The 286,692-nt window shown below is 46.5% G+C and overlaps 3 protein-coding genes and 1 pseudogene across 12 annotated transcripts; 3 read left to right on the top strand and 1 right to left on the bottom strand.

Annotated features, from left to right (window-relative positions):
- The first annotated feature begins 17,478 nt into the window (after nt 1-17,478).
- On the top strand, nt 17,479-35,939 carry RSPH9 (radial spoke head component 9). Its single transcript, XM_088524227.1, has 5 exons — nt 17,479-17,705; nt 17,788-17,950; nt 18,770-18,899; nt 19,487-19,633; nt 35,685-35,939. The coding sequence occupies exons 1-5, from the start codon at nt 17,479-17,481 to the stop codon at nt 35,843-35,845; spliced, it is 828 nt and encodes a 275-aa protein (XP_088380353.1). The 3' UTR covers nt 35,846-35,939.
- A 1,014-nt stretch (nt 35,940-36,953) lies between these two features.
- MRPS18A (mitochondrial ribosomal protein S18A) lies at nt 36,954-58,443 on the bottom strand. 2 transcript variants are annotated; one of them, XM_088524238.1, is made up of 7 exons: nt 58,338-58,443; nt 58,090-58,121; nt 54,042-54,146; nt 46,952-47,075; nt 46,077-46,143; nt 37,796-37,963; nt 36,954-37,041 (listed from the first exon to the last, which is right to left on the bottom strand). In XM_088524238.1, exons 1-6 carry the CDS (start codon nt 58,435-58,437, stop codon nt 37,819-37,821), a joined length of 573 nt encoding a protein of 190 aa, XP_088380364.1. In that variant the 5' UTR covers nt 58,438-58,443; the 3' UTR covers nt 36,954-37,041; nt 37,796-37,818. The 2 variants fall into 2 exon arrangements, with proteins under 2 accessions (XP_088380364.1, XP_088380363.1); XM_088524237.1 differs by lacking the exon at nt 36,954-37,041 and having other exon boundaries at nt 37,705-37,963.
- A 3,744-nt stretch (nt 58,444-62,187) lies between these two features.
- LOC148594768 (uncharacterized) lies at nt 62,188-184,272 on the top strand (annotated as a pseudogene).
- A 115-nt stretch (nt 184,273-184,387) lies between these two features.
- On the top strand, nt 184,388-207,146 carry VEGFA (vascular endothelial growth factor A). 9 transcript variants are annotated; one of them, XM_088524228.1, is made up of 9 exons: nt 184,388-184,523; nt 190,747-190,798; nt 195,779-195,975; nt 197,769-197,845; nt 198,249-198,281; nt 198,449-198,595; nt 200,840-200,911; nt 202,074-202,205; nt 204,523-207,146. In XM_088524228.1, exons 1-9 carry the CDS (start codon nt 184,458-184,460, stop codon nt 204,542-204,544), a joined length of 798 nt encoding a protein of 265 aa, XP_088380354.1. In that variant the 5' UTR covers nt 184,388-184,457; the 3' UTR covers nt 204,545-207,146. The 9 variants fall into 9 exon arrangements, with proteins under 9 accessions (XP_088380354.1, XP_088380356.1, XP_088380355.1 ...); XM_088524230.1 differs by lacking the exon at nt 202,074-202,205; XM_088524229.1 differs by lacking the exon at nt 200,840-200,911.
- Nucleotides 207,147-286,692: the final 79,546 nt, after the last annotated feature.

Consider the following 286,692-nt stretch of genomic DNA (forward strand, 5'->3'; position numbering starts at 1 on the left):
GTGTTAGGGAAAGGCAGATCTGTGGAAAAGGGGGAAGCTGTTTGTTTCTGCTGGGGGAAAACAAGGTCTGGGCTGGCTGGAGCTGCTTGGCCATGGCGCTATAGCATAAGCACAGCCTGACGTTTGGGAGGAGCTGCCAGTGTGTCTGGCTCAGCAGCACCCAGCAGGGCAAGTGCTAGGAAGGCAGTGCGAGAACAGGGTCTCCTTTCTGCTTCGGGGAGCCCAGGGGCACATCTGCAGGATCCTCCGTGGCAATGGCTGTGTGTTTTGCTGTAGGTGTTGGAGCAATAACCAGCGCACCTCACTCACCCCCAGCTCTCCTGTCCCTTCCTCTCGCTGTAACTCTTGCTGCCAAAGCCTGAGCATCACTGGTCGGGCTGAAAACTGGTCTTGGTCCTCTTCTCCCCCAGCCAGCTGCTCATCACTTATATTGCAACCCAAATCGCATCAGTCCTGTGCACAATCTGTCCTTTGCTTTCCTTTTTATCTACCCATCTGGCTCCTTTAGTCATTGACCTGATGGGGCCACACAGACTCTTGGAAAACATGTGTTTTAACGGGCAGTGCCTGTGGAAGGCTGTCCAGTAGAACACACTTGGGCCTGTGGAGCAGAAGTGGAACAGGCTCACCTAATCCTTAAATGAAAGATTAGCAGCTGCAGACTTGCCTCTTGGTGGCAAGAGATTTGGGATTCATTTTTCCTGAAAAACTGCACAGCCAAAGGCTCCAGGGAGATCTGGGGTTACCGAAGAGCCCTGGAAAAAGGAGCCATTCTGGCCCTGTCCAGTGACCAAAGTGCCCACTATACAACAGGACTTTGGAGAAGAATCTGCAAACTGTTCCGTATTTAAAATAGAGCTGGAGAGCTGCACAGGCAGACTTATCTACCTCTAAGTAGTTTGGTTATCAACAGCAGTGAAGCCACAGCAGCAAGGTCCAACAAGTTTGCTCACTGACCTTCCCGTAAGTCTTTACTGCTGTTACTTTAGCACTCTTGGAGTTCACATACAGCTGCTAGAGCTGCACTTGCACCCTCACATGCCCTTAGTGTGGCAAGAATTTTCTTCTTTTTTCTTTTTAAGGAAGAAAATCATCCTAACTCTTACAACAGTCCAGTTATAGGACTCTTCCGTAATAATGATGGCAGGTCTTTGCAGAAAAAAAAATGAAAAGACGGGAGATGGGTAAACCTACTGTCCCTTTTCAGAGGACTTATTTGCAAATATAGCTAGCCATATCGCTTTCCTACAATCTGCAGCTATATATCTTTTACCTAAGATCAAGGAGTCAATACTTAAACGAATTAGTCCATCTTAGTCTCTGGAGGCAGTCTAATGCACCCTCTAGAGCATTATCCCCACAGCGTGCTGTTTTCGTGTTCCTGTTAAAGATTAATAATCAAAGAGCAAACAGATTTTGTTTTGACTCTAATACTGATTCTAGGCTGGATCTCTGTTTGAGGAAAAGCAAAACAAGTGAGTGCTCATTTGTCTTGGGAAGAGCAAAGAGGACAAATTTCTTTTTCCATCTTCTGGGCAATTTATACCGGCAGCTCTCTGCTTACAGCTAGGTAAGTTTGCCTGTGCAGCTCTACCTCCAGTTGCATTTTAAAGAAACTTGTGCCTCAAAAGGCCTTCAGACCATCATGGTACAACAGCTGGAACGCATAAGCCCTCTACCATTCCAACTTAGAAGAAGAAATCGTCAGGGAAAAAAAAACACAAAGTGATTTTCCAAATGGAGGGCACTAATCTATAGCTTTTTTTGGCACCTTAAAGCCATACTTCTTTTTTAAATCATCTTTGAAGCATCTTTGTTTGCATGTTCCCATAGTAGGTATCACAGACCCAAATGTGATAAGAGGAGACTGGCATTGAGGTGCTTATTGCTCTGTGTTGGTTTCTAGTAGCTCCTATCCTTATGATCCACTGTTGCAAAGCAACATATAATGGGTATCTGGCAATGCATTCAAGTACCTGACCTGTGCAGAGATGTGACATGGAGAGGAAGATACAGACTGTTCTATTACTGAAGAAATGGCAGAGGTCCCCCTAGCTGGAGGGGAAGTCACAGCTAGGAGATTGTTTTATTTTTCCTGGCAGTTCCTTCGTGGCTGTGTAGGGTCCTTGCCCATAGGCTGTTTTCCTGGGAGAAGTAGTCAAAGCTGTTCACTTGATTTCATCATATCCTGTTTTTACTGGCTTCTGGAAAATATAGCTATTGTGAGCGTGAAAGAAAAAAATAGGGATGAGCCCTGGAACATGACCTGCAGAATAGCGACAGTTTCCCCAGCCCTCTGCGCTACTGGGACTCCAGGGGAGGAGCACCTGGGCTGTGAAAACGTCCAGTATCCTCCGAGTAGTACAGAGATGAGGACAAAGAAAGGTGTCCAAATATCTGCTAGTGCTTAACTAACAGCGCCCATCCAATTCTGGCTACGGAAATTTTGTCTTTGTGCTAGGATCGGTCTCTTGGACGCATAAATTAAGACAGCGGCTTGGTTTTCCAGGTGCCTTCACACTCCTTTATTTCTGCCCATCCTTTCCTCCTCTACAGGGGCAGCATCCACCAAAGCAGATGTGCACACAGGCCAGCACAAAAAGATGTTGGTCTGGGAAATCTGGAAGCTGGCAGCCCCTTCTGCCTAGGGCCTCACGCTTTATTATCTTCCCTCGCTCTGAGTTTTGGGAATATAGATCCAGCCAGCTTTGTCTTACAGCTGGACATGAAGAAGGGTCATTTCACAATTCTTTGGAGCTGCTCTGGGTTCACTGGCCTCTGGTATCTGTCCCATTGTGTATTCCTGACATCCCCTTTCCATTGGAGCTGTTTTCCCAAGTGTGATATTGCCAGGTGTTACTGTCTGTGCGATATCACGTAGAAGCTGTTGCTTCACCACCTCAGCAAAGCTCAGCCCCATGTACTTTTCCTCTTGCTGGTGATTTTCTGGATAATGAGAGTTTGCCTGGGGCCTGGCCCTCACGTTTCAAGATGCTTGGAGGTGGAAGGCAATTAATACTATCTTCCTGTGTTTTCTGTGCCCAGAGGAGTAATGGGGACTCCATCGAACACCAGCATAGATAGGAGTTATCTATGGTTTCACACACTGCTTTGGAAAAAAAAAAAAAAAAAAAAAAAAACCTTATATAAGGCCTTCATCTTCCAGGCGGTTGACCTGCATGCTGCTTTGAGAGCTTCTTCAGCAGGGGGTTAAATGGAGAAAGATGCCACACAACATATGTGACTGCTTTTCTCTCAGCGGGGCACCGTCTTGGGCTCCCTTCCCAGAGCCTTAGTGAACTTCTGGAAGCAGTGGTGGAAGCTGAAACAGCACAAGAACTTTGAGGAAAATTGTTAGGATTCAGTGCATTATTCTCCCCTTTCCCACTTCTGATAATATAATTGAGTATATTAAATGGCACACACATGAAGTTAAAAGCACCAGTGGCTCCAGGCAAGCAGGCTCTGCAGGTGCAAGTGCAGCAGACACTGCTGCGTAATGGGGTGCGAATGAAAGGAAGCCCTGGAGGTCATCCTGACGTGAGATTCTTGCAATCAAAACAACTGGAAACAGTGACACGAAGGGGAACCCACTTGGATGGTTCAGCCTCTTCCCGATAGGGCTTGGTGAACCCTGGGAACTCTGCAGATTTTGGCAGGATGGGATGAGCTGCAAAACATCAGAAATACACTTGCAGGCTGCAGCCTCCTGAAACATCCCAGCTGCGAAGGGCTCTTCCGCCCCGGCTCCGTCCGCCTGAGATCCGCTCGTCGGGAGGGTGGATGTGCCAGAGCGAGTGCCTCATTACGCACAAAAGCTCGGCACCAAAACATAAAGGAACAAGAGATTAAAGGGGAACAGATGTTGGCTGATCTGGTCCACCCTGCTCCTGGGAGGCAGCCCAAGCAGCTGCCATCTGCCCAGGGCTCTGCAGGCTCAGGCCACAGGCCTGGGGTGCTCACAGGGCCGCGCTGCGCACAGCACAGAGCGGGGCCCCCGTGACACCCTCCTGGGCCACGGGAGCTTGTTTCATGGGGCGGCCTTTGTCTAAAAATCCCTTTAAATGAACCCCCATGATCATAAGACATGAATATTTAACTGCAGGATGCTCCACACACACTGAAATTGAAAACTTGGCTCCCAATCCAATCCCTAACAGGAAAAGAGATCTGAACCACTGGCTCATTAGTCTCAAGGCAAATCAGGCCATCCATGATGCAAAAATTGCCATCGGAGAAGCCTCCTGTTGGCCAGGGCTTCTCACACTGCCTGACTCTACATATAGTCATTTGCTAAAACTTGATTTCCTCACTTAGTGCATGAGCCGTGCTATTCCTTTTCTTGTATCATTTTTTTCCTGCCTTCCTTCAGTGTTCACAGCCTTCCTTTCAGTGCTCTGTACGGCCCTGTCTCCTCTGTTCTGCACTCTGCTCTACCAAGCCACTACTTAAACATGTGATGGACAGGCTGCCTCTCCTGATACCCTCCTTGTTCAGCCTTTCTTTTTTTTTCCTAAATCCACAGGGAAATGCTGCCACACACAGTGCAGTCCTTAAGGACTTTTTTTTTCCCCAAAGTGCCTAAGTCAACTTCTAAAAAACTTAGGTTCCTGTGTCACTTATACATTACAAAAAAATCTCTGGTCTTCAGCACTTCATATTTCTTTCTGTAGGCGGTTCTGATGGAAGGAGAAAGTCAAAAGAAATAACCCAAAAGAAACAGCCCAAATTGAACAGCTTATCCATCTTTTGAATATTTTCCCTCAGTATCTGTAAGCCTTTTCTACTGCTCACTGATCCCTCCCCTCTGCCCTTCGCCGCCTCCAAGAGCTATTGTCTGTCTAATGCAGAACAGAACTTGCCAGTAAGCTCAGGCCAAATTCAACCAATTAGTTGTAATGTGCCTCCCACTAGAGCATCCTCAATTAGCTGTGCAATCCCAGAGAGCCAAGCCTCAAAATTTAACGGCAGAAACCAACTTCTTGATTTTTCTTTGCCTATAATGGCCCATATGTACATGCTTGGTAACTGAAAGACTGCAGTGGCAATTGTAGAGTGGAGTTCATTGCCTACCAGCCTGTGACTGCACTTTTCCCACAAGTCTACCCCAGATCCTACCTTCCCCATCTTCTGTACACTGTGCAACAGCAGATGGGCTCTTGGGCTGCCTTTTCCTTCCCCTTGCAGCGAGCTCCAGGCTGTTGTACTCAGAGGGCTCTGCAGAAAGCCCAGAGATGGGGCTCCAGCTCGGAGATGGCACTGTGCCTTCCTGGCAGAGCCCCCTTAATGATTCACTTCATACCCCTCTCAAAGCCCTGCCTTCCCCAGCACCGGATGCCAAGAATAGCACCTATCCGCCTCTCCCCTCATACAGCATCCTACGCTACCTGATACCTGCAAAAAAAAGAACATCTTTCTCAGCAGGTGTCCTGAGCCCCCCAGGAAGTGTTTGCTGTTCTCTGTTTGCAAACCTCTTCTCATTTATCAGGCCAGCCTGGTCACTCATCACCTCCTGATGTTAATGCTGGGAGATAGAGCCACTGAGTGCAAGAGCGGCAAAGCTGTCATGCTCCAGCTGGGCAAAAGTGGAGCCTCACTCAGTAAATATTGACACGTCTGCAAGCAAACAGAAGGTAGCTTTCAGCAAGGAGCTCTGGCTCCCTGCGCTGATGCTGGACCAGAGGTGCTTGGTGCTTTGTGGCTGTGAGCTGCTGTTTACAGAGTGTAGGATGCAGGAATGGATCTCCAGCAGCTGTGATGACAGTGGCAAATTGATGGACTCACAGGAGTCACCAGCTGCGTGCCTACTGCCCACCTGCAATACAACAAGTGGTTGCAACCACTTCAGCCACTGGAAAAACAAACCATCTTTTCCATCTCTCAGCAACTTCCAGGTAGGCTTTCTCGAAGAGGATATTCAGGACTATCTCCATTAAAAATTGCTGGCATTAAACTGAGTTTTGTTCAGAGTCTTCAGTTCCCTGACTTCTCGTCCTCAGGCACTCCCCTGGTAAGGGCATGTAGGTGGTTATTGCACCTCCCGTAAGTTGTCAGAATTACAGAAGGCAGAGATGCAAGTGCATATAGCCATAGAAAACATCAGATTGAGTCTTTCTTGGGGGCCCATGGAATTGAGTGGTCAGTCATTAGCATTATTAATTCCTACAGAAATCCCAAAGCTAAGTTTTATACCTTATAAACTACAGCTTGACTTATGTTTTATGTCCTCTTTCAGACTCTTGGGCATGAATGAATGCGTGCGAGCTAAATCATCACTCTCTGCACAGGTGGAGCAGAGTCCTTACCCAAAGAGATGGGAATGGGGGAAAGAAGACTTAATGGATTGGGTTCACTTCCTGACCCAGCCTCTCTGTGACTTTGAACAAGTTATTTGATCTCTTAATGCTCCAGTTCCCATCCATGAATAGGAGGTGATAATGCTTTCTCTCTCCAGTGCTTTCTTCCACCTACTTAGACTGAAAGAGACTTTGCTTTTTCCTCTGTTTCTCTGTTTCTTGTTGTTTTGAGTTTGTGTGTGTGTTTCCATTCCTAGTGGAGTCAGATTCTTATCCACAGCAGAAGTTCCCTGGTTCTGCACTGATGCAGATGATCATCTGTTCTCATTTAGAGCCTGTGGGCACCACCACCAGACAATAATAGGATGACTCAGATCCATCGCTGAAACTCCATGGATCTTAGAGAAACGAAGAGACAACCAGCTCAGGAGCAGTTCCCAGGAGTCCCTTTCACCTCCTTTTTTTTTTTCTGAATGTACAAAGTCCAAATTCTTTCTTTACACTTTCTTTTATACTCTCTGGTTTGTCTCTGTACTACCTGCCCCTCACTTGCAGAGTAAAGACACAGTTAATCCCCCAGTCCGTTTCCTGTAAACACCCTAACTAATGTGCGTGCTCTGGAGGGAGGGCACTTCCCTGCCCATGGAGCCTGTCCTCGACTCTCCCCGTCCTTGCGGTCTCTTGCCATTTTTCATTTCTAATTGAGGCTGTCAGTTCTCAGAACAGGGGCCTCTCCTGTGTCATGGAGCACATCTGCAGCTCTGCAGCACACACGATAAGCCATTGGTGGAGCCTACATCACGTACAGCTTCTTATTTATTAATTTCCTAGAGTAAATTAGTCACTGAAAGCTCTCTGTTATACAATTCCTTTGCTGAGCCAGATGTTGGGTGATGAGCATCGTTGTACGCTGGAAAGGAGGGTAGAAACTGCAGCCTGTGGGCTGTGGAAAGGAACATGAGTATTTGGATGGTACAGGACCAAATACCTCACTGCTGTTCTAATCCCGACCTCGACTTCTATTGAGAAACTGTTTCATGGCGCACCATTTCGGCTGCTCCTCTCCTGGGGCCCTCGCTGCTCCGTGGGGCCTCTGCAGCACCCTATAAGGAAACCCACTGTTCCAGGCTAGAGCTTCCCTGCCAAGATCACTGGATATCACGTCAACGCCAGTGCCAAAGCTACTGCGCGCCTCCAGCACTGGCAAATCTACCAGTAAACTGAATTACAGAGAATGAGCCTAACAAGGCACATTGCTGCAGATCCAGGACAGGGAGAGAGGGAACCACAGCAAAGGAGCACAAGAAAATGAAGCGGACATAGTAGCCACACAAAGGCCCTTGGAGTACATTAGAAGGGCTAACTGGCTTTTTTCTAGCTATTGGGGAAGAATGGTTTGTACAGTAACAGCCAGGAGCAACATCAGCAGCAGGCACTGGAGCCTCACTGGGCTGGCAAGCTCCCTTTGCCTTCCCCGAATCATCCCTACTGACCACCACAATGGTATCAGTCTAGAGCTCTAGATATATATGATTGCTGAAAACTGTGCAGGGCAAGTTTTTGCTTCAGATTGCTTGCAGTGTGAGGGCATACACAGGTGGAGAAGCTAAGTGCTCTCTCTCCTGTGCAGGGACTGCGGACAAAATGAAGAATATGTGGCTGCTGGTCTCCTCGCTGAACACACAGAGATGAGGCTGAACTGCACCTCTGTATGATGTCTAGAAGAGAAGGAGCAGTAAATAATTTATTTCGAGGCTTTTTCTGGCACAGAGAGATGTGTATAGACATAGAAGGGAAACACTGCTTGCTGAAAGGTCAGCATATATTCGTTATGAGCAGGGGAATGTTTTCACAGGAAGCACTGAGGGCTGCACAGAAGTAAACATACCTCCAATGTGGAGCGATGCAGCGATCCAGCTGAGTCCCTCTTTGGGGACTAGCTTCCCAGGGATGATGCACGAGGCCCTTGGGGTATTTACACAGCCCGCTCTCCAAAGACCAGCTGCCACTCAGCACAGTTTATCTTCTTTTCCTGATTATTCACTTTGTGTTTTCTTTGCTTCTCCTGGCTGCCCCTTCGTCTGGTTCCTGGAACTGCGAGAAGCCGTGGGCCCCTATAGCACCTGTGTGCGCGCGCCAGGCCCAGCAGCTGCAGCAGCCCGAGGCGCCGAGCGCGGCCGTCGGCAACGCGCATTTCCCCACCGCTCTGTAAAACAGGGTTCTTACAGGTCCTCCTCACTCAGGTTTATTTCTGAGCTCAGAATGATTATTTTCCCACAGTGTGAAAACTCTGCTCTTAGCCCCTGGCTCCTCTGTGTTTTGTATTTCTCTCAAGTAAACGGGAGTTAATGGGGGCCATTGCTGTGAGCACACCTCAAAATAAATATCTTCTTGTAGCCACCAAAATTAGAAGAGAGAGAAGGTTCCAGTCAATGAGGAGCTGGACTGAAATCTGGCAGGGGAATAGGGAATATAATTGAATGCAGCTCTCACTGGATCCCCATTTTTGGGTCCTATCTGGAGCTCCTGTAATCACAGAGGCTCCAAATGCCAAGGGCCCTTCAACAGAAACAGTGTTTAAAATGGGGCTCATATGGAAGGTTAAAGCCCCTCATTCCTGCTTACTAAGGCTTGCATGTCCATGTCTGTTAGATCTCCTGCAGAGACACAAATGGCTATATTTTGAAACTTGTCATAGTCTCCACTCTGGACTGCAGAAGCCCTGACTTGCAAAAGATTTCCAAACACACCAAGATTAATCAGGCCATGCTGAACTGCTGGCGTCTCTTCATCATGCTCCGTAGCCCGAATCATGCTCGCTTCCTGGAAGAGCAAGGCTGAGAGATGCATTCTTCCCGGTGGAGCAAAGAGGGCACTGTCTACCAAGCTTTTGCTGTCCAAAACTCAGTCCACTGAAATCTACATTCCCTGCTTGCTGGCTCCCTACTTTCACAGACCTGCTGTCTCAACTGCTGCCTTCACTAGCCCCATTATTTTTTGATCTGACCTCTGAAACAATGGGGAATCCATAGACGTCATCCATAAAGCACCATGCGCATCTCTGTCTGGATCATGGAACCAGGTGAGAGCAAGTCATCCATCCAACCCACATCTTTTCTAGCGTCATAACCCTGCAAAGAAAAGATCCTGAAAAAAATACACCAAACAGAATTATTTATTAAGCGTGCAAACAAGAGCTTCCCTCGCTACCTTCGGTTTTTATTGGCATTAAATATCTCTTGTTTAGAAACAAGGGAGGAGAGGAGAAATGATAAGGATACTATTTAGCCATTATTTACAGTACTCACAGAGGGGCTGTTTCATACCACTAAGCAAACACAAACAAAGTTCTCTTGCATGCTGCCTCCCCGCAAGCCAAATGCCTCACGTACAGACAGCAGCAATGAGTGCCCTGAGATTCTTGCTACAGACTAAGGGAGCAGGGGGATGACTCGAGCGGGTACGAAGTCTATAGATGTTTACAAGGTAGGATTTTTTAGGGCATACAAGGCAGCTAGTCATCAGCCAAGGTTACCTCTGGCTTGAGCAATCAGTTCAATGGACTTTAGCATTGTTATATAATTGTAACCAGAAGTCCTCTGGGAGTTGGAGTCATCCTGTTGTGCTCTTACAACAAGTAATTTGCAGGGCATCTCTCCCCTTAGGAGTCCACCTTGGTCACTAATGCAGAGCAGCTGTGATTTTTTGTTGGTTCCTAATGACCAGGGCCCCAGGTCATGCTCTAATCATCTTCCGTGAGGTCATCTTACAGCTCTTCTTCAGGATACTTATCTGGCTCAACTCTAATGTTTTCATCAAGTTCATATTGTAGATTTATAATCTTGTTTTCCCCCTGCAACATGTAGCACTGTACCCTACTGCATCACAGCTGCTCACTTGTTGCTCACTTGGTTCCTCATTTGCACATTACAGATGAAAACCTGATCCAGCAAAACCTATGAAAGTTTTGCCACTGACTGCTGGTGGACCTAAATTACAACCTGTAGCCTCTGGCTATTATCGAACCTATATTTTAACACAGTTTAATCCAGAATTAATCAGAATGCTGATTTCATTCTTTTCACAAGCAATGTTTTTTTTCAACAACATACACACCTAATAGCTTACCTGAGCTCCTATTTCTGCCTACACCAAGTGGATAATGTTTTGAAATAGGCTGCAGATTTAGCCTACTCTCAGCAAAGTTCATACAGCTGTGGCCCATCACTTCAAAGACAAATGATCTCGAAGTGCCAAGATGTGATGCTAGGTTAATGGGGCAAAGATAAAGCCATGGTCAAATGAAGAGGAAACATCACACTATTTTTCATTTTTAAACAAAATAAGCCAGTATTCACACACAAATGTCCACTGAAGTCCCAGTGCTAGACTCCTAAACCAGTTATTATTGACATGCAAGGCTCTCTCCTGAAAGTAGATGTACCTTAACTCACGTGTGCTGACAGTGGTCACTGTAAATCAAGCAGTGCTTGAGGTTCCCTCACAGAGGTCTTCTGGGGGAGCAATTTTGGTTCAAAAGCACCACTGCGGTCTAAGTCTGCCTGCCTCGGGCACGCAGACGCTGGCAACCAGGCCCCTGACGCAGCTTATCTGGCAGTGACTCTGCTGTGCCAGGTCGAGCTTTGGGATGTGTCAATATTGGTTTGAGGTGAACCGTAAGAGACACTGTGGCTGCCTAAACTACGCGTTCACCACGGCGCCCATTCCCCGGCCTCGGTCCGGGTCTCTTTCCAGCGGAAAGCAGGAAGCTCGGCAGGGAGCTGAGGGCAGAGGCAATGGATAGATGCACACCCAGCCTGCATCCTGGCAAGAAAGGCAGGATGTGACTGTGGTGCACACCTGGGCCCCTGAGCTGGGAAATAGTCCCAGATGCACCTCTATGACCCAAAAGCTGTTGTGAGTGTGAAATATTCCTCTGGCTGGCTATAGAGTGTAAACAACCGAGTATAGAAGGTCCACCCCATTTTCCAGTGCCTTAATATTGTGCTGCTGCATTGACAGCTGAACATGAGGGTTGGGCTAGTGGTTTCTCTTCCTGATACCCAGAAAACTTCCCTGGAACAGATGTGAAATGGCCTCGAACCATTGCTGGACAAGGTCACCGAGCTACAGGAAATTCTGATGGCAAGGAAGGTACAAGCAAAGGTGAGTAAGCTACAGGTGTTGCAGGAAACAAATCAGTATCCACTGATCATTATTATTATTTGTGATGCTATTTGTATTCTAGCAGATTGCAGGGACCACACGTGAGGCTACAGGGGTCAAGGCAGTGCAATCTCCTACGTGCTAAAGACGCCCTGCGTGGCACTCCACCCTTGCAGTTTGCAGATACAGGCGAGCCTCATTTAACAGCAGGTATCTAAAGTTGCAGCATTTACTTGTTTACATTTGCTATAAATTCTTCCACTCATCTAGAGCTCAGAGAATTGGAGAAGAGATCAAACCAGGGAAGGGTGAAGTTTGCGAGCACAAGCGCACGGCTCAAGCCTATGAATCACATTTGTACAGGGTTAATCAGGTTTTGGGAGAGATCCAAGCAAGGACAGATGAATCAAAGCAAGGAGGAGACAGGTTGGAAATAATTTTCAAAGGACTGTGACTCTAGATCAAGTTATTAAGATCGAATGAGTCTCTGTTCACATTCAGGAATCCACAGACTATACTATCTCTTCAGATCTAGCAGAGGTCTCTAAACAGACAAGAATGAAAAAAAATGTCCTATCAGAGATCTGTCAATAAACGTTCAGCTGATTACAGCAATTCCGCAGCACACAGGATACAATACCTTTTGGAGGATGGTCTATTACTTCTTTTAATGACACTTCTTCCCCTTCCATCTACAAATGCTGACTTGGCTTTTCAGTAGCTATGCTGAGAATATACATTCATTTAATATTTGTTTTTTTTCCCCCACAAAATCCCCTTCTGAAAGGGCAGTATGTGTTTATCATTTCATTACATGAATAGTTACAAATTCTGCTCTTAGAAAAACTAAGAAAAGTATCTGCCCTAGTACAGATAGACTTACACTAGTTATTACACCAGAGTAAATGAGAGCACATTTTGGCCTCCTGATATCCGGCAGAGAGGTGAAAACATAATGCAAAAAAAAAAAGGGTTACTTTCTAACTGCTTGTAAGATTTAAGGCAGATAAATAAATAATAATAATAGGTATTTGTTTTTGAAATTAGATATTGTCTGCTCAAAGCACCATCCAAGTCATTAAAGGATTCCCAGGTGCCAGTATTTGGAAAGGGTATTAGCTATTCAAACAGTTTAGGCTGAGGTCTCTGCTGGTCTCTCTCCTGGGCCATCTCAGATTTCTTCATTCTCAGCCCAGATTTGAACTCATATGAGAAAGAAAGTCTGGAGATTTCAGATGAGTAGCATTTTTTCCAAACATATTACTTGGTATTGCAGTAAAGACGAGGAAAACCCTCCGTTCTTAGCTCGCCTGCAAAGCTGAGTAGAGGAAGGCACTGCTTGTGGAGGGGAGAGAGCAGGGAAACAGACTCTGCAGCGCATGCAGGAAAGGGAACCCTCTTTTCCTCCCCTCGCAGATATAAAATACCTCGTTTGATTTTATTACTGGGAAAATAAAATAAACCACACAGAAAGGGTCAACATAATGAAGCTGGGTTATTCAAACTAAGGGTTTCAGCAACAGGCAGCGAGAGTGGATGCCCACAAACGCAAATGCCTTACTGAGGGGATGGCTGAGCTGCATGGAGACTGCCAGCACCCCAGGACAGCAACACAAACACCATTCTGGGAGGAAAGTTCAGACTTAGTCTGCAATCATCTGATGCCACCCATCCCCACCTAAGATAGTCCCTACCTCCTGCATAATTTTAAAGATAATAGTTCTAAGAGGGTGCCTGAGACAGAGCAGATATTTCAGGTTGGAAAATGTCATCTTGAAAAAGAAAATGGTGTTGCAAATAGGATTCCCAAAAGGAATCTTCATCTTCAATTACTGAGCCTCTCTGGACTAATTTCCCCACTTCTGCTCTGAGCTCTCAGATCGTAGTGCAGAAATGCTTACTCCATGGCCAGCTAGCTAAATGACCATATGCTTTTCTCACACGTCACCCAGATGGCTGCCGATTTGTTTCTCTGTGCCATTTATGACCGTGGTCATGTTTCTGAAGACCCTAAGTCATTCAGGACCAAGACATTTTTACACATGCTCTTCCAGCTCTCACTACAGCGCTTGCAACTTAGAGAAATGAGCTGGGTGTCAGCTAGCGCCCCAAACAGAACTCGTAAATCCTGATCCAGAGATCATTGCAAGCAAACTGCAACTAGGAAAGCACCAAACCCAGAATCTTGCAATCTTAGCTGCAGTGGAAGATGCCCATCCTCTTAGAGTATCTCAAGTAAAATGTATTCATATGCAATACATACATTAAATCTTCCTAAAGCCTAACTACAGTCAGGACTGCAGTTCCAGAGCAGCTTCTCACGGTGCTGTTTTCCCCTTCCAGGGCTTCCCAAAGAGCATCCTCCCACACACATGTAGGCAGTTTGACTGGCTGGTTAGCGGGTGTGAGGTCAGAGGGCTGCATCTCATTCCTCTGGGTACCTGGAAGACACAAAGGAAGGTGTTTGTGCTCAGTAACCAGCTGCAAGAAAGGCAGCAACGTGATGCCCAGGCAAGATGATATATCAGCACATTGGTGCTTTTTACCCAGTAAACTCTTCACCTGTGCCCTGTGCCAACAGGCATCAGGAAGATGGGGGCTATTAGGGGCATAAGGAAAAGCATGAAATGAAACTGAAAGACATAGAAAACTTCATATTGCAAATGCAATAAAGTTATTTGATTCTGGTGCCTGCCTTGTTTGACTACAGCAGGATAACTTTTTTTTTTTTTGGACATATTGCCTGTCCATGCAACGTCAAAGAGAGTCTCCGGGGAAAGCTTACCAGAGCCTCTCCACAGATTTCCTCTTTATCTCAGCACAGCTGTTCTCATCCTGACCTACTAGCCTGGTTTCGTGCTAACTTGTTACTTGAGAATGCTACTGCAGCTGAGAACTCCAGCTGTGGGCAAACCCCAGCCTGCAGTACAGAAAGCACTTCCACTCCTTCCTCTCCAAATTGCTTGGTACTGGTACACTTAGGTGTACCAACTTAGGTGTCATTTAGTGACAATTAGTCCTGGACAAGTCAAAAAAACACTTTTTTCTTCTAACAGTTTGCAACCAAAGTGTTCTCATAATTTTTTCCACATATGGTACAATCTCGAAGACAGAGGAAAGAGTCTGCACCATAAGAAACAGGGACATTCCCGGTCCCTTCTATTGCTGTTCAAGGTTTACACAGCTCCAGTTCCTTATTTTATGCTCAGCATGGCTCAAGGTTTCACCTCACAGATCTTGAAGTTTATTCAACTGTTTATCACTCACAGCCTCCTCCCCTTCAGTTATACAGCCATCTATCATGCCTTCCTTATTGAGAAGCACTCTGAACCTTCTTTTATTTACTATCTTTTACTGCCACATCTACCAAAGCCAGTAGTGATGTGCACGCAAGAAAAAAAAAGCATGGAGAGCCACAGTATTTCTGAAGCCAGTGAAGTCTGAACTTTTGAGATAATCAGGAGGAAGATCAGACTTAGAACATTAGGGAGGATTAAACCCCATGTGCATCTTGCTCTGCAAGAATGGACTTCAGACTGTCCTCACCATAAGAAGAAGTGTCCAGGACCATAGGCAGGAGCATAGCTTAAGAACAGTGATGGCCTAGTGGACCCCAGGACAATGTTGCATTTGTCCTGAAAGACTCTTTTAAGAGCAGCCTTCACAATCTGTACCAATAGAAAAGTGACACGATCAGGCCACTGGCTCACTATTTGCTTTTCTTCATCCTCAGCTGAAGGTGACCATGAAGGACATGAGCTAATTTCCTACTACTGCACTAAAGGCATTTCCAAGTGCTTTATGAAGCCATGCAAGGCATACAGCAACCACCGTGCACTGAGCAGTAACCTACACATATCTGGTCAGATCAAGATGTTTGCATTTGACCAGGCAGATGGTCCTATGAACTTCAGGATCTTGCCCAGGATAAGTGCCGGGGAACCCAAGTTTGATTTCTCACACCAGAGGATGCCAGTTCTAATGGGACAACAGGGCTGAATGGAGCGGAGGTTAAACGGTGTGGTGTGCAGGTACGTGTCCATCCTGGATAGAGCCAGGAGGACTTGGTGCTCCAACAGGGGACTGCTGTGCCCTGCTGGAGCATGGGAACTTCCCTCCCTGCTGAGGAAAAACCACCTAACCAGAGACCATCCGAATGATGCTTCCTGCCTATGTATTTCCCTCCTGGCTGCTTGACTCCTGAGCTGCTTCTTGGTTGGGAAACTGATGAGCAAAACTGCTTTCGAACTGTTTAATAACAGTGATGGTAACCTCTGACCTTGCTGAATGGCAGCGCTTTTGACCTTTCATTTGTTAAATAATACAACCACTTACTTCCCGATCCTTATCGGCATTTAGTAATTGGGGTCAAGACAAAGCAAGGCCGAGTACAGTTACCCACCAGACTTCACCAAACCAGGATGAATTTCCTTAAGCTATAGATTTCCTTTATGATAATCTTCAGTCAAGACAGGCAGAGACTGGAGACTGGGTGGCTTAGAAGATCCATAACAGGCTAAAGAGCCTCTCAGCCATCAGCATCTGGTTTGAATCCAGTTATGGTTGACAGTGGCAGAAATTCATTAGGATCTCAGGTTGCCTCTCTGACTTGCATGAAATGAGTTTGGGTTGCAGTTATAGTGTTTACTGGTCCGACAGCTGTATCGTAAAATATTAGTACAACGAATGGCTGTAAAAATATCCGTGATTACATGAATTTGCAAAGCCTGAACACTCCTAATACTCCAGGGAGACTCAGAGGAAGACACAGTGACGGGTGACAGCACAGGCAAAAAGTGTGTGGTCACCCCTGCATGCTCTGTGTGATCCGCCTTGAAGAGAGGTGCTCACCTTCAGGAACATGGACCGCTTTTCCTGAGATTTAAGTGAAATTAATGGGTGGGATTGCATGCTGTCCATCTCATCAAACATCCCCCTTGACAGAAAAGCAGGTGACAACTGTTACAGGCAGCAAGCCCAAGATGGATGAACGTTGGCCATAGATGTGAATGGGAAAGAGATCAAAAAGAAATGCAAGGATTTACGACTCGACAGTGAAGTTAAATATATGTATAAATGCATGTATATTGATACAATGCATACAAACAGAACTTTACATTTCATGAAGACATCAGACATAGACTTTATTTGACCAAGTAGGTTCACATTCTCATTTATTGTTTAATGAATTTGTATTAAGCTAGACTGCAAGGTTTTGGGGACAGGAGCTGTTTAGTGTCTGTGATGCAGCAAAATGGGGTCCCAACCAATGATCTGAATGCTGGCATTAAAAAAAAATCTATTTATGGATAGAAAGGTGCCAAATAGTCGAATCTGTAATGATAACACAGTAAACAGTGAGAAGCATAATTATTTTTTTGCCATCGCTCGTGTTGGAAGCAGGGAATACAGGCCCCTGGGCAGCGCCCCAGCCAAGGCACAACAACACGGCCTGACGCGCTGAACTGCACGTCTCGGCCTCCCCAACCTCACTCCTCACAGGGGTTTGCTCGTGGTGGCACAGAGGGACGCAGGAGCAGCGCTGCAGAGCCGTGTGCGCCCCTGCGCCCCGACTTTCTCCCGCGGCCCGAGAAGAGGGACTCCGAGCGGGAGGCGGCGGCCCGGAGGCCCCGCTCCTCGGAGGGTCTCTCCCCTCCAGGCCCCGCAGCGCAGCGCAGCAGCCGCAGCCGCCATTACAGGCCCGGGCCTCCCCGCTATACCCGTTGCCATGGCAGCGGGGACGGCGAGGCGGGACCCGCCGTTGCCACGGCGACGCCGCTTGGCGCCCGCTCCCTCCCCCCCGCGTTGCCATGGCGCTGAGCTTGATCGACGTCCCGGCTCGCAGCGGAAGTGCCGTGCGGCGGCGGTTGCGTGGCGACGGCGGCGGTTGCGTGGCGACGGCGGCAGTTGCGTGGCGGCGGTTGCGGCGGTTGCGTGGCGGCGGTTGCGGCGGTTGCGTGGCGGCGGCGGCGGTTGCGTGGCGGCGGTTGCGGCGGTTGCGTGGCGGCACGGCGCGATGGAGGCGTCGTGGCTGGGCGCCGCGCTGGAGTTCGTGTCGGGCGGCGGCGCGGGGCTCAGCCCCGAGAAGCGCGCCGCGCTCGGCGCCTCGCTGCTCCTGCTGCGCCGCGACTACCGCTTCCAGCGCGTCTGGTTCTGGGGCCGCATCCAGGGCCTCCGCGGCGCCTATTACATCGCGGAGGGGCTGGGCGCCGACCTCGCCGCGCCCCGCAGCCGCCTCTACAGGTGTGCGGGGCACCGCGGGGGGCGGGGGGTCCCGCAGGGCTGCCCCGCGCCTCACCAGCCCTGCCCTGCTTGTTGCCGGCAGCTTGAACTGCGTCGAGTGGAACCTCCTGCCGCCCGCGAGCGGGGAAATGGTGGCGCGGGCTGAGGCGCTCACGGGCCGCTTCCAGGGGGACCCCTCCTTTGAGTATGAGCTCACTGAGGCCAAGGTGGAAGATGAGGAAAAGTCACCCGAGGACAGGCAGGAGGTAAACGTGACGCAGTTCCCTGAAGTCTACTCGCTGCTTGGTGCTGAGCGCATCGGGACTGCTGCGCATCTGCTGTAACACGCAGCTGATGGGTCGCAGCAGCAGCCCCATTCCCACCCATTTGTTCACTGGCATTTCATCTGGCCAGTTCCAGGCAAAATCTCCCACTCACAAGTGGCTCTTCCTTCGGAACTGGGGCACAGCTGCCTTGGTACCACCAACTGTTGCCCTAAAAGTTAGGAAAAAACTGGGTCAGCGTGAACCTAGCCCGTCTCGCGTCTATTAAGATGGGACGTTCCTGTGGCTTGTTCTCCAGTCTTTAGAGCATTAGCTGCAGGTCACGCTCCTTCTAAGAGACCTCCCCTCCCGAGCGCCCCTGTTCACAGAGCTTCCCGTCCTCCTCCGCGGGTAGCTGCCACCTCCTGATTTAGCTTGAACTTGAGGCAGTCCTGGAGTTAAACACAGCTCAGGAATGTTCCTAGTCTTTCTCCTATATGCGCAACTGGCACAGACTCACACTGCAGTGTCTGAGGCTTTATGCAGGAACCGCAGATACCTTTTTCTTATAACTGAACAGAGAGGTTACAAGTAGGTTATCTGAGAAGGAGAAAGGATGGATTAAGGGAGGGACAGTCAGTTCCATAGTGAGTCTAGAATGTCTTTTTCTAGACACGTTTTTTGTCTTATGAGAAGAGTGTTTGATTTATGATCGTCCTCCAAGATGAGTCTGTTGTGGTTTCTATTGTCACCTTGAGTTTATTTTCAGTATAGAAAACAAGGAAAGCCCTGCCTTTAATATGTACCTATTTTTCTTTAAAGCTCGTGATCAAGGAAGAGATCCGCCTTGTAGCTACCATAGAACAGATAGATAAAGCAGTTGGTATCATCCCCCGGGGTTCATTTGTGAAGACTCCCCTGGGGCCTGTGCATGAAAACAGAAACTTTGAAGGTAAATTCTCATTATCAGCTTCAGCAGTACTTTGATCGTAAAGTCTGCAAACAGAGATGATTCTCTCTAGCTGATGATTTGATTTCAATTTTCTTTTTCTTCTCCCTGAGTTAGATAGAGAATCCAGTGCCACTAGTGCAGCTTTTGTTCATGCTGTAGAGCTGTGACTATAGTCAGGTTCAGGTGCGTGATTCAACCTTGGAAGGTGGGAGGACAGACACTAATGGCTTTGAGTCATTTAGCCCATAGTCTCTTGTGCCTGTGTACAGTTTGTGCCAGTGTTTAGCACTGGCACAATTGTAACTGCAGTGGGAAGACCATTCTCCATCTCCATGCAGGATGTAACCAAGTGGGCACAGAGAGCTGGTCTTGACTGATGACCCTGGCTTACCTGGCACTGCAGAGCACAGCATCAGTGTGCACTGTCGCCCATTTCTGGCAAGTCTTTGGGCTTCCATGGGGTCTGCTGGAGAAAGACTGTGATTTTGTCCTGAACTGTGTGCTTTAGAGGAAATACTGTGTCAGGTATTATGTGATACAATGTCTGTTAGCCCAGCTCACTAATAATCACCAATGACTGTTTGCAGGTCTTTCTTTGACGGAGGCAAAAAAGTTAAGTTCCTATTTTCATTTGGCTGAGCCTGTTAACCTGAAGAATAAAACACTCCTGGAAAAGGCTGACCTAGACCCATCTACGGACTTTCTGGACTCTCTGGAGCATGATATTCCAAAAGGTAAAGAGAGCAATGTCAGGAGATGGAATGAAAGGGAATCTGGAAAGCACTGAGTAGTCAGTGTGTGGGTTCCTCTGGAGCTCGTGTGCATGGGAGAAGCTCCTGTACAGGAACCTTTTTCTTTACTGGAAACTTGTACTTGATTTCTAAGTGCACCAGGGTTGTCATATCCTTACAACAGGTTATTTTCTGACCACAACCCCAGTTCCCTCTCTGGCAGAGTGCCACGTTTCTCCCTGACTGCAGTGAACTCTGTGACAGCTGGTGCCCCGATGGGGGGAGATAACTCCACCAGTGGTTGAGGGAATTTATGTGGTTTAAAGTATTTCACACCTCCCATCCCCCCAGTATTGCTCTCTTTTATCTAAATGGGCTCTCATTAACACTAAACTGGTATCTCTGAGAGGCTGCATTAAAGCTTTCCTCTGATAAACTGTGTCAGAAATGCTGTAATGGAATAATCTGTACTCCAGCAGCATTACACAGTGTGGAAGGAGAATGGAGGACACAGTGTGTCTTCAGTCCGCGTTCTTCCTGGTAACAAGACAACTGTTATATCCATTTTTTTAAGCCTCTAAGGGACAACTCTGACAGGATGTTGCTTTAAGGAGATGTTAGCAGATAGGATTTATGTGGCTATTTTGCTTCTGGAGCTCGGAGTGAATTCTAGTTTCTCATTCAGAGTGAGAGGAAGTCTTTATATATCTTACCAGTCTGTGGATACGTTCCTTGCTACTGCAATATCTGTATATGGAACGTGCATAATTTTACAGAAAAGCATTATGCTTATAAAGTATGAATGATTTGCTATTTGTTTCTAACTATGTTTTGCTGATTTGCTGTGTTTTTCTGGTCAGAGCAAAGGAGTTCCACATCCTGCTGTCTGGAAAGACTTTGCGACACAGTCAGGACACAGTTGGGTTTGTTGTTTTATTCCTGTCCTTCAGTAGCTCTCAGTGACGATAGAATTTGCTGGAAGGAATAAGAACTGTCAATCCTGTAAATGGCTTTCCAGACTTTGTCCATATATATATATATATATATAAATACACAAACACACACATATATATAAATACCCATTTGCCCAAACTTTCCTTTGCCAAAGAGAACTGTGAAAGAATCTAGTGAACCCAGGCCTGAATTCTGCATTTTTTGACTGTTCTGAGTGAAAACAATGATAAAATGAAAACTATTACTCAAGTTGTTGGGAGTGCCCATTGCTGTAGTCATTTTCCAGAGGTGTGGTCTGGAGAGACTGCACATTTTCACATACAGTGGCTCACTGAGTTAGCCCTTTTGACTCGAAGAGGAGTATTGCAAGTGGGCTCCTGCATACCTCCTACATGTTTTTTTTTTTTTTTTGTTGTGGCTTCAGATGGCAATTCAGGCTTTGTCACTTTTTTTTTGCCACTGCAGAAGAAGATGAACCTGTAGTGTTTCTAGAAGTAAACAGGCACCAGGGGCTGAGAGACTGGAAGCTGATTTACATCACAGAGCTGTTTTTAGCTGCCCTTAGTTGTGACTTGCAATAGTGTAATGGCAGCTTCAAAAGACTGCAGATCTCATACTGCAATTTTCCATGTGGTTCAAAGGACTAGGCAACTTGTAGCTCATGCAAGGAATTGGACATGACTGAAAGGCTCCCACAAAGTCATGCAGCTATGTTTTACTTAGTGGCATATAGAAAAAAATGCTGCAATCTGAGTAGCAATCTGAGGTCAGTGGAAGTGGGAACCTTGGCCCCTCTTCAGGGGAGGCAGTTGCTCTTAGTGCAGATCATGGTCTCTTCAACAAGTTACTTCTCAAAGACTACCCAAGATCAAGATTGATCCATGCACAGCTCTGGCTCCATCGCCCTGCTCTTTTTTGGACTGAAAGTGGGGATTGATGGGATGAACTTGTCAGGCTAAGGAAGCAAGTCAGGAACTGATTGCAAGGTCAACAAGACATGTAGCCTCTCTAATTGCTTTCTATCACGTGCAGATAGGAGATGTGATGTTAAGAAAGAACAACCCAGCTGTTTAGTGAGCGCTGAGGTTGCCTAAAATATTGGTTGCTTGTGAAAATGGAAAAAAGAACAGGGGCCAGACACAGGCTTTGTGCTGATTTTTATCAGCCCAGCTCTGCCAGGGCTACTCATTCCTGATTGCAAGGAATTCAGACTTTGGTTCTTGGATCTCCTTCCTTCACCTCTGCTGCTGCAGGTTAGCCCTGACCCACAGCAACAATGCTCTGCCTTTGCTTGCACATTGTACATAGCTCAAGCAAATCCCTCATTTTGGCCTGAAGCATTTCCTGCCTTTCCTGGCTAAAGCTTTCCTTGTGCAGTTATTGTCAGAGCTGAAGCAGGAATTTCCAAAAGCATCACTGCATCCAGAACTGTGATTGTATCCAGAGCTGAACCTACCCTTGGCAAATACACAAAGAGTGGACCACTGGGTAACCATAATGCTCTCCAGCCTTTGCTGGCCCTTAGAATTGCCTGAGTATCTTAGAAAACCTAAAGAACAAGACTGAGAAATTAAAGGCTGATTTTCCCTGATTAAAATTAACAACTCTATTGGAGTAGTTTTCTTATTAATTGGAGACTGAGCATTTGTGATGGCTGTCAAAGAGGTAACTGTCATAAAATGTATGGTGTGTCATTGTATGAGAGCAGAGGTGTCTTATAGAATGGAAAGTTGGAGGCAGAGAGAAGATTTTATATGACAGCTCAGAGGTGGGAAGAAAGGAAGTTAAAACTGTTGAATAAAGGATACAATGGTAAAAGCAAGGAGTTTAGTACAAGATTGGAAGGAGAGGGGTTTTATAATAAAACTGTCTGCCACCCTTATCTTTACAGGTGATATCTATGGTGATTGCACGTTCCACATTCTGTCTCTGTGTCTATCTATCTGGTTATCTCTGTGTTTTAAGAGTTCAGAATATGTTGCTACTTTTCCTCTCTTTTTTCTTAGCATCTCAGCTCCCAGAGGCAAGTGATTAGGTAAGAATCTTAGCTATTATTAAAAAAAAAAATCCAAATTGCAGAGGAAAGTGGGAGAATTAAAATCTTCTGCTCTCTGAGGCAAACTCACAAATCGGAGCAGCCTGAGTCATGATTTTTGAACAAGGAGGGCTTGAGATACTGATCTTCTGTCACCACTGTACTGCTTCATCCTGATCCAAATGGCCAGCTGGCCACAACACTGCGCGCTGGGATCTGTAGGTTTTGCTGGCCATATGTCTGCATTGCAGATAAGCCTGTTTGCTCTAGTCTGAGCAGACAATCTGCTCAACTTTATGCACAATTAGATGTAGCCTTTGAGCTGGCAGATTGCCAGCACAGGCCTTTCTGTCGCATGGAGTTTGTCACTCTGGCCAACAGCATTTTAGGGACTAGAGTTGTGACTGTTTTTCATGTGCTTGTAAATAACGGGATGAAATTTGGCAAAGCAAATAGCAATATTTGTTAGCGTGCCTGTGCATTTTCACTTACCTAATGTGTAGATATGGAATAGTAGACATTTAACAGGCAGGGACATGATAGGGAAAGAGAAAATGGAGGGGGATGGAGGACTTTACTGTAACCCAGAATCAGATCAGGCAGTGCTTCATCTGGAAAATAGGAAGGAAGGATTGGAGAAAGCAGGAGAAAGCATCAGGTACTAGTGCAGAGTGGAAGGCTTGGGAGGAAATAAAATAAGGGGTGGAGAATTCAGTTTCTTGTTGCTTTCAAACTACAATTTAGAAAGACACTAAGCTGACTCGGAAGGTTTGTTACAGATTACTGGATCAGAAAGATCACTTTGATATGGAGATAAGGGACTCCCAACAGGGCACTGTTAAAAAGCAGTGTGGGAGATATGTCAGAGGCAAAGGGAAAGAAAACTCTTGGTAGGAAAAGATGTCAAGGGAAATAGAATTTCTATTTCTGTTCTATTCTATGAAGATTTCATTCAAATGTCATGACTCCCAATCAGGAAATAGCTGTTTTTAGTTGAAATCTATTACAGTTCATTGGTGGATTGAGAGCAGGAATTAGAATTAAAAGAAAACAATGTAAGAAAAGATGCAGAAAACTGGGAACAATTAGTGATTGATACATATTAGAGCTTATAATGCCTAGAAAATGACAAAGGGAGCCAGGATAACTGGGAGAAATCCATGGCTGGCTAGATTGGCAACTGTAAGGATTTTTTTTTTCAAGTATATCAAAAGGAAAAGCAATGGTACTGGAAACTATTACTAAATGGTGATAGCAAAATGGCTGAAAAGAATGTGGAAGGGCAGAAATGCTGTTTCTGGTTTGTACTTCTGGTTTATATTTGGAAAGACACAGGAATATAGACTCACATCATACGTAGACAATAAATCCATTTCAGTTGGTTTTCAGACTGTTTATTAAGGGGGAGTAGAGTTAGGCAACTTTTACTGAGGATCAAAAAATAAAGGGGCAGGGCCAGATAACTGACTCCTGAAATCATTACTTTGGGAGACTTGTGGCATACTTGTGATGCTAACTTTTAATACATTCCAACATTTAAGGAATATTCCTACAAACTGATCTTGATTAGTAGCTGTAAGTCAGAAATAACTGAATGGGTGTTTCTGGAGGGATTCGGAAGGGCTTTTAGCAGGGATCAGTGTTGTAATGATATTTTTCAATGTGTTTCTAAGTGGTCTAAAAGCAAAGGATTGGTGGAAAGACAAATAGAGACAAGGAGAGGGCAGCAAGAGAGTTCCAGTAAGCTGGACTTAGAGGAAATGCGCTTTGATGGAGCTAACTGCAAAGTCTGTATCTAAGAGCAGGGAGTACAAGCAGACTTTGAGAACTGCATTCTGGAAGCTGTGGCTTTGAAAGGAAATCCAGGCACGCCCCACTCCCCATGAGCTCCCAGTCTGATGCTGAGACTTAAAAGGCTAATGTGATCCCTGGATGTATAAACAAGGGCGCAGCGAACAGGAATAGGGAGGTGACTTTACTTTTGCATATACTACTGGTGGGATCAGGACTGGATTACTGCACATTGCAAAACTGGAAAGTTGAAGAAAAAAAGCCCAAAATGATTCGAGGGTTGGTGAGAGACATAAACAATTCAATTTGTTTATCTTAGGGAAAAGAACATGAGAATGACTGTATCACACTGTGTAAATACTCCATGGAGCTTAAGTATTGGGTACTGAAAGTCTATTTAGTGTATTAGGCAAAAGCATAACAGGAACCAGCAGTCGGAAATTATAGCCAGAAAAATTGAAATTAAATAATAGATGCAGATTTTAACAGTGAAATGATTACTTGCTCATTAGGGCAGTGGATGATTCTGTGTCTCTCCATGTCTTAGCACTGTGCCTAATGTCCTTGTCAGAGGTGTATTTTAGCCAAATGCAAATGTAAGTTATTAGTCCCAGACATGAATAACTAATGTAATTTAATGGCTGGGGCATATGTAGGAACGCAGAACAGATGATTTCCTGGTCCCCTTGGCCATAGCCTTGACAATGGCTATGGAGGTTCCCGTTTAGCTCGGGCTTCCTCGTTTTCAGTAACAAGGACACAAAGGTGACAGGCAGCGAAGGCTCAGCACTCAGGACAGCTGGCTTTGCTTTCTGAACTAAGATGCATGAGGGCTTGAAAGGGCCCTGAGAAGATTCCTGACTGGGCACTGTCCATTCTGCAGGCTGAACTGAAGGGAGGCTCCCTCAGATGGCCTTTGTGTAAGGCAGGGAGAGACTTCATGGCAATATCCTAGATGGGCCCAGAGCAGCAGAACGGATCACAGTCTTGTCCTCGTTTCTAGATTTTTGCTAGAGGAGGGGGAAAACTGCCTCGGAGCGAGCTCATTTCAGCTCCTTCACCACTTGGACTGTGGAAGAGGTAACAGCCGCTCAGGAAAGGAAGTATTTTTGGAGTGTTCCTTGCACAGCATTACAGACAAAGGGATTTGTGACCATTTCCTTGGCCGGATACATTTGGCAATAGCCCTTCTGTAAACTTGCTGAACAGTAGCCTGGGTTAAAACCCTAACCTCCTGTCCTCTGAGCTTCATTAGCACACACTTTATCAGTTCAGCAAAAGCTGATGCTTAATGGGCCCTTGAAGATGGAGAGGGTGCATTTTTGGGTGGGAGATAGTGTCCTGCTCTGCTTCCTTTGGCCAGTCTGAAGGGCCATTTTGGTTGCCTCGTCATAGCTGCCCCAAACACCCAGGTGCTGGGGCAGAGGGGAGAGGGCCCGGAGACATGAACCTGCTTTATCTCTGTGCATTAACACACCTAATTAACTGCCTTTTGACCCCCCCAGCGATTAATCCGCTCTCAGTCTCCGTCTCCAGCCATGTGAAGAGTCTGTGTCTGCAGAGGTATTTACAGCCCTCAGCCAGCCAGCAGAGAGCAAGCCGGCCTCTTATCAGGGCTCCAAGACAAATGGCTGCCTATCTCCCCAGCGGCCTTGCAAAATCCAGCAAAGTGCTATGCTGTGCTGGCCACCTACTTTCACCCAGCCTCCCTTCCCTGCTAACATTTCACAGATGTGACCTGAGCCCTCCCCTTTCATTGCTTAACAAAAAGCAGCACCTCCCTAGCTCTGTGAAAGCTGAGAGCGAGAGCACTTTAGTCCTTAGCCTGCCAAGAGCCACACGGGGACAAGGCTTTTCAAGCTGTCTCACCGAAATCCAAACGAAAAGACCCATAATGAATGAGAAAGCAGTGCCGCATTAGTGAGGTTGGGGGGGAGAAAAAAAATAAGAGGTGCCTCAAAATGTAGCCCAAAGTACCCACTGTGGCGCACAGCTATCGTTGTTCTTGGCTGGGAGCAGTGGCCCTTAGGACTGGGGAATTTGTGAAGCTGAGCTGCGATATTCCATGGGGGTTATCTGACATTTAGGCAAGTTGTTCTCAAACAAGCTTTGTAACACACTGATGCAGATGGAGGGCAGGAGATGAGTGTGGATCAGAACAGCTGGAGGCCTTTGGATATGGGAAGCAAACTGAATAGGTAGCGTAGTGGTTTATTAACGAGAGCAGAGGTTTTTATCTGGTACCTGAATTCCTCTCGTAAAACTGAAACAGGCCGCGGGAGTAATTTTAGGATGGCCCTATCTGCAGCTTTCCAGCAGGGTGCACTATGGTGCCAGCATCCTCGGTGCGGAGCGCGGAAAAGGAAACCGCACAAAAGTAAAGCGAGGAAGGAAAGCACAGAGAGGAGCATCAGCTTGAGTGGAAGGTGAGGCCAGAGGTCCCAGACTGTGTGTGGTACGTTGACCTCTTGAACCGTAGGTATGGAGATGGGACTCTGCCCCTTCCGAGCTTAGGCATCCTCAGTGGTCACACGCATGCAGGGGACAGAGACAAATGGAGGTTTCCTTCCTCCTTCAAAGATGGACACATCATCCTTTTGCTAGTGTTGTGCGTCCACTGTGGAGCCTAGAGGCTGTGAGAGCCATCCCTTCAGGGAGCCACGAGACTTGCCTGGGAGCAGACACCACGTTCCTCACGCAGCTGGGGCACTGCCAGCTCAGGAGTTCAGCATTAGGCTGGAATCTCTCCTGTGGCAGCACGGCAGGAGGACTCCAGCGCCAGAGAGTACTACAGCTTTTAACTGGTGGTCTGCGAACTGCCTTGATTTCTGGAGGGAAGGCTGTTTACCTTGGGCTTTGTGTCTCTGGGTAATAAAGCAGCGCATTCACTGCTCCTGGGTCCTAGGTCTCTGTCTCTTCAGGGGGCTTGTTTAGTCAGAGGCCTTGGGTGAGTTTATACTGGAGCGGGGCTGCCCATCAGCCGAGAGCTCTGGTGGAGTCTTTCGCCTTCCTCACTGCTGCGGTGAAATGAGCAGGACAGAAGCAGAGTCTTGTCAGCAGCTTTTCAGGGATTGTATTAAAAGTTTATTCTTCCTCAGTAAAAGAAAGCACTGCACAGCCTGTCTCCATTTCAATTCTTGGTTCATTGGACGTGAAAAGGGAGATGAACAACTTGTTGCACTGATGGGAAAGGCAGGTAGAGCCTCTCAGAAATAGAAGATGTAGTTTTATCACCACATTGGTCAACCTTGCACTTTTTGCAGAGAATGATGAAAAACTACTCAAAGGGGAAAGCCTAGGGCAGCTCCTCTGTTGCTGGAGGTCAGAAGGAGCCCTCGCCGGGTCAGCGCTTGCCAGGAACAACCGATTGCTGGACAGGCTCTGCAGAAGCTGGGCAGGTGTCAGTGCCAGCCTGTGTGCGACTTTTCCCTTCTGCTTGCTGCTCCTTTGACCATAGAACGTTTGCAGAGAAGGAGTCAGGAGGCATTGGCATGTTTTGCTGTACATAGAAATCATACGGGTTGAGATTCAGCATACTGAAGAGGTATGTGGCGGTGTGGAGAGGGAAAATGCTCAGGGATGATTGATCTATGGGTGTATTTGTACAGCAGCTGTGCTGTAGAGAGGTGTCCGGGCTCTCCCAGGCACTAGAAGATGCTTAGTTGTCTTCAGTGCTCAGAAGCAGCTCACAGATCAGCACAGTGGTACTGTATGGATATGCTCTACATTACAGTCTTCTCAGGAACTGGTAAACCGTTAATTTGGGCTAGAATTCATGTTGAGCTAATTACGAACACGCCCTGAGTTTATGATCCACACCATCTGTTCCTTGTGTTAAGCCCTTGTAAGCTAGTCTTGCTACTTCACTGATGAGGTAGGACGTGTAACTGCGGCAGTGCTGGGGCTGGTAGCCTTGCCCCTCGAGCGGCAGAGTGGATCGGATGTGCTCCAAGCGTTTGGGGATCCTGATTCCCAGGGCCACCTGCTTTGTGTTCCCGCAGAACTCGGAGATCAACGTGAGGTTCTTCACCCCTAGTCCAGCCCGCTCGTCCACATCACCTCCTCAGCACGGGCAGAGCTTTGTGATGAGGAGAGGCAGAATCCTACGAGGTGGCCGTAATCTCCTCTGAGTCAGACAGATATTCCCCCTTGGTTAAGAAAGTGACAGTGACCGAAAGCTCGAGGGGGAAGAAGGCTAGAACAAAGCTGCCTATTGCATCCTTTCATCAAACCGTTAATCTTTCTTTCAAAGACATCACATTTGTTTGGTGACAAAGGCCCCAAAGAAGCTGAATTGAGCTTGAAATCCTGTAGCAAGATTCAGAGGAAGCGTCTTTCATTCGGAGCAAGGAGGGGCGAGAGGCTTCTTTTTCTTCCCCTTAGCCAATGGGCTCACAGGAGCCTGCGAAGGTGACGGATTAATGCCGGGGCTCCCCAGGTAGGTGCTACGTGACTCCCGGCACGCTCCAGAAACGTTTCCACAGCGACCAGCTCAACAAGAAATATGGAGTGTGGCGGGATCCGGCGGAAACCCGCGCTTTGGCAGGAGGGGCCTTTGCCATGCCGAGGTTCTGAATCTGCTACGGAGGGCGCAGGATACAATAATCAGTGCTGTAGCTGTCAGAATTCCAATAGCTGGGATTTTGATCAGCTTTTCCCACTCCTCATAAGTTTTGATTGTGTATTGTCTCTAGTGCACAGCCCCATTCCAAATCCTTGTTCCAGATGCTCTCATCTGCCTTTTTTTTTTTTTTTCTTTCTCTCTCAAGGGAGAAAGAATTCTAGCTCTGTTCGGATTATGAGGTGGATTTAGGACCAGAGGGCTGACTAACTGTGCTAAAAGAGAGGCAGTACTTTGATGTGCATTACTTCTGTGCTAGTGTTTTCAGCCCTTCCCATCCTCTGCTTTTTATTTATGTCTGTGCATTGTCTGTGCATTGTCTCTCATGTTGGCATTGCTGGCTGTGCAGCCAGATTCCAGCTGGAAAAATAGCTCTTTATTTTTGGTGAGACTATTTTCAGCCAGATCATTTTGCTGACCTGGTTCGCTGAGCAGCGAGCACTCTGGCGGTCTCTGGGATGAAGGGGTGATGTGGAGGGGAAAAGTGTTTGAAGCAGAGGCTGCTTCAACTGGTTTATGCCACAGTGTCACATGTCCAACTATGGCCTGAATTTTACCCAGCGCTCTAAGGCACCTCAATACTATGAATGTGGGACAGCACTGCAGCCCCAGAGTCTGTCTCGTCGGCAGCAAGCAGGTACTTTGCCCATGATCAAAAGGCCTAGGCCTGTCTTTAACATTCTTGCTGCAGAGAAGTCCCCAGTGGGAGAGGAAAACAGAGAGAAAAAGCCTCTGAAGTGAGATTGTTTTACTCTGAGGTTTGGGCATCATTGTATTTTTGTGTCAAAATATGGCAGGCATTAGGAACATGCAAGAGCCTCTTGGCAGCATCTGACTGTTTGCAAGCTCCATTTTCCTGGCTCTGGTGGCTTTTTAAAATAGTACTGAACCTGCAACCAGTCTGTGTTTTTATTTAATTATTATTAAATAGTTATATGGGGCATTGGAAATATTGACAGCAGTGTTAACATATGGGGTGCAGGTGGTGTGTCAGGCAAGTGAAAAGAGAATTACTTTGCAGCCAGTAAATGGCGTGAAGGGGTCTGAGCCCCACAAAGAGTGTTTGGATGTACCCTTATGGCTGGTGGGCTCTGCGTGCAAGGTCTGTGCGGTGAAACTTGTCAAGAGCCAGAGCCCGGTGACCTCTCCTTGCAGCCGCTCTGCTTCGCCATTCGCCTTCATTCCCTGCAGACAGCAAATGAAGAGTAGCAGGAAGCTACCTGCGGCGCAGGGGACGAATCCCACGGGTGCTGCGTGGCCCCGTCGCGAGTGACCTGTGAGGGGTAAGGGCTGCTTTGCGGTGGCCGCTCTTCCCTCGGGATGTGGCCTCCTTTGAGGAGAAGTTGATACTGGCATTTTTATGACCCTGCGTGAGGCTTCGGGACATGAAGCCTCTGTATCAGACTGTTTAGATTTAAAAGCTGTTTCTTCTCCAGCTTGTTCTGAAATGAGGCACTGCTGAATCACCTCCAAAGCAGTAATGTTATGAGAGGTCATACTGAGAGTGGACCGGTCGTAGCAGGAAAGTTCTTCTGAGAGGAGCCCACTTAAAAGGCTTTTGTTTAAAAGCTAATGTCACACGCACCCCATTGCCTCTGTGAATTACAAGATTCAGCCCATAGCCCAGACAGACACGGGGGATGAGACAGGGATTTCTGTCGGCGACTGGAAAGGAAGACAGAGCTGAGAAGGAGGTTGACTTTTGAAATTCAGCCCTGATTTCCTGGCAGCTGTTGAAGGGCCATAAAACAGGCAGTGGTTTAACACTGGGTGAGCATCAGGATCTTCAAAGCACTTTCTTGTTTGGGAAAGATGTAAGGAACTCCTCAGAATTCCTGCCTGTGTGTGGAGGGGTGGAGGCTTCAGCCCGCTCCAAAGAGGGAATAGGAAGCTCCAGATCTTCATCCAGCGGATATTTTTCCCATGCTCTTTCCTCCCACACAGCAGCTCCCTCCCTTCCCTTCTGGAGCAGCAACAGGCAATAGTTTCAGCACAGACGGTGCTTGGCTTACTGAGGTTTGCTGGGTGCAGCTTACGAATTAACTTTTTTTTTTTTTTTTTAATAAAGGAAATATTTTGAAGAATAGAAACCTTACCAGAGCAGTGTTACTGTGAAAAATCTGTAGTGTGAGAGCAATGACCTCTAGTTCCCTCAGCAAGCTTTACCTGATGAGCAAGGGACTGGGGAGTTAAATGTGCTGCTTGGTTTAGGGGCTATACAGACTATGGCTCATACTTACATGTAACTTAAAAGCAGTATTTAACTCTAGGAAAGACAGCTCTTACTAGACTTCTTAGTCTGCATCTCTTGCTGTCTCCTAGCTGCATTCTCTCCAATGCAAATGATAATAACTTTATTTAATTTCCTGACAATTTCTATCTAGGAGTCTTGGTGCACGTTTTAGACTGATGCTCCGAGCTGCTCAGTCTCCAAGTAAGAAACATCTCACCTGACACAGAGGTAATGATGACAGCAGGAACTGCCTTGTGATGCACTGGGCCAATGTAACAAAGATGAAGGCCCAGCTTCCTGCTTCTGTGCTTTTTTATTAATTCCTGACCGGTACGTTCTCATGCAATCACCTTACTCCAAGAGCCATTTGTAAAAGCAGGGAAGTGAAAAACACAGGATAACCTAAGTGTATAATTTTCCTAATTCTCCTGAGCCACTTTATACTGTTCATTGGCTTCTGATTAAAGTAGTTTTAAAGTGATTTATGACATGGCTATTTAATACTCCTAGAAGAAGAGGTGGGCCTGAAAAAGCATCTTGTTGTTTGAAGATGATGAAATTTGAGCCAAGTGTCTCTTGAAATCAGACTTTTTTTTTTTTTTTTTTATAACTTGAAACATTTCCTTGAATGCTGCTAACATGGTGAGGTATGGTAGAAATTAGTATCTGAGATACTGGGCTCTAACTCACCTGAACTTTAAAAAAAAAAAAAAAAAAAGGATCAAAATCAGGAGATATATTGCAGAACTTTCTTCTGATGTCTTCCTAGAAGGCACACATTAGCACTGTGTGTCAACGTGGAGTTCCTGATTGGGTTTTGTGCATTGTCTAGAGAAGTAAGCTGAATAATCACTGATACCTAGACTAGAGAAATCACCTCGGTGGTCTGCTTAGTAAAAGCAGGAAAGGAGCATTTTTGCTACTGCTGTTCAGCTGTGCAGGAGAAGTAGCAGCTCTAAGACTGGTCATCATCATGCCTGAGAGCAGAATATGAATGGAAATGACATTATAGTTCCAGGCAGTTGCTTTTAATTCTTTCTGTTTCCAGCCACTGTTGCTTTGGCCCTGTTGGGACTGGTGTTGACTGACCTGCTTTCCTTTTTTTTTTTTTGTGTATGTGTGTGTGTGTGTGTGTGTTCAGATTCTCATTTCCCAGGAAGAGTTACTGTGCAACATCAGCAGAACTGTCTATATTTGCATAGAACTAAATACAAAAGCAAGAATTGGAGTTAGAGCTGGAGTGTATAGCATAACCTTAATACTCTCCAGAAAACTCCCACTAATGAAATAACAAACCTGAGCCCTTTGGGAACTTGCAACTTGGGCAGACTGCAAGGAACGAAGCAGCTGCACATCACAGCTTTTGGAGATTTAGCGTGAAAGTGAATGGAGCTGTCTGCAATGGCATCTGTGCTTCCTGCCAGGGCTGAAGGTGGCAGGGAGGTTCCTCTGATCAGCAAGGAGCTGATGAATACTCTGCAGAGACGGACGAGCCTGTGTGACACTGGACACGTGCTCTGAGGAGATCATGGGCTTGTACTATATTGCCCCAGAGCATAGATATGGGGATTTAATCAAGCTGAGCTCCATGTGCTGCACCTTCTCTGTGAATTTGTTCAACAAAAAGAAGTCTGAATCCAGATATCATTCCTGACAGCATGAATATCCCTATTTTTCCTCTCATCTTTCCCACTTGTCATCCTGCAGGCATTTCCTTTTGTTCTTTGATTGTAGCTGGTTTGGAGCAGAGAGTTTATCATTAGCTATTTTTATAATAGGGATTCTGTATGCGTTCCACAAGCCCTCACACGCTCAGACTGCTGCATGTTCTCAGCGTGCCGGGAGGCGTTAAGAGACTGGGTAATCCCCGAAGGCTTTCACCACCCGCACGGCACAGCCCTACACTTGATGGACTTGCTTCTTGGTGGACTGGTCCAAAATCAAACACAGTAGGCGTTCTTCATTCCCTTAGCTCCTGGTCGGAGGAACTAGTCCAAAAGCTTACAGTCCTCTCTGCAAAGCAATGTGTGAAATTGCAGCAAGAACTGTGGGCTTTTCGCGGAAGGGCTTGCAGATCTCCAAACTGCAAGAATCCTACGCTGAAAGAGCAGTCAGATTGGTGTCCAAAGGACAAATGGACAACCTGCTTGTCACACATTCACATGTAGTTGCTTGCTACTTGTTTCCCAATACCTCTGCGCGCAGTTCAGTGGTTGCCACTAGCAAACGATGAAGATTTGTAGAGGCAAAGTTCAACAAGTTGTTTGAAAGCTTGGGTTTTGACAGCAGATGGCTGTAGTGCTTCAGTCACGGGATTCTTCTGTTCTTCTACCTAGTGAACTGTGCTTCCTTACCTATTTTTTCTACTCTTTCCAAGTACTGAAGCTTCTGAAGTATATGCAGATTTTGTAGCAGCCTCAATCAGTTAGTCAGAACTTGTAATCACAATTTAGGGTTGGTAGTGGCTGAACCATAATATTTTTTACTTGTTCCAAGTATGACAAAGATGCAGTCCAGCTTGTGTCTGTATGAGTGGAGACTGCATGGGAGATTTATGGGTGCCTTGTCTTGTGAATTTGCTAGCTCATGTTTTAAATAGGACCTTGCAAAGAATGTGACAGTGCAAGGATGCTGCCAAGATGGCAAACACCTGTACTGATTCTGCCCCATGTTAGGTAGTGCTTTGCTTTACTGCAATTCCAGCTGTTTGTCTTTAGTGGAAATATGGAGCGGAGTGAGTCAGAACTAAGTTTGCCAGTGCTGAAATCTCCTGAGTCCTTAAAGGCTGTGAATGTTTCCTTTGTGCTTTTATATTGCAGCCAGCATCAGTTTGTCAGAAAGTTCAGTGACTGTCCCATAATGTAGGGGGTTCTTGCGGTTCATTTAGTTATTTTTTTTTTGTGCAAAACTGAAGAGGGTATTTTAAAAAACTAATGGGTCAAAGATGACACAGGAATTATGCTGTGTAAATTATGAGATTAGATACCTGTGGAATTTACTACTGAAAGAGACAAGGGAAACAGTGGGGTGCTCGGCTGCTGGCAGAGCAAACGGGCGGCTCCGGGAGCTCTGCGCAGCCCCGTCTTGTGGAGAGCTGTTGGAGGGACTTGCTGTGTTTAAGCCCTTCACCCCCTGAGAGTCCTGTGTCAGCTGGGACTAAAATTGGCCAGCAGTTCCTGGGAGGGGGAGGACTGACTGGCAGCTGAGAGCGATCACAAAAGCCTGTCCCCAGGCTAACTGCAACATGAATATGCATGAGTCACAGCATAAATTCATGAGCCTAAAATTATCTACGAGGCTGAATGCCATCTAGCTGGCCCGATACATTAGGGCTTACTCTGGAAATAGTGGTTTTGGCTGTGGGTGCAGATGGGCTCACAGCTGGACTCCAGGCCAAGAGTATCCTAACAGCTCCAACTGCAGTTTTAGTGATTTGGGCCTTTTGCTTTTTGACAACGGAGATTCAGCAGGAACCTTCTTCCCCACATTTTAGCTTCTAGCTGTTACTGATTTGGTGCTGAAGCTCAAGTTTTCTTCTTCTGGCAGTTCCTTGCCCTTCGTGTTGAGTCCAAGCTGATACTGCTGCCCTCTCCCCTCCGGCATTGTTCCCAGGCTGTCATGTCAGGCACAAAACAAATACTCAGTGGCTCAGAGCTCCTTGCATCCAGGAGAAATTGCATTTTCACACTGGCTCAGAACCTCCTCTGCTGAGCCAAAGCAAAATTAACACTGAAACTAATCCCTTTGCCCTTACCACGCACGCCCCCTTTCATGGGGCAGCCAGAAAGACTGAAGAGAATTAACCTTTTCTGTAAATTTCTGAGATAAGAAATACCCTGCTTTTTAACTTTCTCTTCTTTCCTTTTTTCCAGTACCTGCATCAAGGAAAACAGTTTTTCCCTGGGTGCCAGAAAGCGCCTTCTTCCTCTTTTCACTAATGAGTTTGGGAAGGATTTTTGTATCTGTACCTATTTGCCTGGGACTGCCATATAGCTTGGACAGCCTGTTAGCCAGCCCAAGTAACTTGTAGATCTTGTTGAGTAACTGCTGCTCACTCTCAAGGGTAGCCCAGAGTAGCTGTTCTCGCTCCTAGGGTCAGGAGTTCCAGGGCTCTGTCCCTTCCCGTGATGCAGACCACACTACCCTCCCAGCTGTGGGAATATGCTGCTGAGTGAAAATAGAAACAAACATATAGAAAATAAGAGGGCAGCCAATAATGCTGAAGTGACAAAAGAGAGAGAGCATTAAAGTTTTGGTCCCTGTGGCTCTTCTCTTTCTGGTTTCTGAAATTCCAGTGTGCTGATGCAGCCTCGTGTACTGCCAACTCCTCAGGCAGAACCCACCATGATCCTTCTCCCAGTTCAGGGACATCTTGCTCTAGGAAGGTTGCTTTTCTCTCATTTGCACCTTTTCAATACAGGCTCCTGGGCTGTCCAGCTGGAAAAGGGAGGTATGGTGGTGGTGCTGAGGAGCCTGCTGTGGCTGGGATTGACCTTCTACCATGTCCCAATGACCAAGCAATATGGCTACGTCTACTTTGGCACCGGTGAGAAGAACTTAGATCTGCCCTTCATGCTTTGACCCTGCTGCCTGGGCTGACAACTCGAGAGTGTTTAGATGTTATCCGTCAAAATGTGTTTATTGCTTATTGTATTAAATATATGAAACCTCTGCACTTTGGACAGGATTTTTTTTTTTTTTTGTCTGGACTCTGGCCCTGATTGTTTCCTAGGACTTTGCTGTGTGCAATCCTCCCTCAGCTCCACAGTGAATTCCCTGTAACGTGTCACTGAGATCCTTTAGATAGCAATGACATTTCTTCCAGGAAGGGCAGAGCCTTAGGTCAGAGATCAAACCTAGGTCATGTGTCTGAAAGCACAGAGACTATGCTTACAGAAAAACTCATCTGGAGACAGCACAAATGAGTGCTGGCTGTCACCCGTGAATGACAAACTCTATGTGAGTTTCTGCCTTGGAGTCAGAGGAGAAGGCTGATACATGCTATTGGGAACTCTGTACTAAGCCCTGAACTCCGCAAATACGTGCTGAAGAGGGATGGGTATCTTGTTTTTCAGATACTAGCGTTCACCAAAATTAGGTTTTCTTCCAGCTCCTGGCAGAAAAGGGTATTGTTGAAAAAAAAAATATATATATAACTGCAGCTATCACCTGGTGGTTTGCAAAACCTGCTCAGATTTGTCTCAAGGCAATCATTACCCAGTGGTAATGGACTTTACTAATGGACTTTTCCATTAGTAAGAGTCATTGAGCAGGACTACTGGAACTAAAAGAAGTGCAGGAGAAGAAAGAATGATCTTTTGCATTCTGAAGGAATGTAGGTTTCAAAGCTTCATAAAATAGAGCGGGTCAGCCAGAGATTTTATCTCAGTATAATTAATGAAGTGTTGGCTCTGTCTCCCAAAGCCAAAAGATCTTGGCCAGCTCAAGGGGCTGAATCTAGGACTTCCACTTCACAAAGTATGACTAAAAAGAGCCATTATAATCTAATTTGATTTCCAGAGTAATATTCATGGGCTTATCCTCATCCTTTGTTCCTGTCCATGCCGATAGGTATTAACAGATGATTCTGATGAAAGCAATACAAGGCTCAGTGGAATAGCAGTAAATTAAAAAAAAAGCTGTGTTTTCTAATCCCCATCTACATATCAAAGAAATTGAGCCAAAGCAGTAACGTCCTGGATAAATTTAATGAGACTTTCATGCCAGGTCCATATCTAGAATTTCCCAAGTAGAAGTTGTCAGGAGGCAGAGGACACCTGGATGTGTTGTACAGAGGGAGAAATACAGTTACTCTTTAGTTATACAACAGAAAATGGTGCACATCTGGCAGCCCCAAACTATACTAGCAGCTATATCACTGATACAGAGACTTGTGGCAAATGTGTTTGCAAAAAGGAAAAACAAGCTGAATCATTAAAGATGTCAACGTTCTGTATTTGTTCGATCCGGGAGCTAAGCACAGGCCACGGATCCTTGAGAGGACGTGTAAGATGCACACATGCTGCCAAACGCCCGCCAGCCATTACCACACGTGTTCTGCTTCACATTATGGATAGCACAGATTATAAAAATACTTCACTTCAGTAGTCATTAACATAATTTGCATCACTGCCAAAGAAGCACTGAGCTGTGTGAGGCTTTTTCTTCTCTCAGTGTCACAAATACAAAAGCCCCAAAGAGGCAAATCTGAGTTGAAACACATATAAATGGAGAGTATTTACTGCTAGAGAAGGAAGGAAACAACCTTATCCAAACCCACTACTGGACTGCAATGAAACACAAATCATCAGATTCTTTCTGTCTTTGAGGTGAAAGCTTTGTCTACTGCTGCCTCCAAATCCTTGCAGATTGAATTTTGTTTTGCTGATTCTTTTTTTCTCCCAAACGAGCAGATCACTGCTCATGCACTGGGGATCATACAGGATATTAATGGGAGTTTTGAAACAAGAAAACTGTGGGTACTGACAAACCTGCAAAAAGGGCGGACTAGTTTAAAACAGCTGTGCTCACCGTCTATGCCAGTTCCACTGGGCCTAGTGGTATAAAAAGACAGGCTTCTGTGTGTATTTGACATTATCCTTGAGTATAGGGTGTCCGACCAGCATGGGAATTTTGCACCATTTAGGGCCCCTCTTCCAGATGGGCTTTGCAGATCTGACGGACCAGCGGGTCAGGTACCTACCAAAACAGAACACAGACACGTTTCAATTTGAGCTTCAACATCAAGAGGTTTTCATTTAAGCAGAATGGCCACCCTAACCTCCCCACGTCACGTCTTTCTGAAAGGAGGCAATGGCCATGGACAAATCTCTCTTGGCTCAGAAGAGACCACTGGAAAATGTGGTTTTCCTTCTGGGAACTTCTGACCTGCACCTCTTTATTGAATCCAATGGCACCTGCCGTGAGTTCCAGTATCATGAAATAAATCTGGGCCAGTCTTCCGGGCTGCTGGCAAGTTGTCCATCTGTCCATCTGAAACCCTTCATTGCATGCAGCTCCAAATCTGAATCTATCCAACATGCAAATTCTTGAGAACTGTCATTTCAACAGCTGGCCTGAATAAAAGCCAGTTACAAAGGCTGGGCTCAGTATAAAATAAACTCAGTAATGGCATTCATTTACTTGCACTGGATAAGCAATTTTTTTCTTCTGCATGAGATGGGATTCTGCTCTGGTTATGTATTTTCATACGCCCAAGTTTCCTTTATTACTTCTGTACAACACTCTTCCAGCTTGCTGGTGCAGGAAGGCACAACCTGCATATGTAAAAGGTACTAGAATGGAGTGATCACAACTGCAAATCCTTGTGAAGCGCAATGGCTGGCAAAGAGCCTTTGTTTTTTACCATCTGAAGTTTTGGGCTTGGCTTGGCAAACAGGAGGGGGATCTCAGATCCAGAATCAGTTACTGGAAATCCTACCCGCTGGCTGGGTGGCCTGGAGTTTTGTTAGGCTTTAAATCTTTTGCTACCAATACAGAGAGAATAGTAGTCCTTAGAGAAAGAGGAGTCTTTTCAGACAAAAAAAGAGATCCAAAGTAAAGCCCTCACGTAATCTGCCCAAACAATACTTCAACAAATTAGAATTTGGAACAGACTGATAAACTTTGTCCAGTGATGTTTGCATGCCTCTGTTGAGTAATCCCATAGTCTTAATGTAACCTCAATCTGTCATCCTCTCCCCACAGAGCTGTTACCTTTTATTTGCATCATGCAAATTTGAGATATGAGGAACTTTGGACAGAGACCACATGTAACGCGCTGTTCCAAGGCACTTGCACGTGCTCGAGACCTGCACGGAAGGCCCGCGATGCCAGGCAGCTACAGCCCACACCGCTGCAGCACCTCTTCCTTGAGCTCTTCTTCCTCAGCACTCTTGAACAATACGAATTGGAAAACGAACCATGCTTGGGGGTTCCAGCCATTGAAATTAAGCCCCTTTTATTTTGTACACAATCAGATCGTAGCTTTTGCTTTGGGGAGTTTAAGATAGTCATGACACTCAGAAGCAAGAGCAGGAGAGATAAGGGAGAGAGCATGGAACAAGATCCATCACATGCATGCATTAAATTAGTCCCTTTTGACCTTTATATGTTATGATGTGCATTAGTGGAATCCCTTACATAACAACATTAGGACAGGAAGCAAGAGAGACTCCAGTCTCTAATTTCAAATGCAGCGGGAGTTTAGAGATACCAGAAGCAGCTCCCTAGTTTGGAATTTGGCAAGGAACTGAAGTCGGGCAGCTTCCCTTGGGAGATGTGCAGGGGCAGTGGACAGGTGTGTGGGCCCAGGTCCTTCTTGCATTTCCCTTGCAATACGTGGAGGGCTGTAGTACGAGTTTTGCTATCACAAGACTAAAGTCACAGCGAAGGAAGACCAAAATCCTCAAATCCCCAACTTTAAAGCGTCAGTGGCCAAGCACCGTTCTGTTACGTGACCCAAGGCTTACGGGAAAGTGCGTCTGTGACAATAAATGATCTCACTGGGAGAGAGGTGAATGTGTGAATGGGAGATGCACATCAGCGCTATGTGCAGGTTTAGGCAGCCAGTGGCTTTTTAAGAAACCCCTCTGCTTCTGTGTGGGGACTGGAAGTGAGCACCCGAATTCTGCATAGGAAGGAGGATTTAGTAATGGCCTGATTTTAAAGCTTTTGTTATTTCTCTTTTGAGCAGGTCTAATCCAGCCCTCTGGTCCAGGCTTTTGGCTTCCTTTGGGGACTGCAGGCTGGGGCTTTTCATTGTTAGCTGAAACAGACATTTGGACGCTTTCCCTTCCTGAAGCACATTTGCTCTTAGCGCTTTTAATACTTGCTTTGTCCCAACCTCAAACTTGTCCTATTTTGTTTGCCTTTTTTTTTTTTTCTACCTCGATTCAGCAAAAGCCTGATGCCTGGGAGCAGTCAGTCTACAAAGTTTCTTTTCCTTTTTGACTAACTCCAGTTCCTACTGTTTCACAGAACTTTTTAATTTTTTTTTCTTTTCTTCCTGAGAGTAAAAACAACCCACAAAACTCATACAAAAACTTCAAAACATGTTGCCTAATGCAAGATTTTTCTCTAAACTCTGCTGTCCATGTAAGGCTGTGTTTTGCAAATTTGTTACACCCTTTTCTAGCCAAGTCACCCAACCATGCCTTGCATCCAGCCACTTAGTTTGTCTTGCAGCGTTTTTACAGGGCCTGCAAACACACGCTGGCAGATGGTCTGAATTTTCTCAACCAGCTGAGGGCTGTCAGGACAGAGCCTCCACATGGATACCAAAAGCATCCGGTCTGCAGGCTTGAAATCCCTTATCTCAGGGCACAGAGTTTTGTCCCCTGGACAAAGAGGGTCAGAACTGCTCATGTCAGGGAGCAGCAGCTCGCCCCGGGGCCCTGCTTCCCCCTCGAGTGCAGCGGGACGCCAGGCAACAACGCAGTTGCACGGCTCACAGGTCTCCTTAGGGCATGTGCAGGTAGTCCCACAATCTCCATCACCCCTGTCTGCGGTGCTGTGAGCAAATCTGCTTCCAATCCTGATGGGAAACGGCAAGCCATGAAAGGTGTGGAAGCAGCTGCAGCTGGGCACCTGCGGTCACTGTCATCGCCTGAAATCTCCATCCTAGTTGGAGGTCAGGTTCCTAAGATTCACCCAGTAAGCAGGAGGGCTCCAAAGCACTGCCCACTGCTTCCCAGTAGCTGGAGACTGTTGCTTAGCACACAGGAAGAGGCACAGGGCTCCCACACAGCGGGTAAGGGAAAAGGCTCCCACACGGGGCAGCTGCACCCTGCATGCAGCACAGGCTGAAGCCAGGTAGGTGCCGTTCAGGGCTGAACTTCTGAACCCTGGTTGAACTTTTCAATCCAGCTCGTTTGGATTAAGAGCAAAAGGCAGAGGGCTACAGACGGCGCAGGAAGCACTCGATCAAAGCGCTGGCAAGACTGTCTCCTCCCTGCCACATCCCTTCCCAGGACGCCTCTTGGCTTCACTCACCTGCAGCCTCTCTGCTTCTGAGTTCACACACTGCGCATAGCACAGCTCGCATGCAGGAGAGAGAAACCACATGCTGCTGGAGTGCAATGCCAAGAGCACGGAAACCGGACTCTGCTCCCAGGGACTAAAGGTGTCCACAGTGCCCGAGAACTTTGTAATTCATGAGTTCATGGAACCTGCCTCCTCCCTAGCTCATGGCAACTTCTTCAGTTCAGGAGATGGAGGAGGGAGGAACTTGGCTACTACCCGGGCCAATTTCTGCTCTGCCAGGAAGAAGCTGATAATGAAGCAGCAGCTGAGCAATCGAAATCATGTACTCCATAATTTACAGTAACCTCTTGCTGACAGAGCCTGTGACATCCCTCAGTCCTTTTGATTTAACCAATATTTTAGACCTGCCAGAACAGAACAAGTGCTGTATTTACATTAAAAGAGCCCTCCAGATGCTGGCCTGAACTCAGCGACTATTCCAGAGAATTAGTCCACACTATCCATCCAGCAACATCCACCATGCTGGGAAGAAAACTGTCGAGCTATTCAAGTTTTCAGTCCTGAAAGCTAGGAGAGAAGTTTGATCTGGACAGCTTCCCAAATGGTTCTGGTGTGTGGTAGTCTGCAAGCTCACGACTGCAATCTGAGAACAGGCTGTCACTCTGCATGGTGCTGGTGAAATCCCTGGGAACTTCCTCAGCCGTACAGGCTAGCAAAAATAGTTTGTTGCTGCAGCATTTAACTGGAACATGCCAGGCAGGAGCACAGAGACAAAACTAAGAAATAAGGTCAGGAATTTGTGAAAGGGAAGTGTCAGGCTGAGCATGACAAATTTGCTTGTGGATTTGTCCCTCATACACAGGGAAGACCTAGCCTAGGCCAAACACAAGGAAATGAACCACAGGGAGTAATTTTGCAATGTCAGGGAACAAACCTAAATGTTTTCCATGGCCAAATTCTACAGAGAGATGTTATGGAAGATAGAGGAGAGAAAGGTAGACAAAAGAGCTTACAGATTATGTGGGTACTCTGATGGCCAGATTTCTGCAGAAGAACCCATAATCAACAAAGCATTTGTAAAGTAACACAGTCGAAAACAAATCAGGTATTAAGCCAAAAGGCAAAGAAACAAAGCCCAAGAAATGAGATATATTGTGGCAAGTGTCACCTGGGTAATGTCCAGACTACAGTGGGGAGAAAAGACCAGGGGCAGTGGAGTGCTCCCCAGTTTATTTCTGATCACACATCTCCTACCTCCCCAAGACCAGTGCTTGGCTCAGCTGACTATTCACTTTCATATTGTACCTTCTTCTGCAGTTCTCAAACTTATTTTCTGTATTATATTACGTTCTGGGAGATGATTACATACTGTGCTGGAAAGTTGCATGACCAAGAACAAGTCAGGATCTGCAAGCCACCACTTACCAATGCAAAGCAGGGAAATTCTTATCTCCCTGCAGGGAAATCTGAGAAAGTGTCCAAAGTTCATGGAGTGGAGACAATGCAACCACTTCAGAAAGTAGAGCAGGAATTCCACTTTTTGGAAAACATTGAGTAACCACCATAAAAGCATTTTCTGGAGGGCAGAGCAGGCAAGGGGGTTCTGAGTGATACAGCCACCCTTTATATCATTAGATCAACTGCAAGGCAGTTCAAGGCAACTGAAACTTGTTAAAACAAGACAGTTGGCTGACAGTTGCAGGTGGTGGCCTGTTGCATTTTAATTGCTGACAAGACCTCTGCCAGCCAGGAGCTGACACTGAATCCAGTGTGTCTACACCCAGAAACTGTATGTAGAGCTTAGGTCTCCATTGTAGCTGAGGGGCTGAGCTCTGACTCCTGCCAAAAGCTGCCCTCCCTGCAACAAATCTCCTTCATCCTCAGGTTGCTGTGAATGAAATCTGCCCCTAAGGTTATCTTGGGCTCCCATCTCAGCTCTTGGCACTCTAGTAGCTGAAGGTACAGTCTAATATCAAGAACCAGCAAAAGATCCTTCAGCTCCAGGCAAGGTTTTCTGATGGAAATCTCACAGAAATGTGTGTGGTAACATCCAGAGTAGACTTCTCCAAAGTCCCTCCATTAAATAAGTGAATGAATAAGTTCAGATCAAAGGATTAAACATACTGCTTATCTCCCAGTACAGGGCAGCAATGAGAGGAATTTCAGGGCAGAAGGGATAAGCACACAGAAGGACAGGTAAGACTGAGACATGCTGTCCTGTAGCAGGGCAAAGCTCTTGGTGTCACAGTCTGGCACAGACTACATTCCTTTACAGGGCTCTGCCTATTCTTTTATCTTGCACCAGACCTGCTATTTTAGGACAGTATAGCAGGAGCCACGTGTCTTCTACATGCAAAGCTCTCTTCCATGTGCAGTGCAAGCCCTGAAGGCAAGAGAATGAAAGCAGGTAAGTAAGGGGGAGAGACAGCAGGAGTGGAGCATATGTGAGGGGGAATGGACTATGTTTCCAGTGTACTGGATGCTACTAGTCACCGGGGAGAACTACCCGTATCCATTTGTTTCCTCTTCTCTCTTCTCTCTTCTCTTCTCTTCTCTTCTCTTCTCTTCTCTTCTCTTCTCTTCTCTTCTCTTCTCTTCTCTTCTCTTCTCTTCTCTTCTCTTCTCTTCTCTTCTCTTCTCTTTTCTCTTCTCTTCTCTTCTCTTCTCTTCTCTTCTCTTCTCTTCTCTGGCCCATTGCCTCATGACTCCTACAAAGCCCAGGAATTAATGCCTCTTCAGGCAGAGCAATGGGAAAGCTGCTGGGCCAAGGTTTCTGGTTCTTTCATGGATCATGTTGAAAAACACTCAGTCAACTGGTGGCAAGTCAACAGCTCCACCATGCTCCAGCAGGGTTGCTTTGGATGTGGGAGAAGGCAGGGCCGGAGGAAAGTACATTTCAACACGGTGTGCACAGTAAGTCCACTGGACTGACTGATGGCAGAGCTATATAGTCCTTGCTGGGACAGGCTCCTTGCAGAGCCTTTTGATCTCTTCACAAACTTAGAAACCTAGTAGAAAAAAATGCCATGAAGGGACATGCTCAGTTAGGTTGGAAGTCCTGCTATTACACCAGAGAGGATGTGAGAATGACCTGGTAAAGTTTTTACAGCACTGAGAAAGGCAGCTTGTTCCACTCCAAAGTTCCAGCCCAGTCTGCCCCTGCCAGCTCTGTGTTGCCTTTGGCAGCACCACAGAGTGAGCGCTTCCCAAATCAGTATGGACTTACAGAGGGTTTTAGAAACAAGTACAGAGGCAGAGAGAAGGTAAACAGAGAGAAGACATTTATAGAGGAAATTTGTGGTTTAATTCCCAAAATAAGTACTGGTTGAGTATGTCCAGCATGGGGACACTCTTCAGTCCTGTAAGGGCCACCTTGCCCATCAGGCTGGAGGAAGGAAGCAAGGAGCGAGCAGGGGAGCATTTCTGAAGTGCCCCTGCAGTCCCTCCTGGCTAGAAGACTCACTTGAGCACTTCCATCCCCACCAACAAAACTCCCAGTCTGATTTCTTGATCCCATTTCTTGTCTCCATACAGATCCTTATCTTAACTCTGCCCCCATCCCAGCTGCTGTGATCCCTTGCTGGGAGGACAAAATCAAGCGTGGTGTGCAGAGAGACTAGCACTGCACTAGGGAGGGCTTCTGTAGTTCTCTCTGAACTTGCTTTCAGAGGTATAACACATCTATAGCATAGCAGAATGTATGTGGAAGTATCCATCCTCTGTTCCCACACGGAACAATTCACAGGAGTTGGGGCATTAGACCTGCAGCGCTGGCGCGATTCCAGCAGGATTCAGGATTTGCCATTTCCTGCCCCAACGTGCTGTGTGGGGCTGCTGTGTGAATGCTGACTAGCTCCTGTGCTCCACCCCACAGCTGCCAGAGAGGCACAGGGGCTGAGGAAGCCCAAAGACTTTGACGATGCAGCAATGAGAAGGTTATCAGAGCTGAACTACGTGATGGCCACAGAGCCAATTCAAAAACGGAGTCCTCAAGTTTGATCCTCCCTCACACCCCGTGCGTAGCCTGCTGGCATCTCGGGGACATGCCCAAGAGCTCCCCTCACAACTCAGCTGCGGAGAGTCAGACCTGACAGTCAGGGGCCTCGGGCTGCCCCGAGCCTGGAGGCCTCGGCTCTCCCAGGAACAGGCCCGTGGCCTCTGGTAACCCCTGGGCCGGCTAATGCAGGGTTCATAAACTGCTCTGACATCCCCATGGAAACCGAGCGTGAGCTCATAAACAGGGGATTAGCACCTCCTAACACCGAGCGGGCGCGGGAGGCTTTCAGCGTGCCCACCAAAGGCCAGGGGCCACGCAGCCCCCGGAGGGGGAAGAGCACAGGAAGGGCAGGCTGAGGGCCAATTACTAAGCCCGTGCAGACGGAGAGATGAGGAGGGGGCACACAGTGAGGAAGGCTTGTGACAGGCTCCTCATCCTCCAGCTCTGGGCAGGTGCCCATCCTGGGCACCCTCTGTGCTACCCGCTGTGTGTTGGGGGTTGGACTCCATCACTGGGGCATCCTTCTGTGACAGCCCTGCTAGTGGTGAGGAGGCCAGGGCAGCTGAGGAAGAGTGGGCATAAACCATAAAGAGTGTTTTAGCAGTAATATAAAAAGTGTTTTAGCAGTTTTAGCTCTCTGTGGTGGTTTGAATGAGGTGTGGTCTGTCCTTGTAACACTGATATAAGAACATGGTGACACATAATCCTTCTCCAAAATACTATCCATACTCCTTATGGGCCTGAGGCTTGCTCTACCCAGTTACAAGGAACTGCTTTTCCTCTTCCAAGTTAATTACAAGAAAAGAAAAGTTGAAAGACAAGTCTATTCACCTGTTGAGCTTGGGTTTCTTGGGAACATGTCCTTCAGGAAGCCGAGGCCTGTGGTTTGGCAACAAACCTGAGACAGAAAAAGAAAGGTGTGAGAAGTTTTTGCAGGGCCTCCTTGCCTCTGCAGCATCCAGAAATTACTTTGCACCTTCCCTCATAAGCCAGGCACCACAGACCTCTGCTGCGACAGCCCGGCAGAAACTCAAGAGCACTAGAAGCTGTACTGCCTCTTTAGTCAGTGGGGAACCCAGACAGAGGCAAGCAAGGAGGTTCTGCTAGATAACACTGTGTTTGGGAAGTAATACACAGCCAGAGGCACAACCACTTGGACTCACTGAACAGACTTTTAAAGAGCTCAGGGTGTCTAGTCATATCCAGGATGAAAATACAACTCCTTAAATTCTTCTTGAACTATTTAAGTTCACTTAATTAGGACTCAACTCAGGTACCAGATCACGATAGGCAATCTGGTATCCTGGATTCTCAGACTAGGTCTGCCTGGGACCCATTCTCAGGATAAAGCAGAGATCTTCATATGGCAGAGGGTAGACAGGCTCATGCGATTAAATGGGGTAGAAACTCAGGCTCGTGCTAAAGCAAGTAATTTCACAAGCTGATACTTAATCATTAATTATTTCAAACTGATCCCCTTCCCACATGTTTGTGCAACAGTAGGCTTCTCTACAGGGATAAATGTCTGCTTCTGAAGCAGGGGACAAGGCACAGGAAGGAGAACAGGGAGTTCCTGCTTGACTTTCCCATCCCAGCACTTGATGTGTAACGAGTTTGCTGACTGACTGGGCAATGAAAACTCACTAGTGGGGTGGGAGACCCTCTGGACCCCCAGTACGGAGTTTATCTGAGGAAGGGGCGAGTACCTGCTCGGTGAGCCATCTGCACGCAGACTGCAATCTTCTTGTGCTCCTCCAGACAGAGGCCTGTGACCCTCCGTGGCAGCATTCCTCCATCGGAGCGGATGAACTGACTCAACAGCAAGACATCCTGAGGGATCAAGAGAAGGGCAAACCCATCAGTGCTGCAGCTACTTAAACCGCTGTGATTCTTAGGTGTTGTGCTGACCCTCAGGCTGTGTACAGAACTCAGAACAAAGCAAAACAAAACAATAATCCCTTCCTACGCCTTTTGGCTGCAGTTTGACAACAAGTGGCTTGCGCTTGCCGTCACTCTGCCTGACAGCGAAGCTGAGTTAGGTCACTCAGATGGTCCGAGTCTTCCCCTGACTTCACTAGTGTAAACACATTATGTCAGCTGCAAGCTCTGCTACTTCACTGTCCCTTGCTCCCAGATTCTCTCCAAGATAATCTGTGTCCTAGGTACTCAGGCACAGTTACACAAGACCTACAGATGGATAGTGTTTATCCAACTTGAAATGCCATCACAGCTGCTATCCTAAAGGTCACAGATATGTTAGATCACCTCTGGCCCTCTCCATGTTTCCTCAGAGCAGGATTGTTCCCTGCTATCTATTCTTCAGTCTTTTACCCAGTTTCCCATGGTGGAACTTCCCTCATGTCTCTCTGGAAGGGTGGAGAGCAGGGAAATGCTCCAAGGTCTTGTAGGAGAGAGCTTTTCACAAAGAACCATGCTGTGATGAGAAAGACCTAATTGAATAAATCAGGGAAAGACCTAATAGAATAAATTGTTGTCTTAGTCTCTTGCTTGTGCATGCATTAGGTGGGGCTGTTAAAGCCACGCTGGGTGGATGGTGTGCTCAGGGCAGGCTGAGGGTTCAGCTGGGATTCAGGGATCATTTAGATTACACTGCTGTTGACCATTCATATTAAGAGCTCTAGAAGTACAAAGCCTTCTTAATAAAAACACAATTTAAGGGATTTCTAAGATAATATCAAAGAGCCAGTACAGCAAATTTTTAAACGCAGCAGAACAGCTGTGGGAGAGGGTACCATTAACCACATAGTAAAACAGCGTGATGTTCAGATACACACTAGGCATTTCCACACACGACCCAGCTGCTCATACGCCCCTCAGGCCAACAGCGGCAGGTCCCTGACATCAGCAGAAGTTGGCCAAAAGGGCCTCTGGAGACGCTCTGCTTGTTTTTCCCCATCTGTTAACAGACTTCATGCTGATTGCGTTTACTTTTCTGTTCCTGCTGTAAACATTTTTATAATTGGCGTAGCTGGACCACGCAGAAGCTGCTCCCAGGCTGGAAGGGACCGGCCTGCAAGCACCTCCGCAGCATGAGAGGCAGGTATGTCAGTTCTTAAGCCTCCCTGGTCTGGGGCAATGTGGGAGAACACAAAGTACTTGTGGCTCTGCACAGGGGCGACCCTGACTCTGCCGCATATTGGCGAACCTGCCTCCATCCCATATCTATTCTCTTTTGCAAGGAAGTCCCCTAGCTTCATTTACTGCCTCCATAAAGGCAAGCAACCACAAGCCCATAACAAATGAACATCTAGAAAACCCTGCTATCTAGAATTCATACATCCATCCCTACAGCTCTGAAGTTGGCCACAGAAATTCAGCAGGACCTTCTCATAATCACTGATTCTGACATACTTGTAGGATGTCATACACGTGTGAGTTTTGTTTTTTCCACCCTTTTTTTCCAAACTCACCCCCCATTTCTATCATCATCACATACATTTTCGCTCTTCCCTTATCTGGCTTCCTTTTTACCTCTGCTTGTCTAAAATTAATGTGTTCTGCTTTTCAGATCCAGTTCCTTTGAAAACAGAATAGATTAGTAAACTTCCTGCTGATATGAAATGCCTGATCAATCCACATATGAGGTGATGTTGTATCCACAGAACAAGAACAGCACAGCTGGGCAACTCCGAGTGAACTCCGGAGAGGCCATCTATGGGCAAAAGGGAAGTGAAATGTCCTCGGCCCAGTTACTGCATGGCCTTGCCAATGGGACCAGCAATCCAAGGACCAGTTAGTGCCAGCTGCGTTGGCGGACACGGGACCAAAGCCAGACAAGCAGTCCAAGGGCACTGACTTTCGGCCGCTCCTGAAATGCGCTGGATTAGACCCAGGAAACCCGGGCAAGACTCAGTCCCATGTTTTTCCATCTTAAGCCATCCCGTTGTCCAGATTAACAGCTCAATTTGCCATTTAGCACAAACATCTCACTTCCTTAAGTGAGGAACAACTGTTCAGTTCCAAGTGCCTAGAAGGAGAAAAATCTTCTAGAATTTTCTGTTAGCCTGTTGTATTCCTCTGTGGGGAAGAGGAAAGAGGGAGCTGATGGCAAGTTTGAGGCCTTTCCAGTTTTTGTAGCTGTGAAAGTCTAAGTAGACCACAGCTCTTGTGCAGCGCCTGGGGTGTGTGTGGTCCAAGTGCTTTCTCATATTACCACCACACCTCATGGAATCACAGGGTTGCTATCAAGTGTTTCCATGCAAACAGTGGAGGTGGATATCTCTCAAAGACAGATATTCTCTTTTCCTGCCTGTGAAGAAAAAAAAAAAAAAGGAAAAAACATTCTCTGTTATCATCTCTGACCAACAGCTCACCAGCTGACCACCATCTCTTGTGACAGTCATTTCTTAACTGAGTCATCTATGTGCTGCAGCTCCAAATCATCGCTCATGCTGTTTGGCTTAAAATGCTGCAAGCTGGACAGAAGGTTTGTCCATTTTTGAAGATCCCCACAGTCAACGTGCCAGGTGCCTCTCCCAGATACTCGCACAGATGCATCTTACCGCAGGGAGAACGCAGGCAGGTACAGCCAACTCTGTGGGGCAGCTGTGGAGGGAAACGAACAAGGACGCAGAACTGCCTGAGAAAAAAAGAATGTCTGGCAAGTTCACGTGGTGCCGTCATGTTCCATGAAATTCACATTTTGTGCTAGGACAGCCAAGCCTGCGACTACGGATTTGCTTTAATCACTGGACAGCTCCCAAGAGGCTGGACCCAGATTCCCACCCCTGTAATCTGCAGCATTTGATGAAAACAACTCGGATTGAACTGATCTAGGGCTAATAGGCAAAACTTGCACTTTGGTTTTCCCTACTGCCAAAGGAATATGACATATTTACTGCCTACTCAGACTAATAACGTTTGAAGTGGATAAGGGGGGGAAAAAAGGAAAAACAAGTTTAGCCCTCACCTCTAAAAGGGTTGGGTAAACTAGATAAACAAAACACTATGTGCAGCATATTCTTGTGAATGGACGGCAGTTGAAATGCATACATAGTTTCTGGAGCCACTTTGAAACCCAAGATCCTTGACTAGTTACCTGCCTTTCATTAATATGCCCCAAGAAAGAGCTATTCTGCCTATGTAACCAAACTAGTACTGGGTTGTACCAGACAAGTCTGTCAGTCACTATTTCATGTTACAAAGAATATGTTTTTTTCACCCCCCTTCTTACTCCTGGGAGTGTCTCCAGGCATTTTGTAACAGGATCGCAGGTTCTAATCCAGTCACATCCTGACAATGACCAACATCCAATGAATACGACATGGCCATGAAAAATCAACTGAGGTCTCTTTTCTGTGGATAGACATCCCCAGGCCATAAACAATGGCAATTTGTACCATGGGCTTCTTTATTCTGAACTTCAGTAGAGACTAAAGACTGAACAGGCAATGACAACTGCTGCCCTCCACCTCAGAGCTGAAGCAAGTGGGAATCATGACCTGCTAGTGCTCACAATGCCTGTTCAGTTGATTAATAACTTGGGAGACATTGGTCCCCCAGTTCTCTGACAGCTAAAGTAACTCATTATGCCACCACTTTAGACTGGGCTAGTTGTACATGACAAAAGGAAAGTCCTATGAGGTCATACTATCCAGCTCCCTCAGGGGCTAATTCAACATTTCCCTTTTCATGGTGCTCGATTCTGCCCAATTATAAGCATCCCAAGCAAAAAAAGCTCCCACTTTCCCTTCTATGCAGCTACCTGATCTCAGATTATCAAATTATAAATCCCAAAGGAACTACCGTGATCCATTTATTCTAATCTCTTATCAAGCAGATTATGTTGTATGAATGAGGACACAACCTCAAGAAAAATAGCTGTTCTTAATTTAAAGACTTTTAAGCCAATTACAACCACTGGTAGCTATACTGTGTCACTGTTTAATTATTGACAGTTATGTGTCTGCACTTTACTACTTTACTATTGGAGTATTTCAAGATTCTGCTACTCATCACTGCTGCAGAAAAAAAAAAAAAAAAAAAAAAAACAGCAGAGATGGCTTTTGTGCAGAAAATGGGAGAATTTTATTCACTTTGACATTTCCAAGCCTGAAAATGCATGACTGGTACAAAACATTCACACGCATAAGAGACTTATTCAAGTAGAGGAAGCAAGCTGCTCCAGAAATGAAGTTTCTCCTAATTCCCACTAGCCCCAGAGAGGAATGCTTCAAAATACTGAGGTAGGAACTTTCCACAATTCTGATTTATCAGGTCACAGTGCTCTCTAGCTTTTTGTCCATGTTGTCCTCTGTTCTGCAGCAAGAGTAGCAGGTATGTATGTCATCAAGATGTATAATACCTTCAAAACTGACATGACAACCAGGAAGGACACGTTCCTAGCTTCTTTGTCAAGAACAGAATTTATTAGGAAAAATTTCAACTCAGTAATGATTCTCAAGATTCCAGCTAAAGGATCTCTGTTATTATTTAGTTTTCTCTTGCTTCCCTAAAGAAATCAAGAATTAAAAACCAAATTGAACTGGACTTCGGAAGAAAACGCATAATCTTAGTTCCCTGCACAAACACCTAAGGCTCCCAATGTCACATTCTCTGTTGGAACCAACAGCCTACTTCTAACCCTGAAACTCAGGCTCTGCAACACAACAGAGTTGCCTAAAACCACTTCATTTGTTCTCAACAGCCTTGTTATTCCTATCTGTGGCAGATAGCAGTAAAATGTGAGTATTAAATTTCAAAAATGTAGTTCAATCTCACTGCTCATTACATGCCTGGGCATCAGTTTATAGTCTCTCTGGGCTTACCATATGACTCATGGAGCGTTTGCTGGAGATGTGTGGACAGCTAGCTAGTTTAATGATGCTGTTGACTCCTTGCGTTTAAAAGTCACATGAAACTAAATTAACCCTAGAAATATACTTCCCAGTGTGAATAATCTGTTTTGATCACAGCCAACTTCACCAATTAAGAAGGAGGAATCTCTTGAAAGAAGTCCCTGCATTCACACATAGGCAGTACAAAAATGGCTTTGTAGTACTTTCCCCTCCTTAATGGTATTTGCCATTTATTCTGGTTTATTATCCCATGAAAATTCAGTGTATTTTTAGCTTTCCCAGTCTTGTGAAAACCAGACCAGAGAATATTAAATACTTTCTCCCATTCTCTTTTTCACTGTTCAATATCATACTCAGCCCTAGTTTGAATCATTGACAACATTCACATCCTAGATAACGTCAGTTCTGCAACACAGGTTCTGAAAGACACTGATTTGCTACTTCATTTACATCTCATATCTGTTGTTTCATCTGCCTGAAGCAATTCTGAATATTTTGCCTGGGACTAGTTTTGTACTTGCATTCTTCATAACTCATGAGTCATAAATAATCCTATCCAGCAGGTGATTTGCGCTTACTCCTTCAACGTCGTTTTACTAAGAAACTGTCCACATTTAAGTTACCAAGTAATAATCATCCAAATCATTCTCTTTCCTCTCTCAACTGTTCAGTATTTCACTTGCTATTTTCAAAGCATTTGGAAATTAATTCCTTACATTTTTGCAGGCTTTTACAAAATCCTACAAGTGAAGTAATATATTTGTTAGGTAATTTCCAAAAGGTTCTGAGGGCTACTTGCAGTCCAAGCTTGCGGGTCTGTAACTAATTCAACACAGTTATTTTTGTACCTGTTTCTTTTGCTTTGCAGTGGTCATTTTCAATACTGCCAGTACTGCCTAATTACTCAAACATAACTTTTCTCTTTTTTGTGTGTGTGTGTTAGGACTGCTTAGTCATACTGCAGCCAACCTGGCTTTTAGTCCTCATTTCTTCTCATTAGTGGACTTGCTTTCTCACAAGTTTTTCTTTTCCTCCAGATGTATTTGTATCTGTATCCCCCCCTAATCCCATTGGCATTAACTTATTCTGCATTTTTTTTGCCTTATCTTAGTAACAGCATGTTCCTGTCTGGTTTGCTTCCTTTCCACTTCTAGCACTGTGTTTTCAGCCTGCAAGGCGGGCACTTCGTCCTTTTTCAAACTTCGTGTTTGAATGACCTCTTGTAAAGCTACATTCTACATCTTCTATCTCATTCTCCTTATTCAAAAGTGCTCTCGACTGCTGTGCTTTTGTTTAAATGTAGTAAGGGATTTCCCTGACATCTTCCACATTTAGTTTTAACGACCATCTTACTAGTTAATAAACTTCTCATTAGTAATTCCTGCAAAATACTTCAGTCAAATTAAATCTGTTTTTCCTTTGCTGAGAGGGATGCCAACATGTATGGTCTCCTTCACATCCATCAAAAGCTTTGAAAGGGATGTAAAACAGTTACTGCCTTAGTGGACAATGACCCAATGAGCATCGGCAGTGCTTTAAGACATACAATGGATCTAGCCAGGTCTTTTGGCCTCTTTGAAGTCAGAAGAAACTTCCTTCAGTTGACTAAATGCTGTTTTCCAACTGGAAACTGCTAGGGAGATATACAGTCTCCTTAGTTCAGATGGCCAGCTAAAAGGCACATGGACATAACTGCAATTGATATGGGCTCCTCCTCCTTTCTCAGGAAAAATTCTGAAAAAGACTATGGGGAGAAAACTGTAATTTCCAGGATGAACCAAAGAAGTCTGGATGCCTACTATCAAACTGAGCAGTTACTATGTAGAAAGCTCTTATTGCACCCAAGAGAAAAGGAGAGGGGATTAACTCTTTTTTACTACACACAGCAAAACAAGAGAGGGGCAGGTTGCACTGTATGAAGATCTGACAGCATTTAGCTAGTTATGGGGATGGGGAAACTCTTTGCCATCACACTTACCACATAATTGTACTTATGCTTCAGGTTCCAGCGACAGATGGGACACTGGCCCGAGGGGTTAGGAGGAGTTGGCACCTCAGGATCCTCTATAATTCTCCCTTCAATCTAAGAAACAATTCAGAGGATAAAATGATCAAGCAAAGATTCCATAGTGTAGACCTCTGCATGCACCTGTGACTTGAGGAACACCTTTCATTGAGTTCACAATATACAGATCAGTATTTCACAGATGTTAAGGAGGCGGTGTCTGCATTATAGAGCTCACGCAGATTCACACAGATCAAGCTCTTTGGACATACACAGACTATGGGTAAAAAAAAAATAAATCCAAAGGGTACAGAAGATCCATTCGGTAAGTTCCTATAGACGTTTCTTTAAATGCAACTACTTCAAAATCAATACAAAGCACTTGCAACATTTGCCTGAATTCCATTTGTCGCAGTAATTGTTCAGATAATTCATTTTAAAATTGTAGTAACTCTTGAGCAAAAAGCCTTAAAAGTGTGCTGAGAATATGAGAATGTCAGAGCAGTGGGTGGACGCTGTAGGCCAAAATACACAGAGCATTTCTAGATTATAAAACACTAGTAGGGAAAAATCTGAGCAGAAGTCAAATTGAAGGAAAGTCTGTTAAAAAGGTGTTTGAGGGATTTAATTTCATCTTAATACACCAGTGGTTTGTCCAGTTTAATTCTCTAAAAAAAAAATCCTTTGCTTTTAGGAGAATATTTTACAATCACTTCTATATCACTACACATTGGTGACATTTAAAACTCAGTTTTCTTAAAAGTAACAAGCAAAGAAATCTCAAAGTCATGTGTGGGAAGAACTTGAGAAATTTGTTTTCTAAATGTGGAAGCATTATGAATATCAAGTCTATATATGTGCGGGCATGTCTTTTTTTCCTCTTTTTCTCTGAGAACTTATGAATAGAAGCAAGGGCTCTCTCAGCTTACAGCTTAATAGAGAGAAAATACAATCAAACTCAGCCAGATTTTCTCCAGAACATTTGAGCAGTTTCAAACAGTCACATTAAAAATAAGAAATGGCTTTTGGACACTAACTGTCAGCCTCACATAGTACAAGAAAACTCCTGAGATACAGGAAAAGAGAGGCATAGAACATAACGTGGAAATGCTATGCCAAAGTCATTCCGTTATGCCAGGGTTTTACATGCAGCGGAGAGCTTTAAAATTCTAGCGCAGAGCAAGCTAAATCTGGATTAATAGATTTGTTTTGAGCAGCAAAGAACTTAAAACAAATCCTGGATATCTAATAGAAGCCTCCCAAACTTCCACAGCATGCCATGTTACTCTTTAAGAAAAACTGATTTAGATCCAACTGTTGCATTGTGCATCTGAAAAGCTGGGAAGGGAAAAGATTTTCCCTACGTGTGTATGGGACACTGGTATCCAGCTGAGCTGTCAAAACCACTTTATAACATGGAGGTATCTTCCTTGGCTAGTGCTGGCAAGATGGAATGCTATTTATAGTTGAAGCATTCTCAAAATCACAGAATCACAGAATGCTTAAGGTTGGAAGGGACCTCTAGAGATCATCTAGTCCAACCCCCCTGCACACGCAGGGTCACCTAGAGCACGTGGCACAGGGCTGCATCCAGGCGGGTTTTGAAGATCTCCAGAGAAGGAGACTCCACAACCTCTCTGAGCAGCCTGTTCCAGTGCTCTGTCACCCTCACTGTTAAGAATTTTTTCCTTAAGTGTCAAAAAAGGGAAGAACGTACAGGTTTAAGTAAGCCTTCTCCTCGCCCACCTCCCACCAGACAGTTTTACAGAAGGAAAAAAAAAAAAAAAAACTATGGAATATCAAAATATAGACTAGCCTCTATTTTTTATTCATGGGTGAAGTTATTTTCTGGGAAGCAGTGCAGGGATTCCCTCAGGGTCTTGATCATGGCCAGTCTGGCTTCAGATTGTACTTTGAGAGCAATTGCACTTTGGGAATAAATAAAGGTTCAATACAGGTCAATATCAGCTGTTCCTGAGCTAGATTTCAGAGTACAGTTTTGGGGGTAACTATTTCCCCACCTACTGAGGACTCTCATATTTTAAGTCATTCGGTTTTTATTCTTCTGTTAAAGAACTATGAGGGAAACTGCAGGAAAATAAGTGCTCTATATCCCCTGTATGCTGATGGAATCCAGATTTCCCTCCAATTCATTCATCTGGTTCATCTCAAACACTTCCTTTAATGCTGATAAAAGCAAGAGCACATAGGATGATGAAGATACTGAAAAATCTGATGTAGTGTTGGTAGAATAAGTGAAGTGACCGGAAGATATGCTAAGAAACATATCAGCCCTTTAGTCCATCAATTCACACCATCTGTTCAAAATTTTCTCATCTTCGGACACTGATGCATCCTAGATTGATGTTAGGATATTTATTATACAGTGGAAATATCCAGATCTCCTCTCTGCTTATACAACAGACTGAGAAGTTGAGAATTATCTTTCTAAAGGGTTCAGCTACTGCAATGCACACCTTTGTTCATGCCTAAATTAATGCACTAGATCTGTGAATTATAATTTATTTCCCTTTTGAAACATGAATTGAATGGAAAATACAGCAAACCACTATCCCCATCCCTCTTTGCTTCTTGCCCCTTTTATTCTTTTATAAGGAAACACTTCTAGCAAAAAAGGTGTACTTTGCTGGCTTTGGCCAAAAGAGTTTTATACTGTAAGTTCTTCTCTAGGTATCTGGAAAAAGATTAGTACTTATACACTTGCAAGGGAGAAAAGACTTTCTACCATATCTACTCTTACTTCTTAAACTTAATTTTCTTGATTACCGAGATGTCTTGCTAGTTTCAGAGTTTTATAACTGATATACCCCAAAATATAAGTAACCTGGTCTACACAGGTTTCAAACAAGACAATCTTCACTAATCTAAATACGGACAAGAGGAGATTCAGACTTTCAAGGGCATGCATGGTCAGGGGCTATGTTTCATTAACAAGCAAAAACCTACCCCCCTCTTTATTATATACTTACAAATTACAATTAAATGCAGTGTTTTCTAACATTTTAAAACACTTATTTCTCCACTTACCCTTTTGGTGCTTACACACTTCAAAATACCTGCATTACTTGTTTCTAACAAAAGTATAGATAGCTCAACATTAGCATATGTAATGTGAACTGAATAATTTGATCATCTTATTCCCCCCATAACTTTTATGCCTCTTCCAAAGACTACAAATCTTTTGATAAAGTGCTACAGATCAGACAGTGTTAATGAGGCAAAATTCAAATTCTACTGCTTTACTTGTTGTATTTCCTGTAACTGAAGAAGACAGTAGTTGTAGCTAAGAAGATGCTCTTGGTTATCCACTACTTCAGAAACTTAGTTGCATTTTCAGAAGCATTTCCCTTATAGCATTTAGGGCTTTGCTTTGCTGATACCCTTTCAGAGAAGAAGCACACCACCCAATAGGGTATTTAATGCAGACTTTGTATTATCTACAGTCACGATGGCACAGACAGAATTCCACTTGATTAGGGAGTATAACACACATCCCCAAAAAACAAGCATGTGAGTGTGCGGGAGACACAGAACAACCCCCATGGTGTTGCCACCGAGGTGGAGCTGGCAGGGAGCCCTGCTTTGCACCTGCCTGCTGAGCTAAAGGAGCAGCAACTGCCCTTGTCTCGGCCTGCACCTACACAAGGTGGGTGCACAGGTCGAGCCGCCAGGTGGGTGTCCACTTCCGAACACTTCCCATCAGGGCTACCAGGATTACCAACCGCAAGACAAGGCGGCAGGGTGTGCACATGGTGCTCACGGGAGGTTCTGCTCATCTCGTCACCTGGAAGAGGGGCAGATGATCCGTGCATTTTGCAGCCTGGCCATCCACCCGGCCACCTGCAGGCACAATGCAGGTTTACATTGGTTTGGTTCTCATATCCTAGGATTCCTTCCCATTCGTCCTCTCTCTCTGGGGACTCCCGGAGCGAAACAGGAGGTGTCTACCTTTTTGAGTGAGGAGAAAGCAACAGTAGCTCTTGGAGAAAGGCAGACTTACTGTGGTCGTGTTGCCCTCGGTCACTTCCACAACTGCAATTAAAAAAAAAAAAAAAAAAAAAAAAAACGAAAATAAGATTCACTCCGGGAAAAGCGAGCTTGCCTTGGAGAACGAGGGAAACAAATCTATAGAGGGAGGCCCCACTGCCTCCCCTAACGACCTCTCCGGCCCGCAAGGAGACGCGGCGGGGCAGCACGAGGGGGGCAGCCCCGGCCCTGCTCGGCGCCCAGGGCCCCGGCCGGACTCACCCTCCCGGAGGCCGCGGGCCGGCGGCGAGAACCGCGCGCTCCCGGCGAGGCCCGCGAACAGCCGCCGCAGCCCGCTGCGCAGCACGCCGGGCGCCGCCATCTTGGCAGCGGCACCGGCGCCGCTTCCGCCTCCGGGGCGGCGCGGGCGGGAAGGCGGCCCGCCCGCCTGCCGCCATTTTGGTGAGCGGTCCGGACCGGGGGTTGTCCGTCCGTGTTCAACATACTCTCATCGGGACACCTTTATTATTATTATTATTATTATTATTATTATTATTATTATTATTATTATTATTATTATTATTATTATTTCTCTTTCCATTTTCCTCAGCGTTTTCACATGCGGGAGTAGTTTAGAGGTGGGACAGCACTTGTTACCCTTTCAGCGTCCCCCTTGTAGCTGAGGCTGCTGTCAGCCTGTGGCAGCTCCTTGTTACGGAGGCCTAAGCTACCGCCCTGGTGTTGCTCCCCAGTCTGTGCTGGGGGAGAAGGAGCAGAGGGCAGTTTGGTTTGAGCTGGTTTGCAGGAAGGTTTCTCTGCCTGGATGTTCCCAACACAGGCTCAGGCTTCAGGGATAGGTCAGGACAGCCACGGAGTGCAGCAAAGGGGCCAGGCTCAAATCTGCCCGTGTGAGATCTGTGTGTGCTGGTGCTGTGCAGCTCGCAGCGTGTCCCTGCACTGCATCATGTAACTGCAGCCAAAATCAGAAGCAGTCAAGCTGTATGCATTAACGTAACCCCCAGTTGCCCTAGTTTAAAGGATTTCGGTTTTGGCATGAATATCACTTGTGGCGGTTTTCAGGTGGCTTGTACTTTCTGGGGGGTGGGCTTTTTCCACCAACTTTTTTAGCATGCCTATATCTCTTAACTTCTTCCTTCTGCCTTTAGATGGAAGGAGGGAGAAAAGGAGAGTGGATGGCATAGCAGAGCAGTCATGGTTTAGCCTAGAAGTTCCTGCTGCAGGAGTGTATGAGATGTGGCTGCGGATAGCAACAAAAGTGATATTTTCCATTTTAGATGGTCTTGCTGCGTCTCCATGAGCGGCTTTTTGGCATATTGGAGGTTGAGTTGAACCATACTCAGTATCAAAGGCCTTTGACTGGTTTTCCAAAGTGCTTGGTGACTTTCTTCTTGTCATTTAAGTACTTTAAAAGTGGAAGCAGAAGCTGGAAGCAAAACTGATTGAGAAAAATGTTTACAGCTCGTGTGTGTCTGCAGTCATTCGTGAAATTCTCTTAAATCAGAGATCAACAGTGTTCATGCAAAACATGAGAGCATTTTTTCTAAGTTTCTAGGTAAAATGTGATTATAAAATATAAACAGTGATGTAATTGTAAAATGCAATAATATAAAGCAAAGCGTGATCTTGCTACTCCAAAATGCGTTCCACCTCCTTCCTCAGGTTTCTTACAGTTTTTATAACCCGATTCAAAAACACATACTTCTTATACCCATAAGTGGCATGGGCCCAGAGTTTTTTCCTATAGTTCATGCTACACCCAAGTGGTGTGATCTTCCTGTAAGCCTGCAGAACAGAGCCGAAAGGAAATCAATGCAAATCTCTTCTTTGGCAGTTCTAGGCACTCAGCGCGGGGGTTTCCCAAAGAAGTGGGATCGGAGGCAGGGTTTTTGTGCAGGCTCTTGTGCGCTGGGCCAAGCAGTGGAGAGAAGGTTATCTCCGTTACAGAGCAAACAAATGCCAGTGGAAAGACCCTTTTCTCTCCTGCTGCATAGTACTATATAGCTGTTTCTAGAAGCAGGGTGATATTTAACTTGTCCAAAAGCTTAAAAATAAGAGCCAAACAAAATATTTACCAAATATTTTATCTAGGGATAACTTCCTTATGAGGAGAAGAAACATTGCTAGGGAAAAGGATATAGTGATGTCACATTTTTTATGAGTTTTTTTTTTTTTTCATTGTACATAGAATTTTATCCTCGTTAAAGGAATTTGGCTGCAGCAACTTGACAGGAGAGTTTATTCAGTGGTTTAAATTAAACCAGATTTCTCCTGGCTGGCTTGGCTTATGTGATAGGGAAGTAAAGGGCTGAGTGTCTCTAGTCGGGTGGAAACCAGTACTTGGTAGCACAGTGCTGGCTCACCGTGGCAAAGATGAGGGGGTGTGAGGGGGTGTTCAAGAATTTCTCAGTGTCGTTTGGCTTTCATGCAGGTGTTTCAGCAGCGCTATGGGCAAGCCTGACAGAAAGAGGTCACCAGGCTGGTGGTAGCTCAGGTAAAAGTTCCCCACTTGCTCTCCCTGCTTTCCACTAAATCCTGTCCCTAAAGGAGCATAAGCGATGCATAATGTAACGCAAAGAAGGAAGGTTGCTGCTTTCCTAAAGAACTGCAGTCTCCAGGCAGGATGAATCCCCTCTCCCGCCAAGATGTTTTCTTTGCCTTGTGAGGGTGTTGTGTGATAGTGATTAGCAGTGAAGACCATCAAGTCCCAGAGAGACAAACAAAGCATGTGCCAATTTGGGCTGAAGCCCATCATCTCTTTCCAAGTTCAGAAATTTGACATATTTCTGATTTCCTACAGATATTCTGGAGTGCATTTTTTTTTTGCAATCAGGCTCTTGTATTCAGAGGAAAAGGACAATAGTGCTGCACTTTACATCTGTTTGCAAAAGAGAGAAAATAACTTTCTTCAGATCTGTTCACCTGTGGCTCCTGTTTTGTCAGCAGTGCATAGGGTCCAGTTTAGATGGAACTGGATGAGACACTTGCAAGGAGTGGAGCAGGGTGTCACTGGTCACTCAGGAATGAAATGCTTTCCCTTATGAATTAATTTTAAACTTGTGCTTGGAGAAGTCGGGTCTGTTGCAAGGAAGGAAGTATCATTTTTCTAGGTGAGAAAATAGTATCTTAACGGTTTGTGGCATCTAAGGGATCTTATGGCACTGTTCCCAAAGAAATGGTGTTCTCTTGCTTAAACTGCTTTGGGACCAGACATTGTGGATGTTCTGTGAATCTCAGCTCTACTTCTCACACTAACTTGTGGTCTGCTTTTTGTTCTTGTCTAAATGAAGTGGAATGTTTTTGTATTCACTCTAACATACTGCTGCTTTCTGCTTCTAGCTGTGGAGAAACTTTTCTGCTTCTTTGGGTCTTCTCTGGTCCATTGAATGCTAACGCATGGCATGTATATTCTGCTGCAGAGCTTACCTGTGCAAAGATCTTATGAAGGCTGAGGTTTTTCCAGCCAAACATGATTGAAAGTTATAGAAATTGAGATGGAAAAAGCCATGAGATCATGTAGTTCCCACGTGCGCTCTCAGCCCCGGACAGGTTTGTTTGCAGTGCTACATTTTTGGTGCTTTCCAGAAGGGGTCACTGCAGGTCAGTGTTCACTATTTGCATCCGGCTGCCTACCTCCCCTCCCCCTCCGTGAAAAATTAGGAAATCTGAATCTGGCGAGAAGTAGTTTAAATAATGTCTGAAACTATTGCTATGGCTTGTGATTGGGCGTTGGGTGATCAAAAGCAATAGAAAAGTGTTGAAGACTGACAAGTGATCATCCAGGATTTTAGAATAGGAAATTCACTGAACTCTTAAAATGTATTTTAGCCACGTACATTTATTAAATATCACAAATCCTGAGAACTAACTGTTCTGGGACTACTTGCTTGTAGCAAGAAAGAGAGATTCATGGATTTATCCTATCGCATAGCCCCTATTTTAAAAAAGTGCATCACAATAACGTTTTTATGGTTATGCAAAAGGTGGATGATTCACATTGAATTGCTGGTTGTAAAAAGCAAGTGGGAAAAAAAAGAAACCTTACATCTGAATATGGGAGGAGGATAACTCACAATCACTTTTCACCAAAAAATGCACATTAGTGTCCGCAACCATGCAGAGCCACCGCTGTACAGAAACTTTTCTGAAGATTGCCAAGTGTCACAAGTTTGGTGGGGCTTAGATGCTATTGCACGTTTGTCTTGTGTAGGTGAATCAGGTGGCCTGGTAGAGGGCAGGTAGACGCTTCTCCACAAGAACGGCTACCTGTTCAGCCAACAGTTTCCACCAAATGTCCGTGTCCATGAGGGAGTGACAGCCAGCTTATGAAACACATTTCAGAAGGTGGAAGAGAATGATATTGCGACATTAATATTTTGAGGTGTGGAGGGAGATGAAGAAGGGGTTGGAGGTGGAAAGAAGGAAATACTGCAAAGGGAACAGAGAAGAGATGGGCCTCTCGCAGGAGAATGAGCAGCTCGCTTGAAAATAACTTGTTCATGTTTTCATTTTTTTTTCCTCCAGTGAATATGGTTATTTTTGAAGTAAAATAACCAAGTAATAATTTCATTACATTTTCTTCCAAGATTTCAAGCTAAGTGTAAACAAGAGAAATCCAGTGGGGATATTAATCCAACTTCCTTTTTCAATAGTGCTTCAGTTCTGTTTCACCCCGCTCCTTATACATTTCAGCTGATAAAATTCTTTTACCCACTACCTGTGGCATTACTGACTCCAACTTAAATACCTCATTGAAGGCATTAGTTAGAAGGAAAAAAATTTAAAATCATTTAAATTTATTCCCAGGTACAAAAATGGTAAGTTCTGAGATTTTCAGTGTTTAAAAATATAGTAATGGCTTTGGACATTTTGGAAATTTTCCATATGGGCAAGTCAGAATGATGGAAAACAACTGAACCACTGCACTGAGATTTGATCTCTGGCAATTAGTACTTGGGCTGCATGGGAGAATCAGAAGGAACAAAAACTCTGTAACAACACCATGGCAATCAGACCGGCAAACTTCCAGTAGCTTTAATTTTTCCAGATGTTAAGTGTCTTTTTTTTTTTCCCAGGTGAAGGAAAGATAAAAAAGTAAAAGAAGAGAGGATGAAAATCATGAGTTTGTAAGTGATGTTTGGCACAAAGACTACTACAATAGTGTGTGTTTAGATAGCAGTTTGACTGAAATGCAGGCAGTGTTAATTTGCATTAAATGAAGAGAGAAGGATTATCTGCCCTATAAAGCTGCGCTTGTGTCCTCAGACCTTTCCAGGCTGGGTTGTGACAGATGCTCGGCTTGACTGCAGCAACAGGCGCGCTGGCTGGCGAAGGCAGCGATGAGCAGGAGGAGCCGGGCAGCCCGCTGGCTCGTTCAGATAAGGACAGCCCTGGAGCCGCCTTTCTCGGCTGCGTCTGGAAAGTGCAGGGCCAGCTCCCTGCGTCGGGTTCGTGCTGGTGGCTGCAGTGTTCATCACTGTGACTCATTTGCCACCAAAGCCTGGTGTTTGCCAGGGTGGGAGTGGGACACTGTGGGCAAAAGCAGCGATCCCCAATCTTGGCTTTTGGCAAACGGAGGGATTGCTGTGGAAACCGCTTCCCTGACGCCTTAGTTTGGACACTGATAAGCCTCATGTTTGCCTAGGAGGATCCCCAGCCTCAGCTCCTGGTCACAAGTTGCAGCCATACCCAGCACTCTGCCCGGGGTTTGCACTGAGCACGCTGCAGGCTCCACGGCCCATTCCAGACAGGAGTCAATGGGATTTTCATAATAACGCACAGAGCTAGGACTGAAATCTTTTGCTGGAGAGAGTGCCAACTGAATTTTTACTTTGTGAGCACCATAGAGGCCCTGTCAGAATGGTAAATTATGCAGTCCCTTTGCTTTTCTCCCCGTTTTTTGCACCATGACTTTGGAGTTGGGGAAGCCCATACTGTGCTCTGAAGTTGGACCATCATGGGACGTGATGGAGAGATCTCCAGCAGGGCTTGCCTCTTATGGCTCCTCCAGCCAGATGGCTTCAATCTACTGACCAATTCTGTGTGCTTTGTGTGAGGTCTGTGTGCAATTTAAATGGAGCCTGTTCTCGGCTAGATCTGCCTTTTCTTTGCCCCCCTCCCCCACATGCATACGCGTTCCCAACTGACCCTTTTCATGCTTCCCCTTTTCTCTAGCCATTAGGGGAAATTATGCTGGCACCATATAGCAAATATATCAGCTGGATTTGCCTCAAAGCCCTCACTTCTGGAGGCTTTCAGTCATCCCGCCCCTGCGCGCAGCTCTGAGAAGAGCGCGCGTGTAGGCAGCCGTGCTGTTAATGCACTTCTCGGATTGGGGTTTCTTTGCGACACTGCTCTTTGCCAGCAGCTTAGGAGGTTAGAACACGGCACTAGCTGTGCACCTTTTGTCTTCTTTACATTTGCTGGTGCTGTTAGGAACAATGACTAATAAAAACAAGGACTGCCCCTCTCTCTGTATTTTATAGTAGTACTGAACCTACAGTGAGGAGCAGAGAGTAGAAGACAGTCTTAATTGTAGTAGGACATCTCTGTTTTGCTTTAAACATCCGCAGCCTGGCTTCTTGTGTTGGTGCAGTGGAAGAAAATCCGGCTGAAGTGGAGTGTTAGCTGATCATTGTTAATCTATTAAATCAGTTTTACTTCATCCCTAATTCTATGTGCTCTCTGCTTTGCACTATATTGTATTGCATTTTTTTCAGTAAGCATTTGTTCAAGCAGTATCCAGATCCAGAGGAATTGTTTTCTCTCATTAATTGGTAACCTGGAAGAAGCTTGGTGACTGCTGGAATATAACAGTAGCACTTGACCTCCTTGCCAGTCAGGTGAAAACAAAATATATTTTTGTATTTCTTATGGCTTTCTAGTAGGAATCACAGTTAGTTGGATACTTTACCTGTTTAGAAGTAAGGGTAAAGGAATTTCTCCCGCGGGAATAAGAGGATGGGACCACTTTTATGACACTTCCTAATTCCTCTGATACTTGGGACTGTAGGGACTACACAAGCCTTTGCCATATTGTAAAGCTCAAGGAGCTTTTGCACTGCTCAGGATTACCGAAGTGTATTGCAATACAGTATTTATTTTCATTATGTTTTATTTTGTTTCTTCCAGTTCTTTCTGAGAATGGCATTTAGTGTGTGTCTGAATGAGTGATAACTGCAAGCAATTCCTGTTTTGATATTTGAGACATGGAAACAAACTGCCTTCCAGACCCCAAATATGCCTGTTTCTGGTACTCTACAGATCTAGTTTATAGACAAGAAGGACTTTGTCTTCTTGTCCCCCTCCCTGGCAAGTAGCAAAACAAAACTGTTAGCTGTAATCTCACAGAGTGAATCAGAGAAGAATATGAGCTTGGCATACAGCAAGAAAGCTGAGACGGTGCTCGGCAGAGATGAAAGTGAGATACCGATGGCCAGAGTTTAACTGGGATTTCATAAAACATGCTGTTCTTCACAATTTGGCTGGAGTTTGATAGTTTCTTTTAATGAGTCTGACAAGACGATGGGACTTCAAACCATTTGCTTTGCAACTGGAAAAATGAAGCAGTGAGATATTCAGAACAGCACTCAAAGCCTTTGTGTCTTCTTCTGAGAAGCAGCAATTCAGCGGCAAGGGGACAAGAGCCTCTCGCAGCCATACAAGCGCATTGTAGCAGTAAATCAGCTCAGCTGCAGGCCTCACCACATGATATTCTTTAGTCGCCACTGGGGAGAATTCTGCTCATCTCCAGACAAGATTTTGACTTGAGTTGATATTTATTTCCGTTTTTACAGATGTGCTGTCCAGTGATGGATGGGGTGTGTTAACTTTCTACTTTTCACACCTGGTCCACACCTGCTTGGGACCTCGCTCCCTGCCCTGCTGGGCCGGCAACTCTTCAAGTTTGCTGGATCCCGGATCGCGTGCCAACTGAGGGTGGTGAACAACCTTGAAACTCTTGGCCAGAGGGGTTTTTGTTTCTAAAGTCAGAGAGGTTGATAGGTTTTGTTTTGTTCTTAAGTGAATATTTATTCTCATGACAAAAACATTTCACAATAAACCATTCCCATTTGACAGTTCTTTGGCAGCACATGTGCAAAGTAAGTTGTTTCTTTTTTTTCATCCAGTTCCTAGTGGGCAAGTAGCCCCATTTTGAAAAGGCGTTGGGCTTTCATTGCTCATATTGCTAATTTAATCAAAGTAGCTATAGACAAAATGTTCCTCGGTGATCAAATTCTCTGGGGATCTAGAAGCTGATCCTCTAACTGTGAGGAAACTTGTTCTCATTTTGCTTGTACAGCTCCTTTGGATAAGAAAGGGGTTTTGGTCCCTAGGGCTTTGGATACAAGAGTATGAAATTCAATACAAAAATTTAAAAGGCAAAAACAAATGTCATTGTTTAGAATCCTATTATGGCATGTTTTTTTCATTTGCTCTGTGGGGGCTTTAAATATTAGCATGTGAACATTAGCCAGATTTTGGTTGGTCAAAACTGGAGAGGACTCTGAGGAATTTCAGAGAGATATGGCTATGCTGATGGAAAAGGCAGTTCAATGGCAAAGCAAGTTCCCTGTAAAATGCTGCGAGATAATGCATGCTTGAGGGAAAGTTAATCTGCTTGGCCACCTTAAAGTGCTCTAATTTAGTTGTTTTGGTTTAGAAAAAGACCTGAACATCACAGCTGGCAGCTCTGTAAAAACTCCAGCTCTGTTTGCCCATCATTACTGAGAATATAATTGATTAGGCAGTATGTGAATGGGAAGCATATGGAGAATTATAGTTATAATTAGTAGCATAATTGGAAGCCATAATAAACATCAAGTGTCAGGCTTTCAGGCTAATCTCAGTTAACATTTGGGTGGGAAAGAGGATCCTTAGTGAACCTTACATCTTTCCCTGACTTGTTTGGTGGCTCTTTGTAGAGGCCAACGGCTAAACTACACAGACCTTAGGACTGATACAGCAGAGCAACCCACATGTTCCACATCTGCTGTTTATTTATTTATTTATTGTCTGTATAGGTTACGAGAGGCTGCAGGTCAGGAGTGAAGTGCATCAAAGGAGTCTTGCTGTGAATCTGGGACTACAATAGCTGGGGTATCCTAAGCAAAGGCCAAAGTGTGCCTGCAGAGATGGATTATGAGTACATAGATGATAGAGCTCCTTATGAGTAGACCAGCATGGCATTGAGGCCTATCAATCTTAGCTCAACGCCAGCTGCTGAGCTTTATGTTGGGATCCCAGGGTTGGAGTGGTAGGAGAGCTTCAGGTCAGCATGAGGAGGCTCTGCAGAGTATGGTGTGGTGAATCCAGGGCTGGAGCAGTAAAGAAAGGAGGATAACTGCTGGTCAGGAGTGAGGGATGCCAGCAGAGCTCACTAGCTAGTGCTGAGGTACTTTTTTCTTCGTTCGATGCAACTTTGTGACAATCTTTTCTGTTATTTTGCCATTTTCCTTTAAGAATCTGAAACCCCTGAGCAGCAGGTGATCTTGACTGTAACGGCGAGGCATAAGCTTGGGAAAGTTTAGTTAAAAGAGGGTAGGTTGTAAAAACAGCCCTCACCGCATGGCTCGAGCCTGTCAGCATGGTGCTGCCGGCGCCGCAGCTGGAGGGGAGCGCGGCAGGGCCCGCACGCTGGCGCGGCGCGGCCCACACAGCCTGCAGGCGCTGTGGGCCCGCGGGGCTGGGGGAGGCGTGCGGGCATTGCCAGGGGAGGCCGTGCGCGCAGGTCAGGTGCTTAAGTGGCCGTGTGCCTCTAATCAAAGCGATCCTTTCGCATCTCGGTTCTGCCAAGCGCTTGAGAGGGGCAAGGAAAGTGCCTGGGTGAATCCGAAAGTGCTGCTGGGCTCATCTCCAAGGTACAGGGCACTTCTGAGTGTCCTCTTGAGGACTCTGTTATTTGCCCCGTGTGAGGTTAAATAGCTCTTGGTAAGAATGGTTCCCCCGCGAGTGGCTACAGCCTGAACAGGTACTGATATCCAGGCCTGGAGCAGGCTTGGAGCTCTAGGGAGAAAATGGCAGAGGGGCTGGAGAAGCAAGTGCTGCTGAGACCTGCAAGGCTGGTCTGCCCAGGATGTGCTGGTGTCCTGTTTAGGGTCAGTAGCCCTAGAGCAGGGTTTACTGCAAACAGTTTTCCTCCATACAAATTGACTGTATTAGTTCCTGTTGGCTTTGTTCCTCTTTCCTTTGCATTCTGGAGGGGGAAAATTCACCCTCTGCCAGTGCAAGCCTTACATACGCTTTTCCTGGAGCTCAGACAGTCAGCCAAACTAGCAGGAGCTTTTTGGAAACAACGAGAGCCAGCTGAAGTTAGTTCTGCTTCAGTCGGAACTTTATTGAGCCACTCTGGATTAGGAGTCACTTTCAGTAGGCCAAGTCGGTAGGAACTGTACAGAGCTGGCTGAAAAGGTGTAATTCCTGGTAAGCAGCTCTTGGATGCAAGTCATCTCCTAGATGAAGTTGTAAGGGCCATTCTGGATTGTTTGCTGTGAGAAGGAACTTTGCTCTTGAGCAGCTGAACTGGACTGGACTCTCCAAGTTGCTCACAACTTTCTTCGTCATATATTAAAACCTTTTCCAAACAGGCAGCAACAGATCTGTAGCTTTTGCATAAGGAGCAGGAACATTTATTACACCCTTTGCAGGTGCTTTAAGGCTGGGCTGGAACCTTCTTTCCTCACAGTTCCTGTCTAAATCCATTGTGTAGTCCTCACCCCAGTTATATGGCGGCTTCTTTTGATCTTCACAGATACCGCAGGAAACCAGTTCATGTCCTAATCCTCAGAACTGGCTATTTCAAGAGGAGAATATGTCATATTTGCATAACTTGCTGATGTGCGTAGTGCTATACTGTGGGATATTACATATGTCGTGCCTGCAGCCATGCAGTCCTGCTATGTGCATATCTGCTAAAGCAGTTTGCCCTTTTTCCTAGGGTTATTTTACTTCTTTTTCTTTGGGTTGATACATGGGGTTAGGACATTTGGGTTAGGATGCTGGCCTAACTTTTTGCAGGATGCTTACAGGCTGTGTAGCTTCTAAAGCAGTAGCTGATCCTTGTGGTTAGGTGAACGCCTGAAGATGCAGGACACCTGCGTTCCATCCCCTGCTTTGCCTCAGACTTCCTACATACCTTGGCATGTCAGCAAGTGTTTTTTATACCGTTTATTTTTCTTGTGCCCACTCACACTCCAAATTTTTCGCAGTGAAAGCCACACTCCAGGAGAAGTGCAAGAGTAAGATTCTGCGTGCTGGCTGCTCTTGAAGTCCAGAGTACCTGCATGTGGTCCCGTGGTCATGCTTGAGAATTAACAGCCTAGAGTAATTATCAAATGATCGAAATGATCCAGACCATAGCTACAGTGGCAGAGCCCCTAGTGGGACTCTGGTCAGTGTTACTAGAAGTCTTCTGCTGGGTACCATTTAGTGGCTCCTCTCTGCCCAGCCTGTGGCCCTTCCTTTGCTTACTCAGTGATGAAAAATGAGGAGAGCAGAAGGTTGCATCAGTTTAAGTGCATCTACGTGACTTTTTTATTGCTGGCAGAGTTACAAAAGCAGCCCTCCTTGGCTGGATGAGCTTTGCAGGGTGGGATGAGCCTTAGTCTTTGAGATCCTCAGTGACTTAATGAGAAGAGGGTCATAATTGTTTCTGTCTTCATGGAGGTCTGTATGAAGATGAACACACATAAATGAAGAATTGCACAAACTGCAGCTGAGGGGACCATTTAAAAACTTCGATAGATACAGCACCAAGATTTCCTAAGATGTCCAGTCGCTGCCTTATGAAAACACATGTACTTGATAAATGGAAGTGGAAACATGCAAGATACAGAGAGGTAGTTCAGCTTAACATTGCTTTGCTATGTTGCTAAACATCCCTATGCTTGTGTACAGGAAAGAAAATGTAGAACACAATAGAATCAATGATGTGATCTGTCTACTTTTTTCTCCTTGCCCAGCTTGGACAGTTTTTTATCTTAGTCATTGGTTCTCGGGCTTGGCTGTCAAGTAAAGTAAAATCATAGAATTGGGGATTCTTAAGGGACAAGTTTGGATAATGGAAATTAATAGTAAGCTTGGGGTCTTTTGGCTGATCTTTTTTAGTCTCTGCTAAAGAGCCAGTAGTTGAGTCTCAGTGTTCAATTAGATCAGTTTCAAAACAAAACTGTGAAATGGATCCAGTTTTATCACTGAAAGTGTCAGCTGGAAGAAGCAGTGTGACCCGGTACATTCCTCCACACCTCAGACTTTATTCTAGGAGCTTTTTCCAGAACGTCCTCTAAAAGCAACATTTACTCTTGGCCTGAGAGCTGGTGGCCCAGTTGAATTTCAGCTCAGGAAAAAGCCCTCATCCCACTGGTACCAGAAATGACCCTTCCTTGGGGCAGCTTCTCTTCTGTCACCGTTTAACGTCAGTGAATTGTTGGCCTTTATACTTTCAAAGCAGCTTTTTTTTTTTTTTTCTTTTTTTTTTTTTTTTTGCCTTCCAGGTGCTAGGGAATAAGCGGCTCAGAACTGTCTGGTAACGCAAGAGCAGCGGGTGCCAGGGGCTTTATTGCTAGGGGCATAGTTTAAACAGACTTGTCTTATATGCTGATGGTGTGGAAGTCCTTAGAAAGCTGTGGAAAGGTTACCTGGGAGGTGAACAGAGACAAAACCTGTGAATGAGCTGCCCTTCTGGTGCAGCTCTTAAATCCTTCCCACGTAAGGTGGTTTGGGCAGATTAAGGAGCAGTAAGTGATCCGCACGTCTTCTTCCAGATTCCTTTCACTGACCTTTCTTAATTAAGGTCCACTGGCTGGGTCTTAATGGTGCCAATAAAATTCTCTGAGAAGTTCAGTGTCATCAGGCAAGTGCTGTGTGTTCCCATAAAGGACAACATGCAGCTGAGAGATTTAAAAATATATTTCTACAATGATTGCTAGAAAATCTGTGTCCTCCCTGGGGACCTGAGTCACAGAGAGCAACTAAAATACAAAATTTATTAACTTTGTCCAGCAGTTCATTGCTGGTAGCAAGTTAGAGCAGCTTCCAGAGAAGATCAATTTTCATTCTCAGCTTCCTGAACTGGTGCATCTGTCTGCTTGCTCACCTGCCTGCGTGCACGAGGCCCGTGCAAAACAAAGAACATGGACCTCGAGGCGTTTTTTGGGCTAGGTCCTCCTTTGGCCATGAGCTCTGCTTGGCGCAGGCAAACAGGGCAGATCACCAGCTAGCCAGTGCAGGCTCCTTCTGATGTGCAGCGGGCACAGTGTGAGTTAGAGTGTGCTAAGGGCAGCGCTCTCTGGGTAAACTCCACAGGCTCTTAATGCACTGAGGAATCCGTATAACAAAACGGGATTCTGCTGAGCCCCCTTTCTTCTCCCTCCCCCTGTGTGGCTGTAGCAGTTTATTACGGTGTGAGTACAGCTGAGGCATGAGAACTCTGCTACTCTTAAAACATCTTTCCCACTGGGAAATGCTTTACTGTCCTTTTACTCTCACAGTCCAGACAATATACGTTGAGTTATGCAAAATGGCAGGGGTGGAAAAAAAGCATGATGAGTGGTGTCTAGTCTCCAGGCCATTTCCTCCAGCCCAGGAATCTTTCCATCCCCTCTCACTCCCAGGATTGTTATAAATGGCAGAGAGGAACTGGACTGTGGCATACAAATCTTACAAATCTCCTTTTTTCTTTTTTTTTCATTATAGATTACAGTGTATACTGGACCGTGACATGTGCTGCAAGTGCTCTGCAGAGCACTTCAGCACTTCATTTTGCTCTTCAATACAAAGATTTCAGCCCACGTCCCAGTTCGGCTCTGTGTTTTCTAACGAGCGGGAGGCCTCAGCGCAGGGGAGCGCGTCGGAGGCGCTGCCGGGCGCGCAGCAGAACGGTGTGATGCTGATGGCCAGATAGAGCCTGACAGCCTCACACCAATGGGCCACTCTCCTCTACAGGGAGTTTACGAGGCCTTGGCTTGTGTGGCCACCTCCACTTATGAATGAAAATCAAAACCAGATTGGTGTCCCCCTCCCAACAGCAGCTGCACGGTTCTTTGCATAAATCCCGCTCCCCTGCCCCTCTCCAGGGGAGCTCCATAAAATAAATGGATTCATTACATGCGGATTTCCTTTTCCTTCTTCTCTGGAGAAACAAAGAGCCTATTAGACACAATATGGAAATGCACACACACATGCACACACGTGCAGACAACATGAAACTGTGCACGTGCGCATGCAGTCTGCAAGCACTCTCATTCTCCCATCCCCATACCCAGACAGTGCCATAAAATACGTGCAGAAAACTGCTTCTCCCTTACAGGCGCAGCTCTGCCAAACACACAAGCATGTATATTCATTCCTGCAGATCTGTAGCTTAAATTCTAAACTAATGAGAACACGAAAGCCCAAGGCAAGGTGCCTCCTCCCAGAAGGTGCAGCACTGAAAACGTGCTGAGTGGGGTTGCTTTCCTCCACCAAAGCCTCCCATAGTGCCCAGGATCTGTATTTTTATCAAGAGCATAAGGGGCCTTTCCTTCTTGTAGCATGGGACATCCTAACCGCAGGAGCTGGGAGGCTGCCTGCTCTCTTCCTCTCGCTGACCTGGAGGAGGGTGCTCTGTGTCTGAGGAGAGGCAGAGGGATGCAGTACGGAAATGGCCAGGAGCCCTTCATTCCTTTTATCTCCAGGTGGCGGCAATACTGGCACAGAAACGAGTTGGAAAGCACACCTTCCCTGGAAATCCCTGCTCATTTGCAGCAGCCACAGATGCAAATCCTGCACAACTGCACACGGGTGAGGGACACCTCAGAGAACCCTGGCTGGATAGGTTGCACGAAGTTAGGACTTGCGTACATTAACCTTCAAGGGGCTCCCGATAAGATGCTGGCCCCAGGACAAGACGGAGGTGCTTGGGTATGTTCACATTGTATGCTAAACGCGGGTCAGAGCCTGGGCTTGAACATGGACTTGCTTCTTATGCAAACTGCGAACGCCCTCACTGCAGGGTCCGGCTCCCTCCAGCTCCAGGCAGGGAGCATTGTCAGGGTGCCAGGCTGTAGAAACAGGAGGCAAATTGCAGCAATGCTAGGAAACTAATCCTACCCTTTGCCAACTGCTAATCACCTCTGCTTGCCTGGCAGGAGGCAGGAATGGAGCAGAGGAGGAAGAAGAGAGCTTCTTTCTCCCCCTGGCACCAGGGGATGCTGTTCCTATGCTTTGGAGCAAGGGAGAAGGATGGTACAGCTGGGCTGGACAGCAGGGAGCCAAGCCTCATGGTGACATTCGCTTGATCAAAGGCTAGGGCAAGCCTGAGGACAGTCTGATAGTGAGCTACAGTGAAACCCTGCCGAAGTTCTGGTTTTCAAGTGGAGGAAGTGAACATCAAAATCCTTTTTCATCCAGAACCCATACTATTGCGACTTGTTTTTACTCCTCAGAGAGGAAGCTCTGGTGTGAAGACTGGAAAGCATAGGAAGAGACTGGAGGCTAGACCAGGCGAAACTGAGGGGTGGAGAGAGCAATGCTGCCAAGAGAAGAAGTTCACATACACAACCCAAGACCCAAGGCCCTCAAACTGTAAATGTCTCAGAAGTCTAAATACATAGGAGCCTTAAGAAAAGCAGTAACTTGCATCTAGCAGGAGATGTCTGAAGAAATCTGGAATGCCAGCAACATGCAGGTGACCGACCCCTCAGAAGAGGACTTCTGAAGAGCTGCTGAGCAGAAATGCTGAGACTGAGGAAAGCGAACAAGAAGTAGGCTATGATGCAGCCTAATGAAGTTCATACTGTGCTAAGTTAAGTCTTACTAGGCCCAAGATTTTAGACATCTCAAGCTGGACCACAGAAAAGTTGTAATATCTTTAAAATCATAAGCTTTTGAAAAGCAGTAAATGCTGCATTTTCTTTCTTTGCCTCTTTGATTCTGAGCCTTAATGTTGCATTTGAGTCATAATTATTAGTTTTCCCCACAATTAAGAGGACTAGAAACCTGTCTTATGTAGAAAACATATTTCTCACCTAGGCATCTGTCATCAGGATCTGAAGTTTTAAGGAAAAACAGCAGCAATATAACGAGATTCACAACACATCACAAGCACTGCTAACGCTCCTTCAAGTGGCTCGACTTCACACTTGAGTCTGCGAGGACTTTGTATACGCAAATATGAAGATAACAATCTTGATCCTGACAACACTAGAGTCTTGGAATGGCCCAAATCCGTTTATGCCAGGATCCTGTCTCTAATGCTCTGATGCTCCGATTCTGGCTCTGATGCCTTTGCCAGATGCTTCAGGGGAAGGTGAAAGGACTTTGCAGTAGGCAGATGTAACATAATATGTTCCACACTTTGGGATCGCCTTCTGGTTTCTGTCCATTGGAGATGGCATTGGGACAAGGAGCAAGGATTTTAACATATTTTTTAAGGGTGTTTTTAGCTATTATTTCTTTTTCTCTCCATACACGTAGTTGAATCATGCTAAATTCAGTGGCAGGGACTAGCCTGTGCGCACGTTTGTGCCTGTGCAGGATGGTGGGACTGCCGTTCCAATGGGAACCTCTCGGCTCTGCTGTAATATGTGTAGAGTAATAATGTGAATTAGTAATAGTTCACACTTAAATAAACCTTCTTCCCACCGAGCAGGCAGCTCCCCAGGAGCTCTGTCTTTCACAAGGTCTGAGACACCGTCCTTCATGGCGCCTCGGCCACGGAGGCTTTGTGGTGGAGCTTGGCCCTGCAACACAGTGGGGTCTCTGTGACTTTGCAGGGTCTTTGCCCTCCCAGTTCTTCATGGGGAAACATAGAGCACATCATTCTCTCTAGGAACAACCCTGCCTCTGTCTGCCTCGTTTGTACCTTATCTCTAGGGACATTTGTATGCAGATAGGATCAAAGGATCAGAGATACGAGGTAGACTGCCTGAATATTCACCAACAGGCAGTGGCAGGCGGTGCACTTCAGAGCAACCTATCTTCAGCTTAGAAGTGAGCAAGGAGGAGGAAGGGACGTGGGGGATCAAGTCCTGACCCTTTTCTGACAGTCACCCCTCTTTCTTAGGCTTGGGAGGCTCTTGCTGTCACTTGTTGAACTGATAGAGCTACCCACTGAATTGAAAATCCAGCTGGAGGTTTGTCTGTGATATCTGACACTCGTAATTCACGGTATGTTGGCCAGTTCTGCAAATTGGAGAAGGAGCACAAACAACCCCTCATGACTTGCCAGCCGTGTGTGGGGTTCAGTAGTCACACTGTGTGTGGGCTCCTTGGGGAGGAAGAGCTTTTCCAAGCAGCGATGAGGCTGTGATGAGGGTGAGGGGTGGGAGCGGGAAGACGTGATGGCTCCCCACTTTGGATCTGAGCAAAGAGGCAGGCAAGGCTTGGTAACCTGCAGATTTGCTCAGGCCCTGGAGCTGGTTGGGATTTGGGGTGAAGAGCCGAGTTGTTGGCAAGGGAGCCAGCCTGCTGGCAGAGTGGAAGGAGATTTTTGTCTTTGCTTGCATGGGGCTCTCTCAGCTTCCTTCTTGCCACAGGCTGCCTTCAGGGACTGAAATTGCAGCTGCCACCACAGAGTTCAGTCTGGGCTTCCTTTCAGAGCGTAGCTTGTGGCTGTGATTAACCATAGCCCCGTGCCTCTGTCCCTCCCTGCTGCGCGGCTTGAAGTTCAGCTGTTTGGACAAGTGGGGGCTCACCTGGAGGTGGGTGCAAGTCCTGCAGTGTGATAGTCCTGGCTCTGGCAGGGCTGTCAGGTCAAGGAGACAGATGCTGCTATGCCCAGATTCCCTCTGTTATGAGGTGGGTGTTCAGCTGCAGCCTCCAGTATATCAGTTCTGTGCTGTCTAAGCCACCTTGCAAGTCCTCATATGGGAAAAAGAGCTGAAGGAGCAGTGGAGATGGCGGTGTCTGCACTGCTGGGGAGGTTCTTGGCGGGGTGGACAGGACAGATGAATGATCAAGGCAGTGGGAGAGCAGCTTGTTGCATTTCCCAGCCTCTTGCTTGCCTGGCTGGGCCCGCTAAAGGGAGCAGAAGGCTCCTCCTGTGCATTTTTCATCCTCTGGCTATTTACCTGTCATTCCTTCCTAATCTCTTGGGATTTGCAGTAGTAAAATCTGTCTGCATTTCAGACGGTTCAGTTTTCAGGTTCCTCTACTACCTGTCTAAGCTGGTGATCCCCAGGAGAGGAAGAAGGATGTAGCAATGGTGGGGAGATAGTGTTCAGGCTGCGTCTGAAGTCTCTGAAGATCTTGCCTGCCAGTGAATTACATAAATAATGCCGTGGGTTAGGAGATCACAGGAGTGAAGGCTCAAAATCATCCCCAGACAGTCATCTTTGGGGTCCATGCCCGTTACTATAGTACCTGGGAACTTCCTGAGTCTTTGAGAACCTCAAACCTCAAAAATTGGTGAAGTTAGTGGGCTCTGGATGGGCCCACGGGTCCTACACCCAGACGCAAAGCCACAGTTACTCTCTTGTTTGCAGAAAGGACTTTTTCTCCCCCCAACTCAAAAACTTCGAAGGAAGAGGCAGGTCTGGCAGCCTCCATGGCCTATTAAAAACCAGCCGTATAAAATATGAGCTAGGGAGCAAAACGCAGCAACATAAGAGGAGGAGGAGGAAACCACCAATTAGGAGCAGCCCCCGAGGGGATGCTTTCTCAGGAGCCAGGAGGCACTCTGCCAGCAGGGCTTAGGAGCGGGATCCGGGCAGGCTGGGAAGGGCAGAGCCCGGGGTAGCTGCCTCTCACAGGGCCTTTTGGGACTCAGGAAGCTCTGATCCTGCAGCGAAAAGAGCCTTGGTCTTTGGGGCAGAGCAGTGCAGGCTGCGGTGCTGCTCTCCCTTTGCTGCTGCCCCCGTTTGCGCAAGGGCCAGCAGCACGGAGCAGCGCCAAGGGGAGCAGGAACCTACCACCCTTCTCAGCCTGGAGCAACTAGCTGGTGATGGGGAATTCCTTCCTTCCTAGGAAAGCTGCTTGGCCAAGGAGCAGCTGGCAAGAGCCTGCAAAGCAATCTGGACATCCAGGTTTCCCAGAGGATGGCAAATGCATACCTGACACCAGGCTGCTGTATGGAAGCAGAGGCTCTGGTGCCTTGCTCCAACACACTGTGAACCCATGTCCAGTGCCCAGCCCTCAGTTCCCAAAGTGTCTCCTTCATGCCACAGGAGCAGCCCCCGCGAGACGTAGGCTAACAGAGAATCAGGATGTACATTTTGAGCTTTGTTGTTGGTGAGTCCTTCCGACAGTTTAGGAAAACCCAAGGGATTATTCAGCTCTTGGCCAGGCGGGCTGTTGTTCCTGGCCGGGAGTCAGGGTTATTCTTTGCCGGCGGTGGCGGAGCGTGGTTTGCAGCGGGGCTGCGCTCCGAGCGCTGCCGGAACTGCGCTCCTGATAAGGCGTGCAGAGATGCTGAGGGCCGAAATACCAGGATGTGGCTTGTGGACTAATACCATGTACCGTGTGCTTCCCTATGAAGGGAAGAGGAGTGGGTGTGGAGCGTGGCTTCTAGTTGTTTCAGCCTGTTTTGCTTTTCAGGCTTCCTGAAGATGCTAGGTTCTTAGCAGCTGTGCGCAGGCAATATGTCCAAGGGAGAGAACAAAGCGAAATACTTGCCTGGGACCATAGGCTGACACAGTTCAGGTGCTGCTTATGGGAACTGTCCGGTGCCTGTGAGGAGAGGGCATGCTATGGAAAGCCATGTCCTTCTCACTGTGTGGAGCAAGCTGGAGTTAATGGTGCAGCCTGGGTGAAGCATGTCTGTGCAGCGCTGGATGGGGAGGTGATGCCTTCCCTCAAGTCGTGCTGCGTATCCTTGTCCCTTCCCTCGCCCTGGCAGCCATGAAGGCCCTGCCCTCGGCAGCTCAGCCCGGCTTGTGGCTCCAGCTGGAAGCTGAGCCTACCAAAAACATGGATGTGTTGGCAGCTGGATCAGCTAGTGCTGGTCATCAGTGCTGGCCAAATGGAGACGGTGGGAGCCCGAGGCCAAGACTGAGGGCCGGAAGGGGTGAGATCCCCCTCTTTTGGCAGATCCTGGTGTTTAAATGGGCCTACACCGCTCGTGCTGGTGCTTCCAGGGGGCAGCCTGGAGCACACAGAATCTCAGCTGCCCTTTGGAGGTGCCAGCAGGAACTTTGGTGCCATAGGAGATGTAGGCTTCATGACTTTCTCAGCAATGAAGTGGCTCAGCAGCTTGCTGCCCAAACAGTGTTTTAGCTCTCCTTCAGCTGGAGTTGGCTGCCGTCGTGCCGAGGGCCTGCTTGATCTCAGTGAGGGTTCAGCTCAGTGCTTCAGCTCTCTCAGGGCTCGGTTTGTGCTTTGGCACAGCTCTCACTTACTCAACAGTCCTCACCGATCCTCCCGAGCGAAAGGACATGTCAGTGGTGCTGCAGGTTGGACCTGGCAGGTGAGGGGAGCTGCAGCGACAGTGAGCCCAGCAGCTGCCCGGAGCGCTGTGGGCAGCATGGCTCAGAGTGTTTTGAAGATGCCGTAAGTGAGAGGTGTTCAAATATTTACTTGGCTTGAGCAGGGAGTGCAGGGTGAGTCTCTGACAACCTGGACATGTTCCCTGCCCTGCAGACCTCCGTGTGGAAGTGCTCACTCTTTCTCATGAGCACTGTTTCATGCTGTGTAAGTAATTCAGCATGGGTTAGAAGCAGGGTTTGGGCTCTGATTTAGAGCATAGGCGATGGGTCCTTCTGGCCCATTTGGTGCTGTCCTTGAATCTTGGTCTCCCATGCCTCTCTTTTGTACCCAATCTTAACTTGTGTGATCAGTTTGCATTGGTGAGGAAAGGTTCAGCTATGGACAGGTTCATTTCCAGTAAATAAACCTTTTTCCAATTGAAAAAAAAAAAAAAAGAAGCTGACTGGGAAATACCTGACTGAATCTAGTACAGACATGTCAGTCATCTTTGCCAGAACAGAATTTGTGCCAGAGCAGAATTAAGTACCAGTATGGATCTCATAGAGAAAAAAATGCATTACAAAGGATTTATCAGTAAGTGTTTTGCCTACTAGGGTAAACAAGTGGAAAGCTGGAAAGGAGATTAAGAGTTTGACACACCAGGTGATAGAGATCAGACCATGTAATATACTCTACTTTTTTTATGCCTGACTGCTCATATCTAACATGAAAAGCACTGTTAAAAAGGAAACGAGCAAATCAATGTTAGAAAGACATCTTTTGAGTCAGTCCAGAGTGAGGCAGGAAGTCTGATGATTCAAAATTTGGCACTTCTCCTTGCTGAACCCAATGGCACATTGCAGTGCCAGGGGAAAGTAGGCTGCAGGGAACATTATCTGCTAACTGCAATAGCAGAACTGTGATCTTGCTCCTCATCAGTGAGGAGGTGTTCTTTCGTGTGAACTTAAGCCTTTTTCATACTATTGTGATGAAGACTGCAGAGGGAATTTTTCACCATTTTTCTTTTCCAAACTGTGGTGATGTCTCTCATCATTTCAAATATATCACAGTTCAGTGATAGTTTGCTCATACATAAATTCTTAGTCTGTCTGAGGAACTACTTCTCTCTCATTAGGACAAGTTATGTTTGTCCATTTTGTTATGTTACTTGCAGTCTTGATTTTCCTCTGCATTTGAAGTGATGAGATGCAGAACCATTCTCAGTGGTTATTTCTGGTGAACACAGCATTTTTTTTTGGTGTGTGCATTTTGCTTCAGGTAAGGTCACATGTATGCTCTTCTAGTTTCTTTCTGGAAAGTTTTATTGTGAAGAAGCTTCTTGTGACCCATGGATCCTGAGGATTGCAACAGCCAGAACATGATTATGGCAATTAATAATGGCAACCTTTATTCTTTCCCTGATGATCATTTCTGCAGCAACGTTCTGCTATTATGCTGCTCCAGCAATTTGTCCTCTTCTCTGCTTCCCCTCTGCCTGTCTCTTAGTATATGTCTGTTTGTCCTACTTGCCCACTGTCCAGGTACTTTTGGAAAAGTACACATGGGTCTCCAGTCCAGAAAGCTCTTGCTTCTTGAAAGTATTGCAGCAGCAAGGAAAACATTGCATTTAATAGCCAATTCATTAGAAAGGAAGGACTCTGGGTGGATGATTCATTTCATCTCCCTTTAGCATTAGCTGAAGCAGCTAAAGAGTTTCCAGTTAGTTGCTGTGTTAGCCAGGGTGTCTTGCTGCAGATCTGTTGAACTTGAACGCGCAGCAGCAGTCATGGCTTTTGCACTGGTGAGCTAAAAAGGACACTTGAGACTCTTGGGCAGCAAAGAGAGGGTCCCATGAAAGAACTAACATATGGAAACCATGTAGACCATCCCTGGCCTGCTGGCTGTTCAGACCTCATCCACACTGCCTCTGCCAAGCCTAGCCGTAAGGATGATGTCAGTGAGTCACTCTACAGGGTTCTGGAGAACAGTGAAATGAACCCAATGAAGTCAGTGATGACATTTCCAGTCCCAAGGGATTACACTACCATGGATCACCCCCCACCTCGCTTCTGTTGGACACAGATCTGGCGGCAGGACCCTTCCAGTCAGGGCTTTTGGCTCCATAAGTACAGCTCATTATAGCTCAGAACAGAGCCAAAGGGGAACCAGGGAGACTTGAACTGGTGTGAATCGCTGTTGCATGTCTGCGTAGCAACACAGGTTTTCATAAATACATTATCCATGGCTCTGCATTTTGTACTTGCCTTTTTGCTACATGCAGAGCTCCAGAACTGGGGGCTGTAGCAGGGCTACTCCTACGACCATAGTCTGCAGTGGCCAAGATAGGAGTTACAAGAATGGAGCTGTCAACCATTGAGCTCAACCAACAACCTCCCAGGTACTGCACCTCACAGCTGAGCAGTGGGAGCAGTGATTACAGTGGTGTCTGGCAAAGGAGGCAAGGAGCCTTTTCTCATCTTCCTGAGTATTCACCAAGTGCCAAATGCTCTATTTGCACCTCTTCCTGGGCTTCTGTGCTGGAACCTATTAATACCAGAGGACATGCATGGTGAAGACCTGAAAAAGTAGATAAAGCTTTGAGGAAAAAAACACACAAGCATCAAAAACAATCTTACTCTTGGTTCTGTTTGGCTCAGAGGCTTCTTCTGCATCCTACTGTGCATGTACAGATGTACCTGACCTAGATCAGCCTGTCGTGGAGCTGCGCATGAGGTGTGTGATTTGTTAGGTGAGGAGCAGCTGAAAGGCCTATGTCCTTGTTTGTAAGGGCAATGTGTTTGGATGAAGTGAACCCTATGTTCTGCCTTGCCTCTGGTCATCTCCACAGTCCCTACTGGGTTTGGTGGGTGGAACAACAGTTCTTTCAAACAAAGATGCCAACGGCTGGAGCAGGACTCCAGGGCTCTCCTCATAGCTCTGGCAGAGAAATTGGGCTGATGGATAAAGCAGGCCTCTGGGAGTCAGGGCTGCTGGAAATCTTTTCCTTGCTGTGGGAGAGGGTGAGGTCTGGTGGCCAGAAGAGGGGACTGGGAGTCAGTATTCCTAGGGTGAAGTGCTGTCCATAACAGAGAGTCTTTTTCTAATTGCGGCAGCAGAGAATGTGGGTCAGGACTTATCAGTATAGTATTAGGGACAAGCCACCCACAAGCTTTGTTTGACTTTGATTCTGATCTGAGTTCGTTCTGCTTTTGGCTGAGGCCAGTTCTGAACCCACTCCTTTTTTCTTTGAAATGTTTTCCCGTTACTGGCAATAAATGAGAAAAAATGACTTCATTGCCTCCTTGAGTAAACAGATCCTACTCCATCCTCAGAAAATGAGTGTTGAAGCTAAATTATCCTCAGGACCTATGGCAGATGAATCAGAAAACTAGACTTATCACATGTTTGAAGACAAGCACTCGCTGAAAAGAGAAAGCGAGGTGAAGTCAGAATGATGGAAGAGAGGAAGTGGAGTCAGGATCTGGAATCCCCACGCTCCAGGAAGACCGCGTGCTCGACGTGAAAGCACCCGAGGAGAAAGGAAATCTCCACTCTGTGCTTCCAGATATTTCAGCTGTTGAGTCAGCTGGGTCTGGGGCTTTGCAAAGCACCAAAGGGGCAAGGGTGAGCAACGAGCTGAGAGCATGCGTGTGTGAGAAAGATGTTTTGCCTCTGCGCTGGGCCAGAGGAGCGGTTATGTTATTGCAGCCCTTGGAGACACCCTCGCAAGCACACATGCTGGCTTGCACACACGCGCGCTTGCTCACACACACGTACCACTAACAGCACATGCGGCTGCACCCAGAGCGCTGCCCTGGTTCATGCCGGTCCCTGCTAATGGTCAACATCTGGCTAGGTAGCTGGGGTGGAAAAACAGCTGGGGTTAGTGAGTTCTTTCCTTGGCTATGAATGAAGGGGAGGGCTGAGAACTGCGTCAGGCTGGACTGGAGTAGACCTGTGTTCTCTAAAAGCAGCCTGAAAACACTCACTCCTGTTCGCTTGGTAGAGAGCACAGTCCGAGTTGCTTGCTGCATATATCTTTTGTTAGGTGAGGAGCAGCTGAAAGACAAAAGTGTGAAGTTGCCAACTCAAAGGTCCCTTAATGTCCCAGGTCATAATAGCCAAGCAAGTTTTGTCAGTGCACCTTGGTTTTGCCAAGGGTCTCAGCACTTATTTGGAGCATGTGGCAATGCCCCAGCAGCATGGGAACACAAATATGCTTGATATATATTGTCAGCAAGTGCTTGTTACACTGGTGAAGGGGTATAAAAATAAAATAAAAGGATGTGGACTGCCTACAGTTTTGGGATTGCCTGGCCTTCCTGCTGGCAGAACCTGTTGGGTAATGGTAGAGAGTGCATGGGTTCACTTCTTTGCTACCTTTGTTGGTTCTGCTCCTTGCATGTTCCCAGTGGACTGACATAAGTGAGGTGGGATGGAGAATGCACTTGCAGGTAAATATGGGAAAACTGCATTTCTTACGCTACAGCTATTCTTCATCTGGGAAGAGTCCTGTGGCATGCTGGGCTGCTGCCCCTGCGCTTCCTGGCAGCTGCACCCTGTCTCACCTGTGAAATTCATCCGTGGAGGCCCATGGTGGCGGTGCTCACACCTCCTAGAGCCTGGAGAATCCCAGTCCTCTGTATCTAAGTTCCAGAAGACCTCCCCGTGTCTCAGCCTGGCTGAGATAGGGCTAGAGCCCCCCCGCCCCGAGACAGCTCTTAGCAAGCATACCAAAGGCTTTCTGGGCATCAGAGAAATGATATCACCCAGCTTTGCTATTATCACAGCCTCCTTTCTGGGAGTATGGGGAGGAGCATCATCAGAGAGGGATGGAGAAAGAGATATGGAGAGTACGGAAAACTAAAGGGAAGAGAAAGTGGGCCCAGGCAGTGAGGTGCAGCTCTGGGAGCTCAGAGATTCACCAGCATCCCTTCCCCATCTCTTAATTATCTCTCCATCACTGGTGATTAATACTGTTACAAACATCAAAATCGCTCCCGTACTCTGTCCTCACACCAGAGCTCTCCCCTACCTGAGATCAGCTAGGCTGGACTTTGCCTGGGGCCTCTGGGTTCCAGGTCGAGTGTGGGACCGCGGAGGAAGGTTGAGGTTAGAGCGTGGCCGTGTATCTAATTACTCCCCCAGACGTGCATATGCAGGACATGCCATCACCGGACGCTGTCCACGTCCCACTCGCTCACCACTGAGTCACAGGAGACAGGAAAGACACAAACCACGCTGATGCTGTGAGGAAGATATAAATGCTCTCTAGTAAAATATGAACAGCATATGTACGTAACCAGCTGAGACGTTCATAGTGTGACATTGCTGTGTTGAAGATTGTGATGTTTACTGTATGACCGCATAGAGTTAAACAGAAAATGACTCGGGCAGACCTTCATGACATCTTTGAGGTTGTTTCAGGATGATACTCATCAGCTCTGAGGAGACTGGCTCAACCTCTCTCCCTGTTCTCTCAAGCTCATTAGACCAGCATTGGGCAATCAGAGACCTAAATTCCAGGTATTGAGGAAACATGGAGTCTCTTGTTGTGTAATGAGACTTTTTTTTTTTTTCCAAGAGTGAAGCAGTTCAGTCTGGCGAGTGTTCAGGCAAGTACAATTACTGGAGGTAGGTTCATCTGGGACACCATGGCAAAGCAGTGAGTGAACTCGTGGTGACCACGAAAGGGCAAGACTTTGCCACCATCCTCATGCTTCACTAGATACCCTTGCTTGGTGGCTTCTGGCTACAAAGTCTTGCTGAGGACAATACTCCATGGGGGACTGCTGCTCTTACTGCTGCTGTTAGTGCTGTCAGATGTGCACAGCTGGGTCACAGATATGTTGCTGCAGGACATGCTCACAATTATGCCTTTTTCTTTGCTGCTAGGCTCCAGAGATAGCCCAGAGTGTTTGAAGTGCAGGCAAGGAATTGGATATTCCTGTGGTATGTGAGAGCCTTTTGTTGAGGGCCTGTGTATTGAAGGAGTTGGTGTTGGCCCAGCTGTAGGATCAGCAGTGATGTGCTTTATACCTAACCCTTTTACACGTGCACACTTCACTAGAGGGATGTGTCTGGTCCATTGACGTGAAGTGCTGGAGTAGTAGAACTTCTACCTGGTGAACAGATGGATCCTCAAAGCACTGGTGGAAGGCACTTTTATGGGTTGGGATGTTTAGCCAGGGAATAGTTAGGAGGCTGCAGGCTGTCAGTGGGTGTAATACTGTGACTGAAGCTGCTACACTGCTTTTCTCTCCCCTTGGCTTTCATGGGCACAGGAGTGGAGGCAGAATCTTGGCAAGGGAAGGGAGGGTAATGAGCCAGGTGTGCTTGCTGACATAGGGACGAATCCTGTGTTCACTCCTCCCTGTGGCACTTCAGGGCCCTGTCACCTTAGGCCCAGGTCACCAACAGCTTTCCCCTGTGTGATCTGCTCCTGGCTCCTTGCACAAGGACTGTGCCAGGATCTGCCAGGACTGTGATTTGACTTGACATGGTATTTACCCAGACCTACAAAAGGCAGCTGTAGTACAGCTGCCAGGCCTTGCTCTATGTTTACCTACCAATCTACCTGGCCTTCAGAGCTGTGGTGCCATTGAGCTGCTGTCCAGTGAGAGCAGCTAGGAGGATTTTTTTGTGCTGTACTGTGTGCTTCTGTGTACCGTGACATGATGGGCCATGCCAACCCTCTGACTCTGCACGCAGGAGCAACTGACCACAAGTGCCAGTGGTTCCTCTTCCCCCAGCACGTCCCATGGGCTGCTGCTTCTTTCTCAACCCTCTCCCGTGATCTCTTACTGTTTGTACTCATATGCTGTCCAGCGCAGCTCTCCTTAGGCTGAGGTGCAAGAAACTCCAGAGTGGCTGAGTCCGAGTATCAGGTTTAGTGCTCCAGCTGGATGGCACTTCAAGTCAGACCCACAGAGGAATTTTGCATCCAAATAGCTACTGAGAGTAACTCAGCTGTCCCGGAGTGGGAGTGCTGAGGGGTCTTACCAGCTTAAGACTGCTGCCGTGGTGGAAACACCTGAGCCTGGGTCCAGCTTCAGGGAAATGATGGAAAACAAAATTATGTCACAGAATCATCGAAACTGAAGAGATCAAGGGAAGCTTAAAAACACCTGGGTCCAAGAAGTTGGGACCTACAGGAAGAAACCTGTTTGAGTGCAGAGCAAGAAACATATTATCGGTTCAGCTCCTGGCCCTCCTGCTTTGCATAAGGGCTTTCTATAGTTTGACACATTTCTGAGATGCTGAGCCATGGACTGCTGGCTCACAGATGAATTTTACTCTAGTCTCAAACAATTCATCAAGCAACTGGTGTAAAAATCTCTGCCTGTTTCCTCAGGATTTTGACACTGTCCTGAGAGGCCGCAGTCACAGGCCAGAGTGTTTTGTGCAGCTGTAGTGGCATAAACCACTACATGGAAGAATAAGCTCCTAAGTGCTGAGTGGGATCCAAATGGCTGCCAAAGGGATCCAGGAACTGAACTGGCCGGTCTTAGAAGACTCAGGTTTACCCAGAGGACCCAGATTCAGGGAGCAACAAGTGAGAGGAGAAGCTAGGAAAGAGGTGAGAAAAGAAGGCATGCAGGAGGCAAGATGGCTCAGTCTGGGGTTGGCATGTACTGGTACTGGCATTTCTCCCCGTGTTGCTACTACTTAGCAAGAGGGACATAGCCTGTGCTGCTGAAATGTCTGCCTCCCACCATGGCCTCTCAGGTGTGGGGCGTTTGTAGCCCAAATGCCTTGGCATAAACGGTTGTCTGCATCATGGAGGGGTGCTCAGGTGTGTGACTGAGAGGAGTGAAGCTAGCTGCTGAGCTGTAACAGTTGATTTAATGCTCTCTCCAGTGGTTATTAGCTCATTGCAGAGTCAAGTTGGTGAACCATGCTTTGGGGAGCTTCGGTGAGAGCACTTACGTAGGCAGAAGGTTGCATTTCACTCTGCAGATGGCAAGAGTAGGCCAGGAGACTTTGAATGTGAGTGTCTGGTGGAATAACCCCACTTCTGACCCCAAACACCCTCATTTCAGTGCCAGGGGTCCTAGAGGGCGCAGATGCCATGTGAGACTGAGAGGAGGGCACTGGTGTCCAATAGCTGTCATGTTGCACCCCAGAAATGACTGAGAATTTCTGCCTGAACAATGAGTCTGCACAGGAGGAGGGGAGGGAAGGCAAGGTAGTGAGATGTTATTCCTTGAGTCACACAGGGAAAAGATGAAACGGTATAAGGGGGACCAGATCTAGCTCCCCCAATTTCATATCATGTTGGGAGGGTTCCCCAGCGCAAAATTTGGATACAAAATTTGGATACAAAATGCTTTTCGCCCATCTGGCCTGTGCAGATCAGGCTGCTGCCACAGTGAGATGTGGAGTTGTCTGAGGAGTGCCACAGCCCTGTCTGCCTGCCTCCTGCAGGCCAACCTCTAGGAAACTTGGCCACCAAAATGTGCCTGTGGTCTTACTCCGTGAGACCGAAGAAGGATGGTGCTCATGGGTTAAATAAGAGAGTTGGTGGGCACAGTTTAACCAAGCTGAGGCAGTGCCAAGTTGGGGATAGCACCCAGGCATGCTGCCACCCTCATTTTCCTGGGAACTGATGTCTCTGAATAGATGTCTTAATATTGCTGATCATGTCTGAGTGGTTTGAAGCACTGAAATCCCTGAAGAAATGCAGGGAATTAAGCCCTGCCAAGGAGGCTTTTTCCACCAAACTTCCTGGAGCGCTTTGGTCTCTGCCTTTCCTCGGCAGACCCGTCCCACCCCATCCTGTCCCACCAGGCTTCCGTGACACTGGCGGCTCCGCAGCTGCAGCTTCAGCCCTGACGTCTGCACGCTCTGAGGCCGGGCTGAGTCACTCAGTGTCTGCATGCTGTACGGCCAGGCTCCTGCCAGAGGTACGGCAGTAACCCTGCTCGGCGGAATTAATGGTGTGTCTGGAAACCTTCATCAAAGTCGGCATGTAAACTGTCCCTCCAGCCACGCGTCCTCTGAATCATGGGGGTCAGGCTCTGGCTGGGAGGAATGGGATTTCTTCTTCCTTTTTGTGCAGCACCGAGCGCAAGATTTTGCGCGCAGAAATGTCTCCTTGCAGGTAGCTGGAAGTAGTTTCCAAGGGCACATTTCTGGACAAGCCAGGACACCCAGGGTGGGTGACTGGTGTATACCGATGTCTTGAAAACCTTCTACTACTGTAAATAATGATTCTGGCTCTTAGTAGAGCTCATCTGGTTCTTCCCCCTCTAACCACCCATGACTTTTCGGCAGTGTTGTTAACACAGCTATAAGCCAGGGAGGAATAGGAAGAGGGGACGTTAGCAGGTGGGCAGATGGAGCAACCTTAATTTTGGAGATGTCCCTGAGCAGGTGTGGGTCTGTAGGGTTTGTGTGATGTGGCTGGTCTGTCCCTGCAGTGGTTGCCAAGCATGCTCCTTAGACCAAGGCCTTGTTGCTCTTGGGTGCTGCTGCTTGTTCAGACTGGAGCAGAGGGGATTTCAGGCACTTCAGGCACAGAGCTGCAGGCCGCACGTAGCTCCATGGCTTCTCAGCCGTCCCCTGCCCAGCAAAGGGCATGTGGAAAGAGGCCTGTTGATGCATCCTGGCCCCAGGCCTGTTCATTGTGAGCTTGCCTGCGCTTTCAGGCCTAGAAAATGCAGCAAGCCAGGGCCTCAGGAGAGACAGTCTGACACGCAGTGGAAACTCATGGCTCGTAGGAGCCAAACTGCTGGAAAGCTACGCTAGCCGGTCAGGCGGGTGGAAGGGAAGATGCATGTACAGAGATGCTGCAGATCATGCAGAGCTGGACCTCCAGCAGCAGAGATGTTTAGACCCCCGCTGGCCAGTGGAGTCTGGATCCTTGCTTGATCCTCAGAGTCCATGGGGGACGCCATGAGCCCCTCAGCTCAGTAGTAGATTTAGAGCCTTGGTGAACACTATAGGTGAGGAAAGGGGCTCTGCTAAGATGCTGCTGCAGGTCTAGGAGTTCATGGTGCTTCATTTGTGCCCTCTCTTACCCAATGCTGGACCCTTCCCTAGGAGATGTGTCTCTCAAGGAAGATATTCCTTTTGCTCCTGTAGTCCTTGCTTCCACCTGCGACCCACATCTGCAGCGTGTAGCCAGCGTAGCTAACGCCTGGTTTGCAGCTGAGACTTGGGGATTGTGGGGACTCTGAGTACGTGAATGAAAGGTGCCCACCCCTGTGAGCTGGTTGTCATTCACTGTGGGTGGGAGGAAGGAATATTTTGGCACTCGCCACACACGGATGCCATACAAACAGCCAGAAAAAAAGCAAATATTTTGGCTGTCCCAACACATCTGTTTAGAAGCAGCTCAAACCCAATTTTAAACAAAATGGAGAAGAAAAAAAAAAAACATTAATTGAAGACATGTCTTTAGGAACGCGATGCCTTGGCTGGAGCCCAGCACTGGCAGACTTGTTGGGAGATCATGTAGCACACAGATGAGATGATAGCCCAGGCTCTGTAGTGAACCCCTGGTGCTGCTTTTTAGCAGGTCACAGATGCCCTGAGGAAGCCGAGAGGTTACTGGCAGGCTGCGTATGGCTGTGCACGCACAAAGAGCTCTCATGGGAGCTACGTACTTCCCCATTCATCACACCTCCCCAGCACGCAGGCTGGAGCGCAGTAGCTTCCTTTTGTTTGTGAAGGACTCTCTCGGCAATTGGCAGCTCTTCTCCTGTGCCTGTTCCATCTTTTGTCTTAAGGATGCAACCCCAGGGATCCTAAAAGGGCTCATCTGTTATTCCCGGCAGTCGCTGGCTCCGTGTGTGGGACTTGGATTATCAGAGTAGGAACAACTGACCCAAAATATGTTGACAAATCCATTAAGATTCAGTGAAGCTGGAATACAGTTCTCTTGATAGTCTCCTCTGGGTGACCCTGGACCTTGTTAATCTCTGCTACACCCAGAGGCAAAGCTGCAGAAACAGCTGAGAAATAGCTTCAGATGGGAAATTAGTATGATGTGTGGAAGTGAGAGGTCCATGAGCTTTTGATCTGCTTTTCAGATGAGTTCTGCAGCCCTTCCTGAGCTCTGTGTTGTTGCAGGAACCTGCAATATTTAGGCTGAACTCACAGGTGAGGTATGTTTGAGCTATAGTCTTGGCAGGGCATACCTCTCCTCTATCCTCCTGCCAGAGCCCAGAGATACTGATAGATTAACGCCAGCGTGGTCAGTGCTCTCAATATCATGGCTTCAGGGCATGTGCCGTGTTAGTCCTGTGCCTGGTGTGCTGGCCGCCTCTTGGCCCCATGGTGTCTGCACCTCCCCACCCCTTGGCAAGATCTCCTTCCTTGGAAGGCAGGTGACACGACCTGTGCAGCCACTTTGATCCAGCGTGGGGAAATCTGAGGGAAGGGCTGGAGAGAGGCCAGGCCCCACTTTGCCTTCGCAGCAGGGGGCATTCCTCCCTCTCCCTTCACGAGTGCCGGAGCAGAACAAAATGTGTGAGCTTGGAGAGGCTGGTGGGGCCTGGGAAGGGAGCAAGGAAGAGTCCTGTGTACAGAATGGGGAGTCCCAAAGCCCACAGTACCATCCTGCGCGGCAGAATTTATCAGGCGGTGAAGTCCTTTGGGGACAGGCCCTGGCTTCACCAAGAGGTTACACCAAAGGGCTGCCAAGTCCCTCTTGCATCGTGAGGTTTGGTGGCATCAAAAGGACTTTGCTAGTGTCAGCTGGGGCAGCGTTCCCATGGACTCACGCAGCCGCACAGATCTGGTTGTGCACTGGCAGCAAGAAAGGCGATAGTTAACTGCTGTGCAGACATTATTTTTACACAGCCTCCTCCACCATACACAGCCGGCGTCCGGGATGTAATAAGTACTAATGCTGGCTTCCCAGGTTGAGGCGATGGGGGCAGGGAGCGTCTCAGAGGAAACCCTCGGCTCATGTCAATCAGCGGGACTTTTTATTTTACAGATCATGCTGCACAGCGCTTCCAAGTATGAACAAACCTAAATGAACACAGCTGGCAAGGCTCTCGTCATCTAACGCATTCCAGATGTGCAGTCATATGCTACAGTTCCTAACTAATGACATCCCTGAGGAAATCCCTGAGGAGGTTGCAGTGACGGGCCGGGAAGGGGTGGGAAAGGGGCAGCCCAGCAACCTGCTGGTGGGTTGACAACATCAACTCTCTGGAGGCTGTTGCCTGAGCCCCTGGCAAAAGCCAGAGGCCTCTGCCAGCCCTGTAAGATCAGCAGAGCTTGGCTAGGCTCCTAGTGACTGCCTCTACTGTGCACAGCACCTGAACAGTTCTGACGGGGGAGGTAGAGCTACCTAAGGTAGTACGGTGCCCTGGTCTGGAAGCCAGAAAACTGCCTTAGTTCAGTTGTAGTGGAGCAAATTAGTGATGTTTTCTGATGATTAATTGAAACCGAAGCATTTATGCTGCTTCCCAATTGGTAGCCAGTTCAGTTCTCCCTGCTCGATGCTTTACTTTGCTACAGAGACATATGAGAAGTATGTCTAGGAAGGAAGATTTGCAAAACCTGTCCCCTCCCCCAGAAATATCTGGCCTGCACATCACCATTTTATGTTTCTGCATGGTCTGGGATGCATTTGAACTCTGCACAGTCTGTGATGTGTTTAGTTTCATCACGCCCATGTGTGAAAGGCTGTGCTAGTTTTATAAACCAGGACTTGGGGGATGCTCTGAGGTTGACTAGAGATAATTCAAGAAATCTGTGAGGGAAACCAGTCCCTCTCTGCAGCCCCTCACCCTAGGTAGGAGATGCCATCATCTTCCCTAGCATTGCCTTCTTCACTTTGTCTTTCAGAAACTGTAGGCAAGCTGTCTCCATACTTGCTTCTTGGATGGCGGAGTCATTTTGGGTCTCCCCGTGGCTGCTCTCCTCTCCCCTTAGCACCTTTGCAATTAACCTCTGAACTCTGCCTAATCCCAGGATTAGCACATCACGGGCTATTGGCGAGGGTTCCCACCACCCCTTGTGCTGTCCTGGCATCCCTGACAAGCTTGCTGGGGGTCTGGAAAGCCAAGGCCCCCCAAGAGGGGAAGGATGTTTGTAACGGTTGGGGGATGCTGGGGGCCTGGTGGGAGAAGGAAACTAATCCTTGAGTCGCTGCGGCTCTCAGTGATCTCACAGAATCATAGAATGATGAGGTTGGAAGGGACCTCTAGAGATCATCTAGTCCAACCCCCCTGGTTTGCTGGGCGGTTAATCTATGGACCTCAGTGGTTGTTAATCAGCTTGTCCTAAATACCTGCCAGTCCAGGTAAAACTCCACAAACTGTTCTGAGGTCACCGGAGCTGGAGGGAACAAGTCCTCCAGATGCCAGCAAGATCTTGGAGTTTGAGTCCAGCAGATGCTCTCTGAAGGAGAGCAAACCCTCTGCAAAGCCATATGGGCTTGCAGTGGTGCAGGCTGGAGCTTTTTCTGCACCTGGGAGCAGAGAACAGCACTTTCTCCTGCCTGGGAGGAGACAGGGAGGAGAGCTGTGATCTCCCTGGTGGGTGGGAGACTGTTTGGGGAACAAACAGTGCAGCATGAGCTGGCACCTCTCCTTGTTACGTGAAGCTGGGAGGGGATGCTGAGCCCTGATTTTGTGCATGGCACCTGGTACATACAGGCAGGCTTGGAGAGGAAGCGGGTGATAAGCTATGTTCCCAGCATGTGGCACCCTGTGTGTGTACAGGATGTTTGGTTTGCTGTCAATCTGCTCCAGAGGTGGCAGGGATGGGGAGATGTAAAGACAGGCTAAAGACAGGCTTTTTTTCCCTGCCTGTAATTTGATTATGTCTATACCTCTTTCTGTCACTCACAGATAAAAAGATGAGAAGTGATGATCAGACGCTCTGCCTCTGTGCCCTCTGGATTGTGTTTGCAGGGAAGTGGGCTGTGGGCACATCTTTTGCATGTGACTCAAGTTGACATACCCTGCTTGTGTCCAGGTGCCAGAGCATCTCACTGGAAGATGCCTCTGGCTTGTGGAAGCCCATCCAGTGGCTCATGCCTGGACACATCGCCATGGTGGATGAGTGCAGGTGGTGAGCACAGAGGGCCAGCTAGTGCAGGGGAGCAAGGGAACAGGGCTGGATGGACAGGTTCAGCGTGAAGGATGGCCTCATGAGAGTGGTTGCTATTGAGCCCACACATCTCCTAGAACAAATGCCAGCGGTGAGCTTTGACTGATGAAGGGCAAGGGCTCTGAAGTGAAAGCATGTTGTTAAGGATGTGTTGGAGTGCTCACAGAATCACAGAATGATTAAGGTTGGAAGGGACCTTTGGAGATCAGGTCCAAGCCCAAGCAGGGTCACCTAGAGCACATTGCACAGGATCATGTCCAGGTGGGTTTTGAATATCTGCAAAGAAGAAGACGCCACAACCTCTCTGGGCAACATATTCCAGTGCTCTGTCATCCTCACAGTCAAGAAGTCATTCCTCAAATTCAAGCAGAACTTCCTGTGTTTCAGTTTGTGGCCACTGCCCATTGTCCTATCACTGTCTACCACTGAAAAGAATCTGCTCCCCTCCTCTTGACACCCTGTATTTTTACACATTGATCAGACTGCCTCTCAGTTTTCTCTTCTTTCGACTGAACAGGCCCAGCTCTCTCAGCCTCTCCTCATAGGAGAAATGCTTCAGGCCCCTGATCATCCTGGGGTCTCTCCAGTAGCTCCATGTCCCTCTTGTATTGGGGAGCCCAGAACTGGACTCAGTACTGCAGATGTGGCCTCACCAGGGCTGAACAGAGCGGGAGGATCCCCTCTCTCAAACTTCTACTGTGATCTGGGCAGAGAGCCATCTGTCGAAGCAGGAAGGATAAATCAGAGAAGCCCTTCCCTCAAATCAAGCAAGTTCACCTGGGAAGAGGGATGCCAAAAGGGTGACAGAAAACTGTGAGGGAACAGCCTGAGTCCAGGATAGGTGAGAGATAGTAACTGGTGTAGGAAACCTGTGAAGTTGAGAGGTGAAGAGTGGCAGGGAAACAGGGTCACCATAGGAAATAAAGATGCTGCACAGCTCACGCTGGATATCAGGAAGCATTTCTGGGTCCATGAGACCTTCTCCCAAGGGAGGGCTGGTTTCTCACTGTTCGCACCACTGGAGGTTGGAAACTTCTGGATCTCCTGCTTTACCCCAATTGCTGGGTGCTAGGAGAGGTCTGGACTCCCCACAGTCCAGGGCATGGGGAAGCTTCAGTGTTGTCACTGGGGAATTCCCCATCTGCGGAGAGCAAAACTGATGGGAAAGGCACTGCCGGCTTCTGTGAAATGTTTTCATTCATTGCAGTCCAGCCAGGAACTGATCCTGGCAAAAGGCGATGAGGGGATGTGTTTCATTCCTAGCAGAGCTGGCGGGGGCTGGTTTTGATCAGAAGTGATCTGGCACTGGACCTCAGCACTGCTGATAACTGCAACCTGCTGCCTGAAGCGCCTGGAGGAGGCTCGCTCTTGTTTGCATTTGAAAGGGCCTCCTGTGCTCACTGCTCTCACAGTTGAACAGGGTCCAAGGCAGCTTACTTTTCTCTTTTTTATCATCGTTATTATTTTTTAATAAAGTTCCCTGATTAGCTTCTAAAGCCTGTGGCTGAGGGGCCAGGGAATTCATTTCCTCTCCTTGGCCACTCGCAGTGATTTCCAGGCCAGCTCAGAACTGCAACAAGACGGGGGATTCAGCACCACGGCTCTGAGTGGAGAGAAGAAAACAAAGTCCAGGGCAACAGTTCTGCATTGCACCTTTCCCTACATCATGGTGCTCTTTAGGACCTGTCACAGAGGCCTTGGGTTGGTGGGTAGAGGCTGTTTAAGAGGGCATACGTTGAAATGGTGTGGGGAGCCTAGGGATGCAATATTCATGCATAAAGTGGAACTCATTGTTCAGGAGGGGAAAACATCCATCAAAAGAACAAGGTGTGAGCAACCCAGGACTTGGCCAGCGAGTCTGGACTCAGGCATTTGTGGACTTTTCTGACAGGAGTGTAGCAGCATGGATTAAATAGAATTAGGGGAACAGCAGGGAGGATAACACTCATCATTTGTAAAATGTGCGTGGGAAAGTGTGTCTCATCCTCTCCTTGATTTTATTCTTTTCCGGTTCTGCTGACACATTTCTGCAGTCGTCAAATACCATATGATTATTAATAACAACTGTGTTATTAGTAACAATAATTATGAATAGCATTGATATTAATATTAATGAATATTTGGTGTTATTTGTAGAACTGAGGAAGGAACTGAAGTCTGCACAGAGAGACTTGCTGTATTAGCAAGATGCCATTGACTCTTCTCTTTTTACAAATGTCTCCATTTTTTACCTCTCTCAGAGGGAGGGAGGGATTTCTCTTCCCAGAAAATCTTTTTTTCTGCCCTTCTCTGTGTGCTGGAGGTCAGTGATGTGGTGTCCCACAGGGAGGCTGGTGGGTTGTAGGAGCTCAGGATAGATTGGACTTTGGTCCTTGTTTGGCAAAATGCCACTGTGACAACCAGACAACCTGGGGAACCTGCTTCCCGCATATCCAGGAGGAATTTGGACACTATGAGAAGCCACAACGAGCTGCAGGCTTGTAGTCTAGAATCCAGACTAAGAAGGGACTTAGGGCAGCAATTTGAGTGAAACAAAGAGGCAGAGGGGAATGAACAGAAGACGCTTTGGGTTCCACATGGAGGAGTCTCAGTCATAGTGACTCGTTGAGAAAGTCTTCAACAGTCAGGGGAGGAAATACAAGTCTGGGGTTAGCAATAGCCAGGGAATGGAAAGGACATGAGCTCCTGAGATTTGGTGGCCTGTTGAGGCATACAGAGCAGGGCCATGGTCCTACTGATGTCTTCCTCTCTTGATTTCCAAGGCAGAGAGAGGAAGGGAAGGTGCTTTGAACTGGAAAATAGCGTGTTATGGCTGGGCTTCCCAAAGCAAGGGCTATGTGGAAGATTCACAGGGCTTTTAGGTGCATATGCCACTGATAGAACTAGAGGAAACAACCAGAAACTAAAGCATCAAAAGTTCCACAGGAACTTAAGGAAAAATTTCCTAACAGTGAGGGTGACAGAGCACTGGAACAGGCTGCCCAGAGAGGTTGTGGAGTCTCCTTCTCTGGAGATCTTCAAAACCCGCTTGGATGCAGCCCTGTGCCACATGCTCTAGGTGACCCTGTGTGTGCAGGGGGGTTGGACTAGATGACCTCTAGAGGTCCCTTCCAACCTTAAGCATTCTATGATTCTATGTTTACGAGCTTCTGTGATTAGCAAGCTCCTTGCAAGCATGCAGTGTTGGGATACTATAACGTAAGTTGCTCTGGATCTTCAGTGATTCTTAATATTCACTAATTCCCTTGAAGAGCCTGAAGGTGCCTAGATATTCCTGCTTACTGGCACTCTAAAGGGACAGCCTGATATTCACCTTTTCCCTTTCTTCCTCTTTGCATTTCCATCCAAATGGATAGCTGCTTTGGCTCTGTTTCTCCCTTGCTGTGGCATCTCACCTTCCTGCCTCGCTTTGGCCTTCAACTGGCTTCAGAGAGAAGCCATCCATTGCTATACATCACTTTGCTTGCCTTCTTTTGCTCAGGTCCTTCTCTGCCTGATTGACATGCTGACGATAACAAATCTCTTCAGTCCCTTTACCCCTTCACTACATGTATTTCTCTTGCTGTCCATCCCTGTGATGGAAACCTTGGCAAGAAATTCAGAGACACATTCAGTTGACTAACCCTGGAAAATGTCAGAGCACAGCTTGAAGTGAGAGGTGAAGGCTGAACCCTATCTTCAGCTCTGAATGGGATTCTTTCTCTTGCTAGTATTGGCCTCCGTGATGACCCCAAAGCACTTGTGCTCGTCTACACAAGTGAGAGAGGAGATATCCACTGAGATAGCCTGCTTGATGCTCCAGCCCTGACTTTAACGTTGGAATATGTGTACTGGCAAGTGCTATAGGGAGTCCATGTCAGAGAAGGTAAGTGGAAAGCTGTGCTACAGATTCAGGGACAGATCCCTTGTTTTGGACTTAGTGTCCTGGCATTGAATAACGGTGATGCACTTGTAAGCGTGTATGTAGATATTTTGGTTGTTCATGTGGTCGGACATTGCTCAGGCAGAGTTGTACATACCTGTTGGGTGTGCTCTGTGGAAGCAAGGGGTTACGTCTTTCCTCACTGCTCCATCTCTCCCCTTCCTGGTGCTACATCCCCCATTCAGAACCTCGCAAGCAGCTCTTGGCCCTGAAGTGATAAGAAAGGAGGCAAAAAGAAACATTTCTGAAAGGTAATTCTGAAAGGCCACTTGAGGTGGTCTCAAGTCAGAGAGCCCTGTAGTTTTACAGGTACCTTAAAGAGGAAATAGTGGCAACATGGTGGTTGAACAATGGTGTAGAGGAACCCTGAGAGGCCTCACAGCTTTCAGTCCAGGCTGAAGGGAGAACAAATCAAAATGAAAAAGGTCCAAATTCCAGGCAGATAAGAGGGATTGTTATGCAATCCCAGTACCCTGCGAAACAAATTAAAGGACACATTTTTCTAAGGGACCGACAAAGAGCATTAGCCAAGGGTTTCATAAAGTGGCCCAAGTTGTGCTGTTCAACCACAGGAGCCAGGATGTGCAGTGACTTTGGTCAGGATTGAGCTCTCTGGCTAAAGTACCACACTGTGGGCAGTGAGGACGAGCTGGATCTGTGCAGCGCAACACTGAGTAGAGGGGATGCTTTATGTAGAGCCCCTGTCTTGCTGTGGCTGGCTCTCCAAATGTGACATGGCTACTCCTTTCTAGTGTGGCAGGGAAGCATAGTGCCAAATTAGATGAGCTCTACTGTTTCTGCTTGGTAAGAGATAGGATAACAGTCAGGGATTAGATCTGACATGGCAAGGGAAAGGTTAGTGGCAATTGGCTGGTTCATGCCCTCTTCAGCTGCACTCACAACATCTCAGTGTAGCCCGAGTCGTTGTTTCATAGCATGGAGCTGCTTCATCTAGCTGTACAGCAGCTCTGGGCAAAGCACAGCTTTGAAGTGCCAAGGGTTTCTTTCTGCAGCTCCCCCATGAGAGGCCTTTCAGCCAACACCCCAGCTTCTCTATGGGTGGTGCAGAGGCTAGACATCATTAGGTCTGGAGCACATATGAAGCAAATCCAGCAATGTCCTGCTGAGCTTGCCCAGTCTTGGGCTTGCTGGGAGTGAGGTGGTGTGAGCAGGCGATTCAGAAGAGGTCTTTGAGAAGCCCAGAGGATTCACTACCCAGATAAGACAAATCCTAAGAATGACAAGAACAGACAGTCTTTATAAGCCACCCTGTCCCCTCATTCTCCAAATGTGTGGATGCTGGCCAGACCATCTGAGGTTGGCTCATGACTGCTCATAGTGTAGAAGTGCCTTGTGGGTTCTGTTAGGAAATCTTTGGTGTTCCCTGTGTGGGATCTTGGGCAGCCTCAGTTCCCTCATTGACTTTTAGTCTTCCACCAACATGCTTTAAAGGAGGCCAAACTGGAAAGATGAGCTGCAATGGCCCTTGGAAGCCACTGTCTCCCAAGCGGAAAGGAGCTTTATGATCGTTACTGGAAGCTGCTGTGGCTGAATTACCAGAAATAAACCACTTCAACTTGAGGCCAAGTGCTTGCAGACCACTGCATTTCCTACTTTGGTAGCTGGGTCACCTTCCTACCACAGGGAGAAAATGCCATCCACTGCTCTTGCTGCTAAGGGGGGTGAGTGGCTGGCAATGAGGCGGGAAGACAAAGGTGGGTATCTCACATGAAGGCTTCTGTTAACTTTTATTATTATTATCATTATTATTATTTTTGGTAGAAGTGCATTTTCTGGGAACTTCTGAGTTTCAAAAGAAGTAGCAAGAGCAGCTTCATTTGCCTCAGGCAGTTGCAGGGCTTGGGGGCAGGAAGCAACTGGAAGGAGAGCGCTCTGCCCACAGCCTGGAAGCAGAGGATGTGTCCCTAGAGGCTCTTTTGCCTGAAACTAAGGTTTGGCCCAAGTGCACTTGGCAGGGTAAATGAATCTTCGTCAATACATCCCTGCCATTCTCACGCCCATCTTTGATTTTAATTAAACTGCATGTCTGTCTGGAGAACTATGTGTTGACCTGGTTCCTCTCAGGAAGCATGGTGGATGATGCCCACAGAGTTGTTAGCAGTATTCTTTTCTCAATGCCCTGGGGAAGGCGGCAGTGAGTCAGCCCTGTTTTACAGGGGTAACTAAGGCAAGGAGAGTCTTGTCTCCTGCATGCTCTGAGTCTGTGGCAGAGGCAATGGCAGTCCCCTGAATCTAGTGCTTCAATCACAGATCCATATTTTCCTACCCAGTCTGTGGGAATACACGGTGAAGAGGAAAGGGTTGATTGTGACCTGGGATATGCAGTGTTTTTGTGTGGCTCTGGGAAAAGCTGACTAGTACCACCTCGGTTGGCATCAGGAAGGAGCATCATGTGACAAACTAGGACTCCTTATAATTTCTCAGAATTTTGGGGTAAGGCATACTATTTACTCCTGCCCCAGTGGGTAGCCTTGCATGTACCTTGTGTGTATCTTTACGGACCGAAGGATTATGGATAATCTGGACTGAGAGTTTTGGAAGGGGAGGCTGAGCTGTGAGCAGTTCATTAAACCAGGGTAGGAAACACAGCACTGATGAGAACAGCAGAGACAGCGCCTCTGTGAAAGCCACCTTTTCCTTGGTTTTCCTCTGTGCTCCCCATCCCCCGTAAGACATATCCTGCTCATTACTCACTAGAACAACTAGGCTGAGGTGGCTGATGCTCATCAGGATCGAGCCACAAGCAGGCTGTGGTGCTTTCCCTGTGCACATCCTGCCTCCTGCATTTCCCTCCAGGGCTCCTTCACTGGGCATTAGAGCTTCGTGGAGATAAGAGACCTGGTACCAGAGCCCTGTGCAAAGGCGGGGGGTTGCCGAGCCTGGCGACCTTTAGCCAGCATCTTCTCCCTGCTGCACTGTGAATGCAATCAGCTTGGCCTGAAGTGTGGCCAACACACCGAATCCACCGGCTTGGCCAGGATCCCAACCCCAAATAACGCAGGCAGTTGCCAGGCACTGCTTGGTTTTCTGCCCTGGAGTCAGGGGGAAGGAATGTGGGTGGCTCTGTGTGTTAAAGCTGCTGATGCCATGGTGGTTGGTGCTGATCGGCAGCCTGGCCTGGCTGGGAGCTAGAATGGACTCTTCTCAGGAGGGGAGATGAGCTTGGCTGTCCAGGGCAGTGAAACTGTACTGGGGCAGTTTCTGGCTCTGGTGTGGGCCAAGGTTAGACAGAGGGTATTTCAGTGCCAGGCACCACCTCTTTCCTGTGTTTCACACTTGGTGTAACATCTGTAACCCCACACTTCGCAGGTGTGGGTGCTGTACCCCATCCTGCCATTCCATGGAGCTGGGATGATGGTGCTCAGTCTGGGGCCTGCCAAACCAGGTTGTCTGCTAAAGGCCCTATTTCTTCTTATGCTCACCATGCTCACTCCTGAAGGCCTCAGAGGCCCATAAAGGGAGAGAGTTGTAAGCCTCACAGTCTGCTTCTGTGCCCCACTGCCTGCTGTTTGCTGTCCCCCACCCTCTTCTCTGTAATGTGTAAAGGACACTTCTCTAAGAGTCCTTGGTGCATGACTGCAGGGGTGATTTTCCCTGACATTTGGCAGGTGGAAGCCTTGCTATCTGATGGGAATGCCCATGGGCATCAGGCCCTGGGATGGAGCCTGACTTCTTGTCCCAGAGTAGAAGAGAGGCCAGGACATAGTCCTTGAGTGCTGTGCAAATCACTACTGGAAGGAGAATGGGGAGTTTCCCCGCCTTGGTCCCAGCAGAAGATAGCAGCCATTTTTATCTTCATCCTAAAAGATCCCAGGATAAAGTTGGGTATCTCCTGCCTAACTGGCAGAAGACATAGGACATAGGAGTGCTACCTACCTAAAAATTTGCCTTCCGCCACATAGATGTTTCCATCATATTGCTGAGCTGTAAAATTCCCAAGAGCCCAACAGTGGGGAAAAACATTCATGCTCTTCTCCTGGTTGAGTTGCGCAGTGTGTGTCAGCACTTTGGGTGCAATCAGTTTTGTCTGGTCAGTGAGTTTCTTCCGTTGTTTGTGTGGGCCTTTCACAAAACCTTGGGGAAGAGTGAAACTTTTTTAGAAAGTGGAATATATGACTGTAAACCACTAATGTGTTGGAGGGTCTCAGGGATGGATAGAAGTGCCAAAACAGCTTCTAGCTTTCAGGATATTAGTCACCATCACTATCACTTCTTTTGGCACTCAGCTCCCTGCTATGCAGCCTTTCTCAGTGTCCTGATTCCCCAGGAACTGTAACAGATTTTAAAAGGACCATGCCTTCCTCCATATCTGCGCAGTTCATACTACCTCATGGCTACTACTGTGACATAAATAAAATATACATAAAATAACTGCGGTATACTAACTTTGGAAACAGACCAGAATACAAATGGACAGTTTCCTTCTATACTTAGCAGTAAAGCCACAGCTCCTGAAAAAACTCCAGTTGCTATTAGGCTTAGCATGCGTAAGCATCCATTAATATTTGAGGTATGATAACAGGAAAGATTTTCTAACTATCAGGGTAGCAGTTACTAGGACAAGCATCCTAAGCATGCAGTGGGAACTCCTTTCTATGGTGTTTTCAGAAGATGTTAGGTCAATATCTCCTAGGGACAGTTCTGATGGCACCTGAGCAAGATCTCTTTCATATCTGCACCTCTATGATCTACCCTGCTTTCTATCCTCGAAAATGGGATCCAGTTCAATGTCTCTGCTCCCATATGTGGAAAGTGTGCTCTCTGAAACTTGAGCCCACTGCTATCTTGAGCCCACTGCTGGCACTGCAGCTATCTGTGGTCATGCTCTGCCAGGGTCTCCCACATCAGTGGCTGAAGTATCTCCTTGAAGAAAGTTGTTAGCGCAGAAGACAAATTAGGAGAGCAGAGTTAAGTGTCACAAATGTGGATTACGTGCAAGAACTGCCATAGTGATGCTTGCGTAAGTTTGCAGAAAATTCTGTAAATGCTCCCCAACAGAGGCATGAACGATCCCCTACACCTCAGTGTGTTATTAACTCCAGGGGTCACAGCTGTGACAGTGGAAAGGCAGCACACGATGGGCTGAGCATGATGGAAAAAGGCTGGGCTGAACTTTCCTGCCAATGCAGCCAATTACTGGCAGGATGTATCCTAACAGAAACCTGGAGTCCTAGGGTCTGCTCTTCAATCCTGCATAAGCAGGACCTCTCTGTGCTTCCAGGAAGGAAAATTACCCAGTTAATGTTATTTTCAGGTTTTTTAAGATTGCAGGAGTAGTTGGTATCATATCGCAAAAAAAGTGAAGAGGGATAATAGTTCTTCGCACAAAACTTGATGAAGCTGTGGAAATCCCTGCAAATCCTAAAAACTTCTGAGTACTAAAGATGACACACACAGAGAAAAAGTCTACCAAGGGCTATTAGACCTACTCTTCCTCAGGCATCTGCTATCAACCAGTGTTGCCGACAAAGTACTTAGCTAGACGGATGTTCACTTTGACCCAGTACAGCCGTTCTTAAAGTCTTAAGTGTGTAGCCAAAGGGAGGCCATTGTTGCATGTATAGTTTTGCTGGTGACAAGTCTTTTCATGGTCATAAGTATTTAGCAGCGGAAAGCTTCACAGGGCCCAAACTGTATCTTCCTCCTTTTCCCCTGTGAAAGCACGAATTGCTTCCCAGTCCCAGGCTGTCATGATCCTGGTGCCAGAACATGTGTGTTGTGTGTCATCCCAGTGAGTGTCCAGACCTGGAAGTTCATAGGGCCAGATGAGAAACTGGCAATGCCAGGAATTCAGCTGTTCTGGCAAAGAGTAGCAAACAACCTGCCCTTTGTACAACCACACTTAAACCATACCTCCACACTCACAGAGAAAAACATGCAGAGAGGGAGGTGACCTGTGGGAGGTCAAGAGGGAGAGGTCAAATGGCCCTTTGGCATCTTTACCTAAACACTGTGTGATTTGTGCACCATAAATTCCCTTGGGAAGAAACTGCACAGAACTCTGGTGAGGAAGCGAAATGGAGATTACTTGCACACTTGTGCAGTAACCCTCCTCAATATTGTAAAGAAACTAGGAAGGATGAGAGACCTACTGAAATAAGAAGGCTTATGTTAGGACATTGCTGACACCAGCCCCAGATGTTGCAATGCAGACTCCAGGTTGATGGGATGGCATATCCCACTGTGAACTGTGTGTGCTGGCGTTCAGGGCTTTGTAAGGAATTTCCCCAGCCAAGCTTGCCATGGAGATCTTGGGCTTGATATGGAGATGCTTTGAGACGCCATTTTAAAGAAACCTTCCTGAGTAGTAGCTCCTGTCTTACTCATAATGTGTACTTGGGGCCACTCTCAGAAAGTAACTTGCTATGACTCCCAAAGAATCTTCTGCAGGTGGAAAAATCTGCCAAAATCCCCTTCCTTCCCATTTTGCCTACTGCTTTCCTTCGGTGTCTGTGGCTGACACAGGAAGGTTCTTTTGTTGACTTTCCTCGCTCTTGTTTTTGCAGAATTAAAGCAGTTTCTAGTAGGTCACTTGGACGATATCTTTCATAACAACTTCTGGGAGGTTCATTGCCATGAAATAATAGATCTTGGTCCCACAGCTATTAAACCTTGTGCCTCTGGCAACTTGTATAGAGAACTGTGTCTACTGCCTAGATATCCTGATGTAGTAGTCACTGTAACGGTGCCTTCAGCACTGCAGAAGCCCTGGCAAACAGAGCCTGGGATTGTGCAATCCCCACTCACTTGGCATTGAGGGCAGGTGAGGAGAGCCCCCAGGAAAGGGAGAGCAGGGACGAGTTGGGGCAGGGAGAGCTGTGAGGTATCACTCCTGTGCTTGAGGCTGGAGGGTCTCCTGGGCTTGCAGTCCCTCCAGCACAAACAGAGGGAAAGGGAGCTGCATGCCCGGTGTCCCACCTATGCACTCCTTGCAGGCACACACAGAGAAAATGCTGTGGACAGGGATGGAACCAAGTGACTCCCCTTTTGTGCCAGAAAAAAAAGGAATTCTGTTGATTGGAAAGACAAAGCCAAATGCTGATGTGACACAGCCTGTCCGTGGAGCTGTCTGGGCTCTGCAGCGAAGTTTCATTCTTCCCATTTTATTGGATGAGCTAAACTAGATGTGAATCAACTCTTGGTTGGCTCTTTAACATCCCAGTCCCAGCAGGCAACCGGTGCACTGCAGCTGCTGCCTGTTCGACGGTGTGAACAGCCCCTGCACCACCTGAGCATGGTGTGGTGTTGGTCTGCTATGCACCAGCTCGCACTGGGGAGCCGAGCTCCTGAGGGAACGTGCTACCTTGTGTGTGTGTAGAGCTCCTTGCAGAGCCCTGTTCAGATGAGGCAGCAACCAAGCCTGTGTGGCCAGGCACTGCCAGTCCTGACGGCGCATGAGGCCCTTGGGATTTCAGGAGCATCGACAGAAGCATCGACAGAAGCATCGACAGAAGCATCTCCGTGCCCTTCCCCATGTCGTGCCTCACTCCTGGGGTCATTGCCTGCTCATAACCCCAGGCCCTGCAACCTGCTACCAGGACAGGGCAAGGCCACAGCAGTCTCTGTCCCCCGCCGATCGGGGGGGACAGACTTTGGCACACAACAGAGGGGCTGTGTGACCTGCCTGCTCCCAACGTGGTTGCTATAGGAAAGGGAGGAAGGCTGGAGGGAATGTGTGGGACCTATTCACACCCCCAGCCCTAATTCAAAGTGTCCCTGAGGTAATGTTTGCCTGGCTCGCTTGCCGTGATCTTGCCTGATAAAGGGGCCTCCTAAAAGCGGATGACGGGCGGGGGGAGGCGGGAGGGGGAAGTGCTTGAAGCGGCTGGAGAAGTATTTGCCTTGAATGCAAGTAACATATAGAAGTGGGGAGGCGGCTGCAGGGAGGTACAAGAAAGGGCCCATTGAAAAGCAAAGGGTGAAGAAAATGGCTTGTGGGGCACCAGGCTGGCCCCATGGGAGCCGGGCTGGCTGTGCCTGTAGATGCTGAGGTGGCGAGACAGCTTCCTGCAGCATGGCTTCCTCCTCCGCTTAGCCCTCGGCCCTCTGCAGGGCAGCGAGCCCCACGGCTGAGCTCGGTCTGCGCCAAGCTGGGCCCGTGGCCGATCTCAACCCTTAGCCCTGCGCTCGTGGTGGTTCCTGCTCAGTCTCGGAGAGCAGGTTGGGGCAGCAGATCAGCAAAGAGGTTGCTGGCTGCAAGAAGAGCAAGGATGAACCTTCTTTGAGTGCCAAGCAGGATGGCGGACATTGCCCTAAACACTCACGGTGTCACAACGGGGCGGTGGCACAGGGCTGCTGCGGGATGAAAGGACACATCTGTGCTTCTGTGGTCGGGAGCTTTGGCTCCTTGGCATCTCCCAGCCACAGAAGCACAGATGTTCATCCTTGCTCTTGATTCCGTCTTTAACACTAGCAAATTAATGGTCCTTTAGGAATATAGGTACAGTTGCATGGACACATACAGTAAAACTGCAAGCTGACTTGTAGCCAGTGGTAACTCTCTTCTGAATTAAAAGGTAGAATAAGCTTTGAAGTAATAGAGTTTATACGCCTTTCCCAAACTCATTTTTCCTTCTTCTTACCTTTCTCATCTTGAATTTCTTGTTATTCAGATCATCATTATAACTCTGCTTTTGAGCAGTCAGAATGCCCTATGGACAATGTGTTTTGTTTTGGAAAATCCCTTAATCAGTATGTGAATTCTGGGAAACAAATCCAAAATTCCCTTTGCCTAAAAAACAATCAAAACAAAACTCCAGTTATCCTGCAAATGTTTCCCTGCACGAACTATCACTGGGTGGAGAGCAATTTTGGCAAAGGGAAGGCACTGTGGCTGCCTCTTAAATTTTTATAGCTGATTTTAACAAATGCCCTTTTTCTACGCTCAGTGTTCTCTGTGATAGAGCTAATCAAAGAAACAAGGGAAGGACATTGCTGCTGTTGGGATAGTTTGCAAGACGGACACTGCACCCAAGAGTGAAAACTAGAAGGCCATTTTCAACACCACCAGTGGGGCCCCACGGTTTCCTCCCCGCGCTGGCGTTTCACACACTTATCTGCGCTCTGAGGGAGGAGGGTGGTGTGGGAACATACGGACTCTGAAGTCCAAGAGAGTAAATCAAGCCTGGAGAAGAGCTGTGGGGAATTTTGGAGAGGCTTAGTGCAGATGGGAGAAGGGATGAGCGATAGGGATGGCTGGAGGTCAGTGTTACCAAAGGTGGGGGAAGGCCAGGCTGTAAGGACTGTCCATTCACAGCCCTGTGTTCCAAAGGAACTGTGACTGTTTGGCCGTTTGGCCAGGAGGCTTGAAATCAGTGGGCACAACTCTGCGGAAAGCTCTTCCCAGTGTGCCACTGGGGTCAAAAGAAAACAAAAATGGGAGTGGGATGGAAGGGGAAAAAAAAAAAGCAGCCAATATTATAATGGCATTTTCTCATGGGAAGGGAGTATAGTCTACAGCTCTGGTGAAAAAGAAACAGAGGGGGCTGGGGCGCTGCTATTGAGAATGGTCGGGAGCCTGGGAAAAGCACTTCTATAATGAAAGAGGGAAAAGATGAGAGTGATTTAGGATAAGAAATGTTGTCATTGGCTTCAACTGGAAGAGGAGCAGGTCCGTGCCTCCTCTGACTTTTTATATGGCACCTATCATCACCGGACATGAGTAATTTGCAAAAGACTGGACTCTAAATAGATTATAAATATGTTTTTTAAACACCTCTGCTTATACTGAGAAAAGGACAGCCTTGAAATGGGTTTCTCCATTCTTATTTTCTTATTCTCTTTCTTATTTTAAGGAGTAACCCCCTCATTCAGGGGAGAAAGAAATTAAGCCTTTTTTTTGTGGAAAAAATAAAAGAAATGTCAAAATGTCCGGCTTGTGACTGTGGGAAGAGAAATAGTATGTAGAGAACTGACTTCTGGACTTCAAAGGGTAGCAATACGGGGGGAAGGGGCAAAAAGCAGTAAAATTGCCTTTGTTTAAGATTAATAACACTTTCATGGTTTTATTCCCCTCAGGAGCCTTCCCCAGATGGCAGCCTACCAGCTGGGAAGCGTTGCCCCTCATGCATAAAGGACATGCAGTGCTGCAAACAGGGAATCGGGGACTTACTGTAAGCTTTGTATTTCATTTCAGCAGCTTGATTGGGGTCCTGCCACTGAATCGGTTTCTGTTAATCCTCTATTTGTGTTTACTAAATATGTATCTCAAGCAGTTTTCTGGAATTCCCCTCTGCAAGCTGCTGTGATGAATGATGCAGGCTGCATCATGGAAGGTATAGCTCTCATTCATGTGCTGAAGGATTTGGAGATATTTACAGGTTGCTGTTGTTTAAGCTCGAAGTCCCATGTCCCTCCTATTTTTGGTCCATTTAATAGTGATCACAGGATGTTTTTACTCTTGTATGAAACTATTTCTTTAAAGCCTGTGTTGCAAATGACCTGGTGAATTTGTGCACTGGTTCTGAGCCCTCTGAGATCTCCAGTGGCTAGCATGGATTAAAAGAACTAGGTCAGATTTCTAAACTATAGTATACACGATTCTGCTGTTCCAGCTGGACTATCTGTAAAAGCTGGAAAAGAAAATCAGAGTCCTGGAAAGAGGTTTTGTTGGATGTGTACTTCCCAGAACTCCCCCGAAAAGCAATCCAACTGTGCAGGCTGGAGTGGAGAAACTTCAAAAGGTTTTTCCTAAGTCAAACCAGTGTCTGAAATCCAGTGGGAAAACTGTTGAGAATTTTGCTCGTGAGATAGATAGACAGATAATGCAAAAAGTAAGCAAGCAAATCAGAAAGAAAGGCACTTTTCTATATTCTCAGTATTATTTGATGTGAAATAGCGCACAAGTAATTATGTTTCTATTTTGACATTTAACACAGTAAGGCGAATTTCACCTTCCACTGCAAAACTGTTCTTTCTGGAATAGTGTAGAATACTGTTCACTCGTACATACCAGCCCCACAGAATGGCTTGGGATGAGAAAGGGAAAAGCAATTTGCAACCCATTGAAACTACTTTTAACTACTTCTGGGTGACAGAGTGGCAGAGTAAGGCTTGCTGCAGTCCTAGAATGAAAACGTGGACAGCTGTTCTGCCCTGACCAGGCACCAGGAACTTCATTATCTCATGCACTTTTTCTGTCTCTAGTTTCTCTGTAATGATATTGGTCACTGAAGCCAGTCTGGAGCCTGGCCAAAACAACATCCTGATGTGGCAAGTGCTCTGGGATCGGACCACACGTGACGAGAACCCCAGATTCACATTTGCATTGGGAAGATGCTATTGTTGTGACCTCTGCTGTGCCCTGGGAAAGTCACGGAACGGCAGCTCACAGGAAGGAGAAAGCTCCCTTTTTCCAGAACAAGTATTTCCTTGGTGTTTGTTCCTCATTTGCTTTTTTCCCTCTTTCCTACTGCACCACAACTTACCCCACTGTAGCTCTTAGGGATCAAAAAGCGGTGTGGAAACATCACCTACCAGCCTTGCTGTGCCCATACTGAGGCTGGTACACCACTATTTTGCCCTCCTTGATGAAATATGTTTTACTGCTTCTGCCCCCCGCTGCCATTGCTCACTGCTCTGCCCCCCTGTCCTGCATGGCACCAGCCTGTGCAACTGCCCTCTGCTTGCAGCACCAGGCAGCCCTGGCATGGACCTAGCATGGCAGAGCAAACTCCCCCGCGTGGGAAATTTCTAAAGAAACAGCTTTCTGTAAACCACATTTTCATTTAACTAGTCTAAATATATTTCATTTCAAAACACACACTTAAAAATAACTTACAGAAATATTTATATGGATACTAAAAGGAACTTTCCAGCTCTGATCACAGGCTTTGGAGATTGAGCCTACAGCCCACTGTGGAGCCCGCAACTACCTTCCTGTTCAATCACCCTTAGTTTGTTATTGAGCCTCTTGTTTTGAGAGTTGGAGGTTCTTTTCCCTTAAGTTATCTTACTTTGCTCCACCCTGACGCAGAGGCTCAGAAGGCTTTGCTTTAGTGAGGTCAAGACTGATAGTGCAGGAAATTTTTTCTCACAGTCACAATCACCATAACGCTCTCAACAGTACAAAACAAAACAGTACAACCAAGCTACCCTTGGGCTGGAGCACGGTGCATATTTAGGGACTCCCTTCATCATCTTCTTGCCATTCTGTGCTGCTAATACATCTGCCTATCTTGGATGACATCCGGCTCGGGGCGAATATCAGCTTTTGATAAATGTGGGTCCACACTGTACACTTTGAATCTTCTAGATGGTCACCAAAAATGCAATAGTAAGGATAATAATACATCCTCTTGCCTTGTGGTTTTCGCCACAGTTTGTTCACTTTGTACCAATACTTTCTGCTGTGGCATGTTAGCTCTTGGAGGGTCAGGAAGTACACCAGCCACTTTCCCTAGTCACAACAAGAATCGGAATAAGATCAAGACCAGCAATCAATATGACTTTGCGTCATAAGAGAGAGAAGCAGTCTTTTGGGTCAGGACAAAGGTTCACTGATAAGGACATGTTGTGCTATGGGCCTGTATGTCTTGGCTTTTTCAGGGATATCCCTGTAAGCCAGGAATGTCTTCTAGGAGGTTTGAAATGTTTCAGTTTTCATTTCACCACAATTTATTTTTAAATCACAACACAATGTCTATTCAGTACATATTGCAGTGCCGTTTTTGCCCTGTGTTTAGCAGGAACAAACAGCCCAGAAGAAGGATTGCTCACTATGATCAGATGAGTGAGTCAGATGACTGTAAACTCCACTGAAGTGGTGCTATCAGCCAGTCTTGTTCAGTGCTGTAGAATTCCACTTAAAATGTGAAACTACTGGAAAAGTTCTACTACAATAAAATACCCCTGTTTCTGTACAGGCAGTAGCTTGCTTTGGAAACACAAACACTGAATCAACACTTGTTCTGTGACGTCTTTTATGTGAGAAGTTTGTGATACTTTAATGTGTCACCAGGAATGAGTCTCTGGTTTTGATTTTCAAAGTAAGGTTAGCACTCTAATGGTATGCTAATGATTTGCCTCTCTCTCTGTATTTCTCTTTATATGCAGAAGCTGGAGAGAGTTACATGGGTGAATATTAGTGTTTTTCATCAAACTATAACCTAAAACTTTATTCAAACCAGTGCAAACAGACTCTAGGTCACCAATTAAATGCAACTAACTGAAATGTCACGCAACATCTATTTAAAGCAGTCCAAACTCCAGGCTTGGATTAAGACCTGGGCATTTCTGAAAATACTGGATTAAATTGAAAGCTCAAATTTGAAAGCTTTTTCTCTCTAACTGCATGGAAAAGACCATACCCCTGATCTAAACAGAAGTGATGTAACAGCTTCTTTTGGGTTCCCCACTCTGAGGAGGTGGTCCAGTGCTTCAGTTTTCCTGGCAGTAAAGACAGAAGTTTTTATCCCTAAGCATTGGATCTTGCTCCTACACTGCCATTTACTGAGCCTTTGGTTTTGCTACTGCAGTTGTCTACCAAGCTGTACTGTGAGTTGAATCAGTGAATGGATGACAAAAGTCCACAAAATTTGCTCTCCTTTCAGAAGGACTTTTTTTTTTTTTTTTTTTTGTAATCCAAACCATTTAAGTGCACTGGTTCTCTATGTGACCATGTTCCCAGATGTAGTGGCACTGCTGGGGGCAGGGGAGAGGAGAAAGGACATACTGTGGTGCAGGGTCGGAAGCTTGGGGCTGGGCAGCAGCTTTGCAAGCCAACTTTGCTGCTGCTGCTGAAAATGTGTCACTGATCTGCCCTCCAAACAGCAGGAAACTTCAGCATGGGATCAGGAACAAGCAGCCAGGCATGGGAGAGGCAAGGAACTCTTGATCACCTTGTTTCTGGAGAAAAAGGACCTGAACTCTAAGATAAAGGCTCTCAAAGGTGTGAGTTGTCCCACTCACCTCAATGAGGTGTCACCTCTAAGGATTTCCCCTCAGCAAGTTTGTGGATGGTAGAAAACTGGGCAGAGTGGCTGACACCTCAGAGGGCTGTACTGCCATTCAGAGAGACCAAGACAGGTTAGAGAGTGGGGCACAGAGGAACCTCATGAGGTTTGAGAAAAGCAAGTGCAGGGTCCTGCACCTGGGGAGGAATAACCCCTGGCACCAGTACAGACTAGGGGTTGACCTGCTAGAAAGCAACTCAATGGAGAGGGATTTGGGAGTCCTGATTGACAAGTTGACCACGAGTCAGCAATGTGCCCTCATGGCCAAGAAGGCCAATGGGATCCTGGCCTGCATGAGGGGAAGCATTGCCAGAGGGGATCCTGCCCCTCTTCTCAGCTCTGGTGAGGCCGCAGTTGGAGTATTGCGTGAAGTTCTGGGCTCCCCAGTACAAGAGGGATGTGGAGCTTCTAAAGAGGGTGCAGTGTAGAGCGACAAAGATGGCTAAGGGACTGGAGCATCTCCCGTATGAGGAAAGACTAAGCGAGATGGTCTAGTTTAGTCTTAGTTTAGGCTTGAGAAGGGAAGATTGAGAGGCAATCTGATCAACAGGTACAAATATTTGAGGGGAGAACATAAAGAGAATGGGGCCAAACTCTTCTCGGTGGTGGGCAGCAACAGAACAACGGGTGGGGAGTACAAATTGAAACACAGGAAGTTCCATCTCCATATGAGGAAGAACTTCTTTACTGAGGGTGGCAGACCCCTGGAGGCTGCCCAGAGAGGTTGTGGAGTCTCCTTCTCTGGAGATCTTCAAAACTCAACTGGATGCCACCCTGTGCCATGTGCTCCAGGTGTCCCTGCTGGAGCAGGGCGGTTGGACTAGATGATCTCTAGAGGTCCCTTCCAACCTCAACCATTCTGTGATTCTGTGACTTTTGTCAGGAGACTCAAGCAGGCACTCATGCAGTGAGGGGTGTGGGGCAAAAGGAGTGCGCAGCAGACAGCTCAGCTCCTGGCAAAGAGTGGGCCTTAGTGCCTTGGGAAGCCTTAATTTGGAGCTATATGTACCACTAGAAATAAATATTTGAGACAGCATTTTTTTTTTTTTTTTGTGGAGCTCATCTCAGATGTTGGGCTTGCAGTCCAGTCCTCCTAAAAGGTGCCTTAGGGACTTTGCATGGTCAATGGTACTCAGGGCTTCATATGCATTCCCCTGAGAGAAACCTTTCCATTACATGGGCCTCTTATCAGCTACACTATGCTGCTGGGGTAGCAGGGTGCTGGGAGATACGTGGTTGTGGCAGTCCATTAATCACCAGCCTCACTTGCAGCACGATGCTACCAGTCTATGAAAATCTCCTGTCTCAGTGCAGCATTCCCTGGCCCCGTTTAGCTTTCTAGGATGACAGCTTGAACCTGGCATGCCTGGGGACCGTAGAAGGATGTCATTCTGAGGATTAGAGGTAATTTTCCATCCAAATAAGTGGAGTTGCATTACCTCTGTATCTGGAATGAGAATAGTGCTTGTGTTGGAGAGCATAATCCCCCAGCCATGGCAATGTGTGAGCTCCTAGGAGCCCTGCACCAAGTCAAGTGGCTCCCACTGTGCTCTTGGAGCTTGTGAGTCCAGGCCAACGGGCACACCAATTTCATACCAAGCCAGTAGAGGTCACAGTATGTCCAACAATTTCCCCATGCCCTCCTCCCAGCCCTGCCTGTCTTCACAACTGAAATAATTCACCACTGATTGGCTGGTATTAAACCCTCTTCCTACTGAGCAGCTAGAGCAAGTCCAACAAAGGCAGCCTACTGGCTGCTGGCTGCTTTCCTGGAAGGAAAAATTATCTGCAAACACTCTGGCGAGTTGGGCCTTGGCCTGATCGAGACCGTCTTCCCCAGCATGTGCTCCCATTGAAGCCAGCGTACGATATCTTGGTGGTAAAGTCAGTCATGAGGGTGTGGGCATGTTTTTGTGCTGTTGTTCCACAACGGCAAAACACCAGACGTGTGAGTGTTTTGGGCTCCCTTATCTTCTCAGACCTCTCACCCTCATCCTCCCCATGCCAAGTTTATTGCCAGCCTGGAGGATGTGCCTGCTGCCCTAAGTGATAGGGCTTACAGAGCAACTGGGTTCACGTCTGCATAATTTACATACCAGTCACTGCTCTAGGAAAATTGCCTGAGCCTTTCTACCCATAATCTGAGTGGATCACTGTTGTGGGCTCTCCTGGGGTCTTCCACAAGAGCTGGAACATTCCTCCAGGAAGAAGACATGTGCTGAATAGGCAGGCAGGCTTAAAATCAAGCAGTCTATGAATCACAGCTCCATGAAAAGGGCATTTGCACATTGCAAATGCAAAACTGGATTTGTATCTCTTTATACACATATACTTGGGATTCCCTTCCTCCATCTTGGGCAAGGAAGATGCTGAAGGCAAAAACTGTGTTTTCCTGAAGTAGATGTACGTGGCAAGCCCTACACTGAGGGCATGATCAGGCTGTGGCTGACTGGCATTTCTTATTGGCAACTGGACCTCTTGCCATGGTGCAGCCTTCAGTGGGATTTTCTTGGTGCAATGTTTTGGTGGCTTTGGAGGTCCCCATGGCTGTAATGTGTCACACTGCCTGGTGGGCTGGCACAGTAGTGTCTGAATGGCCAAGTTCAGGTTTCAAAACTGTGAGGTGGCTGTCATGGTGAGTGGGAGAGCAAAGCATATTAGGTGCTTCATGAAGGTCTCTGCCACTGGAGGGGGACAAAGCACCCTGTTGCACAGGTAGGTGCCCCCCACTCCTCTCTGGAGAAGACCCTCCTGTGCTGTAGGGCTTTCACACAGTTCTGCCTGGTGGATGGGCCACTGCTTGTAATGCCGCACCCTTGAGTGGGTCATCGTGGGATGGTGCCTTTAGCAGAGAAGCGGAGCCATTTGGCAAGAAGGGAGCACTTCACACAGTAGAAATGAATCCCCTGACAGCTGAGCACTGCTCAGCCTGGCACCATGGGTGTCCCAACTCATCTGGGAAGGGGAGTTGAGCAGGAGGCCAAAGAAAGGGTGGAAGCCCAGGGCTTAATCGAGATGGGTGTAGAAAGAGAGGTCTGTGAATTCAGGTACTGCCCCAAACCTTCTTCGGGTTTCAGATGTGCTCCTGATGTTCTCTGATTTCCAGTTGTTTAAGATAGGCCATTCATATTGCCTTTGGCTCTTGGACAGCCACTCACCATCGTTTCTATTAGCCTATAGCTTTAATTGCTCTAGGAGGGTTATATTTTGCAGTCCCTGGGTCCAGGCCTCTCTGCAGATGCTTCTGGAGGTCCAGCATGGAGAGAGGTAGGCAAGGTGTGTCAGCAAGACTCTCTGCTGCATCAGACTGGCCAAGATCACTTCTGTTAGGCTGTCCAGCACAGCTGTCAGTGAGGCTAGTGTTGGGCCCACATGCTCTGCAAAAGCTTTTGTGAAGGCTTGTCTGGCAGCTTTCTGCGAGAGCTGTCCTCGTGTGCTGCCCTGACCGGTCTGTGGCCACGGGTTTCTCCAAGTAAATGTAGTCTCTGTTCTAGCAAGGAGAGGCCACGTGAGCAGCTCACGCCTCTATCACTCACCGGGCTCCAGCTCTGCTTTTGTGCCACATTCCCGGCTGGTGCCAATGACAACTGAGACCTGGCTGGCAGCCTCCCTCTCCCCCATATGTTGTAGGATGTTGATGTTATCTAGAAGAGACCGTTCCCACGCCAGGGCACCCCAAAGAGCAAGCTCCTCTCTCAAGTATCTTGTGGCGGCTGAGGAGACCTGATGGATGAATGAAGCGCAGATTTGGCACGCTGTCCGATTGCAGGCAGCATTGTGCAACAATGTGTGATGCAACTGAACTTTACATAACCTGACGCAACACCTATGGAGTTTAAAGCTGCAGATCCTGGATCGTTATTGTATGGTGTGCATACCTCCCCTGCGTATACATAGATGAGGTCAGCCAATGGGAGTGGGCAGTAGGACTGCTTCAGGCCACTCCAGCTTTATTCTTGGGTTTGAAAGCACTGGAAACAAACAAATAGCTGCGTCTAGTGAAGGGTGAAAGACCAAAAACAGAAGGGAGAGCCAGACATATTGCAAATAGTGATTGTGGAAATGTCATCCATGCAAGTCAGCCAATATCTTTCATTCCCTACATACAGCTAATCCAGTCCAAAGCCTCTTTCATCACTCCTGCCCTACAGACCCTGCTAGTCCAGGCCTGGGCCCCCAGCCCTGCCCCTCACTTCTGCCCCACAAACTCCCTGAAGCCTCACAGAGCTGAACTTAACATACCTCCATCCTCATTTGCAGCCTCTCTCCCCCAGACATTCTTGATTTTTAACTCAGTCATGGTAAATCATGGTTTTGCACTCAGTGTTGTATGTTAGACAGTCTGTCCTACAAATATGTAGAGCTGATGCTTAGCTTGGTGTCTCTGGAAAGCTAGAATAGCCCTTTCCTGGGCTGCTTAATAGGGTACATTGCTGATGGTGCTTAATAGGGTACATTGTAAGTCATCATGTTAAAACTGCCCTTGGCCTGATGCTTGCTGTTGCCCATTCTGAACTTCAGGCTCGAAATAATTCTTCATCTCTTCTTTTACATTTACCACACTTAAGCTAAAAGAAAACAGCCAGGGGTTGCTGGCCTGTTGTTTTCTGTATAATTAGTGAGGGTTTGCAGCTGTTGGGAGGTTTGGTGCATGTACAGTGCCAAAGCAAGGCCGAGAGAATGTGGAGCATGTCAAGGAGGAAGGAAACTCCTGAGGCGCATGTTGCTGTGATCACTTTTCTCTGCAGTGGGGGGACCTGGCAATGCCCTGCTGCCATAGCACAGAGCCATCCTAGACAGCTCCTCCACTGACAGCAGTAATTTCCTTGCACTTTGGCATATCTCCCCCTGCCCTGCCGGCCTGGCTCCTGGTGGGACACTGTTTTTATGCAGGTGAAAGAAAGCAGCAGGCCTGGAGATGGCTAGACCTTCTTTTGGCATTAGGTTCTGGCTGGCATGTCTCCAAATAGCATCTGTCTTTTCCTTCCCCCTGCAGAGAAAGCTAATCCTGGGCATTGCCAGCGCTGCCAAGTCTGCATGGAAAATGCCACTAGCAAGAGCCAAGCAACAACTCCTGAAACCCATCTGGGAGGGGATTGTGACACCAGCTGGTATCCCCTTTCTGACGTGACTCTTACCTGTGACTCACTGCGGTCTCAGTACCTTTCCAACCAAGCTGTTCCCCTGGCAGCCAGGGTTGGGTGTCTCACTTTGGAGAGGTGAAACCTCTTCCTCTGAGGCTTTTTAAGCCAGGCCCTAATGATGTAACGTTGCAGGTGAATTTCCACAGCTCTGCCAGAATACATGGCAGCGCCATGTATTCTGTGAGGCAGGAGAGATCCACTTGTGGTAGAGAATATGAGGCACTCGTATATCCATACCCTGGCAGGGGTCTGCTGTGTGCACAGTGAGCCTCAGGAGGGCTGAGGCCCCCTGATTGCTGCACGGTATCTGGCCAGGCCTCCACACTCCTGTTTCCCTCGGAGTGAAGTGAGGATAGGGTGAGAACAGCACTCATTTTTTGGCAGGCTTTGAGCCTGGAGGAGGAAGGAGTTGAAGGTAAGGGTAAGTCATCACTAGGTTACTGGGCTCGCTCTCTGCCATCCCTGTGCCCCAGGGGTTGTCCCCAGGGCCAGGCTCCTCAATGACAGAGGAGCTGTACAGACACCACATTGGTTCCTCGCAGGAATAACTGCACCTCCGGAGCCTCTGGGTCAGGATCCATGGCTAGGTGTCTGGCCAGCCTGGCCAGAGCCAGCAGCGAGGAAGGTAAGCGTGGTGGTGGTGGTGGTCCCATGGCTGGGGAGGCTGCGCAGCCTGGAGTGAGACATACCAGGAGATGGTGGAGGTGAAGGGGCACCAGCAGAGTTTGGGAAGGAAGATTTGACATAGGGCTGCAGCACTAGGAGCCTTTAGGTGAATGGTAACAAGGGCATAGCAAGGAAATAAAAGCAATGAAAGTGGGAGACGGGGCAAGGAGGAGAGAAAGGCAGTGCCCAAGAGACTTGTTAAGAAAGAAGAGGGTGGCCAGTCTTGTTGGGCCTGTGGAGAAGGGTTGTGGTCTCCTCCACATGCCTTTAGGAAAGGATGGAGGAACAGAGCCCCAGTGAGGCCCTGTGGGAGGCAGGGCCACAGGCGAAGGGCCCTGGCTGCACGGATGCTCATCCGGGATGGTATCCTGTTTCACCAGGTGGTTACCTCGTTGATGTGGTACTGGAATAAGACTGGGGCTGACCCCAAGATGAGGTGGGTCATGGCTAGGGCAGCTGCTTTGGGAGTGGAAGAGGAGAGGTGTGAACCAGGCCTGGGCAGTTTAGGAACCTGCACCAGAGAGCAAAGCCATCACACTGTGCCGTATGGAGAAGAGAGGAGAAAGGAGGCTCAAGGCAGAGACTTAGGATCAAGGAGACGAATGCAGGCCGTGGTGTGAACTATCCGTATGGTGTGGTAAGGCCTCAGCACCTCCAGCCATGTACACACAACACCTCGGCTGTTTGAACTCCACCCAGAGAAGATTCACCCTTGCATGAAAGCAGCAGGTGACGCTGAGATCACGAGGTGCCTGAGATCAGTTTACAGATATTCTGGGAAGATCTATAATCATGCTAGCTCTTTACATCCCTAATCCAAACAGCCTCCAGGGAGCAAATAAGTGGTTAGGAACACAGACGGAGATGCTAGGAGAGAAAGCAGCATTTGCTCCACAATCATGGCCAAGTCGCAGTAGGAGAAGCTGCTGTGTATACTCTGTAAGCGCTATTCTGTGACCATGTGGTCTTTAATATTACATCTAGGAAAAAAAAAACAGCTGAAGAAATGGTGATCAGGGTGAGATTATAATCCAAGAATGCAGTGACTGTGAAAGCCTAGTAAAAAGCTAAAGAGGAAACCACTGACTAGCCACTTTCTGCTAAACCAATTGGTGAAATGCTCGTCCAGATTGTGGAAGTTTTCCCAAATCCTCTCTCCATAAATGCACTCATGGAATCAATGCATTAGCTCTCTTGAATAATGCAGTAAAAAGGAAAATGAAAGAATTTCTAAATATGTGTTGGGGGGGAGAGGTGGGGGAAGGGAATTACTAGTGTATTGCCAGCTTGGAGAGAGTTTAAGTGCTGTGTCAAGGGAGCGGTTAGAGTGTGGTATGCAAAATGAAGCAATCCAAGAACAGTTATTAACTAAGGCTGATTTGTCCTTAAAACGTGCTCTAGGAACTGCTGTGTCAAAGGATACAGCTACTGCAGAAGACAGGGAGTTGCAACAGCATCAAATGGCCTGAAACAAAAGATTCGTTGTTCCCCCTTTGGACAAGTAGCTAACATCTTTCAGGAGAACATCAGAACCTAAAATATTAATGAGAGAAAGCTTTGCTTGAAAGGGAAATGTGATTTTGAATTCTATCATGCTCCTAAGGTCCCATCTGCGTGACAACTTGCATAGGGGCAGAAGCACCACAGAGAGAGGTTCTGGGACATCTTAGGTTATTGAGGGAGGATGTGTTGCCAGTGCTGAGGAGAAAAAAGAGGGCTATTTGTTCTGTCTTGGTTTCCAAATCATCATTAACACAGATAGGTATCCTTTGCCTGGGCTTGACTGAGCAAAGTCTATCAGCTGGATGGGGGTGCTGGATAATGACAAAAATACTGACTGTAATAATACTCCCCAGATCTTACTCCAGCGTAACAGGCTAGCACTAGGATAATTTCCGCACCCTTGTTCTGCAGGAGGGCAATGGACCAGCTATTGCAAAGCGTTTCTAACATTCATAGCTATGCAGACAATGTGTGGGTAAGGACGGGTGGGAGTAAGAGCTGTCTGCAGAAGTACTGGTAAGACTGCTAAGAACAGTTGAAAAGCAAAATGAGGGAAAAGCGAATTTTCCAAAGAGTCGGCAGTGTGCTGTGAGGCTCACATATGATTTCTGTAAATCACAAGTAACGCTTGAGGCTATTCTCAAGGTACCTCAACCACAAGAAATGTCACAATTATCTTCCTTTCTGGGGATAGGCAGTTATTACCAAGGGGTCTTGCTCAACATATCAACACTATTGCACTCCCTAAATAGACCAATGCACAAAGGACAGAAGTAATGTTGGTCCACATGATGTACCAAGATTCCTGATGAAGCCAAGAACCTCATTTTATCAGAAAGAGAAACTGATTGTAAAGTTAGCTTGCAGCACTTCCCCATGGACTTGAAACACTGATGCTGAAACCCAGCTGTCAGGATACAGTTCTGCAAAGAACCACACTCCTGGCTCTCTGACTTGGTGCACAGCACTGGGAGAAAAGCTCCAAGCATAGTCTTGAGAGGTCAGCAGTTAAACCACAGCTTATCTGAAGAGGAAACAATTTACTCTGGTTGCAAATCACCAGACACTCACTTCAGTTTTAGCAGTAACGGCCCAGTTACAGAGACAGAAGGTCTCCGGGGGTAGTCCCTGTCATGCTACTCTGGTAGGGATACGTAGTGACTGGTACTACAAGTACCTGGTGAGTGACACGTTCCCTGGTGCAGGGTGAAACTGAGACAGCCAGGCCTGGCTCAGGTCTCTGATAACATGATGACTAGACAAGCTTAAGCACCCAATCTTCGAGCCTTCTTGGCTGTAAAAAGAGTAATGAAATACACGTCAAGGTTGCCTAATGTGTGGCACCAGAATTGTTACTATAATAAATCTCAGGTCTAGAGTACTCCAAGAATTACATGATAACCCTTTGGGAATAGTAACTATGAAAGTCCTGGCTAGAATTTTAGTCCAGTGGCCAGACACTGATACACAAATAGGAGGAATGACAAAACAATGTCAAGGGTATTAATAAAGCTAGTCGGGAAATTTTCCATCAGAATAATTCTCCAATGGAAAATGCTCTTCTCACTAACTCAGCACTTTTTGTAAGAAAATTGCACTTTTCTGTTGGGAAAGCTGAACTGAAGTTTCCTTGGCTTCTTTTCTACAAGGAGAAAATAAAATTGCTGAGAGCTAGCAGAGGTTGTCTTTCTGTGCAGTCTTCCCCTCAGGTTCAGAAAACAGAGATGGAGCTGAGGAGCCAGAGGTGTGCAAAGGCTCAGAAATGGGGAGCTGCTCCACTAAGCTTCTGACTGCTCACCTGCAGCAGAATTCAAATAAGTCCCTACCAGATGGGCAGCCAGCAAACCAAAAGGCTTCTTTTCGCTTCTCATGAAATGTGCTTTTTTTGTGGAATTCTAACATAAACAGTGAATTTGATTTTTCAGTCCAATATTTTCCTTAAAAAGCAACTCAGTTGCTATTGTTTTCTTTCTTGCTGGAAGGGATTTCTATTTCCCAGGCAGCTCTGGGTATCAGCAAATATTACACTTGCTTCAGTATTCTCCTTTGTATTCTCAGGAATGGCCAGCTGCTCTAGGAAAGCAAATCTAGACAGAACTGGGCCTTTGATGGGACATATGTTTTTGATTGCAGGAAGTGCCCCTTGTAAATGGCCTAAAGTGCTGTGTATGAATGCTACTAATTTAACACAGACTGGGAAAGTGTTAACATTAGTATTTTCATGGACAGGAATTCCTAAATGGATTGTAAGTGGTGAAACATCTCTTTTTTGATGTCCAGAAAGTTGTGTGCTATTATCTAACAAAATAGTATCAAGCTTGTCACATCCACTGCTTGCTGTCATGACATAAGAGAAATGGGAAGATTTGTTCAAACATCCAATTTGGTGATTCAGGATAGAAACTTAATTAAAGTTAGCTTAGAACAAAAATCTCCTTTTGGCCAAGGAAGGACATGTTAATACAGATCTTGACTGCAGTCATCCACAGAGTTGGGACACAAATTTTTCTTGCTTGAACTTGCTAACGCCTGATCTCCAGAGGGGTGTTTGTTTGAAAGTGATATGATCAGATGGCCCCACATAGTCATGCATGACTATGCTGCCTTCGGATTGGAAATCAAATCTGTGCAAGGGGTAAATGTGAAAACCCAGGGAAATCTTAAGCTAATGATATGACAGTCTGCTCCTCTATCTTGTCAGATGGAAATGGCACTGGGAACTTTGGAATCAACGGAATAATGAAGTGAATGAATCGGGCCCTTTTAGTAACAGCAATAATCCTTCACCTTTACAGAAAGATTTGTAGAACTGAATAGTGAGGGGTGTCAGCTTGTGATGATTCATCTAGCAGCAACTGGGGAAATGCAGCCTCTTGGAAGATCAAGGCCCTTTCTTACATGTCTGCAAATTGGTTAGACATCTGATTAAAGGTTTCCATATTTACAAGTGTTGGTTGGAATCTCTTGGTGCTTCAGATTCTTGGCCAGTAAAATAAGAATGTCTTCGATGCTCAGATGTAAAGTCTAACTAGTTTTTGTCAAGAAGGACATTGGCATTCTCTTCTGGAGTGCATTATGGAGGTGTTACGTATTGCGAGGAAGTGTTTCTGGAATGCATGCTCTATCACACTCGCATCCTGATTTTCAAAAGTGCTGTTTTTTTTTCTAGAGCTGTGAGCCTGGCAACCAGAACTCCAGAATGAATGATATTCACACGTAGAAGTGGTCTAATGCCTTAGTTGTGCTGTTCTGCACAGCTTGGTGGCACGATCAGCTTTTTCAGTGCCCTCTCTGTGCTTTTGTGACAATATTTGTCCTGATTTAGTTCTTTGTGGGGATCTCTAATTGACCTTGTTTCAAGACTTTCAGAACCTCTCTCTGTCATTTGGGATTTGTCTCTTTCAGCAGCTGGTCATGGGGTGCTGATAATGAACACCAAGTACTGTACCCAAGCAGCATAAAGGAGGTTTGCTCTTACTTGGCTGACTTTCAGTTCTTTCCTGCTCTCCTACAGAGCCTGCAGACTCTCAGAGTCCCTTTTGTCTGAGCTGTGGGATGGCTCTTCTCTTCCAGGGCCATGCAATCATTCTTCCATTCCTCTTTTTCTCCTTGCTGAGCTTTCACCTTTTGGAGGTTCACTGCTAGACCTAAAAATGAAGAGATTCATCACGTTTCTAACAGATGGAGATCAGCACAGCTGTTGCAGGCGAGGCTGGAGGTGCAGGGTGAGCCTGCATATAATAATGTTCTTACCCCATGCTCCAAAGCACCTTCCAGCAGTTAGCGAAGAGAGTTGACAAATACCTGTCCTCTATGCTATATTCTGCTTCCTAGCAAGAAGATTTGTTTGTTAATGGGAGAGTGGTGTTTTCTTTGGGATTAAGCCCCATTCTGGAGAAGAAACATCATTAAAAAAAGGACTTGTGGTGATGGCTACTCAGTCACAGAGGGGACTGTCCCTAAAAATGACACAATCCCCATCATGGTGTCCCCACAGAGTGTCTCCAAGAAGGGGTCATTTATGTGATCTAATCTCATAGAGGATTCTGAGGATGTTTTGTGCAACTACCTGTTACATCCAGTACAATGCTCCATCCTCAGGAGCATATGCTTGGGAATTTACTTGCGCAAATGTACAGGGATACACTTGTATGTATTTCTGAGTCATGTCCTGTCAGCACTTCCTGCACCAGACATATGTGTGGGCTAGATTAAAAAAAAAGAGAGAGAGTAAAAAAAATGGCATTCAGTAGAAATGATCTCAGTGATCATTAAATGTTACAAATTCAACAAACAGTCTTAACAAAACATTCACACAAAGTGTAGGACTCTCCACTCCCTCCTTGGCTGTACTGTCTCTTAGCTAGGACAACATGACTGCTGTGGGCCACTTTCTGTTGGGAACTGCTGGATGGTGGTCTCTAGCCATTCAGAAAGTAAAGTTCTTCTTCTTCCCATTCCTCAAGACCTTGGTCATCACAGGCAGCAGTTGATGCACAAACCTATGACAGAGGAATAATTCATTGGCAGGATTACTGAATTTGCATGCAGCAGGGATCAGATGAGAGAATGAAAGGGTTCTGAACTTGAAGAATAAAGTTTGCACTACTGAGTTTTCGATTCCACTTGGTGGAATAGGGTCTGAAAAACGATCTGATTTAAGTTTGTTGCTGTGCACTACTTAATCCCAGTTACTCAATAAATCCTTTTTCAAGATTTCCTGTATAAATCCATCAGTATTTTTTCTTCTTTTGATTAATTTAAAAAGAATGTGCAGTAAAATTCAAATGCTTTCTAGTTTTCTGCTTTTCCCTTCTTTTATTCCAGTCCATCAGAGACTGGCCACTGCTTGGGGCAAGATATTGGGTGGGATGTCACCACAGAAATCCCTCCAAGGCCTGCCTGACACATCGCATGCACATGTTCTGGCCTTAGGGAATACTAGATTTGGGGACAGGAATGAATGTTCACCAAAATCACTTTGGAAGGAACATTTTTTAAGTCTTCGGTAGTGCATGATGTGGTCTGCTTTGCCATCTTCAGGGTGTGATCCTGTGGGCTGCAGAGAGGCGCAATGTGGCAGATGGAGCAAGTGAATGTTCTCGTGGCTCCTATGGAGCAGCCTGTAAGTGCAGGGACTGAGGCGGCTGGCCTTGGTGGCCTTGGTGGTACTACCCGCTCCAGTACTCCCACAGGTGATGAACAGCTGCCTGCCTCTCCCCTCTGCCATTTTAGCGGTGTCTTTTGTTTTGCTTTCAATTCTACCTGTGTTGCATACGGATTTGGTATCCCCTCCTCTGGCTCCACATAGAGCAGCATCCTGTTGTCCTCTGGAAACATCACTTCCAGGCTTTGCACCCTGGGACTTTTTTTGCTCTAGGACACTTTGCCTGCCTTCGGGCTGGGGCAGGTCGAGGGAAGTGATTAAGTCCCGCATCCTGGGACTCTCTGAATGTGTCATTCACTGATAACCCTGCAGCAGCACAGCCAGCTGCGCTGTTGGCACGGTGAAGGGTTTTCCTCCTGGGAAATTTTTCAGAAAGGAGCAAGATCTCTGTCGTGGCAGGTAGAGCCCCTCCCTGGCCTCGTGCAAAAACAGGCCATTGTGTGTGTGCCTATGAATCACGCTGAGCGGGCTCAGAGATATAGAAAGGTATCATGTGAACAGAGGGTGCAAGAGCTAAACCAGGAGAGTTTCAGGGACTGGCTGCACCAGTGGTCAGGAATGAGCCAGGTATGTGATAATTAGAGGCCTAGTACACCCAGAAGGCTGAATTTGATATCAGTGTGCAGAGCAGCTACATAGGCTAGAAACTGAGGATTTCCACCATGATCCTCACCGCAGGCCAGCGTGCTGCAGCATTCCCCTCTGCTCCCGGTGGAGGAAGTGGGAAGGGTGGTTGGCAGGAACCACACAGCGGCCTCGTGCCTCTTCCGGCTTGTCTCTGTGCTCCCACTGCTAGGTTTGAAGCCTGTGCTACCCCTTCAAGCAGTTTATTTATTTATTTTTTTATAGCTAAACCACAGAGTGACCCCTAAGCCTCAGCATTAATCAGCATTAATGGAGTGAGGCTGTTTCAGAGAGCCTTCATTTAACAAACTTCCCTGCTCTTTTTTTTTTTTTTTTTTTCTGTCTCAGAGAAAAGGTTAATTATTTGAATAGCAACATATGCTTGGGATGGCTGCTGGTATAGATAAGCAAATCCTCCCTAGATCGTGCCCTTGCTTACAGCATGCACTTAAGGACAGGGACTTACCTATCTTTTAATGCAACATAGACTAGTGGAAACCTGCTGAAGTCTTTACAGCCCCCTGCTCCCAGAAGGTTTATGTAATAGTTACTTCATCTCTGTAGCTCTTGGTAACTATGTTAGGTGTCAACACATCATGGACGGTTTGCCTGCTGCTCATGCCAGGGAAACCCAAGGTAGAAATAAGGCACAAGTTGTGCAATTGTGAGGGCAGTTCTTTGCTGGAGCAATCTATTGTGAGTGATAGTGGCTTCTCTGTTGATGTCTTTGAATTTAAACTGGATGCCCTTCTGGAAACTATACCTTGCTGGTTGCAAATAATTGTGATCAGTAAGGAGAGCACTGAGATCCAGCTTCAAAGCCTACTTTATGCATGAGGTACGAATCCAGCTTGGCCTGACGCTCTGAATGTAGGCTTTGGCCCACAGCTAAACACAGTGGCATGTGGTGCTTTGAAGAGAGGTGCACTTTGCTTGCTGGTGCTGGGGTAACCTTGCAGCATCTCCTCCAGGCAGAAATGCTTTGCTCCTGACAAAGATGGGCATTCATACTGGGCTCTGTGGGAGCACAGCACAGCTGGGAGTGCAACTGAGCTCAGTTTGCTATATGAGCATGAACTGAAGTCCAGCACATCTGGCTCTATCTGTAACTCCACTAAGTGGTTTGCTCCTTTATCCTCCCAGAATCTTCCTTAAGTCTCCCTTGTAGTCTAGGTCTTGTAAGTCTGAGGAGACATGGCTCTCCACAGGGATTCCTCTGCAATACCAGCACTGACAGCTGGGCAACAGCTGTTTGTAGATGATTGCCAGTATTAATAAAGGAGGCTGTATGATGGATTCCCTTATGTAGGGGTCATGAAACAAACAGTACTTGAGGAAACCCTGCATTTTCCAGGAGCAAATGCAGCACAAAACCGGGTCTTGTTCAGGAGGAGTTTTGCAGAAGCTCCTGATGGGCCCACAGTGGGTGCTTCTGTGCATGCAATTGATAGTTAATCCCATGTGGAACAGCTTCAGAAAGTCATGTGATGAGGGCATCCCCTCTGTGCACCTCTGACCAGCCTGCTTGTTGCAAGGAAAAGGTGGGTGCTGAGAAGGCTTCCTGGAGGATTTTGCCATACCTTTGGGAGACTCAGGGACAGACTGGTGAGGCTCCCACTCCTTATGTATTTACACGCAGAGACCTATGGATGTTCAAAATAGGAAAGTTTGCCTAGGTCTCTGTACTTAAGAAGTCCAAATGGAAGGGGATGCGCCCTCCTGAAAATCTCCTTCTCTGTGCTCCTTGCTATCCCCCCTCCTCCTTCCCTGGGTGTCTCTCTCCACTGCCACGTGTGGGTTGCCTCTCGTCCCGCCCTATCCTGGCTGTGAGCTGCTGTCTCCGTCCCCTGGCACTGTGGAGGCTGGTGATGGTACAGAGGTGAAAAGGCAGCTGGGGAGCTGGCGGCCTTCCCCTCCTGCCGATGGAGTGAGGGAGGGCGAGTTGCTGACCTCCCAGCAGGAGTGACACAGGAAACCCGTAATTACATGCTTGGGACAGCAACGCTGTATCATCTTAATCACGCTGCTGCCGTGACAAAGATGCTGCCTTTGGGGATTAAGCAAGACAAACAAACTGAAGTGGCACCAGCAGCAGCGGTGACTCTGCCAGGCCATTACCCGGTGTGTACCAGTGCCGTAGCCCTCACAGCAAGGCGCCAGCTGGCCCGGCTGCGGCAAGGTGGCCTCACGGCTGAGCTTACAGGCTTGTCCCAGGAGACCCTGCTGGCTCCATCACTTGCACGGACCGGTCTGAGTCCTCTCCTGTGCCCAGGGGCCCTCAAACACAGGGCAGTAGAGACTGATGTCTACCACCGCTCTGAGGTTAGCCAGCTTTTTCCTTCTTGTGCCAAACAGGGCTAAGCTGAGGCACACAGGAGACAAGATTTATACAAAACTATGCAGCGACTCAGTAGCAAAAGTGGAAAAGTAAGTAGAAATCCTGCTTCCAGACCCTGAGGTCCTCACCGTTGTTCTGCTCAGCCCTTCTTTTTGACTGAGGTGGGGAACCAGAGTTTGTATTACGTCTCTTCCACTATGCCAGCTGCTGCCTTTTTTTTTTTTCTTCTAGTGATCATTAAACATCTCCAGTTCTGCACTATGTACTTCATTTGAGCAATTTCCCATCCTCATCTCCATAATGAAGTGACTCCAACTCTAATTCCCATCCCCACCTATTGGAAAAAGTCTAGGCATCCCTTTCAAGGACAAACTTTACATGATGCTGACCCATCCTTCAGGGCAAATACAAACTAGTAACATCGAGCTCAAACTGCTCTTCAGCTACTCTAAGCTGAACCACAGTATTTCTTCTCTCTCTCTCAAAAACTTCCCCATTTTCATGACTCAAAATTTTTGAGCAGATCTTTTGTCGTCTGGAAAACTAAAAAACAACTCCACCCCTGCCTTTCCTTTAGTTTTTTATTTTCCATTTTGAAAGCTTAGTCCTTTGTTGAGATTTGCAGCTCTCCCAGCGTCTCTTCTCCTCTCACCCAAACTCTCCTTGTCAGTGGGAAATGATCCTTGCTGGTCCTCGCGGTGTTACCCCAGCACTATTCCTTCGCCCTAGGAGCTGAGCACTGCCTGATGGCATGGCAGTGCCACGAAAGGATCCAGCATACTTCCCAAGGAGAAACAACTCAGTTAAAAACAGAATAGCTCAGTCCTGGAACGATGCAAGGTTGGTGGTGATGGCTAATAATGCAGTTAGGAGACTTTGTTTGGGCTAACTGAGCTTCACCTCCTCCTCCTGGATTCGAAGATTGGCCCAGGACAGTCCCAACACCAAAGTGGTCAAGCAGCAGCTTTGCTGGGCTTTGCCAAGTGCATTTTACTGGGCAAACTCATCTGGGGTCCCCAGCTGGGCTCCTGTGGCCCTCTTTAGCTCTTCAGCTCTGGGCGCAAGCAGTGTCCCAACATCCGAAGTCCAGAAGCAGCAGTGCTGGGGATGGAGCTTCCACTTGGTTTTCACGACAAAGGCGGGTTTGGGGATAACCGGTGCCTGCCCTGTGATAGCAACCCTGAAGAACGAGAAGGCAGCACAAGCAGCTCAGGGCTTCAGCCAGCGCCTAATCCCATGTATGGCTGAGAGGATCAAGAGATAGAAAGGTTGCTCACTTTAAATCCTTTTGAAGTCTGTTCCAACTCTGTTGCTGGGAATTCACTGGCCGGGGTGCCAAAGGGGACGCTAAGCCGAGCAGCCACGGGAAGCAGGGGCGTGCTAGGCAGCAGGGAGCCCACGACCCCGAAAGCAGCCACCACAGGGCCTGTAGCCTCACCCACCCCACCCTGTGGGCTAACGAGGAGCCCAGTGTGGGCCACCAAAGCTCGCTGGTGGTGGTGGCCAACGCGTCAAGCGTGATGGAGCCCTTTGGCCAAGCCCCAGCGGTAAAGGGCTGGAGGGCTCCTGCTGGGCCACGTGGCTCGTGAGCCGCAGGCACAGCTCTGCCCTCACCCAAACGCACTCTGCTTCCCTCGCCGGCTCCCTTACTGAATTCCTGCTCTCCCGGCTGTTGTTTTTGGCCGCTGGCTCGCTCTGTGGTTTTCCTTCCCCAGCACGTGACGCAAGCAGCACTGCCCGGCTGCTTGCCCCCAGGTGACGGACACCTGCGGCGGGCGCCGTGTCCCCGCCGGCGCCCTCCTCTCCGCACGGCAGGCCACTCTCGGGCTCCCCGTGGGGCCCGCTGCCCGTGCGGGCCTTGTGCTTCACCCCAGGGCGCTGCGGGGGTCCAGCAGGCCGCCCGTGGCGCCAGCCCCGAGCGCGCCGCAAAGCCAGAGTGCGGAAATAAAGCATCCATGTTTTAACAGCCTTTTCCCACCTCCCCCACTTCCAAGCCTTAAACCTTCCCTTGGGACACAACTCTCAGCTTTTCTCTGAAACCACCAAGACTAGAAGTTGCCTTTCTTTTTCAGACAAAACTACCCCCGCCTCAGCAAAAACGGGGGCTTTCAGGAAACCTTGCGCCACAGGCAGCGCGGGTCTCTGTGCCCCTGGCCCAGCTCTTCCCCCAGCTTGCGCACAGAGGGCCCCTCTCCACATATCTGCCCTTCACAGCCGGGATCTCCTCCTGCTCCCGAGGCCAGTGCCCCGAGGCATGGCCCAGCGCTGGCCGGCCATTGACCCCCTCTAGGGCTGCCCATAGCATCCAGCTCTGCTCCCTCGCCTGCGCTTTTTAATGTCCCTCCTGTTTTTTTTTTTTTTCCTGAGAAAATGCAAACCACACAGTCCTGCTCCCTGCTCTCCCTGTGCCGTGCTTTCCTATAACTCAGCGCCCTTTTTCCTTATTTCACAGTGCTTGCTGCAAACACGTCTTTTGCACAGTTTTAAAGCAGACCCTGCAGAAATCCCTGTCTGTGTAGACACAGTGCTAATCACAGCTAAATTACTTTGCTTATGAGGGACTCCCCTGACATCGGGCAGAACAAGCACAGGGTACGGCACTTATTTCTGGAGATAAAGAGGAATTTCCCTCTGGGATGGGGTGACACAAAACACCTTGTTTAGATATAGAGAGGGGAGCCTGAATCAGCAAGTGAAGGGGATGTGAGGTAACCCAGGCAAAACTTTTCCATCATGATGTACACTGGGCACGGACAAAAGGCCACACCTGCGGTTTCACTAAATCGTCTCACCTGATCCGGCGCTGCTGGTTACTGACTGACGCTGGCAAATTCCAGTGCTGCAAATCCTATAAGGAATTTCTTCTTCTGTGTATCAGCAGGGCACTTTGATCTGCCTGTGACTAGAGCAGCTGGGGCTCCCGGATGGGCTGTGCTTCTTCCTGGCTCCTGACGGTGCCTCCGGCTGCATGGGGCTCCCTCTCAGCCCCCATATCCAGCAGCCCCTTCTGCAGCCGTGGCCTAGGTTTGGTAAGGCTGGAGGGACCGATTTGTACAGGGTCTTCTGCAATAGGGAGATTGGGCTTGGAGTTGACCTTGTCCCATTTATCTGAGTTATGTAACATCTTCCCGTATGGGCTGCTGGCTACGTGACACCTAACTATTTAGGCCAATGTAGTCTGTGACAAATGTGATGGTCGGCTTGGGGGAGGGAAGCGGGAAGGCTTGTTCTGCCTCAGACCCAGGCGGGAAGGGAAACAGCTGGAAGCCTTACAGCAGGGTCACTCCTCAGCTGACACAAATTTCCCTGTCCTGCGCTGGTGGGAGATGCCCCATTTCAGCTGAGCTCAGCAGTCCTGCACACAGGGCCCCTTTTCTGCACAAGAGCTGGCTTAGTAAATCAGCATGCTCCCTCTGACCATCCTCTTCAGAGCAGGAGCGGAGAGAAGGTAGCTCTGAGATGTGGGGTCTTTGCATCTCTCTAGGGGGATCAGCGGTTGGTCCTTCAGGCTCCTTTGGACACAGTGTAGTTCCTACTACTGGAATATTAATTTGCATTTCTGCCCCCCAGTCTGAGAAGCCAGCGCTGCCACTGTTCTTTACCATTCAGGATGCAAATCGGTAGCAACTTTGGAATCATGAATGTGAGCTGGAGGTGGTAGTAGCCAAAAGTTGGAGTTCATGGTTAACATTTGGGGTGGTTTGAATAAGAACAGCATGTGGAGTTCTAGGCAAATGGATTCCTATTTCACAGCAGAGTTGCTATCAGCTTGCCTGCAGAAAATGTATGCTGGGCTTAGTTTGTGGCATTGCTGCTCATTTTGCATGTCACAGAGGCTTTCTGGGCACTCCCTGATAAGACAAGGGAGTCCTTTCTTCTGCTTCTACCTGTGTGTGAGGGGACTCAAGGCAGGCCTTTCCATCTCTTTCAGCAGTGCTTTGGGTAACCTCAACCCAGAACATCCTGGGCCTTCCTGGACATGCTGTACCCCAGATTAACAGTCAAAGCCTTCCAATTTCCATTCTAGGTGCAGCGTATTCCTGCCTGCCATGTTGCAGTGCCTTTAGGCAGCAGCAAAACAATGTGGATAAGAGGAAATGTAGAAACACTATCCAGAACAAATGTAAGTCTGGTAGCAGACTATTGCTTTGAGGTACTTAAGGATAGCCATGACTAGGGTCTGGTAGTGTCTCTGCAACTGCTCTGCTCTGTGACCAGGGGCATATTGCTTACCCCTCAGCCTGCCTTCTGGCCATTTCTTTGCCCTGCCTGTTTTGGTTACATTCCCTGCAGGGGAAGGGCTGTGCCTTGCTATGCTGTACAATAAAGCCTCATTCTCTCCCGAGAAGGTTCATTTGGAGCCTGCAGTGCAAAACCAATAAATTAACCCTGGGACATAATCAGTCTTCCTTGCCAGGATATTTGGTATGTAGCTGGGCTGCTCTCCCTGGTCTGCCAGGGGTCACAGCTTTGAATCCCAGCAAGAGAGAGCGGGTGCACGAGTCGCCACGCCTGGGTCTTGGTGATCTGCTGAGCACAGCACGGGTGGCTGGGCAGCTCTCCGATAAGTGTGGAGGGTGCAACAGCACCAGACAAGACGGCATCTAGCAGACAGCATATATTCATAAATGGTACCATAAGTCTGGCTTATTTTGTCATTGCTCATAAAGCTCTTTCTTCAGCAGGAACTTCATCCAAGATGTTGCTGCCACCAGGGTTAACAAACAGCTGCCCGGAGTTGCTGGCTGTCTTGGCCATCAGTGGCTGGGCCTTCAACCTCATGCTCCCTGTGTGGGCCTCACTTCAGTGTCCCTGCTACATTTGCAAGCCTGAGGCATGGCAAGACCCTGGGCTAGTTGCCTGTGCCACCCTCTCATGCACAGGAGGTCCAGCCTAACTGGGCTAGGGAGAGTTCTCTGTGGTGTGAGATGCTGGTGGACATCCTCATCCGAGGGGGTTTTCTAGCAAGGAAATGTCTTACAGCATTTCTAGAGTTTCTGTGTCAGTGTGACAACAACTTAAGAGTCAGGCCTTCAGCAGCACTATTTCTCCTTACCTTCTTGCTACCTTGAGACCAACACTTACCCTGAGACCTTATCTTTCATTGTCAGGTGTGAGGGGAATGAGGATGTCATCGTTTGTCTGAAATGGAAAATATGTTATTGCAATAAGTTAATTTGTTTTTCAGTGTGACTTGAATTTGTGCAGTAAGTAAAGCTGTGTAGCTTGAATATTGCAGCTATATAAGGGGAAGCCAGCTCTCACTGAGAAGCTTCAGTGGCAACACAGGATTTCTGGGAGGTATTTACGGACGTGCAAAGACCCTCTTGTGATGTATCCTGGCAAATTCAGTGTTGCTTTAGTCTCAGACTAGGAGAACAAGTTTGTACCTGAGGAAAATCTACTGCTCCAGAAGAGGTTCACTGGATACCTGGAGGTAAGTTGTTTCCTCAGAGTATCCCTGCAGGGCCAACATGGAGACTCCTCTCTGGACAAAAGGAATCATTCTGTTTGCACCGATGTTGCCACTTACTTAGACACTGGAGCCTTCGGTCTTTAAGGCTGCCTGTCAAGCACCTTTCATCAGGAGCAAATTCTCTTGAGTTGGAATTTGCCTCTGGACAGAGTTAGAACCACTCCCAAATACCACTCGTCACGATTACGCACTCCCCATCAGCGGGGCTGTATCGAGGCTCTGTGCAGGGCCTCTCACCTGCAAGGATCCGCGGGAGCCCTCTCGCGCTCTCCGCGGACTGCGGCCGCTCTGGACCCAGTGTCTCCGAAAGGGTTTTCCTGCCTCTTCTGGACTTGCTGCCTTGGAAGAGGGCAAACGAGCATGTTCTGGACGTGCTGAGCTGGCTGGCTGCACTTGGACAGGATTGTCCTGGTCACCCAATTCATCTATGCTGTAATCGTACGCTGTTATTAGGTGATTATGGTTCCGTATCTTCATTGAGCAATTAGTCACGTGCTCATAAACAATGTAAATAACCCCCAGAGAGGTAGCAAATTAATCATTCAGTAATGACTTCAAATGTCAGGAACTGTCCACAGAGATTGGCAGCTACTTTTTTTTTCTTTCTTCTGTGTTGCAAAACCATCTAGCGCTTTTGTTTCTTATTATTGCTAACACTCTGCAGGCTATTCTGCTTATAAGCCAACTGACTTCAGTGGGCTTACTCACCAGTAAATCCAGAAAATTTGGCCCAAATATTTCATGCTGCTGCTGAAGGTTTTTCTTTTTCTCTTTTTTCTTTTTCCTTTTCCTTTTTTTTTTATTTTTCTTTTCAACAAAGCAAGTCCCTTTTCTTTTTAATTTTACACTGATGTTGATAGTAATAGATACATCCTTGGCCCTATTCTTCTGTGATCTTTCTATTTTTGAAAGTCTTTGAAACTCAGGATAAATATTTAGGCCAAATTCTTACTTAGACAGGGGCCGCTTTGCACATAACATCAGAGATTTCAAAATGGTCATGATAAAAGTTATATCTGATTAGTGTCTCTTGATTTTTTTTTAATTTCTTGTTATTCTTTTAACACATTTCCGGCTTGTGGGAAACCCTAACAGTAGGTGACAGATATGAAAACTTCAGCATACCATGTTGGACTTTTATTTCTCATTTTAAACCAAGTTCATAAAGCTTTTGGAGCTTGATTTGTGCTTTTGGTGCCTGGGGTTGCCACTGCTGTGTTAGAATGCTGCTTTACTCTGTGGTGTGGCTTTGAATCAGTGTTTCTTTGCAGCTTGCATGAGCTCAGTCCCTCTTTCAGCTCCCCCTCAGCAGTGCCGGTTCTGTTGGCCTCTGGTGTTTGCTGCTGTGGTGTTAGGAGAGCTCAAGAACTTTTCAGATCTTTCGCTTATGCCCCTAGGAATGCTCCTGCTTTTCTGTGAGATAGATAGAGTCTATCAATCTTTTTTTCTTTTTTCCAAATACATTTACGAAATGCTGATAAATGTCTTTTTTTCTGACATACTGGTGTATTTCTGGAGTGAGGCTGTCAAGATAGATAACCAGAGGAGAGCAGTTCTGTTTGGGAACAACTTTTGAAGCTTCCTAATTAGCTCTCAGTCTGTATTGGGACAAAGCCACAGTATTTCAAATATTCTGGCAGAAAGAGTTGTGTCCAAATTTCCATATTCTGTGTGCGAAGTGTGATTTCTAGACTGCAATGTACTTTTTTTTTTTTGGGGGCTGGACTATGAGGGGTGCATGCTAGTAGCTTGTGCCTTGGGAAGTGACTTGAGAGATGTCCAGATTCAAGACTCTGCTCAGCTTCATTTTGAGCAAAATCTCTCTCCCTGATCATGCAAAATCAAATATGAGGCTGAAGCCTGTTCCAGGGCCTGGGCTTGTTCTCTCCGGCCACTGGGAGTCTGTTACTTCTTTCTAACCCCACCAAGCAAAAGTGTGTGCGCATAAGAGAAGACGAACAGCTGTGCTGTGTCAAGCCAAAGGTTCGTGGAGCCCAGAATCCTGTCTCCCACAACGACTGATAGGACGAGTACAAAAATGAGCATGAAATAAAGGCAAATATATAGTGATAATTCTCCCAAATGTTCCCCATCTTCCAACAATTTGGGGACTTCCTGCGATAGACCTGATCTAAATATACATTTCTCCCTGTACTTTGTCTTGCTGTTTTTTTGAAGTAGTGGAAATTTCTCATACCTACAGCATCCTGTGGCAAGGACACCTGCAGTTTAACTACCTGTTGGGTAAACAGACGCCTCTTATTGCTTGTTTTCCCTGCCGCTTTCATTTGATGCCCCTGGCTCTTGTAATGAATGCTAGCAATTTCCTTGGATGAATTCTTACTGAGGCCTACCTGCCTCTCAAGCTGTTGATTGCAAATAAATATACTGTGTGGCATATCCTCAACCTTACAAATGGAGGATGTATCCTGATCAGAGAGAGGTGAGAACCTCTCTCCTCCTCTTTTATGTGCCTTCTAGGCTCTCGCAGTAAAATCTAGGAGCACAATGCAGCTGTGCAAGCTTATCTTTTTCTAGTGAGTGTGACCAAGAATGCCTAGAGCTGCTCTGCCTGCAAGAGTAATTCCCAGTCTCTACATCTTGGTTCAATATGTGTTGCCACTGTGCTTGGAGACACCAGAGAGAGCCTGCTCTCCGTAGGTGGCATTTCATATCAGAAGACACCTTTCCCCTACAAAGTCTCCCCAGACACTGGCCCTGATTTTGCAATGGATATGATCTGAGACTGTACACAAACACATGCTTAACTTTAATCCACAAGTGCTTAAATGCCGTTTGAACATAGCTTTGCACCATTCTTGTTGCTGGATATGTCTGTTAAAGGCCCAACAAAAACAGTTGCTGAGTTCCTACTTTACATTCCTCTTCTTGGGCAGCAAAGCCTGCATGTGTGTTGTTTTCAGGAGTCCTCCACATGGCCACTGACACCTAATGCAGGAATTGCCTGAATGATAACCAACTTTATTAGCTGTTTAATATAAGCAACAGGCACCCTGGGTGGTGCTGGATCTTGTCTGAGGTTCTTCACAGCTGGGTTTTTCCAGGAGGAACACTGCTTCACAGCAACCCCCTAAACACACTCCTAGCCTGCTCTGAAAGGGCACATTTTGCTGTAGGTTCATATTTTCCTGTTGCTGTAGCTCATGGGATGAGTGCTGTGACGCTACGACATGCTACTGGCAGTGTATTTTGGCAGCAGGGGTGTGATGCTGTTCCTAGAAGTAAGCAGTGCTGTGCTGAGAGCTACTTCACCCTACCTGGTATTGTCTGCAAAGCAGAAGCTATCTGTCTGGCCTCATACTGGGGATACTGAGCTCTGATTATGGCAGTTGCAATAACGTGCAGTATCCCTGCTGAGTGCGTAGGCTCCTTTTGCTCCCGTCTGTTCTCTTGCAGAAGTGTAGCACGCTGCTCCATGAGCTGCTCTCTTCAGGGGCGAGTGGGGCCTGCCTGGGCTTTGGGTGTGCAGCTCCGTGTCCGCTGAAGTTCTCCACAGCTTATTTCCCGTGCAGAATTTTCCACTCCTTATGCGAGGAGGTTAAAATAGGAAGGAAGGGGTAGCAGTGCTCTGTGGGACAGGGAGCCAGCACAGCTCACAGATTTCGGAGCCTGCTGAGGGATGAAGAGCCAACTTGAGCTGTTTTTTCCCATTCCTTCTTGCTATGGATGTTTTCCGTCTGCTGCAAAGGGGTGAGCTACAGCTGAGTGGGACTTTGGCAGGGAGTAGGGCAGGAAGTATACATTGCACAGAGGACTTGACTAAGTGAAGGGGCCCAGGAGTTGGCAGGCTGGGGCCTACAACCTTGTGAGATTTTGGCTGAATTTCTGGTTACCATGTGGATCTGAGGAGTTATGTCTACAACCAAGTGAGTAATGCCTTAATCATGTATCTGGGGCATTGCAACCCTCTTCATGTTGCTAAGTGGCCCATGAATTTATGATTGATTTTTTTTTCATCTCAAGCAATCCTTTTATCTCTGTTGCAGTCTCCTGATGAGTCTTCAGAAGCTTGTTTCTTGGAAAGCCTCAATACTCAAAATTCAGTGTTACTTCATTTTCTTGGAGCGTGTTGATCACCTCTTCTTTATGGTCTTGGATGATAGCTCTCATGCATCATCTTGTTTCTGGTCTTGGATGATAAACCTTGTGCTTGAAAAGAGGTACCTACCGGAAAAAGGATTTCCCCCAGGCAGCCGGCAGCATCTCTTGCTGTTCTTGCAGATGTCTCTAGCAGCACGCACCCTTGGCTGCGACAGGGCGGGGAAGTAAACACACAGAGGATGAAAATGCAGCCAAATGGAATTCCAATTTCTATTCAAGCATTCTGCTTGCGCCTTTCTAAACAGGAGTGTATTTAAATCTTGTTAAATCAGTGACACAGGAGAATGCCTTGTATATGTTCTCTGAGGGGATTCAGCCTGTTGTTGGCCTATTGTCTAAACTTGTATCAGCAACTTTTTAAATGGCAGGCTGAAATTCAGTCAGACACAATTAATATATGTTTTGCTTACAGTTGACAGATGTCTAAGGAAAGAATGAGGATGTTAGCATGCCGGCCATGTGAATGAGAAGTTTGTCACGCTACAGTATTCTTGGCCAGTTCTGGTATTTTCCTAAACCAAAGGACAAACAACAGCACAAAAGCTACAAATGCTCTGATGCTTCACAAGCCTTTAGGTGTTTTGAACACCTTTTGTCTCACAACGGATTCCATATTCAGCACCCTGGCTAATTTATACACACATTTATACTGGCTAATTTAGCATGCTGGCTAATTTATACACACAAACTTTCTCAGAAGATAAAGCCAGTTGGCTACTAAGTAATCACATGCAGTCGCACCTGGAGGGAGCCTTGCTTGAATGCATGGAAGACAAGCACACATCTCACTAATTGCTAGCAGTTTCCTATGCCCCATGTACATGTTGCAAGTACTACTGAACTGGTCAAACACTCCCAAACATTTTCAAAGAGTGATTTCATAAGATTTAAAGTAATTCCTGTCTTACGTGACTATATATATGCGAGCATATATATATGTATTCTTAGAGATGTTATATATTTATGTAATTATACAATTTCTTTAGAAATTAAGATGTGCAAAGTCATGTGAAAGGCTGTCCTTAACTATTGGACTGTATTGGTAATGTTTGAGTAGTCCTGCAGTCAAATTTGGGTCTCATTCTGGTAAGCATTAGGCAAATCTTCACTAAAGCTACCCCTCTACCCAATAAGCAAACAGTTAAGGGGATTGGATGGCAAAAGCCTGAGAGAGAAAATACCAAAGGGAATTTTCTTCTCTCAGACTATGCAGAAGATCCCAGGCAGATCTGGGAAGATGGCTTGGGTGTCCTAACACCTAGACCACTGCTTTATCTGCTTGATGAAACCCAGTGAGCCACGAAAATCTCCTGAGGCAACCTTCAGCTTCAGGTTGAAAGTCTGCCAAAAGGTCCTTCAACCCACGTGATAATAAATTTGTTTGGGAACACTGTGTTACTCTTACAGACAGACAGCAAAGCAGATGTAAGGTGGAGTTTTTGGTTCGTTCACCCATAAGAGAGTAAGGATTATAGTGAAGATGGACCTGGTGAAATGGCTTTTTCTGTATGCCAGGATGACTGGAGTTAGGACTTTATTTGTGGGGTGCAGTACACACTTGACCTGAGAATAAATCTGAAAGAAAAGAGATTGGTTTATTTTTAAGGTATTTTTAATCCTCATTTCCCAAAACAAAAAAAAAAAAACAAAGACAAGCTGTCCATCCTTCCCTCTTCAAGTGGCTGTGGAACATGTTGGCAAGTTTCCACCACTAAAAGAAGAGTAAAAGTTTCAAAAACACTAAGTTTGTGGCTGCCAAAGTAGATGAAATGATGCAAACCAGTGACTTCTGAAGAAAAGAGAGGAAGAGCTCAGCTGTTGTACCTTCCGTTACACGTCGACTGATCAACTCATCACCTTGTGTGTACATGACCTGCCTTCAGTAGATATCTAACGCTAGTTTGTCCACGCTGCTATTGTCTTTTGCATGGTGGGAGGCAAGAGTTAATGTAGAGTGATGAAGAGATATCTGGGGACAAAAGAACCCTCCCCCCCTGCCTGAAACCCAGTCTTTGTAGCTCTTTTGCTCACAAGGCAACTTGGTTCTTTTATGTGTGGGCAATGCCGAGGAACAGCTGAGCTTGGCATTTAGCTCTGAGCTCGTGACTCCCTGTCTCCTGTGGGAGTGAGCTCCAGCATCCAGGGCCAGCTCCAGGGTGTGATCTGTGTCCCACACATGTTCCTCCCTTCATTGTTCGATGGTGGTCTCAGTCTGCCGGGACACCATTGTCAGCAGTGGTCAAAGTGGATAATGAGCAGAGAGAGAGAGCTGGGAAGACATCAAAAGTCTACCAGGATAATAATGAGTGATGGCCTCAACCACCCAAATAATAACTGGCTCTTTGAAATACCAACTCCAATAAAAACAGGTTGGGCAAGCTTCTATGAGCACTCTGGCCAACTATACAGTGCTTTGTGTAGGCTGAGTGCACCACACACCTTCATTAAATAAGCACTAGCCATTGGTGTGGTAGGAGAAGTCCTCAATGCCAGGAGGGCCACTCAGAAGCATGTGGGAGAGCCAGCCCATCTCACCACAGGAGCCGTCAGGCACCGTGAAGTCAGGACACTCCAGGACTTTATAAGCGAGAGTTACGTGACTGTGTGTCTGAGCCACAGGGACATGTCAGACTGGCCCAGCTACTAGTCCATAGGAGTCTGGGAGTCTGGCTATTAATTTCAGGGGTTGGGATCAGATCCATGGTTGGAAGCAAGAATTCTCTGTGATGAAGTGACTGCACCCTGGGGCTGCCTTGTGCGTGGCCTTTGCGTGCCTCGTGTTATCTGATAGTTCAGATAAAAGCCTTTAAACTTTTAAGCGCTTTATAAATTATCAGAGGGCTTTAATCTCTTTTTCATGAGATAAAGGGCCTTCTAAGCCCCATACTCTAATTGAGTGGCTTTGGTTGTTTTGTTTTAAGTCCCTCTTCGGAGGAGAGCACGCCCGTCACCCTGAGAAATGCTTTCCAACATAATCTCAGCGGGAGTCAAGTTCAGCTGTGGCATTGGGGATGGGCCCAAGCGAGGGCTTTGGTTGGTTTGTGCTCATCGGGGAATGCCTGACAAAAGGATAGCACAAACAGTGGATACTAATTTATCCACCTCTTCACTCCTTTAAATAAGGAGGGTCATGGCAGTTTCGCAAAAGCCTGCTGAGTTGCTGGGTGTTACTGGCCCTATTGTAAAAACTGCTAACCTGTTGGCATCTCAAGGCAAGCTGATCTGGAGGTATTCGTTCAGCAAACTCCATTTGGACATGATGGGTCTGCTTTAAGCATGCACTGTGCTCCAGAGGAGCACAAACATTAGTCATGAACAAATGGCCTCAGAAAACCTTTTTAGGCTTTACAGTTGAGCACGTTTGTGCCATCCAAAGGATTCCCCTCATGGCGGGAGACAGAAGGATCCCACAACACCCGCAATTCCACTCATGGCAGCTTGCATTTCAAGCAGACTCGCAGAGCGCTGTTCATGAATGAACTGCTGTCCAGGAGCCATCTGTGAGAATTATTTGATGAATAATTTCACCAAATGAGAGCAGATTGAAAAAAGAGAGAAAGGGATGACAGATTCAGAAAGCAAAACTCTGAAACTGGGAAGGATGCAGCAGGAAGAAATTATTTTGCAATGAATTCTGCAGTGGGGACACTGGCAAAGAGGATTATCCAGACCCTGTTGGTTGGGGGAAAGCTCTTTTGGTCCCACTTTTTTCAGACTCAAAAATTGTCCTTGATTCCTACAAATAATGCAAATTTACAGCGTGTAAAGTAACAAAGTGTGGTTCACCTCTTGCTGTGATAGCAGCTCCTGGCACTTACAGTGTGGTCCTATCTGCATCAGGATAAGTATAACCCTTGCAGAGAGAGGCTGTACAGCCTGCACAGCGGAATAGTTATGTTCCAGGGATCTCCCGCTTTAGTGTCAGATTTAAGATGAAGAAATAGATAGGGAAGAGCAGTTATCCAAAGAGGAGGATGAAGATTTGGAGGTGGTAATGCTAGTATTAACTCAGGCTAAGAAGAAATAATCCATGCTGGGGATTTTGCATGGCACAACAAGGCATCAGCACCCTGAATTCAGACTCTGTCAGTGCAACAGAGGATAAAATCCCCAAGACATCCCAAACTGTCACAGCCTGGTGCTCTGACATGCAGAACACAGCATGCTTCCTCCACGTGTCCTCTGCTCTTGCAGAAACTGTGAGGGAACTGAGCGGCCACTGTGCCACAAACAAACTTGCACAGGGCATTGGAACTTCATGGAACAAGCAGATACCAGTGGGAGAGAACAATTTGCAGTAGAAACAACTATTTTTTTTAAGTCCTGATTCTGGTCCTTATGGAAAACCTAGGAAACACTTTTGAAAGACGAGTAGGGAATTAACATTTGTGACTATAATGGATATTAGAAGCCATGAATACAGCAAGGACACTTTATGGCACATTACAATTTTCCCCAGCTTCTCCCTTTCCACTAATCGCTTGCTATTCCCCAGGCAAGAATTTCTGCTGCTCCTTGTTTCAAGGAAACTAACAGCCTTTTCCTCTCTCCCTTGCTAATATTTCCCTCTGCTGTGGCTCCACTGACAACCCCCTTTCCTTCAAAACAGCCACTTGATTGACATGCTCAAGTTAAACTTGGAATGGTTATTTGCAATCTGTACTTAGCTTGAGGTTTGATGTGCCTCTTTCAGACCTGCAGAAGAGCTCAGGTTCCTGACAGCTTGTCTGTCTTTTCCCAAATACATCAGTTGGTCTAATTAGAAAACCCCACTACTCTCCTTGCTAACCTCGCTGTGCTTATGAAGAAGGCAGGAGAAGAAAAGGCTCCTCTTGCATCTCCTACCTCATAAATAACCATTGCTCCATATCGTGATTCCTTTCCCCTCTGTTTGTATGGCTATTTCCCTTTGCTACATCCATCCCTATCAGTGTGGCTAGCTATAGCTGTGAATGAATATTTAGCAGAACAAGGAAGGCTTGGAAACAAGCCTCTTGGCTAAAATCAGAGAAGGCAGCCTTGCTGCAGGAAAATACGGTTATTGTTTTCTGTATGCAGTATTTTCTATTCCAGCTCTCTTTTTGCTTCACTGTAATGGGCAAAGTAAGGAGGAGAAGAGTCAGGGCACTTCAGTTTCTCTTCTAACTCTGCATATGGTTTATCTGTTGTTCTTGGGAAATTTGCCTAACTTGTGTCTGTTTTCTTCTCTGCAGAAAAGGAAAAGTAATAATCATTATCCAGCCTCTCCAGTCTGTCTTAGGTGAAACTGATACTCTCAAAGTGCCTTGGGGTACTGGTATGAAAGATGCTGTGTAAATTAATGCTATGGTGTATTCTGCTTTGTGTAATCCCAACTGCTAAAGTGAAAGCTGAGGCCAATATCCGGAAAGATGTAGCTCAGTAGCCCTTGGCAAAAAGCATCAGGGCCTGCCTTTATCCAGCTTCCTTCCCAAGGGCTGAGGAGCGCCAAGGACATGTGGCTGCCTGCTCTTGCTGCATCACGGCCGGCTCTCCCGGGAGCAGATGACTCTGGCTGCCCACTCTGCTCTGCTCCTGCCCGGGAAGGGCAGCCGAGCCCAGGCGCTGCAGAGCACGGCGCCTCTCAGCACTGAGCCTGGCACGCAGGGTTCCTGACTTCCCCAAACCCTTGCTTGTGGGGTGAGAGAGCTCATTTCTAAAGGGCGCTTTATCACGCTCTAAGAGATCTTCAGGAAGCGCCGTGCTCGTGTTTCTTTGCCACGCAGGTAACAGGTGCTGAAGTCATCTGGGTGCTGAGTCTGAGCATGCCGGGCTCCTCACCCAGGGAAGCAGAAGAGTATCTAGAGGGACCCTGGAGCTCCCATCACTGGCACTGCAATCAAGACAAGCTGTGTCCGAACAGGGAGGCTTCAAAATACTCCAATTCCTCTCCCAGGTACAGAGCAAAAGAACCAGAAGCCCAGAATTGAGGCAGAATGAATACTGCTCAGTAGTAGTTAGAAATTACAAAGATAAAAGCACTGAAGGAGCCACTGAAGTTAAAAATATTAATAAGTCAAACCTCCAAACTAAGAAAACAGAATTAAGATTGCCTATGAATCTAGGATTTAAAACTCTAATGCGTATGGTGTCCAGACACTGAGGTTACACCAACATGTTATATCTTTTCTGTGGGTTTGCTGACCGATCTCAGGATAGATGAGCAAGAGCTATGGCTATCTAGGGAAGGAAACCAGAGCTGTTTGTGGAGCATAAAGTTGGTTGTGACAGAAATCAAAAGGTGTGTGATGTGAGTGAAGCTTGGATAGGTCTGACAAGAGTTTTAAGTTGATGTTTGTCAACTGGGACTGAAAAATTCAGCAACGTTTTATGTTTGATTACATACTTTCTACAGAGAACGTAAGTTTTTCATTAGCAGTCCTTCATTCCCCTAAATAAATGGATGTGAAGAGAAAAGACCTTCTTGATGTAGATGTTGCAATGTAGGACCAGTTCAGTTTGGCACTTGGGAGCTGCATGTGGACAAACAACACACTCACTTTGGGCAGAAACTTTACAGCATGGAGCTGCCAAATCTGCCAAATCTGCTCTGTGAGAGCATAGTGCTCATAACTGGATCAAAATTCAGGGATATTTTTCTTGGGGACAACAGAGACATGTTCTTGGCAGCTAGGCACTTCCCTTGCCTAATTTCAAGTTCTTGCTTTATCTATAAACTCTCAGTTAACCAGTTGTAGGCACTGATTTTTCAGCATGGACAAATAACCTCTTTTTCTTCCTTGTGTTCTGAAAATGGTCAGCAGTCCTAAAGGTGGACTTTTTCCTTCCCTTCCTTTCCCCTTCCTTTCCCCTTCCTTTCTCCTTCCCTTCCCTTCCCTCCCCTCCCCACGCCTCCTCACCCCTCTCCTCCCCTTCCTTTCTCCTTCCCTTTCTTTCCCTTCCCTTCCTCTCCCCTTCCCTTCCCTTCTCTTTCCTTCCCTCCCCTCCCTTCGCCTCCCCACGCCTCTCCCCTTCCCTTTCCTTCCCTTCCTTTCCCCTTCCCTTCCCCTTCCCTTTCCCCTTCCCCTTCCCTTACTTACCCTTCCCCTTCCCCATCTCTTTCCTTCCTTGGCTGCTGGCCTGGAAAATATTAACCCAAGTGGTGAAAGTGGCAAGTTACAAGCAATTGAAACTAGGGTTGGGGAAGACGAGTCAAACAGGTGCTACTTCTTAGGTACACAGCAGAGCAGCACAGGAGAAAACGCAGTCACTTCAGAGTCCTGGGGAAAACATCAAGGCTGCTTTCCTCAGTGGCAATGTGTTTTCTCTCACTGCCACAACATCATCTTTGCCTCTATCCCTTGATGTTTGCTCTTATCTTCTTGGGCTGTGACTGTTCCCCAGTGGTCCCTGATGCTCTGTAGGTGCTCCCCATAGGTGGACTTGAGACTCTTTATAATTAGGTTGGAGTGATTTTCCTTTCTGCTCTGTTCCTGGGGTAACTCATGTCTCTGGAATGGTGAGCAGGGTGTATTTCATCCTGTTCATAAGACTAGCAAGCAGCTCCAGGTGAGTAGCTGTTTGCTCTTTGCCAAGCTCATGCGTTTTGTAAGAGTCCAGAGAGTAGGCCAGCCCAGAGAGTAGGCTGGCAGGATGCTGTGATTCATTCTGTCTGCAGCTTTTTTTTAATGAAGCCATGCCCACTGTCTGTGCCTGCTGGGTATAAGAGCCCATCCTCATTAGAGACTGCTCAGGCCCAGGGTGAGAGCATGTGCACTTCATGTATGTGCAGGCACTTGCTGGGGCTGTGAAGAGGGCTGGCACCCTCTGCTCTGGTGTTGGCAGCACACTCTGGCCTCGCTGGCACTGAAACCCTGCAGTCACATTTGTGTGTGCGGCGGGATGCTGCTAGGAGGTGCAGAGGGAATGGTAGAGTTGGCTTCTCCTGGGGAACTCACGGTCTGGATGCAGCGTGGAATCAATGGAGAGTGAGAAAGACAGGCCATTGCCTCTGTATTTCTGGGCAAGTGACTTCTGTGAAGCAAGTCATTAAGCAAGTGCTGACTGGTGCCAAAAAGGCCTGATGTTCACTGGAAGTGAGTGATGGAGCAAGCAGGCAAAGCAGTAAGAAGCAGATGGGAGGCAGATGAACACATCCACACAGTCTACTAGAGGCGCTGCAGCTGCCTTTCCGTGTAAGGTGCTCCAGCAATGCAGTGGCCAGATTTGTATTAAACTGTGAAAGATCAGACACTGAATTGCCAACAGGGCGTACAGGGGCCCCTTTCCACATTAGTGATTTGTCACACATACTTCTTGATGTAGCACCGGACTTGCAACTGCACAGTGCTCCCTCCGCAGCACACCCGTATGCAGACTTGGCTTCGGCATTATTGAGTCTGACAAGGGAGAAGGAATATACAGAGGGACTCCATAGTTTTCCCTCCATTAGTTAGATCAGACTTGTTTCCTGATGCTCTGTTTCCTTTTGCCTCCGTTCATGGTGTCCTGACATAGCACTAATAGCTGGGTGGCAGTGTTATTTTATCATCATTCAAGGCCTCACTGTGCTCCTTAGCTTTAGATATCTCTGCTAAAGGACATGACATTTCTTTTCCCTACCAGAGTAGTAGTGGATGGAAATCTTCCAGAAGTTTCAAGAATTTCTGTGTTGTGCTGGCATTGGGTTGTAGCTGTTTTCAGCCCCTACTTGCCTATGCACAGAACAGTCTCACTGCCTGTATGCACAGACCTGAGATGTTCAGCAAAACTAAGAAGGATGGAAAGGGCTTGGGATGAGAGAACTTGCTCTCTTGGAGAGCCAAGTACAACATTGGGAAACACCTTTCTCCCTGTTCCCTCCCCTTCCTCTCCAAGCCCCGTGCCTCTTCTCAGGCACACATGCAGCCTTCCCTTTTCAGCGGAGATCAGAAAGTGGGCCAGAAGTCATGGACAGGTTTCAAAACCACTTGGTAAGCCCCAGATCCTTTGAAGCCTAGCTGGAGCTTCCAGTAAGAGGGTCAGGTCTTTCTATTCTCATTAGGATTATATGTTTTCAGGCCAAACTTAGCACACAGTTACCAGGCTGTCCAGAATGCTTGCCAGAGTCTGGAGTTTGGAAAAAGCAGAGTAAGATTTACAGAAAAAAAAAAAAAAAAAAAAAACCCAGACTAGCCCAGAGGTTCTGCTCCTGACAGTTGAGCTTGGCTCAGGCAGGCTTTGCCAGCTTTCTTACTATAGGGTCCCTTCTCTGCACAGGAACCAAACTGGATGGAGATGCTACTGTAACTTTGTTCCTTCTGGCTTGGAGTCTTCACAATCGTTACTCACATGAGACTATTCCTTCTCCTGTATTCCTTATTTCATCCTGACACCTAATTCCTGTGTCATAGAGACAGGAATTCCCTCCTTCTAGTTTTTGATGGTGGGACTGTGGACCACCTTGTGCTGCTTAAGACAGCAGAATGAATTAGTACATGTCTTTCCTTGTTTTTGGCTTCCACTGTCCACTGAGGAAAATTGGCCCTCTGATTTCCAGTCTGAAGAATTTTCTTGGATGTTACTATAGAGGTAAGAGAGAAGGAGGGGAGAGAAGGAAAGCTGGAGGAGAAGAGCCTGGCTTCCTGGAATGACCATGGACGAGGTCAAACCACGATTGGCTCTAACTATAAGCTCTTTCAGTCAGGCTGGGACAGCACATACTGTCCCTCCCACTGCCCTACGTGCTCCTCTGCATCCATCAGCTCTATGATTTCATGGCCGGAGATGGCTAGGCACCTTGGGAAGAGCCTGATCTTCCTCACTCAGCCTGGCTTGCAGTGTGGAAAATTCTCCAGCAATAATTCCATTGCCGATAAGGTGGTGGTGGTGCAGCCGTGTGTACTTTGGAGAGGGAGAAGCATGGTGCCTCCGGGGCTGTGGAGCATGCCCAGGGCACAGACATCCTCCTCCTCCATGAGCGGCACCATGAGCAGGCACGTTGTGCACGCAACCACCGGAGCCGCTGCTAGGCGCGGAGTGGGATCACGCCCAAACCTCTTTGTTTTTGCAACACAAAGGCGGAGATGGAGCATCAGTGAAGGGAAAGACCTATTAGTTTTTTCCTCCTGATGTGGCATCCTGCAGCCATACAGTTGTGCATCTGGGGCTCATGACAGTGGCAGGCCTTGTGACGGCCAGCTTTACAGCACTACTTCTGAAGTTCCTCAGAGGATGAGGTTTTCTATTGTCCTCAGTAGGAGATGAGCAGCATTAAAAATCCAGATATTTCAGGCCATGCTGGCCTTTAATATTTGCAGTCTTACATTGGCACTGAGAGATGTGGGAGTATGGGTTTTCTTCTAAGCAACATTTCTATACTAGGAAGTGTTGCCACTGTTACAACAGCATTACAGTACTATTGCTGGCATAACTCATTCCATCTGCTGAAACAGCAGGGGCAGCATTGGCCAAAACACTCTTCTGTACAGCCCGATCAGAGAGCTTTGCCTCACTCTTGGAGCAGTCATTAGGACTTGCAGATATGCGCTCTTTCCTGGACTACCACGAGGCTTCCCCAGCGTCTATAAGGCAACAGGGCACAAAGTGCTCAGGAGCACTGCAGTGCAAGACGGAGGGTTTTTTCTGAGTGTACCAAGCAGTCACTAACGTGTCAGAGTTTCCCACATGGCTGAGGTGGGCTGTAGGGGCAGAAAGGAGAATGGAGAGTGCAGGCAGTGTGAAAAGTTGGGGGAGTGTGAGAGGAGGATGATAGGGCTGGGTTGTCTGGATGGAAGCAAGGAGGAGAGTGCTTGGAGCAGGACTTTGCTTTTGCTTCTGAAAACATTGGCAATGGTTCTGGTCTCGCCCGCTGGAAACGGGTAAAGCCCTCCTGCCAACTGAACTTCAACTACGTGGAGGTGCTGCCGAGTGCTTGCAATCAGTTGAGCAGTGTGTGTGAAAGCTACCAGGCAAATGCGAACTTGCCCTCCTCTCTCAGGCAGTTGCAGTGTATATTACCGGCCTTTGCAAAGAGAGGTGCAGCATGATCGTGGGCATCATGTGGGCAAAGTGCTCAGACATGAAGGTTGAAGCCAAATTTGGCAGATAAGCATCTGAATGAAAAGTCACCACCAGGCAATAGGCAAGCAGAGGAGGTAGAAGGAGACAGTGCTGTCTGGGATGCCTGTCCAGAAGTGAGCCTGCTTCTCTGTCAAGTCTGGGAGCAAAACACAGCCACATCTTAGTTGCTTTGGTACAGGAACATACCTCAGAGTTTCGCTGCACTGTTTGGATAGGAGGGAAATTTGTTCTGCCATCTCTGCAAGGGTAACAGAGTGACACCTCTGACTGTCAGCCCTGTGCTGCCTCTGCTTGCCACTGGCATGAGGCACAGAAGTGTGAGCGGCTGAGCACGGCTAGGGCCAGGGAATAGATGTGCCAAGGCTTTCTCCTGGCTCTTGGCACTGTGCAGAAGACAACACTTCTCCCCTTCCCACCCCCATCCCTGCCTTCTTTCTTTGATGAGCAGAGCAGTGAGCGCTGGCTTAAAGCCTGCCTCAGCCCTGCCTTGATCTCCATGTGCACTCCACATCTCTTCTGACTTTGTCAACACTGCAGGCTAGACAACGTCTCTGATGACAGAGCTACCTCCTGGGGAGCTGAGCAGAGTGAAGTGGAGGTGAGAAATTCCCTTGGGAGAGATAAGCAGAAATCTCCCTCATGTCCCATCCCCTGCTCATCCCTTCCTGCAGGCACTGACTCAAGACAGGGAAGAGCACTAGGGACAAGCTGAAGGGGCCCTCTCTGGGCAGAAGGGACAGGGAAGGAGTCAGAAGGGAAAGAGGCTGCTTCTCTCCCTGCTGCAGAGGGTGCATTTGTCACGAAACCATAGTTTGGGCTGAAGAGGGAATTTAGCTCCTCAGCTATTCAGAGAGCTGTGGTCATAAGGATTTTGGCACCTTGCTTTAGTCTTTTGCTGTTTGAACTTCCTTCATCTTGGCTCACGTGTCTACCCTACATCATCATTCCTCTCTGCTGCAAATGTTCCCCATGTAATCAGATCAGGACAAGTGAATGAGATGAGTTTCTGGAAATACCTTTTCACAGAAGATACATGCTGGCATGACTGAGCAGCGTGGCAGTTCCTTGTGAGTCCTGCCTTTTGCGTGGAGACCACCATTCTTGTATGCAACCCACACCTCCTCATAGCAACGTGAGAGAGGTGCCAGTCAGGGAGTCCAGGCTGGAGCTCCAGCACTTTCAACACTTGCCATCCTGGTTTCAGTGCTTGGAAACACTGGTCAAGAGGGCACGCAAGGGCTTTTGCCACTGCTCAGCCTAGCCTTTTAGCAGCCCAAAGGAAAGAAAATGCTGCGCCCCAGGAGTGGAGAAGCAGAATTTCAAAGGGAAGCTCTCTGAATTGTCTAAATCAGCACTGCTCTGCTAGGCCATCAGGCCCGATCTTCAGCAAGCAAATATGTCCCAGCAGAGTCCTACGGAGCACCAGTAACTGGGTGAGCACAAGGTGTGTAGGGCCACCTCAACTGAGGTTGGCAGGGTCCTGGGGTCTGGTGGGAGGGAGATCATTCCTCATGGTTTCTGCGGGACATTATCCGCGTCACAAAGGACGTCAGCTCCAAAACCGCTGATAGGAGCAGGGATATTTCAGAGTGGAGGAGTGTGTAGGGGAGAGATCTGGAAGAATATACAGACTCAGCACCCCTCCTCCCTGCAGACTTCCATCTGGGGCCCTGAACTGGGCCTGCCAGCAAGGATCAGGAATTTGGCTTTATGGCACTCATTAAATGGAAGTGGCAGCAACATGGTGAAAAAGGACAGGAGGGGAAGGTGTGGGACTGTGACCATCCAGAATGATGAAGGTGTGGAGAAATAGTTGTGAACAAGCTGCTGGAAGGCAACTCCACCTGAAAGCAAAGCACTGTCCATGTTTCTGGGAGCACTGGTTTGAGCCTTGCAGACCTCACATACCTCTGCTGCTTATTTGAGGCATCTGAAATGGCTGCATCTTACTTAGAAGAGCCTGAGGGACAGGATTTATCACTCTCAGTGTGAACATTGCTAGTAACCATAATAAAACTATACCTAGGCATGGACCCAGCCACATTTAAATGGCGCTGAGGTCCTGTGTTTTGTCTACTAGCCATGTGGTTAAAGACTTCTTTCCTATCACATAATTGATCTTTACTGGAACCTTGAGCAATCTCTCATAGGTGTTATTTTAAATATGTAAGTCCAAATGATCCCTCTTGCACACTACCTGAGGTCACTGAATTTGCAGCAGGGATGTCTTTGTACGCTGTGGCCCTTCAGGAAAACTGGTAGCCTGAGATTGCTCAACACGCAAAGTACCATCATTCTAACTCCATCAGAGAGGAGTGATCCTGATGATGGAGACTTGTCTTTGGTCTCAAGATAGCTACCTCAATTTTGCAGGCAAATACAAACACACAGGCCTCTCAGTGCTTTCTATGAGGCCATTTCCTTCAGGGGTGTAAGGATGCTGGGTGCTTTCCAAGCCAAGATGTTAATGGAAGTAAACATATCGTGTATGCCTGTAAAATATTACTCAGCTACGTGCTAACATGCCAGCACCTTCCTGGTCCTTTTTTTCTGGAGTCTCCCCACTGCCCCAGGGGTGAAGAGTTTCATTCATCCTTTAGGCCACCCAGCTATCCAACACAGAAACGCTGGATTTTTAAGTGATGGATTTAGAGCTATCAGAGGGAAACGGGATTAGCAGGGCTAGAGACCTTTCAAACTATGTATCTGTGCCTGTCCATGAGGCTGTGAATCTCTGGCACTCCTGAGGTGCTTCCCTCTGTGCCCCAGCTGAAACTCCCTGTCCTGCCTTGCAGTAATGTCTTCACTGCCCTCCTCATGCTGGCTTGGGGCAGCTCCTCTGCTTCCCAACTGCTGGCTTGCAGTTGTGACCTGCCAGAAATTAGTCACAACTCCACACAGAATGGAGAGGCAGTCTCTCTGTTATATGAGCTATTGCTTTTTGCCTTTCTGCTTCAACCTTGCCCTTGAGGAAGCCCTCACCTCTGAGATACCCCCTCCTCCGCATCCAAATCCCACAGCTGGAGACCGTCATTTCCATGCTGATGGTCATTGCACAGGGGGAGTGAGGGGACAGAGAAGCCAGGCACAGAGAGGGCAAGTTTTCCTTGTCAGACCTCTCAATCCTGGCTCCGAGTGGCTCTTGCTGTTCCTGATCCTGGTTGTAGGCAGTTTGGCCAAAGACCTCGGACTTCCCCTGTTATTCCTGCCTGAACTGTTTGTCTGCCTCCCTCTCTTTCTCTCCTGCACCCCTGCCCTGCAGCCACCCCCAGCTTTCCAGCCCCATGGCAGGAGCTACCAGTGCCCTTTGCTCCTGTCATGCCCTAGACTCCATCCCCACCCCAGACTGCTGCTATTTCACTTCTCTAGAAAGCTGAGCAGAATGACCATTGCGTGAGGTGCAACCAGGTTTTTTGGAGCCTGACCAAAGAGGCCCGAACCCGTGTTGGGTGGCCTTACGCAGCCAGATCTCCAGAGGGACAGCCCTAGGGTAGACACTTGGGGCACTGCTGCCCTTTCTCTCATATTGTAGCATTGTGATTCAGTGGCAGAATGAGCAGAAACTCTTTTCAAAAGTAATTGTGTCACTTACACTCTGAGAAAAAGGCTTTTGTAGCAGGGATGAGTTCCAGGCAGGAAGACCCCATAGGAATTGGAGCAGCCCCACTGGGTAGAGGAAAGAGAAGGGAAGGGAGGCGTCTTGTGTGAGAGATGCACATTGAAATCTCATTTGTAAATGCTGCCATTTCACTTGCTGAATATAAAGCTCTTGACTTGTTTATTTTTCATTAAGCCCCAAGGCTATTTCTCTAATGACAAAGGGACATGGAAGCAATAGCCTGACTAGGTTAAGCCATCAGGCTTGTTGAATGGCACGCTGTAAAGGGAGAGAAAAGGGCCAGATAATTAGACCATAATCTCAGGCACTGTGAGGAGCTTGGACCAGGAATGGAGATGAGGAGGCACCTTCACGCTGGGGATCATCACCCATGATCAAAGGGATGAAGCAACCCTAAGCAGGCAGTGAACAACCCATTTCCAGGCAGGACAAGGACTGTAGCTGTCTGCTTCCCTGAGAAGAAGGTTGTGCCTGGAGATCAGAAATCTTCCCAGCAGCTGAGACTCTTGCCCCTCTCCTGACAATGCTCAGCCTCAGTGACCCACTGCAGGGCTAGGCCCAGGCTCCCTGACAGCGCTGGTGGCACCCCCAGGCTGCCTGGATGCAGGGGCCAAGAGGGTGCCCCAACACTGAGGCCGGTGGTGAGATGGCATGGAGAAACCCTGGCCAGCAGGCCAGGCTCCCAAAGCCCCGACTTCCCAGCAGTGAACCCAGCACCGGCCAGCCCTGCATACCTGCAGGGCCTGGAGGATTTCATGGGAACCAGGCTGGCTTTGTGGGGGACCTTATCTTAGCCCCAGGTCACTTGGCAGCACTCTCCCTGCTCTTTGTCCTTCCTTTAACACGAGTGATGTCAAATTGTCCTGATAAGGGGTACAGGGAGAGCGCAGGCCTGGGTGAGGCCTGATTTACGGCCGCCCTCGCTCTCCTCGCACACACGCGTGCCTATTGCCATCGCGGCTCTAGCGTGAACCGGTCGGCCCTGTCAGCTTGCTGTCTGCAGGGGATGGGGCTTTCCTGGGAGACAGTGTTTATGTTGCGGGGGGTTGCCCGTGCCCTTGACAAGGGTCACATTGCTTTTTAATTTCTTGCTGGAACCGCATCTGGAAAGTTTAGTCAATTACTGGCTGGAAGCCTCCCTCACAACGCCAGCGGTATTTATGAGTCCCTTCAGCTTGGGGGGTGCTGACCGCAATTAGGCGAAAAGAGGGAGTGAAAGTTGCCTGCGCTGAACTCCAGGGATGGCCGAGAGGAGGAATAACCCACCGGTCACTGAAGGGGAGACAACAGCTTGTGTGGTGGATGGGAAAAAGGTGATATAGACCTACCGGCCAGAGGGGGAAAGATGGTAACAGAAAGTTTGTGGTGGGTTGAGGTGGTGGGGACGGAACAGGATGGAACAGGTAGCGGCAGCAGCACGCGGCACAGTCGTGATGAGTGTGATGGATGCAGATGGGAGAAGGACTAGAGAAATGCCTACTCTGACCATATTGAAGCCATGGAGTACATGAAGAGGATAGTGCATGCGTATATTGACCTGACTAGTTGTGCCTGAGACCCCAGTGGAATTCACTGTGTAATCTGATATAACACGTGCTGAATCTGAAGATTTGTGTCTATGCTTAGCCCTCTCAGGCCACATGGAGGGGCTTCAAAGCATGTTTAAATGTCATTTATATCCTTTAAATGCTGCATGCTGATGAGGCAACATTAAGAGGTCATTAGCCCAGACCATGGCAAAAAGATGTTTGCCTGCATAACCCTATTAATTAGGGAAGGAAAATCATCCTCTCCCTCCCATCAATATAGCTATACTGGCAAGAGTCTTAAGAGGATGTGCTGGCTCAAATTCATTGGAATAAGCCATCTTGGCAAGTGTGGACTTTTTGCCAGGAGAAGCTGAGTCCCTATGGGGAAAGTTTGCTACAGTGTTTTGTCTGTTTTCAGTGTGGACAAGGTCTTGCTGGAAATGAGAATGCGGTATTTTGTGTGGTGGCAGGTGGAGAAGTTTGTGGAAGGTGAGCAGGTCAATAGGCTGAGGCAAGAGGTGGAATAGGATTGACTTGTGGGCCACTGCACTTGGGCACTGCCGAAGAAGTCTGTGGGACCAAACCACGTGTCCCCCTGTCCCCACAGACCCTGTCTCCTCAGTGATTGTGTCAGTGAGGTGGTTACTGCCAAGCTACCAGATTGGCTGTGCTGCTTGCACACATGCAGCCATCCACAGAGCTTGTCCTGGCCGGCATTTCAGTGTGAGCTTAGGTACATGTGTACAGTAATTGAAGAGATGAAGGCTGAGTGCGCCCAACAGACCGACAAAGCCAATTACCCCTCAGGAATTTCTGCTCCTCAGGCTCGGATGGTGATTACAAAACCTTTGCCATTAAAAATTAGCCAAGGGAGAGACTTGTTACCAGAGTCCAGCAGGAATTTCCCATGCCCGTCCGATACAAAGAGTAACCACGGAAGACACACAGGCACATGGCCTTTCCAGCAGGCCCAACATTCCCTTGTGCTTAAGGAAGTGGCTAACAGTACGCAGATGCATGTGGACCTACAGAGACATGCATCCATATATGTTGGCATGCAGAGTGAATAAACTGTAAAGCTGTGGTAATAGGAGGTTGTGAAATCCATAGTAATTGCGCTGACAGCTCCCATTTCTGGCTGTGTGCTCCAGGCCCAGCTGCAGGGTCGCGGGGTGGAGGCGGAGGAGGGACAAGTGGCGGCAGTATGGACAGGGGGAGGGTATTCTGCTGCTCTGACCCCCTGTCCTAGAAGCTGACAGCAGAACCACCACCTTGTGCCGGTGGCACTGAGTACATGCAGGGAGCCAAGGTGGGAAGGTTGTAACTGCTTGAGAAAAGCAGGCTATGAGCCTGGCTGCTCTGTTTCTCTTTTTGAGTCACCCTGTTTCCCTGGCCTCCCTTCTTAGGGTGGGTGTTCACTGCAGAATTAATAAGATTATATCTCCAGTGCTGCTAGTAACTTGTGTCTTATCCACACCCACATCCCTATAAATCAGAGATGCTTTTTGACTTGAGTTAGCCGGCCAGCCAAGGAGATGGGCTAGAGTACAACCCCTGGATCACTGACATAAGTGCTCTGCAATGTGGATGCAGGCTAGCACTTCTCCTGTATTGCTTGTCCTCTAGGGTCTTCCTATAATCCTTGCCACAGGAAGGACGGCATCTCTCCTCCCAGTTCACTGGGAAAGGGTTTACAGAGCTGTGCAGTTTCCTGCACAGTGCTCAGGACCATGGGATAAGCCCGCACAGACACAGAGGGGAGCCAGCAAGGTGCAGCTGCTCTCCTGCAAAATGAACAGCCTGGGGAGGGGGACTCGACAGCAAATGACATGGGTCAGCTCCACCATGCAGATGAACCCTTGCTGGTGTAAACTCTGCTCACGCAAAGGCAGGCTCTTGCAGTAGAAGACCTAAAGAAAAATCTTTCCTCTCACAATATGCAGCTAGTCCTGCTATTTTTCATTTCTCCTCCCTGTGGGATTTGGTAGCAGAGCTAGGAAACGTTTTTTTATAGCAAGCTATTTATTGTGGGGGTGCAGTTCGCTCCTATGCAGGAGTAGAACAGGCTTGGACCACTGGTTTGAAAGGGAATTAAAATGGTCGTTAGCCTCGTGTTAGCTCTGTGCCAAGTGACTGTCACTCTGGGACATTTCTCTCCCCCATCCCCTGCCAAAACTTTATTCTCTGTATCCTGCCTAATTTCAGTTTTGGTAGGGTGTTGCCACCGGAAATCCCTTCGCAATCGCTCTGTGAAAGTTTCCTGGGTATTCACTGCTCCCCGTAACCTTATAACCACAGGTCACTCTCATCATTGTGGCATACTGCTGTTCGTGTTTCATGATCAGGGAATAAGGAAGGAGGAGGGATGTGATCAAATCACTTGACCCTTTGATTCTCCTGTCCAGGGGAATTAGTGAGGATGATGATGTTTTTAGGAGCTTTCACACTTATTCCCTTCCAATCTTACTAAAAGTCACTCCTAAAAGCATAATTTGCTTGTACAACCAACTCTGGCCTTGGTCCTGCAAGGATCAATTTCTGAGTTGGCCTCTGAGCCCATGAGATAACCAGGCCTGGAGGTAGAGCAGGGAAAGGTACTTGTGAGAAATGCATGGTAGAACAAGGGTTTGTGTTCGTAACCTCACAGGACCCTTAGAGCAATAGTCCCATTTGAAAATCCTTTCTCGTAGTCACATTGCTTCCGGCTTTAGCTTGGTGGAGAGGCCCAGAAACACTACGCTGATGCATGGGCTGTGTGAAGGTTATTCGCACATTTACAAGAGGAACTTTCTGCTGCGACTCAGTAAGAAGTAATTGAACTGTTTTATTTCCTAGACTCCAATTCTTGTGTGCTCTATGCAGTCCTTCTGTCCTCCAATTTCTATGAGGAGTTTGCAGTGATTCGTTATGCTTTTTGTTACTGCCTGCCAGTGAGGTGTCCCCACACACCACTTCCTTTGTGTCCCAGTCTTTAATAATTCACTGCCTACTTAATTCTCCGGCATCACATAGTGTAACTCTTTACACCCTCATCTGCAGTATCTCCAGCATGCTGCTGTTTCAAATACTCCACAGAACCATCTGGAAGCAGGAGGTGCTGGTTGGATTTAACAGGACAGTTTTTTTCATCACAGCTCTGTGAAACCAGCCTTTGTCAGTGGTGTCTGGGCTCTTAGAACATCCCTGTGCTGGGATTGTTTATCTGATGAAATCTCTGCTTGATTCTGGCTTGACTTAGGGGAAAGCTGTGCTGCCCTAGCAGGGAGGAATAGCCTCAGTCTTTTCCTGTCCCAGCTCAGGGACAGGTCCTGCCTGAGCTTTGCAGGCTGGAGTCCCATGTTGGAGGCTGCTGCGGCTCCTGCTCTGAATACCACCTCGTGAAGCTGCTGCTGACGAATGTTACTTCCATTACTTGCTGCAGTGAAAGGAAGTGGGGATGAAGTCACCCTTGCTCAATTTTGTGAGCTCAGTTCAGCAAGCATCACCGGGACTTTGCTCAAAGCCTCACTGGCACTGCAAGGCATTGCACAACTCAGGCTTCAGGAGCTGCCGTGTGGATATGCATGTGCTCTCCTCTTTGGAAGAAGCACAGTCAGTTCCTTGCAATGGCGTTTGTTTCAAGGCTCTGGGGAACATCTTAAATGCCTGTCCCTCTCCTATGTCAGTTGTAGCTTCCTCTTCATGTTACTGGAAAACACACAGTGAGTGGTAGAGGTAATGATAGTGGAAAGAGAAAGTACCCGCAATATAAACACAATTTCACCTTGAAGAGATATCAGAGGACTGCCCACAAATGGCCCTGCCAGGAAGGCAGTCTCTTTCCACCCTAGTATGTCTGCTCAGGGCAGGTCACAGATGTGAGATGCTGTACATTGCTTGGTTCCACATGCACACTGCATTTTCTGCAGGATGATCTGATGCTACTAGTAGCAGTCTCCAATGCTGCACTTGTTTACTGCAGGGCGGTGCAGCTTTAGAAACTGCAGCATAGAAACATCCAAAAGTTTTATTTTGGAGAATGTCTCAGAGCTGGGGTTGGAAGAGTCAGACTAGCCTATCTTTTCTTCCAAATATTCAAGCAAAATGCTTGGAAATGTCATTTTGTCAAAAGTTTTGATTTCTGACTTTTCCGATTAATTTGGGGTAAAAGTAGAGGTCTTGGAATTTCCTGCAAAGCAGAATTTATGTTTTTCTACCAGCTTGACTCAGCAAGAATTTTTGCCACAGGAATTTGACCATGAGCACTTATACCAGCTAGACAGTTCATATGAATCTCTGAAGATGGGAAAAGCAAGAGAAAAGTATCTCATAAATCATCACGTAGTTTCTGTTTCACATCCTCTAAGCAGAGAAGATCACCTCACTTTTCTCTCAGTTCTCCCATGCAGCTTTGCTGGGAACAAGTTGTTTAGACAGGTATCCAAGAGAAGATTCACTGAGTGTTTGGAAGGCCAGCGCGGATGGGCTGTTTGCCGTGAATTGGTCCTTGCTTACGGCTTATCCCTTTGTTTCTCTTTATGAATGAACTCAGTTTTCATGGCATAGTTTCTTGGTTGCAATTACACAGAGATCTCAGCCCTTCTCATCAGGGTGGATAACTGGCCTTCACAAGTAATATTTTTTCAGGTGTCATTCATGCTTCAGTGACTGTGCACCAGATATGTCAGAATGCCTGAGCTAAGAGCTTAGTTCTGATCCCTGTATTAAGACCAAAAGAACAATTATGAATGATCTGGTCTGTCTTCGTCCAAACAGGATGTGAGGACTGGAGTGATGGAGACTTTACCGTACTTGATCATTATGTGGCTCCCTCTGACAAATTTATCTTCTTATTTTCCTTATTTTTAAATTATTCAAAAAAAAAAAAACCCCACGGCCAATTAATAATTGGTCTTCACTGAAAAACAGAAGCCTTGAAGATCTTTCTGGTATTGCTAGCCAAAATGAATAGCTCTGAAGTTTGTGGTCTAGGGGCAGCTGGAGGTCAAGCTAGATGTTCTAGCTGTCCCTCTATGGCCTTAAGAGGCTATGAACCTCAACTGAAACAATGTTACCCTAAGTCAAGTTCAAAGTCTATGAATTTGAGTCTGAGCCTCACTCAGTGAAAAGGAATAAAATTCATGGTATTTGATGACAGTGCAAGATGTTACTAGGAAGTGTCCCTGCATATGCACAGCAAAAGCCAAATGGCTGACTGTGTTCATGGCCAAAACATTTATTTTCTTTATGGAGTGAAAACAGAACCTTAAGTGCAATAAATACCTTCTGAATGTGCCTTCATTTCTGGGCCAGTGGAGGAGGTCTGACACTTTAAAAAGCCTTGCTGTCAGAGTAGCTGCTGTCTCTTCTGTGGTCTGATAAGGGATGTGTCCTCTGAATTTGTGTCTGGGCCTGCGCCTGCACTCACATCCAGTTTTGTCCAACTGTTCTTCCTCATGCCTCTGATGCAGTTTCAGGAACGCTGGGGTAATCTATGGGTGGCCATGCATATGCTGACCTGGAAGTACTCTGCACCTACCTATGAGGATGAACGCATGGATGAGGGCTTAGGGACTTTGCTGGGGTTTGGATAAATTCCTGGCATGGATTCTCTTGGTCTGTGCAGATGCAGTCACAACTCATCCAGGTGATCATGAACAGACTGCAGCACTTCCCGACAAATGTATGTGAGAAACAAAATCCTTAATGGTAGCTTGTAAAATGAGGTCTGTTAGATAAGATAGTTGATTAAGGCCTATTTTATACTTTTTGTCACTAACTAGTATGATCAATGCTCCTCTGGAGCTCTTCAGACATAGTTTTGATAAAATTCTTTGGGCTTCTGAAATTAAAAAGACATTTTTAATGATGAAAGACTCAGTGCCTGAAGATGGCAAGTGGTACTTTGACCTGGCTTTTCACAGGCACTTCTATTCCTCTCTATATTCAGTTTTTCAAAATTTAAGACCAAAGAATTAGTCATTTCTGTTCTTGCTTGCAAGATGACAAAAAAGTGATTTTTTTCCAAAAAGGGCTTCTGTAGAATGATCTCTCTCACTTTCCTTCAAAATATCAGCCAATATCAAGGTGTCAGTAATAGCTATAGTGAAAGGCACAGGGAACATCAAGACTCATTTGTTGAAAATTTAAAGTTGTTCAGGAATACAAAGAGTTCACCTTTTCAGCTCAAAGCTGAACTCTTTGTTACAATTTCTAAAATGGGAAAAAGGTATTCTAAAAGACCCTACTTTGGGTCACTGTTATTCCTGTTGACTGATAGACACACAGGGTGACGGAAAGGCTTGGGTTTGGCTGTCATTTTTTAAATGGTTTGTGTAGACATTTGTGGACATCCTATTTCTTGAATTCATCTCAACAATAAAAACAGTGTTAAAGTAATTCTTAATCTAGACCATTTAGAATTTCTGAATCATTAAGTTACAGAAGAGAGACATTTCTTGGCTTCAGTTATGGTAATGGTAAAAAATTATTTCCTCGGACGACTTCTGCAAGGTTTTTGATCAACTACCTTATAGACAACTAACTGCCCTGCTCTGATCTGTGCTTTGCTTTATTTTTTTCTTTCAGCTAGGCTGTGTTGCAAGTGATGTCAGGATCACATTTGCTGTTAGTATAAATTATGGAAGAATCCACAGCAGGGGACAACAATCAAGACATGTTTGAGCAGTGGAGGCAATGGACAAGGAGAATATATTAAGATCTGTACCAGGGGAATAGGAGAGAGCTCAGACAGAGAAGTAAAGAAGGAATGGTATGAAGCGCTGCCTGATTACTCTCATCCTTGCTTCCTAACAGTGCCTTTTTGCCTGTCTCTGAGCCCTGGAAGCATCTTAAGGATCATAGTAATACGACTCTGCAAGACTTGGAGGGAGGGTATCAATAAGAATATCAATTCTTGTTGATATTCTATCAATAAGAAAATCTCACCTTTAAGAAATGATCTTCAAAAAGAGATTCCAGGACAGTCTCGACTGGTGTCATTCCCACCAAGTTAAAAGGGCTAAAAAATAAGTAAGGTACATTTCTTTAATTATGATTTTTAGGCTCTTTCTCCTGCTCTGAGAGCATATTCTGTTTTACTCTGCACTTTGTGAAGTTCTGCATACTTTTGCTGCCCAGATAGAAAGTTGTAACTGTGAGTGGTTAGGTCTAATCCAAATCTTCTATATATTTAGATGTAATTAACATGCCAGTCTCAAAAAGGCTGGCAAACTGCCAGCATGTTCCACCGTACTGTCAACATTTGTCACCCTGGCTTGTCAGGAATCAAATGAGATGTTCTTTCCTCTGGAGATGGGAGGACTTTTTGGCGTCAAGGCTCTGCTTGGTCCAGGAGGGAGACACAAGTCACCCAGACTGGTCATTATTTTCAAGCACATCATTTGGTGGGGTCCTCTTGACTTCCTTCCCACCCAGTCTCTGCTGCTCTTCTGCTCTGATCACAGGGCAAAGCAGAAAGGACAGAAATGTTTCTCTTGTGTCTTCTGAACTCACAGAACATTTAAAGTTTGGATGAGTGCCTGGATGGGATGGGCTCGGGATGATCCCATTCTGCATTATGATTCCAGGCAGGGCAGTGTATGTGCTCACAGTGAGAATCACTACATGTGGTCCTCCCTGCTGGGGTAGGTGGAGTCACGACTTAGAGGGCTGGAATGGGATGTAGAAGTTTCCTAGACTACAGTCAAATTCTTATATGGTCCTCATCACCACAGTGTCTGGGCAACATATTTGCATCAGCTGCAAAGCTGGTTGGAAGGACCCTGGGTCATTAAAGTTAGGGTGGTGCTGACAGGTGCATGTGCCCTTAAGGCACCTTTTGTCTTTGCTTGGGGCTAAGAGATCTCTAATGCAGAAACACCAGAAGGAAATGCATCCTTTGCAAGGCTCTGCATAATGTTTCTTGTGCTCAAATGTGTCTGTTGGTTTCCGTATGAGAGTGATGGTGAATAAGGAGATGCCCAAGCCCTGGTGACTTCAAGGCTTCCCCAGGGTACACAGGGCTCCTTCTTCTTTTCACAAAAATTACCACCAGGGATCACAGCCTGCAAATCAGGAGACTGAATATTGCTCTCTAGTACCCTCTAGGGTTCAGATGACACAGATCTGGGAACTCAGGGCAATGGGACAAAGTCCACATAAGCAGAGCCATGGGCTGGGCAAGAGGGTAAGGGAAACACATTGGTCACTTCTCAACTACTCATCCCAAAGAGCTCTGAAGCATCATCAGCACAGGGATGTAGCTTGTTCTTGTCCTGCAGGCAGTTCCAAGGTGCTCACATCACCTGTGTCCCACCTACAGGGCAGAGCCACATAGTAGATGGGAGGAAGCACCTCTCCAAACCACAGCCAGGTTACTGAATCATGGCATTTAGAGGCAGAGGAATGGTAAGGACACTCAGGCTAAATCCTAACCCCAAAACAATAAGCCTAAGGAGTCTTTATTGTCCATCACAGAGCAGAAAATAATATTTTTGTTACCAGAGCAATTGCCAGTGGGATGTGGGACAGCAGCCCATTATGTACCACAAGGCACAAGAAAATATTGCTCAAAACTTGTGTCATATTTTGGATTGCTGCTCTGATTTACAGCTTTTCTCTGGCTCTGGGGATGCAATGCTGAGGCAATTCAGAAGTAGGGATGGTGCATTTCTGGAGCACAGTCAGGCCTGGACTGTCAGTATTATTTGTAAACATGGCTTAATTTTCCTCACCAGAAATAAAAACCACTTATCCTGCCAAGAAAGCTTGTTCAACTGTAAGCCCCGCACTCTGCCACTTCCCACTTCTATTTCCTGAGGAGATGATAAGCTTCATCCTTTTCATACTTTAATGAGAGGTCAGCTAGCTTTTTAGTCTTGCTTTCTCTTTTCTAAACTTTTCCACACTCTTTCCCTCCTAGCAAAAGAGGGCTGGAGGTGTTCCCAGGAAAATCAGGCCTGGACTTAGGGCATTACAGAGATTTCTCTGATCTGGGTCTCTCTCTGGTTTCTCCAGTGGGCTTCCAGTCTGTGGGAAGGTGCTGCTCAATAGAGGTGTCTGAAGGAAAGAGTTGAGAGAGCACATGGCAGGAGGGTGCCAGGAGTTTTTGAGGTCCCCAGGTTGTCAGGGATGGAGAAATTGGAGTGGGGCACACTCAGTCCCTGTGAAAGAGACACCTTGGAGGCCACCACCACGCTGTTTGGCTGCAGCCTCTAGAGGAGTGATACTGCTGTCCTTGAAAAAAATGAGGTTACAGGGATGATCCTTCAGTGAGGTTAAGAATGAGAAATACGGGGGATTGTAAAGAATGTCCTGCCCTGAATGAAGCAGGAGAGAGACGGGCTATGACTTATGGAGGGGTATTACAACCCCCGTTTCTCCCCATTCCTGCCCTATTAGGGGCAGTGAAAGTCAACAGCAGCTGGGTCCCATTTGTGTGAGGGCCAGCTTGAAGAGAAAGAGGAAGCTGTGGTGGGGCAAAGCAACCTCAAAACTCAACAAAAGATGAGGCCTAACGCATGGCAGAACTTGCCTTGTCTTGCGCAGATGCAGCCTGCTCAGTTCCCTGCCTTGTCCCCTCCAGTGGAGGCCTTGACAAGGTGAGTAAGGTACTTCCAACCGTGTCACAGGAAATCCTGGGGAGGAGTCAGGTCTGGGCCTGAGATGTGGACCTGAGAAATTAACTGCTGAAGAAGAGGGAAGCAACACTGAAAAAGAGTGAGCTTGAAACCATGGAAACGGGTCTCTCCTCCCTTCTTCCCTGCACTCCCATCTGTATTTCCCAGAATAGCTGCTGAACTCTGTTTTCTTTTGACAAAACAGACACTTGGGTCAGTGCAGCTGTGATGAAAGTGGTCATTGTAAGGTTAGGTGAAGCAAAGAAATCAGAAGCAGAGGGTCTTCCTTGCTCTTCCTCCTGAAGCTATCTCATTATCTGGAAGTATTCACAAGCTCCCTCTAGGTCACGCTTAAAGTTAGAGGCACATTAAGGTGTGGGACTTCCAGGCAAGTGGCCTACTTTCAACATCCCTTACTTACCTTGTTTGATGCCATGGGCTTTTTTTTTTTTTTTTTTTTTTTTTTTTCCGCAAAACTATTGGCCTCTGAGCAAAATCTTTCTGTCTTAGCCTCACTTCAGGATTTCCTTCAATATTATTTTTTTTGAACACAGACATCCCCTACTACCCATATTGCAACTCCAGTAAGATTTAAGGTGGTGGTGACCCATCCTTTGTTAAAGTACACAAAGTAAAATCCGTGCCCTAAACTATTAATTCTGGTAGGGCTGGGGAATGTAAGTGTGAAGGATGGGAGATGAAGGGAGAGTATTACTGGGTAAAGTGAGCTTTGGAGAGTAATGAATCATACAAGAGAAAGCACAGCTGCAACCAAGAGCTGGGGAAAGAGTAACGTGGAAGAGGAAAGTCTGAGCATGTGTATTTGGAAACAGATGATATGGCTGGAGATTATTGAGGGCCCCCTTTGATTCAACCTTCAGAAGCAGTGTGTTCATCCATGACTACTGAAAAGGATCAGTTATGCTTACATAATGTTTGAAGAAGAAGGCAGAACTGATGGATGTCTTGCTCAAAACATACCAGGGGAACACTGGACTCTTGGGAAAGGCCACATGCAGGGGGTATGGTAATCATGAGTTAACATAGCCAAAATCTCTTCATATGTGTTCAGAAAAATCTTATCACGCCAAAAGATCTTATCACTCTACTTCTTTGGATGAACCCAAATAGCATATTGGGGGGCCTATATCCTTCTTTTCTTCTGCTCAGCTCACACTAGCCAAACACCAAGCGCAAAAATTGGTGCCCCACCATAGTCCACCTCTCCCATGAGAAAACAAACAAACAAACAAACAAACACATTTGCAGACATCTGTCCAAAGCAGCCTCTTCATGTTGCTGTATCAAGCTAGTTATGCTGCTAAAGAGATAGATGACTAATCCATGTTAAAATGCTTTGTACTCTGTCTTCTGACTATCAAGCCACAGATGTAGACATCGGGAAGTTTTTCTTGTAGAGGTGAAGGGTTAAAATCAAAGCCCTGTAAAAAAAATCTGAAGATAAAAACAGGGGATACCATGAACCATGTCTCCCTTATCAAGTACAGCAGACGTATTCCTTGTATGGATGCATATTTATATGTAAATATGGGTATACATATAGGCGTAAAGGCAAATGAGAAAAAAATTAGCTTTGGGATGTACTGGATCATCCAGTGATGATGGACACACATTTTTGGCATCTTTTCTAGCTAAATGACGTTCCAAGCTGAGGTGAGTTGTTTTTGTGGTGAGCAAGGAAGGAGAGGACTCTCTTGCTTACTTCAAAGACTCTGGCACTCAGGAGAGGTAATGAGGACAAGGAGCACTCCTGTAACTACAGATGAACCCTCCTTAAGAGTGCTGAGCACACTGTCTTCTTGGCAGCACTTACGCTTCAGCTGTGCTGAGCTCAAACTCAGCTGCACCCCTCCGTAGTAATTGCGAGTGCAGATATGCAGCATACGCAGCACTGGGATTTGATGAAGAGAACGGCCTCTTAGATGGATGCTCCGATTGCACAACGCCACACTGAGCCCCCCACCGGTTCCAGGAAGTTGAGTGTACAAAGCGCTTTCAAATGCTTTCATCATTATAGACACTACAGGGGGCTGAGGAAGAAGCCTGTGGTCATATTAACCTGTGCATGCTGGGCATCTGTGGAAAAAATTATTCCTAACCTATGTGAGGGAAGCCTTCCTCTTGCAGTGGTTTTTCTGGCATCATTACAATCCCAGAAGCCGCTGAGAGTGCCTGGCTGGAATGCTCTGAGCACCTCGATAGTGGAGAGAGCAATAAAAGACAACCAGGAAGTTCTGTTTTATATAAGAACCAGAACATGATACAGGTGCCCTGCCAAGACAAATTACAACTGGATTTAGGTTGCTGTTTGTTTGTTGACATTGTGTGATCAGGACAAGGAAGAAAAATGGGAAGCAAGAATGATTTGCTTGCCTTTCAGCTCAAAGCAACAAATTGGGTCTTCCTTGATTATGATGGAAGGCCTCACATATGCTTCAGAAGCAACAGATGTCTCATAGCTAAAATTACAAAGCCACTGTTAAAAAGATAATATTTTCTTTACATGTTTATTATGCACCCATATTAAGAAAAACAAATAAGGCCTTCAACTGAAAGTGCCTAAAAAGCCTTACCATTCTCTGCTATTCTTTTTCTTATGATGTAAAATTGTCAATACGTCTCACATCGTCTCTCAGTAATCAGAGTAATCTGATCAGAGAGTAATCATGAGTCCGACCTATGGAATAAAGAGAATTACTTTTTTTAAGAACACTGTGAAAACATTATTGAACATATATTTCATTAAATCCTTGAATTCAAAGTTCCATTTTTTTTTTCTTTTTTTTGAGGTCTACTTTAAAACATTCTTAAAAGACGATACCGTAATACAGAAACATACGAGAAGTATCACATTTAGATATAATCAGAGACTTTAAGCAGTTGTTTTTTTCTCTGATTTTAATTCCTGTTATCTTTTTTTTTTCTTAATAGCTTTTCTGTTCTGTTTTTTAATTCCTCCTGGAGGTCAGAATTTTGAGGCATCCAGCTCTGATTGATTGCTGTGGAAATAACGATGAGGCAAAAGTGAGAACAGTGACATCATGGGAGAAACAGATGGTAAGAGCTGATGAACTTCTAAGAAGCGAAGACACTTCTGCCAATAACTGTTCCTAGAGAACAAAAAATGAAAACAGAGAAAAACAATCTTAGTTCATTGCGCAAAGAGGGAGTGCTAGGGAATCAATCCTTATCCATAGACTATCTGAAAACAAGAACAACTAGCCATTGTGAATAGCTTTTTGGATGTCACCTCCAACCTAAGCAAAATAAAAGCAGTGTGAAAGTCTGGAAGAACAGAGAGTAGAAGACCCAAGAGTTTGCAAAATCTCCCGGACATCTTCACACGATTAGGAAGGCAGCTCAGAGTTAGCTCACCAAAAGCTTCCAGACATCTTTGGAAACTTTGGTTTTGGAGAAGCAGAGTCCTCACAATGAACCATGCTCTTAAGTTATAGATAATATTGTTTTCTTTAAGAAGTTGCTGAAATTGTGATGTTGTGCTCATGTAGCTGATTGTGAAAAAGCGTGGATAAAACTACAGTCAGTTCTGGTAGCAAAGGAAGAAAAAACCTGAAATCTCCACAGGTTGTTGTCTGTTGTCTTCTACTGTGAGGAAGATGAAGAAATCAGTTTCGGGAGGGAACTGGCAAGGTTTTTGAGCTTTTTGTGTTTATCATCTGTCATGATATTGGCATTACAATTACTATGGCATCGAAATATGTGATTTGTGATTACAAGCTTGATTAAGTGCCTGTTATCCAGTGTTTCTGGACTCTGCCTTGTTATATCATCAGTGGGGAAATTAATTGCAGTGCTTATGCCTGGCATGATTTGAACGTGATGTGAGTGTAGCCTTCTGCTATGAGATGGACAAATGAGGTCTCAATGGTGAGAAGCTGCAAACTGCTAACAAAAGCAGCAGAACTAATACACCTTCACAGCGTGGCTTTAGTGAGGAGGAGCAAGCATTTTGCTTGAACCAATGTTGCTGGGACTGGAACGGATTTACAGATGGGGGCTGTAGTTTGGAGTCTAACCAAAACAGGGCTGGTGATGTCTCAGTTGGGTGAGACAAACTGCCCTCTGGAAGGGTCTCTGTCTCTTGCCCAACTCCAAAGGGAACCTAAAGGGACAATTCCGACTTGGAAGAGCTGAACCGTTTAAATCCAGTCTTTAGTCTCTTGCAACACCTCTCAGCTTTTCTCTGTAGGGGAAGCAAGGGTACAGCATAACAGTAAGCCCTCCAAGGATAGATAAATTCCAATTTTAAGAGAGGTTTAAGTTTGTGTCCAGATTTAAAATTAGCGAGTAGGACAGAGTGACCTGTCCCCCTGCCCTGGCTCCAGTTGCTGATCTCTGTTGGCTTGTGTGAGCCATGTGGCAAAGGGTATTTCAGAATCATTCATGTCACCCCTGCCAGGCACAGCTTATGAGTCTTCATGCTTCAGAGCTGAGACTGAGCGTATCTGTAGCGATCAGAGGGTCTGCATCTTCTGCTGTCATAATATTTTCTGGCTGTATAATCTCTGCAGAATAGACCGGTGTCTTCCCTGTTTTTCAACACCATTCAGACATACGGAGTATAGGTTAGCTGCATGAATATCAGTGTAGCTTAAGGCTAGCTCTGTCTTCAGGCATGCAAGTGGATAGAACTCCCATACATTGAGGAGACTGTTTTGATTCTTTCATAGAAAATCCTCTTCCTTATTCTCCATTAACTATTTGATCACATTATGGAAAACACAGTTGAAATAATAGATATTATCATGCACTACAAAAAACTTGAAGCTCCATGACTATTGAAATGACACTGTATGAAGTGCTTTGAGGACCATGCACTTTCATCTCGCCTTAACTTTTGATGTTTGTATTTGAGCTTATGCTCCTGGCAACCTGTATAGCCAATGGAGAGAAGGGCACTTCCAGGACTAGGTTCTTCTGAGCTGTTTTCAACATCTACCTTAAAGTGAGATTACCCATGCCCCAGAATGCCTGTTTCTCTTTGCTAACTGTTAAAAAGTCTAGACGTCTAGCTCTGATGTAAATGTCAACATCTGGACAGGTTTATCCCACTAGAAAAAAACGTCCCCTGGTAAAACCCAGAGGAATTATTTTGTTCTCTTGAAGAGACAAACAGTTAATTCAAGGATGATAGCCGAGAAAAGTGAGATTGAGGAGAAATTCAAGAAGAAAATAATAAAGTGATCAAATTCCTGCAGCTTATCTGGGATAGGAAGGAACAGAAGCCACGCAGAAGCCATGGCTCACTCCCTTGTCATGGGATGTTGTGGGAAGAATTTATAAATTTAACAGGGAGGAGACAGGAGAATCTGAATCTTTTGATATGGTCAGCATTAATAAGCTAATATACCATAGCCATGTATAAAAATTAAGCTATTACTTTAGCCTAAACTCTGTAATAGTGTTCTGGTTGAATGCAAAGGATCTGCCTGCTGTTAAGAAAAAGTTATGTATGTTTTCCTTTCTAAAAGAAAACAAAGCCTCTGTGGGCTAGATCATCCAGTGACGACTATGCTTGCTTAAACACAACAGGAGCAAAACAGCAGTATTAGGTAGTGTGTCTCTGAAGAACACAACTTCTTTTATGAGATCTCACAGAAAAAAAGGAGCTTATAGATAGCTGGCTTTCTCATGCGCTTGAGAGTACTTGATGATTTTTTTCATTTCTTTTTTTCTGTGTAACATGCTCTACCTTTGTTCTTCCATCAAAGCAACAGGCCCTAAATTTTGCCTAACTCTTTAAATTTGATCCCAGAAGATACCATAATTGCAGACTTTCCAGACTTAACCAAGACAGTACAACAGAACAGCATTTTGCATTCACTCCTGTATGAATGTATTTTTCTTCTGTTGTATTTCTCTCTAAAACTTTAAAGATGCCTCTGCTCCTAAAGTTCTAGCATTCTGTTGCTTACTTTTAAAGGAAATTACTATTATGTGTGAGTAACATTATCTGTGTGACTAGAGCATATATTTATTTTTGAGTTTTCTGTTGCAATGAGGTCAGTTAAAATTCACTTAGTGTAAGGAGTAAAATATTAGTGTTACTGATGGAAAGTTAACTGGCAAGAAATGTCCTGCATAGATGTATTCATATATGACTTGTTATAAAATACAACATAAAATTTGAGAGGAAGAATGTTGCTACAATTAAAAACAGGACTAGAAGTAAGAATATCTGGTTTCTGCTTTCTGTGTCACAGATGCTCTGTGTGGCTGTAGAGAAATCACTTCTGTCTCACTTGGGTTTCCCCATCTGGAAAATGGTCTAATGATACCTTCCAGAAAGGTGCTTGGGAAGCATGAGTCATTAATATTTGGAAATGCCGAGGGATGAAAGGTCCCGTAGATACACAGTGTAACATATTATTATGAGGATGTCCTTTGCCTATTTCCCTGCTCTGTGAGGGTGAGCTTTTTGTGTTCTTTGCTTTGGAGTCAGAAAATAGTCCCATGGGACTCCATGGTTTTTTGCCTCCATATGAAGTTGTGTCGAGTTTATAAACACAGTGATAACTTCCTGACCCCTGATGCCTACCGTGCAAGCGCGGATTTGTGTCTGGCTCCAAAGCATGGTTCTTCCCAGCACATGGCAATAATCAAAATGCCATGTTTCTGCTGAGCAGGGGTCCAGCTTTCTCTCCCTTGGAGCTACTGTGGTGCTAACAGCGAGGAAAAAGCTCTGAGAAGGAGTTTAAAGAGTGAGCAGGGCCAGGCAGGCTCATCTGCTGTAAGGGGTCATCACTGTTGCAGATATTTGGCAAACTACAATGTGATGCTCCTCTGGTGAGGATTGGCCCTGTTTTCCTGTGATGCAGGCAGTTCACTGGTCTTCTTGCGAGGCACCTCACTTCTGCAGCTTCTCTGCTGTGGGGATCTTTCAGGGCAAGGAGAAGAGCCAGAGAGTAGCTCCTGTAAAGCGATTTCTCTAGTTTAACAGAATGTATTAGCAAACTGCTATGGCCCTGGGAATGACTGAATGGGCTGAAAATAACAGCAAGGTTATAAACTTTGAACTACTGAAGTGTGTAAGAAGGTCTGAGTGCACTGGAGTTCACTGGTAGATAACAATTCCAGAAAGCGATTTTGTATACTTACAGTCAAGTTGAATTTGATCAGCCCTTTAAAAACAAAATTTGCTTCAAAATTTACCTTTTTTTTTGTTCTCCAGGGACAGCTGACAGAGTTTGCAATCTCATAAAATGAACAGGTAAGCTTTTGCTTACTGGAACAGTTCTGTCTTTTGAAAATGGATAGAAACTATGTCTTACTTAAAATAAAGTGTTTAAACGTTTGAGTTATATCTGCATTTCTGCAAATGTACTATACAACCCATTAGAGAAGATACAAATGTGATGGCCTAAAGCCAACATTTTTTAAATTAGGGACAGAAGTTTTATTCAGGGGAAATCTGCATCAGTTTGGGGTAATTTTTTAAAAAATTATTATTCAAAAATGTTATCTTCATGGGAACAAGAGGTTGCAGGAGAGGCCAGGGCCGACCACTTTGAGCAGGAAATTATTAACGATTCTTATCTTCTGGAATTTGAGTAGATTTGGTTGGTGATCTTTATAGAACAATATTTATCTTTCCCTGATGGACTTTCTCTTTGTCTCCACTAGCTCTCTGAATTATAACATGGCGTTCTGCTTGAGTGTTCTTGTAACTGTGAGCCGAGGGGCCGGGGAGTGAGGACAATAGAATTATGGTTACGGTTGGCAAATTGTGAAGACCTTTTGTTTAAAGGTTGGATGGTAATCACAGGAGATTGGGTTTTATGATTACTAATGGTCCTTCACTCCCCTTTCCCATGTAAGTCTTTGCCTGCACAAAGCTACAGAGATTGCATAACATGTGACATTCTAAGACTTTCTTTTTAATATATATTATTAATGTGAGTTAAGTTTTCGGAGTTTTTTTTTTTTCCTGTTTATAGTACTTCTGTGTTTACAGAGGAAAGCAGAAATACAGTTGTTCTTTGGTGGAGATCATCTATGTTTAAAACCTTATCACTCAAATTTCTGTCTTCTTCAATCTCCCAACTGTCCTGTACAAAATCTCTCATTTTCTTTTCTTCCTACACCACCTTATCTGTCCTTCCTCACAGTGCTATCTTGCCCCATAAATACCCCAGAATCTATATGTTTGTATGACTTCCACTATTTTTCTTACACTATCTTGAGCTATTCCTGCTGCATATGCAATAGTAAACAATGATAGCACAAACTGATGGCATTTTTTACTCTTTGTATATAAATGTGTCTAATCTCGGTTGTTGGGAGAAGTTGGTCTTCGCTTCCTTGCCTGAAAATTGGTTGTGTTGAGTGGGCTAACACTGTGAGAAGCATCCTACTTCTGAGGAAATCCGTGCTGGGTGCTGGATTCCTTACCAGATATGCCAGAGATAGACTAAAAATGTAACTTATCACTAGTGGGGCCGTGCTGTCCCTGTTACAGTGAGATCTGTGCTGCCTTATTGCTTTACTCAAAGAGTTTTGGTGGCTGCATGCAGCCCACAGACCAGACCACAAGCTGCTCTGTTCTGCTGATAGGCAGATTCGAGTCCTTTTATATGAAATCCTGGGCCATATTTGCCCCCAGGAACAAACTTCTGAAAGAGAGAGTGGGTTGGGATGATGCAGCAGTTGGCAGCATTATTTTTGTGGAAAGATAAAGCCAGAAAGATAGAGTTATCCCCTGGCCTTCTTGAGGGTGTATTCTCAACTTAACGCGAATGAGTGTATGATGCCCATTTTCTTCTTTGAGATTTAGCACCCTTGTCCCAAACTCCGAAAGCCAAAGAAAATGCTCAGGTTGGCTTCAGCCTGCTCAGGGTCTGGCCTTCTAATGGCCTCATGGGATCTGGGGAGCACAAGAAATATGAGGTGCAAGGCCAGTTGCTTTTCACTCTGGCATTCTTCCACTGCAGCTAGAATACGTTCCCTGGGAAGTCCAACCAGCGTGCCCCTCCATTAGCCACAAGTTAATTATTGCCAGTTATCTCAGAACCGGAAATCTTCACTCATTTTTCTCCTTAATCCCTGTCTTCAGCAGAAAGCTTCTGTCTTCAGAGGGCAGCTGGCAGGCCAAGACTGTCCGGCCAGGCCATTCCTTGGAATAAATACTCTAGGATCAGTCTTTTTAGTAATAATAGCAACAATAAGGATAGTAATGATAATAATAAGTTAATTATTAGCAATCTTTCTGCTGGGGTTATGACCATACTGTCAGAATGCACGGATAATAGGACTGTGCTTCCAGTTCCAGCTCTGAGTCATTACCTCAAGCGTGAGGTAACGTTCACGTGAGTTAATGACATTCCTCTTTGCACACTGGCCTCGTGGCCCTCTCTCATTCTCGTGAGTCTTTCCTACAGTGGAGCTTACAGGCAGAGGCTTCCTTGTCTTGGGTGACAGTGTTTACACAGGCTTTATTTCCTTGCTAGCATCAGCAAAATAAATAGGCATTCCTCATTCCTCTCCTTGTCCAGCCTGAAATTCACACCCTTCTGAAGTGTACGGGTGAGGGACACAGTAATCCTGCACACCTCCCGGCATGGGACCAGATGCCATCACAGTCTTTTTCTGTATTTCACCTCAGGAATTAAAAGTACTCAGAGAATTGGTAGAATTAAAAATGACACAAGTCTCTGTAGTGAGGGTGAGTGTCAGTGTGTCCAGCAGGGGGGAGTGTGCGCAGCACGAAAATGTAGTTGCTTTGCTGCTAGGTGGAAAAAAACGATCTGCCAACAAAATACCGTCCTAGAGTCTGAAAGATGGTGCAGGGGGTGGATATCTGCTCAGGGTCAGTCCCTTCTCTGCCCCAGACCTGGGTCTGACCCCGGGCAAGTTGCTTAGCATAGGCTTTGCCTTGCCTGCCTTTATTGCCCAAAAGGTTGGCTCTTTGTCTAAGTCAGTTGCACAGACTCTCTTTGTGGCCAGTGTGAGATGATCATCTTTGAGGGCATCTTTAGGATCTTTCCCCAGATATAGCTCTTTGGTTGTAAAAGCTGGTTGCAGGAGCAGGGCTGGAAGAGCACGAAGACTTAGGCAAGCCGGGATGGGCAAGGAGGTGTGAGGAGCTGGGGGCGTCCTGTGAGCACTTAAACCTTGCAGAAAGAAGGAGGGAAGGCAATGAAATGTGCTGCAGCTTCCATCCACAGAGTTAAAGAAGGCAGAAAGGTTTGCTACTAGTTGCATAGAAATGGCACTGACTGATCAGCAGTAAGGCTTGAATCCCTAAAATAATGAGTGCAAGCAACCAATACACCCACAAAAGCCATCAACTTCCATAGCCATCTCATATGGTCTCTACAACACCAGTCAAAAGATCATCCTGAGTTCATCCATGCTTGAATTAGGAAGAAACATTCAAGCTCCTTTTTAGAAAATACTGGAATAATGCTGGATTTACAGTTATCAAGAAATCCACTAGAGCTTCTTATAATTTTCCCCAGTTGTATTTTTACCATGTTTCTAATCTCTAAGATTGTCTTGCGTATTTTTTCCCCATTGTACCATTTATTTTTTTCTTTTTTTAATGAAAATGAAAGATAAATGAAAGAAAACCATTTGTTATTGCATTGCTCTCTCCAGTCTAAGATTTCTATATGCTATGACCAAATCACCCATGACCTTCTCTTTTATCCAGCAAGCAGGCTGCGTCCCGGCAGCTCTGCTCCATGGCATCTTTTCCAGCATTGCAGTCATCCTCTGGCTCTTCTCAGCACCCTGTTGACTCCTCCCCACCCAGCTCATGGCGCCAGGACTGCATGCAGTGATCCCAGCAGCAGTTGTCTTGGTGCTAAAGACTGGGATAATGCAACCTCCCTTTTCCTGTTTGATGTTTCCTGTTTATACAGCCCAGGATCTTATTACCCTTGACACCATATTTCATACTGGCAGATATATCCATGACCTCTAAGTCCTCCCCAGATTTCTGGCTTGTTGGGTAGAAATCCCTTTTGTTAGGAGGTCCCCTGCTTTTTTCCACAGCATGTCATGCATTTCTACATTAAAATGGATACTGTTTGTGTGAACCCCAGCAATCTGTATTGCTTTGTGTCAAAGACATTCTCTTCATTACTTAATTGTCTCTTCTTTGTGTTATCTTCTCACTTCAGTATGAATCATTTCATATATCTTTCTGAGATGGATCTTGGGGATTCTGTGCCAAAAGCACCACCTTCAATATGGTGACTCCTCACCTACAGTATCACATCTGGAGACACACTAGTTAACTAGTTTTAATTCATTTAATAAGATCCTTGCTTATTTTTTATCCTATCAGGGTATGAACTAAAAGGCCTTGAAGAAATCTGAGTAAGTTTTACTAACCCTATTACCTCTATCCATCAAACCTGTAATCTCGCTTAAAAAATACTATCCAGTTAGTCTGACTAGATCTGTTTTCTATACTTCTAGGCTAATCACCATGAATTATACTCCTTCCTTTAACTCGTTTTTCCTATTTCTCTTCTAACCCATTTAACTGTGGTGCCCAGAATGGGTCAGCAGACATAAACTTACCTGCCTCTTGTCCCCAGGCTCAGACATGCTTGCAATGGACAACGTGAGGACTCTAGTCCAACGTCCTGCTTGGAGCAGGACCATCGCCAGCACAGATCAGGACAGCATGACTTTGTACAGGTGAATATTGCAAACCTCAAGGATGGAGATGCTACCACCTCTCTGGGTATCCTGCTACAGGGCTGCACAACCCCATTTGTCTATGCTTTTTAATGCTGGCACCATTCCATCTCTTTCCTAGGCCTTTGAAACAAATTTTCCAAAACTTACAAGTGGCCTAGAGTGCTCTTCTGTCAGCTCTTTTGATCCTGTGCAAGTTTTGTGGTCTGTTGATTCTAAATTGCTGCCTTCAGGTTTCTTCCAGTTCTGCTAACTTTTAAAAAATCTCCATAGCTCCTACCGGGAGGGAAAATATGCATTGTCATTGCCATCTGATACAAATACATAATCTAATTTTTCTAAAGTCTAGAACAGTCATATTTGTTGGCTACATCTATGCTTTCTGTGCTATTACTGCGTAATTATTTGCCCATTATTTCCACGTAGGAATGGCGCAGAACTATTCTTAAGGTAGCCTTCATTTTGACAATACTTAAAAGAAATCTCTGTCTTACTGGCCTTAAATCCACAAATGGCTTTTTGTTCTTTTTATTCCCCTTACCAGTTTACTATATTTCCAATTTTTAAATTACCAATCAAATAAATTTATTATTGCTTCTCCCTGCCCCATCATGTCTACATACACACGATCATGTTATGAACGAGCAACATCTTTACATTTAAATTTTTGTAAGAATTTTTATTTACCCCTGCCCAAATCAGCCTTCTTTCTCAATTATGGTATTTCAGCACTAATAAAAGTATTCAGTTTCACAGCCATTCCATTTCTTCTGCTTGCATTTCTCTTCCAGCTGATTTAGCTCAAAAATGAATTGTTTTCAGCTTGGAAACTGACCCTTTTAAAGCTCCAGGTTTGTACATTAGCAGTTTGGACTTTATTCTGTTTGCCTATAACAAATCACATTGAGTCACACTCATCTGGCTCTAACCAATCAATAATTCATTTTTAGTTCTGTAGTTAGCTCTTCTTCATCTAATATGGAATATCAATAAGGAATGAGTTCCCACTAAAAAAAAAACATGTTTTGGAACATCCACTGCAATCCCGCCTACTCTGTTCTGCCTTCCTTTTGCCTCCTGATGTGGGATAACTGCTGTGGCATCACCTCCCACCGTTTCCTGGGTGCTTTTAGGAGCGGTCAATGTAAAGCATGCAAAAATTGCAATTCCCCAGGAACACAATTGGCTGTTTTGCCCTTAATGCTGCAGTGCTTTAGAGTCCGACATTTTCGGTGCCTTTGGGGCAGGAGTAGTCAGCAATAAACAGGCCTGGCTAATTTTTTCCCCTCTGTTTGCTAACAGCCTCTGCCTGTGTCAGCAGGTGACAGTGCCCAGGCTGTTGCAGTGACAGAAACCAGGCCATCTTCTGGAACATGTGGAGTCACTGTGTCTGCCAGCAGCAGCTGTGCTCTTGGGGGCACCTGGCTACTTGTTGCCCATTGGGGCACAGGGACCATCGCATGGCTGATGTCCTCGAAGAGATAGTTCTGATTTCTCCAACCTGGCCACATCCTTTGTAGGTTACCTCTCCTAGTGAGAGGAGTTCTCTGGAACTGGAGGGCCAGTCTCAATGGTGGCACCATCAGAGACCTTCATTCTTCTTAGGCAGACAAATTTGTTTAGGTGGGATGGCTGGAGAGCAGTGTCAGAGCCATTCTCATGGCCCGCCCTCTTACAGTGAGCCTCAACCTGAGAGAGCAGGCAGTCAATAGAGAGCTGCTCTCCAAAGCCCATGTGTGCTGCTTGATAAACTTGCAGCCAGCTCAGACAACCTCGGCATTGCCAAACGAGTTTTGAGTCATCTGAATATGGCAGATGAAATCAGCACTGGCCAAAGCAGCTCTTCCATTCCCACTGCCCAGTCCAGAGTAAAATGAAAGGCAAGCACTTTTGACTGAAGCTTGGCCCAGGCCCCCAGTCACCCGTCCTTAGTTCTATAAGATGCTCTCCAGGAGCATGGCCAGCATGCACATTGCCTCTTCTAGTGGCCTCTGCTGCCTCTTGTCAAAATATTCTGCGTCCAGTCTCATGAGCCCAGACCTCCTCAGTCCTGGTCAAGAACGTGGAATGCACACAGTAAAAGTGTTCATCAGTGAAAGAACTGAAATGCAGAACACGCAAGGTATCTCTCCTCTGAAAGTTACCTCTTCCCTTCAAAAATCTCATGATCACCTTCTTTTCAAAAATAAGACATGAGCTAAATCACAAAGACAAACCCTGATTCTGTAAAACTTTGCAGGTGGAGCCTTTTGCCATTGTAGAGTCCATCCAGTTGCACGCACCAAAGCTACAAAGGACAAAAGGAGACTCCCCAAGCCGTGATGCAGTGAAATGGGTGGATGTGCAAGGGGGAGAGCGAACAGAGCTGTCAGACAGGGCTCCAACCTGCAGGTTAGGGCTAGCTAGCAGACGTGGTATTGCATGAAACCCACTTATTCTTTTACTGAGTTTGGTGCCTGACTTTGTTTGCTTAATTGTTTGTTTTCCCAGATAGCACTAGGTTGTGAAATGATTTTTCGCTGAAAATGTGATCCAGCTCATGTTATTCCACCTAACAGGGCTGACGTGAGGCAAAGCAAAAGTCATTCTGCTGACAGCCCTGGTCCCCACCAGTGGCACAGTGTGCAGGACGTTGTTTTGAAGAATGGGCTCCTTGTGCTGCTGTCAGTTTGTTACTGGGGGGCCCAGCACAGCACTGCGCTTGCAACTGCTTGCAAAAACATAAAACCCTGCCCAATAAAAAGAATAGTGACACACAGCTCCAGTTGTGGTATAAAAGTATTATGAATGGGCAGGAGGTACTTTTGCTATGCAGACTTCCAGGTTATGAACATTAACAGATCCAGTGGCTTAAGGGCACCTAGCCCTGGATAGGGAGGGTGTTTGGAGGCCTTTGAAACTTGTTGGGGATAAATGAAAAAGGAGGATGGAAAGAAATGGTGTTCTGTCATTTCCAAAGGGTGAGGGAAGCTTTATTCCAACTCAGCCTGCTTCTCTTCTCTTGTATTTGCAAACTGTCTGGCTCAGGAAATGGGCTATCTAGATATAAATGCATTGCTTTAGGATATATTTTATGGCTCATTTTCAGAGAAAACAAATTGCTAGGAACTTCCTTGCAAGTGTTTTGAGGCAAGGACTATGTCTTCTTCACTGCTAGGAAAGCAGCCTTCTCCTTCTGGGAGCTGCTACCTCACACAGCAGTGACAAGGCATCCCTGCCCGTGCCGGTACGGGTCGCTGCCCTGATCGCCATGTGTGACATGAGACACATTGATAAGATGTTCGTGGATAAGGTACTCGTCCATCCACAAAGCAATGCTCATGAAGTGTCCAGGAAGGAGATGGGATAAAGTTCACTGTATTCTTGCTTCCAGGCCAGAAATAATAGGGTGGATTCACTGAATATTTGCAAGCTCACATCCCTTCATCTGTCCATCATGCTTTGGAAAAGTTAATACGATCCTTTGGGGAGAGAAAAAAATATATATGGGAATACAGACAATATTGTAAGAACTGAATGGCCTTCTAAAGCAACTTTCCTCTGTCAAAATACAGATTTGAGAAGTTAAGCTCTATGACCTCTAGCTTAGTTCCAGAATGAACACTTGTTTTTAGATGAGCGGAAAATAAACTGGAAGTGATGAAACTGATCATATGTTTGAACTTTAATTTTGTTGAGGGATGACAGTTATGTGAGTAGCTGTCTGTATGGTTTTTGGTTTAAATCATCTGGGCTTTTAACATTGACCTTTCTGTGATTTAGTGACATCATGAAACCTAGTACCCAGTAGAGATTTTGCCAATCTTCTTCAAAGTGGTTTTATATCTATTATATTTGTAAGAGAGAGGGTATTTCTGGCATCTTAGGCAGCTTAAGTCCTGGCTGGTTTTTGTCCTAGTGATGTGAGGTTTTCCCAGAACTGACACTGGTGACGGGTTGTCTCAACTTGAAGCTGTTTGGACCAAAGTTCTTTACTCCAAGGTTAGCTCTAAGAACTTGGTTTCTAAATGCTGAAAGGAAAATGGAATTTGGGGAATTATGGTAAGCAGGGGTGAGGGTGATAAGCTTGGCTATTGCTGGGGAAGGCTCTCCCTCAAATTGTGTTCTCAAGAAAAGCTGTATGGGCCGTGTTTCAGTTCCAGAACTGGGAAGTACCCTCCTGGGAAACTGAAAGAGCTGGAGAATTTAGGAACCTTCCCTTGCCTTTGTTCCAATATTTTATTAGCTGGAATGTTACCCTGCCTTTCTTGGGTGTGAAGGGGTGGCTCTGGGCAGAAAGCCACCAGGGTGTGTGGGCATCTATAAAGTCCAGACACAGAAGGAACTTAAGAAAAGTCACCTCTTTTGAGCTACCTGATTTGCTCTCATGAAGTTGTCCACTGAACTGTATTCAATGTACTGCTACCTAAGGTTCCAATGAAACTGAAACTTTTTCTTGTATAAACTGTGAATCAAAAGATTTATCGAGTTGCTGGTTATCCAAAACAATTTGTTAAAGCCTGCTATTTAAAGAAAAAAAAATGGAAGGAAGGAAGCAAGGAAGGACGGAAAGAAGGAAAGGAAAGGAAAAGAAAGGAAAGGAAAGGAAAGGAAAGGAAAGGAAAGGAAAGGAAAGGAAAGGAAAGGAAAGGAAAGGAAAGGAAAGGAAAGGAAAGGAAAGGAAAGGAAAGGAAAGGAAAGGAAAGGAAAGGAAGAAAAGAAAGGAAGGAAGGAAGGAAGGAAGGAAGGAAGGAAGGAAGGAAGGAAGGAAGGAAGGAAGGAAGGAAGGAAGGAAGGAAGGAAGGAAGGAAGGAAGGAAGGAAGGAAGGAAGGAAGGAAGGAAGGAAGGAAGGAAGGAAGGAAGGAAGGAAGGAAGGAAGGAAGAAAGAAAGAAAGAAAGAAAGAAAGAAAGAAAGAAAGAAAGAAAGAAAGAAAGAAAGAAAGAAAGAAAGAAAGAAAGAAAGAAAGAAAGAAAGAAAGAAAGAAAGAGGAAGAAAGAGAAAAAAAATGTTTCTGGAGTGGTGAGCCAGACCTTACTATACCTCTGAGATGGAATTTTACAATTGTATATATGGTTTGTGGTTTACACATCAGATAGATAGGAATCTAGTTTCAGTACAAAAATATGTAACATACATCTCGTTATAGATTTGGTTGCAACATTCTTTAATTGGGGTTAATAACCTGCACAGTAGAGTGGGCAGGATTTCCTGGACGGATTGGGCTCCAGCTCATTCGTGAAGATGACTCTGGGACGATCATGGGTTGCTTGTGGGAAAGCGGGTGGGAGGAGGAAATGGTGGGAGGATGTCTACAGTCATCTGTGGAGAAATAGTATTAGGGATGGGGAAGTTCCCTACCTCAGACCCTAATTGCTGGGGAAGAGGCATGGGGTTATTTTGGTTCATTCGCATTTCGCCCCCCTGTGGTACCTTGGGATGGGGAACCACAACTGGTTGGCCAGTAGCTGCTCCCCAACTTTTCACTCTGAGGAAGTTTTAATCTACTCCTTTCACTTGAGGGGGGCATTGGGGTCTTTCCAAGAAGGCTGAGAAGAGGTCAAATCAGGTTTGGTTGGCACCAAGCCTGTGCAATAGCAATAATCTCATGCTTCCTGGTCAGAGGGAGAAAAGGTTGCTCCTACCTTTGAAGGGGAAGGAGGATTTGGGATTTCTGCTGCACTTCTTCCTTCTTTGGCACCCTAGTGAACAGCTAAAGTAAAGGCAGGATTTGTGACACCGTGCACCTGTGCTCGTGTCCTCATGTCTCCCAGATTCAGTCTGACTGACTGTCACATCTCTGGGTAGCAGACAGCTTCTCAGCTTGATCAGACAGTTGGAGTTTGCTGCCTTGCACTTTGGTGTGGAGCACTGACAATATTTCATGGTTACAAGCGATATTTGTGCAGACAACAGCCTGCTATTGTCAGGCCTGGGAGAGAGCCTTGTGCTCTTCTCTCTTGCTGTGGCACATTATGTTTGTGGTATTTGGCCTTTGCTACAGCTCAGAAGCAAGGTGTAAGATGCTGGGAATGACTTTGTGGCTCATGGCACGAAGAACAGATTTTTTTGTGGGTTCTTCTGCACTGAAGTGGCTGTGTCCTGTTTGCTGGCACTTGCAGAGAGCCACACATGTTGACTTCCAGCTTCTGTGCCCCTCTGCTGCAGTACTGACTGATTTGATGGTTCATTGATCTGATCCAAGTTTGATTGTTGTCGTGGCTTACCTATTGTTCAGGTCAGTATTATTAATGTCCACTTAACTTGGGGGAGAGGGATAGGAATTCTTGAGTTTAATATTACTTTTGTAGTTACTGAAAAATTGAAGTCTGAGACCAAGTCATGTCTTCTTCAGCAAGTAATGTGTATCCAGCACCTGGGATGAGCATCAAAGAATCAACATAAAACAAGAAAACTGCTTTTCTGAAGTAAACATTTGGTTCTTAGGCCTAGACCCATAAAGAGTCCCCTTTCCAGTGTCCCAATACTGGGAGTGTAAAACATGAACTCCTGGGTAAATGATAATAGATCACCCCAAATTAATTCTGCCCTCCAATAAAAGATTTAATACCTCAGACTGCCACATAAGACTTTTCTTCTGGGACTGTGATGTAAGTGTGAGGTGAAGTATTATCCACAGTGACTGTGTGTGCATATACCTATCAGCTCTGTTAGCCAGGGGCATACAGGTGAGAGTCAAGTTATATCCTTAAGGTGATGATCCATTGGGCAGGAAAAAATAATAAAAATGTTTTAAAGATGTTTTTGCCTCTCGATCTCTGTAGATTAAAACAATCCAGCTGGTAGCTGAGGGCCTGTCCGGTTACCTCTGCTTGTCACTGTCTCTGCTGCTATAGGATCATACAAAGATGTAGAGAGAGACAGGACTTACTTATAATGAAAGGGGAACTTCGTGATGTGATGTAGTGATTGACTATGGCAGAAGCAGCTAGTACATAAAATGAACCCAGAGAGACAAACTGAGCGATGCTGCTGCGCTGTCATGAGTTTTTTTAATTCCTTCCCAGGAGCTGAGGATTTCGGATAAACTCTCTTGTGACAGAAGCAAGTGAAGCTGCCAGTGGGTGGTGCATGGGCATTTCTAATGCCTCGACAGGCTGCGCTGCCCGTGCCCGCTGTGTGTATTCTATTTATACCACAGCAGAGGGAGTGTTGGCAAAGCATCTTCGAGGAGCAACCTTTTGTTATATCTACAGCTGCTCCCTGGTAAGTGCAAGTGAAGCCTGCACGATCCCTGCAATATAGATCGTGTGATTAACCGGTTTGCTCTCCAGCCACCCTGCTGCAACTGGCTCTGCCATCGCCTCGTTACTGCACCTTGTGTAGCTGCAATTTCTTACAGGGAAGGAACCACCTGAAATACCTGAGGACATTTTGGATCTGCTCACCTGCCCGCTTCTCTGAACAGCTTGTTACGTTATGGTTCTTTCTCCGTGCCTGAGAGGCCCAATCGCAACATTGCGCTTCCAGGCTCCGTGCTGAGGGACGATACTGGAAATCAGAGTGCGTTATGTGTTAAGAAATAGCTCTGGCACTAAAATGCTTAAAATACTCTTTGTTTCCCTGACTTCTCTCCCAATTTAGATTATCCAGATTCCCTCCAGACTTGTCCACAAGATGGAATTCTAAGAAAATGCTGTTTTTTTTCTTTTTTCTTTTTTTTTATGTCCACATTTTTCACATTTCCTGTCCAATTTCAAACCAGGTCTGAGCTGCTCCACCAACATTGCTTGGGATATTCTTTTGGGGGATCTGAGAGAGGGGAGAAAAATAAACAAAGTGAAGGGAATGTGTTTCTTGGATTTCTCCCCTTGTCATCCACAGGTTCTTTTAGGCAAGCTGGTAAGGAGTTACTGACATTCCTCTGCTTTCAGGCCAAATGGAGGGATTAGATGAAGGATTACTAACATGGGTCAAGATATTAAAAAATATGGGCCTAAATTTAGGCTCCTAAATTTGTATTTTGAACCCCCAAATAAGGGCTTGATCTTGTGCCCTTTGAAGTCAATGCCAAAGCTTCTACTGAATTCAATCTGCAAGATGAAGTCCTAAATTATGGTCAGATTCTTAAAAGTTCTCAGTGTCTCACAGCTCCAAGTAAGTCGTCACTCAGCCTGTTTGTAAATCACACCACTTACTTAAGTGCCTGAACACGGAGTCTGTGCTTTTAGGTATTCCATATTTAAAATCCTGCCTGTTGAGTCTGTCTTTTCATCTTAGGAGCCATTGACATGAGAAAGATAACCAGGCTATGAAAGAAGTGCAGCCTGCACATAGATTTACTTGCTTTTGTTAGTGAATGGTCCTTAGCACCAACACGGTGGATTCCATAGGAATGTAGGTATCTCTTATCCTCGTATTTATTACCATGTAACTTTAATGTGGAAGGTGCATGGGTGTCCTTGCTTGTGCCAGAATTCATGAAAGTACATGACCATTTGCACCTATTTCTCATGCACTACTCTCTTGGTAACAGGATGTTGGCAGGTGGGAAGATCACAGGATCCAGATGAAACATAAGATGAGATGAGGAATCCTGTAGTGGTAATTTTAGAAGTTGGGTTCTGTACATTATTTACAGTACATTGTAGCTTTAAGGGGATAAGAGTCCCCTGCTCCACTGGGGGATTTAATTTTTTTTGGGGGGGTAGGTTTCTTTGTGAGGCTTTCAACAGTACAGCACCCTTGGGGATTTCATCCATCCGGAGGAATGTTAAAATTACAGGTTATTTGCAGTAGAAGTACATTCATTCATAAAAAAAAAAAAAAAAAGGTTTACTTAGCATGGTGAGGGGGAGGCCCATTGAATCTTCCATGAAATAAAGAAAAAAAGGGAAGAGTTATCTGCTTTCTGCAGATCTGAAGCTCAGGGGCCTGGCATGAGGGAGCTGCTCACAGCGAACTCTGTGACAGAGTAGGAAATGGTTCCTGCCTCCGGGAACTTTAATTTGGCTTTACCTTCAGTTAATGAAATATCCCCTTTTTTTCCCTGGAGGCCTTAAATCTCCCTATCTCTTGGAGGATGTTTTTGGCAACTGCATTTTGAATACGGGAAACTCCAGTTATTTTGGACGGATATGTGTTTCTCCAGAAAGGCTTTTTTGCAATAATTAGTGTAAAAAAAAAAAAAGAAGAAGAAAAAAAAGAGCTTCTTTTGCAATGTTTGAACAGCACTCACCACTGCTCTGTAGAAACGTGATCCCTGAGGGGAAAAGGGCTATATTCTCCTCCAAGCTTTTAAGTAAGTGTGGCTTCTCCCCTGAGCCAGGCGGAGGCCGTGGGCCACGGTCCGCGTGGGCTGCGACTTAGTGCGCGGAGGCGCCGGATGCCGGGCCGAGTGGCTCCCTGCTCCGCCACCTTTGTGGCGATCAGCGTGACCCCGGTGGCTGCATGAGGGGGTAACAAAAAGTGTTTAAAAGACAGAGAAAGGGAAGAGTGGGGCTGATATCTACCAAAGGCAATGGATTTTTTTTGGTTTGTTTGTTTTGTTTTGTGTGTTTTCCTCAACCAGCAGGTGCCTCTATAGAGCCAATGCTTTGCCTCTATCATTAGGCGTCTGTGCCACTGCACTGAAATACCTGCTTTCTAATGATAATACGGCCCTTTCTTTAGTTGGTGTCCTTTTTTTTTTTTTTTTTTTTTTCTAGTTCCCCTTCCTCCCACCTGTGGTGAGACCCAGGAATTTGCCCAGTCTGGACTTCCAGCAACTCCATCCACCACCCAAGGTCCTTGGAGGAGGGCGGCAGGAGATAGCTTTATATACGCTTACACTCACACGTTGTTACAATATCCCATAGGGGGAAATTTTGCGGCTGACCTGAGTGCAGGAGCCTAGCTGGAGAATGCCTGCGATAACTCCAGAGAGACTGCGCTGCCTTGTTGCCCTTCAAATGCCTTCTAGGAGCTTGGGATGGGGGGCGCCTGATGAAACCTTGGCCCCTTCAGTATAACGTCCTCCTGTGCACTCGGGCACCGGACGCAAGCAGGCCCCTTGCGCCAAGCGGGCTTTATGCTGGGTGGAGAGAAACGAGAGCTAGCTGAGGGTGAGCGTGTCCCCCCCTTCCCGTGCTGGCACGTAGGTGCTAAAAAATCACCGCCGCTGCGAAGGGGAGGCCTGGCGGGTGGCTTGTGGGCTGCGATCGCCGCGTGTCCCCTCCTGCCCCCTCCCCCCGGGCCGCCCTGCCGCACTTTGGAGCGATTCCCACGGACAAGGTGAATTGTGACCTGAAGGGGCGAAGCGGGTGGAGGGAGGCGCGCGGCGCATCCGCGTGGCTCGCGTGCGTGGAGAGGCACCGCGGGGAAGGAGCCGAGGCGCGGGAGTCCCGCGCGTGGGCAGCGCGCGGTCACGAGTGGTCGAGGGGAGGCGCGGGGGGCGCGCAGCCCTCTACCCCCGTGGCCTCCCTGCGCCGGGCGCGGAAAGGGGGAGGAGAGGGGAGGAGGAGGTGGGACTCCCGCCGCCGCGAGGGTGGGACTTCGGCGGAGCGTCTCTCCGCGCGGCCGCGCCGAGCAGTTGCAGAGCGCCGGCGAGCGGGCGGTGGCGCGGGCGCTGAGCGGGCGCTGCGCGGAGCCGCCGCTGGAGAGCGCGGAGCGCGGCCGCCGCGCCGAGGAGCGCACGCCGCGCCGGCGGGGGACAGCGCCGCGGGAGCAGCCCCTCCGCGGGCACCGGGACCTGCTGTTGGCTTGCCGCCCTGCTTTATCCTCTCGTTTAATTTATTTTTTTTCCCCCACCTACACTTTGATCCGCTGGGATTTTTTTTTTCTCTTTTCCTACAGAGCCTCCCCCCGCTCCGATTCCCTCCCTCTCTAGCCAGTTTGGATTTTTTTTTTTAATTCTGATTTTTCTCTGAGCGTTGGACTGAGAGAGAAAGAGACAGAGACAGAGACAGAGAGGGCAGGAGGAAGGCGCTCCGTTCGTCCCCTCCGCTTCACCACCCCGACCTGCCGGAGAGGGGTCGGGCCGAGCGGCGGGGTCAGCCACTTCCCGCCGGGAAGGCGCCCCCGGCGCAGGGAGCCGCACGAGGAGGCCGCCGCGCAGAGAGGGGCGCAGGCCGAGGGATGCATTGAAACTTTCCGCGCAAAAGAAAGAAAAGAAAAAAAAAAAAAAAAAGTTTGCCGCGAGAGCGCGTGCGAGCGTTGCGAGCGCGGCGCGGCTGCCCGCGCGCCATCCTGCTGCCCCCGGCGCGGGGAGCGCGGCCGCGCACCGGCGCCGCTGTGGAGCGCGCACCGCCCGCCGGCGGCCCGACGGCGGCGGGGGCCGGGCGGCCGCGGAGCCTGCCCTCGGCCCGGCGGAGCGCCCGCCCTCGGCAGCAGCGGCAGCGGGAGCCGGCGGAGAGCCGGCCTCATGGAGGGGTGAAAGCGGCGAGCCCGAAGAGGAGCCCCCTTGCCCCGGACCCCCTCGGCAGCGCCCGGCCGGCGGCACCGCAGGAGGCGGCGGCGGGCACGGAGGCGGCGCGGGCGAGAGCGCGGCGGGGCGGCGGCGGCGGGGCGGCGGCGAGGCGGAGCGCGGCGGGCCCCGCTCCGCGGCGTGCGCCGGCAACCATGAACTTTCTGCTCACTTGGATCCACTGGGGGCTGGCGGCGCTGCTCTATCTGCACAGCGCGGAGGTAAGCGGCGCGGCGCGGCGGCTTTTGTGCCGGGGGGCAGGAGGGGCGGCGGGCGAGGGAAAAAGAAAGACTTTTTTTCCCCTCCATTTCTTTCTCCCTCCTTTTCATTTTATTTTTTTTTTCGCGCCCCCCGTCCCCCACCTGCTTGGTGTGGTGCCCCTTTGCTGCCCATTGTGCTGGCACGGGGGAGCGCGGGTGTGTGCAGGTATATATATATATATATGCATATATGCGTCTGTGGCTATATATATAGTATGTATATTCACAGACACACGTATACAGCGTGCTGACGGGGGCAGAAGTGCTCCCTGCAGCGCCTCACAGCCCCCCCGCGAGGAGCCGCGTGGGCCGTGCGCGCCCCTCATGCTCCCGGCGTGGGGCTCCCGTGCGGGGTCCCGCCGGGCCGGGACCGGGACCGGGACCGGAGCCGGGACCGGGCCGGGGCGAGAGCCGGGGCGCTGCGGGCGGCGCGGGGCAGGGAGGCAGCGCGCCTCGCTTCTTGCATCAGCCTCTGCCGCCGTCCTCGGGTCTCCTGACATTGCAAAAGGGTGTTTCGGCGGTATTTGCCTTGGGTCCCGGCTCGGGTTCGTGCTGCCGAGTGGAGTTCAAAATACCTAGCTGGAAAAACAAATAGAGATCAAAGAGGACAAAATGGATCCTGAATTTCTTCCAGATTGATTTTTTTTTTCAAAATGCATACCTCCTGCACCGAGATTACAAAACCCCTCATTTTTCTTTTCCTTCTTGATCACTTTTACTTTTACCTCATTGTCATTCCTGAGTGATTAGAAACCAACTCTTCCTCCTTTTTGTTTATTTTTTTTGTTTGTTTTAAAAGGGGGGAAAAAAAGCTTTTTATACAAACCTGTCCTATAAATCTTTCTGTTTCTAAAATAATCAAGAGGGCCACGTTGCCAAGAGATATTAAGGGGTTTAGTCAGAGTGTCCACGTGAAGTGGCAGTGTTTGCTAGGCGGACGTGGATTATGTTTTAAAGGCTATAACAGGTTAGTTTTCTCCTGCCATTTCTCCTCAGCACTTGGAGACAATGTTGGCTAGATCATCTCTCGGAATCATAAAAATAAATGCCGTTTGCAAACTAATCGGTTATGCACATTGATTATTCAGCATTGATGCTGGAAGGTAACTCCCCAGTTAGGAGCCATTTCGGCTGTAACCGAAGTCATGCAGGCACTGCACGCTTTGTTTCTAGCCTGTTATATCTCTACTTTCTTTAGTGACAGGCGTATGTTGGGCTGTGCTTGGTAGGAGCCACGGCTCGGCTCTCGTTATGCGCGTGTCATGAGCAGGTCTGTGCAGCCTGTGTGCCAGACCTGCTTTATGGGACAGTTGTTTCCGCTCTCGAAGAGTTTTTCACCATTACCTAAAACAGGGTTTCTTTGCCTCACAGCGCCTGAGTAAACTCCTGAGTACAATAGAATCAGTTCCCTGCCTGTCGGTTAGACGCTCTGTATCCGTGTCTAGTGGTAATACCCTTCAACCCTCCCCTTGCTCCTTCTCCCCTCCCCTTCCTGAGATGAATCTCTGGATCAGGTAGTGCCCAGGTTTGTCTGTCCTCATGAGTTGTGTATGTAAAAGCCTCATGCTGCCTCTCCCCCCAGGCAGGAGGATGGTGCTGATAGAAAAAAAAGAAAGAAAGAAAGAAAGAAAATAATGGTGGGAAAAAAGTAGAAAAAATTCAGGGGCCATAGGGGAAAATATGAGCATAAATCTATGAGAGATTACTAGATGTTCAGATAGTTGGGACATACGGGCCATATAAGTGCTCAAATAGATGGTAAGGTCTGCCCTTCAGTTCTGTCCTTATTTGTCCGTTGGCCGCCTGGGCACCACGGTGATGGGAACGTTAGAAATACCAGCGGATCTCACGTAGGCAGCTTGACGATGGCTGTGGGCATGGCAGAAAGCATGACTCTTCACGTTGGGAGTAGGGCTTTGTGCTTTGATGATAATATTTATCTGCACTGTTAATCAGACTGTCGTGCTGAATAAAACCTATCTAGCTAGCCAGGCACGTTGGAGAGAATTAAATAAAAGCCCTGGCAGAGGCTGAGTTGGGAAGGCAGGGTCCAGCGCGTGTCGGGCTGCTTTCCTACAGGTGAGAGAGGAGAGCCGCTGGAATCGCAGTGCTCCACTGGGAAAGGCACCGGGGGATGTCTTGCTATTGAGGAAGCTGTTATGGTTGCTCCCGCAGTGGGGCCAGGACAGTGCAAAGTTGTGTCATGATCTGGGCTGGGAAGCGCTTGATGCCACAGGTGGCTGCCTCCACTTGTGGCAATGGCTGCATTGCGTAGGACAGGAGGAAAGGTGGCTTCACGGTGCTGTTGCCTGAGCTGCGGTGTATGGGTGTATGGTCCTCACTGCTGTGGGGTCATGGAGGCTGGAGTGGTTGTTCTCTTCCAGGCCCCTCTTTCCTCGAGAATGAGTGATGGGCGGTCACTGCCAATCATCCTTTGTTTGAGGGTCTTGGCTGCAGCTCGGTGGCAGGTTACCCCTGAAACGGGTCTGGGTACTCTTCCCTTCCTTCTCTGAAAGGCGCTGGGACCTGACTACACCAGCTGTATTGCCATAGGGAAGAGGCAGTGATCAGACATGGAGGGAGGGAGACCGAGCCTGTGACTAGACTGCTAATGATCACACACCCACCAGGCTCGCTGCTTTTGGTATTTCGCTGTGCCAGGCCATGCTGGGAACCACCAGAACCTGCCTCCCGAGCCCTTCAGCGACGGGCCGCAGTGGGTCACCTTCCCAGGGCAGCTGTTTGTCCTTGCTCTGAGGACAGGCTCTGAGGAGAGCTCCTCGGGGAGCGGAGTAGAGGACAGCAGTACTGCCACCTCAGAGGGGCTCCCCAGCAAACCCAAATACGCCATCCTCTCCGTTCTGCTCTGTGTCAGAGGTGCCTCTGCTGGGCTGGCCGCTTGCAGGATTACCAACCGCTGCCTGAATGTACAATGGAGAAGGAGCACAGTGAACCTCCCCCCCGCCCCTTAAGTAGAAACCGCTGAGAAGAATTTCTAGCGCCTAACACGAAAAGTGCCTTAACTCCTGTCCCAGAGTCCCTCTCAAAGTGGATGGATTGTTTGTTCCAGTCCTAAACAGTTACAAAGCTCTTTTAATGAGGCTGCACAGATTAGGGGGAGGGGAAGGGAGAAAAAGAGTACTGGTGGTATTGGTGAGGGGGGTGATGGTTGTAGAGGAATGACTCGATTAACCTTTTCTCTCCCTCCAAAGAATAACTTGCTTCATACTGGAACTGAAGGAGAAGGGAAGGTACAGACACACAGACAGGGTGAGGCCGTTCATTCGTTAGGGAGAGTTTTGCCCTGCTTCAGCAGGTGCATTTGCTTTGGCCTCCAAATGGCACAAAAAGAAGCTTCCCCTTGTTTAGCCCATTCCCAGCATTATTTACCCGTCTTATGAGCTCCTGGGTTACTTCCACAACTCTGGGAAATGTTGAAAATCTATTGGAAAGAAGTTGTGTTACAGAACTGTTGAGTAATTCCAAAAGCCAGCAGAGGAGAAGGTAACCTTCAGGCTTCCACTGAAGGGCCTGCTGAGTCTGCCTGTCCCTCGGAAAGCTTTTGGTTTCACGTTGTCCTGTATGATCTGTAGCACCTTGGTCTAAAGTGAGGCAAAATCTCCCACCCCATCTACTGTTCTGCTGAGCAGGCTTTGAGGGCACCGGCTGCAGGTAAAGGCATTGCCAAAAGGCCAGTGAAGTTTTTCAATGTAGTAGGTGAACACAATCTTACTGGTAGTTCTGGGTTTCTAGAGAGAACTCCCCTCGGGTGCTCAGAAACGGCGTGCAGCGGTCAGTCGTGGGGGACTCAGCACCCTTGCTCACCCACTCCAGCTCAGCTCTGTACCGAACTCCGTTCCCTTCCTCTAGGGGTGGAATGGGTATAGGTGAGCTCTGAGAAAGGCTTCAGGATCTTGTTCCATGTACATTGGGGCAGGGAGAGGTGCTGGCCAGGTGGCAGGTGTGGAAGTGTGTGGCTCACATCTGCGTTCTGATACCTGCCTCCCCTGTGCGGGGAGGCAAGGGCCTTGGCAGCAGAAGGCTGGGCAGCCTCACATGGAGAATGGCCAGAGTACCCTGGAAATCTCTCTGAGCTGATTTTGCGCAGTCCATCACGGTCGCTCAGTGTGTGAAGCTCAAATCCCTCTGCGGAAGGCCTTGGGGACATTGGGGCTTGCACAGGATTATTTGTCTAGTAATTCTCTTCCCTTGCTATGACACAAATTGGGGCTTTTCTGACCTGGCGCAGTTTTCTTTTGACTCATAGATCTTGGGACACTGAATGGCTTTGCAATCTAAGCTGTCTCCATTTTGTTTGTGCTGTTTCAGTGATCTTCACCGCACTTCAGGAACAAAACTATTCCTCAGAACCTGCTTTTTAAGCTGTTATCACATTGCCTTAGCCCTGTGGTTGGGCACAGGGCCCTTCCTCCTTAGAGAAGAAAGAGCTCCATGCATGGAGTGGCTCAAGCCTGGTCAGGTGTGTTATGGCCAGGTAGTGAAGGACTCAGCCAAACGGAGAAGAAAGGAGCTAAGTCAGGAGAGCCTTAGACAAAGGGAAGCACTCCTGGACACAAAGGAATGGTTGGGAGAAGGGCTCCTGGGCCTTGGGCAACTCTCTTTTTGCTTCCTTTTAAAAGCAGACACTTTTTAAAAAGTGCTTGCGAGATGGTACTGGCCCTGTGTGCAGGGCTGCGTAGAAGGCTATAGGTAGAATATTCCTATTGTGAGCTTGGGGTGGACTTTGCCTGCCTAATTCAGTTGTGTTTCTGACTGGAGTTACAACTGTGAGATCAGGAGCTTTTTCTGAGCCTAAATACAGTGCCTTGCTGATAAAACAATATGTTGTGTGCATGTTTCGCGCCTATTTTTAGACTTCTGCTGAAATGCAGCCGTGTCTGGTGTGTGTGGTGTCACTCAGGTGGCAATATACATTGCACAAGTGAAGAGAGTGGGGCACTATCTGGTTTTGGTTCAGATCTGAACAGCAGGGGGAAACCTGACTTGCCTGGAAAGTTAAGTGAGAGCTAGAACCCTCATGCAGAGCAGGACTGGAGTTGTTGTTACATCTGGAGTTGGAAAGACTTGCTCTGTAGTAAAGCGTTCTGACATTTCTCCATCCTGGTCTGGGAGTGGGTTACCTGTTTCCAGTTCTACTTGCTTCAGCTGCTTGCAAGTGTCCCCAGGACAGCGGGGATGAACGCAGAGCTCACCTCTGTGGGCTTGGGGCCTTTTTTTAGTGCTCAAAAAGTAGGTGGGTGCCCTTGGAAAGGTCTGCACCATGGAGTGACTGTGGACTGGGCCCTTTACACGCGCAGCCCCGTCCATGCCAAGGGGACAGGAGGGAAACCAGGCACCATTCCATGGATTTACCAGCCAAAAAAAAAAAAAAAAAAAGTAGTGCAGTAGCAGTTAACTGCTCTGACGCGGGGCCAGATATCGACACCTCGGCGGCCACCATGGCTCAGCGCAGACATGTGTGACATTGAGAGAGGAGCAATGCCCTTTCGAGCCTGACAGCCGGCCTCCCCCCAGCCCTCCCCGCTCTCGCGGCTGGATTCACCTCCGTGGTGGGGAGAAGGAGGCTGCGGGGGGAAGCAAAGCGGCTGGCTGCTTTAAAGGCAGCACGGGGCCTGCCGCCCGCCTGGGTCACCCAGCGAGGCAGGCCCCTTTTGGAAATACCTTCCACGAGCTCGCCTTGGAGTGTGAACGCGGGCAAATCTCCTGGCATATTTGTCATGTCAGCGTGAGAAGGTCACCAATGTTATTTTTCTCTCCAGTCCCCGTCCCCCCCCGCCCCGCCAGCCCCGAACTGCTCTCTCGTTTTTGACCTCAGTCGTTGAAAATTGACTTTGCAGGGGACATGTTTCGCTCTCCTTGGGTTGGGCTGCCCTCACCCTGTGGGGTGCAGGAGTGGGGGGGCACTGCAGGGTGTCGCCATGCCACCCCCAGACACGCTTCTACGCTTGCTCCGGCTGCAGCACAATTTTTATTTCGGCTCCTGCATGGAGAGAAGGGGAAGACAAAAGGTCTCTCTGTGCCTGGCTGGGCCAGGGAGGGGGGAAGGCTTCACCCTGGGGGGTGTGGGGGAGACCTGCTGGGGCCGGGGCGGGGGGGGGGCAAAGGTGCCCCCAGGGAGCAGGCGGCGTCTCCGCGTTTTGACGATTTTCTGTTATCTTTGCAGTTGTCGAAGGCTGCTCCTGCCCTGGGGGATGGGGAGCGGAAACCCAATGAAGGTAAGTGCTGGGGGGGCCGGGGGGCGGCCGCGGGGCTCGGTGGGTAGGGGGGCAGCCCCAGCCGCTGCCGGGAGCCACCGCCACCCCGTCTCGGGCGGCGGCGCGGGGGGCGCCGCCATGGAGCCCTTCATGGCGGCGGCGTCGCCCCCACTGCCGCGCCGCCGTGGGGCCGGGCGCCGCCGCCGTGGGGCCGGCCCAGCCCGCCGCGCCTTTCCCACAACTCAGCAAAGCTGCGTGCGTGCGTCCGCGCACGCACACGCTCCGCCACGCGTGTGCGCCCTCCTATAAATCTATCTGTGAACATATATATATATGTATATGCAGGGGCACACAAAGAGCCGTGTAGCTGCGAACAGTTTCCTAGGGATTTGCCACAGTGCCGTGAGGAACGAATTTGTCACTGCTGCAGCTCGCCTCGCTTCCCCCCCCGCCCCGACACCCGGCTCGAGCTGCGGACAGGGCTGATCCCCGAACAAAGGGTGAAGCGGTGCCTCGACCCCTCTGGGACTGCCGGGGCTCGGGGGAGGGAAAAAGAGAAAGAAAGGGAAAAAAGAGTGAAAAAATAAAAAAGGAGAAGCAGCTCCAGCAGGCTAGGCTGATGTGCCAGCATCGGCCCTCCCGACAGTCCCCCCCAGCAGGCCAGGACGCTCTTGCTAAGCGCCCTTTTACCCGAGCTCAAGCCAGCGGCCCCAGCGGGCTCTGAGCGGCCTATGCAGCTCTCTGTCCCAGCACGGTGGCAGTATCGCAACTGCACCTCTGCAGCTCTTGCCATTTGTGCATGTCCGGTTGCCCAAGGACCCGGCTGTGGCAGTGCCCCAAGTGCCTGGGGGCTCTGCCCGATGATGCCCCGTGTGCTGTGGCAGCTCTGCTTTCCCTCCACGGTGCTTACTTAAGAAGAGGGGTAAAAGTACAGTGGACTTGGTAGCCATCAGGCCGAGGTGACCTTCCACTTCGTTAACCTGATCTGCCCGTGTTTCTCCCACACCTTCGCGATGGAGCAGCCCCACTCATTTACTGCCTTTGTGGGTCTCGCGGGGGACCTGGCAGATTGTGACCTCCCAAGTTATTCCAGCTGGAGGTCAGCAGAGGGCTCCAGCAGCGTGGGCCCAGATTGGCCTTTTTTTCTTATTTTTTTAAATCTTTTTTTTTTACACTCTATTCTCTCTTTTCAATTTCTGTAACTTTATTGGTATGCCGGGCTGCCTTTGTGTTGCCAGAGGTTTGTGGATGGCTGCGCTGGTGATAGGTGTCCATTTTGCATGGGCATCCATTTGTGATTTGCTGGCGGGCTGCCGTGTGTTGCGCTTGACCCTTGCTCCTGCTGAAGTCAACAGAGGAAGGTTCAGTGACTCCAGAGGGATCAAGATAGAGCCTGCTGTGAGGCTTATTTTGGTAACCAATCCCTCTGCTGTTGGTATAAATGAGGTAGTATACTCATCTGTGCCATTTTTTTGTGGCCAACCACCCTCCTGGGGACAGGAACGGTTGAACAGAATGTAATTCCCTGTCATGAGAAGGCTGCTGGGACGGGGGGAGATGTGAGTGGTGGGACTTAAGTGCTCTTGCCTTGGTGCTATTCCTGGTTCTGCAATGCGAATACATCTGTGAGCTAGAAATCAGGACTCTTGGCATTACTTGGCTGTACTTCTGGCCTGCTGTGTGACCTTGGGGAGTCTCTCTCTGTGCCTCAGTTTCTACTCTGTGGAGAGGGGACATTGACATGCCCCTTTTCAACAAGGACAATTCTGCAGCTCCCTCTACTAAAGCTCTTATGGATTTGGGGGTTTGCTAAGGGGTGATCTTTTGTTCTTTGGCCGGTTTGTTCTTGCTCGGAGATGTCACGCACTGATGGATTTTCGTTTGGGAGGGACTTCCTCGGCTTGGAGGCCGCAATTTTAGCTTGAGCCCCTACCCTTTTGCACTGAGAGAGCTTTCCACATGTTTTGTGGCATGGGAAGTTGTAGAGGAGTCAGACAAACACTCTTTGTTTGCTTCACGAGAAAAGATTTTCTGGTATAAATAAAGGAAACCACCAGCACTTGTGGCTGCACTCTTTATTTTTAAAAGAACAGTGTGTCTGTATTGCTGCTAAGCCATTGACGGGGAGGGAGGCAGAAAGATCACAGACTTGCTCCTTTTCTAGTCTAGCTTGTTTCCACTCGACTGTTCCAAATTTGGACTAGGTCCTGTCTGCTGCGGGTATGCCTGCCCTGAAGAGTTAATGTGGGTCCTGGCTGGGTTTTAACCTTACTTCCCCTTCCATTCACAAAGAAGAGCCTCTGGTTCAAATCTGGAGGTGTTTTACAGGTGAGGGGCGTGGGTTAAACGTGGGATTAAGTTTTAACAGGGGCTGAGGCCACGCAGGGAGGGAGCAGGCCAAGTGGTGCTAGTCCTTCAATGACCTTCCCGTATTTCTCTGTGAGAGACAGGCATGTTCTTCCGTCCCCGACACGACCAATGGAAAGGAGGCATGGGCTGAATCAGCCTGCAAAGTGTGGGATAAGACTGCAGATATCTAGGTGTAAATGTCGATACAGTAGCAGGGGCAGGGCTCTGTTGTGGGAATGACTGTGTCTCAGTCACATGCTCAGGTCTGGGTACCAATTGTGCAAATTGACTGTGAGGCCTTGACTAGTGTGTGTGGTGAATGCTCTGTGTGCAGTGAAATCAAGGCAAGGGGATTTTCATGGAGGCTGGAGGAAGAATCCCCTTTTCCTTTTCAGAGGCTGATTCAGACTTTGGAAAATCATCATACATTAAGTAAAGGCAAAAACTCCCAGATTCTTTATGGGAAGCATTTGATCCTGTCACTTCTCCCAGATCTCAAGTACAGTCATCAGGGCACAGCCACCGAAATAAAGACTCTGCAAAAGAATTGCATGTGCTATTTTGCGGTTAGTCTGTAGTCCAGGCTCACTGGTATAATCCAGCTGCTCGTGCTTGGACAGCATGATAGAACTGAATCAGTTTCACTTCAGGTTTCTCCTCAGTTTCTGCCTCTTTACGCCCCAGACTAATTCAGGGAGTAGCCTTTGATTTGCATAGGTAACAGTTGCTTTCCCTCCCACTCTCTTCCTTCCTTCCCCCTTCCATGGTTCCACGAGCATTATTTTCCAGAACTGTGCCTTTACTGCCAGAGAACCCAGATCCGTCCTGCTGGCACGATGTAAATAATCAACAGTGCTGATCCGTGGCTGTCACTGTGACTGCAGAGTTTCCCACATATTAAACTGTCCAACTTGTTGAAGCACAGACAGTGACTAAGGTCACTCTGAAAGGGAACAGGAGGAAGAAGGTAGCACAGACAAGGCAGGAGAAGAGACAGGAGGCATCCTGTGCTTAGAGGAGGAGGCAAGGGGCGAGGAACAGGGACATGCTGTCTTTTGCACTAGGAATGCCAACAAGAAGTGCATGCCTACTAGGCTGCCTTTCCCTTTCATAAGCCACTTTCTCTTTTAATAGCCGCTCGTGCTCTCTGACACTTCAGACTCCCTGGATGGCAGCTCCTCCCCTCCTGGACGCGCTCGCCCAGCTCTGTGGCACTGTCAGCTCTGCATGACCTAGAATTAACTTTCAACAATTAGCTGCGGGCTGTGAGCTCCAAGCCCAGCAGCTTTTGCATTTTTCGTGGCAAAGTAACCTTTATGCCAGTTTGTCACAAGTTCAGGGCACTCTAGAAACGCTTACCGGAGCCCATTTTTTTCCATGATGCAAGCAGTTTGTGCTTATCACACAGAGTTATCAACCTCAGTGCTATAGGACTCTGCATACTGTGCAGGTGGATCACTACAATGCCTAGCAGCACGGGGCAATCAGTATCTCTTTGTGCCTACATTTGTCATCTGCTGCATTTGAGACATCTTCCTTGCCTGCATGCTGGTAGAGCTAGGAGGCCTCACAAACTCCAGGTACTCACTGTTTGCAGAACTGTACTGGCAGCTGGATTTCGTGCGTGTGTACTTATCTATACTATCTCTCATCTCTTTAAATCTCTCCAACCCTTGACCAAGCAGCAAGATGAAGCTTTGGCAAGACACTGGGAAACATTGAGAAATCCTTGTGAAATCAGTGCAGATCGCAAGCACTTAGTGTTTGCTCCATTCAGAGGGAAGGCATGGAATAAAGGCAGATCCACCCTGTTCCCCCTCCCACACTGCCTCATTGTGGTTCGGTAGTCAACTCTGTGTGGTCTGGTGAATCTCGGGGGTGCTGTGGGCTTGCTTGGAATCTTTCCGTGGATGGCTTGATTCCTTGCTCTGGGAAACTGGTCAGTGCAGAGACAGAGCGACTTGTAACAGGTGCTGTGTTGGTTCTGAAGGTGGCACGTTGAGGTGGGTAATCTGCATGGGGAGGAGGGACAGGTGAGGGGAATGGTGAAGATGTGGATTGGTTGTTCAGAACTGTCTGGTTGTGCTCAGGAGTGCCTCTGTGCCTCTGTGGAAAGGTGGCTTCTGCCTTCTAAAACGCACTTGGTCAGCAAGTAGCTGTTTGGAAAGAGGGCGAAAGACAAACCAGTGAAGGGCCTTAATCTAGAGGCCAAGTTGTGTTCAGCAGCCTCAGGTGCTTTTTGTCTGAGCTAATATGTTTAGTGGCAGCTTGTCTGAGAGCGGGGGGGATAGCAGGAGAAGGGATCTGGGGAGGAGGCAGCTACGGGATGAGGCAGCTACGGGATGGATCGTGGTGTCAGGGAGGGTCAGTCCAAGTAGTGGGGCTATCCTGTCCATGTTTTCTCTGCCGTGAAGTAGCAGTAGGAGGAGATTTTTCTCCTCTAACTCACGTGATTTCTGTGTGTGTGTGTGTACGTATGTGTGTCTGTGTGCGTGTGTGGAGGGCAGAGACAAAGGACTTAGGCCTGCAAGAGTGTTGGTGAAGAGTATAGGGTAGATGTGTTGCAGCTGTCTTGTTCTTTTTAAGGGGTGAAGCACTGGGTGTTCATGAGCTGAATTGGCATTAACTTCTTCCCTCCATTCTTCCTTGTAGTTATCAAATTCCTGGAAGTCTACGAACGCAGCTTCTGCAGGACAATTGAGACCCTGGTGGACATTTTCCAGGAGTACCCTGATGAGGTGGAGTACATATTCAAGCCATCCTGTGTACCTCTGATGAGATGTGCAGGTTGCTGCGGCGATGAGGGCCTAGAGTGTGTCCCTGTGGATGTGTACAACGTCACGATGGAGGTGAGGGCCCACCTTGCAAGCTGGCGTGCCAGGGTGGAGGGTGCAAGTCAGCCAACATGACCTCTCCCATCTCCTAGCTTCAACTCATCCAGAGGAGAGCATCCTATCCCGGGAGGTGGAGACCTTGGAGAGTGTCAGATCAGGAGGGTTCACGTCTTAGTTCTCTCTTCATCCTTCTGCCCAGCATTATACCACACAAGGTTGAAAAATGAGCTGTTTTTCCTCCCTGTTCAAGGCTAAGAGGAGAATCTCTTTTTCAGTGACTGACCCTACTAGCAGCAAAATACAGAAGCTGGGAGCATGCAGAGGAACACTGCTGAGTGTAGAGGCATTTGTGATGTTGTTATTTCTTGAGGCCCCCACGAAGAGCCTTTGCAGGTCCTTCCTCCACCTTAGCGCAGCACTTGGTCCCACACAGCTGTTGCTCTCCAGGCAGCTGACTAGTGCAAAAGGGAAAAGCCTGTCAGTGCTCTCTCTCCCGGAGGGCATGTGAGGTCAGCCTTTACCAGCGGAGTGGGGGATTTGGGTCATTAGCTGCATTGGCACAGCAGGGTGGAAAGGGGCTCTAAGAAACATGCTGTGGCAGTGTCAAGTGTAAAAGCCTTTCTGCCTGTGGGCATCCTCCTCCTTTGTTTGGAGGCTGCTGAATTCATTTCTTGGAGGGGACAGAGACTGGCTGTGAAGGCAAAGTCTGGGTGCATTAGGAAGATGCAAACTGCCCTTAGAGAGGTTTGCCACTGCCCTTCTCTGCCAGCCTGGATCCTAGCTCAATGTTGCTGATGCTCATAATCCCTAACCTCCAAACCTCCTCCTTCTAGTTTCTCGCTCAGCCTCTTGAATGGCCCCTGTAAATGTTGTCATCACATTGTGGTATGGACAAGAGACGTGCAGGACTGCGTGATTACTAGCAAGCTGTTTTCACCTGTGACCTAAGTCATGTTTAATCTCTCTGGCAGAGAACCTGTCTGTTTGCTTCCATGGTTCCCCACACTGTTTTCCTATTTGCAGGCTCCAGTCTGGGCCAGGCCCTACTTGTGTGGTGCAGCTAAGGATGGTTTTCTTCCTACCATTCTTGGCTGAATTGTGGTTGTTGACTGTTATGCCCATGTGCCTGTAAAGGGTCAAAGGCATTTGAGTAGACCTCTGGTGCAAATGCTAAAGCTAGTGGTCCAGCCAGGTTCTGCCTTGAAAGGCTGTGGCGACACATGTAGCACCATGTGTAACTTCCAAGGTGACTTCCTTGGAGGGCTTGAGGTCTAGGCAGGTGTTTGGCTCTGCAGCGTGTGTTAAGCATAGAGCACCAGGCTTATCTGGAATGCCGAGTCACTGAGAAAGTGAGATGTCAGCCAGGACAGAGTGGTGGTTTAGGGAGACCATGCAGGATATGGAGCCTTTGCTTTGGGCTTTTGCTTTAGGCTGAAGCTTATCTCTTATCCGAGAATATGTTGGAGGATCTTGTTGCTGTATCTCTGCTACCAACCAGGCATGGTTCAGCGAGAACCCCGCTGCGGTGTAATGCCTGCTCCTGTGTCCTTCTCCAGGGCAGTCCACCCTTTCTGGCACTTTGCATGTATGAGCAAACAGAGCTTTGGCACGAGCCTGGTGCGGCTGCTTGTTTGTGATCAAAGGCCTTCCCTGCCTGAGAGATTGGGGTGACAAAGCCTGCTCAAACTATGCCATGCTCTTTCCAGAAGTTCGTGGGGTGCAAATGTTCTGCTCTTCAGCAGACTGTTTTGGAGCTGTGAATGTAAATAGTGAATAGGTAGTGACCCTTTTTGTTTCCTTTTTTCCAGATCATGAGAATTAAACCCCATCAGAGTCAGCACATATCGCATATGAGCTTCTTACAGCACAGTAAATGTGACTGCAGGTGAGATTGGAGCAGCATTAGTTGCACTTGCAATAAACTTATCCTGAGTCTTTTCTTTCTCCTGCCACTGGGTTGGGATTGTTGTCCAGAAGCTTCTGCACTATCCTGAACTGGTTTATAGTGGGATGGCGGAGCCTGGGAAAATAAGTCCTTTCCAGGTGAGGACCCTCTATCTCTAGATATTGTGGGTGGGCAGTGCTAGCCTACAACCTGGGAACTGTTGGCACTGCCTGCCAGGAAGGTGAAATGGGAGAACAGACACTTTGAGAAGGATCACTTAACCTGTGCCATGGGCATCCTGCAATGGCAGCCGGGCATGGACTTGTGGGAACCGGGGATAATGCTGGAAGTGTGTTTGGTAAGCTCCCTTCTAATAAGGCTCTTGTTTTATTTTTCCCCACAGACCAAAGAAAGATGTCAAAAATAAACAAGAAAAGTAAGTGGCAAACCTTTCCTCCTTTCTCTTTTGGTGGTTGGTTGGTGTTTCCTCTCTCCACTGCCCCTTGCCCATTTCTTTGATTGGTTGGAGATACTCACTTCGAGACAGTGTTTTTGGAGATGGCATATGTTAGTGCATGGGGCGACACTCTGAATCCCTTCCAGGTGGGCACAGAAACCCAGATCTGACGGTCCTTCCTTCATACCCCAGACCTGGAGCTTGCATGACCCACGACCATGGCAGTCATTCCTAATGCTTTACCCCGAGTCAGGGAAGTCCCGTCGTGTGTGTCCTACCAGAATGGATTCAAGGTGCAGCCCCCACTCTCCCTTCCCTCTTCCTGGGGTGTTTCTGGTTACTGCATATCGCTGCCTTTCTTTATTAATTTTTTCTTGCTGCTTGAGTGAGAACTTGCTGGCTTCTGTCACAGCAGCTTGGGTAGGAACTCTGCTGGCTACAGGGAAAGGTGGCAGTAGAGGCCTGGTGGAGGCAGGGCTGATGCCATGCACGGTGTGACACTGCTGTTGGCTGGGCAGGGGGCCTGGGAGGGCAGAAAAGAAAGCGGATGTCCTGACGAGGTCTTGGTGGAGGCTTTTGTGAGAGTTTTTTCAAGCCGATGGATTTGCTTTGGTGACCTGAAGGAGGTTAAGGACAACCTTCCCTCTCCTTCCTCCTCAAAATAAAAAGGTTGTGAAAAGTAGAAAAGTAAGCTCTCGTCCTGCAGTAGTTGCAGGAACGATCACAAAACGTGGAACAACATCGAAAAAAGAGTGACCTCCCTGGGCGAGGGGGTCAACTGGACTGCGCATGGCTGGGATAGCGGCTCTGCCATTTAGAGGTGCGGAATTGGAGAGAAAAGGGGTGAATATTGGCTGAAGCAGACAGAGAGAGCAAGTGGGAGAGTGAGAGACACCTTCTTTCACCCCTCTCCTGGTGGTTGTGTATTTCTAGCTGCCTTCCAGCCTCTCCTCCTCCCCCTGGAAATCTGCTCGTGGTTGCAGTGGGCTGCGTGCAGCCATGGCTCCTCTCTGTGCGGGGCCGTGCCGGGGCCAGTCGGTCTGTGTGGCTCTGTGTTTTGAAGGTGTGCAAGAGCTGGGTCTGTGTGAACTCTGGTGAGGATGGGGTGTGGGTGAAGCAGCCAACCCTGATCGTGTGGCACTTCCCTCTCCTCTTCTAACAGCACCTTGCCTGCTCTCTGCTGGCTCTGCACGCCCTGGGAAGGAGGGGAAGGGGTGGGAGTGACTGGTGTGCTTTGATTTGTGCTGGATTGAAAGCCCTCTTGCATCGGTGCCCCTCTCCTCCGCTCAGGTTGGTTCCCCCACTCACGGCTACCCGGTAGCTCCTGCAGCTAGGGCCAGAGGCTGAGAGGGAGCCAATGCTCAGACACTTGTTCCAGTGAAAAGACTTGGACAGGGCCTAAGCAGCACCCCTAAGGTGCTTTCCTTTCTGTCCCCTTATGTCTACAACCCCTTCTATAGGTGGGCTGTGCCAGGGAAGGAGTGAGGCGGAGCGGGGAAGGAGGCAGTCTCTGCTGAGCTGCTAGTGCTGGGGCTCACTTGTCTGCCAGGCTCTCACCAGACGTAGAGATCAGGGCAACCTACAGGCCTGCATGTCCCAGCCCTTGCTCAGGAAGCAGGAGCAGTTGGTGACTTTCTTAAGCAGCGCGTCAGTGCCTCGACTCCGTTCGCTCCACTCATGTCAAGGGTACGGGTTGGAGAGGAATGGAGCGAAGATCTGGTTAGCATCCTCTGGGTGCCAGAACGGGGTCGGGCCTCCCTCTTTCTCCTGGGGGGGATCAGGAGGGAGGATGCTAGAGGTGGTAGCTAGAGGACAGTGAGATCTCCTGGGGTCCTGTGAGCCCCGGGAAGGAGGTGGGTGGGCGAGCAGAGTGGTCAGGCTAGATAGCCCCTTGCATAGCAGCATCATGTAGAGCAGGGCTCCCCCAGGGTCCCTTCACTCCCATCCCAAGGCAGGAGTGATGCCAGTGCCCCTCGGAACCAGGCTGCCCCCTCCTCAGGCTGGTGCTGGGCACTGCTGTGGCCCTCAGCATCTTCTCTTCCCCCATGGCAGGAGGAGTGGGAGAGCCCCTCTGCTCAGGGTGTCTCCTGTCAAGCGGTGTGTGTCTGAGCTTGCCGCCTGAGCCAGCTGCCTGCCCTCCCTGTGCGTGCGTGATGCTTTCCCGAGGCTTTCTGTCCCCTCACCCCTCTCCGGAGGGAGCGGGCACCCCTGCGTGCCAGCCAGCTGCAGATGTGCCTTGGCTGAGGCGGCTGCCATCGCCCCCCGTGAGGCGGCCGCTGCGCACGCCGCGGCGCCGGCGCTGGCTCGGCTGCGGGCGGCTCCAGCGCGGGGCGTTGTGTGCGAGCGGGAGACCCGAGCTGCTTCGGCCTGCCCGCCGCGCCCGCCTCGTGGGCTTCCCCCTCCTGGCAAGGCACGTGGCTGTATTTTTTTTCTCTTCTTCCTTGCGTTTTTCTTCCATTTTCTCTCTTTCTCTCCCTTTCTTTCCTTCCTTCTCTCTCTCTTTTTCTGTTTTTTTTTTTTTGTTGTTTTTCTTCCAGAAAATCAAAGCGAGGAAAGGGGAAGGGTCAAAAGAGAAAGCGCAAGAAAGGCCGGTACAAACCACCCAGCTTGTACGTTTGTCCTCTGCTCGTAGACTCTCTTCCCTCCCTCTCCCCAAACCAATCCGCCTGCTTGCTGCTCACTTGAAATCTCACCCTTGTCTCCTCAGTCACTGGTGGGCTGCAGATCCTGCAGGGGCAGCGCTTGTGGTGGCACAGCTCTGGCACTAAGGGATGCTCAGGGAAGGTGGCTCTAGCTTGCTTGGCTCGCTCTAATCGTCAGTGGTGACCACTTCCCCGGGGTGTAGGAGCACGGGTGGGCAAGCGAGTGCTCTGCACCTCTTTTCCACTCGTTCCATTTTCAGCTCTGTCCTACACTTCCCCCACGCTGGTCTTGTGCCCTGGTTGCTGTGATGACTGGCGACAGACAGTCTGGTGTCTGCCGTGCATGTGTGTGCGTGTGCGTGCGCACGTGTGCGTGCGTGTCTGGTGGAAACACAAGTGGAGAGGAGAGGTGGGATGGTGGGAGCCTGGAGAGGGGTGTTGGGAGATGGTGGGGCGTCCTCTCTCGCTCTTTCTCTCTCTCGGCTGGACTTGGTGGCTTCTCTCTCTCTCTCTCTCTCGCTCTGTCTCTGTCTTTCTCGCTCCGTCTCTCTCATGGTAGTTCACAGAATTCTGCATTGCAAATTCCTGGCCTTTCCATAGGAAACTCCTAGGTGGCAAGGTGGGGATGAGGGGCACAGGAAGAATGGCAGTGCAGACTGCGAGGGTAAGCACATGATGCTGGAGCCCAGCTGCCTTCCAGGGGAGGAGAGCCCCTGTGTATTTAACTCTTTTAGCCGCTGGCCTCTTTCTACTCGAATAGCTCACTTCAGAGAATGCCTTTCATTGATAGATCAATAGCCAGTTGGGACCTCTCACCTTCCCATCCTTGCTTCCCCTTTCCTCCTCCTTTTGGCCTGTGCCGACTAGATCCAATGCAGCATTTGTGAATACTGTGCAGAGAGCCTGTTTTCTTTCTATTTACGCTAATGCAAGGGGTTGCTGTCCTGAAGAGGTCCTGGGACTGCCACGGTGCTGCTGGAAAGCCCATCAGCCTGTGACACTCCAGTGGGCAGCATGGGGGCTGCGGGAGGGGGCAAGGGGATTGCTTTGATGTTTAGGGTGTTGCATGTGTATTTTCTTTCTGCTGAAGCGCTGTAGCTTAGACATCTTTCCTTTTGCCTTTTTGCAGTCACTGTGAGCCTTGCTCAGAAAGGAGAAAGCACTTGTTTGTACAAGATCCCCAGACCTGTAAATGTTCCTGCAAATTCACAGACTCACGTTGCAAGTCGAGGCAGCTTGAGTTAAACGAGCGCACTTGCAGGTTTGTGTCCTGAAGGATGAAAGAGAAACACACAAAGAGAAAGAGAAAGAGAGAGAGAAAGAGAAAGTGGGGGGAGAGCTTGCTTCTTGCTGACTTCTGGCACCAGTGCTCTGTAATCACTTCTTTCCTCTGTCCTACTTGGGCCAGAGGGCAGAGGGATTAACTGAGATGAGGACAGTTTCCCTGTGTCAAATGATGGCTGTGCGTTTCTGATGTGCTGTCAGGACTTGGATGGGGATGGCTCCCACGGACAGAGCGTTTGTATCTAAGATATCCTTTCCCCTAGGACATGATGACAGAGTTCATATCGACACGGTAGCCAGGGGAAGGGTCTGTAGCCCTCTGTACATTGCTTATATGCAGCTCTGAGGGTGCTGTTGGACAAGGCCAAATTCTTGCTAGCTGACTAGGATTTGAGCATCCCTGTCTTTCAAGCCTCTCTTTATGCAGCTTGTGGGCACTCTGCTGCTTGCAGAGTGAGGGAAGCCAAGCCAGGAGCCTACTGCAAGGCTGTCCTCAGGTTCTCCTTTGCCTGCTAAAGCCAGGGAGAGGATCCTGTCCTCTTGCACTGCGCTTTAAGTTCCCTGCATGCCTCGGCCAGAGTTGTGGTTTGAAGGGCTGTAATATGGGATGCAGTGGGATTCAGACCGTCTGTAGATGGAGGCAGGCAGAGGTCTCTGTTTCAGTTGTGGGGGAGATGCAAAGACACTGTGTCTGTTCAGAGATCCGTGCTATGCATGTGTTGTCTGAGTGCTACCTGTCACGCCATTTAAAGCATGGACATGAGCAGGAACTGAGATTCCTGGTTGACACCTGGGTGCTTTGGTGAACTCCGTAGGGTCTTTTGACTCACACCAGCTATATGTGCATCCCTAACGTGTGATCATCCTACCTATCCATAGAGAGATGCACAGGGATGGATTGCTAACGAGTCTTTGGCTGTGACTCTGAGGTTGGGCCCCATTCACAGATATCTAGGAACTTCTTCTTGTCAAGGGAATATTGCAGTGTCAGTGGTTGAGTGAGAAAAGGGAGAGAGATCCAGGGCCTACTTTGGCTACATCCTGAACGAAGAGGCATCCATTTGCCTGCCTGGATTTGGCTGGGTGACTAAGACTTCTGCAATTAGCAGGTACTTCCGTTCGGTGCTACGGTGCCTTGCCCAAAACCCAGCGAGGCCTCTGGCACTGCCAGAGCTTTGAAAACTGCTCTGCATACAGAGGGATTTTCTAAGGTGCTGTAACTTGAGTGGGAAAGTAAATTGGAGAGGCCAGAATAGAGCAGCTTCCAAGTTTATAATTCTCTCAGCAATCATAGTTCCTGAAGAGTGAGACCAAACTTAACCTTGACATTTTTCCCCTGCTCCTGTACCCTGTTCCTACAATATCTGGAAATTATCTCTGCAGAGTGTGAAACATGAGAAATACTCTCAAATTGAAAAGAAAAAAAAAAAAAGACAACACCTCAAAGTAGTAATGGTGCCTCAAGTATTTTACTAGTTTCTCTTGCCAGTCTCTCCCTCTGGTGGGATGGTGGGCACTATAGGAGGTTTCCAAAGCTGCTATGTTGGCCCAAAGGATAGGAAGGAGTCATAGGAGCAGGTAACTTACCTGTTTCTGGTTATAAATTTGGTTAAGCTGAAGATCCTCCTGCTCCTTTTCCTTGTAGAGTTTGAATTGGGCCCTACAGGGAAGGGCAAGTTCTCATTTCTCCTGCTGCTTCTGTGAGCTGCTGCTGCTGCTGTTCTTTGGCGCTAATCCCTGCTCTTGGCAGCCAGTGTAATGAGAGGCACTTTCTTTTCACACTCTTGCCTGCATGAGACTTTGTTGTCTGCACTGCTTCCAACCCAAACAGGGGACTAGATGAAGAGCTGAGGGAGTGTGCCTTTCTGCATGCACTGCTTAGCCTTGTTTTTCTGTGTGTGTACGTGCGTGTGTATGTGTGTGTGTGCATCTGTCTGTGATGTGAGAGGGTGCATAAAGACACTCAGCACAGTTGGTATGTGGGGAAGGTGGTGATTCCTGCTTCTAAATTTACCCTGTACCAGTATCTCCCAGTCTGGGTGGATTTGGGGGAGTAGAATTCATCTAGCCATGGGTTAAGATTCTCAGCTGTTTTGCCCCGTCTGCACAGCACCTTACCCCACCAGTGACATCACGCCATGTCTTAACACCATGTGCTCTTAAACACATCCGTCACTTCCCTTCCTTCCCTTCCCTGTCGTATTTGCCTCCCCTTTTGCCCTCTAATCACAAACATTAACCTCTCCTCTCTCTCTTTTTTTTTTTTTTTTTCCCTCCCCTCTCCTCTCTGGCAGATGTGAAAAACCGAGACGGTGAGCAGCCGAAAAGAAGGGGGAACAGCCCTGTTTCTGGAGCCTGATTTCTCGCCTGGGCAGAAAACAAAACAAAACAAAACACTAATCCAAATGAACCCTAAAAATGAAGGATCGGTAGAGCACAGCACTTTCAGTACGGACGATGGACTCTGGAAGGAACATTCCCCAAGGCACCCGCCGCACAGAATTCACCTTTGGGTTTTGAACTGTTTTATTTTATTTTTCTTTTCATGCTGCTAAATAACAGAGCCAGGAAGACTATAGGGGTGTATTTGATGGGTTTTCCCATACATACATATATATGTGTGTATACATGCATATACATATATATATATGTATATATATTTTAACCACATCTATATATACATATATGTATATCTTAACCACAAACACACACACACACACATATATATATATTATATATATATATATACTGATTATTTTTTTAACATTGCTAATGTTATTGGTGTCTTCACTGGATAATACTCGACTGCTGTGGACACAAGCGGGCTACTTGGGGCATAAGAAACAAGCTAAGACTGGACTTAAGTAGAAGCGCTGGGTGTAAACTTCTTAACTCTAACTGACTTGTGCGGCCTCCGCTGTTTCTCTGTAGAGTGTGCTGTTCCACAAACCACCTTCTCCTTGCCTGGGACAGGGAGGAGAGGTGACCGAGAGGATGGGCAGGGAGTTCCAAAGAGAGGCATCCTAGGGTGCGATGGGTCAAAGGCCAAGGAAATGGCCATCTGCGTGATCAAGGATTCCTCCTCCCCTCTCTTCCCCCAACTTTCGCCCTTACCGTCTCATAACCTGCCTGCCTTGCTGGGACATGGGATGTCAGTGTACATTTTGCGTTGACTCTATTCACTATAGAAACTTTGCCAGAGAGACGTGCTGGTTACTTAAGGATGGTGGGCGGCTGATGCGCACTAACTTTCCATTCGAGGAAGTATCACAGGAGTCTAGATTTCCGCCCTTGGTGGCTGCAAAAGGACGCAAGGCCTACAGTGTGCTGAAGCAAGAATGGGGACCGGTGCATAGCCACACAATTGTTCAGCACTGTCTGCTTTCTTCATGCACAGAGCTGCCACTCAAGAGCATCCAAGATGCTTATGGAACATTTCTGGAAAGGGATATTAATCAAAAGTATATACACAGTTGGGGTGTGTGTGTATGTGAATGTGTGCATTTGTTTCTGTGTGTATGTATGTTTGTGTTTTTCTCTCTCTCTTATACATATATATATATATATTTACATATAAAATACATATATATGTATGCCAAGATTGAAGGGAGGGAAAAGGAAGCAATTTTTGCTGCCTACAGTTTTGCGTGCCCAGTGTGAATGACCCTTTAGAAAGTCAGATTTTTTTTCTTGACGTTCTGTAAATATCAGGCCCCCTGGGCTGGGGAATCGAATGTGAAGGCAGACGGAATCCCTACGTTATGTCTGAAAATCTTGGCTGTGTGTGTATCTGCAATATACCCTGTGGTGTATGTGAAACCCACCTTGTACACCTGCGCACACACACACACCCCTGAAAGAGTGTTTGTACATCTATGTGGATATATATAATCTAGTTCTGTGATTAAAATTATTAATAATAATAATAATAATCAAAAAGGTACTCGGTCTGTGTCAGAATGCTGCCAAACATCATCTGCAACTGAATTTTCAACGCTTGATAATGTACAACACGGAAATCTTCCAGAAAGACAAGACAAGTCTAAAAACAGACTCACAACAAGTGACTACTAACCACTAGGAGCTCCCCATCCGACCGATGGCTTTCAGAAGGAGGAAAAACACACGGGTGGGTGCTTGCATCTGCAATGTATAATACTCATGCTGCATCATGCGCAAGACAGAGGCTTCCGATGGGGGGGAGGGAAGAGAAAGTGTTTTATATACTTATTTAATATCCCTCTTTAAATTAGAAATTAAACAGATAATTTAATTAAAGAGTAGGGATTTTTCAGTATTCTTTGTTAATATTTAATTTCAACTATTTATAAGCCGTACCTCTTTTATTTCTTTTATTTCTTTTATTTCTTTTTTTTTATTTGTACTGGTTGTGTAAAGATTTTAACTTCCCTGTTGTCCCGTCCCATCTCTCCCCAATTGTTGGCAGAGTCAGTAGCATGTTATGGGCAGTTATTTAATTAATTTCTCTAACACCTACCCCTACACATTCCTATTGAGACGAGGGTTAGATATACATCTACATACTATATATATATTTGGCTATGTGTTTGTATATATATATATATATGTTTATGTATATGTGTGATTCGGATTAAATAGACGCTACGATTTTTTTATATATGTAAAAAGAAGAGACAGGAAAAATAGAAAATTCTACATCTTGAATCTCTCTCCTTTTTAATTTTAATATTTGTTATCATTTTATTTATTGGTGCTACTGTTTATCTGTAATAATTGCGGGGAAAAAAGATATTAACACTACATATTGTGTCTAGTGAATTTTTTCAAGATATTCCTTAGTACATATTTATTTTTAAACAAAGAAATTACAGATATATCTTAAAAACGACGACGACGACGACAAACACTTTTTTTGTATTAAAGAATTTAATTCTGACCTTGATTTCCTTTGCCTTCTCCTTCTGCCTTGCATCCTGGTTTTCTTCCATAGTGTAACAGACCCTCCAGCACTGCTTCTGGAGGCACAAGCAACCTGCCAGTTGGACTCCTGGATTTGGGCCCAGTGCCCGCAAAAGTATGTAGGTACCTAAAGCCCCTTTAGATCAGAGGGAGTTAGGCACCAAAATACTTTTGTGGGACTCGGCCCAAATTTCCAGCTCAGTGAGAAAAGGGTGGTCTGATGGGCATGAATAAGGGCGCAGGACTCCAGGGTTCCTTTCCAGCCCCTGATACAAAGGAATGTGGTGACCATCCCAACCCTGCCTCTGTCTTGTCAGGAGCTTCAGCCCTGTCGTGCTGGGCACTGTACAGACATGAGTAGATGGGATCTTGGTGGAGCTTACAATCCAAGATGAGAAGCGACATCCTGAGCCTCCCCTGTCCTGGAGATGGACTTTGTGTTTGCTGTTGGAGCCGTGTGTAACCTGCTGCTGCTGGTGGCTCAGCAAGACCACACTGTCCTGATCAAAGAACTCCTAAGCTCTTAACCATGCTTGCAAGGGATCGTGATACCATTGCATCTTCTGCAACATGCTTTGTGGTCCTTGGAAGAAAAAGCTCTTTACAAACATTGCTGTTTCCTCAGCCCTCATCAGCCATGGAGGTGAGTGAATCACATGCTGCCAATCCTCTGGTTTTGTTGGGGAGGAGCTCACTGCAAGGCTCCTGGATGTCTCAGAGGCAACTTGCTTGGGATAATGGAAACTGCTGCTTTCATGGCTGCCTCAGTCCTGCTTTTGTCAAGATAAAGCATCTGCTTTTATCGAAGATCGACTTGGGCAACTTAGCAGAATATCTGTAGTGCCTCCGCGGAGGACAAAGATCGGAAGGAAGAAGAAAGTATTTGAGGAGGCTGTTTCATCTTGTCTAGTAACATCTTGTAGAGTCCAGCAGTGAGGTGAGGAGGTGAGCAGGCAGTGCTTGGATGTCCAGGGTGAGGAGCCCAAGGAGTGGCTTGCTTTGCATCTTCATCATAGGCTTTTGCCTTGTGAGGATCTATGGGCTGTTTTGTATGTGGCTGTGGAAGGTAATGAAGAGGGCAAGCCTGCTATCATGAGACTTGTGCTGGCTATACAGGATCTTGGAAATGTCTATAAGTTGTCAAATTGGAAAAATTGAAGATGGCAGATTAGCGGTGCACCTGTGGGCTGAGCTGTGGAGACTTTTCTGAGTGCGAAATCTCATCCTGAGGGAACACACCTTCCTCTTGGATGCACGAGGCAGTGGGCTCCTTGCTGACAGATGCAACATGTCAAATCAGGCCTGCAAATAGGGCTGTCTGCTCCTGGCACTGTGTGAGGAAAGTGCTATACATCTTTTTCTCTTCCCGCCTCTCAGGGCTCTGGAAATATAGACTTTTACAGAGCAAGGTACTCTGGTACCCACCAATTCTGAGATGAACAACTGCCTGCTGGCACAATGTGTTTTACCCAGGATCACTCTAGTTGCTCAAGGGGATCACTTAGTGTGGGGTTCCCTCTTGTCCGCAAAAATGCCTGCAACAGAGCTGATGCAGCTGCCTCAAACCCACGTGTATTCATGCAGCAGCCACAACAGGATGGCAGCACAGCAAAGCAGCATGCAAGCCAGCTCCAAATGAGGTACCTTCAGCCCTGTAAGCCATCCAGCTCTTCCAATTTATCCTCCAGACTGGATGTGGCTGGAGTGTAACCGCTCATCAGGGCAGAGATTGCCGCTTGCTGTTGGAGGGGTAGCCTCAACCTCATCGGAGAGGCTGTGCGCAGGTAAAAGTCCTGCTCCTCCACAGGAGCCTGGATTGCCCTCATCCTACCCAGCCCGAGCCTGTGTGTTGCACCTGACTTGTACGGGCTACATCCCAAGGTGATGTGAGGACGTGTGGAGTCGGGCCAGGTTCGCAGTCTCATGCGCTAATCTAGGAGCACAGCGTTTCACCCCGCACAAAAGAATTTCCTCTCAAAGACTTTTGGTCACGTCCACATTTTGATTGCTGGCTAATTAAAATGCTATCTCCAGGCAGCTGGCTGCTGCTTTCCAAGTGCCTGCTTCATTTATTCTGTGGGGTTCAAAGAGCAGAGGCACTGTAAGTAAGTGGGAGGCACGGGTGCCTCAGGCAGAGAAGACAAAACCCTACCAGCAGTGGGGAAAGGGTCCTTACAGTAGAAACTCCTCACCATCTTTCCTGTTTAATGCTTGTTTTAACCCCTTGATGCTAATGTCTCGTGCTGCCTAGTGAGACTGGGAGTCAGCCCTCAAGGAGGGGAGGAGAGAGAGAGTGGTAAGGTGGAGAAAGTCTAGGGACAGCATGAGCCCCTCTGTACTAGGGTTCTTCAATCACTTGCAGGGTGTATACTATAAATGCCTGTAAAGCCTCTATCCTTTAGCATGTTCCAACAAAGGAGCTTGGAAGCCCACAGGAAATAGGTGGCAAGGCAAGACTGGCCCAGAGCTCTGGCACTGCCACAGTCCTACTCACAACAGGCTTTAAGGTAACGGCAGGCAAAGACCCTCAGCACAGGCTCCTGCTAAAGCCAACATGACTTTTCTTTAGTTGTCTAAAGGTGGTGCCTATCCACGTCATCCAATTGCAGCAGCCTTTGGGTTAGATGCTATGGAAATACAGCCTGAGACAGACCCTGCCTGGGAATGCTGCAACGGTGGTGAGACAAAGGTCTTATTCTCTTTGTGCACATTGGAACTTTGGTTGTGAGCGATGGAGTGTTTTTATCCCAGGTCATGTGTAGAGGCCACGCAGGGAGCCTCTCAGTGCTCTGGGATGCCTGAAATGCAAGGCTAATCCCAATAGCCCAGGGCAACGTTTGCAGTCAGCCTTTGCAGGGCCCACGTTAGCTCCCGTCGCTCTGGGGCCTGGCCCCACATGCGCTGACCATCCCTAGCCCTTCCCCTCTCTGACCTCCCGATGCACACTCAGCACCCTGCAGGGCGAAGGGCCACTGAGCTACCGTGTCCCGTGTGCCTGGCCTCCGGCAGAGGCCCTGATATCTCATAAGAGGTGGCAAATTGTGAATAAGAGCCGGGAGGTGATATGTCCTGCATGAGGAGTGAGGCGAGAGTGTGAGAGGAATTTGAAGAGCGCCTGACTAGGCAAGGGGGGCAGGCAGCAGCATTACGGATGGCTTTGCCTTCGGTTTAGTGATCAGGGAGCTGGGAAGGCCCGGGGGCTTCAGGCCTTGGAGGAGATGTGGGTCCAGCCCTCCTCTCGAACATTAGGGCCTCTTGAATATTAGCCCCACTGTGACTTGCTGGCATTGGGAGGGGATGCTGCAATGTCTCGTAGAGTTGCAGCAGCTCATCATGTGAGGAAGTTGCAAGCTTATACAGGCAAACTTGGCAGATATATTTGTCTAGCACGTGTGACCCATTTACCTGCTTAAGGCTGGCCTCCTGAGGACTGTAAAAGTCTTCCAGTAACAGGTCCCAGAGGGGTTCCTTTTTAAGCACTGACTGAGATGCTTCTATACGTTTAGTAAAGTCACCCTGCAAGTTCATAGCTGAGGGCCTTATTAGGAAGTATCTGTACTTCTGGGCTATATCTGTATGTTGTGATACCAGGCTAATCTTGCTGGTTCACGCTCTTTATTTTTACCTCACTCTTTTGGAGACTCCAGACACATCTTCGTGGGGGAAGGGAACCCAAATCCTCCCCAAAGCAACAGTGTTCAGGCATCTCCTCAGGCATCCATGAGTGGATGACAAAATATCTGGGTTGCCTGCTGAGACCTGCTGCCAAAAGATTCATGCATACCTCGAGCATGCAGGTACCTCTGCTCCCCACCACCTCACTGCCTAGCTAGTCTTGTTTCCTGGCAAAGCCTGTTGCTTTAGCACAGCAGGTGGAAGGTATTCAGCTACAAATTTGATGCCAACATGGCAAGCATTCAGCTAAGAGGTTATTTGAACACATTCTTTGCCAGCTCTTCCAGTAGCTGTTTATGTGCCTTGCACTTGGAGCATAGAGCAGTAGGACCCAGGTTGAAAAAGATGTCTGGCTCTGCTGCAAGCCCTGCCTGAGCTGTGATGAAAAATTCCAGAAGCTGTGTAGCAGTTCCTGCTGAGAACTCAACCTCTAGTCCTGGGGAGGCCAGTGAAACGCCAAAATAATTTGGAGATACGGGCAATGATGTTTTGCTCCCAACCTTGCAGTTGGGATGGTGAGACCTCTGAAACGCAAGTAAAGTGTTCTGCAGTGGAGGAGGGGCCTGGTTCAAGCAAGCCTTTGAGCCTTCTGTGTACAACTCTGTTCAGTGGGAACATTATCCAAGCAAAAGGGGACGGTCTTGACCCTTAGCTGTGAGCCTTGTGGAGCAGTTTGGGTGAGGTCTCACAAGATGCGTGTGAGAAACACCTTAAGCAAATATTCCAGGTTCATCAGCTCTTCAAAGTTTTAAAGGCCGGAAGTGTCATCTGCACAGACTGAGAGGAGCCCTTCACCTACATCTTGCCCATAATCCTTCCTTGGATTGTGCTGTACACTTTGGAAAGACATCCAAGATGCCATCTCATTGCCTGACCTTCATTCTCCTCATCTATAGAGAACATGCTGGCACTGTGATGGCCTGTGCTGGCCTGGGAGTACATGCCTGTGTCAGAGGCCTGTTCTCCAGAAGCCGGACTCCACTAGCACCCATTGCTACCCTTCTTATCTGTGCTAGCTCTAACTCTGTGAGCACAGAAATAAAAGACTCAACAGAGCTTTATGATGGCCTTCTTTCTTCCAAAGAAACCCTTATCTGCAGAGGCCTGTGCAGGTCCTAAATTATAGAAAAGGAACTAATTCTTGATTGCCTCCATTTTTTTTTTCTTTCTTTTCTCCAGTCTTAAATTAGCTTATTCCTTCTCAGGTCCCCTTTCTTATTTTGGGCAGCTTGCCTGAATGTTCAAACCTTCTTTATTTGCATTGCAAGGAACTTATTTCTGGGAGAAATAGCCTGGAAACCTCTGGGCAAATCGTGTTTCTTCTAAGGTGTTGTTGCTCCTGGGGACTAAGAAGCCAACTCCTACTTATATTGTTTTATCTCACCATTGAAAGTGCGATGAATTGGGGTCAGCGGCACTGAATCTGATAGTTCCAATCTCCACAGACATCATAAATTACGAGTCATAGGATCATCTTGAGTCATTTGGTGACTAACGTGAAGCTGTTCTTGAGGCATAGGGCCAATTTCTTGCTTGCAATATTGACAAGCCAAAGTTTTGTGTTGTGAACATACAACGTAAGCCTAGTCAATACACAGCACCTGGGAAAACTGGCTAAACTGCAGGAGTTGGTGCTGATGAGTCAGTGAGTGGCAATGCCTGCTGCATCAGTATCCCACTGGGGTGGTGGACGTGCAGCACAGGAGACTGTGACATTCATGAGTCACTTTGTGGGACAGAGCATGATCCACACCCCTGCTGAGGTACTGGGACCAGCAACAGATTCAGAGACATCCCAAGAACAATAATTTCTGATTTTTGGTTGTCCTCTCAACTGTCTGTAAATGTGTTGCTGTTATGAACACGTTTATCTTTTTTGTGCAGAGTCTACCCCCCACTGCCTCGATGTTGCCCTGCCCTTATTTTTATCCTCTATTTTCTCTTCTTTAATTTCATCTAGGTTTGCAAATGTGACTGTAGATGGGTTTCCTTCCTCTTTGGTACTGACACCTAAGATGCTTGTGGAGTCCCATCATAACTCCCCTACAAACTTTTCTTGTCTGCTGAGATAAAGTGTAAGGTCTTCAAAGCCTACTGCATCGTCTCATTCAGCTCTGCCCTCAATCACTTCTGTTCCTCATCTCCTAACACCTTTCATTTATAGCAGTAACATTTCCTTTTACCCTATAAGAAAATGTCTGCAGCTGAACACACTGTTTCAAAGGTGATCACTCCAGAACCTCAGGAAGGGAAACAGATTGCTGGCTCTGAACAACCAACCCCTCTTTTATATCCCTCCAGTTGCTTCGTGGTTACTCCTCCTCAATTCTTACTGGCAGTACTGCTTTCCAGGGTGTCCCCTCCCATGGCAATGCAGCTTTAACCCAGATGCACTAGCTTATCTTTTCCCTAGTTAAATCTGCTTTTGCTGCCAACCAGTTTCTAATGTCTCTAAATCCTTTTGAAAGATTTCTGAGTTTGCAATGGAATTCACAATCACTTCTGCTGGAGATGCCAGCTCTGGAAGTTCATGGGGAAACATTCTCCTCAGTGCTGCGTTCTCCCAGTGCCAGGGAAAGTCAATGCCCTTAGTTTGGGTGCAGGTGCAGTCCCGCACGTAGCTGTGTTCAATCATCTGGTGAGCTGTATTTCTCCCTCACCATCAGATAGGAACTGCGTATTGCAATTGACAGACTGGAGGAACTGTGGGAGTCAGTGTGTTCCAGTCTATAGAGCGCAGAGGAGGTGTGGGAACTCAGGAAGCTGGTTTTGTCTCCCAGCTTGGCCACCAATGTTCTGCCTTAATTTCCCCATGTATATTAAAAATCTGATCGTCCTTTCTCAAAGCATGTGCTAGCTCTTGGGATCCTCTACAGATAATCGATAGTCATTCACCTCAATACTTTATTGCCATTTGACAGAAGGCTTCCCATCTTGCTTGATTGTTAGAAATCTGTGTACTTTATCCAAAAGCAGATCAGTCATTGTTCCCTTGTGGTCCAGTGGTCCAGTTCTAATGATATTCTGCTTCTTTCCATCATCCATTGAGTGAGAACCTCAATGGGTATTTTGGTACAGATAGCACATTCCTCTATTTGCAGGGATCCTTGGCAAGGGAGTAAGAGCTGTTGGGACAGTAATAGGCCGGTAATATTTACTTTGCTTCTGCGTTTTACTCCCACTTGCCTACCCCCTGTTCTTTTACTGTAGATGTGTATCCAAGTCTTGTTATCAGCTCTGTCTGTCCTGTGGGGTGCATGACAGTGCCCTCATTGAAAAAAGCTTGCACGAACCATGGCATGATGTCTCGACATTGCAGACATGGGCTCTTATGAGACTTTGGGATGAAAAGTATCCCTTGTTCACTGCTCCCTAGAACAGTAATGCCCTGGCATCTATTTATGGCGTAGGAGGGAAGAAACCTATCTTCCAAAGGGATTTGAGACAAATATCGTCATTGCAAGTCTGGAGGTTTAAGCTTGTGCTACATTTTCCAGGCAAGAACTGAAGTGCTGTATATGGTGCGTGCTGGGTGGTAGAGAGAGGAAACAGCAAGACACAGCTCAGGAAGAGCGTTGCTGGCCTGGAAGGCTAGGGAACAGCATGAGACCGAGAAGGGGAGAAAGCGAAGGGAGAGGGAGATGCCTTGTGAGGTGGGAGGATGAGGAGGAATAGGCTGCCTCTCGGGGAGTGAGGCGGGGCAGCCCTGAGATAATGTGTCAACCCTGGGCACACCCTCCCAGTTACGAAACCTTCTGTAGTTCTCTCATTTGAGTAAATTGCTTTGGGTGCTGGAAAACTCGCAGTTAGGGTTTGCAGGAATGCCTGAGCTGCCAGCCATGCCAGTACTCAGGAAGTCTATCCTGGGCAACCCCTACAGCTCCTAAAGAGGTAAGACCTGCTTCCACAAGGCCCACAAGATGCTGCATGGCTGCTTCCCTGAATATTAATTTTCCTGACTTTTCCCTTTTTTCCTCCTTGGGGCGAAGAGACAGCAATTAGAGTTCATGGTTGCCACCATGCACAATTTTATTGAAAGTCTTGTGCTGTTTACACAGTTAGGCCTCAAAAGGTCCAGCTCCTACAGCTGTGTGATATGCAAGACTACCAGCTTTTAGTCAAAGGTTTCCAGCCTTCATGCTTGTGAAAAAAATAAAAATAAACATGGCCCAAGTATATGTTAAAAACTTGAAAGGCAAACATCCCTAAATTACATTAGTTTTAGAATCTCTGTGGTGCTCAGCCAGGCAAATGACTTGCCAGCAGTGACCTTCTTTCCTCACCTTAAATCTTGTCACTGAGTTCCCTCCAGCACGCTTCATACTCAGTTCTCCAGTCTCTTGCCATATCCCTTTACATGTAAGTTCCATCCTATTTTTAATCCGCTCCTCATCTTCTGGTGTTGTCAATCTCAGACCTTTCCTAAGCCTAGAAGAGGATTGTTTATATATCCTTCTCTCATTGTGCATATTTTTTATACTTTCTCTCCTGGTTTTAAGTCACTTGAGCCCTGTTTGCCTTTTGGGGTATAGAAATACACAAAACCCAGACATCTAATCTGAAGTATCCACAGCAACTTCCAAATATTTTTTCCAGAGGGGACCTTCAAGGCCCATTGGTGGAGAGGTGACATTTTGACTTTACCGTGCTGGGGTACGTCACCTTGTACATCTTCCAGGGGCTATTTCAGAGGCCTGTTGAGCAGCTTCATTCCAAGTATCTTCCTTTACGGCTCTTCAGACATCGGACCACCATCAGGGAAACTCTTTATCTTCTCATCCCATCGTCAAGGGATCATTCGGAAGCCACCAGAGCACAGGCATCATGTGGTGTCGTTGTTGGATGCTCTGAGCAGCATTTTTTTTGCTTTTTTTTTCTTTTAATCACATTGCCTATTTTTAATGCCCAACAAGACTTGGAGCTGTATCCGGAGATTATCTGTTGTTCTTAAGAGCTTTCTGTGGCAAGCCTTACAAAAAAAAAAAAAAAAAGAAAAAGAAAAAGAAAAAAAAAATCTTCAGAGAATGCAGGCAAATTATGTCCACTGGGCTAGTCTTCTTCATTAGCTGACTACCTTGTTCTTCCAGATACAGCCCTTGGATATATTGTCTCCTCACTCCAAGAGAAGGCCTGTTCCCATCAGTTCACAGGAAATTTGCTGTGGAGATCCTTATTACCACTGACCAACCCTCAGCAAGAAGGCAAAATGTTGACCTTGTGAAATTAAGAACAAGGGTAGGGTATAGTTTCACATACTCCCAGGCAAAATTTAGGCTGCCAGGGGGGCTGCCAAATAGGCCAGTAAGGAGGCTAAACATTTTAAATAGGGGGTATAGAGATAGCTGGGGTTATGCAGAAGTAGCAAAATCCATTCAACTGCTTAATAAGTTGTCTTCATGAAAAGAGTTGTACACATCTGTCTGTCTTCCCTTGTATCTGTCTATCATAGCCATAGACATCTGTCTATCAGATGTCATCCAGTTTAGTAAGCAGGATTTTTAGAAAAGCTTAAAATGGGCTATTTATTCTTATTATCAACTATTATTTTTCTTGTGTCTATGAAGTCCTCAGATAGGGGAAAACCAGAAGCAGGGTGTTTTCTGTTCTAGGCAATTAGAGGCAGGATTCGCAGGTATATTCTGGCTGCTTTCAGCCTTTCCCGTGACAGAAAGCAGCTGCACACCCAGCATTAGCCAATCTACTAATAGGCTGTGTCACAAGACACAGCATCACCCTGTCTCACAAAGCAGTTGCATTGTCCTCTCTAAGCTTATTGTGTGAAATATCACGGGAACACCATCAAATCGTGTCCCACAGACCATTCCAGACTAAACTCCTACTGCCCGGCTCTGCGACCCAGATGAGAAAGGAGGTCCCTCATTTTTGCCACACTGTGAGAATAGTGTGTGGGAATAGCTGGCCCATATGCTCACACTGTATCTCTACAAAAAGTTGCTGGTTGGCACAAGCTCTGATACATCAGAGACTGAAGGACACTCTTCATTTTCTTATTCACACAATATGTGAATGGAACATATTAATGAAAAAAAAAAAAAAACTCTGTGGGTACCTCTGCATGAAGTACTTGTCTCTCCCAGCAGAGCCCAGATGGCCAGGCGGACTGAGACATCCACCAATAAATAGTAGAGTCACTGAATATGGGATGCTGGTTGCTAGCCTGCTGAGAGTGAAAGGATGTGCATAATGATGGAAGGCGGAATAACCACGTCTTCATGGAGTTCAGGAAAGAAAATGAAAGAAAATGATGACGCTCATCAGTCATGCAATGTGATTTCTAGGTGCACAGCAGTCTGTGGATGAGCAGCAGGATGGAGTAGTGGCCCAGTTGCAACTATCTTTACATGAAGCAGCATGTAAAGATAAAACTCACAAGTAACTCTTTTGGAGACCCCTACATGCTGCATGTGATGACAGGGAAAGTGAAAAAAGCCCACGAGCAACAGAGCAAAGAAGAGTACTGCCTGTAGCATGCCAGTGCTGTAGTGCCCTTCCCATAAACCACTAAAAGCTAGGAAGCACGGCTTTGGAGGAGAGGAATCTGGGGAGTACAAAACATTGTACAAAGTCTGCTGTGCTGGAAGAGCAAGACCAAGGGTGCAGAGGAAGTAGGGGAGAATTGTCCTCTGAGAGCTGGGTTTATCCTCTGCCTCCAGATTCAGGCACCATGGTGTGAGCCCCGTGCTTAGGGCATGACAACGGCTTATTGGCTTGCAGGACTTTTCAGTACCTAGACACTCACCCTTCCTCCAGAGAAGTTTCAGAGCCCTTCATAAATGCCACATGCATAGATCTCTGCACAACACACAGGAAAGTGCCCCAGTTGGCCACTTCTGGCCGCTAAGAAGCAGTTGCCAGATCCAGGGAGATCTATGGAATACAAACAGATCACTCCAGCTTCCTATAGCCCCGGGAAAATCATTTCACCTCTCTGCATCTCAGTGTTCCCCTTTGCCTGTAAAACAGGGAAAGTAACACCAACGTTACCTTAAAGAACATGGGAAGAGCTGGGAGTCCCAGGGGCAGGCTGGGTGGATATCCTTTCTCTGAGGAAGTGCTGAGAGGACCATAACTCTGTGGAGATGGAATGGTGCTTCCAGCACAGCTGAATGCAGGAGATGGGAGGAAATTTGATGCCCAGCACTGGAATGCCTGCTCTCCACCCATCTGCACAGAATACACTGTATGTCACCCAGCTCCCCTGGGGGAACCAGTGGGACCTGGCAGCCATGCAGGCTGCCCTATGCCTCAGGTGGCGATGCTCTGTTTGTAAACTCCTCACCTGAGAGTAGCAGGTCACCTGGGGTGGCTGGGTGGCCACCTCTCCTCCTAGCCCTTGACCCCTGGCATCTTCCTCTAAAGATGGGGATTTTTTCCCCCTGAGAATGGGGCAATGTAGTAACAGTTTCAGACCTTGGTTTGTAATAGCCGTAACCTCCGAGCTGCTGACTGTTGCTCAGCAATAAACACCACTTGTGCTATTAATAAACACTATCTGTCAGCCTTGGTATTTTTAATGCTGGGACACAGTGCCCTGGCATGTAGAGCAGCTCAGAGACTGAAGGCCAGATTCAGAGACAAGTCTAAACTGGTGTAAGGCACTGCATCAAGCAGCCCTGCAGCCTGCATGTATTGCAAGGTAGGTCTCACGCCACTCAGTGTAGTAGACATAGTTCCTCCCCAAGAGGGGTTTCCTCTTCTGTCTGTTGCAATCTCAAGATACCGTTGAGCCTCAGAGACAGGCTCTACCCAGTTTCGTAGCCTGGGACAGAGCTAACAGGATCTCTGGACTCCTATGAGTCAGTGAAAATATTTCAACTTTTTCTCATGATGTATGTACATTCAGCTGAATCAGCAAGGGAGCGCTGCCTACGTACATGGACAAAGTGTCTTTGGACTCACAGTCCTAGTATAGGAGGTTGTACCAGCTTGAAACTTGCTCCTTTGTGGACAGAGGTTATCATGGAATTCCTGATGGGAATGGTGCCTCTGCATGCTGTGTGCTGCTCCTCCACAGACAGTTCAGACGGAAAATTGGAAGGAAGAGGAAGTCTGTGCGGAAGCAGGTCTTGCTGCACTGAAAATCTTAGCTGCTTCCATCTCCCTGGGGCCACCTCTGCTTCGAGCTGGTGTGTTCTCTGCTGTAGGTTCGCCTGTGCCAAAGCTGGGCTAGTGTGATGCTGTGAGGGTTCTGAACGGGAGTGGGTTGGAGGAGCTGGGAAAGAGCTTCTTTTAGCCGCAGTCTCAGAGTCCGGTCCTGGAATTGCAGGTCATGCATGGGGCTCCTGCTCTGCTCAGGACCCAGGATGGGGCTCCTGGCACCAGGGAGCTGGGGTGCTAATGGGCTCTTGTGCTGATGCTGGGATGCGCATGGGGGAGCTGGCTCCGGGGCGCTTTGCCCTTCGCTGCCATTAGCACACACGGGTGGCTGCAGAGGGCTTTGGAGGGGTGGGGGGGGCGGTAGGAGAAGTCAAGCAAACAGTGAGCTGGCCAAGCAAACAGCCGCCAAAGCGAAACAATCAGGTCCCGTCCTGGTAAAGCTCGGCAAATACTGCGTAAAACCTGCTGCTGGCAGTAGTGCTTACCCTAGTCATCTAGTACAGCACTATCAGAGGGCAGACCCAGAGCAACCTAGGGAGGCAGGGAGCGATTGTGCAAGAGAAAGCTGTGGCCGGCATGACTCAACACTCATTAGCAGGCACACCTACAACGGGCCCATTAAAGCTGAAAGGAAGAAAGTCAAGTGTCTTATTTCTTCCCCATCTGCTCTCCCATGTCCATAACACAGTCTCTGAAAGGTGGGGTAAATGGATCATGCAGCAAGGATGGAGCCTACTCCTGTCATATAACAGCAGCAGCAGAAGTATTGCAGAGAGTAGCCCTGGTTCTTGGAGCTGGACAGTTCTTGGGAATTAGTTCCTAGAGTGAATAGCTCCCAGCATCACCAGAAGCCAGTTTTTATGATGGGGGGAAATGGCCAGAGGGAAGGAAGGTGGGAGAATCAAGTAACAGAGATAATTCCTTACCCTATCACTTCAGCCCACTTCAAACTCCCTGTTAGTCTGGTCCCAGACCCCAAGATCTGCCTCTCTCTCTTGCTCCTGCCCCAGAGTCGCTCCAGACCCTTGGTTCTGTCCTGGTTCAGCTGTGCTTCTCAGTAGTCCAGAGAGCCCATATTCAACTCTGTTCCACGGCTCTGGACTCCAGCTCCTTCAGAGCCATCTGCCATGATGTCTGCAGCATCCTGTAAAGGTGGAAGTAGCTGGAAGGACTGCACTGCCCATGTGCTGCCAGTATAAACCTGTGCTGTGCTGACTGCCTGTGGCACAATTGTGGATTTGCACCCAGGAGATGCCCTGGGTTTCTAGGCTATAGCTATGTTAGATGTGCCAGTTGTGCTACTATCTGCTGCCAACTTTCTCTTGTCTGTTGGCTAGTTTCTTGGACATGCTCGTAAGGAAAGCACTGGATTTTTTTTTTTTTTTTTCTGGGGGGAGTCTGTGTACAAGCACTGGTTTGGGGTGTGCAGAGTGGAGATGTGAGTTGAAGCATGTCTCCAACACATCTCCCTGGCATTAGTGTCCCCTCCTGGTACTTCACGGAAAAAAAAAAAAAAAAAAAAAAAAAAGCTGTTTTTACATTCCCATTGGAGGAAAGTAGGTTTACTTTAATGTGTCTGGTACAGGCATTGAAGCCTGGCCTTGGACTAAAACTCCTTTAAGTTGCATCTCCACTAGTATTTTACAAGGAGATAGCTAAATCCAGTCAACCCTTGGGAATGTCTGCACTGCATTCCAGATGTGGGATTGTGGCTTGCTAAACACACTTTAGTGAGCCTGGGTTTTAACCTAGTTTTCTCCCACTTCGTTTGGGTATCAGTGGCAGTATGTCTCCAGAGATTTCTGGACTGCAAACCCTTCCTAAGCCAAGTTCAGCTACTTGCTGCTGCCTATACTCAGCTAGCTTAAATCTAGCTCAAGGATGCCTGCCCAAGCTCAAGCCATTCTCATGCCTTTGGACTGCTGGGTTGCCTCTCTGTGTCGCTGTCAAACTCACACCATATTCTCTTGTACACAGCTACTGGGAACACTTTCTTTCCCACCTGAGTTCCTGGACTTGCAGATCTGGACTGAGATGCACAGCCCTCTCATGTTTGTGAAAAAGCGATTGCACTGGGAAGGCAGGGGCTCCGCAAGGCTGTGGCTGGGTATGGGATGGTCAGTCTGCCCCATATTTCCTCCCTACATCCCTCCTTTCCTCATTGTGTCCACAGCAAGCCTTTGCGGGGGGGTCTTCTCTCCTGCAATGCCATCCTAAGATCCCTGTAAAGACAGGGATCTGACTCAGATTCTGATTCTGTTTTTCCCTTTTCTCTGTTGACATACACACAAAATGATACCCTTGGAGTGCAGGGACCAGACGTGACAATTATGCCAGCTTTGATTTATTATTGTTTAGTGTTTAGTACCATGGTGCTCACTCTTACTTTTGCATGGAGTTAGCTCAGCTCTGGAAAGATTGCTCTTCTTTGGACAGGCAACTGGTCTACAAATCATTGTTTTCTCCTGCCTATCTAAATACCCAGAGGAGGCTGTTCTTTCATCATACTTTTGCTTTAGTAAGATCTTTCTTTGGCAAAAATGACAGGAAAGAAGGCAAGGATGAGGGGAAGAGCAAAAGCGGGATGAGGGCATTACACCACACTTGAGATTTCACAATTTGTTTCTTTGCTTCCCTTCTGCAGAGCCTCCTTCCAGTCTTCCCATGACTGCCCAGAACGTGCTTCAGAAGAGTTTCCTGGTGGTCTCATTCAGAGTTCTGGATGGGACAGAGCCAGTGCCAGATACTGCATGGGGAAGGGATGGGAAATATGGCTGTAGGTAATTATGGAATAACCTGCTCAGATGAGTCGTTTCATTTTAATCCCTGCCAGTCAGCACTGGCTTGTATCCTGGAGCAAAAGAGCTTGGATCTCTTACATTTTATCCTACCTCATGTTGCACTGCATCATCTTTTTTATCGATTGAAACATCTGACCCTTTCATGCATCCCACAACACTCTTGCCCTCACCAGTTAAAATGCGCTCGAGTGGGCATAGATAATTTCCAGGCTGCTTTCTGTGAGTGTGTGGGCTCCCTGCAATCTAAATTTCCATTTTATGACTGAGCACAAGATCTTGCTTGGTGACTCTTGCTGCCTAGCACAGCATCCTCTCTTGCAATTGACAGGATCATGTGAGGCCTAGGTCAGTGTAGACAGGTCCTGTTGTACTTCTTGCCAGAACCACAAGCCAGCATTTGGGGCTTTTCAGAGTAGGAAGAAAAATATTCCAGACTAGAGAGGAAGGGAAGATACCCAGAACCCAACACAGCAAATCCAATTTCAATCCCAGCAGGGATGCTACTTGACACACACTTTGCTTCTTGTATGTCCATTGGGCATATTAGGAACATTACATCTGCTGCCTTCTAGCATCCAGTTCTCGAACCTATATCCTCTCAAAATGTTCAGTTATTATACTTGGCTGGAATCCTAGAGAACATAGCTGTGGGTTTCCGAATATTTAAGGTCAATGTGTTATTTATAAGCCATGCCGGAAACATTCTGAGCATGTGGATTTTTATTGAGGAGAATTTGGGCTTGGTATGTCTACACATCTCAGGTTTGCCATTCTGCAGTGCGTTCTATGGTGATTGCATCTGATGTTAGCAATGTCTGTAGCTGTGCCAGCCTCATGACATTTTCTTCTTAGTGTCTTCAACTCTACCGACAAACATTAATGTAGTAATAATAACGTTGTAGGAATGGATTTAGCGAAGATCTGGTGAGATTAGGGGTCTCCTGGATCACTGCTTTTAAAACTCCTAGCAGACTTCTTACCCCTTGTCTCTACTCTGCTTTGGCCTCATAAGAGAGGTCTGGCCTCCTGGGGTGCTGAGCAAAAAGCTCCTTTTCTTTGAAATGATGACTACTGGTCTCTACGTGACACCCTTGCATGAGGCCACCTCCCCAAGAGGGAGCAAGAGAGAGAGAAGGGATCCTCCTTGTCCCAGTACCGCTCCCTCCACTGACCTCTCTTGGTGTTTGAAGTGAGCTCATCCCCATGCTGTGTGCTCACAGTGTCCCCCTTCAGCAGCCTGTTCTCAGCGATACCTAGTCACTTCAGCGCAGCTGCCCAGCAATCGGCTGAGAGCTGGAGTAGTTCCTGGGGCCAACATTCTCCTTCTGCTGCAGGAGCAATTAGGCTACTCTGAGCCTGTCTTCAGTAGATGTTATCTCCACATTGACGCAGGCAAGCAGCCCTAAGCCCTTGTAATAAGCATGCCAGGGTCACTCTCTCCCTGCTGCCGGTGTGCCTCTACCTGAGCGATAGGCTTAGTTCCAGGAGTCTTTCAGCGATCTTCAGTGAACTGGCAAAGCCTTTACTTCTAGAACACCAGTGCCTGAAAAAAGGTCCCTGCTTCCTGCTTGTGGAAAGTCCACAAGTTTTTTTGAGCGGAGCTGCATCCTGCACTTCCTGCAAAAGCAACACTTTACTTTGTACTTTCAAGACAGGAAGCTCATCTTTTGGGGAATTCTCCGGAAGAGAGATTTGTCTTTCCCACCGAATCACAGAAAGTCTGAGGTTTTGTTGCCTGTTAATTGAGACGATAAAAGCTTGGTTCAGGGACGCCTGCTCCTGCTGACACTGTCACATCCAACGGGCCTTCTCTAGTTGCGTGTTAATTGTGTCTAGAAATGCTCTCAGCCGCACCAGGCAAAGCTCTGTGTCATGGCAGAGGGAGAGGCAGCCTCTGCTCTGGAAAGCATTTTACCTAATTAGACAAGACAGATAGAGAGGGAGACAGAAAGAAGTGACAAAATGGTTTGCCCAGGGCCATGTATCAGGTAAGTGGTAGCAGTGAGATGTGAAGCCCCTTCTTGTGGTGCGCGTGCCAGTGGTCTACATTGCCTCCGCAGTAGGATGCCAGTACAGCCCAGAAATGGACCCGTCCCAGGGCCACGCACTGATCATTGAGACCCTTCAGTCTTGCCCCAGTTTCATGCTGGCTGTGACTTTATCCCTGTATTATCCAGTTTTGCCACAGAACTGAGGGATTTTAGTGATGGGACACACAGACTAGGTCAGGACAGAGATCCTAAGCTGTTTTATCCTGTTACCCAAGATTATTTGGGGTACATCAAGATCTTTAGTTATTCATCCTGGCAGAACACTTATATCTTATAGTGATTGCAAGTTCTTTAAACAGCAAGCCAAGGTCTTGTAAAGGAGGAGAAGGGCAAGGGTGAAAGAAAGTGGCCCTGAACTGTGAGACACAGAGTAGAAGAAAACTCTTATTTCACTTGTTTTAGCAAGTTTATTTTCCTTCTGATACTATCAGCCATCTGGGAGCTCCCTGCTGCTCCCCAGAGTCCTGAGTAGGAGAGGAGGTAAATTAGGAAGATTCTCTTTCAGTGAACTGGGAAGACCATGGGCCTAGTTGTGGAGCTAGGACCCTTGCAATGAGGGATGCAGAGAATAGGAATCATCCTTTGCAGGTGAGGGAGATGGACTCCAGTGCCATAACCTCTTTGTGAGGCAGCCCCATGCTTTGGCACTCTTCACACTGCTGGTGAGCTCCGTTTTCTATTCAGCCCATGGGTGAGCATATGAGAACAGGCTTGTCTTCAGCCTTGTACGTGCACCTGCATGTGCCTACTGGCCCCACACAGTGGCCTGTGTTTCGCTCTGCTCAAACACATGCAAGCCAGATGTTCACAACCCCCTCAGATCATGCCACAACACTATATCTATCACATAGTGCTCAGCTTCAGATTCAGCCTGGTCTGAGAAGCAGTTCAGTGTGCTCAAGCTCACACATTATTGCTTGCAGAAGTACATTAGTAAATTACTCTTTTTGCCCCCTTCAACTATTTCTGATACTGCACATCACCTGGCATTTGGCACATAGGATTTTTTTTTTTTTTTTTGTGAGGGGAAGTAAGTCTGGGCAAGGAATATGGATTTTTACCTTTCTCCCTCATTGGATGAGCCAGCCCCATGCAATTAAGCAGCTTTGCTCAAGGCAACAAAAACCATTATCGCTGGGATGCTCTGTTCTGCTTGAACTCTGTTATCCATGCTAAAAACGTCAGAGAAACAAAATATTTCCTTCCCTCCTTGGCGTCTCCCTGGCGCTGGCTGTGTGGCAGGTGCATATCTGAGATACCTGTACGCGCATCTATCTGATCAGCCTCTCTCCCCACTTCAGGCTCTTTAATTTGAGGTGAGGTGAGAGCTGGTCTCATGATGGGAACAAGCACACCTGGCCAGGTGGGACTTTCAGCCCTCCTTGGGGAAAACCTCTTTGGTTTGGCAGCCTTCCTACCTCTGCGGGAGACAGCTCATCATGACTATTGAAAGCACCAAGAAAACCTCCCCACCTGCCCCTTAGGAAAAAAACAAGGGTTGAGAAGAAGCCCAGCAGTTCCCTCCTCCCCTGCTCTGAGTGCCTCTATGCTTCTCTGTCTCCATTCTGCACTGCAGCTGCGCTAGGCCTGTGAAGGAGGAGGGGGGATGCCTGGGGAAAGCATGTAGCCTCCTCCACTTTTGCTTAAGGATAACACCGTGGCTTTTTACTGTGAAGGTGAAGAACCTGAGCTTTGTTTGTACTGCAGGGTTGGGAGGGTGTTTTTCATATAGACATAAATATTGCAAGGATTATTCCCTTGTGTTTCTGAATATTTATATTGCAGTCACACTCCACCTTATCTGGACAAAAATATATAATATTCAAAGAAAAACACACATGCACATATACATACATACATATATGTGTGTATGTATATTATGTGCTAAGCACAAGCCCCAAGGCACAAGTGCCTAGCCCAAACTCAATGCTTGAGGGAAGGTTTTACTCTCCTCTCTCCAGAAACACAGGCTCCTTCTTTCACAGCTGGTCCCTGTTGATTTTCTACCTACTGAACCAGATGTCACTGAGAACTGCTCTGTTACTCAGATGCATATAAGGCCCTCAGTTCTCACTCAAAATCATTGTGAGTATGTTTTGCATTATGTTGTTATTGCCATCCCTTCATGTATTAATAAAGAAAATTAATGCCTGTTTTTTACAAAAATGGTCTTGCCCATGATGCTCTAGCAGCTTCCATCTTGCTGATTAGAAAGTCCCCAGACTTCACTGGTACAACAATGGCTGTGTTACAACTTGACGGTAGTCAGGTAGAGAGGACACTTAGGCTCCAAACCTGAGCAAGAAAGAGTGATGAGATGTGGGGAGATAGATCTAATAGAACTCTAGTTTGTCCTGGATGCTAAATACATAACCTTGAACAGTGCAGACTACTGTGGACATATTGATCTGTGTAGAGAAATCTTTCTCTTTCTTTTAGGATGTACAAGTGAGGTATATTATCATAGTGGGAAGTTGCTTGGTAGAACCAGCTTGGATGCGAAGTGAACAACCATTCAGGGTTAGGTGAGAAGACAAGATTTTGTCCTTCACAAAGACTTTTAACTAGAACTGAAGGCCTCAGTCCTGACTATTGAAGAGGTTACATGGGATTTGGGAATGAAGCCCATGCTCCAGATACCTGTTGCATATGAGCAATGGAATTTACTGCCAAATGATGAAAGCTCCTCTATGGTCTAATCTCCTGCAAGAGGGAAGGACCATTGCAAGCTGCATCTCCTTATCTTCTGTCTTACATGAGGGCACTTCTTCAAGCTGCTCTCTATGACTACAACACCTTGTGAACAAAATAAACCACTCTACTGCACATGTAATTCTACCTGGAGGAAAGGAATGAGAAAAGAATGAGTTCCAGAAGGCAGACACCGGTCAGGCTGCATTGGGCACTACTGGGAGGTATCCAGATACCACAGTGATACGCTCCTGTAAGGAAGTGAACAACTCCAAGGTTGTGCTTGTGTGGGCTGGGGACCAAGACTGATGATGTGGAGTTAGACAATTGTCTAAAAGGTACCAAAATGTCAGAAATAGGAAAAATGTCTAGTCCTAAAAAGTGACACCTGGATGAGTGTAGAGAAAAGAGGGCCTCTGCTTGCGAAGTGGGTGTCAGGAGAGGTCTTCATCTTTGTTAGCAGGTGATACGTCACTCTGAGACAGGCAACAATGGACACACCTCTCATTTCTGAAGATGCCTGTCCCCGTGTTCCTGCAGACACAAATATTCTCCCCGGTGCTTTTACAACACGGAGAGGAAAATGACTTCATGACATTCCTTTTCTGACTGTTTCTCTGGCATGTGCTTTCTAAACATAGATCTAAAAATCAGAACGCACCGGGAGAATTATGGGTTTCTACACCCTATTGTGCTTTATAATAATTATAATTATTGTAAATATGGCCCAGACACTGTAATTTTCTGCTCTCCATTGGGCCTTTCTTTTTCATTTTCTTCTTCTTTTTATGACTGTTTTCTAAGAAAGTTTTTGTATGTCACCTTATAGATGGGAAATGGCAGAGTTAGCTCTTAAAATAAAAGGAGAGGAGTGGTTGGGAGGGATGGAGAAAAGAATGAAAAAGGAGTAAGGAGATAGAAATGTCATGTAGTCTGTGGTGACAGCAGCAGTAGGAACAGACAGGAGACCTAGTTCTATGCCTAATCTAATGCCGACCTCCTGTGTGATTATGGGCTCCATCTTTCTGCCTATTTTTGGTGGTGAAGACCTTCTCTTATTTCCCTCATTGCTTGCTTTGACAACTCTCTGGTCTCAAGCTTGGAGCCACTGAGCCAACTTCTCAATTGTAGTATCTGGAGAAAGTTGTGAAAAGACATGTTGCAGATGCTTGAAGAGATGAAAAAGTCACCCTGTATGTCATTATTCAGGTACAGTCAGTAAAAGCTGGTCTACCCTGTGGACCGTGGATGTGCACTATGATACAGCCTTTCGTCCTACACCCTCTGAGTGTCCAGTGCAGAGATGTGGCTGAGATGTGTCATAAACCTCTCATGCAAGAAGGTCTCATTCCCATGGGCACTCAGACACAAGGTAGAGTGAAGAGTGTCATGGATGCCTAGGTACTGTCCCAGTAGGAAAGCAGAATGTGGCTCAGTTACGTGATTGAACAAACTAGTTAGCAAATATTTCTGCACTTCAGAGGATAGACATGGCTACTGTCATGTGCAGCTTTGCACATGAGTGGTGAGGAAAGGAAGAAAAGATGTCGTGAATAGACTCAAAGGAAACTAAGGACAAAACATCCAGATACCTTGAAGTAAAGCAGGAATGTTATGCTGACTTCAGACTGGGCTTAAAGAATTAGATAGAAAATGGAAAAAGGTAGAGTAAGAATGCATACGACCTGGAAAAGGAAAAAGTCAGTGCCTGGAGGATATGGTGTACAAGAGAAGTAAAATGAAGTAAAAATGTATAAATGTGGAAGAGTAGAAGACAAGCAAAGGAGAAACCACTTGGAATGAGAATCACTGTTTTTTTTCCCTAACAAGCGATCTGAAACATCATCACTGGAAACCAGCAGGGATTCAGATTGAATTGCAATTGATTTATCCAATTTTTCCACAAGCAGGATAGTACAGAGGACTGCCACTGAGAACTCTGGCTTCTTCCTCTTCTCAAGAGACCTTCCAAGCAAATTAAGGAGCAGAGAGCTGCTCTTCAGCAAAAACAAGGGGAATCCTGGTTTTATACAATTTTAAAATAAATGGAGGTGTCATTCTAGGTGACTTTCTAGAGAATGTTTAGGGTTTACAGTGTGGACTAAGAGACTCAAGAGAGCTATTATTCTGCCAATGCAAAGAGACATAGTTTAGTGATTGCAACTAGTAATGGTTTTAGGATTTTGGCTTCTCGTTCTAAGCTCGGGAAGTGACCAAACGTAGTCTGAAACTGATAAAGTGAGTTGATGGAGTACTGAGTTTAATTCTTGCCTTCTGTGTTAACCTGTAGCAACTTACTGAATGTCTCTTTCAATACAGTAAAGCCAAGAAATTGCTTCACAAAGGGCTTCCCTGATGCTTAAATCACTCTTTCCAAAGTGCAGAAATCTGCTGGTGAAAGATGATTTAGAGGAACACTGATTGCCCCTTTACCTTATGGGGCAAGAATATCTTTAAAGAGGGTTTGTATAATTGCTTCAGGCCATGTGCTAAGCTGAGCAGAGCTGTATGTATTAAAGGAACAGTTGCTGTAGTATTTGGAAATAAGCCAAATCCTCTGCTATCTGCATTTCTTACAAATACCGCAAATTCTTTAGGTCGGTGCCTCCATCATTCCAAACTGTTGCTTTGACTTGCTAATAGGTCTCTGTTGTAAAAAAAAAAAAAAAAAAAAAAAAAAAAGGTGCTTCTGTGCTTCTTTTATTTATTTATTTATTTTTATGGGGCTAGCATTCAGTTGTTACTCCATGGCCAATGAAGCAGTGAGAACATAGATTTTGCTGGATTCCACATGGCAAGATTTGCAGGGATTTTGGAGGGAAATTTGCCAATCAGGTATTTTGGAAAAGGAGACGATCTGGTTGGATTCAAGACTGAACTACATGCTAGATGCTTATTTGGTGTCAACTGACAGTTTCCTTGAATTAATTGGCGATATGTTGATTTAACTACCAAGGATTTTACCAAGAGTATACAAACAACTCTAATTAAGCCCCTTTCAAGACAGTAGGAATTGGTACCATGAGATAAATCTAGATAAGCTATAGGCCCTTGCCAGTTTTCTTCCAAATTCTGCTTTTTTTGTGTCACTGTAAAGGCTATATGTAGCTTTCATGATCCAGGTTCAGTCATCTCACTTTCCACTCCTCTCAGTTCTGCTTATGCAACTCCTCCAGCCTGTACTGAGTGACTGATCACAGTTAAGGATAAATGGTGAACCTGAAGGAAAAAGCCCGACAAACAATTGCATCAGGTGGGAGCCATCATCTGGAGGTAGGTTCATGTCGCAAATTCTAGCCGGCCCATGGTGAAAAACATGAAGTGGAATGACATTCGAAGTGGTAGTATTGTCTAGTAGCAATATTGCCTCTGAATTTGTGCACCTTATCTCACTATTGCCTGTCTAGTATTAGCTACTGAATATTGGGTATTGTTATGCATTTCTTAAGCAAGGGAGATCCAGTGTTTGGCCGGTGAAGCTAGACAAAGTCAGACAAGAGATAAGGTGAGTGAAGGTAAATAATCACTAGAACCTCTAATATAGCAGTGGAGCGAGATTGCCAAGCCTTGCACCCTTGACTGCAAGTTTGGCTGACTTTCTGCGAGATACACTTTACCTTGCTCAGCAGTCACAAAGACTCAAAGAAGGGATGACTGGTGGAAATGCTATGGCTGATATTAAGCAGCTGTTAAGCAGGAGACTGGACTAGAAGCACTTGAAGATCACTGTAATCATGAAGATGTAAGGATCTATCGACTCAGGCAGCAAATGATATTTGTGGGCCCTTGTGATCTTCCCCGGAGACTTGCTCATGGTAGAGAAACAACCATCAGTGGCTGTTTCCTCAGCAGTGGGTGTAAGTTGGCAGATACATAGACGCTCCCCTCCAGATTTACGTCCAAGATTGCCAGGGGTCTGTGAGGCAACTGGTGCTCTTCTCTGGGCCTTGGCTTTCCAAGATCCAGCAACAGCCCCAGGCTCCAGGGCTAGGTGCATAGCTTAGCGGACTCAGACAGGTTAGAATGTGAGGAACTCCAGGCTTAGCACTCTGGCAGTTTAATTTGGTCATGGATAAGTACAAGCTAATGCAACATGAAAGATAATTTAAACTCTTATATAACACAACAAGCTCTAATAAATTAACTATTTTTTTTTGCTCAGTAAAACTTCAAGGACTTTTTAAGGCTGCGTGAGCAACAGGGATCATAATAGTATTGAAAAGGCTGTATTATAATACTTCTCTGTAAATCAAAATTATGTTTGCATTTGGAATGCTGTTCTCAGTTTATGTCATTTTTCTGAAAGACATATTAAAAGTAGAAAGTACCTAAAGATAGATGATGCAAATTACTAGAAGACCTGGAAATATTTCATGAAATAAAAGATTAAGACTGTTAATCCAGTGAAAAGGATACGCTAAGGAAATGGAAAGAACAATACCAAAATGTAAAAGAAAAATCTCTTGACTTAAAATATCAAAACTGAAATACTAAGAAAGGAATACAGTGTTTTACACAGTATGTAACCTGTAGAACTCATTGTTTGAAAATACTTCTCAGGCCAAGAGCTTTGGAAGACATTACTCACGTATTTCCCATATAGGAACAATAAAAATATCATCCACCCCTACACCAGCTGGGATAAAAACCTACAAGGTATATAAATCTTCATCCTCCATGACAATAATTGCTGTGAACTAGACTAGGACGCTTATTGCATAACAGTCCACTATGAGAGTTTTATCACCTCCCATGAAGCATGGGAGCTAGCATGCTGCTAGCAGAGATGGGTTACTACAGCTCTGCTGTTTTTTCATCTTCTTTCCCCCAACATTTTATTTGTGTGCCTGTGCAGTTTCTTTAGCTGTGACCATCACTGAGACCTTTCAAACAGTGCATTCAAGAGAAAGACTACACTCCTTTGCTCTCTTAGCTGAGAGCTGTATTTGGTGTGCATTGCGCTATCCTGGTGTGCTAGCTCAAGAAAGATTTGCTTCTGGCCTTGAACAATGTGAAAGCTGGTAGTCATTCATCCTAACCCCTTTAGGAGCAAACTTCAGGAGCATGAGCCAGCGGCAGAGAAGACGCCCATCTGCTACAGACATCTGCATTCCCCTTGAGACAGATATTTTCTAGTGAATCACTGCTGTTGTGAGAGGCCACAAGCAGACAGTATGAGGCAGTTGCCTGAGGCATCCAGCACACAGCCCATGAACTGGTTTGGAGAGGAGGACTGAAAGTCTGTATTTGGCCCAAATTTAAGTATGGGTCTGGTCAATGCTCTGGTATTTAAAATCAATGCCTAGTGCAGAGCTATGGTGAACAAATTTGGGGGTCATCATTGCTGTTGCATCAAATGTTGCATCAAAATCTGAACCCCAAGGGAAAAATGTGTTTTCTGCTTACCAAAAACTATGTTATTACTATTTGTATGTAGTGTAATTAGGTGCCAACCAAGAATGCCTACTTCTCTAGGCAATGTTCATACAAAGTAGTAGATATGAATCTAACAGATGTGGCTATTTCAATATCTAGAAGCAAAGAGGAGTCAGGAGAACACCAAGGTTGCGGATCACCCCAATGTGCTGAAAAACAGGGCTAACAACCTAAGCTTTTAGGCTTCCTGCCTTCCAGAGAGAGAGCCTCAGATTTTCCAGGGGAAGAGAGTTTCTGAGAGGCATTTGCTTGCCATATCAATTATTTTTGAAATTTTCAGGCAAATTGGAATTAAAAGCAATTTTGAGTTTGGGATTTGGGGTTTTGGTTTCTCTATTTCATTCACATTCCAAAATTTCAGAGCACCAGTTAAAAATCCTAGTTCATTTACACTGATCATCAAAGGTTTTAGAATACAGTCGTAGTGTGTAATAAGACAAGAGATTTGAAGTGTTCTATTCTTTTGTTTTTAAACACAATTAAGGACAGCTGTTATACAGTGCTAATTAAAAAATCTTATCTTTCTTCAGAGATCAAAGTGACTTGTTTGTTTTGTAATGAAACAGTCTGACAAAAAGTCAAACACAAAAAGCATCAAACTGTCTCATTGCAAAACAAACAGGAGACACTTTGATCTGTGAAAAAAGATAAGGTGTTTCAATTAGTACTAAATAACAGCCATCCATCATGATTTAAGAAAGGAAATAAAACTCCAATTTTTCAAGTCTTTCATAGGGTGATGTACATGCTGTGGAGTTCTCATAATGTGAAAAAAAAATGTGATAACATTTTTAAATGTATACATTTTTTGAAAAAAAACATTTCTCAATAGCAAAAAGCTCCCACTGATACATCTTGCCAAAGGCAATTTCCATTGAAATCAGTATGAATCAGTTATGAAAAACAATGCATTTCATCAAAAAATCTTTTAGACGGAAAAGCTGCTGTATTTAAAAAAATTACAGCATGATCTGCCTGCAGAAACTAATTTCAGCCATTGCCCTGCAGGATAGGCATGGTGTTAGAAAATAATATAATACAGAGGCAGCTCACCAACATTTTGCTGGTGTGCTTGCACCTGAGTGTGATGCAAATGCAATACTCCTAACATGTGTCCTGCTGACTCCCTTACTGCGATTCTGAACTCATCACTGGGCCGTAGACATCCTGTTTGCTTCTCTTCACTGTACCATGAAACCATAGACATTCATTAAGTTGTTGACTGGTAGACAGGTGAGCTTGGGTCTTGTAGGTGGCTTTGGCTGTTGGGAGAGAGCTGCTGATCACAGCCTTCTGCACAAGGAATGAGAAGCTTCCTCCATAGGGTCCCACTAAACTTTTCCATGTTTCTTGGCTAGACTAAGTGTTATGAAGCTGACTATAAGTATTTCCACCGATTCTCACCAGGTCTGTGCACTTTGCAAACCTGGGAAAGAAAGACTTCTGCCCTGGGCAGCTACACTACCAGAGAGAGCATACACTGCAGGAAGACCTTGTTCCTGCTACTGTGACCAGGGTAACAAATGATGACTTGATAGGGGAGCATGTCAAAAGGAAGCAGTGTTCTTAGCTGTGGAATCAATTTTGCTCTTCCCTTCCACCTGGCTTTTCATAGCCAAAGAGTTTCCTGCAGCATCCCACTGAAAGGGTCCTCAAAACAGTGTCCTGTGATCTCAGGGGCAAGCAAACATTGATCTCTGTCCAATTCTTAGACGTCAACTCTGCCCCTTGTTCCCGGATCATTCAGAGCTGCTGGGTTATGTTGCTTGCTTTTCATAGTCTCCTGTTTATCTCACCTTTGGTCCTGCTCTCTGTTTACAATTGAGCTGTTCATTCAAGTGCCATATAGTTTGTCAGAATTTGCTGAAGGAGCAAAGGTCTTCAAGCAGAAGACAAGAACAGAGGAAAAACAGCCTCTGCTGAAAATGCTGCTGAAAATGCTGCTGTCCATTGCTTGCTTCAGAGAGGTTGCTCAAGATTGGCTGGCCGCTAATATGTACAAGAAAGATAATAGCAGTAGGATGTCGGCAAAATTTGGAGGCCTGCAAGACTCCCCTTTGTCTGTTTGGATGATGCAGTAATTCCAGATTTTACTTCTAGCATTCTATCAGCAATGCTTTTTATAGTTTTGTGAAGTACAGATGTTGGAACTGCTTCTCCTAGCTGCATGTTTAGTCTTCCATACTTGATTTACAGAGGTGGTAGTTATAGAAATATAGATGAAGCAAGAATCAAAGTGAGAAAGCATACCTTCTACTTAGCCCAAATCACACAATTTTAGAGGACAAACTTTCAGGCACCTTAAGGCAGGTTCCCCCAGCTACACCTTCAAATCCTACAGCCATTAAGATTTAGCACTTAATGCCTTCTACAGAGATTAAAAAAAAATCCTTAGCAAGTGGAGCCTTTTAGACTCGATCGTTGATGTCTCTGTGAGGTAGGCACAGGCCTCCAATGACTTTCTCAGTCATTGCTGCCACTAAAATCCCATAGGATTATATGAAATGCAAGAAATTCAAGGCTGTGAGTGAAAGGGAATAACATATTGCTTAAGAGGTAAGCAAAGTAGAACAGAACTGGGAACCACTGGAGGAATGGTTGATACGGTATTAATATAGTCAGAGACATGAATATCTATCTGCATAATAAAAGGCAGCAAAAATATTATATGAAAGTGGAAAACAGTTTCAAAGGACCTCCTGAAATATTATTTATGAAGGGTCAGGAGAGGAAAATCCAGACATTTATCCAGGAAACCATACTGAGTGGAACTGGAAACTGCAACAGTGCTGTGCCAAGGGTCAAGACCACGACTGGGTGTTGCATTTCAACCACTTCCATCAGCCTGACAATGACGTTATGGAAGAATGGTCATGAGAGCTGCTCAGGCCTCAGACTGTGACTCCCATGGCTAGGAGAGATTTGAAAAAGCAAGATTCTATGAAATTTAATAGCTAGTCCTGTTGGTAGGCTGTGTGATATCGACATGAAGGATTAGAGCTAAGCAGTTGAAATGAAGAACCACAGCGATAAACACATTGAAGATGGAAGCATCTTCATGAAGATTTCAGACATTCTGTCCCCAAAGTTCCTTATGTGCCCTAGAAGAGGTCGTGACCCCTGAAAACTTGTGACCCTCTCCCAGCAAGGGCTGGGAGACAGAAAGGGAGATAGTAAGGGCCAGGAGACCAGGGTCACAGGACTGGGCCCGTAAGTGAAAGCTATCCCTATCTAGAAGAACCACTTTCATCCATGTAAGAAAAAAGAGTACCTATCACAGGGACTTCCTTCCCCTGAGTCCCTCCTGGGCATGTCACATTGATACCATTCTCATATTCCTGGTCTATCATATTGGTAATTCAGGGATACCATGTTGAATGCAGAGAGATAACATCTGCCCTTAAGGAGGCTACGCTATGGCTGCTAAAGCAACTCGTGCAGTAACATCTCCTCCCTGGCCAGACCACCAGAGTCTCCACCCCATATGATACCTGAAGTGTCTCTCCCATGAAGCTCTGCTCAGACACACTTTCCTGTCAAAGCCAAAATAAACTCCAAGACCTCAGCCGCAAGCTAGCTCACTCTCCAGTGGGATTTCTGATTTCAGCTTTTCTTTGCTCAGCATTGGGACATTGCCCCAAAGGGCCCTTTCCTCCTCAACCCCTGCTCCTTTCCAAGAGCAAGCACAACAGTTCGCGCAAAGATCTTTATTTCTTTATTTCCCAAAACCTTTACTAAGGCTCCTAAATCATAGCCCCTTTCCCCACTAACCACTCCCTCCTCAGGCACACCAGGCAAGGTCAATCACCTCTCCAAGTGGTAATCAGCTTCCTTGGCAATCTTCCCCAGGGAGGGGACCTAACACCCTTAAGCAGCCCACGTGTTCCTGCAGCCTTGGCAGCCCTGTGTAAGCAACAAATGACATCTCCTCAGACTGCCTGCTGAGCCATCACTTCAATGGCATGCCGTATGACATTTTCAAAAAAAAAACACTTCTCCCCTTTAGACTATCCCAAAGATGAAATAATCAGATTCTCTTGGTAATAGGGGAAATACTGTATTATGGTTGAGTAGGTGCTATGGTGGTTATGAGTAGGGGAGGAAGAGTGAGGGATTGGTATAAGAAGAATTACTTAAGCTACCTCTGTTTTCCTACACAAGATAAAAATTCTTCCTTTTCCAAGCACATGTTGAGTAGTCGATTAGGCCTGGTAAGCTAGAGATCACTGATGTCTGTGTGGGCTTTAATTATTATGCAGTATAATTTGGTTTAGTGGAACAATCATACGTATTGGTGATCCCTGTGCTCATGTTGTAAAAAAACCCTTCCAACAGATTATTCTGCCCTATACTTTAAAAATGGCATAGGGCAGAGCACTTGTGACACAGGACTTTCCTCCACGATGCTAAGCTGCTTGCCTCTATGAAGCTGTCTCCGTAGATGTCCTCAGTCTCCATCCTGCAGCCAAGGAGTGAGGAGACCACAGTCAACTTTGCTGTGAGCATGTTGGCTCATGGCCTCAGGGGGTGCATGCACACTACATAACTGCAGAAAGGCCATGACCTTGTCATATGCTGCAACACAGTGGGATTGCTGGCTGAATCCTATGTAGACCTATCTTGCAAGTATGGTGGGGGATCTACACATGTTCTCATAATTGGGTCTCCTGGCCCTTACTATCTCCCTTTCTGTCTCCCAGCCCTTGCTGGGAGAGGGTCACAAGTTTTCAGGGGTCACGACCTCTTCTAGGGCACATAAGGAACTTTGGGGACAGAATGTCTGAAATCTTCTTCTGTTTGTAACAAAAGGTGACTTCCAGGCAAGGTTATGAGTCTCTGGCCTCAGTGGAGCTTCCCTACTCCCTACTGGTTCTCCAAATTAATTGAGAATTATTTTTCAGCCACTTCCCCTTGACAGCTACTCTGAGAAGCTCTGGTCCATGAAAACAAAGCACTTGCCTTGGCCTCATGCTACAGCTGAACATGCCAAGCACATAGCCAGTCGGCCATTTCTTCCCATCACTCCAATGGGGGGATCACAGGATGCTTTGATCGTGTCCTCTGAGTGAGCACAGCCAGGCTGTAAATCAGTGTTCCTGCTGCTCTGAACTCTTTCCTTCAGCTAGTACCATTGAGAGATAGGACATGTTTTCCTCTCAGTGCAGGGGTGAGGCAGGGTGAAATCTAAAGTTGGCAATTTGGCCAATAGACTTCTCTGCCAACTGTTTGTTTGGCAGAAATTTTCCACCTTAAAAGAAAAATCTTTTTCTCCTTTTCCAGCCAAATAATATAGGCAAGAGGTCAGGTTCTTTCTCACATAAAGAACAATGATGTTACACTTATATGATAAACTAACAAAAGTGCCAAATTTCTTTTTATAGCTTCTTTATTGCTCATTGACTGTGTGTATAAAATGAAGAGAACTGGGATTTGCTTCTTAACTTTAAGGCTGCCCTGTGAAAGAATTCTGGGAGTACAGAATAGACTGAGATCATTTTAAGGGAAATAGTTAATCAAAATAAACAAACATTGGGCAGCTGCTAAGGTATATATGCTGCCTCTCCCATCTTAATTGTCATGAAGGCAATGCACATGAGGGCAAGGACAGTGAATTAAGACAGAAATCAGAAGCAGGCTCTGTAAGACAACAGTTCCCCAATATTTTTGATGATTTCTCCACATCCAGCCACAAGCTCTACTTCTGCAATCACATTTCCAATGGCCTCATGATCTGTGTTAAACATGCCATGACCCTGGAGGCATCACATTCAGTAACTGGGCTCCAAAACAGCTTCTACTCCAGGCAAATACCCAACTGCTTTTAAGATGGAATTCAATATATTTCTGAAATGCAGTCCTTGTGAGAACTGGGGACCAGACTGGCTGCGCCAGGCAGCCCTTGTAATTTCACATTCCTTGGCTGGAGACAGGTAGGGAATGTGGATGTGAACATTTCTGGTATAAAGCAAGACGGCAATCTACATTGTGCTGGACTTTTCTTCACTGCCTCTCTGCTGTCACCCTGCATCAGCTCCTCATTTGAAGTTCTCAGGTGTCTCTCTCCAGTTTCAGAGGGATTTTGCCCCGTGGACAAAACATTAATTGAAGGCTGTGTCGATACCATCATGCTCATTTTGCGTTCTTGCAGATGCCAAGCTAGTGGAACAATCTTTTGGGCAGTGCAATCCCCCAGAGGGCTGACAATCCCCTGCACATTCCACCTGGTGCAGAAAAACACTCAGGCATTAAAAAGTCACCCATAACCTTTATATGTATTTGTGTGTCCCTGCTGTTGCAAAAGCACTGTGCTTTAAGACTTACCTATCCAAGTGTGCAGCTTATACAATTGTATCTGGGCCCAGTGGACTGTGTGTCCACCTAGGTCTCCAAGGGCTGCACACATCCCAGTGGCTCAGGTGCTCTTCTTCTTGTGACCTGCTGTATTGAAAGGTTGGTTGAAAGGAGCTATTCCCTGTAATTGCTTTGAATTCACTGGATTCTTCCCCCGGGATGCTTTGAAACATTGAGGTTGCTCTGAAGCACTGAGAAGGCATTTTAACTTGTGGTTCTTGCGTGAAGGTGCTGGACACATGAATTTCAAATCCTCTTGGGCAATCTGGAAATCCCAGCCCTGAGATTTAAATTGAACGTGCAGCAGAAAGGTAACATGCAGGAAGTACAAGGAGGTCACAACTTCCTCCCAAACAGCGGTTTCCCACAGATAGACAGACACGTCTGCCATGCAGAAAAGTGACAACAATAAAATCAGTTCATGCCCATTGGCCAGTGCTGTATTTTGAAGAGGCAGGAAGACCCGTCACGCTTATACAGCTGCCTGATGAGAGCAGGTGATTAGAGCACAGTAGGCAGTCCTGCAAAACCACCAGCCTGATGCCAGAATCCTACAGACACTGTGGACCACAGCTTAGTCATGTGTAGGGTCCAGACAGCAAAAAAAATGAGCAAGCTTTTCCTTTAAGTGCTTTATTTTTTTTTTCCTGGTGCAAATTACTATTGTGACCTCTTGGTGTAAGTACACCAATTACAAAACCACACAAACTAATGCCTGACCCTTCTTACAAAGTGCCAGCAGAGGAAACACACAGGAAATGTCCTGAGCCATGAAAGAAATTCAAAGTCACTCAACCCCATAAGCAAAACCCAGACAGAGCCAGTAGGCCTAACAATATGTACTGAAGATGGCGTGTGCTGCAGCATGCCCACAAATGCGTGTGTCTAATATTGTGCGTAATTTTCAGGGCATCTGCTGGGCTTGCACATACTCCCTTTGAAGACTGTGGATCTTGGAATGCTACATTGTCACTTGATCTCAGGTTGCTAATGAGCTTTCGGCATTTTCTGTTCCTGAAATGGCCCAGTGGGACATCCCAGCTACAACATGTACTGCTATGGCCAGAGACAGAGGGATGGAGCTCGGATCCAGAATCCAGGATGCCCGTGCAGGACTGAGTGCATCAACACACTGTCCAGTTTGCCGAATAGTGGTATATATTCAGATACAGAGGCACAGTGTAGCTCAGAGCAAAAATGAGACATAATTTTTCACTCTACTGTTATGAAACAAATGTCTATTCCAGGGTTTTGCCTGAATTAAAATTAGAATCTTTTTTTTTCCTGAAAGACGTACATCATTGGGGTAAGTTGTGCCCAGGGTTCTTCTCCTTTTATCACTGCATTAAATATGTCATGTTTCATAGCTTTTCAGTAGGATATTGAGCAACAGGGATCTATCTGAACATTGCAAGACTGGGACATCACTGAATATCTCTGTGCAGATAGCACCATTCTACTCATGTGTGGATTCATGTACCCAGCATGAAACATATTGCTCCATAGCGGAAATCTTAAAAAACTATGTACATCCCAAATTCTATCTTGGAGCTTGATTTTCCCTGAGAAAGATTTGACTCTAGTTTATCTGAGTCTTACAGCTTTCAGGAACTCAAAGTGAAATGGTGTCATGCTTCCTTCTCGCAGAGTGCCAGAGAGGGAAGCAGAGATCTCTGTCCTTGTTCCAATGCTACCAGCAAGCAGCAGAAAATCATCATTGGGGATGCAAGAGACTGGATGCATTTGAAACACCCAGATCCATTTCTCAAAGGACCTGCATGTTAATTTGCTGTATGTTGCCATATATGTTACGCAGACAGCTGTTACTTGATGATATGGGGCACTCACATTGCCTCAACCACTGACTCAGGCTCATTGTGATAAGCAAGGATGGACTGTCTGTCTTTCTAGCCTGGTGCGATTTGTCCCAGCGGCTAATACAACAAATGGATGGCTCATAGCAACACATATTTACTTCCCAGGTGTGGCTCTATAAAGGCAACCTCTGCCAACACAGGTCAATCACACGGCTACACGTTTTTTCCAGATAGAGTCCAGAGGGCATGGCTGGCAAGTGTGCTGGGCTCCTCGCATGCTCTCAGCGGCGCTGTGGCTATGCTGACAAAACCAGGGAGAGACGGTCCGCTCAGCCACTGGGGTCATGCTGGTGGCAACAAGGGTCCCCAACTGTGGTGATGATAGAGAGGTGTCAAGTTTAAGGCTGTCCACATCTTGAGACCTCTGAATGTAACAGACTATCCCTACTGACTATCAGTTGTGGATATTATAGACGATGAGGTCACAGCACTGCATGTGATCCTGACAAACCTAAGAACACTCTGGGGGCAGGCTGTGCAAGCAGTTAGTGCATGAAGTATTTCATCTTCGGAGATCTGTCATCACTTGACAAGTGGGATGTATTTGAGTTTCTGGTGAACTTGTATTCGCATAAAAGAATGAAAAGGACCTATCAAATTGTATGCAGCACGTAAGAATATAGCAGGGTCTCACTGACTCAGACCAAATATTCACCTAGGCTGGTGTCTTGGAAATGGCCAAAAGTAGGTTGGTGACTGGGGGAAAGTGTCATAAAGCCAGAGCAAGAAGTAGCTGGTCTCTGTTGCGGAGATACTCTAGGGCAGAATGAGTACAGGGCAGTGAGCCTGGAGATGGAAAAGTGCTAGAGGTGCTAGGGAAGAAAGGATGGACATCTTGGACACTAAATGCTGGAGAGCTAGAGCAGTGGACAAGGGTCTGCTGTGAAGTAATGAAAGGACACAGGCAGGGCTAAGCATGGGGACAGGGGTAAAGGAGTCAGGAAAATAGAGGTAAGCAAATAGGAGGCACACAGAGACAAGCTGTGAATTGATCAGATCACAGAGGCACCGGGGAGACATGGCCTGGCCACTGGGTGCAAGGACTCCCGGGAGGCTCAGCCTGACATGCACTGAGCTGGCAGAGCATGGAGAAGAAACCTGCAGAACGGCAGATACTTTCTTCACAGGCTGTAGCCTGTATGAACACTCATTTGTTTCACAACATTATCCAATCATCACAGGTATGGTTTAAAAAGAGTAGTACCAGAGGTCAGGGAACCTGAGCTAACTCAGGAACACACACGTTTTGCTATTCCTGGGATGGTTTGGCACAAGGAGGAAATTTATGACTGAAAGCTGGTTTGCCAGGGCAGTTAAACAGAGCAGTGCAACAATAGGAATAAGCATATCAAATATTTGATTTTGCCTTGTAATTCCGTGCAGGCTGCTCCCAATTAACAAGGGGAATTTTGTCAAGCCTAAAATGGCTTTGATATGGTAGATAAATTCTCAGCTCTTGATATTTAACAGTTCTGGCCCTCTCCCTCCTCAGCAATAACATTTTTTTTTAAGTGACATGTGGACAGTAGAAAGAGTTTGAGTAAGGGAGTGGTTCTTGTAGGAAGCACGTAGGGTTGGTGTGTGAAAGCTTAAAAAGGAAATAAGTTCCTCATGCTTTTAAAGCTACAATTTATAAAACAAAATTCATCTACTATAAAATCAGTCCTAATATGATAGTCAGATATTTTGTGCGGACCCTTATCAGGAACAGTGCTAATGGCCTGATCTGACAAATCCATCTTGGTTGCTGAAGGTAACTGCAGTTGGATAGTTCCTGACACTGTTCTCATTGCTGCTGACTATGCAGCCTGCAGGTTCCCATTTCAGTAGGTTGTTCTGACAGAGTGAAATTGACAGTATGATTTACAAAGGTGTTTTTGAGCACATTTATGTGATGTGGTTGTATGTCACAGCAGAGGACTGGATGCAAAAGGGTCTTTCCATTGCTGTGCTTCTCAGTGGCAGGTGAGCTTGTCCTTTTTGGTTTGACATCAGCTCACATTGATCAGCTCAGCTAGGCTTGCTTCACCTTGCAGTGAAGCCTTCTGGAAAGATCCCCTTCTTAATGTGGATAGATACCTTTACAGAAGACACCCAGAAGCTTTTTCTGTAGGACTGAGAAGTCCCCAAGTCCTAGCTACAAGGAGCTGACATTGACAGCATATTCCATAGACGCAGAGCCACAAAAGTTCAGCCTTATTCTCTGCTGGCAGAAAATATCTATGCGGATGTCAATCATTTCAGGAAGACAGACAGATGTTTCTTCTCAAAGCAGTCAGCACTTTTGCTCTGTGCTGTGTTGGTAGGAGCCAGGGTTTACATTCAGAGAGGAGTGATGTGGAGCAGGGCCCAGGAGGAGGGTTGCAGACCAACTGGGCAAGAGGCCAGGAGGGTGATGCTTTTGCAGTGTCTTTGATGGCAGACCTAAGGAGAGACTGAGCCAGCCTAGAGGTGGCAGGGGCCTCAAGTCTGTCGGAGCCTACCTTTGAGAAGACGCAGGCTGCAGTGGAGCCTCTTCCTTCACTGCTACCAGACAGCAGGTTAGTTATCCACCTTAGTGAAACGAGCAGTGCTCGCTGGTCACGGGAAACGTGCACTGAGCTGCTACTTATCTGTCGTTTGCAGCTGCTGTTGTAAAATAATAAAAAACCAACTGAAACCAAGCAAGACCCAGTCTCTGTGGGTCCTCCTGGCCAGGGTCGAACTTTTGGGGCAGAGGCAGACACCAGAAAAGCAAAGAAAGAACATATGTTGACAATCCTGCTTGAGACTTGTGTCAAGGATAGAATTAGCAGCATATTCAGCTGTGGAGTAGGCAAAGATGACTGGAGGGCTGCTGTCATAGCAGAGGACTAAAGGACATGTCACTACCTTCCTCCTTCCCATTTTACTTTCTGGGCCAACACATTTTGAAGAAACACATCTCTTGAAGAAAGAGCAGGCCTCACACAAACAAGACCATACTCTTCTCAATCATTAATCAGGGTCCCAGTTCTTTCCTGGAGCATGTCTGACTTCCTTTTGGCAAAATAAACAGATGGAGTAATAATGAATGGGTGAGTGAGTGAGTGAGTGAGTGAGGAGGAGAATCTGGTTCCCTGTGAATTGTGCTTGACATTGTGAAAGGCAAAAGGCTGTTCTCTTCATGGAAAACTATGGCCTGATTCTGCTCTCACTGCTGCTATTCATTCATCAGTGTGATTCCCCCAATTCCAGGGGCATCCTCGATGGGAACAGCTTACTTGTCAGCAAGGCAAAAAATATTTAACATTAATGGTGTTAAAATACCCGTGGAAATGTGTTGCATTTTACCAGTGAAGTGGTTTGGAATGGTTTTCCCCTGTTATGGATGTTCTCCAAGCACTGTGTGATTAGATAGCTTCAGGCCTGTTTGCTGAGTGGAAGGATGTCTCCACCCCTTCTTTATTTCCCATTCTCTGTAGGATTTTCCCAGGTCATCTTCAGTGATCAGAATTGTGCCCTTGCTTTTGTTGAGCTGCATGAAAGGGCAACAAATCACCCGCATGTAAGAAGCCAGGAGGGAATGGAACAAAGACGTCTGAACTGATGTTGTTTGAAATTCCCAGGATGCCAGCTCGGTCTCTTCAGGCCTGGAACACGGCAAACACAAGTGCAATTCCTGAAGCGTGAGATGTCGCAGTCCACCTCGCAACCAGCTTGTCATCCAGATGTAGAGAGCGGAAATAGCAGGGCTCATTCAGATTCAGCAAAGCTGTTGACAAGCAGGAATAACCTCTGAGGAGTGCCTGGATCTCTATCACTAACAAGAGAATTTGGGACCAAAAGAAGCAAAGAGAGAAGAGTTGCTGTTATAATGGCTTTAGCAGGTGACAGGACATCAGAGTACAGATTTTCACACCAAAACCTATCTCAGATCTGTTAGTGAGGATTCTAATGCAAGGACTCACAGAGAGGCAGACAGTCTAGAAAAAGTCCCCTTGAGTAATGCACACTTTGAGTGTCCCTATGAACCTGTTCTAAGGGAGACTACAACTTTAATGCACAGACCTTAAAACTGCCAACTGGCAGCACGGCAAGGCAGAGGAGGGAGGAGAGTGGCTATAGGTATGTGCTTTAGAGTGTCATATGCATAATAAGCTCCACTGAACAGTAGAGCTCTTCCAGATTTTTAGGTTTAGAGTATGGATTTATGCAGGATATATGCAACTGGGGATATATGGCATGATAAGCCCACAAACCTCTCCCTTCTAGTTATTCTCTTGATACCAGCTTGTGCTATATCCTGCTTTCGTCTGTTCAGCCTACAGGTTCCTATGGCAGGATTTCAAAGCTTGAGAAAGCAGTGGTTGCCCTTGTTAATTTTACATCAAGGGCATGTTAGGAAACATTTCACAGGACTAACTGTTTTTTATCAACAGCACCTTTAAATTCAGATTATCTCTAAACTCACCAGTTCACCTGCGTTCTGTGTCTTCACTACAAGGACCACTGAAAAAAAAAGCCTCTTAAAACAAGCCTTATGTTGTTTTCCAGCCCTGCTGAGTTTCATTCTACTGCCTCTAATACTGCCGCCTTCCTGGAGGTCAAGGCAGCTGAAGGAGTTAAAACAACCAGTTCGCCAGGAGAATTCAGACATGCGAGAGCTGCTTAAATACACGTAGAGAGGCAGCTGGCTGGCACATGACATACTGAACAGATCAAACAATGCTGCCCGGAGCCAAGAACAATTTCCAGTACCTGCTGTCGTGCTGTGTCTCTCCCAGGTCCCACCTCCCTCCTTCCTTTTATAGCCAAGTCAGAGTAATATCCTCCAATGTTACTGAAGTGACACGCACATGGTTCTGAGCACACGTGCCTCACAAGGTGACAGTTGTTCACGATTAAGCAATGTTTATCTTGCTTAGGTTTGCGGCAGTGTTTGGGTCAATGGATCACTTGGTGCAAGTGCGTGCAGATCCACTGAAACCAAGGGCCAGTCACATGGATATAAATCAATTCTTCACATCCAGAGACTGGATTGCATGGGGCAGACCCAAACCTGTGAAATGACAAGGAGCCACCCCTGCCCCTAACACAATTGGAGCTGTTGTAAGTGAGCAGACATCGAAGCTGGATGATATGTGTCACAAATGCTTGCTTTCCTCGCAAGCATGGTTTACCTGCATACCTTAACCTAGAGTACTTCCTCAGGACTCATGCTCTCCTAAGAAAATTTAATTACCGAAGCCTTGCAATGGCAATGCCACAGAATCACAGAACCTGGAAGAAGGCTGGAAGGGACCCCTGGAAATCAGCTAATCCATGCCCACTGCTCAGGCAGGATGACCTGGAGCACATTACATAGGATAACATGGTATGTGTTGAATCATCTGCAGATAAGGAGACTCCACAGCCTCTCTGGTAACAAGTTCCAGTGCTCTCCCTTCTTCTTCTCTTGACTCACTCTAGAGTTAGGCAAAACAGGGAACTACTTATGGTTGCTGGTTTCCAGGAAACTATTGCCTGTTGAAACCTATTGCCTACTTTTCCAATGCCAGATCACAGTTTGCTGCTGAGGATAGCAGCTTGGGAGGAAATGGAGAGCATGTTTTCTCCTCACTCCAGATGCAGAAGCAGCATCCAAGTCAACCACTCCCACCTGTTTCTTCCAGCAGTTTTTCCCTAGAGGTTAAAAAAAAATCCTATTGTGTTGAGAATTTTTAAGATGGCTTTGTGCAGAGATCCTAACAATTCCTTCACCAACCATTTTCTGAACACCTGAGCAGCATGAGAAACATCTACAGTTATTCTCAGAGGAAAGGTGGAATGCATTGCTGTGGTGGAGTAGGGGGAGTTATTTTTCCTTTCACTTTTGGTTTCTGTCTTTGAAGCATAAGTAAGGTCCAGCGAAGAAATGTCCTCCCACTTGAAGCGGTGAGTATCGTGCAGAAGATCATGCCATGTGTGAAGCCTGGCTGTGTTCCAGGCCACAGGAGGAAGGTCAGTCTTGCAGCTGAGATTTCCCAAATGCTGGGGAAGTCAAGCTGTCAGCCATGATGTTCATCTCAAATGATTCAGTTATCCTGGCTCTTGCTGTGGGAAACCTTGACTTTAATGACTCTGACCTTGAACTTAACTGGATATAGTATAGGAAGCCAGGGTGGAAAGACAGAAAACTCAGCTGTACTCAGTGCTGTGGGTCCTACAGTGGATCTGTACTGAGAAAAGTTTTTTCTGCTTTGAAAATTTTATGCTGTGCCATGTTGCATAGCTGTGATCAGTATGTAATCACATCACATTGAGAAATAAGCCAGAACAATCTCTCAGAGCACTTTTTCTGTAGTGAGAGCTGTCTTTCCTGGCTTCCGTATGTCTGTCACTCTGTAGTAGTTAAGTGTCACTGTACACTTTTCTCCCCGAAGCAGTGGAAGTCTTTTTAGTGGTTTTGGATAAGATTCTGTGTTAACTGGATCCACATAGCCACCCTTTTTAGTAATGAGTCACTTTCTGTACAGTGACAAGATGAAGTGATGCTGAGACAAAAGTCCTGGTGGGACTAAATACCATTTTGAAGGGTGATGAACTGCAGGGCCTCTTAGTTACCCGCTTTATTTGCTACCACACAGGGAGCATGGAAAGAACACAAGCTGGGTGTTTAGGCATTGCTATTCTCTGCTTACCTCTTTGGGATCTGGTTTTGGCAGTGATGGGTAAAATTGAAGAAGTGGGATCCACGTTGAAAGTCTGGAGATGGCAGGTGAGAGATGGCACCTATATTTGTCTTGGCATTACTGATGTCAGTGGATTTTAGGCCATGGACTTCAACAGGGCTATGATTTTGCTGCACATACCTAAGAAATTTCTCTATTGTACCATTGTCTTGTCAATGCCATGACATTTATTGATGATGAAACAACTATATCCTCTGGGCTGCTTGTCTCCTGCTGTTTTCATAGATCTTTATCTATTTTTATTTCTCTCCTACTGTATTTTCTGTTTTTAGGTAGTATATATGTATGCATGTATGTATGTATGTTGGTATCTATTCCTCCTCCTATTTCAGTCTGATTGCTGACTTGCTCCGCACTCCCCGTCTCCTCAGCTCTCCCTCTCATGTACTCTGTGAGGTATGTGCCCACAGAGGTATTTTTATTTGGCAGCCTGAGTAAGCTTTCTGTTTTGGCTGCAGGTACTGAGATAAGCAGCCAGTGGAGCTGAGATCTCCTGTGTCACGTTTTAGCTTTTTCCATCTGATAGAGAAGATGATCTCACTGGCTGTGTTGGGGAGGTATGGTTGCAAGGGCAAAAAAAAAATAGACTTAACCTTGAATGAAGAACCACAGTGGCGTAGTTGCATTTTTGAGTTGATTTGATGTAATACCTTATGTCACACGGAACTCAAGACATTAGTTCCATACAGAGTGTGGGCAAGGCAAAGAGGAATCTGGATACTGGAATAGCAGCTGTGTAGACTGAGATATTCCTCTATGGCTCTAGCAATAGGAAAGCCTGTCAAAGGGGATTCATCTGCTCCTGATGATCCTTGGAACAAGTGGTTCTCAGACCAAACTAGAGACCAAGGTAGGTGCTATATGACTGCTCTCTTCCACTGAAGAAAGGAAAGCTGCTACGGGTCAGAGGTATGGCTGTGGTGCTGTTTTACAGTGTGGTACCAGCCCATAGGGGATCAAAACAATTTGACATAACTCAGGCAGCTCTGTGTGGTCATGGAAGCGCCGAACCTTCATCATCATGTACCATGAACAAGACACCAAGGTGAATTAAATATCCTACTATACAGAAATGGAAATGCCAAGTGCAGGTGTAAAACCTTCCTTATATGCTGAGATTTGAAAGGATCTCAGATATCACTGGCAATGTGCTTCAAAGAACATTTTCAAGACACACTATTTATTTATTGCTGCAAACCTGTGTTTTAGAGAGCTAAAAGGAAGTTGTGGTCTGAGTTGTTATGAAACCAGGATCCAGACAGGCCCAGAGAAAGGACTGATCTGTATTGCTTCAGTGACGAAGTCTCTGAAAGTCGACCCTCTTATCACACAGTACCAGATAGTATTGAACCTCCTGCAGTGAATGCTATCAAGTGCCTAGTATTCTGGAGACTTTGCTTTGTGTACTGTCCTGTGACACTTGTCAACTTTGCAGCATATCATGCTAGGAAAAGGAAGCTCTTTTCTTCTTAACAGAACTGCGATGGCTGTCTTCTTATATTGGCGTGGTGGGGGTGTAATTTCTATGTGTCTTGGGTCACGAAGGTCCATCTTGTCCATCGTGACTTGCGCACACCCATCTGGAGACATTAACTCACTCTTTCCTCTCAGTGCGACGTGAAGGAAACTGTGACGCTTTTCCAATAAGATGTGTGCGTGTGCATTCACAACTGAGGCTAATTCTGGTTTGCATGGGTGCTAGCTCAGTCTGTGCATCCTTGCACGTAGTAGCAATGAGGAGGGTGGGGGTGTGTGCTAAGACGGGCAAACTGCTACGTTCTGACAGCCCTGTTCCATGTATTAAAATAACATCATCCTGGCTTGTTGTCTCTCTCTCTTCTGCTCTCTCCCCTCACTCAACAGAGCCTAAAAGGAACAAGCTCAGGTATTAAAATAGCTCCTCTCTTGCTTGCTGGGTCTATTTCAGGAGGCTGCTTCCATCTTGACATAGATAGAATACAGAGACGTTGTGGAAACCACAGCCGCAAGAGGCCATCAGCCAAAACTAAATGATTTCCCAGCTTACGCAGAGCAGTTCATTCTCACCCCGTCCCCCTTCCCTGCTTAAAATAACAGCGGGAAGCTGTTTGGCTTTGTTTTGTTGGATTCTTCTGCTTGTTGTGCTCAGCCTGGTGGTGCTGAGAGGAGACACTGCAGGCAGTTTTGCAGCATCAGAGCTTTGTTTTCTTCTGGACACATGTGGAACTTCCAGAACCACCAGGATAATAAGAGCCCCACAGGGATTTTCAGAATGTGTTTTCAAGGAGCAGACAGTCAGCTGCTGTGAGTCAGTCCAACTGCATGGATTTACCAGTTTAGGCTAGAGATTTGGTCATTTCACTGGTCTTAGATTGACTGGAAAGGCAGTGGGCAAATATCTAGCAGGAATAGCTATGTCTGATTACTCTGGGAAAAGCCTCATTTGCCAGTTTCTGTGACTTTTGTGTAGCTAAACTAAGGCTTGACCCATTAATCTGCACTACTTTATACAAGCTGAAAATCTACCCTCTGATATCCCTCAAAGGATATCCCAATCAGGCTAATATGAAAAAACTATGGAAATGGCACCAATACTAACTGCCTCCCTTATCTATTCCCAGTCTTCACCCTGCCTGCTCGCAAGGGCCATGCTTTCTGCCCTTCTCACCGTCAGATGCATAGGTCTTGTTCCAGCTCCTTCTTCTGCCTGGATGTATCTGCTGTTCACCACAGAACAACAGATAACACCAGGTCTATTCTATGCAAGCCTCCACATTAATGGGTAAGCTAGATCCTGTGTTTGGGTCTAAAGTGTGCCAGAATAGGTGAAAATTTCAAAATGTCTCTGCCAGAGGTGAAAGTACTCTTAACTCTTACAAAGAAGAGTCAGATGAAAAAATACGGACTCTCTCAAATGAATAAAAATACTAGCCTCATTTCCCCAAAAGATGTCAAATTGCAGGATATGAATTGTAGAGGGAGACTGCAAACATGAGCTTTTAGGGCCATATAGCTCAGCTTCAGAAGGGTTTTCTGGTGCCTTGGCTCAGGGTGAACCTTGCTGATTTGAAAGTGAGCTCACAGATCTTGCTTAGAGTTTAATATGATCATGTCATGACACTAACTTTATGATCTGAGGTCCAAAGAGTTCTTCTGTGTGTCCCATAAGTATTTCATTTGCTGTAGAGAGAAAATAAGTGTTAGCAGTGCTTATGCTGGGTCACGATACAGCAACTAGCCACTTCTACCTTTGTAAACAGAAATAGTGCATGGATGCAGGATTTAACCTCAAGCAGCAAAAGTTTCTAAGACTCATTTAACAGTACCCAACACTAGGTAAATATGTAGACTGTGAGGTCTTCAAGTCAGAGACATCATTTGTTTTCAATAATAACAAATTTGCCCTATAACTTGAGCTAAGAAAATATTACACTTGTGTGTTTGCTATTATGCACCAGGAAAACAGAATAAAAATCAAATTTCATGAGGTAGTTGCTTCAGCATTTGCTTTATGACAAAAATAGGATGTAAACTTGAAATATGTTTTTTGAACGAAAAAATATGCAATGTTCAAGTTCAGATTTTTTTATTGACATTTCTGAGGAGAATGATCTATTCTACTATTCCAGGTTGCAGTGTTTCGTGTTATTTTATTTAATTCACCACAATGCTTCATTTAGAGTCAATTCAGCATTACAAAGTATTTCTGTATGGAGGCACATGACTCAGGTTCAATGGCAGCCCCATTTCCTCTTATGAGCCAGAAGACTGTTCTTTTATGGGATAAAAATGCAAACTACAGCTCTTAAGAGACTGTGTATCACAATATGCAATAAACTTGAAAGAAAATATTTTGGACCAGGTCAGCAGCAAAGCATATAGTCATTCAAACTGACTTACCTGATTCAAAATATATTGCTTTGATTTTCCTAGTGGAAAGCTAAGAAAAATAAATGCCTTAGGAAGTAAACAATTCGATGCTTCTAGAGAGTCTGTTTCCTTTGGAAATAAATTATAGCAGAAATTTCCTGAATAGATTTATTTTAATATAAATACAGTTCTTTGTATCCTTTTTCTTTTTCTCTATCTCTCTATCTCTCTGTCTTTGGGTTTAATTATTCTGCAGTCAAAGAGAGCCTGTCCTTCAGATTTGGATCAGATTTGAAGTCACTTGCATGTGTCAAACCATAAAGTCTTTGTCATGTCCCTCTCCATGGGCCAATCCACAGATGTAACACAGCAGACTATTGTCAGTAACAGGAGTAATTACCTTAATTCAGGCAGAAAGGTCAGTGGGACCAAATGCTGCTGAAGCCCTGTGGTTGGAGTATTATACTGCCACCCTCCCACACGTTATTATTTGCTGAGTGTTTTTTGTTTGTTTGTTTGTTTTTTTCCACAAACCATAAAAATAAAGACACTGTTGCTGGCCCGAAATGTGAATGGAATAAATTACAAGTTCCTGAAATGCTACATATCAAATTAGCCTGTGTAAAAATGCTTTCCACTTGCATAGCTCCTAAGCACTGCTAGGACAGCCTGCTCTCACACAGCCAGACATGTGGATCCCTATTTCAGGAAACACAGTCCAGGAGGCGTAACCTAGTTAGGCCAGCGAAGTCAATGAGGCCACCTCAATTTTCTCTAACAGAGGATCGGCTCCAGCTGTTCCCTCTCAGTAACTTTGCACTTTTTTCGTGTGTTCTTCCTTAGCTTCCCCACTCAGTACTGAGCCCAGCAAAAGTGCTCGCTCCCACATAGGCACCTCTGATTTTGCAAATGTGTTTATCTTTTTTCATTGCAAATTCAGACGGGACTGCCTGGGTGCGGGCAGAGGGTGGCCAGCATGCAGAGGGTGCTCAGCTGAATGCACAGGAGTCAGTCTCAGGATTTATAATTTGCAATTTGTCAGCTGGGTGGGCGCTTAACCAGCCCCGCAGCAGTGAAGTAGGATGGCTCAGGGAATAAGTGTGTGTCATTCTCGATAAGGCAGGCATTCTTCACCAAGTCTCCAAGAAACATGTGCTTCACTGAGAAATATTTGAAAGGTACATAGAACATATCTTTCTGGAGTGCTTTTTATCTCACATAGCCCAGCATTTTAAGCCTAGCAGGGGAAAAAGTCCAGGTTTAGCAGTCTGTTCATGTTCACCATAAGAAGTGGAAAGTTGAAAGAGACCCACCTGCATCACGTAACACCTCCTTTTATTGGGGTAACAGCTGCCTGCCTCCAAATTACTGTCAGAGAAACTGCAGGCACTAGCCTACCCATCACTTCCCTGTTGTATCTGTTACTTTTTCCATGCTCAGTTGAATTAGACATGGAATATTGTCTGTTTAAAAAGGTTAAATAGAGAAAAGGCTTATGTGTCACAGGCTGTTTTCTTGCTAGGCACTGGGTGCCACAATGTGCTTGGATGTAACTCTCTAGAAGCATGAGCAGCTGGTCCCCTTGGAGAAGCATCTAGGCAAACACCCGCACACTCGTGGGGCTGAACCTTGCAGGAGCCGACTGGAACAGAGACACCAGCCGCTTCCTTTGCAGAGCGGGAATTGAGCACAGGCAGTTGAAATTTTCCTATGTGTCACAGAGGAAATTTGTGTCTCAGTGTCATACAAAGCATCTGAGATGGGAATGAAGCACCTATCTTCCGAGTAGCAGTCTGCTGACTTCTCTGTAAGACATTTTTCTGATCCTTGCCTAGTCTGTGACACATCTCACTCACTTTTCTACCTTTTTCCCCTGTTATTTGATGTACTTTGATGTACAAAGGAGACCTTTGAATTTGATGAGTGGCTGTGTTAGTTTTATTTTTCTAACTCAGAATGTTATACATGGCCAAGAGGTTTCTCAGACCATATAACGATTACAGAACTCACACAGCTTGATTCAGGCAACTTTTTGATTCTGGTTTCTTCCAAGGTTTGCATGTGCTCTTTTAGCACTAATCAACTGAAAAGTGAGAACCTATCACTCCTCCAGTTCCCCTGTCCTGGGAGCCATGGCTGCCTTTCTTCTAAAAACCCAACCCTGAGCAAAGGGGAATTATGATAAGGCAATGGATGATGCACTCTGATGTCCTTAAAAGATGTTGTTGCTGTCCTGATTAGTATAGTTGAAGTATGTGAATTATTCTTGATATCCCAGAGTCTAAAGAGAGTGGACATAGCTTGGACTATATTTTCCTTACTAGAAGAGATTTATGGGATTTTCCCCATGGAAAAAAACAAAAAAAAACAGAATGGGATTCCCATTTGCAGGTGGATAGAAAAGCACAAGACCTGTGGGAAGGATGGAAAAGGAAGCATGTCTACCCAGGGAAAACCAAGGCTGATATTGGGCTGACTTCTTCATTGAGGGAAAGACAAGGAATAAGCTTGCATGGACCAAATCCTGGTACTGCTCTAGTAGACACACTACAAAACGTGACAGGAACACAGGGAGTTCTGTAGGCCATGCGAATGTGTAGCATCTCATACATGTTAGCCCAGCTTTTCCTGAGAGAAAACATGCCACTCTTAGGTCTGTGTCTTCAGCCATGGAATACAAAAAATGCAAAATCATCATGAAGTGGTACCATGGTCTTCTTCTAAAGGAGCCTTTTTAGAAAGTCTTTTATGAGATGCCGAAAGAGGTTTGATTTTAGATGCTAAGGACACCTGGAAGGCTCCTGGCACAAAGGGCACAGCAGACAGTGTCTGAGTTTGCTTATTTCCTGGGTGTCTCAGACGACAGCAGCGGTGACGTCACAGCCTTGAGGCAGCGAGTGCTCCATGGGAGCTATGGGGGAAGGTAGTTTCTGCTGGTGTCCTTGCCAGCATACAAACACCGCTGTCCATAAGCTGGATACCAGCTGCTGGTCTCAGACCTGCTGCTGTATCCTAGCTGTAACTTAGGCCTCTTACTTTCTTTGCTATCCCTAGGATTGCTAGTACTGCCCTGGTTTAGGTAGGACATGTTTACCAAGCACTGATCTTCTGTGCAGTCACTGTTCAAATAGCTGGGCAGATGTTGGATCTGAGTGAGACACTCCCTGAATGTACGTGGGGAATGGATGAAACACTCCTCCTGCATGGCCCTGCTTGTTCCCATCATGTTATCAATAGTGCCACTGTGAATCTTTTGTTGTCTTTTAAAATAAATATTTCTCTTGGACTGAAATCTACTCTGGAAAGGCTGTCTCTTTCCCAGTGAGAGGAGGCACTTGACAGCCTCCCCTGTGTTGTGAAAGTGGTTCTCTTCCTGTGGCTGCTTCCATAGCTTGAAAAGCCTAAATCTCCTGCTTCTTTCCTTGGCCACTGTGGCTGTGCCTGACCCTGGGCATTTATTAACACTTGTGTGAACTGAAAGCTTTTTTTTTCCTCACTGGAATTGAACATGCAAAATAGAATGGGAAATAGGACTCTACTCCAGAAATTAACCAATTTAGATTAACAGATTTAACTCTTTGTGTGCTTCTTTGTTTATCTGAGTCTGACTGAGGTAGGGCTGAGAAGGGTATGGAAAAGTGCTATGAAGACTAAGGGGCTCAGAGGGCTCCCACTGTACCTATTTCATGCCAGGAAGCATAAACCTCAAATGAGATCTTTTGTTTTGCTTAGCCATGGTTTTGTAAAGGCTAGATGCAGGAAAAATCAAATTGCCTAAATATATCAACTGATGCAGGCCCTGTTGTACCAGCTCATAGAAAAGTGCATAGCCTTTCCTCGCAAAGGTGACAATCTATTTGCACAGAGGGGAAAAAAAATGGGAAATTATTTGTATGTAGCTGGTTCTATGGTGAAGCAGAGACGTAGACAGGGACATCTGACTCATTGCCCAGGTACCTCTCTACCAGGCCACCAATGTTTGCTTGCTCCCTTGGGAACAGCATGGAAGGGGAAACGTCGTTTAAGTGGGGATTGGCGAAGTTTTAAGTGAAACTGAGAAATGCAGTTGACCCCCTTCTTTAATAGTCATAGGCTGCTCAATTGCCATCATTTCTAACCAGCACTGACTTCAACATTTCTCCCTTTGTATGACCTAGACGGTGGGTTATAAGCGAGGCTTGTTTTATTATATTGCTTCAATTTCATTCCTTCCCTGAATGTGATTACACTTGTAATCATGTGGTAAAAAGATATGGTAAAGGACAAAGGGAAAGCAGAGGGGCATTCCCTGTGGATAAATATCAGAGGCTGTTCACGGACACTGGCCAAAATTCTGCAAAATCAGTGTGGCAACGGCACGCAGAGCAGTTGCTGTTTCGCAATGTACTGACATGACAGTGATCAGCAACTGGCATGTGCATGGGCTCTCCATGATGCATTATTGTGTGCGATGTTATCTGGTAATGACATTCACTTTACCCACACCCTACATGTTCACAGCTCAGAAGGAGGGATGGTTGGTTTATTTTAATATGTCATGGAGAATGCTTCAGTTTTTGTTCTGAGGGGAGAGTCGTGCTTAGCCTTAAGGATGTCCTCAGATGGTTTTCTGTTCCCTAGCAGATGAAATGGATCACACGGGAAATGGCAGGGGAGCTGTGTGACATGGCAGTGGTTGATAACCACAGATTTTATGAGACTGAGATTTCTGCTTCACAGCATGGCGAACACATGCACCACTGAAATAATGTGGTGGAGAAGTCATCCCATGCAGGGGAGTCCTTTCATGGTGACAGTGGCAAAAATACATCTTACATCATGTGCATTCATCAGCCTGAGTGGTGTTGGAGCAACACATCAACAGGTCCCTGCTGCAGCCCTTCACTGGGAGCCTGCTCTGATGGTGGAACATGAGATGCTGCAGCACAGGACCCTGTGCTCTCAGTGTAGGTTGTAGAATGTACTTTGGGCTATAGGGATGAACGGATTTAGACTCCTTATTCCAAGGCTCAGCCAGCTCCTTGGACAGGAAGGAGGACGCCTTCTTTTCTGCAGACACTATTGCTCCATCCTTCTTTGGAGATATGAGTTGAAACCCACTCAGCCTGTGGAGGACATTAAGCCCAGGTCTTGACTGTGCTCTGCCCCAGCAGCAGATGGAGGCAGCACCGTCACTAGCAGCTGTGTTTGGGAAGGCGCCACCATAAACATCTCCTCCCAAGGTGCATGTGGAGCTCTGGATTCATTGAAGAACTTGCAGCCCTGCAATCAGTCCTGCAGTGCTGGAGAGAGAGCTTAATGTCAGTGCTTGGTGGGACCCCTCTCCCCCCCCCATACTTGGTATCTGACGGAGATGTTAAGTGCCTAAGTTAAGTGTCTATAATCAGATGGGTGCAGTGCCTCACTGCGCAGTGATGATGCTTGGCTTATTGTCTATTTATATGACACTCAGACATCAGTAGTGAGTATGTAAAGCTGATGAAATATCAAGAACGGGAAGGACTGTTATATTGTCATTAATTTTACCCCATAGCACTTGATCAAAAAGTGACGTTGTTTGCCTTCCTTTTGCCTTAGGAGTGTGAAATCTGAGGAAGGTGCCACTCATGCTGCCTATTTCTATGCCTGCTACTTCTGCTGGGAGTCTGCAGCAGCAGGCGTCTTGAAAAAAGCAAAAATTATCACACAGCCTGGTGAAAGAGTTGATGAAGTGGAACCTTCTGTTCACAGGGTGTTAGGTCCTGTACCTACCTCTCCATCTCATGTGGGGCTGGTATGAGCTGGCTACAGGCAGAGACACATAATTCAGGGCTAGTGAAGTTGACAGGGACCTTGCAATTGGCTTTTGCAAAACATGGCTGAACTGCTGGGCCGTGTAATACAGCCCAATGCTTTCAGGTTTGGGGTTCAGTCACCACTGTTGGTGTCATTTTCTGTGATTCCTCAGGAAGAGCCTTCCTCTTCAGCCTTCCCAAATGCCTTGTTCTTTCCCATGGTACACTTCTAAGTCACTCCTAATCCTGAGTCTTCTTCATGAAGTCTTCATGTTCCTAGTTTTGCTGCAAAAAGAGTGGTTAAACAAATATGAGTCAGTTCAGTATGATCGGGAAAGAAATCTTTTTCTTTCTGGTAGAAAGCAGTTGACGCAGATACCACTTTCTCAAATCATCAGCATCTTGGGAGAGGCAGCAAATCTAAAGGTAGTCACTGATCTCAAAATCTGTTCCTCTTGCATCATGCTTAGCATGGTTGATCTGTACATGTCAACTCAAGAACCTGTTAAATCTCTCTGCAGAGGGCTGGCTGATGTGATGCTAGCTTCTGCCTTGTATGCTGACTTGAACAGTTGGTTTGCTAGACATGACTCTGCAATGACATAGACCAGAACGGCTGATTTTCTTATGCAAAGACTGTTATCCCCTCTTTGGGGGTAAATCTGTATGGGGATATAATAGTCTGAGGCTATTGGTTTGACATTTCCTTCCCCAATTCAAAGGAATAGCCTCTTTACACCCCTCCAAGTGTTACTGACAGATTCATTCACAAGTGTCTTTTTATGGCATTTTTGCCATCTGCCTGTAAGGGAAATGATACCGGCAGTTCTACATTGAGTTACCTTCTCTCCATTTTGGATTTCAGAGTTATACATTGCTATTTAGATTTACATGCAAAATCCTCTTTTGACAGGAAGGATGTTGAATCCAAGGGCAGGCGTGTGTGTATACTGTATAGTTCACGGGATGTTACAGTGCACATTGATTATGCTCACCAGCCAACAGATTGTCAGCTGTTTTTTTTTATTTTTTTATTTTCCACTCATGTGACTGACCCTTGGATAGATAGTCCTGTGACTAATCTATGCCAGGAACATCTTGATGGACTTCCTGATCTCGTGTGCTCTGTACACTACCTGGACTTCCTGACTGACAAGGAAGTACAGTCCTAATAAGATGCAATATTTGGTGCTATTACACTCTTATTTACTTCGTAATTATATCAGGCAAAATATAATCCTTATTCAACATTTTTCTTAGCTTTTATTCAGAAATAACTCCCACTAAACTGGTACTAGTATTACCATAATACTAAAGCTGACATGAGAAGTGTTGATCTGGTATGAATGGCATCTGTATATTAGGGCAGAGATGGATGAAGTTAGGTAGCACTTTCTGTTATTCTGCTTTTTTTTTTCTTTTTTTTTCTTTTTTTTTTTTCCTCGTAGTTGCTCATAATATAGCCAGGCACTGAGGTATTTTGCCTAAAATTTTCCATGCTGGATGTCTTGCTTCAGCATGAATAGTTTTATTTATTTATTTATTTATTTATTTATTTATTTATTTTTTTATTTTGAAGTTTTGGCTAAAGTGATTCATCAGTTTCTAAGAATAAATTTAGAAAAATGACATTGTTTTGCCCTTTTAAATCTTTTTTTTTATATAGTGTTTTCACTGAGTCACTGAGTTCTTTTGAGAAAGGCCTTGGCATTTCCCTGGGAAGGAGTCAATATGAATCTGTTACTATCCAGGTTAAAAAAAAAAAAAAAAAGTCCATAACTGATAGAGTTTTAAGCTCTGAAAAATCTTGGTGAAAAGTTTTAGTCTTTGGCTACTAAATTATGGCAATGTTCTGCGTGCATCCTATCTGCTCCAATCTGCTCCAAGCCATCCCAGCTCTTTGCCATCCCCGGGAAGTAGGTGATCCCTTGCTGAGCAAGGCTTTCTTTACAGTTGCTTTGCTTGCACAGTGCTTTGGACATGTGGGAACTTGCAGGTGAGTTTCTTTCCACGTCATGGCTATAAGTGACTTCAGACTATGTGGAGGAGGGGAAGGATCCTGGCTGTAGTACAGAAAGGTTTGAGGTAGGGGGAGAGGAAAAAAGTAGGGAGCTGGTAGTTGGATAGTGCGGGGAGGATGGTAGGAAGGTGTGGGAAGTTAAGAGCCAAAACTTGATAAGAAGGTAGGTGAAGGGACAGGGAAGGTCGCAGACAGGAACCAAGGATGACAGGCAGAACAGAAACAATAAAATCAAGGAGCTGGAAGAGGTGAGGGAGTAAAAAGTTACTGGAATGAGAAGTAACTGAAGCAAAGTGACTGATAATATCTAGAGCAAGTTCTGCTCCTTGAGTGAGTGAAATGTGGGATGCCTGAGCCTGTTTCTCTCTTGTACCTATTAGTTGGGAAAGCCAACCTTGCTTGAGTCCTGGAAGGGCTCTCAGGAGCTCACAAGGCCAGTTCCCTCCTTCCAAGGCAACGTCAGCTCTCCCCAAACTAGATGTTACCAACATGTATTTCAGGACCTCCTAGGCATCCCCATGTACGCAGACCACTGCTTCTGAAAGGGAAGGTCTCGCTGGCCAGCTCCAGTTCTCCCAGTCTCATCCTATTTTTATTTCTCCTTCCAAGTGGATGGTGAGAACATTTTATTCTTTTTATTTATTCTGTTTTTATTTGTGTGTATTTATTTATACTCTCTTTTGCATTATCAAGGAGACAACCTTGTCTCCCATTAGTTGTCTCCCTTCTAGGCTAAACAATCTGTTTCTTACAGATACGTATTTTTTAACCTCGTCCTGAACGCTCTTATTTTCCTCTGTTTTCTGATATGTGTCCTCCCTTCCCCATTGACTGGTCACTGGTTCAGACTGCCCTAGAAATAAGGAGAGAAAAGAGATCACTTCATTAATCTCACAGGGGCTCATCTTGCTTCTTCATCACATGATATACAAATCACTTTTCACTTTTTTTTCACTTTTAGGGAATAACAGGACATTATTGATTTACTATCAGGCATGCTAAAGAGTTACCACATTTAACAAGTTACTGGGTAGCATCTGAGTCTCATTAGCTCTGTGTGAAGTAATCTGAAGTGGTTAAAGACCATGACTCACAGGTGTGAAGGGATTACCATAGCATAGCTCCTGCCCTGCTCACTCTTGTGCGCTGCTTGTGCAACGTCTGGTGAACTGCTCTTGTTTACAGGCTGTGCTGTATTATCATCATGCACCAGGCTGAAAGCAAGGAAACCACTGTGAAGGGGCAGGAAACCACCAGTGGATGGCAAGGAACGGTCATCCCAAAATAGGCTGCTCCTGCTCAGTGGGGAGAGTCTTTACCTGCAGTCGATAATAACAGGTGGTTTGAGTCACGCTTTGAGGGGTTTCCAGCTCTGCCCACTGACTATAAATTAGTTTGCCAAGACGGACACAGGGTTAGATGGGTGGAATCTAGAAAAGCTGATAGATTAGAGGATGGTCCAGGAGAGTTTGAGCCTTAATCTCATTAACGTGAAGTGAGCAGGTGCAATGAGGAAAGCACCATGGGAAGAAATGAATGCTAGTATATTCATGGCAGAGATTGGATAGCAAATGTTAAAGAAACATGGAGAGAACAGGAAGAAATGCTACACACATTACAAATCTTAGCTTGTTTGTGCAGGCCAGAAACCTGTGGGATAAGAGTAGATTTGCTCATGCTTGTAAAATCTTTATCATAATGGCTGCCTGTGGGGAGAAAATTAGGGTTATACCAAGAAGTCTAACTCTTCCTAACCTGATGACCCTCAGCTTTTAAGGATTCCTGGCTCCAATCAGAGCTTTTTGTGTGCAAAAGGTGGATTGAGGAAGTGCTCTGGGGTAGCGGGCTTGGGGTCCCTAGCATACAGGAGTCAGAGGAGGTGCGGTCCTTGAGCTGGGAAGGATTGGCAGCAGGCGCATGAAGTCCACCTAGGGAGACCTTGTCTGTTTCTCTTCCTTCCCCTAGACCATGGAAAGAAATGCACTGGAGAGACCTGGAGTGGGAAAGCAGGAGGCACAGCAGCATTCTGTCACTATTGCTGCCTTGGTGGTAACTTTGGTTCATTTCAAAGCCTGAGTGATTTGTCCTCGTGTGGTGAAAACAATTCTCCACAGGAGATCTGTGTTCTGCTGAAGTCTGAATCTGGTAAACAGGTCTCATGAGTCCCTTTTCACCTTGTCTTCTCAGATACCTCCCTGGGATGAGGGTGGTGTGTGGGAAGGGACCAACAGGCCCTTTCACAGAAATGCTTGTTACTAGAATTGCTGTAGTGTTGCCCTTTATAGAAACACTTCTTTGAGGAGTGAATCTTAAGGGAATGCAGTAGATTTAGGTGCATTTATCACCCCAACCAGACAACATAAGGGTCAACAGGTTCTCAGGCTACATGTCCCCAGGTGCCCAAGTCTTTATGGGGAGCCACTGGATCTGAGTTCTCTCTATAAGCAAATTGGGAGGAGGCCAAGGGAGTTAATGCAGCAAGATGCTTACCAGGAAGCCAAAGATAAATATTCATGTCTGGATTTGTTTCCCATTGACTTTTTTAATTACATAAGGAAGAGATGATGTCTGCAAAAGAATTCCCCTGCTCCTCCCACAGGATATATAATGCTTTGATACATAGCTTTTCCAGCAACAGGAATCATCCTGAAGTGAGTTCCTAGAAAGTCTCTGAGGAAGAGATCTTCATATTTTCTATGGCTAAAATGTCAGCTCCGAAGAATGGGAAGGCTGAAATTCCCCTCCATGCAGAGGTGGAGCCAAAGGCCTGTTCATTGTCCATATGTCACAAAGCTCTGTGGTTTGAACTGGTGTAAGTGAAGGGTCCAGCTCTGCTGTGAAGCAGGACTCAGCCTTGGATCACTTTGTTCACCATCACTTTGGCTTTTCTTACAGTTTGCAGAAATCTCTGTCTTAGGCTTTGTCTGCACAAGAGTATTTTGAGGGATTCAAATTTCAAATTTTGGGGTCTAAATTGCACTTCTCTGACATGCCATGCTGAGGGAAAACAGTGGAAGTTTTTTTCAAATCCAGCCAGAGACAGCTTGACTATGCCAGAAGGGATCCTCTTCCTGAAAGGATGATGTGCTATGTTGCACCACAGCGGTGCAGAACAAACACTGTTCTCAGGACTGTCAGCTTAGATGGTGGTGAGGCTTTCATGTTCTGCACAGTGCTGATGCCTGCCTTACTGTTGCATGCTCCACTGAAGAAATGAATCACCAGAACATTTTATTTCTGTTAGCTATCATGTTGCATAAAAACTGGCCAGTGATGACTTCCATTCTTTTCCTTCTCTCTCTTCTTTTCTCTTCAGCCACCTGCTCCTACTTTTCCCCCACACCTATGCTCACACCCTGCTGTAGTCCGACAGAGCCTGAAACAGGAAAAGTTTAAGGTTCCCTGTTCAATCAGCACTCACTTTTAGCTGCGTTTTAGTTGCCGCAAAGCAAATCGCCCAAAGCAAGCTGACAGAGATACGCGCAGGATTGGCAAAGCATTCTGGCTGTTTAAATTGCTTTTAATAAGAATAGTAACTGCAAAAATATTTTATAGTGCAATTTGAACTTCTGTGCAGGTAAATAGAGGAGGGGTTTTGGTGGAGGTATATGGTTTAATTTGTTTTTATTGTGCATTTGTGAAGCAATATAATCCTGCCAGGACTAACAGCTGAGAGACTGTTTCACGCCTTACTGCTGTAAGTACTGCCCATACAGCTTTCCTGTTTGCTCACTGCTTTTTGAACAAACTCCTCCACCTGATGGATGACAGGGTTCAGGATAGGGTGCTCCAGCTTCAGGCCAGCTTGCTGAGTACCCAGACAGTTGATAACCTGATTCCTGTCGCCCTTTCTAGCTTACCTTCCTCTCAGACCAGCTGAAAAACAAAGGCCTACTAGAGAGGGAGAAAAGGTGGTAAATCTCATATTGTTCCTAGGCTCATGCCAGTCTGTCAGTAAGGAGGAAAAAAAAAATCTTTTTTATCACTATTGACATGAAGAGTATAATTGAGACAATAAAGGTCTGAGCTCTCTCTGCTGTTCCGTTTCTTGATGTTCCATGCCCAAACAGATGTGAGTGCTATCCTTGTGTGAGTACTGGTTCACCCCTCTACAATTGAAGGAAGGTAGGGATGACTGGATTGCATCCTGGCAGGGACAGAAAGGCAATGGAGGAAGGTTGGGAACAACCTGAAATGCTGTCAGGAAAAGATAAAGAAGTGCCCAGATAGTCCAGAAGGTGCAAAAAGATGAGGTGGAGAAAGATCTTCTGCCAGGGGGCGTTTGTTGTTTTTGCTCATCCCCCCCCAGAATGGTAGGCACAGCCTTTCTATTCCTAGTTGTGATGGACACAGCTGCACCCAGCTGCCAACCCCAGGGACAGGACAAGTTGCTCTGGGGAGACCTGCAGAGATTGGGAGAAGGCTCCACCTTCACATTTTTTGCCTCAAGACACAGAAACTTGCTGTGGCCTTTCCATCACCGCATGCAGATGACCTCAGATGTCAAGTCAATCCTGCAGCCCCAGCAAAAAATGGCTTCAGAAATAAGGGAAGTGGAAGCTAACAGGGATCTCCCACATGGCTGGGGCAATGCCTACGATGGTGGTGTTCACAGCTGTCCCCAGAGCAGAAGTGGAACCACAGAGGGCAGCAAGCCTGAGCACCAAGGTTTTTGCAGAGCCTCCTCGTTAACACTGACAAGGCTTCTGCTGATAATCCAGGCCTAAGAGAGCTGCTCCTTTGTGGAGGTTAACAGGCAGGCCTGAGGTGGAGAGCAAATAAAAGGTGAGTGAGTTTGATGAACGATCAGAATTCATTTCAGGAACCTCAGTCATGTAAATATATCAATAACTGCTTTGTTTATGTTGGATGAAGTACTTTCCTTTTTGAACTGTGTCATTCACTCAGTGTTATGCCTTTCTCAAAGTAAACACCTCGCTTTCTGGGCAGATACTCTGCGTTGCGAAGCTTTGTCACCATGCTCTGAGCACGGTGGCAATAGTAGTTACAGTTGCACAAATCAACAGCTGGTAAAATGGAGCGCTTTTCTTAGTTCTGGGTTGCCATTCCCACCTGTTTTTCCCAAGGTGGAAATGTGCTTAGCACTGTGGGAGGCCCTATCTCACCCTGGACAGGATTGCTGTCTACTGAGACACTGCATTCTGCTAGCTAGCGTGGGGTCAATCATCCAAAGGTTAGTAAAAACATACCGTATAGCATATACTATGTATCCATTTATGCCAGTGCCCATGCAGTTGTGCATACAACTTATCTTGGTAGTGACCTAGCTAACGACTAACTGATTGTGAGGGTGGGGGTGGCCAGGGTCCAGTTTGCAGTGGCCATATCTTCTGCCCCAGTCCCTTTAGGGCAATGCTCTGGCAGCAGTGTTCAGCCTTTGGACAGCTGAAGTAAATGGGTTTCTAGTAGAGAAGCCTTTGCCCTCCTCAGGATCTGTGTAAGGTCCTCCCAGATATACATTGTGATCTGTTCCACCAGCCCTGTCGTGCTGGAGGAGTAGTGGTCTGTCAAAGAAATTCTGCTTTGGAAAGTTCACTGTATAACCTGGTGTAAATCTCCATCCCCATCATCTCACAGCCACCAGGACTGGTGGTCAGAGCCACTGCTTTGCATAGAATATTTTATATTTGATGGCTACAAGGATCACAGCAGCTCTCTCACTGTGGCCTGATGCCACAAGTTTCTCCCCACATCAGGAGGCAGAGGTGAATGCCTGGGAGGAGATGCATTTGAAGCCCATCCCAGAAATCCAGAAGCTCCTGATATTGCTTCCCTCACTGTGGGACACTGAAGCCTAGGAAGGGAGCGGCTAACACACATTGCTGTATTGCCTGTGCAACCCTGTGGAGCAGCTGCAGATACAGCCTATGCTATGGAAACAGCTGAGACCAGAATCTTGGAAAGGTGAAAAGCTAACTGAATCCAAAGGGCTCTCCTAGGTAGACAAGCTGTAAAATTCAGGTGGAGATGGCAGCTTGTTATTCAGCTGACTGCAGCATGGAGTGAAGAGGTCAGAACTGGGAATGGAACAGGGCATCTGTTCTGCTCCTTGGATTGTTTCCGGGCTCTGGCACCCATGCTGCTGAGAGGTGGCGTTTAGACTAGAGTAGCCTTCCTGTTTGCTACCTGACTTTTCCAGCTTCATCCTCACTCCTTTCTGGTGGACTTTTAGACTCTGTCCTCAGTTAATCTCTTGCCATGCCATTTTCTTTTCCCTTTTTAACATGTTTGCTATTCAGCAGGTTCACACAGTGATAAATCATTAACCAGCAGAAATGTCACTCAGTCCCTGATCAGAACCCTGCAAAGATCTTTACTAGGTTTGTGCATAAGGTGTAGCATTGAGACAGAGCTTCTGCTATAGCATCAAATGAGCCTTGACCTTTGCTTTAAAAGCAACTAATAATAGGACAACGTTCAAAAAAATCATATCTATTTTGTTGGAGCCTGCCAACCCCAGGCACACTGGGAACAGCACGATGCCTCTGCCACCCTCTCTTGGGCAGAAGGGGCACACTGAATAGCTGGGCAAACTTCAGAGCACTGCCACTGAGCCTAGCAAACACATTTCTTACTGGAGAGGGCTGGGAGGAGACAACTGCACCTCCAACGCCAGCTTCACACTAGCCAACAGTGTGGAAGGTCTTGGCTTGGCTTGCTCCGGAGGTGGGACCGGGGCTCTGGCTGGCACGGCGGCAGGCTGAGAACAACTGGTGTGGTCAGAGGAAGTGCGGGTGCCGCGGTAGTGGGGAAAAGCTGGCCATGCATAGAGAAGACCCTCTGCGAGGTGGCTTCTCCTCTCTCCAGAGCTGTCAGGAAGCGGAAAGCACCGAGTTGCCGGTACCCTCACACCTCATCAGGCAAGGCGGAACTGGGGAAAGAGGCAACTTTCCTTGCAGGGTGCTTTCCTCTCTCTAACAAGGTAAGCAGGCAAGTAACTCAACTGTATGCTGAAGAACAATGAAATAAATGTTTACAAGGTGCCTTTTTAAATGCCAAGAGTTATAAAGCAGTGAGTGGAAGAAAGCAGGACACAAGCTTCCCTGGTGCCCAATTCAGGCAATGCTTAACTACTAGACTGTGAGGTGCTGGAGGGATTCCAGTTCCTTTTCTGGCAACTTTCCCCCCAAATCACAAGCACAATTTTTCATTCATTCATTCAAGAAAAAAAAAGTCCTTAATTGTATTCTGGGAAAGTGCCTTGAATAGTGAAGAGGGAAGAAAGGAGGAATAGTTTTGCATTGCATACCTGCCTTTCTAGGTTCTTCCAGTTGTTGACATGTGCCTAGGCCCTCCCCTAGTTACAGCAGTGTATATAATTAGTACGGTACATTATACATTGCCTTCCTATTTGTGGGAGTGTTTGTCTCTGCACAGGCTAGCGCAGTGCCTGAATGCCACTTACATGCTATTGCACGCCTCAGCGGTCCCACATCTCCAAGTCAAACCCCAGCATCAAAGATTTGCCTTAAAAAGCATAAGCACTGAGAAGAGGGGAACTGAGGACAGAGGGATTAATTCGCCTTTCTGTTTTTAAAGAATTAACTTTCACATGGTCAAGTTTCTCTCATCAGCATAGAGCTCTAGCAACTGGCTTTACAGAAAAGCTGTAGTTGCCACATTATAGCACAATGTTGGGGGCTGAAATTTTCAAGAAGCCCATCTCACTTCTGCTAGATAGGGTAGCTGTGAAGATTCCTCTTCAACTGCTCTGTGACACATCCATCTGTGACTGAGGAGGAGGGACTGAAGCAAAAAGAGATCCTTTGGAGAGCGGTGGGCAAAGATATGCAGCTACATGACCTTGTCCCTCTGTAACCCATTCTCTCCCCCTGTGTGTGTTTGTGCCAGGAGCAGTATCAGCCCATAGTCTGAGCCAGTGCTCCTGGTGGGAGCACTCCAGGCAGAAAAGGACTAGAAGATGTATTTTTCCAATGGGGTTTTGGAAGACAGATAACTTTAGCAGGGAGATATGAGAGGTGTTAAACATCAGCATAGAGGTGCTAGTAATCTGAATAGTGGAAACTGAAAACACAAGAGGTAAGAAGGGGAAGAGAGGTAGATGAACAAGGTGGTGAGACTCTTTGGAGAGTCCAACAGCTTTTGGGATATGGACTCTCCTATGCAAGCTTGCTTGCCTGCGTGCTACCTTGAAAGTTTACTGATTTGCAACTATTGTGGCTGAACAAATTGTGGAAAGTAGAAATGCACTCTGTGTGGGGTTAGGGCATCTGGTGCCCCCAGCTCCTGATCCCTTCAGTCACAGGCCATGTGTGAGGAACGCGACTCAAGGTTGTTTTACTCCCACCAGACAGGTGAGGATGGCATGCCATTATTCCCCCAGTCACTTAAATTTGTAAGTTATTGCAAGGCACTTTACCTACTTGGCAAAGGTAGCACAACTGGTGCTAGCATTAGGTTTGAAATCCTCAAGAGATGCAGGACGGCAGAGAAGAACAAGCCTTGGAGATGGAAGGGGTGACACTTGAGCTTCTGGGTATGTATGCTGTTTATGCTGTTACTATACTTGCACAATCTGGATGTCCAATAAAAAGAAATAATCTGTAAAGAAGAGGACATGTGTGACCACCTCAGCTCTGCGGTGGAATGGAATCAAAATATGAACATGGCAGTAGCAGGGTGAGCTACTGCAATTTTTAAAAAGGGCGTGAGAGGGATTCAAACTTCACTATTTTAACTCTTTTAGGATTTAAAGTCTCATTTTCAAAAACTGATGGGCCATAGAAACCCCTCTTGCTGAAAATATGCTCAGTGTAAACCATTTTTATAGTATAGGTTTATGCTCCTAAGTTACTTTATCACCCTCAGATATAGTCATTCTTTATGGCTGCCTGCATTCTCTGGGAGAAAGACTGAAAGAAAGCTCTCAGATGTCCCCTAAACAGGCATGAACTTTTTTTTTTGCACTTGCTCTTTTTCCTAATTTCCAAATGTGGGGTTTCTATCAGGTTTCTTCTCTATTCTGATTCTCTCAGCTTTAGAGTCATCTAATGAGTAGGCTGCAAGTCATAGGTAATAACTCTTATTTATTCTGCTGCTGCTGCTCTCTCAGTTATTCAAAGAACATTCAAGAGCACTAGCCATGCAGTGGCAGATAATTAAAGACTTCAGAACAGTTTTACTGGCACAGCCATCCTGTTGTGCTGCACCCATCATAAACTGTAGTCCTTGCCTGCCTCCCCTTCCTACACTCTGGTGAGCTGACTTGGCTTTGCACATCATCAGACACTGAGCAAAAATAACTGCATACCTTGGCATGGCAGAAGTTCCTTCTATCAGGGTGACTCAGCAGGGGAGCCACACGTTCCTATGCAATGTCCTGGAACAGACAGCCTCTACTTTCAGCTGCAGTTTGGGGTGCGACTTGGGCTTTTGCAGCAGAGTTGGTGCCAGAGAATAGCTTATCCTTAAGCTTAAATGTGTTTCTGCAATAGAATTCTGCTGCAGAAAAAGATGAGGGAATTCAAGGTGATGGAGCTGATTTCCCAGTGAGGCAGATTGGAGATCTGGAACCTGAAACTGAGCATTCTCCAGAGACAGAGATTTCATCATCTCAGAAATAGCTCTGGCAAAGCTCCAGTAGAAAATGTAGCTAAGTTATTCTGTGGCTTTTATGTTCTTTCATGTGGCTCCTGGATCGCTAAAGTCTAACCACAATTATAGTCATTTTATTTTAAGGAATCACACAATGGCATGGCCATTGACTCAGACATTTTGGGTGGCCCCTAAAAGGGGCATATTGGTGGCATTTTCGGTCATTGGCACTGTGGGATGGCAAGGTTCCTGCAGAAGTATTGACTGCAAAGCCAATACTTTTTTTAAACACTTATAGTCAAACCTCTGTCTTAAAAAGAAAAAATCTTTCCATATTCACTATTTATATCCCCTGTTGCAGATGTTGGGGCAATGCTTTGAGGTCCTGGAGGGTGGACAGCACTTGAGATGCAGGAGCCTCTGTTAAAAGCACTAATATCTGGAGGGTGTTTGGGTGCCTGGAAGAGAGTGGGAAACGTCTGGGATTTCGTTTTTCAGAATTGCTCTCCTATGGCGCCAGCCTGCCTGTTTGCAACATTTCACCCAGTTTTGCAAATCTGACAGCCCTCTGGCCAGCGTTACGTGTTCTGCCACAAAGTTTTGCGAAACACCCTCTGTCTCTTATCAAAATAACAACAGGGTAGAGTTCTGCTCATGGTAAAAGTTCACAATACTGAATAGTCCAAAAAAGAAAAAAAAAAGTTATTTTGAGTATTTTGCTGGGACCAGCTCTCATCTTCTCATCTTGCTGTTTAGGTTTAGGGAAGCTACATGGATTTGCACCACCTGAGGATGTGGCACTTTGACTTTCCCTCACCAATTAACTTTGCTGTTGGCACTCAGGAGATGTCCCCTCTCCCTGCAGTCTGATATAGCTGAATAGCTGATGTTCTGCTGCCTCTCTGGCTGGGTTCCTAATGACCAACCATCTTTGAACCTCTCAGCAAGAACCCTCCTGACTACCTGTATTGTTTTTTAACCATCTCTCAGTTTGCCTGCCAGATTTCCCCAACATGTGTTTGCACATATTGGCAGATGTCCTCCTCCTGACTATTGGTCACTTGTATGCTGACATAGTTGTGGGCATGGTAAGCTGTAACCACTTTTCTGCCAGGCTCCCTTTCCCCTTGATCTCAGTTTGATCTGTTTCATTTCCACTAGATATGGAAGAGGTGGAGAAAGGAGATGAAGCTTCAAGACGAGGCTTGGCTGTTACTCAAAGGAACAGCCCATACATGAGTTATGCACCATCAGAGACAAACTGTGCTCTTGAAACCAATGTGCCAACTCTTTCATCATCTAACCACGCTGACCTTCCTGATTCTCCCCCTCCCACACCAAGTCCCCTTGTTGTGATTTATATCTGTGCTCCATCTTTTCTGTCTCTGGGACTTTTTTTTTTTTTTTTTTTTTTTTTTTGCAGCTGATGCAGAATGTAGTACAGCAAAGGCTTAATCTTTACCTCATCATCCCCAAGTGCTCTTGAAAAATAATAAATATATATAAATACATATTAATAAACATCATAGCACTTTGGAGGGGATGGGGTAGATCTGATTCTTGCAGTGTATAAACCTTCCCTAGAGAAGTTGGTTATGAAAGAAGTCAAGGCCTCCATCTTCAGGTACCATTTGATGCTCTTCACTCATCAGACTACTTGCTTAAATTTCCACAGTGCTCCAAGGAGCTAAAGAGCCTCTTTCAAGCCATCCAAACTACACTCCATCTTTGCACCAACTACTAAAGAAGTGTCAATCATAAGTGGAGCTGACGACAGTGAAGCTTTCCGACTGCTTCTGCCTAAGCTGATGTTTGCAGTACACAGACATAACCTCTGTGCGCTCCAGCAGGTGAAAGGCCCTTCATGATTAACTCTATTCCTGTTAGCTGGTTTCCACTTTCCCACAAAACTGTAGGATTTATGAAAGGAGAACAGGTGATATTTTTGTCCCTGAAGACAAACCAAAAGTCTATCGTCAACAAAATCCAAGTGCAGTTAAAGAGCAAGAGAAACATGGACCTTTCAGACCTCTTTTTTTTTCTTTTCTTTTTTTTTTTTTTCCCCCAGGAAAGCTGGATTACTTTCTCAGTGGATGGAGCTAATCTGCCTTTGACTTTGAAGCACACGGGGTGCTTCAGAGGGGTTTGTGGGCAAGGCCACATCAGAAACAGGTCTCCTGCAGAGGTGGTCCCCGAGGCCTTCTGTGTTGTGCTGGCACTTTGAGAGGGACCTGTGATCTGTAATAAGCCCATGAAAAGGAGACAGAAAATGTAAATAGAATTTATTCATTTTCAAAAAAAAAAAATCTTCTTGAAAGAAAGCCCTATTCTCTTTTGTTTTATTGAAAACACACCCACAGCAGGGTCTCTGAAACTAGGCAGTGCTTGGCAGACCCCCACGGGGAAGCAGCATGCACTCCAGCAGGATTGTTCCTCTGATGCCTTCTGTGGTTCTCTGTCTTGCCTTCTTCTGGTCACTGTCTCACATTTGCCAGGTACCATGTGGCACTTTGGACCCCTTGGTAACTCTGCCCTTCTCTGATAGGGACTGATGGACAGCCAGAAGCCATGAGGTGGTGTAGCTCTGATTCCATCTTCTATAACCTGTGCTATCAGGCCACTCCCAATTCTTCCATCCCTTTTAAGCCTCTTTGAATTCATTACATTTCTACGAAGCAGGAAACACCTAATTGGTCCCCATCTTTGCATGGCCCCAGGAGGTACCAAGTTACTGTAAAACAGTGCCATTGTTAGGAGGGTACTCCTAAGCCTGTTACAATGTTTGTGACTCCATTACATTTAGAGTCCCTCTTTTGGGGCATTAGATATAAAATCAAAAGGCAGAAAACTTATGTTGTCCAGTCATATCCCTTCCTTTCTCTGCTCCATGGATGAACTTTGGAGGTTCATCTTCTTCCATCCCTGTACCCTGGTCTTCGTATGTTTGCCTGTAGACAGGGAACCATACTGTTCCTGCTTTGGAACTGAATGCATTTACTGACTTTGCAGGATCATCCCTTGGAAAAAAAATGTTTCTGTCAAGTAGAAAACCTCAGAGCAAGCCAGCAGGGTCAGGACCCATGAATGATGATAGATGGCATTCTTCTGTCATGGAAACAAGAAAGCGGTGGCCAAAATCCATCAAGTCTGCTGAATCACTGATGAATGTCATTCAGGCTTGCCCGGTGTCTGGAGCAAGACAAGCTGGGTGTTTGGATCTGGTACAGGAACTGTCTCTGTATGTCAACACAGTAGATGGTCAGCTACCTCCGTACCTCTAATTTAGGTGCTGAATACACTGTAGAGAATGAGAAAGGTCTGCATCTTTGCTCATCTGGGTCAATGAAGAGAGGGATGCAAAAGTTATATTCATTCTTTAATATATAACCCAATCCAAGGTCAACAAATATCCACAGGGAGCTCTGCAGAAACTAAATTCTTTGGAGAACAGGTATGTCCTATGATGAATGCTTGGGAAGAACTCACAGCTGGAGCAGGATGTGAAATCCTGGAGCTTCAATACTTTCGTGCAATCAGAGAGATGGTTGTACAGTTCCTGCTGCTGTGAGTTAGTACTATGAGATTAGCTGTCATTTTGGGCATTGCTTTACCCTAGAAGTAGCTACAAGCAGAAATTATTGAGAGATACTGAGGTGAAAAAAATCTTTGTCTGAATAAGGATCCCAGGAAAGAAACTAGATATCTGCTCTTGTTCTTCCCTCAGAATTGGGACTAACCCAAATAAGGATCTGAAAGCAAACTGAGGATGGCTCCATTGAGACAAGGGACTGAGAAAGCACTGTCTGCTGTGGATACCCGTCTGGCTCGTGCCTTAATAGCTATGTTAATTTGCATATGTTAATGCCCATTGCTGGAAGGAAAAACACAAAATCTGAATGTTTGATTATTACCTGCTACAGGGAAAGTATACCTGCAAAAGGAATTCAAAGAGATTTTATACTGCCAAGCAAAGATGAAAGGATTTACAAGTAGAGATAGAGTAGTACTGGAAAGATAATCCATGAACAAAAGAGATCAAGCCTGAAGTGATGTAAATTCCCATTACTTCCTCAAAAACATATATAAGGACAAAACATAAAGTGTGACTGAACAGGAAGTGAGGCAGAAACAAGAACTCATTACAACCGCCAACAGGCTGGAAAAAAAAAATCTCTCAGTACTCAAATTTCTTTAATTTCATACTCATCCCAATGCTCTTCTACAAAGGGATAAGTTTGAAAAAACCCCAGAACCTGCTCCCACCTCTCTGGGTCCATGCCAGAATGTGAAGTTCATTTTCAAAGACAAAGTTGACGTGGAGACATTTGACAGGACTCATGCTTTTAAATCACGTGAGTGCTTCTGTAAACATTAGTTCTGCGTGTACTTAATATCTTCACTATTAATCAGGTTGCGGGGAGTTAAAAGCCCATTAATGGCATTAACAAATGCTATTTAACTAGAATGAATTGCAAATGCAAGTCTGGACAGAGAATAAATACAATGTGACTTTGGAGAATAGAAAGCCAGACAAAAAAAAAAAAAGACATTTTCATCTTGAAAAGAAAAAGAAAAAGAAAAGAAAAGAAAAGAAACAAAACACCAGTTAATCAACCCAAAACATGCCGCCTCTGAGAGTTTTAAAAAAAAGCCTTGACAGATGGGGTATTGAAAGAACTTGCAAGTCGGTTGGTTAGCCAGATGAGGGACTTAACAAAAGGTAGTGGTTGACCAATACGTGGAGCAGATTTGAGGAGATCTTTGCATACAGCCTGACTACAAGGATGGCCCGTGGAGTCTGGGCTTGCTGGCATGAAGAGCACACAACTTGGAATGAGGAAGGAATAATCGTGTTCTGAAATCAGTGGAATACCAGGCCAGGAGATGGTGATAATCTGGATGGAGTTCAGAGCAACGGAATAGTAATGACTGAGACGGTTGGACAAACTGATCTAAACCTGTTTAGGTTTTTAAAGAGTACTATGGAAGAATGGCCCAAGCCTGCTTGTTTTGGCTACATATTGGTTTGCTGTATGTTTGTGGGTGCATGTTAATACCTGTTCAAACTTCTGAGAAGGCAGGACAATGAATCTTTAACAGAGTGCTTGCCTGTATGTGAAACTATAAGGGTGAATAAAAGGGAGGTAAGGGAAAATTTTCCCTGAATAACATGGGGAAAAAATAAACACTGAAATGTGTATGAGTACGAATGCCTCACCAAACTCTTTGCTTGGGGTTTTCAAAAGTAGGTAATGGCATGAGTCCTAGAGAGTTGAATTCTGTATCATCACAGAGGAGTGCAGGATAGTACAGTAATTCTTTTCGTAATGTGTTAGTTGCATAGTATCTCATCTGGATGGACATTCATTTCTATATTCACAGTGTCTTTATTACCTCTGAAGATGACATTAAAAAGCTTTCAGGTTGTAAACACAGAATGTTCAGAAATAAGAAATGCTAAAGTTACGATTGCTTTTGATGTCTTCATTCAACCTTCTATATTCATCTGCATTGTGTCACAGTCACAGAATAGACACTGTGTAGGATAAACTATGATCACTGGGTAATTTTTCAGTATTTCTTCTTACCCTCTTCACTTGACCTTGGACCTTATTTACTAAATACCACTTCAGTTCTGCCTAGAGTACAAAATGATTGCATTTCCTCATGGGCTTTTCTATGGTACTTTCACTCTAAATCTAAGCTTTTCAAAAACATGAACAAATTTCCCCTTACCACAGCCCTTAAGACAAAGGGAGATAGCACAACCTCTTTTCTTTTTTCTTTTTTTTACAAAAGTGGAATGAAGGTAAAGTGATTAAAGTTGGTTTCACTGACTCAGGCAGCTCACAAGAGCCACACAAGTTTGCTTTTTTGGAATGATTTTTTTTTCCACCAGTGGTGTATATGTTTAGAAGTTGGCATGTTACTAAAATCTGCAGAGAACTTACCCTCCAAGCAACTATTGTGAAAGACCAAGTTGCAGATATAAAACAAAACCAATTGTTTTCTGTGAATGTTAGAGCTGGACACTTACTGAGAGAAAAGGACAACAAAAGAAAAAACGTTGAGAGGACCAGGGAGGAGAATGTAGTATGGCCAAAAAAAAGTCTAATATTGTGAAAAGCTCATGAACAAAAATACTGTAAACAAAATGAGCTCTTGAGAACCTCTTTAGCAGGACATAAGGCTGAGAAGACAGAAGAAAGCAGCTAGACAGCCCCTAGGTTATCCTATCAGTAGCTTTCAATACTGATGTCAGCCACGTAGAAGTGAAGAAAGAATCATGAACAAACCTACAATGGCTCGAGATGAACCAACTTTAGGGGCAAAACTCCTCCTTCTCTGAGGAAGGTGAGAGTGTGGAACAGGGATTTTGCAAGAGTGGCCCAGACTTCTTAAACCACTAGCATCAAGGACTCACATAATTTTAAGTTGAAGGCACAGATCCCAGCAAATTTGCTTGCAATGTGGAACGCTCAGCAGTTTTGCCACTCAGGCCCCAGGTGTCTTTAGCTTGGCAAACAGAATGGGAGCTAATGGCCAACAGTGAAAATGCTTATTTATGTGACTTGCCAGCAGCACACTGCGACGCAGTGGTAAGGAGCATAGGCAGTGTTCAGCCTCATTAATGACTGGACCATCTCTTCTCTACCTCCAATCCCCTTCTTCATTTTCTACACACCCCTCCAGCTTGGCAATAAAAGAGATGGGAGTCCCGTGGGGAAAAACCAACAAAACGCTGTATGAGCTTGTAATTGTACTATAATGCTCAGACACAGAGGAGATGATTTAATGCTGTACAGAAATGCTCTTGACCTTCCTTTCCTCACTCTGCGGTGCAATCATACTGCTCTTTTAACGTAGTTCTCCATATGATATTTCCTAGGCTCATGGGGAGTGGAATCACTGCAGAATTTCAGTCCTTTTGCTGTTACCCATTAGAGACAGCTTAGCGTTGAGGCATGTGGATCCTTGCATGGACAGAGTTGGCAAGCTGTAGGCCCCTGTTGCTTGAGGAACCAGGGAGGGACAGCAAGGTTATTGGATCTGTGGACAAGAGGGACGTGACATGTGCTGGACTTATTCAGCAGTGCTGTCAGTGATCCTGACTAATGTATCCCCATGTGCCATGGTCCTCCTTGTCTTTCTTGCCCTTTCCCTGTCTCACACCCCGTCTTCTCTCTCTACTGCCCAGGTCTGACTAATGCCTCATATTTTCATCTCTTCTATCCCCCATCTCCTTCCAGCTTCTATTTCCCTTCTCTGTCTCCCTTTGATCTGTGTGGCTGGGTAGGCAGAGTGGGCACAGGCCACTCTCACAGCCTGAGACATCAGCAGGAGCTGTGGCAGAGCATGACACTTGGTTCTTGCAGCTCTGTGCATAGGTTTGGTTGCTTTGGGGGCATGGACATCTCCTGTGTGACTGGCATAGAAGAGTTGGGAGAGATGAGGTACAAACTCAGGAGAAGTACCAGAAGTGCTTCAGAGAAAACAAATGCCTGGCATGCCTCTTTTGCTGACAACATGCAAATTTTGGCTTTTCTGAGACTTATAAGATGGCTAAACATGGTTATATGATAATGATGCTGCTAAAAGCATATCATCGATGCAAGGGCAGCCCTGCATTTAGGTTCTGGCTCTGAAGCATGAGGGCCAGAGATTACTAAGAATGTTTTAGCATGAGAGAAACAATGCATTTTTTCCTTGCCTTGTTCTCAGAAACAGCCACATCACTTAAACAGAAATGTAGAAACAAATAAACAAAACAAATTCAGCTCGAGGCAGGCACCCAGCATGGGGAATTGCAGGCCAGATGGTTAGTGTGACAAAGTTATAAGTAACTGAAAACAGCCTTTTAATAAGAAGCATTAGGCAATCTCAGTATTAGGTGGTACCTCCTCTAATGAAACCACTTCTTTCTTTCTTCTTTTAAAATCGCCTCTTCTTAATTCAGCAAACTAGCTGAAGAAGCACAATGACTGAGCAGGAAAAACCCCTGGGTGTAGCTGTTGCCATTACATCACGCGTGTGTCAGAGGACAATGGGTTCCTTTCCAACACTTTTCCTGTGACCTCACTGCCTTCTCCTCCTGGCCCTGTCTTCCAGGCCGGCTGCGTTCTCACTCACCCTGCTGCTGTGCCTTGGTGCCTGCCTCTTCTCCTTTGCAACAGCTCAGCCCTCATAAACCACCACCTTCTTGCCTATCCCACAGCTGGCTCTGGCAGCATCAGCTTGGAGCCCACGCTAATAAGCAAAAGCTCCTTAGCTTGGCTCCTTTCCTCTCCCTTCTCTCCGCTGTCAGGGCGCCTCACTAGTCTCTGGGATAAGCCTCTGTCTTCCTAATCTACTATAAAATGAAAGGGAGGGTGGCAAAATCCCAGCCATACCAGCTCCTGGTAATTGCTGCTGCTCTCTTGACTTTCTCCAGAGCCAAGGCGGGCTTATTGGACTACTGGTGTCAGTGGGGCAAATCTTCTTTGTATCATGTAGACACGAGGCCTGCTCTTGTCAGGGAAATGATGCCAGCTTGCCCCAGTAGTAAATATGGCCTGTTGGCCTGAGTTTCAGTGTGGCTAGGCTGATGGATATCAAAAGGTGAACTGACCCCCAAACTCCAACTGAATGCAGAAATAGCCAGATACAGCTCTGTTTGCCCCCTCTTCTACTTCATCCTCTTCTTCTTCCATCCAAGAAGCACAGGCAAGTAGATAGAATAAGCATGTGTACAAGTTTTAGTTTGTTGTGGGCACTGATGTTTCCCTTATTTCATTTTTGGAGGATTCCCCCTGTCTGAGGAGATGCAGCGCATGATACCTTTCCTGTGTCTGCATGAGCTGTTCCAGCTTGTTCCACATCATCACGTTATGTGCTGACAAGTGGAGCATATGCTCTCAACAGCATGTCTGCCATGACTAAATCATATTCTTGGCCATCAGTTTAAGGCTTACAAAGTGCTCTTCCAGTTTAAGAGGGAACTCCTGTTGTCTCATGTTGTTTATAACTCTTGGGAGACTTGGGCAAATCAGGACAACCATGTGCAAGACCTAACACTGTTTTCTGAAACTATGCAAAGATTTTCTTTCTTACCTCCATTGCTCTCTGCATACGCTTCAGCCAACTACTCAACTTCTCACTCTCCGCTTGAAGCATACGTGAAGAACTTGATCTCTGTTAGTGGGTCAAGGAACTGCAACCTAGATTTTTATGAGTATGTACTACAGTGGTTAAACTTTTTGCATTGACACTCTTCCTTGGTATTTGGAAAGTTGTATCACATAGACTATAAAAATCTCAGCATGAACTTATGGTCATAATATGTCTAACAGCCAGAATTTAAAAATCATCATTTTAGGGTTTGTGTCTGTAATAATTAGGAGATTTTTTTCTTTTTCTTTTTTTCCCCCATTTTTTCCCTTTTACTGAAACTTCATTTTGTTTGATTGAAATCTTTCTGCACTTGCTATTTTCAGTAAGGACATGCAGAAATAATTCTGATACCCAGTGACAGTTCTGTCCCAGATAATTATTCTCATCAATAGACGCTTAAATTTTTGCAGGACTTTGTAGCATCTGTGCAATGAAATGCTTTGGAACCTGCCCAATAAGTATGTTGAAGGTGTTCAATCCTGGGCTTTCTATGCCAAAGGAGATCTGAAAAACCTTATCAGTGCATCTAATCTGCTGAAGAATTTGGCTTCCACCAACTGAGTCAATATTTCAGTCCAAGTGGAAATTTTCTTTTTGCATGTTCCTGTTTCAGAGGCCATTTAAGGCTGAATCAACTACGTCCTCCTCCATAATTAGAAAGGAGCAAGCTTGCTTGCATCCTCTTCTGTTTTGCAAACACTGCCACTTACTGTCATGCACTATCTCCAAGGCCTTCTACTGCAGGGCTGGTGGAATGCTTTGGATCGGCTGGATCCAAGTTTCCATGACAGCTTCGTCTTCATTTGGATTCCAGAAGTGCTTTTCCATGACTGAGGTTTCGCTGTGCTAGATGTTGTTCAAGAGCGTAATGAGAGACCAGCTCAGCTCTCGTAGGCTTATGTTACAGATCAACAAAGAAAAGCGAACTATTACAATCACTGTTTCTGTGGAAGGAGCAATGATTGGCTCACTCAGTCTACGACTAGTCCCGTAACCATTAAAAGCATCTTTCACCCCATTTTGTTTGGCTTTCCTAACTAGAAAACATCTCATCCTTTCTCTGGGTCGATCAGCATCACCTTTTCATGATTCAGGGTTGTCACCAAGGTTATCAACTTTTTTTTAAAAAAAAAATTTCCTTTGAGAAAGCTAGATGAAAAAGCAAAGCGTGGCTGCAGACATCACACCCACCAATCTGGAGGAACCTCTGTTTTCTAATTCCAGCTCAATGCACAGCTTGCAATCATTACAAAATGATGGGATTTTGTAATGATGGGATTTTTCTTCTGGTGATTGTTAGAGGGAATTACACTCTGGCAGCCTGCTAAAGACATGTAGAAGATCTGTTATTTGGTATTCTTTTCCTTTCAGTTCACTATAGCCATTTCCTTTCTATGTGCTGTATTCCTTTCTTTCTTTCTTTACAATAGTGTTTGCACTTACACCCTACTGGGCTTCTTGTCTAGGGTCATTTTTCTGTAGTCTTTGAAACTCCTGGCAGAAGTCAATGAAGTTACTCCAAACTGACACTGCTATTGCTAGAAAAATCTTTTGAGTCAAAGGCTTGTCCTTTATAATATGTCACAGTTGCCTCCTGGTTCTTCTTTTTCTATTAGCACATGGGACAAGGTTCTCAACTGGTGAAAATTAGTGTAATCTCACTGAAATCAGAGGACTTAAATCAGTTTATCTCATCTGACAATTTAATGTCTGGTCTTTAGGGAAGGAATCTGTCATATATCAAAGTCAAAACATTACTTTCTGGAGTGTGTTAAATTCCATTTTGTTTCTATTTATGCTTGTTTTGCTTTTCTTCATTCTTCTTCCAGAGGTTATATCTTATTCAGAGAATGTTCCTGAAGCCTCCTCTGCTCTGTTTTCCTGTTCCTAGAATAATAACAATAAAATAAATCCATCACTAGCCGAAGAAGTGCTGCCTTTCTTTTTCACATTTATAGGACAATCTGATGCCTTTACCATTTCTCCAATCTTTTCTGCATCGCTACAAAGTGTCAGAGCTGCTATTGTAGCTTCTTGCTGTGGTTATTCTGGTCTGATGACAGTCATTGAAATTGTGTGGCTTCTTGCTCCATATCATCAGACAGACTCACCAAATCCTGAAAAAGAAATTTTCCTTCTGTGGCACTGTATTTTCAATGAAGAACTGATTTCAGGATGACTAATTTTGGAGAAGTAAATGGCATCTTTCTTCAGTTAAGCCAACCCTTGTTCCTTCTTCTTGAGCCCGGGAAAATATGACAGAAAACTGGGAGTGCAGAGCCTGTCTCCAGCTTCCTTGCGATCAGAGCTGTCCACTCCTCTCTGACAGTGCTTGTATCATGTGTGTGGCAGGGACGACCCATGGGGAACTACAGGCTCTTCCCAAGAATCTAAATGAGTTGGTTAAGAGCAGAAAAAAAAAAAAAAAAAAAAAAAAAAAAAACTCATGGATTGTCTTTTGGACAAAGTATGATTCTTGGCAGCCAGTGTAGCATTAATACATTTATTTCCCATCTCCCCCAGGATGTGACCAATATCTTTGTTCCTATCAGAAACAGATGTATAATCAGGCCACTGAGGCTCAGTGTAAAAAGGAGGGAAGAGAGAGATGCGTCTTAGGTAAAGGTACCTCCGGGATTGATTGGAACAATTTCCAAGCTGGTCTGTCTTCCTTCATAGGAGACACTGATTTATTATTTTTCCAGCTCCCACAATGGGTGAAAAATATCCCTTACAGAAATGCAGTGTGAAGACAGAGGTGCCCAAAGATGTATGCTCGCCCTCAGCATGGAAATTAATTTTATCCTGAGTCCTAAGACTCTCCTAATGCCTGTTGAGCACGACAGGCTGAGGAAGTAAAAAAGATATGCTGGTGTTAAAGGTAGAACAGAGAAATGTGTATTGCCTTCTACCACTGCATATTTACCATTCTCAGAATCAACATCCCCCTTCCTTGGCTGCAACCTTAAGCCACAACTTTAAACTCAGAATACTTAAAGAAACAAGGGGGGAAATAAGTGTCTGGGCTATTCTTCAAAAGCTCAGTGTAAACACTGAGTGACCCATTCCTTGTTCTTTTCCTAACCTGGCTGAACTCTGAAAGTAAGCAATAAACAGCAAAGTTAATTAAATCCGTTTCTAAGTATAACACCCTTGACTCCCCACCCTGTCCTAACCAGACTTTCAGGGATGTGTGTTATGGGCAAATATAACCTGTTTTGAATTCCAAAACATGATTTCAAGCTTCCTTTAGAGACAAAGAAAAATGATTTCTATACACTGAAATGAGTCATTCAAGACAGAGAACCTAATTAGGGTTGCAGCAGTGGCTAATTTCCCCACCAAAAAGAAAATTTGTGTACTAAAGAATGAAGTGCTAGTTCCGGGCAGCAGCACAAGGCACTCAGCATAATTATAATGTATATGGCCCTTACTGCTGCAGTAGTTAAGTACTTGACAAGAACCAAGGGATTTGCTCTGAGGTAGGGAAAAGTTTTATTCTTTTTAACAGCTAGGGAACCAAGGCACAGTGAGGTGAAATGACCTGCCTGATTATTCAGTGGATCTAGCCAAGCTGAATTCAGGCATTCCTATCTCTCTACTAATGCTTTCCGCAGGAGCTCCAGACCCTGCTTTCACCCTCACCTCTTCTTGCCTGCAGCCCTAGACCCTTGCTCCTGCACTACCCCTCTCATGTGGGGCAGAGAAGGAGCTGCCTTCACCCGCCAGCCGATGGGCCAAGGCTTCCCACATCTATTCCCACATTATTTAAAGTGCTAAATTCCCGCAAGACATAGGCAAACATTCCCTAGATTTCAGTGAAGGGTTTGGCCTCCAGTCCTCCAAGGATGCCAGTCTGCTTTAGTTGTATCACTCTTCTTCAGGGAACTCGCATATGACCCATATCTGTCACCATTCAGATACGTCAGGTACCCAAGTAGGATCAGATCATAATCTTAACAGATCCCATGACTTGAAAAAATACATCAAATGCTGCCCTCTGTCCTTTTTTTGGCCTTTCAATATTTTTATAATTCAAAGTTCCTCTGTAAGTCCAAGAAGAGCAATAGGTCTTGCAAAAGAAGCATAGAGCTAGGGTATCTTTGGGAGAGAGAAGTGAAGCAATTTTCTTTCTGTCTTGGGGGCTTTGCTCAGGTTTGAAGGCCAACATAGAGCAAGATGAGCAGCGAGACACGGTTTTCACCTTTTTCCATAAGAGGATACCTGTGTTGTAGGAAGCTTTTACCATAATTTTGTAAACATGAATGAACATGTTTCCCTCATAAAGTCATTTTTAAAAGCCCATATTTCTTTTTTTTTTTTTTCTTTTCTAATGAGGAGTCTTTACCCTTCTGTGTCTCTGACCTGAAGCACATGTTAATGCTGTTAGGAGACAATGCTGTATTCCCATTCTTATACTTGATTTATGAAGGCAGGGCCTGGGGCTGCATGAGGTGAAGGCACTGTATGAGTGCTTAATGAGGGAGAGCGTCTGCATCTTCAAGAACATGGACAAAAGGTGGGAGTGCAAATGCAGGCACAGCAGCAGAACCTGTAATGGAGCAAATGTCTCCTGAACCCTAGAGTCACAGCTCAGCTGTTGACTTATAAATATCCTTGGATTTCCAGTAGCTCTGCTGTGGTTCTAGTTCTGCTGCCAGAAAACCAAGTATTTTACAGTTGTTTTACCTAATGGATAAAGCAGCAGTTAGTTATTTGATGCACAGACAAAATAGTGGATTTAAACAACACATATGAACTTGATTATGGTTTCCTAGGGAGAGAGAACCATATCTTCTGTTGTTCTTTGAGCACAATTCAGGGGATGCTTTTTTCCACCTCCTCAGGTTGGGAGCACTTGTGCGAATATAACCACAATGACGCACAAAGCCAGAGGAAGGAACGTTCCTGCAGCTAAATAGAAAAATATGCTTAATTACATAGGGAAAAAAAAAGGGGCCCTTATTAATGACCTCAGGCAAGATGCTGATGAGCTCTGCATGGTGCCCCAGAGGTTAACACAGCCTACCTCTTACAGCAGTCACATGAACAGGAAACCAGGGCAGTTAGCGGAACTTGGATTTTATATTTAATGGGGTCTCCCTGCTCTCCAAGATGAACAACATTAAGCAAATGGACTATTTGGTGTTGACTGCAGCTTGTGTGTGGTCTATGTGTAACTATGTGTGGATCCCGTACGAACTTCTACTCAGGAGGTAGTTTCCACAAAGCATTTCAGCTGAGGTGAGAACAACCATGCTGAAAGTGGTGGAAAGCAGCATCTTATCTGCCTTCTCATGCAGAAAAGTTATCTAGGAACACAACATTGGACTACTAAGCTGCAGGGACAATGGTGTGGAGGAGAAAGCATCCATGCCCCATTCCCAAGCAAAAGCTGGAGATACCTGTGTTTCCCCTGTATGTTTGCCACAAACCACCCCAGTCCCCCGCCAGATCCCTTAGAAAACCTCAGAGCTGCCAGGCAGAAGCTTGTTTCCTCTCTGCTCTGCGAGCCGACTAAATTTTGGAAATGAGAGAGGAGAAGGGAATAATGAATCTTCTTTCATCCCATGATATGAGCATGTGTTTTCTTCCTGCTTCCTTGTTCTAGGGTCCCTCACTTCATTCCTTTCCCTGTTCCTTAATAATTCCAATAAATGTCAGGTTCAATCTCATTTAATGAAATATGTTCCTATTAAATGAGTGGAAATACAGCCTATCCTGACCCCTACCTTGAAGCCCAGGTGCAATACATGCTTTTTACTGTGCAGTCAGATTATTTTTACCAGGTCCCTGGGAAATTTCCAGGAAAATAAACATTAAAAAAAAAAAGTCTATGGGTTTTCAAGCTTTCTTCATGAAGAAGCCCTGAGATGTTATTCAACTTAGAGCCGTTTGGTTCATGTGTGATCCCAAACACTAACCAAAAGCAACATAATATAATAGGTATTTACGACATATCCATTATCTTATCAGAGCTTCAGGTACAGCTGTAAATAGCTTGTTCCAGCTGGGCAATCTGCTGAGTTAAATGGGTTCTAATTTTAGAAGCAGGAACCGGAGAACATGTCACATTTAAACTCAGATTTGCTTGCACCTAGGGGATGGGAAGTTTAGCAGCAGAGCCCCAGTCACCGAAGACATCCGTATTGCATGAAATATGGCTCCCTCCATTTGGCACAGCAGGCTGGACTCACAGAGATCGTGCTGCTAATATGGGAACTTTGTTGATTAAGCCCCGTTAGCAGTCCATCAGGCACATGATTTGCCCTTTCCTAGATGAGAGGTAATTTTGCACAGTCAGTCAAAAACAAAAAGATACACAAGGCTGAAAGTGAGGAAAAAAAGGTTGTGCGAAGAGAAAAAGGAGGAACTGGTAGTTGAAGGAAGGAGGAAAGCATAAAAAACAAGACCAGAGAGAGTAAAATTGCTAGGAGAAATGCTTTGCCACTGCTCCCTATTATCAGACCAAACAGGGCATAGTGTTTGGTCTTTGTGTGCTGCTCCATATCATGCACCAGGCAAGAATGGCTAGTCTTTCACACCAGAACCCCTCGCAGTAGTATATTTTTGTACAACATCAGAAAGAAATAAATCTCTGTCAAGCCTAGATTCAGACATTTAAACTTAAAAGAAGCCTACTGGAAAATGGAAAAATTGGTTGCTTTGATTCTGAGCTTGTCTAGGAAAAAAATGCTTTTTTAAAGAAATTAAAACATGAAAGTTTTACATCTGAGACATGAGAAATCAACAGCCCTTGCCACATGATGGAGATAACATGCCAGTCCTTCAGAAACATCATGGATGTAATTCTACAAGAAGATGCTAACATCTCAGAAGATTGTTCACTATTGACCATTTTTATGGGCCACTGGCTGAAATTACACCTTGCACACTTGGCCATTTGGCAGTTGATCTATTAGGAAGCGGGTGATTTGTGGTGACAGACCAGGTCAAGGAGAGGCTACTGCAGTAAATGGACTTCAGTAGATAGGTAACACTAGAAGTTTGGGAAGGCAGTGAAGCTAGCACTTGGCATTGTTAACAAGCTGTGAAGCAATGGCAGTGAATCGGTGAATCTACCTAAAAATGCATACCAGGATATATATATATATATGTGTGTATATATATATATATAAAGCAGTGCCAAAGTAAGCAGAAAGCAGAGAACAGATTTGTTTGCAACAAATATGGAAGCATTTGAAACTGAAAACAGCAGGCCCGACACAGGAGATGTAGTTACCAACTTTCAATAAAAGCATCCCTGCCCCTCTACTCAGTCCTGATGAGGCCACCTGTGGAGTATTGTGTCCAGTTCTGGGCTCCACAGTACAAGAGGGATGTGGAGCTGCTGGAGAGAGTCCAGCGCAGGGCTACAAGGATGATCAGGGGCCTGGAACATCTGCCCTATGAGGAGAGGCTGAGGGAGCTGGGCCTGTTCAGCCTGGAGAAGAGAAGGCTGAGAGGGGATCTAATCAGTGTCTATAAGTACCTCAAGGGAGGCAGTGAGGAGGATGGTGCTGGCCTCGTTTCACTGGTGGCCACTGATAGAACTAGAGGAAATGGCCAGAAACTAAAGCATCAAAAGTTCCACAGGAACTTAAGGACGAATTTCTTAACAGTGAGGGTGACAGAGCACTGGAACAGGTTCCCAGAGAGGTTGTGGAGTCTCCTTCTCTGAAGATCTTCAAAACCCTCTTGGACACAGTCCTGTGCCACATGCTCTAGGTGACCCTGTGTGTGCAGGGGGGATTGGACTAGATGACCTCTAGAGATCCCTTCCAACCTTAAGCATTCTATGATTCTATATTCTGTGATTCATATAAGAAAAGTGTGCTAATATTTGACAGACTGTAAAGACATACAAAATCAAAGTGCATTTATGAAGATATGGTTGAGGGCATAAAGCTTTGGAACTGATAGGATTGATAGTGAGGCAAGAACTGAAGTTCCTCAGGCTTCTATTTATGTGCACGCAGTAAGGCGCTAAACAAGATTTTTGTGGTAGTCGGAAGAGATGAATTCTGAAATACTGTCAGTATCAGAGGACATTTTCCACTATTATAATCAAGACAAAATGATAACGTGCTTATACACTGTCACACAGGGCACAAAGTGTCCATGTTGCCAAGCTACGTGGGGTGTTTAGAGAAGGGCAGGTGCTGATCAGGACATATAGAACAGAGGAAGCCTAGTCACATGTTAAATCAATGTTTACAAATGTAGATTTATAACTTGCTCACTGATTAGATTCATAGTCTCTAAAGAGCTGGAGGATGGCTTTTACTGTTTTGAGGTGGAATAAAAACATCATAAACATATTCAGTGATTATAATACACAAGTGGCCATCAAAATAAATATGAATATCTAGCCCTGTAAGAACAGTGAGATATGCTAAAAATGTTCCTAATTTGGGGCAGTTGCTAGGCGAATTGACACCAGCTGGGCAAAACAAAACCTACAGAAAAATATAAAAAACCCCACATTTCCTCCCCAGTCTTTCATGATTTGAGTAGTGTCAGGATTTGGTGAAATGATCTGGATTGAAAATGGACCATAGCTGATTGCATTGGTCTAGTGTGTGGCAAGCTGCTGAGGTAGGGAAGCACTGAAAGCTTTAGTGAAGAACTGAAGAACTCCCATAGAAGGAATAAGCTTCATGGAAGAAGGCAAAGGGCGGAAGCGGAGATCTTCCTTGAAGAGGAAATGGGTCATCTTTGAAATGCAAGCATGTGGGAGGAAGGCATTTTAGGAGCACAGGTATGATAGTAAGTGACCTTTTGCTGTTCATATTACTTCATATGTGAAATAAAATTGTTTAGCTGCAGGGATAAAGAGCTGTTGTATCCTATGGCAATGTCACTTAAGTAGCCAATGCCCACTGCACACAGTCATCTCTTGGAAACTGTTTTGGAGTTTGTGGTAGCCAGTGAATGGAGACTATTGAGAACAGCAGTTTCCAAAATTGTCCTTAATAGAACATACAAAGATAGATCCCTCCCACGGCAGATATTCTGAGCAAGGGGTTTTCCTTTGGCAATGGTTTTTGACAGTGGCTTGTGTCTCAAAAGTCCACTACAGAATGTCAAGAGAGGTCAGATGCAAGAGGAAAGTGCAGAAAAGAGGAGAGTGAGCTGTCACATATGCCTCCCCAATCCTTTTTGTCACAAGGGATCTGACAGTGCCAGTATGCACCCTCAGGTGTATCACATGGAATCAGCATTAAACTTGTCCCATGAAGGATGCATATCTTGAGAGAGATGTGGATAACAGAGACTACAGGATACTGGGTGGGATTGAATGCAATATATGGCTGTTGAGACTGTGTCTGAATGAAGATGTTTTGGGGGTGATATATCTTCAACCTAGAGTTGTGTCTGAAAATGGAAGGACATCTCTCTCCTTTCCAAGAGATGCGGAAGAAGATCTGTGCATGGAGGGGCATAGCAGGGCGAGGCATG

Source organism: Tinamus guttatus, unplaced genomic scaffold (assembly GCF_059628265.1).
Source record: "Tinamus guttatus ecotype Peru unplaced genomic scaffold, ASM5962826v1 Tinamus_guttatus_pri_ptg000208l, whole genome shotgun sequence".
In the NCBI taxonomy this organism is placed as follows: domain Eukaryota; kingdom Metazoa; phylum Chordata; class Aves; order Tinamiformes; family Tinamidae; genus Tinamus; species Tinamus guttatus.

What these genes read in the sequence shown, in the direction of transcription:
- RSPH9 (XM_088524227.1), top strand. Translation starts at nt 17,479, where the DNA reads ATGGAGGCGTCGTGGCTGGGCGCCGCGCTGGAGTTCGTGTCGGGCGGC. An exon ending in CCCCGCAGCCGCCTCTACAG is followed by an intron (nt 17,706 to 17,787) that starts GTGTGCGGGGCA and finishes TGTTGCCGGCAG; the next exon opens with CTTGAACTGCGTCGAGTGGA. An exon ending in CACCCGAGGACAGGCAGGAG is followed by an intron (nt 17,951 to 18,769) that starts GTAAACGTGACG and finishes TTTTCTTTAAAG; the next exon opens with CTCGTGATCAAGGAAGAGAT.
- MRPS18A (XM_088524238.1), bottom strand. Translation starts at nt 58,437, where the DNA reads ATGGCGGCGCCCGGCGTGCTGCGCAGCGGGCTGCGGCGGCTGTTCGCG. An exon ending in GGCCCGCGGCCTCCGGGAGG is followed by an intron (nt 58,122 to 58,337) that starts GTGAGTCCGGCC and finishes TTTTAATTGCAG; the next exon opens with TTGTGGAAGTGACCGAGGGC. An exon ending in AAGAAACCCAAGCTCAACAG is followed by an intron (nt 37,964 to 46,076) that starts GTGAATAGACTT and finishes CTGTTTTGGTAG; the next exon opens with GTACCTGACCCGCTGGTCCG.
- VEGFA (XM_088524228.1), top strand. Translation starts at nt 184,458, where the DNA reads ATGAACTTTCTGCTCACTTGGATCCACTGGGGGCTGGCGGCGCTGCTC. An exon ending in GGAGCGGAAACCCAATGAAG is followed by an intron (nt 190,799 to 195,778) that starts GTAAGTGCTGGG and finishes TCTTCCTTGTAG; the next exon opens with TTATCAAATTCCTGGAAGTC. An exon ending in CACAGTAAATGTGACTGCAG is followed by an intron (nt 197,846 to 198,248) that starts GTGAGATTGGAG and finishes TTTTCCCCACAG; the next exon opens with ACCAAAGAAAGATGTCAAAA.